At 37.0% G+C, this 288,358-nt stretch overlaps 1 protein-coding gene across 6 annotated transcripts; it reads left to right on the forward strand.

The window, feature by feature from the left end:
• The first annotated feature begins 22,288 nt into the window (after nucleotides 1-22,288).
• On the forward strand, nucleotides 22,289-225,437 carry ST6GAL2 (ST6 beta-galactoside alpha-2,6-sialyltransferase 2). 6 transcript variants are annotated; one of them, XM_078147363.1, is made up of 8 exons: nucleotides 22,289-22,591; nucleotides 44,130-44,223; nucleotides 107,097-107,232; nucleotides 187,759-188,720; nucleotides 200,869-200,966; nucleotides 203,183-203,284; nucleotides 204,954-205,128; nucleotides 217,835-225,437. In XM_078147363.1, the coding sequence occupies exons 4-8, from the start codon at nucleotides 187,808-187,810 to the stop codon at nucleotides 218,101-218,103; spliced, it is 1,557 nt and encodes a 518-aa protein (XP_078003489.1). In that variant the 5' UTR covers nucleotides 22,289-22,591; nucleotides 44,130-44,223; nucleotides 107,097-107,232; nucleotides 187,759-187,807; the 3' UTR covers nucleotides 218,104-225,437. The 6 variants fall into 6 exon arrangements, with proteins under 6 accessions (XP_078003489.1, XP_020843592.1, XP_078003490.1 ...); XM_078147364.1 differs by lacking the exon at nucleotides 22,289-22,591 and adding an exon at nucleotides 27,398-28,830; XM_020987933.2 differs by lacking the exon at nucleotides 107,097-107,232.
• Nucleotides 225,438-288,358: the final 62,921 nt, after the last annotated feature.

Genomic DNA, 288,358 nt, shown 5'->3' on the forward strand with positions numbered 1-288,358 from the left:
AATGACCCTGCGAAGTTAGTTAGACCAATCTCTCACATGGCCGAGGAATTCCAACTTTAGCAATTCTTGATGAATAGTCATCAGAATGAGAAAGAAGGGCTTGTTTCATTTATTATATCTGGATGCCAGCATAGGGCCTGACTCATAGTTGGCACTTAATAAGTATTCAATTGATCAATTGATTTAATTGCCCATCTCGCCAATTTATATGAATTAATGGTGTTTTACCGAAGTGTCAAAGTGCCATAGACAATAATGCTTTGTTAGTGGTGTAAAAAAATCATCTAAGACAACTCCAGGGGCAGCTAGGTCACCCAGTAGATGGAGTGTTGGGCTTCCTGAGTTCAAATTTGTCTTTAGACCCTCAGTAGCTTTGCGACCCTGGGCAAGTCACTTAACCCTGTTTGCCTCAGTTTCCTCATGTGTAAAATAAGCTGGAAAAGGAAATGGCAAACCATTCCAGTATCTTTGCCAAGAAAACCTCAAATGGGGTCACGAAGAGTCAAACAGCTAAAAAACAACTCAACAACAACAACAACAATAAAAATGCCGGAAACATGAATTCTCCCACCGCATTTACAAGTATGAGAAGCTATTGGGAGAAGCTATTACACTTTAAATTCTCTTCCAAAATCTAAGTGGAAACTGATCATATCACATTCATAAGAAAGCTTCAATGCTACCTATAATTATCTGGGGAAAGCACAGAGAAGAGGTTCTCTCTTCCCTAAGTCTCAGAAAAACAGAAAAAATGGCATAGGGTTAAGGAAAGCAGTGGCTATATATAAGCTGAGTGCCAAGCAATGTTCTCTTGCCTCTGGCTATATTGTTAGCCAAACATGGAGGAAGAGCAATACATTAAGGTGATGGGGGTGAAAGACCAGATGCCCTGGGAGTAGAATCAGAGACAGACAGTTTAGGAAAGACAGAAATGTTCACCATTAAACTCTTCCCCCCAGCATAGTCAGAGCTGATCCATTATTTGCAAACCTGTAGGCCATCTACTGCTAAAAGGCTGAACTTTCCTTCCAATTTATACTAAAAACAAACAAACAAAACTTATGCATTGTAATTTTTCAGTGTGAGTATATACTTACCTCCTTCTCTTTTGCTCCAAAAATTTCCTAGCACAAACCTTATTCAGAACCATAACTACAGTGTTTTGATAGGAGCTTTACCCTAAGATGGGAAATTTAAAGACCTTCCATTCCTTGGATATAGGAGTGGAGGGATACTGATGGGTACTCCTTCAAGAAAAAGGCAAAGTCGGTGACAGAATAGTGAGGGTACAGGGAGAGTGGGAGCAAGGTCCTGCCAGAAGCAGAAGCTGGGGTTTTCAAGGAGTACTTTGGACAAATGGAGAGAGAGTACAGAAGCTATGACAACCACAATGGCTCTTCAGGGATGACACCTCAGTATGTCTTGCAACCTAGAGCAAAGTGTCAGCTGAGAGATTGGTAGTAAGTTAAAAGACTACTTCTGGGGCACCATTAGAGCACTGGTTCTGAAGTCAGGAGTCCTGAGTTCAAATTTGACCTTAGATACTAGCTGTGTGACCCTGGGCAAGTCACTTAACCCTGATTGCTGAAAGAAAGAAAGAAAGAAAGAAAGAAAGAAAGAAAGAAAGAAAGAAAGAAAGAAAGGAAGGAAGGAAGGAAAGAAGGAAGGAAGGAAGGAAGGAAGGAAGAAAGAAAGAAAGAAAGAAAGAAAGAAAGAAAGAAAGAAAGAAAGAAAGAAAGAAAGAAAGAAAGAAAGAAAGAAAGAAAGAAAGAAAGAAAGAAGGAGGGAGGAAGGAAGGAAGGAAGGAAGGAAGGAAGGAAGGAAGGAAGGAAGGAAGGAAGGAAGGAAGGAAGGAAGGAAGGAAAGCAGGAAGGAAGGAAAGAAAGAAGGAAGGAAGAAAAGAAAGAAAGACTCTACTTCCCCTTAAAAAATGGGGGGGGGGGTCAGGAGAGTTGAAACCAGTGAAGGCTGGGGAAGAGAGAATACTGGTGGATCATGTCATCTTTGGGAAAGTCACATAAGGTCTCAACATGAGAAGCAAGTCTCTAAGGCTATAAACTAAAAACTAATTGCTGATCTGCATTACTGAAAGGAGTTTCTACACTGAAAGCTCCCTATGCCATGAAATGGAAATTTAGAATCTCTCCCAAATTTAGCCTTCAGTAAGATAGGAAATTATAACCTGTGAATTGCCCTCAATTTTGAAGTGACAAAAACATAAATATTTAGTCATCCTTCTTTGGAATCCAGTTAAATAGATATTATAAAACTCCAAAAACTAACCTGCCCCACAAATTGGTTCAGGTTTTATTGCTAAAGTCATTTGGGAGGCAAGGAATAAAGAATCTTGCAGATATAATCACAGTGGTCTACCACTGAAGGATGACTCACACCTGAAAAAAGGATCCCAAACCATATCTGCACACAGGTCCCCACAGATCAATGCCCCTAATGATAGCCAACTCTGTTAAAATCCTTATTCTGTGTATTGGAAGTCAGTCCCTTAGAATGAAAAAAACAGATATCCTACTGTTAGCACGCCTATTTTACCTTTAAAATGCATGCCTTGTTCAAGGTTATCTTGCTGACTCAAGCATTCTGTCATTCCTTCTTTTTAACTAGAGACCTTTCATTAGATGTTTCAGAATTAATAGGTTAGGGTCATCCCCTTCTTGTACTCATGTCAAACTGGACCACTAATCACTTCTCTTTATTATGCTTTCCCCCATCACTCCTTATCTCTGGACTAGTCTAAGACTGAGTTGCAGAAAAGGTACAACTTGAATTGATGGATGGAATTTTCTCACCTAGGAGTTCCCTGTACCAATGAAATCACAGTGCCAGCATCTAACTGTAGGAAGGGACTACCATCCAAGCATAAGATGTAGCTTCGTTTGGGAAATCACTTTTTAAATTTTATTTATTTTATTCTGAACTTAAGAAGCAAAGCAAGCATTTCTACAACATAGTAGAAATCTTAATGTTCACAGAAACTCATTTTGAAACCCCATTGTCCACAGGAAATGAGACTAAAACCTCAACTCTCTGCTAAAGTCTGGGGGGGGGAGAGCCCAATTTACAATTAATCTACAATCTACAAATCTTTTGGTTTCCTTTCACACCATTTCCCTACTTTAAAAAAAGGAGAAGAAGCAGTCGAATACCAGATTGTCATGGGGTACAATGATGATTTTTTAGACCTGTCCACAGTACAACATCTATTTTCCATTATTTTTTCCACCATTGATGCTAAGGATATTTTTCCAGTTCAAGACTCCACCACTTAAAAGAGATGTGGAAGCTTAGAGAAAATTGCAAGAGAACCACCGAAATGATTAAAGAGCTGAAATATAAAAACAATTGGGGCAAATCAGCTTAAACATACAGAATTTACTCAATCTATAGAAGAAAGAACAGCCAAGAATGAAGAAGGTTATGACCAATACTCGCATTTACTTGTCCCTTTAGGTTTACAAAGTACTTTTCTCACAGCAACCCTGGGAAGGTCAGAATGGTATAAGTTTAATCATCATAATAATAACCAAAATGTATATAAAGTTTTGAGGCTTGTAAAGCATTTTAAACATCCTGTCTCATTTAATTTTCATGAGAGCAATGTGAGATAAATGCTCTTATAATGCCCATTTCACAGATGAGAACATGAAGCTGAGAAAAGTTAAGTGATTTGCTCAAGGTTACACAGCTAGAAAGCGTCTGAGGCAGAATTCAAACTCTAATCTCACAGCTTCAAGTCCAAAACTCTATTAACTGAACTATTTAAAGTAGCACTTAATAAATGTACATTGAATTTGTTTCTGTGAAATGGAATTTTCAGGTCTTTGGACTATGTTTCTGTCCTAATATATCTGTAGATAATAATAATAATGATGATAATAATAATAACAGCATTTATATAGTCCTTTACCTATATTGTCTCACCTAATCCAGAGCAACCTTGGAAGGCTGTTACTATTATCTTCATTTTACAGATTATTATCTTCATTTTACAGATGAAGGAAATGAGGAAGACTAAAGTAAGTGTTTGTCCAGGGTCATGCAGCTAGTAAGTGTCTGATGCTACATTTGAACTCAAGTTTTTCTGAATCTAGACACAGTACTCTAATGCACTACCTAGCTGCCTCTGGAGAAGCCCATACATACTAAGAATACCAGTGGTCACCTCGCTCAGCACATGTTATGGAATTAATCATAAAAATAAAAATAAATAATACTAATATAGTAGTTGGTATATGTAATAATTATAACAATAAGTTAATATTATTCCTATTTCACAAATGAGCAAACTGAGGCTTAGAGAGGTTAAATGACTGGTCCATGGCCACAAAGCTATCAGTCTCAGGGTCAGGATTCAAACTCATATCATCTGACTGGAGATGCAACATGCTTTCTCCTGCATCAGCCACCTCTTAACTGAACTATACTTAGCTCTTCTGCAATGTACTAAGGCCAAACAGCATGGTAATAACTTCAGCATCTAGCACCAGGCCTTACACATAGTAGGTATTCACCAAATATCTGTTGAATCCTGGAGTGGGGCAGAAGAGGGAGGAAACCGGTTTGGATTTGTTGTTAAAATGAATGTTAGCTATAGAATGCAGAATTTTTGTTAGATGTGGGAAAGAAAATTTCCTGGCAGAGAGAAAGATTTGATACTAAAACATATTAATGAAATGTCCTTTACTGGAGTTCTTTAAAGATGAGTTTCCCATCTGTCTGGAAAGATTTCTTAAGACCTACCTGAAGGTAGAAAAACAGAATGGATGATTTCTTGTTTCACATCTAGCCTAGGATTCTATGATAAGAAATTAGACCATTGACCTCTCTCCAGCAACTCCCAGCAAAGATTCTGACAACCAGTACTAGGCTAGAGCCAGGAAGGGAAGAGGTAAAGAGAAAAAACAATTAGAAGGAGGTTACTACCAGCTATCAAACAGAAGAGACAAGGATATTATTTTAGCTTTCTACATGCAATATCCTACTGAGTAGATTTAACTCTTGCTAGCAATTTTTCCAGAGGAAAAATACTAAATTTGAATCCTGACTCTGAGGCTGACATCCCCTCTGAACGGATGGATGAAGAAAAAGAGACTTTGTTTAAAAGCCATAATTATGGTCCCCATTTCTTTTTGACTCATCCAACCTATATTTGGAATGCAGTGATGGTCTTTAATCCTGAAAAAAAAAAAGAAACACTCCAATGTGGTTGTTTTTTAATATGTTTTGGTTGTTGAGTTGTGTCTGACTCTTTGTGACTCCATTTTGGAATTTTCTTGATGAAGATACCGGAATGGTTTGTCATTTCCTTCTCCAGATCATTTTACAGATGAGAAACTGAGGCAAACAGGATTAAGTGATTTAATTTGCCCAGCCATACAGCTAGAAAGTGTTTAAGGCTGGATTTGAACTCAGGAAGATGAGTCTTCCTGGTTCTAAGCCCAGTGCACTATCCATTGCACCACCCAGCTGCCCTCTTAATATGTTAGGTGAGGTCTACTCAGGGTCTGGAGGACTACTGCTAAGTCTTGTCAGATATCAACAGGAGTATCAGTTCAGCTACATTGATGCGCACTGTCTGACCTTTAGTAGGGAGTAGAAATCTAAAGTCTTCAAAACTATCAAACACAATATATATATATATATATATATATATATATATATATATATATTTATATATATATATATATATATATACATATATATCTCATCATTCTTCTCCCAACCTTCTTTTGCCATCTTCTTGCCAATATTAACTTTGAAAATTCCTGCTGCTATGTGTTAATCCATTCAGAGTCCTCTTCCCTTGGGAGTTATGCATCCTTGGCAAGAAAGGGCAAATGAGGCCATATTTAAATATCAAGGTACTATTATTATTTATAGTAGTTCTTATGGAACAACATCGAGAAAGACAGGAAAGGATGGAGGTGTTGTCATCTGCAATTGTGGGAGACCAAAGATAAGGTTGAAGATCCATCCAAGGATCCGATTATGGCCTGAAGAATGAATAGATAAACCAGTTCTTTTTGTGTCATTCTTTTCAGTTTTTCAGACTGAATTTTTCTACTTTGATAAGGTTAAAACATGTTTTATAAAATTACACATTTCATCAAAATCTTTCTCTTCAATGGTTTTGTGTTCTCAAGCAAAATTGAATACATCTCTTTTAAATTCCCTTACTTTTCAGAATAAAAAATAGGATTTTTGTAAGTTATTGGTTTGCCCAGGTTCTTGAGTTCTTCTTACTGAATCTTGCATCTTAAAAGCAGCAAGGCACACTCTGACAACAAAACATGAATCTGAATTCCCAAAAATCACACACACAAAAAAAATTTGAGGAGTTCATGACTCCTCAAGGTATTTGTAATTTGTCTTTGCACTACATTTCTCCTCTTCCCACTTCAAGTCAGGGAAAAGGAAGATTTCATGGTAGGTTCAGCTTGTCTAAAATGAAAAGTCTTTGAAAGTATTTTTATCCCTTATTCAAGTGAAATATTGATCACTCATTATTCTCCCTAATTCATATTCCTATTTATATTTAATGAAATCTAGTCCCTCTATTCCTGTTTCCTTTACCGCCAAAAAATGAACCATATCAGGGATTGTCAACCTTCATGATTTCCAGGCCAGTTTTGTTTGGAAATAGAGTTTGCAGGTATCCTCTCTGAACAAAAATTAAACTAAAGTAGCACTGCTAAGGCTTTCCCAGCTCATTGTGTGTGTGTGTATGTGTGTGTGTGTGTGTGTGTGTGTGTGTGTGTGTTGTGTGTGTGTGAAAGAATTGAAAATTAAGGGGAAATCCATCAAAAGGAAATGGCTGAACAAATTATGCTATATGAATGTAATAGAAGACTACTGTGATGTGAGAAATGATAAAAATGGATATCAGAGAAACCTTGGAAGACATGTATGAACTAATGCAGAGTTAACTAGAACAACTTATACAGTAACAGTATTATAAAGAAAAACAGCTTTGAAAGATTTAAGAACTCTGATCATTGCAATGACCAGCTACGATTTGAGAGGGCTGAAAGGGAATCATGCTACCTATGCTACTCCTAATAGAAAGGCGATAGACCCAAGATGCAGAAAGAAACAAACATTTCTGCATATGTATAATGAAGGAATTTGTTTTGCTAAACTATGTATATTTATTACCAGGATTTTTGTGGGCTTTTTTTCCCTTCAGTTTTGCTGAGGAAGGTGAGAGGTGGGAGGGAAAGAAGTAAAATACTTGTTAATTAAAAAAAAGTTTAAAAAAAGACAGCTAGGGATCTCCCTCAGGGTGCCAAAATTTGCATGATGATGACAATATTCACAGTCCTTTATCAGGTAAAACAACTAAGCTCTGAACCAAATTAGGAAGCATAATTGTTTAAAATAGGAAGCTACTGGGTGACTTATGTCTTAGCAGCCACACTCCAATAAGCAACTTCTAGTCTTTCCTCACCCTGATTCCTCCCAGGAGGTTTTTACAGCAGTGGCCTCACATGCAGTGAAATTTGAGGTCTCCCTTGAGAAGTTAATTTGAGAAGAGTCTTTTGAATAGCTTGGTCAAAGCCCATTTTGTGATACTTGCCCTGGGCAACAGAATTCCTGGTTACAGTCTGTGCCTATGAGAGCTACTACTGAGCGAAATCTCAGTGATTACTCTTTTTACTCCTACCAGACAGAACCGATATACCAAACCCTTCCTCCTGCCCTCTTGAGAACCACAGTGTCATAGAATTATAGAACTAAAAGGGACTTCAACATTTGTAGGAAGGCAGTCCAGATTCCTCATTTTACAGATGAGAAAACAGTGGCTGGGGAAGGTGGAGTAACTTTTCCAAGATGATACAATAGAACTAGGGTTCAGGAGTACTAGCACCTCTGGTATGAGGGCTTGAACCCTTTTCAAGGCTGCTTATCTACCTCTGCTCTCCACTTTATTCACCCAATTCTCACTTGTGGCTCCAAGAAGCTGAAAGTCTTTATATGCTTGGGGTAGACATCCCCCTAACTCACCAACTGGTTTGAGGCCTGTCAGTTACCCTCAACCTAGTTCAAGCCATCTGCCTAGTCGATTTACCAGAGTGTGGCCGCTGCAGCAGGCTACAGCTTCTTGGAGCTGAAGGTGAGAGTGTTGGAAGAATCAGGTGGACATCAAAGTGAATGAGCAGCCCTGAAAAGGGCTCAGCAGCCCTCACACCAGAGGTGCTAGGTCTTCTTGAACACCCCCTACACAATGTTATGAAGCTTACACATCATATCTACTTTCAGGATAAAAAGAGGAAAAAGATGAGGACATTGAGATGGCAGTTAAAAAAATGTCGTCAAGTCCAGTTCAAACCATGAATGTGTAAAAATAAATTCTATTTTTTTCAACTAACACAAATAATTTTTCTCTCCTCACTACCTTTCATAACTTAAAAAAAACCCAAAAACCCAAAAATAACCTGTTATGACAAATATGCCTAAGTCAAGCAGAACAAGTCCCCTCAGTGGCAATCACACACACACCCATATGTGTGTATGTATACACATAATGTATATATAGTGTATATGTGTGTATACATACATACTTATGTGTATAATACACACACACACAACACACACACACACACACACACACACACACACAACACACACACATATATATATATATTCTGTGCCCTCAGTCTTTTTCAAGACCAAACATGGATTAATGGTATATTATGACTATTAAGAACAGGACTAGGTTCCAGCTGGAGTGAAAATCACCATCGGTCTAATTCAAAAGGTGCCCAATCACACTGCACTTGTTTTCATTCCAGCCCTGCATTCCCAATACATTACCATTATCCAAGGACCTAATTAACCATTTGTAAAGGAAAGAGAGGGTTTGGGGGAAGGGAATTGGGTCCAGAACATTATATCTATTGCAAAAATCTAAACTGATTTTTGATGTGGACTATTTGTTATAATAAAATAAAGTCTCTTATCAATGTCCTGTGACTAAACTAGGTAATGATCATCATGCTTAGGATTTATATAGAACCTAACCTTGCATTACTTGGGAAATGGAGCCCTTATGTTTTTGAACAAATGGTGATTGTCCCTAGGCAAGCAGATGAACTATTTGTGGAGCAAGGTCAAGAAACATCAGCAAGGCAGAGCTGGGCTGGGGGATAATTATGAATCAACTTCTGTGACTGACAGTCTGGAATCTGCTCCAGGCAGCACCCCCTTTTTGGCGTTTCCTTGCCTTGGTCAGCTTTTAGCCTTTCCTTAGCTTCTGAACTGCTTCAAACTTTCCTGCCCCAATCCCTTAGGTTCCCCACTGCCCTCTTGCCTTCTCCTTTCCTGTTCTTCCCAACAGCAAGGAAATTCAGGAGTCAAAAAGCACTGAAGCATGTATTTGGGGAGGCAAGGGATCTTTGCAGCTCCAGAAATCTCACCAAAAGGGAATCCAGTCTTCCAAATCCTATATATAAAGATAGCCTATATATTATTGCCATGGCAAACAACTAAAATAAGAAAATTTCTGCTGGCCTCCGGAACTGTAGGCACTTGAAGACATAGATCACAGATAGGAAATGTCAAATTTCAATCCCATTCCATGCAATTCAACAAATATTTCAACATTTATTAAGCACCTAATATATTGAAGGTACTCTGCTGGGCTCTGTGGATAACTGAAAAATGGCATAGTCCTTCTCTTCAAGTAACTTCTTAGTTTAGAAGGGAGATATGGACTGAATAGAAATAAGTGGAATACAACAGAGGCAAAAGAGATATTTAGTCAAATGTTACAAGAGGTTTGTTTTTCTTTTCTTTTTCCGATGGGGGTTAGGGGAAAGAAAAATAAATGCTTGTTAATTGAACACAGTGTCTTTGCCAAGAAAACACCAAGAGGAGCCACAAAGAGTCACATGTTACTGAAAAATGACTAAATAACAACTCTTAACCTGGAACCAGGAACTTCGGTTTATTAACAATACTGTTAATAACAATATTTTAACATAATTGGTTTATTTTGTAGCCTATATATTTTATGACTTGAAAAGTATTCTTCTGAGAAGAGAATCCCAGACTTCACCAAACTGTCTGTGTGTGTGTGTGTGTGTGTGTGTGTGTGTTTGTGTAAAGAAGGCCACTTTCAATTGGAGAATTGGAGAAGACTTTATGGAGCAAGTATGAAACGGAAAAAATTCAACATTAGAGAATGAGTATAAAATACATTTCAATTATTCACAAATGCACAGAGGCAAGAGACAGGATAGGACCAGTTTGAGGAAAGTCAGTCTAGTTCAGCTGCAATGTATAGCATATGAAGAATAGAAGGCATATGGAATAAGGAGAGAAAAGTGCTGTAAGTTAGAACCCTATTGTATAATGGCAAATATCAGGTTAAAGTTTATAATATATGCAACAGAGAAGCACTGAAGGTTTTTGGACATAGGAGTGATTTAATCAAACTTGTTATTTAGGAAGATTGTGTTGGCACCTGTGTAGGAGGCTAACTGGGGGAGTGGGAGGTTGGAATCAGGTAGCCCACTTAAAAACCTATTACAGCTGTCTAGTAGAGAAGTGCTGGGGGCCTGAACTAGGATATTATCAATATGCATGGAAAGAACTGGGCTAATGGTTCAAATACTGTAGAGAAAGACTCAAGATGATTTAGCAATTAATTTAATATGGGTCATAAAGAAGAAAATAGGGTTAAGAATGGCATAACAGTTTCAAGGAGGTGATTCTGTAAAATTGGTGGTACCCGTCAATAGAAAGAGGAAAGTTTAGAAAAGAGATAGTTTGGGAAGATAATGACAAGTGCCAGTCTGAATGAGTTAAGTTTGATATACAGACCAGACAGCCAGGAGGAAATTTCTGGCAGTAAGCTGGAGATATAAGACTGGAGTCTGGGGGAAGAAAATGATTGGGAAGTAGATATACAGATTTCCAAGTTATCTACATGGAGGTGATAATTAACGATATTAGAGTAAATGAGATAATTTTTTAAAAAATAAATATATAGCCCTTCCCATAGTTTCCTGGGACTATTTGCATATCTCTACTTCCCCCACCCTCAATGGAGGTAGTCTGTGATTACAGTCAAGGGTTGGGAGGGGACAGTGTGAGTTATTAAAGCCAATGAAGTTGGAGTATCAGGTCTAGGTGGAGAAAAGTGAAAGGAGCCAAGGGTTTAGATGAGGAGCCATGGGCTTGGGTGATGGACAGAGAAGATGGAGGCTACTCAGGTCAGGCTATGCCCATCATAGGCAGACTGGGTGGAAGTGGAAAGTTTTACCCTTCAGATTTCTGTTCTTTCTCCTCCCTTCTTCCACTCTCTACCCCTTTTGTCATCATGTCATCTCCATCCTTCTAGATGGAGATTTTTTTTTGTCTCTAGATCCTTCTGCTCCTTCTACAGAAAACTATGTAATAGTGGAGGTTTTGTTTGTTGTTCCCTTGTTTTCTCTTGCTTTATTCATTTAGATTTGGATTCTTGACCTGGTACAGTGGCTAGAGTGCCCAGCCTGGAGTCAGGAACACCTGAGGTCAAAAATCCAGCCTCACATATTTACTGGCTGCGTGACCCTGGGCCAGTCACTTCACTCCATTTGCCTCAGTTTCCTCATCTGTAAAATGAGCTGAAGAAGGAAATGGCAAAGGACTCCAGTATCTTTGCCAAGAAAACACCAAGAGGAGCCACAAAGAGTCACACGTTACTGAAAAATGACTAAATAACAACTCTTAACTTGGAACTAGGAACTTTGGTTTATTAACAATACTGTTCATAACAATATTTTAACATAATTGGCTTATTTTGTAGTCTATATATTTTATGACTTTAAAAGTATTCTTCAGAGAAGAGAATCCCAGACTTCACCAAACTCCCAAAGCTGTCCATAACAGAAAAATGCTTAAGAATTAATTTAAACACAGTTTTTTTTCCCATTGTGTTGGAGGCTATGACCTTCCCTACGTACTCCCATCTTATCCAAGTATACTAAGGGGAGAGAGTTAAGGAAAGGGAGAGAATTTTTTTTTCTATTTCATAAAATATATAAGACCCCATTCCAGGTTTGGTGGTCAAGGTGACCAACTGGGGGCACACGTTAAAAGCTATTGACCCTCTATGTTTTCATAGCATTACAAACTTCCAAGAGCAGAATTGACTTGGAACCTGGGGCTTTTATGCTCTTTACTTCAGCCCATAGGAGACAATCTTTCCTTTCTATTCTTGTTATCACCAGGTGTGACTTCCTGGGAGAGCACAGGTGCTCCCTGAGGATGCTTATTCCTCACTCCTGCTTTGAGAATGCAAGATTTGGAATTGAATTTAAATGAATTGAAAGAACAGTAACTTTGGTAGGCAGAAGATCTGAGTTTAAATTCAAGTTCTTTTCCTTACTGTATCTATGTGACTTTAGCCAAGTCACTCAACTTTTCTGGTCACTTAGTTTTCTCATCTAGAAAAATGAAACATTGGACTAGATGAACTTTAACATGCCACTGCTCTATATCTGTCATTCTGTCAAGAACTCTTAGAATTTACTTAATTGATCACATTTTCTCATTTTTGGATGCTATATACTGGCTGATGCTTAACAGCATTTTCAAGTTTTTCTTACCTTGAAAAGACCCTCCTTTGATCTTTCCTTACACTCTATCCCTCTGAACTTAAGTGACTACTTCACACGTGTGTAGATTGTATCCCAAAGGGGTGCTAGGTGTAGAGGATTCAAAAGCAAAAATGAAATAGTGCTTGCTCTCAGTGAGCTTCCATTCTCCTTGGGCATGGGGTGGGATATGGAGGAAGAGAGGGACCACATCAAATAATCTCTACCTAGGGTGTGGAGGTAAATGTTTAACAATGGGCTCTCCATATGACACATTCTGAAGTTTAATCTGAATTACAAATATTTTCTCCACTTTTTCAAGTCTAAACAATCAACAAAATGATGTATCAAGCCCTGATTTGTAGCACTTGCCAAGGGCTAGTCTTGCCAACTTTCTCCTTAAACTGATCTACTTTTGTTGTTGTTATTATTGTTGTTATTTGGTTTTGGTTTTTTGGTGAGGCAATTGAGGTTAAGGGACTTGCCCAGAGTCACACAGCTGGTGAGTGTTATGTGTCTGAGGCCGCATTTGAACTCAGGTCCTCTTGATACCAGGGCTGGTGCTCTAGCCACTTGGCTGCCTAGCTGTCCCATTGATCTGCTTTTATCCAATAGTGTGCCCCCCTCCTAGATCAGGCTGTTGTCATCTCTCAGCTACACTATTACAATAACCCCTTCACTGATTACCCTGCTTCCATTCTCTCCCCTCTGCAGTCCTATCTTCACCAAGCTGCCAAATAATATTCCTGAAGCATAGATGTGATGGTGTCATTCCACTGCTCAAGAACTTCCATTGATTCTTTATTGTTCCTAGGATAAAGTTCAAATGCCTTTTCACTTGGCACTTAAATCCCTCCACAATTAGTCCCCAGACTACCTTTCCAAACTTATTTTGCATCCTTCTCTTTTTCGGGCAGCCTATTCCTTGCTCTTCCCTCAATTCAACACTCCATCCCTTTTCTCCTTGCCTTTGTACAGACTCTTCCCCAGGTATTGAATGTAATACCTTCCTCACATCTGTCCCTTAGGATCCTTGTTGTTGTTATTCTTCAGCCATGTTTGACTCTTCATGACCCCATTTGAGGTTTTCTTGGCAAAGATACTGAAGCGGTTTGCCATTTCCTTCTCCAGCTCATTTTACATAGGATGAAACTGAGGCAGAGAGGGTGAAGTGACTTGCCCAGGGTCACACAGCTAGTAAATGCTGGAGGCCTGATTTAACTCAGGAAGATGAGTCTTCCCGATTCCAGACCCAGTGCTTTATCCACTGTACCACCTAGCTTCCTTCAAGGCTCAACTCAGGGGTCACTTCCTATTTTGATCTTCATATTCCTATCACTTACTACAGTGCTTTGCCTATCTAGACACTAAATAAAAGATTAGAGCTCCTATTTCCTGTTCCTCTGATGATACTCTGTCCCTCTCCTCGTTCCCAGTCCGTGTTCAAAATAACCAAGAGGCGGTTAGAGACACTCTTAGCATCCCCTTGGGGCCATCGTCAGTCATCTTCACTTATATCTTACCACTGCAGTCCAATGACTCTGGAGGAGAGAGTGAGGCTGGTGGCTTTGCACAGCTCTGCCTCACTTAAATCCCACTCACTTGCAAGTCAAAACATCACCCTCCTCGTGTTATTGATCCTCTTTGCAAAGGACATACGACAAATGCTTATTGAATTATTTTCTGATAGCTGGTCATATGTGTTAACACAGCAATTCCCTGTCTTCCTGCAATTATGATTGGTACATATGATAAACATGTATTAAGCACTTACTATGTGCCAGGCACTATACTCATCACTGAGGATACAAGTAAGAAAAAGAAACACAGTTCCTGCCTTCAAGAAGCATACAATCTAATGAATGAAGACAATACTAAAAAGGAAGTTGAAGGAGGAGGGGATGATGATGATGTTGATGATGATGGAGTTAAAAGCAAGCAGAGTACCTGTTGATAAATTAAAAGATGGCTAAGGTTTTCAGCTCTCTACAAAGGTAGGCTGCTTTTTGTTCTGCCCTCTAGTCCTCCAATAAGAGGGCAGAAACAACTGAAGGTATTGATGATGCTTGAGTGCCAAAGATGAAGCAATCTCCAGGATGATAAGTTTCCTGGAGATGAGCTCATGGGGGGTATAGGGTAGGTCATAATGATGATGGTGTGGATAAAGTTGAAACCAACCATAGCAGGTGTGTTTGTTTTCTTGGATCGTGTATACCTACTTTCAAAAAATTAACGAATTGAAGTTAATTTGCTTTTAGAATTTTTTGATACTCTTAGAGGTTACTCTACTTTTGTCCTGGGGGAGGGTCATCAAATTGGAGCAGGGGATCACTCATCTAAAGCAGGCCACTGCTTCTGCTCCCCAGGCTCCAAACTGCTGCTGCTCAGGCTGCCAGAGCCTGAAGCAAGGAGGGTGTCAGTGCTGCCCACCATCTGGTTAAATCTCTTAATCATGAGTGCTTTTGGATATACAGCTTGTTTCCAAAAATAAGTGCCCTATATATCAAATGATATGAAGCTTTGCTGACAGCTGGAAGACCGTTTTGTCAGGAAGAGAAGAGGTTAAATCTGTCAGCAGCATCTGAAAAGGGTCTAAATGGCTTAATGGCCCAGCTTCCTTCCACATGTCTATAGTTTGTCACCTGCCTCCTGAGCCTTTATTAGCTGTCCGAAAGTAGAAAGAATAGGATGCACAGAACATGGACATGAACATGAATTGTGCTTCCATCTATTTGCTTTCCGTGGGCAAAAGTATCAAGGGAAATTGTGCAGAATGGGCTTTATTCTCTGCATCCAATTGCAAAACAATGGTTTAGGCGGGCAGGTGGGCATTCCTTTTGTTTGCTGTCCAAAAAGACCCCATTTGAAATCTCCAGTTGTTTAATAGGGATAGGGACTGGGTTTGGGATTTGACTGATATAGGGAACTCTGGGAGAAGAAATCTCCCTCACCCAAGGCAGATCAACACTTTCCCTACAACTTAGAATCTTACAATTATCTAGGACACCAGAAGGTTAACTGACTTACTCAGGGTCACCGTATATGATAATTGTCCAGCTAGTATTTGTCAGTCATGACTTGATCCGAAGTCGTCCTGGCTCTGAGATAGGCATTCTGAGGCCACACCAGAGGTGTCAAACTCCCCACTGGCTGGCAGCAAGAGGCTAGCAAAACTCCTGAGTGGGGCCCAAATCAGATTAAAATGTAACTGGGAAATTTAAACAAAATAAACAAAAATATAATACAACATAGATAATGTTAATTTGTGGTTTTCTAAGTCAATATGCAACCAGCAGAGATCTGTTCCTTTTTTAATTTGACCCCACTGTACTACCCTATGCTGCCAGTTTGTTGATAGTATTAATTCTATTTAAATAGGAAAACTCTCATAAAGGGAAAGATCTAGAGATTAATCTGAAAAAAAAATGAGAATAATAATAGCTAGCATTTATAAGGGAACAACCAGATGGCTCAGTAGATAGAGTGCTGGGCCTAGAATCAGAACGACCTGAGTTCAAACATGGCTCCAGATACTTGCCAGATGTGTGACCCTGGGCAAGTTAATCTGTCTGCCTTAATCCACTAGAGAAGGAAATGGCAAATCACCTCAGTATCTTTGCCAAGAAAATCCCATGGATAATATGGTCCATGGGGTCACAAAGAGTCAGACACAACTGAATGACTGAACACCAAGAACAAGCATTTATATACTGTTTTAATGCTTACAAAGCACTTTATAATATGTTATCTCATTTGGTTCTCACAAAATCCTGGGAGATAGATGCTATTATTATCCCCATTTTACAGAAGAGGAAACTGAGGAGCAGAGAGGTTACGTAACTTTCCCAGACCCTCATAGTTTGTGAGGCAGAATTTGAACTCCTGTTTTTTCTAAGTACCCTAAGCATTTCACTACCAAGCTTTGTCTGAGCAGACAAAATTAAAGAATTCAAATGATCTGCACAGAGGCTGGGAAGGAGCCTTGGAGAGACACATGGAAGCACTTTATGTTAGTGAAAGTTCAGAATATGAAATTCTTCTCCCCCTCTGTTTCCTGGCTTTGTAGCTCTGTTTTTGATAAAGAACACAACCCTGGACCCCTGGTATTGTTTCAGATTTCTTCCATTTTCTACCACTGGAAAGACTGGTACAGAATCTTAATAGTGGCCTTGACATTCCAAATAGATTTGGATGAACATGAATTTAATCTTTAGTCACAATTATACTATTTGCTTTTTAGACCAGTTGTATTTACTCTGTGAGATTTGCCTTGAAAGAAAACTAAATAAAAGAAAGACTTTCTACAAACACATTTGGTCATCTTCCAAATCTGTCTAGAATCAAAAGTTCATGATTTATTAGCTTTTTTCTCCTGTTTTTTTTTTAATCAGGTAGAGAGAGGATAAAAGTGGGGGAAATTCTATTTGGTCCTTCATTAGCTCATATAGTCATTTCAAAACAGTGAGCTTCCTTGGGATTCTGGTAGGACTTTGAAAGCCATTTAAGTATAAGACAGGACTTCTCAAAATGGACTTTAGAAGTCTCAGGGAGTCATGGTAACCAGAGCTGCAGAGTTCAAAGCCACCTTTTGGTGGAGGTCCCAAGAGGGACCCAGACTGAATAAAATGACTGAGTCAGCCTTTCCACCTAGAGGACCCTGTCATAGCATTTCCTCCCTTCTCCCTACTGTTTAAAACCCACATCTTGCCCCTAAGAGAAAGGAAGTTAAAACATTTGTTGAACCTTGAGACTATTAGAGCTTATAGTCAAATGCCCTTCCATTCATGAGGGTATTCATTAGAGTGGGGACGCCTGATACCAACAACATACATTATCCCTAGGGCTATATTATTAGGTTAAGTCAGACATCCAGTCTGTCCCTCCCTCAAAGATAGGGAGAGATTTACCGATGGCTCCGGTACTGGCAAAGAATCTATAGTTTCTTCTTTCTACCTCTTGGTTTCATAAGTTATTCCAACTGATCCTCTGTTCCCTCTAGACAAGGTGCTTGGCCTTTCCGTAATAGTCATGGTCCTAGACACAGGACCTGTGTTTGAATTCCCAGCCTGCCACTTAGCCTCAGTTTCCTCCTCTGTAAAATAAAGGGTTGCACTAGATCAGGCCTTCAGGCCACAGGTTCCCCGCCCCTGCAGATGGATTCGAAGGTTGTTTCCAGCTCCAGAATCTACGAGCTTTCAGAACCTTAGGGACCAAAGGCACACAAGTAACTCTTATCAGAATGAGAATCCAAAGTCAGGTACTGGGACAACATTCTTTCAACTTTTTACCAGTTACTTCCTGATGTCAATGGCTCCTTCCTTCCTTTTTGTTGTTCAGTGCTTTCAATTGTGTCTGACTCTTTGTGACACTATTTGGGGTTTTCTTCACAAAGATACTGGAGTTGATGAGGGCAGGGCCCAAGCCAAGATCTTCACCCTTTGCCCCAAAGGGAATCTGACTCACAGGCCCCAGACCCTCATCTCCCTTGAAAGCCCTAGCTTACCTTTAGATCTTATTCAGATGAACCTTCAACCCTTGCCCTGAATAGCATCTGGCTCTTGTCTATAGGCCCCAGAAAGGCCTTCCTTTATCTCCTTTTGAAAGTCCTAGCCCCACCTTGATTTTGTGCAGATGCCTTTCAAACTTCTGCCTTCCTGTTCCTCCATTATCTATTCCCATTGTCTATTCAATCTCGCAGACCTCCTCAATTAGAATTGTTACCTACACCCTTTACCCAACCCCCTTCTCTGGCCACCCAAAGTTACTTTAGTATTTAAGATCCACCTTGGCCCTCATTCAGATGCTGAGAATCTCACGCTCAAAAGGCTGAGAACCTCTCATGCCCGCTCATCTTTATGGGCATCACCCGGCTGAGAACCTCAGGCCCACAAGGCTGAGAACCTCTCGTGCCTGCTCGTCTTTACGGGCGTCACCCGGCCTATATGTTTTATCACTAATAAACTTTTCCTCTGGCTGAAGAAGAGTTGAGTTGAATTCATTCAGGCAGGGCCCGGTACCGCGATCTTGGGATCCCAGCACCCCAAAACCCCTAGACCTCTTCAGAGTGATTGACCATTTCTTTTTCTACCTCAGAGAAACTGAGGCAAACAGGGCTAAGTGTCTGAGGCCAGATTTGAATTCAGGAAGACGAGTATTCCTGACTCCAGGCCTAGCATTCTACCCACTTCATGACCTAGCTGCCCACCTTTCCTTCCTTAGAATGTGTCTGATTAAAAACTTGCTTCCCCTTCAGAAGCAGCAGAGAGAGTCCCCTGAAATTCAGACATAGGGCTACTAATACTTTCAGTATTCAAGCTTCCCCATGCTTGTTTCCAAAGAGAAAAAAAATGAAGCCTGAATAACTGAAGGAAAGGTGTTGTACAGTGAAAAGAACCTCAGAGAACCTGAGTTCAAAACATACCACTGTCACTACTTGAGTTATGTTACATAAGAAACTTAGAGTCCCCATTTCCTCAAGTGTTAAATAAAGGGTTTAGAACTAGATAGTCATTGATTTTTTTTGAGCCCTAGATCTATGCTTCTGACCACCCACATCACTAAAATTTCACAATCATCCCATCCGTATTAATTCACAACCAAGACACAATGTATTTGGTCCTGTAAAACCTGAATTTGAATCCCAGCATCTTAACTTCCAGACACTGCTGGGTAACCTTGGCCAAGACATTTGGCTCTCTGGACCTCAGTTTCCTTATTTGTAAAATAAGACTAATGATATGGGGTTGTTTAACAAATCCAAACAGAGGGAATTTAAAAGCAGTTTATAAATTTTAAAATACTATTTTTATGCCATCTACACTAAATGGTGATTGAATACAAACACATCTGAGGATGTTTCACCTTTAGCATCTAATGGGCTATTCTTTACATCACAAGCCCATGATAATTGCGAATAGTTATCCTTGCTAACTGGTATGTAATACTACAAATTATTCTAATTATAACTTTTGCCAGAAACCACCAAAGTCTTTCAAATTATCCTTTCTGCCTCTCGGCACTGATGATTCCTTTTCCATTTATGGAGGAAGAGGAGAATACCTCTCCAGCTTCACTCCTTATCACTCCTTCAAGCCCAGTGGGATTTAACTTTTCTTTCTTATTGATGTGGATACAAAACAGCACCCTAAGGGTTAAAAAGAATATCAAAGGTTGCTTTTCCAGTACTTTGTGAAGTCCCGCCTGAGCTTGAGGGCACCTAAAATCCTATTCCCCTTTATCTTGAAATACCACAAAATTTCTCCTTATCTTCTAAGACCAAAATGTTTTTTTTCTTCCTCGTCCCTTTGTCCCTTTCTTCCTTATCCTGTCCTTACCTTTAAGCACCATAAAACTACATCATCATTCTGACACCTCTATATAAGCATAACTCCCCCAAATATTGGGGTATAAATTATCTTTCTTGCTAATGACACCCATGTTGCTTACATGTTAAATAAAGCTCCCAAGGCTACAGGGGAAGTCTAAGTGAAATCTTTCACACCCAAGCTGCTCTCCCAAACCTGATTTCAACACTTATCACTTCAGTGTTCCCAAAACTGGGAACTCCACATCAGTGATCAAGTCAATTCTTTGGAAATCAATTGTGTTCATCATTATACCACACTGAGCCTTTAGCTTTTTTTTTCTTTTTGGATGGAGAGTATTACCAAGAAATGCTTGATCTCAAGAAACCTCTAAGAAGCATATTGATGAAAAAATTTTGAACCACTAGTATAAAATATTTATTCAATATGCATTTATCATTTACCATAAGAAAAATTATTTAATGTCCATTAGTCATTCATGCAATAAGCATTTTATTAAGTGCTTGCTATGTGCTTTACACTATGCTGAGCCTAAAAAGGGCACATTTAGATGAGATATGAAATCATTCTTTGTGAGGGATTACAGTCGCCCATGTATAAGGTACTAAGCTTAATAAATTTTGGAAAAATCTAGATAGATATTTACCAATTTTCCCATTGTGTCCTGGAATGCCCCCTGTACCAATAATTCTGAAGGAGAGAGACAGGGACAGAGAGGCAAAAACAGAGAGAAGTGAGACAGAGAGAAGAGAGGCAGGTAAACAGGTAATTTTTTTAAGATCTTACTATGTGCAAGGTACTGTGATAAGCTCAGATACAAAGACGAACAAGCAAGACAGTTCAAAACCCTAATGGAAAGGGAAACACATTAGAGGGTAGCTGGAAAGGGTAGGGGGCAGTGAGCAGAGGAAAATAAATCAGGATTGCATAGTTAGGGGAGCATTGCTGGGACCTCCTAACATAGTGTTCTGTGTAAGCAGTCACAAGTCATTAAAGAGGGGCTCTACTGGCAGAGATTTCTCAAGGGCAATAAGGAAGTTGGGGGAAAAAGTTGTTGTTCATCCTTTGTTTTCAAAGAGGGCCAGTGACACGATGGGGTGATGTCTTGACTTGCAAAGTTACACAAAGTCGTCAGCCTCCCTTTCTGTTCCAGAGTTATCAAAGTCCAATGGCAAGATAAAAAGTCAAAATGACTAGCAATGGCCCAGGATGCAGCGGATGACCTTAACATCTTCAATGTCTGACCACATTGTAAGTGCTGTGCTGCTTCAGCCATCTTTGTGGACGTTAGAACAAATTGTTCTCATCCACATGTGAAAGAAAAAAGTAAAGAAATTCTGGGCATAAAGTTGGGAATGAATCACTTCATTTTGCAATTATCTCATGCTCCATAACATCCCCCTTGAAATTACTCAGTATAATAATTTGTATTTATTTAAGTTTATGTTGTTTCCCTTCAAAGAGAACGTAAACTACTTAAGAGGAAGAATTTGTTCAGATTTTTGCCTTTGTACCATCTGTTTCTAGCACAGTAACAATGCCAACCCTGGACAAATGCTTGGTGAATTAAACTGGAGTCAGGGAATAAGAAGTAGCAAACAATAAAAAACAAATAAATACTGTCTTCTAAGAGTTCAAGGGACAGAAAGAGCATTCACTGCAGCAGTAAAACCATTTTGGCCTGAATTATCCAGTTACTTAACTTGATTCTAACTTCTACTGTAGAGACAATAATATATAGTGCAAAGAACATTAGGCTAGGATTTTGATTCTAGTTCTGTCAGTCCCACTAATTAGCTGTCACCTCAGTTAAGGCTTTACTTCCCGACCCCTCAATTTCTCCATGGGGAAAATGATTGTTGTTTAGTTTCAGCCTTGTCCACCTTTTCATGACTCCAGTTGGAATTTTCTGGGCAAAGATACTGGAGTGGTTTGCCATTTCCTTCTCTGGTTCATTTTATAGATGAGAAAACTGAGGCAAACAGGGTTAAGTGACTTGTCCAGGTTCACACAGCTAGGCAATAAGTGTCTTAGGCCAGATTTGAACTCAGGAAGATGTCTTCCTGACTCTTGGCCTGGCGTTCTATCCACTGCAGTGCCTAGCTAGTCTACATAAAATGATTAGATATGACTAAGTGATGTCTTAGGTTCTTCATCAGCTTTAAATATCCTATGATTCCTCACTTTGGCCAGAATAAGGAATGATAAGCACTTGCTAAATCTTTGTTGAATTAAAAGAGTAAATGAATGAATGAACGAAATTATCTAACTTTGATAAGAAGGATGGGTTTTTTACAATCTATCTTTTTTTTAAGCTCCTCTTTCTATATCTAATTTCAGTATCTGTTAATTTGCATTATTAGGAAATATGAGTTATGCAATAGTCTTCCTAGGCAAGCATATAAATAGAGAGAGAGCAGTACAATTAACAAAGTCATCTTCTAGTGATAAGGTCTCATAAATACAGTATACCCTTTTACCATGTCCTTGTTACAGTGACTGTCATCTGTATACTCTCCATCTCCAGCAACTGAACAAAATGAATTCAGGCACCAGATGGGAAGCTGTGCTAATTGATTCAGTCTGACCTCCTGTCTAACCATCAGCTGGCAGACATAACAACCAGTATCTGGGCAAGTTCCTTTGACTGGATTGCTGTCACACAGGGTAAGAGCATAATGCATGCTACTGTGTGCTTTGAAAATCTGCATAGTGATATTCCTAATGTACTCAGTTACCCATAAATTGCATCTTACATCAAGTAACTGTGAAAATTTCTCCCTATAAATAACTTGGAATGACACCAAAGAAAACAGTTGCAATTTAGCCTTGAGTATCTAAAGCAAGTTAATTAGCACATCTGTGGAAAGAGATAGGAGTTGGGGGGACAATAGTGAACCTCCATATACATAATTCCATAGAGTTAGAGGTAGAGGCAGGGGCAAGAGTCACATGCAAAGATAGGAGGTCTGCCAGAATATTCTAAAGATTCTACCAAGATTTACTAATAAAGTAACGAAACACTGGAGCCCCTTATGTACTGTGGAATCTTGTTTATGACGAAGCAGTTAAAATTGAGTTACTGCAAGGCTTAAACCAAATGCTACTTTGCAGAGATTTATAGCTCAGCTATTTTATGGCAGGGAGGGAGGCCCCATCCTACTCATGGTCACTGCTAAAAAGGAACTTTATTTCTATTTCTTTAAATTACTTCAGTCAGGTGTTGAAAAAATAGGGACCTATTTAAAAAACAAAAGATAATTTTTGTAAAGTGTTCCAGTGGACTTTGGAATCCTAGAATTCAAGAGCTGGAAAATCACCTAGTCATTACTCAACTCTGACTCTCATTTTACAGATGAGGAAACTGAGGCCTCCAGAGACAAAGGGACATGCCCAAAATCACACAGTTAGTAAATGATCCAGGTTTTATGGCTCCTGGTCCAGTGCTCCTTCTACTATACCAGCTGCTTCTTTTGCATTTTGAGCTCTAATTCAATGGGTGGTTTCAAATGGCTATTTTGCAGCCTGAATGGAGTTTGCTAAACTTTGGAGTAGCACAGGTTACATCAGGTTAACAGTTCCATAGAAAATGAACATTATTGTAATCTATAAATTTATATTCTTCAAGAACAGGAGCTGGTTTTTTTTCCCTAAAAAACCCTGGCACCATGACTGGCACATAGTAGGGACTTAAATGTTTGTTAAATTGAAGGGGGAGGGAGAGAGAGAGAGAGAGAGAGAGAGAGAGAGAGAGAGAGAGAGAGAGAGAGAGAGAGAGAGAAAGAGAGAGAGAGGTTGCTGTCCCCCATGCCTCAAGTGCTCTCCCTGTCTCTCTCTGTCTCCTGGCTTCCTTCAAGTCCCAGCTAAAATCCTGTCTTCTACAGGAAACCTTTCTCAATTTCTTCATTCTAGTGTTATCTCTCTGTTGATCATAGCACTTATCTTTGACCTCAGTAAGTATTTTTAATTCTTTTAATTTTGACTAATATCTATTGCTTTTAAGTTTAGATCTCTGGGATTAAAAAACCAAAGGAGAAAGGTGTTGCTATTGTTTTGACTACAGTTTTGGCCCCTTCATATTTCAAACCATCTGCTCTCTGTTAATGTTTGCCTCCATCCCTCAGGGGGTGGTATGTGTATTGGCATAAATTGGAATAAAACAATTATTTTTCTCCATTTTGCTTTTCCATGAAAGAATGGCCTATGGGACATATGTTTAAGATAGGCATACTTTCTCAGAATTTCTCATGTCTTTATCCACAGACAGCCCTTTTCTGCTTCTGCCTTCTAGGACCAAGAGATACTAGTTTTATTCTTTTTTTTCTATTTATCAAGACTGTCCTCCTTAACTCTGACTACACAGACTCAATCAGACTTGCAACTCTTAGGTCATATTTAGTATTTGTGGTGAAGAGGACATTAGAAAGTGAGTCAAAAGATCTAGGTATGTGTCTTGACCTTGTTACTAACTGTGATCTTGGAGAAGCAATTTAACTTTTCTAAGCTTTATCTACAAATTCTTTATCTGTAAATTGAGAAGATGGAATTAGCTCAGTGGTTCTTTATTTAAAAAAAAATTTTATTTAAAGTTTTGAGTTCCAAATTCTATCCTTCCCTCCCTCTCTCTCCCCTCCCTGAGATGGTATATGTGCGCAATCATGTAAAACATTTTCATATTAATCATTTTTGTATAAGAAGATTTAAATAAAAGAAAAAATGAAAGAAATAAACTGAAAAATAGCATGCTTCAATTAACATTAAAAGATATCAATTCTTTCTCTAGAGATAGATAGTATGTTTTGTTATTAGTCCCTTTGGATCATGTTGGAGCATTGCATTGCTGAGAATAGCTAAGTCATTCACAGTTCTTCGTCATACAATATTACTGTTATTATATACAATGTTCTCCTGGTTCTGTTCACTTCACTATGCATCAGTTCATGCAAGTCTTTTCAGGTTTTTTTCTGAAATCATCCTGCTTGTCATTTCTTATACCACAGTCATATTCCATTACAATCATATGCCACAGCTTGTTAAGCCATTCCCCAATTCATTGGCATCCCCTCAATTTCCAATGCTTAGCCACCACAAAAAGAGCTACTATAAATATTTTTTGTACAAAAGAGTCCTTTTCCCCATTTTTGGATATATTTGGGATATAGACCTAGCAATGGCATTGCTGGATCAAAGAGTAATGCATAGTTTTATAGCCCTTTGGGCATATTTCGAAATTGCTCTCCAGAATGGTTGGATCAGTTCACAACTCCAACAACAATCCATTAACGTCCCAGTTTACTCATATCTCCTCCAACATCCAACATTTTTCTTTTTTTGTCTTATTAGCCAATCAACTCAGAGGTTCTTAACCCAATGTCTGAGAGCTTTAAAAAAACTATGTATTTCTATCTCTATATACGTACATACATACTATATACAGTATATATACATGTATATGTATATGTATATAATATATTTATTATTTCAACCCAATTGGTCTCCTTAATAATCTTTTTTTTTAGGCAGTTGGGGTTAAGTGACTTGCCCAGGGTCACACAGCTAGTAAGTGTCAAGTGTTTGGTCTGAGGCCAGATTTGAACTCAGGTACTCCTGACTTCAGGGCCAGTGCTCTATCCATTGTGCCACCTAGCTGCCCCCTCTTATGTATTTTATTTTATGCATTTAAAAAATTATTGAAAGAAGGGGTCCACAGACTTTGCTAGACTATCAAGGGGGTCCATGATGCAAAAAAAGTTAAGAAGCTATGGAATAGAGATCCCTTCTAGTTAGAAAACCCTATGAAAATCTCTGTAGCACTAATGCACCAATTAATTAAATACTTCTATGGAAAATCTTTTGTACTGTGGTCTTATATTTCCAATTAATTTCTTACACATATAAGTGTTACCATCCAACTATACCATAACCATTCCAAATCTCAGTTTCCTCATCTATAAAATGGGGATAATAATAACACCTACCTTCTAGGGTAGTAAAGATAAAAATGACTTAATATTTGTTTGCAAATGTTGCAAAAATTGCAAAGGGCTTTGAAAACCTTAACATGCTATATAAATTCTCACTCTTGTTGTTGTTGTTGTAGCTTAAGGAAGCTGCCATATTTTTTTTTCCTGTGTCTCCCACAGCACCCAATGCAATACTGAAGACATTTGTTGTTGTTCAATCATTTTCAGTTGTATCTGAACTTTTGTGACCTCATTTGGGGTTTCCTTGGCATGGAGACTAGTTTGCCATTTCCTTCTCCAGCTAATTTTACAGATGAAGAAACTGAGGCAAACAGGGTTAAATGACTTGTCTAATTTGAACTCAGGAAAATGAATCTTCCTGACTTCAAGCTTGGTATTTTCTCCACTGTGCCCAATACATAGCTGCCTATAACAGTGCAGAAAGAATGTAAGCTCCTTAAGGGTAAAGACTGTGTCATTTTTGTCTTTTTATCTATCCTCAGTACCTAGCACAATGCCTATTACAGAGCAGGGGCTTAATGATTGATAATTCCTTGTTAAATAAATGAATTAATGTAATAATTGAGATCTAGTTTGTATGGAAAACAAACAAACAAACAAACAAAAAAGAAGCCAATTAAAATCTCTCTTTGGTCAACAGCTCCAAGACAACTTTTTATCTGAATTTAGCATGTGTCAGTCACCTATGCTTCTGACATCTCTTTATATTCTGGAAACTCCTGTTTGTAAAGTCCCAGAAAGTATGCTATACAATTGTACCCTTTATGTTCTGTAATCAGTTGAGTTTTCTAATTTTCATGTGGGCCCAATTAAAAACAATGCCTTTGATCTTCAGGACATATAGTTTTATCTCCTGAATTTCTCTATGAGAGTTTACTGAGATATTATCTTCAGGAGGAAAAAAGTCCTCTAACAATTCCTAGGTGTGAATATTATTGTAAATGTGCTTGTAACATTTCTCACTCTGGAACTGTACTTTGTCTGAGGCTGCTGACAAGACTTTTGCCTCCAAACTTTTTACTTGAAAGAGGTGATGGGAAGAAATTATATTTAGAATGGCCTTTACATGTCAATAATTCCTATAAAAGAATAATAGCTTTAATCATATTAGAGAGATTCACCAATATGTATTCTGTTTCTTTGAGTATTTTATCCACCCTCAACTATTCTAGGTGATGCAGGTTCACAGAGAATATAGTAGTTGAGAGGATGAGAAATATGGAAAGTACAAAACCATAAATGATTACACAAAGATAATCCTATTATGACAGAATGCCTTAGGTACATTAGGTATAGAAGGCTCCTTGAAGTATTGAGCCTATTCATTTCTTTCTCTCATTGAACTATAATGGCTAGCATGATCTTCACCTATAGTGAGGAAGACAGTGTAAATTGATCACAAAGTTAGTCAACTCATCAATTTAAAAAAGCCTTTTTGAACTTTCTCTTTCTCCTATGTTGTGTTTTTTATTACCCAATTAAAAATAAAGAAGTTAAACAAACAGTAGCATTAAAATAGAATGAAGATTCACAGGATGAAATGAATCCTGGAAGAACAAAATTCAGAGTTTTGCCCTAGGTGCCATATTCATCAAGGAACCATCTTCCATCTGGCTTGAAAATGTCCCCAGATGTTCGATTTGAAGAACAATAACATTACCATAATCTCATGTAAAAAATTTTAGAAGATAATGATGGTATTGTGAAATTACTGTTTAGAAGGCCAAGTGGAACTAAAGATAGGATGGCCTTTTGTTCTGCTAACAGTAGTACTAGACACCAAACAGGAGGCCTCTCTTAGAGAAAGCATTTTATATGTTTGTTTTTGAACTCCATGAGAGAATAGATTCAATACTTGTGCCTTTGATTTAGAGAAACAAATTATAAGCAAATCTAATATATTAAAAACCTGGATTAAAAAAGAGATCAAAAGACGAGAATAATTTGTTTTGTGAGAGCGTAACACACCTTCTCCCTCTGCTTTCTTATTCCTGACTTTCCTCCCTGCCATGTCCAATAGAGTAAGAATCTACTATGGTAGTAAACTAATGGAAGAGAGGGAGCAGGAGGAGGAAGGTGGATTGAGCAAGCTTTGAAAGACCCTGCAGCTGGAGTAACCAAGACAGGCCTGAGTTGTTCAAAGGGTTGAAAGGAATCCTAGCTTGCTCTTAAACTTCTTTCCCTCACTCCATTACTCATAAGAATGCTATAAGGAGTTATCCAGTCTAGCTAATGAGACTGGTTTTCCAAGATGCAGTTAGAGAACCAGATCAGAGGTCTCTGCCTTCAGTAGAGTGGTCAGCCAGTAGACCAATTTACTAAGTACTTATTATGGGCCAGGGCACTGTACTAAGTGCCCAGGATAAAAAGAAAGGCAAAAACAGGATGCCTGTCCTCAAAGAGCTCACACTCTGCTCAAATCTTCCATTGGCAAGATATGGTTTCCACTTCTAGCTTTCTCCTTGAGATTGCCTCCAATTTGCCCTGCATATATCTTGTATGTACATGGCTGTTTGCATGTTTCACACCTCTTTAGAATGTGAACTCTCTGAGCAAAAAAGACGCTTTTGGTCTTTCATATTTTCCCAAAACTTAGCACACTGTCTGGCACATTTGCTCACTTGGCTGGTTGAATGAATATGCTAATGGGACAGACCATATGTAAATAATCACATATATGCAAGATATATATAGAATGATGGAGTCATCTCAGAGCCGAGGCACTAAGTGAGAGAGTACAGGAAAAGCCTCCTAAAAAAGGCAAGATTTGAGCTACGTTTTGAAGGAAGCCAGAGAAAACAGTATAAATGAGGAGGGAAAACATTCCAGGCATGAGCAACAGCCAAAGCGAAAGCATTAAATTGGGAGATAGAATGTTGTATCTGAGGAACGGCAAGCAGACCGGTGTAACCAGACCATAGAGTAAGTAGAGGGCAGTAGAACATAAGAATAAAGGTAGGGAAGGGGCATGTTGTGAAGGGCTTTAAATATCAAGCAGTTGTTTTCATTTGATCCTAGAGATAATAGGGAGCCAATGGAGAGTGTCAATTGGTGGTCTGAGAATCAGGAATGGATGACATGGTCTGCTTTAGGAACACCATTTTGGCAGTTGAGTGGAGGATGGCTTGGAGGAGACAAATACTTGAGGTGGGGAAACCAATGAGAAAGCGATTGCAACAGTCAAGGCAAGAGGTGATGAGGACTTGTACTAGGATGGTGTTTGTGTGAGTCAAGAAAAGGAGATATGTGTAAGATATGTTTTGAGGATAGGAAAAACAGGTGGGAGATGGCACAAGTCCTGAGGCCTCTCTCTGGACACTGACCCTGTGGATGCCTACAAGAGCATGCCTACAAGATCCCTATGGGGAGTAGCCTAGTGAGGAAGTTTGAATCTAAGTACTCAAATGTTGTTCCTGGATTCTTTTGGATGTTGTCTCCAAACAAGGAGAGAGGCTGAATCCAAGTACTGTCCGTCTCCTTAAATTCCTGGGTTCACTTGACTATAGACTAAACAGGGGCATGAGGGGTGGACTGCTGGACTAGGAGGATCACAAGCACCCAATGTTTATATATTTTGATTATTCCTTTTGCTTCTATAGTTATAAGTAAAGAATTTTATCCAGTTAATCCAGGGATGTATGATTTACTCCATTAAAGCATACTAATATGAATGACTCTATTGAAATGCAATAGGGAAGAAATGAAGGCAGAGTTTTACTGCTGGGTGGGTACACCATATGTCATAAAAGTAATTGGCTAAATCCACACCATACCCATAGACTAATGAGAAGAGTGCAGACATCTGTAATGGAGAAAGAGGTAAGGAAAAGAGGTAGTAACCTCTGTGAACCATAAAGAGCATGACATTTTCCCAAGAGTGCTCTCTGGTCGTGTATACGATGCATAATTGCTGTGGGGTGCATGAGACCTTCATTAGCTAGACCTTTATATTGAATAGGATCAGGCAAATGACCAGCAACACCCCCTTCTGGCTAAAAGAAGATCTCTTTTATATCAGGATTCATAACAGTATTGCTTTAAATAGCTAACTACCCTAATGCACTTAAAATATGATTGATTTACAAAAATACATATATAAATGTATACATACATATGCATAATTTTCAAAAACAGCTTTCTTGTATAAAGGAAAATAAACTTGTACTATTATCAGATTCCCTTTTAAATCATTTTGCAGACACCCATCTAAAAGTTTGCTTCTATAGCAAGAAGAAACAACCTACATCACAGATGTTACTAAGGCACATGGAGACAATTCTTGGTAACACTTACCACATATACTTTACTTTTTATTTTATCCCTCCATCATTCCTCCAATTGTTTTGCTATTCTCTTTGCAATAGTGAAGCTTCTCAGTCTTTCTACCTCTCCCTTTAATTCTCTCTACATTTTTTTTCCTTTGACCCACACCTAAATATTGCATCTGACTGAAAGCTATCCACAGCCCCATCTCGGCTAATAAAAATATCTAGATAGAGATGATGAGTCTTTGTAGCTGTTAGACATCATCATCATCATCACCATCACCATCAGCATCAGCATCATCATCATCATCACCATCATTATCATCATCATCATCTCTCTCTCTCTCTCCTGGAAACAGAGGCTCTACTTTCCTACTTTCCCTTTTCCAATACTATCCTTTCACTTATGATATTAGCCCTGCTTATATTGTCAATACTGCAGTTCAAATCCCAGCTCAAGCAATTATTAGCTATGTGACTCTGAACAAGTCCATTCTGGGGCTCAGTTTCCTCATCTGTAAAATTAAGGAATTGCACACATTGATCTGTAAGGTGTCTTCCAGCTTTAAATCTAGGTTCTCTTGTCCAAAGCTTCACTTCAGAGAAGCGAAAGTAGAACCTCTTCCAAAAACTGTTAAGCATCCTTTCCCTGAGACTACCAGAGGCACTTGAGCATATTGGTCAAGACAACCAAATGCTAAAAAGATTTGTAAACTTTTGTGGTAGATGACTGTAATGGAATATTATTGTAATATAAGAAATGACAAGCAGGATGATTTCAGAAAATCCTGGAAAGAATCATATGAATTAATGCATAGTGAAGTGAACAGAACCAGGAGAACATTGTATACAGTAATAGCAATATTGTATGATGAAGAACTGTGAATGACTTAGCTATTTTCAGCAATACAATGATCCAAGACAATCCCAAAGGACTAATGATAAAGCATACTATCTGCCTCCAGAGAAAGAACTGATATTGCTTGAAAACAGACTGAAGCATGCTATTTTTCATTTTCTTTGTTTCATTATTTTTCTTCTATTTGAGTCTTCTTGTATAAAATGGCTAATACGGAAATGTTTTACATCATTGCACATGTAAAAAAGATTTCTAAGCTTTGATATACCATAAGTTGTCAATATTGTGTATAGAATGCATGTGAAAAAATTCACATGAAAACCCTAGGTTTAGGGTACAGAAGTTGCAAACCTGTTTAATTATTCCATTGACCTTACTCGTCTTGTTATTTACAGTATCATGAAGTAGGATGAATTATCTCTATTTTATCTCTTCATTTTATTTTCATTTTTAACACTTCACTTTCATAGAGAAGTTACTTCATTCTGAAGTAATGCTGGGATAATAAAGCTAAAACAGGAAGGGACCTTAGAAGTCATCTGATATAAGCCTCTGATTTTACAGATAGAAAAAATGAAGCATAGAAATATGAAGTGACTTGCCCAAGGCCACACACAGAGTAAGTTGAACTGAGGTTCTCTGACTACAAAAAGAAGAATACAAAGTATTCTTTGTATATAAAAATACAAAAGTATTCTTTCCATGACAAATATCTTGTTTAATCTTCACAACAACCCCATGATGTAGATGCTATAGTTATCCCCGTTTTATAGATGAAGAAACTGAGAAACACAGAAGTTTCCATGTATTGCCCAAAGTCACACAACTAGCCAGATTTGACCTCAGGTCCTACCGACTCCAGGCCCAAAGCTCTATCCACTGCACTGCCAGCTGCCTTCTGTGCATTGCACAGAAGAGAAGAATAGGAAGGCCCAAAAGAATCACATAAAAGCATGACAGCTTTTAATGCTACAGATTGAATTTATTATATAGTTACAAAGAAAAGTAAGCCATACATAATAGAGATCCACTGTTTCATATACAATCTTCTTTTTCTTTCTACTACATATGCAGAAATGTTCAGTTTGTTTGGTATTCATTAAGTTTAAAACAAAAATTAATACATTTTGATATAATAAAATGAATCTGAGCTCATTAGAGAACATCTCATGCTGTTGTATTTATTTCTTTATCTACCTCCCCCTTTTCTTCCTTGCGGGTATCATTTTTTATTATATAATAAGAAATAGCATACTTTAGAACCTCCTTTGCCTCTTCAGCCATGTTCTCGTTTTGAGAGTTTGCCCATGAGATTATACCTATTTTTCTCTGATTTAAAAAAAAACTCCTTTTCTAAAAACCAGTGTTCATTTTATGCCAAGTGCTCCATTCCTTCTCTATTAGGAATATGCTAACACAGTCACTTTCTCTCAAGGTTACTGTCACTTCCACCTTTCTAAACATTTCTTCCTTGCTGTTACATTAAAGAGAAAGTTTCACATGTTGCTTTCTCTACCTTCACAGAATCACAGGATCCAAAAAATTGAAAAGGTATTTCAGTAGCCATCTGGTTCAACCCATATGCAAAAGGAATGCCCACTATAATATACCCAATAAATGATCATCTCTGTTTGATCAGCCTCTAAGTGAAGACTTCCAAAGAGGAGGACCTCACGACCTCTCTAGGCAGCCCATTTACTTTTATACAGCTCTACTGGTTAGAAAAGTATTACTTTTATACAGCTCTACTGGTTAGAAAAGTATATTTATTTTATTTTATTTTATTTTATTTTATTTTTTAGGCAATTGGGGTTAAGTGACTTGCCCAAGGTCACACAGCTAGCAAATGTCAAGTGTTTGATCTGAGGCCTGATTGAATTCAGGTCCTCCTGACTTCAGGGCCAGTGCTCTCTCCACTGTAGTACCTAGCTGTATATTTTCAAAATATATTTTAAAAGTATATTTTAAAAACCTACATTCACCCAACATTGACCTCTTTGTAACTTCCACCTTTTGCTCTTGGTTCTGCTTTTGGGGCCAAACATAATCATTTTAATCCCTCTTCCACATAGAGCTTCAAATACTTGAAGGCAGCCATGAAGTTCCCCCTAACTCTTCTCTTCTCCATTTCTTTTAACCATGACTTGGACTCAAATTCTTTTACAATACTCATCACTCTTCTCTGGAAAGTTTTCCGTCTTGTAGATGTCCTTCTTAAACTGTGGTATCCAAAATGGAAAACATTGCTTCAGATGAATTTCAGTGAGGATGGAGTACGGTGGGAGTCTCATCTTGCTGCTGGATGTGATCCAAGATCATAATAGGTTTGAGGAGTTTTTTTTGTTTGGCTGCTACTAAAACTCTCTTAGTTAAACGACCTCCAGAGAATCACATTAGTTAGTACAAAACAGAAAATGGAATCTGGGTCTCTTGGCCTCCTATCCAGTGGTCATAGGATTATAAATCTTGAGGCTGAAGGAACCTCAGAAACCATGTAATCCCATCCTCTCATTTTGCAGATGAGGAAAATGAAGCCCAGGGATGCTAAGTGATTCATCTGAGGTCACACAGTACAATATGAGAGGCAGGATTTGAACCTAGTTCTTCTGACTCCAGAGTCACACTGTTCCTTTAATTGTGCCATGCTGTCTGTTCATACTAGAATGCTGCTTCTTGGTAGGAAAAAAAAAACTGAAGCTGTTATCAAAAGATTACCCCACATTTGGAATCCTTACATGTGTGTGTATGGCAGGTATGTGTGTGACAGGAGGGGCTGTGATGTACCTTCACACAGGTTTTCCACTTACCTGCAGTTTGTTACCTCCATAGGTCATCCGTGTTAGAACCTGAACTTAGCTTTATAGTTAGATCTGCTACTAGCTCTCCTTGATAGGAAAACATGGAGAAAGTTGAAAAGGGACCAACTCTGTAAATGACCCCCTTTGCAATAGACTTAATACATAGCAAAGTCCTCCCACAGCAAAGTCAACTAATTCATCTCTAACCCAGCTACACCAAGTCCAAAATGGACCAGGTGAGCACGCCGTCATCCTTCAAAGGGACATTTAGTCAAAAGACTCACATCCAGATATGCTCACCAAATTGAATAAGGCACTCTCCTGGAAATCAAATTTTCTACATTCATAGCCAGGTTTTTCAGAACACTTTAATTCCAAATAAATGATATCCTTGAAAAGAAATCAAACCCTTCCACAAGGACCATTATTCCAAGACTAAAAGACTAAGACAGCCTTCATGGAAGAAAGGTTAAAGGAGAAAATGTAGTTTTCATCCTATTTTACACCTATATATCATGATTCTACCGTGTCCTACAGTAAAAAGCACCTTATAAATATTTAGATCATGGGGCCAACCCTCCTTGACCCCATACACACACAAAAGAAAAACTTGGGGGTGAGGTGAAAAACCTCATCAACTTGCATATGGCCTATGTTAGAGCCCTTTCAATGTCCAGCTCTCTTTCACGAAGATTACAGGGAATGAATGAAAACCTGTGAGGCAGCACCAAAAACCTGTGAGGCAGCATTTCTAGCAGTATACTTGCTATGTCCTCCCATAACATGAGCCCTCATCAGTTAATAAACAGAAGTGAAGAGGAATATTCAGCTAAATGGGGTTGTTCTCCAGGTCATTATTTCTTATCTGCACCAAGGAGGGCACACATCAGGCAGTGGGAATGATTCAACAGACATGACCCAAAGTCCCAGCAGGTGATAATGCTGCTTAAAAAATAAGACAAAAAGACACGACCCTCTCTGTGACAGACTATTATTGTCAGTGGGATTATAGGTATATTAGGTTGTAAATGTATATGCAACAGGACACCATAGATGAAGAAGTATCAATCAAACTGCCTGGTAGTACATTAGCTCTTACAGACTTGCAGGTAAATAATGATGAAAAAAAACTGACCATCACACAAAAACGTAATAAACAATTTACCATTTTTTCTATCCTACAAAAGAAACTTAGCAGAGAAATAGCAAAAAATACCAACTATATCCTTCCTACCTCAAAATTGAATTTACCCTTATAACCACAAAAAAATCAACAATACCCAGTACAGTGATGAAATTCATACAACTTTCTGCCATAGTAGTCCTCCACCTCTCTGAAAGACTGACATGAAGAAAGGGAGGAAAACAATCCATGCACTAACTACAACATTAGGAAGACTAATAATAAAAATACTTAAGAACTATGATCAATGCAATGACCAATAATGATTCCAAAAGACTGATGATGAAGAGTACTTCCCACCTCTTGGAAGAGAGATGATAGGCTGACATACATGCTTTTTTTTTTTTAGCTAGGCAATGGGGTTAAGTGACTTGCCCAGGGTCACACAGCTAGTAAGTGTTATTATGTGTCTGAGACTGGATTTGAACTCAGATCCTCCTGAATCCAGGGCCGGTGCTCTATCCACTGTGCCATCTAGCTTCCCAGACATACATGCTTTCAAACACAATCAACCAGTACAATACAAATTTGTTTTGCTTGACTATTTATTACAAAGGATAGTTTTTATCAGGGGAAGAAGGAGGATTATGAAAGAGAGGAGGTAGTGGTAATGATGTTAAAAAAAAAAAGAACATCAATGAAACATATGAAAGTAGTTAGGTGAGAGTAGAAGGATAATCAGAAGAAGACAAATGCAGGCCAAAAGTACAGTATCAGGTCTCATGTATCCTTAAAAAATAATTGTACATGATAGAATCACAGTTTCATATACAATCCTCTCTTTAAAAAAAATCCATGTTTGTTGATGACTATCAAAAGGTAGAAAAGAGAATCATTCAAGTATTTTTAAATACATAGAAGAGAAGTCTAGAATGGCCAAAAAGAATCATAGGTAAGCAGAACAGCTTCCAGAGTCACAAATTGATGAATTTTTTTGTATTTAAAAAAGAAAAACAAGTTATAACTTGTGTTATTATGCATGCACAATAGAAAGAATAATAGACAAGCAGAATAGTTTTGGAAGTTATAAGTTGAATTTATTATATACTTAAAATGAAAAGCAAGCTGCTTATAATAGATTTATAATTTCTTCTATATTTTTCTTTTTCTCTCCTACCATGTCTATAACAAGGCTTGTTTTATCTTGTGTTTATTAAGTTTCTAATCAAAAAATAAAATAAAAGTCGAATGGTCCACTGAAAAAAAGTCTCCTAAAAGTAGGTAGCAACCCCAGATGAATTGATAATTAATTTACAAAATTATGAAATGAGGGAAGGCGTAACTAGTTCTTTGGGTACTCACTAGGAAAGACCTGATGGCAACAGGAAATGAAACTATAATTACTCTTTAATAAGGCACAGAGGGTGTAGGTGAAAAGAGGTACAGAGGTAGAGAGTGGGGACAGGAGACGGTGTGGTGAAGGAAGGAAGACAGTGCAGGAAGAGGCTGAGGAAGGGGAGAGGTAGAGAACATCACTCATGTAACCATGGATTACGGTTGGGAGCATTGGGTTGAGCAGACCCAATGGAGATGAAAGAGGACTTGGGGGCGGGAGTTTGATTTCTCATTTTAATAGAGTTTGGAAGGGAGAGGTGGACTTTTAACTATGGCAGCTTGAGGTTAGTTCATGAGCATATCCAAATCATCTCAGTCTTATCACTTTGAAGTTAACAGATCCACATCATCTCAGAGCTGTCAGCACCATTTGGTATTCTACTGGTCTTACTGCAGATGGCTTGAGCTTATCTGAGATTTACATATCATAGAACCAAAAGGCCCTGATAGCGAAGCCTAAATGGCTTCTTTCCACTCAACACATATTACCAGGGTGTGATTTTTAGTTAATGTATGATACAATTTGTAAACTATGTTTCTTTGACCTCTGGGATGGTTTGTGGTGATTTCTAGGTTCTCCTGTGCAGTCTTATTCCTGCCACGGCCACTTTATACTGGCTACTCGTAAACTTATTAATATACTGACCAGAAAAGGGGGAGAGTGGTCAGGGAGACCAGAATAAGATACAATTTTAAAACACCAGATATTCTGAATGAGAAGATTGACAGTTCCCACACACAGTGGTGAAATGAGGTAACCCTGGTTGTGTTCAGTTTGCAACAAGATGAAGGGTGAACTGTTCCCCGATTGGACTGGCTCACACTCCCAATGCACACTTGATGATTCCCATCCCTGGAAGGAGGCAAAAAAGTTAAAAGACTGCTGGTATCCTGAACTAAAACAATGTTCACTTAACCTAGTTATAACTATGCCTTAAAGTATATCAACAAAAATAGGACCATGAGGTTAAATTATATGAATAGTTTAGTGACTTTTCTTGAAAGATTCCATTTTTTCCCCCAGAACAACTAGACCAATTTCTAGTTCCACCAACTAATACAGCAATAATGTATACGTGCCTATTTTATTGTAACCCTTACAAACTTGAGTGTCTTAGAAGATAGAACCATCTTATATCATTTCTGCCAATTTCATGGCTGTGAAGTGAAACCTCAGAACTGTTTTAGTGTTAACTTATCTTTTTATTTGTGATTTGGAGATTTTTGTAGATTTGTTGATTGTGTTTAATTTTTCCTTTAAAAGCAGTTTGCTCATATGCTTTGAATTCAATTGTATTTTCTCTTCAGTTCTGAATTCTTTCTCTCCCACCTGCCCTTCCCCTAACCATTGAAAAAGCAAGAAAAACAAAACTAAGTGCAAATACCCATTTCACATGTTTAAAAAAATGTTTTAATCTGCACTCTGAATTCATCGCTTCTCTATCTGGAGATGGATAGTACATTTCGCCATGTAGCTCATATCCTCTAAATAATTTTCTCCTAGAGCAAGAGTTCCTAATCTCAGATCCCTGAACTTGGTTTAATATTTTGATAACTATATTTCAATATCATTGTTTTCCTTTGCAATTCTATGAATTTTATTTCATGCATTTAAAAACATTATTCTAAGAAAGGTCCAGAGGCTTTAGCAGTGTACCAAAAAGGGTACATGACACACACAAAAAGGTTAAGAATGTCTATTTACAGAATGGCTTGTTGTCCTTAATAACACACTGCCAAATTGTTATCAGTAAGACATCCTCTTAGAGTTATTTTGTTTCTGTAGTAGCTATACATTGCATGGTCACCCTCATAGGTCACATATTCTTGATCTTGCCTGATTGTTGTTAGGATCACATTCTATGGTAATAAAGCAAAGCAAAGCTAAATAGACAATGCCAAGATTAAGCCTTGAACTTGAACTCATTAATATCATGCCAATGATAAACAAGCCAATTAGTCTGACAATTCTATTTGTTGACATTACTGAATCAAAGTTCATTTTTTAGATTAGTGAAAAGAAGAGGAACCATACTGTTCTCTACATTTATCCAGTCATAAATTCTGCAAGAACCCACCTTCTCTGGGAGAAGACACATAAACATAAAGTGATTTTATGGGCTTTCTTTCCAAAAACAATAATGTAGAAAATTACTACCATTCACATACCCATAGTAACTTTTTGCAGCTTGTGCCTTAACTTGAGAGGATATACAACAGCCATAATAGCTGTAATGTTGTTTCTATGCAATCAATTCCATATAATACCCCTTTATTGATTAAAGAAAAAGAAAATTTTACCTTCTACAAGACTGTGGCTGATCATTGCCCCCAGAAAGAAAGGTATAATTTGTTTGTAAATTACTGTGGTGCTAGTTGCAAATTGTATTAATTAGTCTACCTTCCACACACCTCATTTCACTGTCCCCGCAGGCATCAAGTAAAATTTGCCGATTTTCTATGGAACCTGTTACTTGATGATGCATTCTTATACTTCTGGAAAGTGGCAGTAGTATTCTTGATAGTCTTCAAAGAGTTGCAAGGAGAATTAATAGATCTGTCAATTGCATTTGGATTTATTGGTGTTGAGGGGAGTGGGCTGTGAGGACTCACATACGTTTACAGGAAGCTCTCCTATTTCAAGACTAGGGATTTCTAATATTCATACTTGATGGTTTTCTTATATCTGTAGCATACATATTTGTCCTTGTACTCTGATTTCCCCTGGCTCCCAGCCTTGTTCAGGCTCCATCACCCCTTACCCTACCTGGTACAGTTGCTATGTTCTCTTCAGGAGTCAGCTTGGTGGGAAACTTTCCCACTCCTGCCCTGGGAAAGAGTGCTGACTTACTGCTCTGCTTACTCCCAGTATGATGTTGGGCAAGTAACCTCTATGTGCCTCAGTTTCTTTCTCTGTAAATAAAGATAATCAAATGAAATAACATATCAAAAGCATTTTGCAAGCCTTGAAGAGTCATAGATATGCTATTAAGCTAATATGGTAATAGGTTAGCTATTACAGAAAGGTGAAGTGGACTAGTTGCCCCAGTCTCAAGTCTTAAAAGCATTCATCTTCACTCACTAGTTTTTGAATAAGGGACTTATTACATACTAAAAATAAAAGAAAATTCTTCTAATAGAGAAGATAAAGTATAAGAATTTAGGTTGAAAAGCATGAATGGTATAGTATAAAGAACAACAAATTTGGATTCAGGTACTTTGGGTTCAAGTCTTAGGTTCTCTACTTATTAGTTGTATCACTATATCTCAGTTGCAGTTTCCTCATCTGCAAATTGAGATAGACTAAATGAACTCTATCCTTTCTACCTCTAAATCCTATGATCACATGTGCCTATGATCACAGAAGCAGAGTAACCCCTTTGATCTTCAGATTGGGCAGATGGAGTTTCTTCTTTCTCAGATTAGAAAGAATAAAAGTGCCTTTCCTCTAACATCTGAACTCAGCCTACTTGAGCAGGATCCTGTGAGAGTAGAATGGAACAAAAACCTAAGCACTGACTCACTGACAGTAAGTAGGAGGAGGTGGTGAAGTGCTCCTGGGTCCCATGAATGTGGGAGGGGGTTCTGGAGTCATCTAGTAATGTCACAAAGAGGAAAGTTAAATATTTCTGCTGTCAGTACTTCAGGGAGATTCCTATAGCAACTGAAAAACCATTGTAATACCTTCTGAATGAAGATTCATTACATAATAAAAGTGAAAAAATATTCTTTCCAAGGAGATAGTAACTAAAGTTTAAGAATTTAGGTGGAGAAGCAGCATTGTCTAGTAGAAAGAGTAACAGATTTAGTATCAAGGTCTCTACTACTTATTAGTTGGGACACTAAATTTCTTTGGGTCTCAGTTTCCTCATCTGTAAAATGAGAGAGTTAAACTAGATGAGAGCTAAGGTCCTTTCTACTTCAAATCCTATGATCTCATGAGTGTAGTTTACAGAAACAGAGTAGCCTCTTTGATCGTCAGTCTACTAATCCATAACCTCAAGAATTAGAACCATGAGGGTCTGGGAAACATTATATACTCATCAAAGTTCGTCTTTGCCACAATCTCTCTGCCCAGACCCAGGTTTCTGTAATGACCTAGGTTCTGTAATGATCCTCTCTGTAACGCTGTTAGTCCCTTTGTCCCCAAGTTCCTTTTTTGATGGTTAGTGTACCCAATTTCTGTTAAGGAATTGTTGTGCCCACCAAGACATTATTTCTCTGAGTAGCAGACATAATTTAGACCTATTTTTTCATTCAGATCCTGATCAAAACTTAACTGTGTAGAGTTTAATTTCTGCATGTTCTATCCTTGGTAGGCTGGCCTTTTAGATAACATTTTGAAAAAAATGAATTCACATTAATATATTAATTGACAACAATGGCTTAATATGGAGTATTTTAATTTGGACAAAAGACCTTCTGGAAAAGGGTATAAGGGCCTCTTAACCTAGGGTCTATGGACTGTCCCAAGGGAGTACATGGATAGATTTCAGGGGGCTTGTGAACTTGGACAGGAAAAATATTGCATTGTTATTTACAATAATCTCTAACTGAAATTTAGCATTTTCTTTAATAATTTTTAAACATTTAAACTCTGAGGAGTACCCAGATTGCCAAAGGGATTCATTACACAAAAATTTTTAGAACCTATGTCCCAAAGAAATAATGCATCTTTACCCCCCAAAGGAATGAGTCTATAAATGGCAAAATTTCAAGTATTTTGGAGCAGACCAGCCATGTAGAGAACTCATTGATTTTGAAGGAAGGTCTTTCCCTAGAACCCCTAAACAAGTATCATATAATAGCTCTGCCATCCAAAAATAACATTTATAGACTAAGAGAATACTTTTCCCAAGTCCCATTTGCACTGACATATTGGCTCCCTAAAAGGCTAGCTACATCTCCCTTTCAGGGTTATAGGAGTAACTCTGAGGGGCTGTGGGGTTATTCTCTAGTGTTATTATCTCAAGCCTCCTTTTCAGTGTACTCCCCTTCACATCAATTGCCAGTGCCAATGAATATCTCTTCAATATCACTGATACTATTGATTAGAGCTCTGATATCATTTAATCAATTAATATAAATTAGCTTTAATAAAGGAATATCCATTGAGAAGCTATAGCAAGAAACAATTGAAAACACATCTTCCCAACCTAGGGGCAAACTTTCCACATAAATTTATGGGAAGACTGGGGTCAAATGAATGCCACAAAGCATTTGACCCAATAGGTTCACTTCCAAATATGTCATAGACAATTCATTCCAGAAAATATCATCTTAGCTGCTAGATACAATTCACTGCTGAGCTGGATTCTGAAGGTCATCCTTCACTGGGTTCAACTACTAGAAAACTATTATGAACTCCAGTTCCTGGGTCACTAGTGGCTGGCACTTTCAAAACTCACAAAGTTGCATGTAGCTATTTGCAATACTCCTTCACCTAAGAACCAGAAAGAATGAATGCAAAGATTCAAACAGAGGCATTACATGTAGGCTAGGTGAAGAGATAGGGCTTTGGCAGCAAGAGACTGCTATCACCACTGTTACTCCTTCTCTCTCGCCACCTGGAGGCTTATAGCATTTTAGCATTTATCCTCCTGCCAGCAGGAAAGAGAAATTGATTTCACCGGTGTCTTTTGTGTGCATACCAAGTTTTAGTTCATCAGCCAACCAAAAGGTCTTTTGTTCACCAAGCAGTAAGTGGACAGGAAATAATCAGAGAATACCTTTGCATGCTCTGTTGTGGAGATCTAGGCCCCTCTACTCCACATTGTCATCACACACTTCCACAAGCAGGCTCCCCACACACATACATGTATGAATACTCCCAATACTGGAGCCTCTCTGGTCAATACACCATTGAACAACCATAATTGGGGGGAAGGGAACGAGCCAATGAACTCTCAGTCCTCGAAGCATTTGAAGATATTCTCTGCTTCATTTTAATATTTAGAGCATACCAAATATTCTCTACCTGCTTCCTATCCAACCATGTGGAAACTTTGTTGAGCCTACTTTCAGTCATTACTGGCTCACATATCGGTACTGTGTAATGATAAAAAGCCCTCTAATTGGCTATGGGCTGAAAGGACTCACAAACTGTTGAACTGGAAATGAATATGCATACCAAAGAGGCAACCCACCAAATTATCAGTGTTTTTCTTTGGAAGAGATTGAAAACTGCTTTGAGCTTCTAGGGGAAGAGGAGCTGACCATATTCTTCTTGGAGCCATTTGTCCAAGAGCACAAGGCACTTTTGTTTCTTTTATACCTATTCTTTCCTGATAGTAGATAAACAAGTATTCTGAGATGGTAGTGTCTAGGTAACCTGGTGAGTTTGGGAGATTCAGAGGTTCCATCATAATCATCATTGGCCACCAGAGCAGGTAGAAATAGCTGAGGTTAACAAGCAGCAACTATAAGATTGATGTAACCTAGAACTGAATTTGTGGGCATCGTAAGATCTGAAGAATCTGAAGCCCAACAGCAGCAAAGCACACTGAAGAGACAAAGCAATATCTATGCAATAACTGGTATTTTATTCTTCTCACACGCCCAAGAAGAAGAGATGATAGAGTCTCAGCACCAAAAAGGAGATCTAGGCAAAAAGAAGTGAGTGACCTGCCCAGCAGAGAGCTGAGGGGAACTTCGTTAGGCCTCCATGAAGTAAAAAAAGGATTTCCAAAGCTAGGAGTTAGAAGTTACACCTTGATCGCACATGTTCTCTGTGAACATAAAGTACCATTGTACTTTAAGTTTGAACCCACTCTCTGGGACCTTGTTTATGGAAGGGAAAGCAGTTTGGGATGAATGTTTTGTTCTGTGTTTGTTACAACTTCTCAGTAAATCCCTTTCTAAAAAGTTAATGGAGTTCAACTAGCTAATTGGTAATATAGAGCATACTGGTGGAAACTCAGGAGCTAAACTGTTAGAAGCCCATCCCCTCAGGGTTTTCTAACCTTAGAATATGAGGCTAGAAGCAATTTTGCCATTGGGACCCCAACCTGAGTATGAAAGTGCTTCACTGGGGAGACTGATCCCAGAGGGTAGATACTTCACGAGTATCCATAAATTTGTTCCTGCCAACAACAAAAAAGGTAACTATAATTGTCTATGAAAGCCCCTTCAGAGTAATGAGACTTCATTATATTGAGAAAATAGTCTATTCAGCAGTATGCTATTAAGTGTTATAATGGTAAGCCTGACCTAAAATTATCTAAAGAAATGAACAAAGAACGTTGAGTCAAATGACACTCGGTTTTTTAAAAATCCTGTGAACCAGTTCAGTAGTTTATATTGTATCTTTTTCTGTCCAAGTGAATGAGTTCTATTCTTCTGGAACATTATTTTAAATCATAGTCTTGGAACTAAAAGGGACATCAGATTTCTTTATCTACTCTAATCTCTTCATGATACCGGCCCAAAGAAGTAGATTGATTTGGCCAAGGTCTTGTAGCTGTATAGTGGGGAGGGTTGTCACCAGAATATCCAATCCAGTATTCCTTCCACTATACCAGGATTTATGCTTCAGCTTTGTCACAGCTGTCTTAGTGCAAATGTGAACTGGACTGTGACTTTTTTTTTTCTGACTCTGACATGACTCATCTCCTTTTGGTTAGGTGGCTAAGAAACTGTGTAGATTATGAAAAGGCGTCAGAAAGTTTAGAGCCATATTCTTTCTTTGGTAACTGTTGGGAATGAAAAGTAGATGAATCATTAGTATTAAAGCACTAGTTTTAATACGTCTAACCTTTCCAAATTATGTTATCTCTTCTTAGAACTTCCCTCAATGCCTGAGACTTCCTTGCTGTGGAACAGGTGACCACTCATTTGGTCTTCTCAACATGGAAGCCCTTTCCCCTTCTCCCATTGGTAAGTTCCTCATGAAGCCTCCATTTTGTGAGGGGACTTAGGTCAACCTACTTTTTCATTCCCCTCCTTGTCCCTTTCCTGGCTTTCTATACTTCAAAATCATGCATTCCATCTATCTTAAGCCCCTTTTTGTGTGTGCATTCCCTCCCATATCAAAATGTAAGCTCCTTGAGGGCAGGGACTGCCTTTTGCTTGTATCTATATCCTCAGAGCTTAGAACAGCACCTGGAACATACTAAACACTTAATAAATGGTTCTTTCCTTCCTTAAGAAACTTGTTAATATTGTTTCATAAGTAAGTCTCAGAACATCTTTTATGGAAACTAGAATTATCTCAATTATTTCTCAATATTTATTGGATCCTCATGGACAGGACATTATGCAAAGTATTGCAGTAGCTGGGTTGAGTCCTTACTTACATGGCTTGTAGCTCCAAAAGGAATGTCACTGTTAAAAGCAACAAAAAACTGCATTATAAAATATTTTTCTTGTCTGTCTTTTTCCTAGCGTTTAAATACCCATCATTCTTAAAAAGCTGTCATAAATTAATTAGAAGAATTGAGGTACATCAGCATCTTCACAATTCTATAGATGTAGATACTTTCACCACCTCTTATAAATTATACTCCCTCCATACCTTCTAATCCTGAGAGATTCTTGTCCATGTTTTCCCATGGATCCTGCATAGGGGATACATGCAACATGACACAAAAAAAGCCTTCTTGTTCTTTTAGTATCTTGGGATACTAAATTATTATCATTGTAATACTTGGGATACCCAACTCTTGCCTTTCATTCTCATTTTAAGACAAGGCTTCCCTACTTCCCAAGCATATATCAATTAAATAAACAATAAACGAGGCTCTGTGCTAGACACTGGGGACACAAATGTAAAGGATGAAGCAATCCCTGCAGGACAAGAACTTACTTTCTAATGTAGGCCATTAATAATGCCCTTAATCCTTTTTGTTATGTGTAATTCATCACTGGAAATACATTACAACTTCTTTAAATCTAAAATTTCCTTTCCATTACATTTGGTGTTATATAAACTGTCCTAAAAATCTTAGTATAATTTTAAGCTGCTTTACTAAAGCTTAAAATTGCACTAAGACTTTTGGGAAGCACAGTATGTCATTTCAGTTCTCCTAAGATCATAGTTTTTCATTATTCACAATTGAGTATTATCACTAGGAAAATATTAGTGTGAAAGAAACAAGTTTTTATGACAATGTGTAGCTTAGAATCCCTAAAAACCCTGTGGAGTATTTTTTTCCAAGTATAATCCAGTGCAAATTTTTCCTACTATTCAGCTGCAGGGTCAACTCATTGCCTATATGTGGCATCTATTAAAGAAATTCTTACTTATATTGATGGATGTTGATAGACTAAATTGACAAATATCAAGTTAATCCTCATGTCATAAGGCTTTCATACATTTTGTTTATCAAAAATGGATGTTGAGGCTGATATCCTTTGCATTACTATGTATTTCACTGAGAAACTTTGTAGAGTTTTAGGGGAAAAAAATAAAAGAAGATGTGGTCAGCCTGTAGCTTCCCTCAGAACAATTCTTTGCATAATGCAGATTGTAGTCCTTTATCACAAAGCTTCCTTCCTCTTTATTGTTCTTCCAACATTCTGCGTGTGTACCCCCTCTTAGCTTGGGGTCCTTTACCCAAAAACCTGAAGACGTTTGATTGCCAACCCAACCTCTCAACTTTAGATCCCATGAGTTTCTGGTTTTTATTTCTCAGTCATTTTGTCTTTTGTTCTATTAACCCATGGAGTGAAGCAATGTATTTGATGACATCTACTCCATTCTCTAGGGCTGGGTGATAATCTTTTACTTGTTCATCCCCCATTAATACCTGCCACGTTCTACCTTTCCTTCACCCTGAGGATGTAGTAGACAGGACAATATTCTCCTGAGAAATCTCTGAGCTTTTTAGGTCTGATGGTCCTTCTTTAGTGACTTTTGGTCTTTTTGACATGTATATCTTCATTGTAAAGATTACTATATTGATTCATTTAGCTATAATAATTTTTCAAGATACTAAAATATTCAAGATATTTCTATAGCTAGTGAAAAACAATGTCATAATATTTTAAACACAAATTTCACAGACTGTCAAGGGTGAATGTTTGTTGTAATTGTCGGGTGATGTCAGCCCTTCACTCCTAGATTTAACCATCTCCCTAGGGTCACATCTTTAGTAAATAGTAGATTATAACTGCTCAAAGACATAAACTATGTTTTCAGTTTCTTTTTTTATTAATTTATTTTGATTTGTCAACAGTCACTTCCATAAGCTTCTGAGTTTCAAATTTTTCTCCCCTTCCCTCTGCATTTCCCTCCCCAAGATGGCACACAATCTGATATAGGCTATACATACACATTCGCATCAAACATATTTTCACACTAGTGATATGTAAGGGAGAATTAGAATCAATAGGAGGAACCACAGGAAAGAGAAAATAAAACAAACAGAAAAAATAGTAAATAGTATGCTTTGATCTACATTCAAACTCCATAGTTCTTTCTTTGGGGGTGGGTAGCATTTTCCATCGTGAGACTTTTGGAGATGTCTTAGATCCTTGCATTGCTGAGAAGGGCTAGTCTATCAAAGTTAGTCATCACATAATGTGGCTATTATTGTGTACAATGTTCTCCTGGTTCTGCTCACTTCACTCAACATCAGTCCATGCAAGTCTTTCCAGGTTTTTCTGAAGTCTGCCTGCTCATTGTTTCTTATAACACAATAGTATTCCATTACATTCATATATCACAACTTGTTCAGCCATTCCCCAGTTGACAGGCATCCTCTCAATTTCCAATTCTTTGCCACTACAAAAAGAGCTGCTATAAATATTTTTGTACATGTGGGTCCTTTTCCCATTTGTATGATCTCTTTGGGATACAGCCCTAGAAGTGCTATTGCTGGGTCAAAAGGTATGCACATTTTTTTTTTCCAACCAAAGATAAAGTTTGTTAAAGATCCTCCATATTAGCCAGACTTGGGGAATCTGAGAGTCTGTGAGGCATTGGCTAGATTCTAAGAATCTGAGCCTATGCACATTTTGGGCATACTTCCAAATTGTTCTCCAAAAAAACCTGGATTATTTCACAACTCCACCAACAATGCATTAGTGTTCTAATTTTCCCACATCTTCTCCAACATTTATAATTTTCCTGTTTTGTCATGCTTCAGTTTCTTTTACATTTCCCCACAATGCTCTTCACAGAGTAGGTATAAAATAAGCATTAAATGACTGATGAGCTAATCTTAGTTCATATATTGCTAGGTCTTGATGAACGACAGCATGAATATATCATGAAGAACAGATTTTGTGTTTGGGGTGAAAATACTAGAAATTACAATGGAAAGAACACTGGCTCTTCAGTCAAGGGACCTGGGTTCAGATTCTGCCTTCCACAATCACTATCTATGTGAGTTTGGGGGTATTTAATTTCCTCATTTATAAAATGAAGGGGTTGGACTAGATGACTTCTGAGATCTCTTCTATCCCTAGATTTCCAATCTTATGAAATTCTGTCTTCACATCTATTTCTATTTCTGAAAAATTTGGAGAAGCAATTGCCTATAAACACAGTGAGGTTCATATTCAGTATATTCTACGGACTATTGTGAATGATGATGATCAACTCCAAATGTCAAATAATTTTTATGCAACTCTGAATTTGATATTATAAAGAGTTTTAATTATAGATATTTACTTACCTGCTAATCTATGAAAGATAAAACAACCTAGGAAAAGTCCTAAATATAAACTAATAGCATAAATTTGGCTAGAATAAATATCTTCTAACTGTGTCCTACATAATTATAGCTTAGTGGTTTACGTGAAAGGACAGGTGATATGGAATGGAAAACCTGCCATTCTCTCTTGAACCATCAAGATTTCATAGTTATGTACTTAAAGAAAGGCCAGCTTGTCGTAATATACGTGGCAATTTATATTCAGTTCTGGTCTGACCTTCCCCTTTTGCAAATCCCTCAGTTCCTAACTACTATATTTCAGAATGAAACATGGAAAATTAATGCAGTTTTTTTCCCCTCTGGACCCATCTCTTGTCTCCAGAATATGATATGCTCCCTTTCAGTGCCACATTCTGGCCTAAGAAGCTTCATCATTGATTTAGAGCTTGGAGGGTCCTCAGAGGCTCTCTAGGTCAACCCCCTGATTTTACTGATAAAGAAACCAAGGTCTAGAGAGGTTAATAATAATATTAACATTAAAATTTATGTGGCAATTAAGGTTTGAAGATCATTTTATATATGTTATATCATTTGATCATCACAACAGCCCTATGAGGGAGGTGCTACTGTTAAGTCATTTTACAGATGTGAAAACTGATGCTGAGTGAATCTAAGTGACTTACCCAGCAGTGTCTGAGGCAATAGTGGAACTAGGTTTTTGATGTTTTGTTTCCAATGTCAGGACCCAAGCTACAGAGAGAGCAAGACAGATAGAGAGAGAAAGAGAGACAGAGAGACAGAGACCGACGGGAGAGAGAGAGAGAGAGAGAGAGAGAGAGAGAGAGAGAGAGAGAGAACCAGAAGAAGAACTAGGAAGAGAAAGAAGAGAGGGTGGGAACCAGAGAAGACAGAGAGAGAATCAGAGACATGCTGACAGAGACAAACACACATGAAGAGACAGAGACGAAGAGAAACACAGTAACAGATCAAGCACTGGTCTGATTGCTCCATGTTGGAGATAATATTCAATCCCATCCTTCCACTCATGTCTGGTCCCTGTGAGAGTTGGGAAGTAGAGCACTGTTCCCTTAGGTGGATGTGGTTACTTCCTGCAGGGGTGGTGTGATCACATCCCTTCTCACCAGCAGGTCTGTCTCATCAGAATACTGTGATTGCTCTGGGTCCAGGATCCTGTGTTTCTCAGAGGCTATAGTCAACATTTTAGTGGAAGTGTTTCTAGCCTAGGTCCTGACACCCAGTGAAGAAAATAGGTAAACATAGTTTTCTTAGCTGCTGGTTTGTGGACTCTCAAATACTCTATTATCAATATATTTAATAGAAGTCTTGGGATTTTGATTCTTGCTTATGAATTCTATGTAACTCCTCTCAGAAAGGTTATGGGGTCTGACACTGTACTGATATCTTGACTGCATAAATAGCTATAATTAATAAGCATTTGTCGAATATCTACTTACTGTTTATTGCTAGACACTGAATAGAACAAGTCAAAAATGAAAAGATAGAATTACCACCTGGACTCTGAAAAACTAGTCATTCTAAGATGCACTGATAGGCCAGTGCTCAAGTAAATCAGGTCTTGTGAAAGTATGAATTTTAATTTTTTAAATATATGAGATATGGTATTCGAAACATAGTTCAGGCTGCTAATGTTCACTGTCATTTCTGTGACACTTGGAAATGTGAGAACAGAAAAAATATGGTGAATTGGTAACATTTAGGGGGAGTTTTTGAAACTTATTTATACATGCCTGAAAAAAGTAGCCAGAAAGATAAAATCAAAGAATAATTTGAATAGTATAGCTGGGAGGAACTTGAGAAATCATCTGGTCCAGCTCTATATCATTACAAATGAGGAAGTTGGGGTTTCAAAATGAAGTGAACCGTCCAAAGTGATAGAGCAGGTAAAAGGTGAAAATAGAATGTAAACCCTGATCTTCTTGCCAGTACTCTTTCCACTGCTGAACTTTTTTTTCTAAGATACAGCTTCCTGATCTTGTTTACATAAGTAACTTTACCATTAGTGCTCCTTCTCCTGTGCTCAAATCCATATGTTGGAAAATAAAAAGACTCTTGGCAAGAGACAGACATTTAGAAGATATCTTCCTCCTAAACCATTCAGATCTACATTTCGACCTGGAAGCCCATCAGCAATGTGGTCATCCATTTGCACCATCTGGAGAATATTAGTATGGAGTTCTACTGGTCTCCTTGAAAATCCTCCTACAGACAGAAGGGGGCCTAATAGAAAGGCAGGAAAAGCTAACTTGATTTCCAGCAGAATGAAATAAGAACTAAAATTGTGCTTAAATTATATCAAATTGCTTTCCTTAATATAGACTCTTGATCAGAAATACAGGCAATGGAAAATAATGACAAGCCATCTCATCAGTAAGTTGTCATTACATAACTCATAAATAAACAAACAAGAGGCAATGGAATGGAAGTACTCTTGGCATTCATCCACCTGAGTTATACTTTTCAGGTGTTGCCTTGTGACCCCAAATCATAAATGACAGTTTATGGCTCTATAATGGATGAAAGCAAGCTTATAGTTCAGGATATGCAAGCTCAAGTGAGCCAGTTCTTTCCAGCTGGAACTAGATTGTTGCCATGACAACATCCAAATGATAGACAGATTTTTGAATGTGCAGTGGTCTACTGGTGATAACAGAACTTCCAAGATTTCTACTAAGTGTTTTCAGACCTGCTAAGATCTCCAAACTGTGATGATACTGAATGCCATGTTTACAGAGCAACTCTTTAAATGCCTCCTTTTAAAATTCTTAAAATGAAAAAGTTAAACTATTTATAGCTTTTAACAACCATTAGCATTTATATAACTTTATTTCAGGAGTATTACAATAGAAGGCCCACATTCCACACCCAACAATTCCTATTTACTATAAAGAAGCTTGTATAGAATTCCTGAAGAAAGAAAAAAGGATAGTGTCCTTCAGCTAATTGTAAGTCATTTCCAAGGTCACTTTCTCTTGTGACTTTGGAAGGAATGTGAAATTAATATGGCAAACATTCTATGGGAGGTTTAGAATTTTCTGTGGCTCTTTTGAGGTCTATAGAAACTATTCTTTTAAGAATGCCTTGCATTCATATAGCCTTTTCACTCCAGTTAAACACAGGAATGAATAATAGCTAGTAATACCTGAGCAGTTTCTAGGACATGATTATTTTTTTTATTGCAACTGAAGTATACTCCAAAATTCCTCTCACTCTAATCTCCTAAAAATTCTTTTGATATCCAACATTAGAGAAAATAGCATGAAATGCTGACATTTTGAAGGCAACTGGAGTCTCTGGTCTTCGGCAAACAGGAAGCTGGCTGCTAGTATCTGGAGTGATCAACTCTAAAAGCCTAGTATATTTTAAATGAATTTGGGGAATTATAATTTTGCAGCCTTATCTTGACTCATTAATGGATGGGCTTCACTACGCTGTGTAATTATAATGACTAAACTTGGCCCCTAGGAAGAGATGAAAAAATGTATCTCAATCACCAAATCTAATGACTTTTTTCAAGCCTCATCTTTCTTGACCTCTCTATAACATTTTACAATGCTAACTATTCTTTCCTCCTGGATTCTTTCTTCTCTCTGGGTTTCTATGATACTGCTTCCTTCTAGTTCTCCTGCTACCTCTCTGAATGGTCTTTCTCATTCCCCTTTTCTGGACCTTCCTCCATGTCACACCCACTAAGTATGAGTTTTCCTCAAGGCTCTGTTTTTTCCTTCTTTCTTCTCTGTATACTATTTAATGCAGTGATCTCATGAGCTCCCATAGAATCAGCTGTCATCTCTCTGTAGATAATCCCAAGATCTCTAGTTTCTCTCCAGAGTCCCAGTCCCGTATGAAATAAAAAAGTGAAATCAACAAGCATTAATTACCTACTATGTGCTGAAAAAATGATACAAAGAAAGGTTTAAAAAAGTAGCCTCTGCTCTGAAGGAGTTCACCATCTAATGAAGGAGGAAACAGCAAATAACTACATATGTACAAACAAGTTTGAACAAGATAAAATTGTAGATAATCATTAAGTGAAGGAATTGGCATTAAACAGGATCAAGAAAGGCTTCTTGTCAAAGGTTTACTTTAGCTTTGACCTGAATGAAGGTAGCCAAGAGATAGAGATAAGGCGGAAATTCCAGGCATGTGAGATACATCACCAACTGCCTAATCTATTTGATAATTGAAAATAGATGCTCTATAGTCTTCTCAAACTCAACACTCCCATAACAGAACTTACTATCTTCACCCCAAAGTTTGTTATTCAGTCCTTCAATTGTGTCTGACTCTTCATGACCCCACAAACTTGTCCTTGGGGTTTTCTTGGCAAAGATACTGGAGTGGTTTGCCATTTCCTTCTCCAGTGTGTCCCTATTTTACAGAAGAGGAACTGAGACAAATAAGGGTTGTGACTTGCCCAGGTTCACACAGTTAGCAAGTGTCTGTGACTAGATTTTAAATTCTTTGAAGTCATGGACTTCATTTGCTTTTTTATTTGAAGTTCCAGCACTTACTATAGTGCCTAGCACTATAAATGTTTGTTTGTTAATATATGCTTGTTTGTTCGTTGATACCTTGCTCCATTCTTCACATAAGTGATTAACTATGGATTTGTAATATTGCATACACTGCCAGGCTTGGTTAGTTTTGCTGAATCTCTCTGTCTCTGTCTCTCTCTCTGTCTCTCTCTGTCTCTCTCTCTCTCTCTCTCTCTCTCTCTCTCTGTCTCTCTTTCTTATTCTTTTGTTACAAGGGATGGTTCATTGTATAGAGGAGTGGGAGAGGGCTATATTTGGAAATGAAGGTGATATAAAGAAAGTTATAAATGATTTTTAAAAAGGCACTGATTACAATTAACAAAAAAAAATAGTTTAGTTTCACTAAGGAATCAAAAGATGAAAGACATGGACAGTGTATAGACTTTCTGTCTCTACTTTTAACTTATGGCTCAGTCCAAAGATGAGTCAGGTTTATTTTTAAATGTTCAATTTTGGCAAACACTTATTTGGAAGGTTTTTACAATTTTTCTAAATGCCAAATATCTAAATGGATAGTGAAGTGTCTGGAGAGCTATAAATGTGTTTCTCCTTGAAATTATAGTGGTCATACTCCAGTTTATTGCATTTGTTAGGAATTATAGTAAGCAGCAGATGTGATAGACTGAGCATTGAAAGGTGCAGTCGGGGCTGTCAAAGAATTTGTCATGTTTTTAAAATCATCTAACTTTCTGTGTATAACAACGTTCACATCCAAAAACATTTCCCTCTGCCCTTCCTGAACACATGCTGGGATTTTGTTGGGTTGTTTTTACTGGTTTATGACTGATTTTTTTTAAAGCAATTTTGTAAGGAAAAATATACAGATGGTATAATGTTGTAGATGGATTCTTTCAAATAGATGAAGAGTTGAAAGAGGTAAGAATGAGCCACCTCACCAAGGGTTTTTCTCCAAAGAACAATATACTATTTTTAAACTCTCTGGAAGAAAAAAAAAATTATAATCTGTCCACAGTTAATTTATTGATATCACTATCAATCAATAATCAAATCAAAAAGCATTTATTAAGTATTTACTCTGCACCAGACCCTGTGTTTGGAACTATTTATAAAGGTAAAAAATCAAAATGTTTATAGCCTCAAGGAGTTTATATTCTAAGAGGGAATGATATGTATGCATAAAAGTAAATATATTCTTTTGAAGGAGGGAGAAACAAACATCTGCCTGAATCAGTAAGGGTCTCATGTAGGGAATGGTGTGAGAGTAGAGTTTTGAGGAAAATTAAGGATTCTAAGAGGCAGAGATGAACTATAGCAAGTAGACCAGTTTAACTGGAAAATAGAATATTTGAAGCAGAGTCATCTGTAACAATCCTAGAAAGGTAGGTTGGGACTAGGTTATGAAGGGCTGTAAGTGCCAATGAAAGGAATTTGCATTTTATCCTAGAGATAATAGAGAGTCCCTCAAGCTCTTGCAGTGCAGGAATGACATGATCAGGCCCATGTTTTAGGAAAATTACTTTGGGGAGCATGAGTTGGAGATCTGAGAAACTTGAGGCAGGAAGACCAATTAGAATGACAGATAGATAGATAGATAGATAGATAGATATAGTTAGATAGAGATAGTTATAGATAAATAGATAGATATAGATATATAATTGGACTTATAGTTCAAGTGAAAGGAGATAAGGGCCTGAAACGGGGTTATGGCCCATAACCCATAGTGGAGAGAAGGGAAATGATGGAAAAGATGTGAAGGTAGAATAAATACTACTGAATAACTAATTGAACATTGAGGAGTTGAAGGTCCAGGAATAACTCTGAGTATGAAAGTATAGATGACTGGAAGTAGATTATGACTTTCCACAGAAATAGAGAAGCAAGGAAATGGGTGGCTCAGTGGAGTGGGAGATAGTGACTTCCATTCTGGATGTAGACTTTGAGATGCTTTCGGGTGTCCAGTTGGAAATGTCCAAAAGAAAGCTGGTGAGGTGGGACTAAAGCTCAAAACATAGACTAGAATCACAGAGTATCTCTATAGATGAAAACTGAACCAATGGAAGTAAATAGAGGAGAGAGACAGACAGATAGTCAGAGACAGAGATAGAGACAGAAAAAGAGAGATAGAAAGTGACAGAAACAAAGACAAGGGAGGGAGAGCCAAGAATCGAGCTTTAGGGTGTATCCACAGTTAGGGGGCAGGATATGGATTCAGCAAATAAAACAGTGGATTCACTGGACAGGTAGGAGGGGAACCAAGATAGAAGTCTGTCATGGAAACTTAGAAAGGAGAGGGTATGCAGGAAGAGATACCAAAAATACAGCCCTAAATTTAACTTACTCTTCTTTAGACAGTCTTTGCTATAACTTGTTGTATATACCTCATCTTTGGATATAATATGGCCCAAAAACAGGAGATGAAACAAAGCAGGTATCATTGCAAAATGAATCGTTGAATTCTCAAGTTCATTTCCCTCAGGTAAAACATGACCTCAATTTTTTAAATATAGAAAGGAGCTTAAGGTGAATTGGGACATTAGTTTTTACAAAGCTAATTCTACAAACTAATAAAATGCAAAATGATTTTTTTCTTGAAATTTGCACGATCACTGACTCTAAATGTACCTAAAAAATGCAACAAAACCAAATTTAGACTGTTTGTAGAAAAGAGCAGCCTCTTTCCTTCTTGTCTCTATTTTTCCTTTTCTGTTTCTTTAGCTTAAAAATATAAGAAATTATAAAAATGGAATGAAAAATTACTTTGATTCAGAATCAAACTCTTTACAAAGGCTATAGGTATTTTTATTATTGTGTATGTATCCCTGTACACATTTTATCTATAATCCAAACTCTGGCTAAAGTTAAGATGCATCAGTTACTTTCTACTTTAGTCACATTTGCCAACTGTCATCCCAAGATGGGAATGGCAGTAAGAGAAAAGCAAGGGACAGTACAGAGAGAGCCAGGTGGATATCAGGATATAGTATCAGGAAGAGGATAGCCAAAGTAAGGCAGGGCCAGATAGCAGGGATAAACTGAAGCCCTGGAATCTAGGAAATCAAACTGGATTCAGAAGAAAGCTAAAGGCCAGGGAACTCACAGACCAGAAAAGTAGTCAGGAATAATAGCTGCTAGGGCTGAAGTTAAGCATCCATCCAATATCCAGGAATTCCATGTGTGACATGGGCAGTAGGAACACAAAGGTGAGCCACATCCTCAGGGAGGATCTATTATTTTTCTCTCTGGTATGGCTTTGTCTTCCTATTGGCTATCAGTGGCTAAAGGTCTGCAGGTGTGTGCAGGAAATATTTGTTATTGGAGGAAATATGAACTTAGGTTGGAACTGTGCCTAACTCATGATTTAGGTAGGTGTAGTAGAACTGGGGTTGCAAAGATATTCTAAGGGGCAACTTAGGATAGGTGGCACAGGAGATAGAGCAGATCGAATTAGGAAGACCTGAGCTCAAATCTGACCTCAGACATTTACTAGCTGTGTGACCCTGGACAAGTCACTTAGTTTCAATTGTCTCTAAAAAACAAAACAAAACAAAACAAAAAAGCCTATTCTTACAATTAATGCTGTCAAAAGTTTTGTAGGAAAATGGATATGTTGAGGCTTATTATTAGGTAGATTTCTTCTCCCTTTTGCTCTAGGTCCTAATATAGTGTTTTATGCCTTAGCTCTTTTTTTTTCTTTTTTAATAGTGAGATTAGTCAACTTATCTCACTGTTAGCTAGCTTTTATATCATTCAGATAATAAGGTGCTAAACTTTTGATAATCATCTGTTTGTCTCAGCCCCTAGAATACAGGGTGTTCCAAAAGTGTTAGCACAGTTTTCAACTACACTGCACCGAGGTGTTTGGGAAATTCTGTATGTGATTAATGTCTTTCAAGGACAGAAAAGAACATACCTGTTCAAATAGATTAAAAAGTCCTTGAAAACAAGGACTGTACCTTATACATCTTGGTGTCCTACATAACCTAGCCTTACATACAGTAAATACATAAAAAAATTTTTATTCATCAATTTTGTTTTGTATGTAAAATGAAGATAATAGTAACATCTATCTCACATGGTTGTTGTGAGGATCAAATCAGAAAATATTTGTAAAAAGCACTTAGCACAGTGCCTGGCACATAGTAGGCACCATATAAATACTTATTTGCCTCCCTTTCCCCCCTTCTCTTTGGTGCCTTAGGGAGGATGAGTCTAAGTGACTATTGTTACATTGGTTGCCTTGAACACCATTGGGACAGCCTATTGTGAGAGGAACTACTCCTTGGGCTGGCCTTATTGTCATTTTATTTTTTGCTTATTTTACTTGTCTGCAAGATCCTGAGAGTAAAACACAGCTAAGAGTAGACCTAGCTCCTGGCTCCCATTCCTGGCTCCAGGAGCCATTAATGGCAGCTACAAGCAAAACATATGGAAACTATATGTATTCATTCACATGGCCAAAAAGGAGAGTTCCTGGAACTTCAGAAGCTGTTAATATTTACCTTCAGGAAGAGGTGGACTTGTTTTTATCTATATGACCCAGAAGGACAATTCTTAGCTTTAGTTTCAAAGAGGTAATAGAACAATCTTTTAACCTTGTAGTAGGCTTGGAGAAGAAACCGTTTGGTCCAAGTAGTGGGAGTTGCTGAAACTCAACATGCTCAATGGAGGAAGGGAAAATTCTCAGGCAGTATGATACTAAAATCTCTCCTTTTATGGAGAATAAGATTTCCTGTGCAGTGTTAGCCTTTGGAATGGGCCTTCTTGTAACCCTAAGTTTGAGAGTTTCAAATTCACACCTTCTATCAAAGAAAGAGGAACTCCTGAGAGTTATCAAGTTGGGGAGAAGAGGATCATGTACATGGCTCCCAAAGCTAGAAGTGCATTTTGGACTTTTCTATCCACTATTATTATGACTCACATGGATGAAGTTTTGATATGAAGGGGCTGGATTGTCTAGCAGTCCCAAGCTCATTTCCTTTCCCAAGAGTTGTTAATAACATAGGGTGGCACTTTGAGTGGGAGAATGCATATATCCCTATGGAAAATTGGACTCATCAAAAAGCCCAGAGTTGCCCCTCTTATAATCCCAAATTCATTTACCTAAACCAGCCAGCCTAGTCAAAGCAACCCTTGAGAAAGAGAGACAGGAAGTGACATGTGGCAGGAGGGACAAAGCCCTGCCTCTACTTTGACTACCATTTCCCCCCATGCCCCAGTGGAGGTAGCACAGGTCCCTGTGCCCAAGAACCCTGAGAACAGCAGTTCCTCTCCTATTTCCTGGACCACTGACCCTACTTCCATCATGGATTCTCACAACCATCTTCCAGGAGAGCAATCCCTGTAGAGGCCAGACCTCACAATTGTCTCTGCAATGCTGCAACCTCTAGCTCTTCAGCTGCCATGAATACTGAAGACCCAGATCACAATATACTTCCAGTGAAAGTCCTTGACACTGTCAAATGGTTCAAAGTATATATATGCTTTTATCAATGGAAATGGCATTAAAGCAGATACATTACCATCTGCCTTGCTGCTGAACCGAAGGGACAATGGGCCTTTCCATCAGCTCTGCAGATGAACCCAGCTATATGTACAACCCCTGCCCACCCCAGAGACTCCCTCTAATTTTTTTATTCATTTATTCATTCTTTCACTCCAAGAAGTCCAAACCACAGGGTGACATTATGGATCTAGAGCAGGCGTGGGGAACCTGTGGCCTTGAGGCCACATGTGACCCTCTGGGTCCTCAAATGTAGCCCTTTGACTGAATCTAAACTTTACAGAATTGGATTCAGTCAAAGGGCTGCACTTGAGGACTTAGAGGACCACATGTGGCCTTGAGGCCACACATTCCCCACCCCTGGTCTAGAGTCCTAAAGGATCAGGGCATCTAGGTGGCGCAGTGAATAGAGCACTGGCCCTGAAGTCAGGAAGACCTGAGTTCAGATCCAGCCTCAGAACAAACACTTGACACTTACAAGTTGGGTGACCCTGGGCAAGTCACTTAACCCAATTGCCTAAAAAAAAAAATAGAGAGAGTACTAAAGGATCAGGAAAAGGTAAGAGAACATTTATGTTGACCTTTCATAGGCTATTATGACTTCTTCATGTGTTTTCTGAATTTTCTCTTCATTAGAACAAAGGCTGTCCTGTACACAGTATATATGCATTGTTACCATTGGGAATAAAAAACCCCCCTTTTGCATATCTATGAATGCTTAGATATAGGCTATATATGAATATTTTCTAAGAGTAAACTTTGGATTTGAACAAAATGAGCCAAAGACTTCCGATTTTTTGAACCAACTCCACAAGATTGGACCCAATCTATACAAGCCCAGAGTCTGGGACATTATGTCACACATTACAATCATCTCCAGCTCTGACCTCTCTTATGAGTTCTAGTACTGGATCTCCGCCTGACTATTGCATAGTTTTATTTACACTTCCCATGATCTCCTTACACTTAATGTGCCTAAGGCATATAAAGATAAAATCAAATTTCTGCAGTCTGGTAATAAAAGTTCTATACAGCTTGGTCCCAACCTACCTTCCCAATTTTTCCTCCAGTTTTTTACCTCACTTAACCTTAGCCAAACCTCTCTACTTACTACCTTGCGTGGTCATCTCTGTTCCACTACTCACAGCATTCTACAAATCCTAGAACTTCCTCTCAATTTCTCTCCTGCTGTCTCAACCTATTTTGGAAGACCCAGCTCAAATACCCATTCTCATGCATGAAGCTTTGCCAGACCGTCCTAGCTCATATTGATTGTTCCCTCCTTTCAACTTGCTGACTGTTCTATTCATTTGGCAATTAATAATGTACATTAATGGGGCATCTCTTTTATTCTAGTACTTTTGCTATTCATTTATTTATTTAGATTTTTGTTTCCCTAACTAGATTCTAAGCTCCCTGAGGGAAGGCACAGAGTCTTGTAATTCTCATCTGTCTCCAAGTTGGTGTTGTTGTAGTTGTCGTTCAGTCGTGTGCAATTCTTTATGACGCCATGGGCCATAGCATGTCAATACTGTCCATAGGGTCTTCTTAGTAATGATGCTGGAGTGGTTTGTCATTTCCATCTCCAATGGATTAAGGCAATCAGAGTTTAAGTGACTTGACCAGGGTCATATAGCTAGCAAGTGTCTGAGGCCAGATTTGAACTCAGGTTTTCCTGACTCCAGGCACAGTGCTTTATCCACTAAACCATCTAGTTGCTTCCTATCTCCCAGTACATTTAGTAAAATGTCTTCAGCGTGGCAGAAGCTTAATCTTTGTGGATTAAGTGTTGGGTCAATTTTCCTATTGACTTATATGATCTCAATGATGCTTTGTCTTCATTTCTGCTTAATCCCTGGCTCCTAATACTCTACCTTTAGTTTTTTCTGTCCTATCTTTTTTTGGTCAAGTCTTTAATGAACTTTAAAGAAACATTGAGATGAAGAAGATCATCATTTAAGAACTCCTTTTATGCTACCAGAAATCATTCTCCAATTGACCTGTCATGTACATTGAGATTTTCTTAGACTTTATTTTCATAAAGGATGATAATATATTTTAATTGATAGAAAGAGAAAGGGGGGGGAGAGAGAGACCTTCACCTGCAGTTTGGTTTATTTATATTCATACAGAACCTGCCCTGAGAGTGGAACAGTCCTCTAAACACATATCTTATGACCTTGAAACAGAGAATTCTTTTTTCATATATATTTTTTCTGGTTAATAGTTTTAATTGTACATGATCTTAGGCATACAATTTTCACTATTTAACATTTTGTATAAAATCAGTTACAATACACAAGATTTTCAAATGAGACAATACTCATTAAACTAGCTAGTTTACAAGACATTTTGAAGCTTTACCTCAAAAACACCTTAAATAAATAAATAAATAAATGAATGAATAAATAAATAAATTAATAAACATTCACTCTACGAAACAGAGAATTCTTAATGTAAAAGCTGAAACATAGAAAAGTTAAGTGACTTAATGAAGAGAACAAGTCAACAGGAGAGTGGAAGCTTTATCACCTCAGGTCTAAGATACTGTTCTAGTGACCAAATCACTCTGTGTGGCATCTATCTACCTCAAGAAACTTAAGAAATGTTCTTATTGTGTACTTATTATATCTAACTGGAATTTTCAACCTAAAAATTGATGCTTTAGACATCAATATCAATGTTGATTTGCCTTTAAAAAAAGTCATATTGGGGCAGCTAGGTGGCACAGTAGATAGAGCACCGGTCTTGAAATCAGGAGGACCTGAGTTCAAATCTGGCCTCAGACCAACACTTGACACTTACTAGCTGTGTGACCCTGGGCAAGTCACTTAACCTCAATTGCCTAAAAACAAAAACAAAACAAAACAAAAGTCATATTGATATATATTTTTTGCATTTCTGTCACCTGCCATGCACTCTCCCTCTTCTCCAATAAAAGGGAGGTCATCTTCTTGAAAACAACTATTCCTTCATTGATTGAAGCTAATTACCCTGCTTATGTGGCTGATTGTATGATATGATACCACATTTTGTCTATTAAGATGATTTTCCTAAATTATCCTGGAATCTTATATGTGTAGGCTTTCTTTAGATAATCAGTCAATAAACATTTATTAAGTGCTTACTATGTGCCAGGCACTATGGTAAGTGCTGGGATTACAAAGAAAGACAAAGGACAATCCTTATCTACAGCAGCTCTTTTTGTGGAGGTTAAAAATTGAAATGGAGGAGATGCTCATCAGTTGGGGAATGGCTGAAGAAATTGTGGCACATGATTATAATGGAATATTATTGTGCTATAAGAAATGACAAGCAGGATGATTTCAGAAAAACCTGGAAGACTTATATGAACTGATACAAAGTGAAGTGAGTAGAACCAGGAGAACAGTGTACACAATAATAGCAGTATTGTACAAAGAACTGTGAATGACTTAGCTATTCTCAGCAATACAACGATGCAAGACAATCCAAAGGACTCATGATGAAAGAGGCTATCCTCTTCCAGAAAAAGAACTGATGTTGCCTGAATATAGACTGAAACATCCTATTTTTCTTTCTCTCTTTCTTTTCCTTTCTTTCTTTACTTTCTTTCTCTTTTGTTTTTATATGAGTTTTCTTGCACACAATGACAAACATGGAAATGTTTTAATGATTGCACATGTATAACATATCAGATTGCTCTCCACCTCAGGGAGGAGGGTTAGAATGGAATTCAAAACTTAAAAAACCCCAACAAATGTTAACAATTGTTTTTACATGTAATTGGGTAGAAAAAATAAAATATTATTAAAAACAATTTAATGAAGGATTGTTTAAATGGGGCTATTCAAAATGGAAAGAAGGGGATTCCACTAAAGTCCTTCTCTGGCAACTCATCACATCATGGAGATGACTCTGAGTTTTTGAGTGTAAACTTTGGTAACTCCTGCCAAAATGGAAAGTCTTCCATATGGGTCCAGCAATGAGCTATATGTCATTCATCTAAGAGCCAACCTGGAAAGTTAGAAGCTCATCACCAGCTAGCAGGCCATCAGGCAATAAATGTTTTTGGTCCTAGAAACTCAAAAATACAGTTTATTAAAGTGAGCAGGAATGGAAATTTACAACATTGGATATAGACCCATATATGAAACAATTTATCCTATAAGTATTGAAGCGGTATTGTGTGTGTGTGTATGTGTGTGTGTGTGTGTGTGTGTGTGTGTGTGTGTGTGTGTGTGTGATTTTTAGACCATTATCAGGAAAGCATGTATTGGAGAACTAGGTCTTGACATCTCTCTCCTACTGAGATTGATGCTATACCTATCCTACAGGGAAAGTTGATTGCCACCACCAGGCATGAAGTACCCAGAAAATATCTCTCATATACCCACTAGGCCTCAGTTTCCTCATCATAAAAGTAGGGAATTGGACTATGTGATCTGAGATTCCTTCAAATTCTGAATTCTCTAAGTGTACTCTATATCCCCAAAAGGGAACCTCCAAATCAAGAAGAGAAATCCATTAGAAGTCTACTTTGATCTGTCTTCCCTTTCCAAAGAATTTTTTTTCCCTAAACTTTTCAAGATTTTTTAAATTGCCCTTCTTGTTATTAGAATTCTTTAGAGAATGTTAAAACCTTCAACATTTAGAAGAAAATTGGGGCAGCTAGGTGGCTGTGTGACCCTGGGCAAGTCACTTAATCCCAATTGCCTAACAACAAACAAACAAACAAACATTTAGAAGAAAATTGCACAAGTCAAGGATACCATGATCTGATTAGTTATGGTCTGGTTTGCTTGTTGTATTTAACTGTAAACGTAACACTGATGTGGTTTAGATGTATTAAGTAGGCCAGCATATTACATTATCTGTATATGTGTTAAATCAAGGCATGTTTGACAGTTTACTGGTAAATACTCAGTATGAACTAAAAATCAGAATGAGAATCACTGTATTCATTTTTTCCTATAATCTGTGTAATTGCTTTATGAATTTTTGAAAGGGGTCACCTATGTTACTTTATTACAACGAATTTCTAACCAAAACTTAGTGAATTTCATTAATCTGTCTACTTACATTTTATTGTCTATGATTTTAAGTTATTTGAGGTTGTGTCTACAGTATTTTATGATGTACTTTCATTTAATTTGTTTAATGTATTAAATCTCCCTTTAATGAAAAAGGATACAAGCCTTTGATGATGTGAATCTTGTTAACTTGCAATCTAGTTCTATTTTTCCAGAATGCTGCTAAATTCACTCAGTCCTCCAAAGCTTAGTAATTATTTTCTTATTTATTCTTAAGAAGCAGACAACAGTAAGTGATTTTTTTTTGCCCTCCACCCTACCTCTCTCCATCCCTGCTTCTTTTCATATTTTAGTCTCACATTCAGAAAACTAGTTTCCTTCTGATTGTCAGACCAATATTTTCTCACACAACAATTGACCCAGTTCTATCTCCCTATTCTAGACTACTTTGATAGCAAAGTGTCACTGTATTTTTCTTTCAATATTTCCCCATCTGTCCTATTGTTTGCCTGAGCATCCTGTGTTTTCTTACAATGCCATTTTTATTGCCTTTGTTAGCTACATAGGGACTTCTCTGTTCATTGGCCTCATCTCTGTTTGAGGCCTGCAATTATACTAATCTTTCTCAGGTGCTAGAGGATTTTAGCATACTCAGAACATAACCACCATCATTTTGCTTTCTTGGACCTGAGCATATACTATGATGACTTCCAAAGTATCTGTGAAGGTCAACAGAGACAACAGATAAGAGTACTACCCACTCATTGCCAAGACCTCACTGAGCTTGTTCATAGTTGATAAGATATAGAACTTGCCTGGCCAATAAGTCCTGCAAAGGTACATTTTGGTGAGCCTGTTTCTGGAAGTGCATGAGGAAGGGTACTGGTTCTCTATTTCAGAGCATGCACAGGAGTTCTAGGACTATTTTTGATCTACTAACTACATGGCGAAGAAACAGACTTTTGATCCGCTGCTGAACCAGAGCTAGCTATGTATTCAAAAGACACTAACCAGCCAAAGTGATTCTGACTCTCAAACTCCCTTTCCTTTTACTCCTCTTTCTTTCTTTCTTTCTTTCTTTCTTTCTTCTTCTTTCTTTCTTTCTTTCTTTTTCTTTCTCTTTCTTTCTTTCTTTCTTTCTTTCTTTCTTTCTTTCTTTCTTTCCTTCTTTCTTTCTTTCTTTCTTTCTTTCTTTCTTTCTTCTTTCTTTCTTTCTTTCTTCTTTTCTTTCTTTCTTTCTTCTTTCTTCTTCTTCTTCTTCTTCTTCTTCTTCTCCTCCTCCTCCTCCTCCTCCTCCTTCTCCTCCTCCTCTTCCTCCTTTTTCTTCTTCTATTTCTGTTTGTCTCTGGTTTTGTGTTTCTGTTGAGCTGTCTCTATCTATCTCTATTTGTCTCTGTCTTTCTGGCCTTGCCTCTCTGAATCTGTGTCTGTATCTGCCTGTCTTTCTGTCTCTGTCTCTCTGTCTATCTATATCTGTCTCTCTGTCTCTGTTTCTGTCTCTCTCTGTCTCTGTCTCTCTGTCTTTGTCTCTGTCTCTCTGTGTCTGTCTCTGTCTCTCTCCCTCTCTCTCTCTCTGTCTCCTCCCCCCCCCCGCCCTCCCCCCCCCACCATTGAGTGGTTGCATCCAAATAAAGAAGCAAGGTCAACTCTGAGTCTTTAAATCTCTGGATTTAGAAGAATCTATCTCATTCTCCCCACTTGGGTCAACATGAAGCCATGTGCACATGACCCTGACTTTGGTGCCTCTTGTGGCTATCCTTTTCTGACTTAGGTGAAAGAATTTTTGGAGAATGACCAAACTAGTAAACTTTGTTAGCTTTGAAAGGTCAAGAGATTCACTATAGGCCCTGGAGCTGGAATCCAGGTCAGAGTTCGTAGCTAGCCAAACTAGTCTACCTGATTAGAGGAGTCATAGATTAACCCTGAAGTCAAGATGCTAAGTCCTACAAGCAAAGAAGCAACTCTATGTGGCCATGCCATATTCAGAATTAAACCTGATGGGATGAATGCTTTACAGCACTTATGAGTCCACCCATCCCAGGGACTCAGATGATTTATGGGACAATCCCTAGGATTGGAGGAAAAATGGCTTATACTTCTGTTCTTGCTCTATGTTCTCAATAAATATCCCTTTGTTAAGGCTAGTTGATGTTAATTGGTTAGATGAAACTGGAGTGCCAATCACTGGAGGGTATTGATGATAGAAGAGTGATACTAATTTTAGTTGATGATTGATATTAGAGGATAATATCCCAGAATAGGGTCTTCAGTTGATGGTATTAGAGAAGAACCTCACAAGTTTTCAAGTATAGCCTTCTAACTCTAAGGAGGAGATGTGGCTAGCCTTAAATTGGCAGACCCAGAATATCTAGCTGTATAACCTAAAAGTACGTGATCCTATTCTGGTCCTAGTTCGCTGACTTTCACATAGAACGCAAAGTGGGTTAACCAAAGAAACATAGACTCTCAAACATGGAAAGGGCCTCAGAAGTCATTTAGTTTGGCCTTACCTGAAACATGAATCCTGTTCTTCTAATGTCTGTTGCAGTCACCCACAAAGACAGAAAATTCACCACAGAAGGCAACCCATTCTATTTCTGAACCATTCTAGCAATTAGGAAGTTATTCCTATCAACCTGAAATCTGTCTTCCTGTAACTTCTGGCTTTAGCATTGCCTTCTAGAGCCATGTATGTTATGGATTACATATGTAAACCATGAATTATTAAAACTAGAAGGCAGTAGAAGCAATCTAGTCCAGAGGGTTCACAGACAACAGCCTAAAACAATCCTACCCAACCTGGGGCCCAAAGGCCAATTACAGTCATTAGCTGCTTGCAGCATGCCAAAGGATTTCAAGTGGCCCATGAAAAATGTAGAGGCAAACATTAGAGGAAATCCTTTGGTGGGCTGCAGGTTATGCAGTCCAAATTCAGCCAGCTGCAACATGTTTTTGTGATCGGCTCCCTCCCCACCAAGCTAAGAATCACTTTTTTATATTTTTAAATAAAGTTTTGTTGCACTAAAAAAATGCAAAAATCATTCTTAGCTCATAGTCCATACAGAAACAAGTGGCAAGGCTATAGTTTGCCAGCTATGGATCTCGTCCAACTCTTCCTTCCACATGACAACCTATAAAAAAGGAAAGACACTTCCCTGAAACTTGGGCATCACAGGCACTGCTGGCTTTCCTATCAGCTCCTTCACTTAGAGCCCATCTAGCCATCTTGCCTTTAGTTCTAGAGCTTTTTGTTTTTCACTTCTAAAATATTCTAAGCCTCCTAGATCTTCTTGGCCCCAAGTCAGATGGTTTCTTGGATTTGTTACTCCTGAATTTTAATCTGTTGCTGCCACCACCTCCATGTACTCTACCCAGTATCTACTTTTCCCTTTCCTTCCTACAAATCTCTAAATATCCTCCAGTCAAAAAAGGCTATTGTGTTGACTTGCAAGGAAGGAGAAAATGACAAATTCAGAAAAAAAATACACAAGAGTAAAGTAGTTAAAAGTTTATTAAAAAGGAATATATCTAGTCCCAGATCAAAGGGCACCTGAGCGTTTAAAACTAAAAACTTCCTCAGGCCTTGTTGTTTGCCCTTCACTCTTGAAGAGGACCATGACATCAAGGAGGTGATGCCATGACATGCAAGTGAATTGGATTTAAGGGAGGGAGGGATGTACAAAGTCACCAGCCTCACTTTCTGCTCTGGAGCCATCTGGGCCCAGTGGTGAGATCTAGATCAGGATCACTGGAGATGGCCTTGGTTATAGTGGGCCTAGCCCATAGTCACTTCTCTTGGGGCAGGTAGCTCAGAAGAGCAGGAAGCCCTCCCCCCAGAACATAATGAAGATTGCTCTCTTTGAGGTCTTTAGACCTCAGACAAGCTCATTGTTTTATTCTTAGATAATGATGGAGCCTCCTGAGTGAAAGACAGGTTGATTAGTCACTATCCAACCTCTGAGTCAACTGCCTCTCTGACACACCACCCCCATCTAAGGGATAATCATGGAAACACAAAAGAGATACAGAGCTCCTTTCCCCTCTATCAAAAGGAAGGAAGGAAACAGGCATTTATCAAGCGCCTACCTTGTGCCAGGAACTAAGGGAATTACAAATATTATCTCATTGAAGATAACAACAACCCTAGGAGGTATGTCCTATTAGTATACTCATTTTGCAATTAAGGAAACTGAGACAGACTGAGGTTAAGTATCTTGGTCAGGGGCACACAGTTAGTAAGTGTCTGAGACCAGATCTTGCTTTCTCCAGGACTGGAACGCTAACATTGTGCCACCTCAATGAAGAAATTCAATATATTACACAAATCAGTCCCTACCCTACCCCCATTCCCTGTACCCTCAAAGTTCACAAAGGTCAATGCTTTTATTTAGATAAATCTTTTGCACTTTGAAAATACCTGTCATTGTGTGCCTCCTCAGAAGTTCCCTACATGCAGACTTTGGACCCCTGGGAGGCCACGGAGTTTGGACAAGGAGCCCACAAACTCATGTGCACAACAAATACTGGCACGTTTTATACTTGTTAAGCTCCAATAAAATATGCAGCAAGCCTTGGTATAACAAGTAACCATGCCTTCAAATATGTATAGCTACTACATGATAATAGAATATAAGTTCATTTAAAATGTTATTGAATTCAGAATAGCTTTTTCCATCATCTGCTTTTTTTCTATCAGCAGATAAAACAGTACCAGTATGATCATGTGGGATGTAAGTGTGACTTTTTTTTTTTTACTTTACAAAAGGGTTGTCATACTTTAAAAGGAGAAAAACTAATGTCTTAGATCTTCTCTACTCCAAGCCAAAAGTTCTTAGTATCTTCAATTATTCTTCATATGAGGCCTTGAGAAATGGTGAATGACCCTCTCCTTAGAGGTCTTTAAGCAGATGGGTGTGTTATAGTAGGAATTTCTTACAAGTTGGTTTTGGAAATACAAATCCCACTTTTTAAAGTAAGTCTTTCCTAATCTCTCTTAGTTCTAATGCCTTTCCTCTGTTGATTATTTTCTATTTATTCTGTTTATAGATTGTATGTAAAGTTGTTTACACGTTGTCTCCTCCACTAGACTGTAAGCTCCTTGAGGGCAAGTACTATCTTTTGCCTTTTTTGTATCCCCAGCACTTAGCACAGTGCTTGGCACATAGGAGGCACTTAATAATTGCTTGTTGTCTGACTGACTGGACTAAATAATTTCTTTTGTCTCTTCAAACTCTAAAATTCTGTGATCTGTGATTTTTATTTTTGAACTGTTCTATTTGTTTTTAGCTGAGTGCATTGTTTCTGAATTTGTATGTTTTCTTTTCCCTTGTAAATACATCTTAGAAAATATCCTTTTGTAATTTAAAGTGTATGGACAGAGGGAATAGGGAAGAGAGGGCTAAGGAAAGGTCACTTGGAACAATGGAAATAAAGGAAGACGGGGATCAGTGTTTGACCTGTGATTTTACTGGTCTAGGGAACTTCCAAATATGGGAAGTCCATCTACTAATGCTGTTCTGCACATTTCTACATTTTCATTATTTCTAATAGAACAAATAGTATAGAAAACTCTTTAAAATCAAATGGTTTTAGAGAGTTTTCTATACTATTGTTCCATAAGAAATGATGAGCAGGTGGATTTCAGAAAAACCTGAAAAGACTTGCATGAACTGATGTTGAGTGAAGTGAGCAGAACCAGGAGAACATTGTACATTGTGCAATGACCAGCTTTGATAGACTTAGCTCTTCTGAGCAATGCAGTGATTTAAGAAAAGACTCATGACGGAAAATGCTATCTGCATCCAGAGAAAGAACTATGGAGTCTAAATGCAGATTGAAGCATACTATTTTCTCTTTTTTGTTGTTGTTTTTTATTTTTTTTCTTTCTCATAGTTTTCCCCTTTTGCTCTGATTCTTCTTTCGCAATATGACCAATGTGAAAATATGTTTCATATGATTGTACATGTATAGCATGCCATCTTGGGGAGGGGCGGGGGAGAAAAGGGGGAATTTGGAACTCAAAATCTTACAACAGTGAATGTTAGAAACTAAAAATAAATAAATCAACTAATTAAAAGAAAAAAAAGAGAAAAAAAGGAGTGTTCTAAAGCTGTCATAGGTTAATTGACCTCCCCAGGATCCCATAGCCAGCAGGTGTCCTTAACCTTTCTTGTGTTATATACTGCTTTGGAAGACTGGTAAAATCTACTTACTCTTTTCTCAGCAAATTTTTTTTTTAAATTCAATTAAATAATATTAAATTTCAACTAAGGCTAGAAGGGGCAAAAGATGTAATTTTTCCCACTCAAACCACCCCCCTCCAAAAAAAGAAAACAATCTATCCATGAGTCAGGTTATGAATGTCGGTATTAGAACTTGTACTTGAACCTGCCTTCCTGGTTCTGAGGCTGGCTTTGGTCCCTACACCACAAATGAGACGTTATTAGTGTTCAGGTGTAACATATAAACTTTTATTTTTCTTTTTTCCTGTGATATTAAGTCATTTAGAAATTTTAAGACTAATTTTTTTTCCTTGGGAAAAAATGAGGTTTTGTTGGCTGTTTTCTTTATTGTAATGACATGTTTTATTCATTTTAATGCTTTAAGCATACAGCCTGAAATGACACCACACAGAAAGCTATTTCTAAATTTCTGAAACAAACAGAAACAAATTGCAAAAATGCAATTGCATGCATTTCATTTCCCTTTCATTTTCAGGCAACATCTTCATTTGGGATGAAAGTTTCCATTCTGAGTAGTACTTTGTAGATCTAAAAACAACTTTCTTAACAAAAGTTTGAGTTGATTCATTCAAAAGTGAATCATGGGAGAAACCAATTTAAGCTTTGTAAGTGTAATAATTTTAAGTTTCCACAAGCCTAATGAATGCTACTAGGAATACATTTCTTAGGGTAGTAAAGATTAAGCCAGCCATGGTTGCTTCTGGGATCTGTGCTAGAAACAATCTCATTGAACATCCACTCTCATAGGTCTGAAAGAGTCCATATACTTTGAAATCTCCAGGTTCACAGATGACACTAACCTCTTTCCCAGAGTCAAAAACCAAGCCAACCGGGAAAACTGATAAAACCTTCTGTGATTATGCAAATAAGCATAAAATTGAGAAGTGAGCTCCTAGTGGGGCTAACACAAGAGGAAGGAAATGACCCTCCCAACCACACCCATTCCCCCCTCCCTAAATTGGAGATCTATGGCTTGAAGTTCCCTCTGAGATGTAAATTAGTTCAGCCTTGGCTACCTGTGGTTCAGTCAACACCTATTGTTTCACTGGGGTTCCTGGAATGTTTTTGGTGGGCTTGAAGTGAAGAAGAAAGGAAATGAGAAGGGATTTCAGATTCTGCCTTCTTCTGGAGGAGGAAAGGACTCAGAAATCAGCTCCGAGAAGGGCTATAACTTTAGAAAGGCAGCAACATGATGTAGTGGCTATCACTCTGTTGGAAGCCAAAAAGACCTGGGTCCAAATTTCACCTCTGATATTTACTATCTGTGTGACCCTGGGTAAGTCACATCATTCCTCTGAGGCTCAGTTGTAATCTACAAAATGCAGGGTTTGACTACATCATCTAATCCAAGGTTCTTTCTAGCTACATTTTATTTTTATGAACTTTTCAGTAGGGCTGACTTTGAGAATTTCTGCTGGAAGGAAGACTTCAGCTCCACAATGGGGTAGGGAGAAATCAAACAAAACAAACATTTATTAAGGCCTAGATTCTTGCATATTTTCAAAGAACACCTGGGGTAAATTTGAAGGTTTGTGTGACTTTTCCCTGTTTAATCATTCTCAACCTCAGTATATTTTCCTCTAGTGGTTAGTAGAAAGTAATAATAATAATAGTGATAATGATAATAATAATAATAATCCTCTTTAAAACATCTAAAGAAAGACAGTGTTAGTGAATAAGGAAGAGAAAGGAGCCCAGGTTAGAAGGAGAGAGAGGGACCTTGGGAAACTAGTCAGGGAGAATCAGTGAGCTGAGCTCGATTCAGGGAAGAGAAGTGAAGGTCCGCTTTCAAAATCAGAGTAAGCCTCATCTTCATCAGTCAGTCAGTAAGCATTTATTTATTTATTGTTTTTGTTTTCTTTGCTCGGCAATGGGGTTAAGTGACTTGCCCAGGGTCATACAGCTAGTAAGTATCAAGTGTCTGAGGACACATTTGAACTCCAAGGCTGGAGTTCTATCCACTGCACCACCTAGCTTCCCTCAGTAAGCATTTATTAAGCACTTGCTATGTGTCAGGCACTATTCCAAGGGCTAAGGATACAAAAAAAACCCAAAAACAGTCCCTGATCTCCGAGGGCTCACAGTCTAATCAAGGAGACAACATGCAAACAACTATGAAACAAACAAGATATAAACGGGATAAATTGGAGATAATTAAGGGAGTGAAGGCATTAGGATTAAAGGGAATCAGGAAAGCATTCTAGAGAAAGTAGGATTTTAGCTGGGATTCCAGGAGATGAAGAGAAGGAAGGAAAGAATTCCAGGCATGGGAGACAGCCAGTGAAAAATGCCCTTAGTTGGGGGCATCTTATTCATAGAAAAGCTAGGGTGGAAATTGGCAAAATATAAGAAGACTAGACAGGAGGATGTTGGTGTTCTCTTTTTCCTTCATTCTTAAAGAGTACCATGACATCAGGGAGATGATGATATGACTTGTAATTGACTTTGATTTGAGTGAGGGAGGACTGTGCAAAGTCACCAGCCTCACTTTCTCTTCCAGAGCCATCTGGGTCCAGTGGCCAGAGATATTCATCAGGATGACTGGAGATGGCCCAGGGTGTAATGGGAGACCCTGGTCCTTTTAAGCTAAGGTCTTTTCAGGTTCTCACTTTGAGTAAGGCAATGCCCACTCAGTGAATAGGCCTCTTTAAGAAGTGAGTCAAGGGATGGCCCCTTTAATTAAAAAAAAAAATCAAACTGGGAGGGGAAGACCCTCAGGGTTGCTGGCCAAAAATTTACATTCACTGTGAGCCAGCAAGCCTGGAAAATAACCATGAAATGGTGCTTGGGCAGGGACCTATTGTTGTCCAAGCTATGAGCTCCAGAGTGAATTGGGTTTAAGGCTTGGTCTTTGAGAAAGAAATCTAGCCAATAAACCCCAAATTAAGTAGACAGCTTTCAGCCATCAAAATTTACTTTCTTTAGTGGGCAGAACACCCTTAGGTAAGGAGAGAGGAGAAGGGAGTCCAGGAGGGGAGGGAAAGGGAGGGAAGGAAAGAACTGCCTGAGATACCCAGCAAAAACTGGCTAGGTCCCCATTCAGGCATCTCGGACCTCATAAAGGTTGTATTTGACCTTCATTCTTGAAGAGGAAGACCATGACTTCAGGGAGATGATGACGTGACTTGCAACTGACTTTGTTTTCAGTGAGGGAGGGTGGAGGAGGTCATAAAGTTAGAAAAGGCTTTAAAAGTCAAAGGGAGGATTTTATGGTTGATAACTGGAAGTGATAGGGAGTTACAGGAGTGTATTGAATGGGGACAGGTGGGTGACATATTCAGACCTGAGTGCATAAGGTTCTGCAGACAGAAAAGACTTGAGGCAGGGAGACCAACCAGAAGGTTGTTTCAGTCAGTCGACAAGTGTTTAATAAGCACATACTATGTGCCAAGGCACTGTGCTGGCCACTAGGAAAACAGGTACAAATTACAAAATGATCCTTACAATGAATTTAGAGGCTAATGTTTTTTGGAGGGAGAACCAGTAAATATAAAAATAAATACAATAATGTATGCTTTGATGCCTTTATATGAAATCTTACAAAAAATTCTGTTAGTGAAAAATACATTATAATCATACAAACTACACGTGTAAATGTATACACATATAAACTTAAAATTTGTTTCACTAATATTATCTTTATCACTAATAATAATATAATTAACACTAACATAATAACATAATATTGACACTACCATTAATATATTATCATACAAACTACACATATAAACTTAAAATATATTTAATATAAAATGTAACTAATATAAAATTAATACTATACACACAATAGTTAAATACAAAGCCTTCCCTGACTCCTCCAGCCCTCAGTTTGATCTTCCCCTTATCTGATTTACTTACTACTCAGGTACTGTGCTATCTAAGTCAGATATCACTATGGTTTTAGGAATATTTTCCAAACATGTCCCTTCTCTATTCCAGAGGGTTATCTTTTCTAACAAAGAATAAAAACAAGGATGAAAAAGTAGTTGAGCAAAACTAACTCATCAGTGAATTGTGAGCTTCTCTAGGGCAGAGACTTTTACCTTTCTTTATATCCCCAGCACTTAACATTACCTTGCATATAGCAGGTGCTAAATAAATGCATATTAACTGAGTGATTAATAGTACATGTTGACTAACTGATTGATTAATAGTATATATGTGAGGATCTATAGCCATAGCAACTTACCTCTTATCCTTCCTTAAGGTCAAAGCTTGGTCATTGTAATTATGAGTCAACAAGTATTTATTAAGAAACTGCTATGTGCCAGGTACTGTGCTAAGTGCTAGCATTACTCACATGCCTTTTAATATTGTTTCTGCTGTTATTTAAAGTATTGCAGTCATTGTGCATATGGTTTTATTGGTTTATATGTATTATTTTAGTCCCACCTGGAATATATATTCTCCATGCAACTCTTTTATTCAGTCATGTCCAACTCTTCATGAACCCATTTGGTGTTTTCTTGGCAAAGATACTGGAATGGTTTGCCATTTCCTTCTTTGGCTCATTTTACAGATCAGAAAACTGAGGCAGAGGTTAATTAATTTGCCCAGGATCGTACTGCAAGTATCTGAGGTTCAATTTGAACTCCAGAAGATGAGTCTTCCTGACTCCAAACCCATGGTCCTCTTCAAGAACAAAAGACAAACACAACCTATGAGTCAAGCTGCCTGAATAGGGACCCAGCTGGCCAGTTCCAGTCGGGTAAATTAGATCGTTGTTCGGTCTCCCTTACCTTCTCCCTCTCCCTCTCGTTTTCCCTCTCTCTTCCCTTCCCCTTTCCCTTCTCCTTCTCCTGGGTATACTGACTAGATTTCTTTCTCAAAGACCAAGCCTTAAACCCAATTCACTCTGGAACTCATATATTGGACAACAGTAGGTCCTTGCCCAAGCACCACTTAATGGTTATTTTTTGGCACCCTCCTTGCTCAGAGTAAATGTAAATAGTAACTGTTTCTCTTTTGGCCAGCAACCCTGAGGGTCTTCCCCCCTCCCAGTTTGATTTTTTTTTTTAATTAAAGGGGCCATCCCTTGACTCACTTCTTAAAAAGGCATTATTGCCGTCACAGATGCGTGACAGAGACCCAATCAGAAATTTAATGTGGAGGTTTACTGAAAGGCGCGGCTGCAAGGGGAAGTCCCAAATCAAGCAGCCCCAATGGAGGGAGAGCAAGGTTTACAAAGGGAAAAACTGCAAGAGGGAGGCTCCTTACAGAAGCAGAAGCCAGCGGTTAGTTCCTTATCTGGGGGCTAACAGGATGCCCTTGGGCCTCATGAGACCCAAGATGTTCCAGGAAGTTAAGGAGGGAGGAGGTTATTCTAACTTAAAAAATAGCCCTTGGGGGCCTCAACAATTTTGGGTTCCTTCACTCAGGTCAGTCATGGAGAGGCCAACAAAATAACGTGCAGGGTCCCATACTCCAGCGTTACCTCACTCAAAGTGAGAACCTGAAAAGACCTTAGCTTGAAAGGGCCAGAGTCTGCCACTGCATCCTGGGCCATCTCCAGTCACTCTGATGAATATCTGGCCCCTGGACCCAGATGGCTCAGGAGGAGAAAGTGAGGCTGGTGACCTTGCACAGCCCTCCCTCACTCAAATCAACTTCAATTGCAAGTCACGTCATCATCTCCCTGATGTCATGTCTAAGGACAAATACAACAACCACTGAGCCACCTAGCTTTCCTGTAACACTAGATAGAAACTTCAAAGAAAATGAGGATCTGCACTGGTAGAGGGAGTTTCCTGTAGCAGAAGTATACCTCCTCTACCTCTGTACCTATGCACTCCCTATTGCTGAGCATGACACATTTCTATAACTGCATCTCCACCAAGATTCACTCCTCTTTGGGCCTCAGCTGACATTCAGGGACTATTATGCACTTTCTACAATACACTTTTCTTGCTACCATCCTGTTTCCTCTGTAAAATGGTGAGATTTACCTTCCTTAACTCTGTGTGCAGATACTTCCAGCTCTACATCCTGGAAGGCTATACTGTACTACTTTTGGAGCAGACCAGCATTAGTTTTTAGAGTTCAGATTTACTCATCATCAAGACTGCAAAGCAAGAAGAGGAAATTAGCACCACTTACAATTTGTTCCACTGCTTATTATGATTATTTGCTTTCATTAGCATTATTTTACAAAAGTTTTATTTGGCCCAGATCCAGATAGTTACAATTATGTCAGTAATATAGGTTGAAAACCTTGCTGGAGGGAAGAGCCTTTTGCAGGGGATTCTTCTCTCTGTGGAATACAGATAATTGTCTGCCCTTCCCTCCTCCACTGTAGTTTGTGCTGTGTCACCTACCTTTATCACCTGCATTCCTGATGATGGGAAATCTTATAAATAGTTGGCGATATTTTCCAAACCAGAAATTAGGGATTCTTCTCCCTGATTTGTGTCTCCCAAATTAGGACAACCACTTATTTTTTGTTTATTTGTTCATATTAGCTTAGTCAACACAGTTTTCTGGGGTTTTATATAAATCCCAGTTAAATGCACCGTGGGCCATAGCTAAAAATGGACTCCGTAAGTGGTATTTCAGAGTTTTCCTGAAGTTGGGTATTTTTCAGCCAAGAATCCTTTTATTTTTTCTGGCTCTTAATCTTTTGTACCACATATTTTTCATTGTAATGCTTTCTGGCCTGAATACTCCACCTACTATCTGATAAAATGTTGGAATTTTTAAAACATTTTAATGGTTTATGAAGATAACAGTATACAGCTATCCCTTCCACACTGAGACTTTCCCCATTATGATTTTGCTATATCGTGGGTCGGCATAAGAAATAAAGTGGGAATTTTTTAGAAGTTTCGCATAAATGAAAGACAACATACAAAGCCCAGCAGACTACACAGAAAGTTTAAGAACTCAGAATTGCATAAAATACATGCAGTATTATATAATATCAACATGTTTTATCTTGCAAAACCATAATAACTCAGACTTCTTCTCCAGTGCACAGGGAAGGCCAAAAAATTGTAAGCTCCCTCACCCCTAACTCCTAAGATGTGGAAGGATAACTGTACAGTATTTGAAAACTAGACTCCTTAAGAAAACCTATACAGTAAGGTCACCATACTTATAAAGCCAAGAAAGAGTTCCTTCATTTTATTTAAATTCTGTTTTCCCCTGAAGAAAAAAATAACAGGAGTAATAACACTTGTATCACATAATTCAAATGGGCCATTATGCAAAAGACAAACAAAAAACCCACTATGTAAACCTTACAGTTGCATATAAGTATATTAATACTATACATTAAATCATTTCATCACCTCAACAACCTTGGGATGTAGTTGGGCAGGTAGTTTTTAGACAATGAAGATGAGTCAAAAAGAAATTAAGTGACTTGTCCAGAGTCCCACAATTTAAGCAGGACCCAGTTGAATTCCACAGACACTTCTTAAGTGCTTGTTATATGAAAGGTACAATGCAAGATATTAGGATTAAGAAGATGAAATCAGATACAGTCCATTCTGTCAAGGGCCTCAAAACAAATTGGACCATAAAAATCACTTAATATGTAGGGTCCAAAAGTGTTCAATCTGCAAGAAAAACCGATGAGGCAGAGCTCCAAGCCAGTAGCATTTCATCTATGCCCCTCCCCCAGTGAAGTGGACCTCAGGACTTCCTCGTGATCTGAGATGCCTCCTTGTCCCCAGAGCCTTACTTTTATAGGACTTGATACCCAGATACTCAGAAAAGACAAAGTAAAATACAAGATCTCACTGGTTGATAGACCTTGCTTTTGACCTTCCAGGAGGCTAGAAATGATGCCTCAGTGTGAGTGGTCACAAGTTGGATAAGGTAAGTGTCATCTCTGTTAAGTGGTCATAAGATGGTCACCTGCTCATGTTGGGCAAGAGATGTCTGGAGGTACAAAAATAAGTTGGGGGAATTTCCATATCACATTTATCACACTATCTTTCCTCCTAAACCCTTCTTCTTTCCTACCTTCTCTATTACTATAAAGGGCAATACCATCCTCCCAGTCCTTCAAGCTCACAACCTAGAAGTCATCCTGTGTTCTTAACTATCTCTCGTCCCTCATATCTAAGTTGCTGTCAAGACCTACTTTCAACTTTGCAGTATCTCCCAAATACATCCTGTTCTCTTCTCTATCAATGCTACCACTCTACTGGAGGCTTCCATCACCTTACACTTTGGTTACAACAATAGCCTGCTGGTAGGTCTGCCTATTTCACATCTCTCCCCACTCCAATCCACCCTCCATCCAGCCACTAAAGTGATTTTCTTAAAGTACAGGTCCAATCATAGATCCCTATTCCATAAATTCCAGTAGCTTCCTTTGCCTCCAGGATTAAATACAAAATGCTGTATTTGGCATTCAAAGCCCTCTGTAACCTAGCCATCTTCTACCTTTCCAGTCTTCTTAGACCTTAGTCCTTGACATGTACTCCTCAATCCAGTGACACTGGCCTCCTGTCTGTTCCATGAACAAGACATTCCATCCCTCAGCCATGGGCATTTTCTCTGGCTGTCCCCTGTGCCTGAAACTTTCTCCCTATGCTCTGACTACTGCCCACTCTGACTTCCTTTAAGCTCCAACTAAAATTCCACCTTGGGCAGGAAGCATTCCCTAATCCTTCTTAATTACAGTGCCTTCCTTCTATTAATTATTTCCCATTTATCCTAGCTTTGCATATATTGGTTTGCATGTTTTCTTCCTCATTGGATTGTAAGCTCCTTGAGGGCAAGGATGGTTTTTTGCCTCTTTGTATCCCCAGTGCTTAGCACAATGCCTGGCATAGAGTAAATGCTTAATAAATGTTTATTGATATATTGTATTCTAACACATAAGGTTTTGCCCTACCTGGAATATACTTTTTGTTTTCATTTTTCAGAATCTTCTTCCTCTGGGCCTCAGATCAAGTTGCTGTGTCCTCTATGTAAATATCTCTGAAACTCCTCAGGTGAAAGTACTCTATCCCTCTTTGGCTTTTTCTTCAATGCATGCCTGAATGTATTCTCCTTTGCCCCTTTCTTTCACATACTATCTTGTGTTATGCTCACATCTGTACATATGCTATTCTCACTTCTCCAAGTAGAATATAAGTTCTGTGAATTTGGAGACAAGGTGATTTTTAAAAATCTTTTTATTTCCAAGGCCTAGGATAATGCCCTATACCTAAGTATTTCCACTGAATCTGGTAGAAGAAAAGTTATGCATGTAAATAATTATAATTCAAATTAAAAAACAGTAAGTCCCAGGAGCATGAGGCACTGAGGAAGTAAGTCCTTTGCTAGGGTTCTTTTCATGATTTAAATACTGACCAAGGGTAGTAAGTAAAACCATTCAGCTGATGAGAATTCCAAGTAAATTTTGGCAAGATCGACAGAATGCCTGTAAACAAACAAACAAAAAAAAAGCAAAATTCACTTTAATTTTAAATTTGATTTATTTATTTATTAATGTTTAGTTTTCAACATTCATTTCCATAAGATTTTGAGTTCTAAATTTTCTCCCCCTCCTTCCTCTCCCCCCTCCCCAAGGCATCATGCTATCTGATGTAGGCTATACTTATACATTCATATTTTCACATTAGTCGTGTTGTAAAGAAGAACTAGAACCAATAGGAGAAACCATGAGAAAAAAAAAAAAGAGAGAGAGCAAATAGTATGCGTTGATCTTCATTCAGACTCCAGAGGGTTTTTTTTTAAGATATGGATAGTATTTTCCATCCTGAGTCTTTTGGAGTTGTCTTAGATCCTTGCATTGCTGAGAAGAGCTAAGTCTATCAAAGCTAGTCATTCCATAATGTTGCTGTTACTGTGTACCATGTTCTCCTGGTTCTACTTACTTCACTTAGCATCAGTTCATGTAACTCTTTTCAGGTTTCTCTGAAGTCTGATTGCTCATGTTTCTTATGGAATAGTATTCCATCCCATTCATATACTACAACTTGTTCAGTCATTCCCCACTTGATGGGCATCCCCTCAACTTCCAGTTCTTGGCCACCACAAAAAGAGCTGCTGTAAATATTTTTGCATATGCATCCTTTTCCCATTTTTGTGATCTCTTTGGGACACAGACCTAGAAGTGGTATTGCTGGATCAAAGGGTATGCACAATTTTATAGCCCTTTGGGCATAGTTCCAAATTGCTCTCCAGAATGGCTGGATCAGTTCACAACTCCACCAACAATGCACAAAACACATTTAAAAATGTGAGTTCTAATAAGCTCCTAGATTCATAGGGACAATACTAATTGGCTTTGTAGTATGTCAAACCCAGCACATATGAGTGCTCAGTAAATCTGAACATCTCACCATTGTTTCCTGGACAGCAGAATTCCACATGAGGTAAGTTTGGCTTGGCACCTCTTAGAATACCTGAATAATTTACTGTAGTTATTACCAAAGACATTTCCTTTATTAGGCAATTGAACTTAGACCATGGTTGTTTATCAGATCCCATACTGAGAGGTCCACAACACGAATCCCAAGGTAGATTTTTTAAATTTAATGATAATGATCCAAATTAATCAAGTCAGAAAATAAAACACCGTCATCGCTGTTTCAAGGAAACCTATGTGTTAACTCTTCCTATTAGGATTATATGAAAACAAAGTACCCACAGAATCAGAAAATGGGGAAGAAAATTCATTAATAACAATAATAGCCATCATTTTTCTAGCATTTTAAGGTTTGTAAAACACTTTTCATATGTTATCTCATTTGATACTAACAAAAACCCTGGGAACTAAGGGCAATTATGTCCTCATTTTACAGATGAGGAAACTAAGGCTGAAAGAGGTTAAGTTATTTAATTTCACCAGGGTCACAGAACTAGTACGTGTCATAGGTAGAATCTGAACTCAGGTCTTCTTGATTCCAAGTCCAACACTCTATATGCATTGTCTAGTTGCCAGACGATTACTTACCTGAAAGCCCTTTCTGTTTTCTTGTCACAGTACACAAATCTTGGAATTACCTCAGCTGTTTCAAAATTCTAAATTTAGTTCTTGTGATAAAACATTTTTATTCCAACATCAAAAATGGTTTCTGAGGCTCTGTTTCTGTATATTAAAAATTTTCATTGAAAAATGCCTATATATTTACACTTGAAAACGCTATGTGATGAGGGGAGAAGGAAAAGAATCTATATGTTCTAAAATATTTATGGTAGCTTCCTTTGTGATGGCAAAGAAGTGGAAACTTAGGGAATGCCCATCAACTCGGGAATGGCTAAACAAATTGTGGTGTATGATTATGATGGAATACTACTGTGCTGTAAGAAATGATGAGCTGTTTCTCAGCAGTGCAGTGACCTAAGACAATTCCGAAAGACTCATGATGGAAAATGCTATCCACATCCAGAGAAAGAACTATGAAGTCTGAATGCAAATCGAAGCATACTATTTCTCTTTTTTTTGTTTGTTTATTTTTTCTTCTTCATGGTTTCTTCACTTTTGTTCTGATTCTTCTTTCATAACATGACTAATGTGGAAATATGTTAAAAAAAAAAAAGAAAAATGGTGAGCTGGTTGATTTCAGAAAAACATGGAAAGACTTGCATGAAATAACGAAAAGTGAAATGAGCGGAACCAAGAGAACAATGTATACAGTAACAGCAATATTGTTTGGAGAATTGTGAACAACCAAGTTATTTCGCATATTATAAATACTCAGACGAACTACGAAGAACCTATGAAGGAAGAGTCTATTCACCTCCAGAGAAAGAAATGATTAATAGAAGTGTGCATAGTATGGTTTTACATATATTTAGTAATCTGGATCAAGTGGTGGCCTTCTCTAGCGCAGGGTGGGGATCAAGGGAGAGAAACAGTTTGGAACTTAAAATGTAAAAAAGCAAATAAAATTAATTTTAAAAAGAAAAAGAATACTAAAATAAGAAAATGCTATATGATGACATAGTAGAGGAAGTTTATGCCATTTTATTCTACTTTTGTAGATACACACACACAACCATGCATGTGACTGTGCAAATCCTCCTGGTTCTCTCACTTAGCTCCCACTGAAAGGGCCTCCAAGCACAGAAAAGATAAGGAGATTTTGGTAAAAGTGCAGAATTCTGGCCTTTTGTGACTGGAAATACACACTGAGAATCAACAGCTTAAAACTTGGTCAGCTCACAGAACCGGTCTCTTTCTGGGAGGAATTGTAGTAAACATATGCTAATTATCCACTTCAAAGACTGCAAGCTTTAAGAAAGCAGTATCATAATAATGAGAAGACTTTCAGGTGTACCCGTTGGCTAGCTTGTCTCATTACTTTTTTTCTCTTTTGAGATGCTAATAAAAGTTATTTTCCTAGTTCCTGGGTATTCTTCATTTTGTTCAAACACATTCCATTCTTGATGAGTGATCAAAGCCTTAAAAATACACAAACCTCCAGTTAACTTCTTTCCTAACCTAACCTTCCCACCCCAAAGGAAAGGTTTTTTTTTATCACCTTGCAGTCCCAAGATCTCATTGCTTGCCCATTGCTGCTCTTCATCAATCAGTCAACAAGTCTTTTTTAAGCATTTACAGTGTGCCAGACGCTGTGCTACCCATTGTGGATTTTTTTTTGAAAAAGGCAGAAATACTGTCCCTGCCCTCAAGGAACTGGCACCTTCATTCTTCCTTCCAGATTAAACTCCACCTACCCATATGCCTGAGGTACAATAAGTAAACCCTGAAATCAAGCAAGATAAACTTGCCATGATGACTTTCTGAAACTTCTAACAAATAAATTATTTTTCTTCATTATTTCTTAAACACCAGAATTTTTTTTATTCCAATTCAGCATTAAGGTTCATTTGAAAACAACCAAACCAGAAAAAAAAGAAAAGAAAAAGAAAAATGGTAGGTTCTTATACTCCTTTCACCCACGTAGTCCATATGTTGTGTTTTGGATGGACAAGATGTTTAACCAAAGTCTTAAATAAATACAGTTAGAGTGAATCAAGGAGAAAAAATGGTGACATTTGCATATCCTGCTTGCTCTTATCCATAGTTCATCAGTACACAAGCAATATAACTATAAAGACATAGCCTCTAGGTAACTCCCTAATTTCTCCCATACCTAGTAATTTTGTCATTCACTTTCCTTTTAATTTCCTCTTTCATATTTCTCTCTCTCTCTCTCTCTCTGAGTCTTCTATTTCTTTTATTTCTCAGAGTCAGAGAGAGAGAAAAAACATTTATTAAGAACCTACCATGTGCCAGGGACTATGCTAAGTGTATTTTAAACATTTATTTTACTTTTAATTTATGGAATAAAACTAATATTTCCATAACATAGCATAACAAAAAAAGATGATTGCAGATAGAACTGCAAATCCATTATGTACAACTTGCTGTTCCCTCTAAATATATAATAAAGTTATAAATTTCTTTTTTTCCTTCCCTTCTCCCCCACCCCTTCCTGCCCTACCCTAGAGATGGTTACCATTAGATGCAAATAGGGGTGTGTGCGTGTGTGTGTGTGTGTGTGTGTGTGTGTGTGTGTATAACTATTCAATATTGTCTCATTTGAACCTTACAAGAACCCTGGGATATAGGTGCTCTTATTATCCCCATGCTAGAGTTGAGGAAATGGTGACAGACAGGATAAGTGACTTTCTCAAGGTCACAAAACTAGTGAGTCACTAAGGCTAGATTTGAATTCAGACCTTCCTGACTTCAAGCCCAGAGTTTATCCACTGCACAACCTAGCTTTCTCTATACACAGACAGAAAGACAAACAGGTACAGAAACAGAGAGACAGATACATAGATAGGTAAGAGACAGAGACAAAGATTGAAATAGAGTAGAGAGGAGACTAAAAAGAGAAGGAGAAAGATTCAAAGAGGAAGAGAGAGAAAGAAACAGAGAGAATGACCATTCTCTGTAACTAGTTTATACTTGGAGATCAAATCAGAATAAGGTAAAATAAGACACTGATTTAGTATTTTATATGCTCTAATGCTGACTACAAGGATGAATGTTGTGGCTTGTTTTATAACTCAAGAATTCTGAAATAAGTGTATAGGTGTTTTAATGTAATAGAAGAAATATATCCTTGCATGTTATTTTTGTTTCAGGGAGTTTCAAAACAACTTTCCTGACTGAAAAATCCAACACTCAGGCATTTGTCATATGAAATATTGCCAAAGCATCTAGGTGAAAGATGGAAAAATAAATGATAAATGGATGATAAATGATACCCAACCATTCAGGCTTTTGGAAAGATTTCAGTGATTACCTGCATTTTCCAGGTTTCATCTGGGTTTTTGATGTTGTAGACATCACCTCTGGTCAATTTATCTCCCATCTAGTCCAGTGTTCTGTAAGAGTTGCCTTAGGTTTATCTTGCTTTCCATAGAAATCACACTAGAAATAATCTAAAGAAATGAAAGCAGGGTGTTAGGGATAGGAGCTAAGGAACAGTCAAGAAAAGTTCCATGGATGGCTATGGCCCAGCAACAGGAAAATATCACCAAGAAGAGGGTTAAGTCTATGGCAAGAATTGTTCTCAGAAAAGGCCCCTAACTCCTGCCTGGCTTCTAACTGGACAGAGAAGTAGGTGTGAGCCTATTGATCTTAGGCCTTAAGACTATAGATGAAGAGTGAGAAGGGACAACTTAGGTCATCCCAGTAGAATGTAGGCCTCTCAAGGACAAGGGATATTTCATTCATGTCTTTGTAACCCCAGGCTCTAACATGGTATCTTGAACACAGGGATAAGGATTTATTCTTTATCAGTGATTTCATTAGTATAAGGAGCTTAGGTAGGAAACTTTCTCTATCAATGCAAGTGAGTACCTTCTCTGCAATATAATCTTGGTTGCCTGCAAAGGTTAGGTGACTTGTCTGGCATGTGAGGGGTTGTTCAGTCATTCCCTTGGTTTCCTCATCTTTAAAATGGAATTAGATTAGATGTGCTGGGAGGTCTCTTTTAGTTCTACAGATAGACTGTTCAGTGTCTTTCATCCCAATACAGAGTGGCACTTTTGTCACCTTCTGTCATGCACCATTCCTTCACTCCATGTGTGCCTACATTCACAGTGCATAGTTGTCACAAACAGCTTGATAAAAGTTTTCTGAGTCACTAAGTAAAAAAAAAAATCCATTTGCCTGTAAAACTTACATTAGATTTCTGCTAACATTTACCAAATTTTAAACTCTTTTATTGCTAACAAGTCATTAAGAAAACATTGTTAAGCACCCACTAGTAGAAAGGCAACGTGTTAAGTGCTAGGGATACAGAGATGAAACACAATACAGTACTTGTCCCAAAGCAACTTGCAGCCTAATATAGGAGCAATGACATGTACAGAAGAAGTATGATATCAGGTGGAATGGACAACTAGGTGGCCAGTGGATAGAGTGCCAGGCCTGGAGTCAGAAGACTCATCTTTGTGAACTCAAATTTGGTCTCTGACACTTACCAGCTGCATCACCCTGGGCAAGTCACTTAACCCTGTTTGCCTCAGTTTTCTCTTCTGTAAAATGAGCTGGAGAAGGAAATGGCAAACCACTCCAGTATCTTTGCTGAGAAAATTCCAAATGGGGTGACAAAAAGTTGGATATAACCGAAAAATGAATAAGGTGGAATAGCATAAGTATAAAAGAGAGATCCAGACAAGGTGGTATAAGAATTTGAGGAAGGAGAGATCACTTTTTGAGTTTATATACCATTTGTCATGCTCAAATAAGAGAACATAATAGCATCTTTTTTAAATTGAGCATATAATGTTAACTACAGTGTCCTTGGTCCTCTGAATGAGCTAAGGACAGCTCCTGGCTAACACCAGCTTTCTGCACAGGAAAAAGAAGCATGTCGTGCTCTATGGATATTTAAGAGAACGTTAGTAACTGCCTGCTAAAACACAATTAGAGTTTCCCCACTAACACACAATTCCATTAAACTAAAGAAAGTGAACTAAAAGAAAAAACAGGACATATTACATTTATCTCACAATGACTCATTTTTTTTTTTTATCAACACATACTTATATCCTTTCAGGGCATGGAGGCATTGGTCCCTTATTTATTTTCGTGGCCTAATACATATTCACACACGCACACAAATACAGAGATAATAGTCTTGCATATTTTCAACTGTTTTTTTTTTTATGCTCCCTGCCCTCATCTAGTTTATCATCCTATTAACTCTGCTGTCACAGTCCCATTGCTCAGTAATTAGCTGTCCACAAAGCAGCAGTGTGTATATTAAAGTAGACAGGGAAAATGGTGAAGGTGGGGGAGGTGATGGGGAAAAAAGAGGAATCCCAGCAGCTATTACAGTTATCTACCAACTCATGCATTTTTAACAGGTACCAGCTAGTACTCAGTACATTTTATTTATATGTGTTATACAATATATTATCATTAGTGCCATCACTTTAAAGTGTGGAAAACTTGTGGTTTGACCCTTAGTAGAAAGCATGATATCCCATAACATACCTCAACTGACTTCTTTTCAGTTTTAAATACAGTGTAAATTAAAATATTTATACCAGTTTCAGATTTTCACTGTCCATGCAGAATGCAGGTAAATTACAACCTTTGAGATTTAATGTGACTTCATGAAATTAAGGAGGATAGAAGTTAATTTAGCATTCATCTTATGTTTTACTATTTTTACAGAATTGCTAGTAAGTTAGGCTATGAAAAGAATACATCAAGAAATAAGAGTAGAAGACAGAAAATATTATTTGATGGCTATAATTAATTGCCTGTCAAACTTCCACATTAAAACTCACAGGATCATAGATTTGGATCTGATAAGGACTTGGAGGGAATCTAGTTCAGCACCATCCCCCTCCATTTTGTAGATGACTTGCTCAAAGACACACATCACTTTTGGATTTTACTTCTTCTACTGACAGTACAATAATAGAAGATTTTAAAATTTGTTTATACCAATTTTAGAAGCAAATATATGAGAGATTTAAAAGAAAACTAGGTGCAAAAGAAAATAGCCTCTGCTGTTAACTGCCATTTGTTAAGACGCATGAACAAGAAATAGCCAGATCAACTCAGAATGTCTCATCAGAGCCATTAAGGAATATTCAAAAGTGTATATCTTGATGATGATGATGATGATGATGATGATGATGAAGTTATCCCCTTGAACACTGACATAATAGCTAATGAACGAACTGTTCTCTTTGGCTCAAAAGCTTTTTAGTTTTATGTGTCAGAAATAGGGCTTGAATCTAGATCTTCTTGATTCCTAAACTAGCCTTTTATTCGTTATGTTGTGTAGCTTCTCAAGGAACCATGCAGAAAGGGAATAATTTAAAATGACTTTAAGTAGTTGCCAGGTTTATTTCTTCTCATCACCTTCTTCAGGATAGATAGATAGAAAAAAAATAGGTAGTGTGTGTGTGTATATACAAACATACATATATGTATATATATACATATCAGCACCTACAGGTACATATACACACATATATGCATGTACGTATCTATATGTACACTCATGTGTGTATGTACTATCATATCTTTGCAGAATTGTGGCAATAGCAGGACCATCCCAAAAGGCAAAAAAAAAAAGCTTAAGAAACAAGAGGAGATTTTTACTTTTAAAAAATGAGTCTATTTTTATTGAGCATAACATTAGAAATATACCCAAGTGAAAGTACAGCATCAACACATGTCATATCATAATATTTTCTATGGCTACCTCTTACTGAATGGTGTATGTGTAGGCACTGGGGAGTGTTGGGAATTTCTTTTGGGAATGGGGCCTCAGCTATGAATCTGCCTATAAAAAGTGATACAATCAACCTGAAAATATATACCAGAAAGAAAGATCTAAAAATAGAGGGAGGGAGGATGCAGAAGTTGGGGAGATGATTGTGTTAATGTAGTCATAGTTTCAACCAGTCACTAATCCTTCTCATTGGTTACAAGAATAGGAAACGGGATATGAACTAATTTGAACAAATATACCACGACTACTGAAAAACAACTCAGAACACATCCCATGGTGATGATGAATAAGAAATATTTTCTTTATACACAAAGGAGACTGTTTTAAATCATCTAGATAGAGGCATGGACTTTGATTTGTGAGGGTTCTAAGCCTAGTAGGTAATGCGCTAGATACTAAGGATTGAAAGACAAAAGACAAAGGAGAGGAGAGAGGAGGGAAAGGAGGAGAGGGGAGGGGAGGGAAGGAGAGAAGGGAGAGGAGGGAAAAGAGAGGGAGGAGAAGGAAAAGAGTAGATTCTATTTTTAAGGACTTTACATATGCTGAATTTGAAGTCAGAAGACCTTACTAGATGTGTGATCTTGGGCAAATCACACAACTTCTGTGAACTACTCTATTATCTTTGCCAAGAAAACCTTATATGAGGTCACAAAGAGTCTGACACAAGTGAACAACATTGAACTTGAGTGTGTGTGTGTGTGTGTGTATGTGTGTGTGGGTATATATATGTATATATACACACATATCATATATTTTGGGGGGCATGTAGGCTGATCAGGTAGGACTAGCACCACTGGTATGATAGCTTGCTGAATGAGTCCTTTTCAGGGCTACTCATCCACCTTTGATGTCCTCCTTCACCCAACTCTCATGTGTGGCTCCAAAAAGCTGTAGTATACTCAGAGGCCTTACCCTGGTAAAACCATCTCTAGGCAGATGGACTAAACCAGGTTGAGGGTAAACAACAGGCCTCCAAGCCATTGGTGAGTGAAAGGGATTTCTATCCCAAGCATGTGAAGACTTCGGGTGGAGAAGCAAGCTTAGTGAAGCACTTAGAGCTTGGTCAGACATCAAAGACACTAAGGTCATCCATGGCATCCTGCTCCATTGCCAGTCCTCTTGACTTTTGGAGAGAGGCTGATGACTTTATGCAACTCTGCCTCACTTAAATCCAATTCACTCACAAGTCAAGATATCACCCGATGTTGTCATTGGTCCTTTTCAAAAAGAAATGGTGAGCAACATATGCAAAATAAATGCAAAGCAATTGGAGATCTGCCTCTGATCTAGCTTCATTCTCCCCAGAGACACAAGAAAAAAGAACCAAAGGTCCTGAAAGGGACTGAGATATAATAGCACCTAGGGTAAAGAACAGATATTTTTAAAATAATATTTTATTTTCCCCCAATTATATGTAAAAACAATTTTTTAACATTCATAGGCTTGTTTGTTTTTTAAGTTTTAACTTCCAAATTCTATCACTCCCTCTCTTCCCTCCCCCTCCCTGACACAGCAAGCAATCTGATATAGGTTATACATGTGCAATCATATAAAACATTTCCATATTAGTCATTTTGTGGAAGAAAACTCTAACAAAATAAAGGGAGAAAGGAAGGAAGTAAAATAAGAAGAAAAGGAGGAAGGAAGGAAGGAAGGAAGGAAGGAAGGAAGGAAGGAAGGAAGGAAGGAAAGAAGGAAGGAAGAAACTGAAAAATATTATGCTTTGTATTTGTATGATCTGTATTTAGTTGTTATCAGTTCTTTCTTTGTAGGTGGTTAGCATTTTTGGGATTGTCTTGGATCACTGCATTGCTGAGAAAAGCTAAGTCATTCACAGTTTATCATCATACAATATTGCTGTTACAGTGTACAATGTTCTGGTTCTTCTCATTTTACTTTGTATCAACTCATGTAAGTCTTTCCAGGTTTTTCTGAAATCATCCTGTTTGTCATTTCATATAGCACAATGATATTCCATTAGATCATATACTACAACATGTTAAGTCATTTCCCAAATGATGGGCCTCCCCTCAATTTCCAATTCTTCGCCACCACAAAAAGAGCTACTATAAATATTTTTGTAAAAATGTGTTACCCCTCCTCTCCTTTTTTTAAAATTGCTTTGGGTTACTGACCTAGTAGTAGTATTGCTGGGTATACACAGCTTTATAGCCCTTTGGGCATAGTTTCAAATTAGTCTCCAGAATGGTTGGATTAGTTCACAACTCCACAAACAATGCACAAAATACATTTAAAAATTGGAGTTCTAATAAGCTCCTAGATTGGTAGGGACAACAAAATTCTAATTTTCCAGCAGTTTTTGTTAAATAATGAGTTTTTGTCCCAAAAGCTTTGGTTTTATAAAACACTAAATTACTGTGATGATTTACTACAATGTATTGTGTACCTAATCTATTCCACTGATCCACCACTCTATTTCTTAGCCAGTATCAGATTGTTTTGATGATTACTGCTTTATAATACAGTTTAAGTTCTGGTATGGCCTAGCCACCATCCTTCACATTCTTTTTTCATTTATTCCCTTGATATTCTTGATCTTTTGTTCTTCCAGATTAATTTTGTTATGATTTTTTTCTAGCTCTAGAAACTGATTTTAGATAGTTTTATTGGTATGACATTGAATAAGTATATTACTTTAGGTAGAATTGTCATTTTTATTATATGGACCTGGCCTACCCATGAGCAATCAATACTTTCCCAAAGGTTTAAATCTGACTTTATTTGTGTGAAAAAGTGTTTTGTAATTATGTTCATGTAGTTCCTAGGTTTATCTTTGCAGGTAGATTCCCAAGTATTTTATATTGTCTACAGTTATTTTAAAAGGAATTTCTCTTTCAACTCTTGCTGTTGGACTTTGTTGGTAATATATAGAAGAGCTGGTGATTTATGTGGGTTTATTTTATATACTGCAACTTTGCTAAAGTTGTTATTTTTTTTTGGCAATTGGGGTTAAGTGACTTACCCCGGGTCACACAGCTTGTAAGTGTCAAGTGTTTGGTCTGAGGACAGATTTGAGCTCAGGTCCTCCTGACTTCAGGGCCGGTGTTCTGTCCACTGCCCCTAAAGTTGTTAATTATTTCAACTAGTTTTTTTTTTGTTGGTTCTGTAGGATTCTTTAAGTATGCCATCATATCATCTGCAAAGAATAATAGTTTTGTCTCCTCGTTGCCTGTTCTAATTACTTCAATTTCTTTTTCTTCCTTTCATTTGTCAAGGGAGTTCCCTTTCAGAAGGGATTTAAGGAGTTTTAGGGTCTCCCTTGGCATATTTGGTCAACCAGAGAAAACACTGGCCATCAATTTAATGATTGCTAGTTAAGCCTAAGTAATAAATTGATTATTAATTACCCAGAAACTCTATCTCTCAGAGTTTTTATTAGTCTCAAGAGACAGTCATGTGATTTCTCTTGGTTTTGTTATTGACATGGTCATTATGCTGATAGTTTTCCTAATATTGAAGTAGCCTACATTCCTTGTAATAAATCCCACCTGGTCACAGTGTATGATCCTTGTGATATATTGCTGTAATCTTGATAGGATTTAATTTTAAAATTTTGCATCAATACTCATCAGGGAAATTGGTCTATAGTTTTCTTTCTCTGTTTTTGCTCTTCCTGGCTTAGGTATCAGTACCATATTTGTGCTGTAAAAGGAATTTGGTAGAACTCTGTCCGTTTTCCAAATAGATTGTATAGTTTTGGGATTAATTGTTCCTTAAATATTTAATAAAATTCACTTGTGAATCCATCTAACTCTGTGGATTTTTCTTAGGGAGTACATTGATGGCTTGTTCAATTTTTTTCTAAGACAGGGTTATTTAAGTATTCTATTTCCTCTTCTGTTAGTCTGGTCAATTTATATTTTGCTAAATATTCATCCATTTTGTTTAAATTGTTAAATGTATTGGCATGTAATTGGACAAAATAGCTCTTAATAATTGTTTTAATTTTTTCGTCTTTGGTTTCACCTCTTTCATTTTTGATATTGGTAATTTAGTTTTCTTTCTTTTTTTAAATCAAATTAGCCAATGGTTTATTTTATTGTTTTTTTTTCATAACTTCTAGTTCTATTTGTTAGTTCAATGGTTTTCTTACTTTCAGTTTTATTCATCTCTCCTTTGATTTTTCAGGATTTCCAATTTGGTGTTTAATTGGGGATTTTAATTTGTTCTTTTTCTAGTTTCCTTTTTTAGTTGCATGCCTAATTCATTGATCTGCTCTTTCTCTATTTTATTAATGTAAGCATTTAGAAATATAAAATTTCCCAAGTATTGCTTTGAGTGTATCCCACAAATTTTGATATGTTGTATCATTGTTGTAATTTTCTTTAATGGAATTATTGATTGTTTCTATGATTTGTTCTTTGACCTATTTATTCTTTAGGATAAGATTATTTAGTTTCTAATTAATTTTTAATCTATCTTTCTACTACCTTTTATTGAATTGTGATATTTATTGCATTATGAACCAAAAAGGATCAATTTAATATTTCTTCTTTTCTGCATTTGGTTATGAAGTTTTTTCCCCTAATTATTAGGGCCTAATACATGGTCAATTTTTTTGTTGGTTACATGTACCACTGAGAAAAATGGTCTATTGTTTTCTATTCCATTTAATTTTCTCCAGAAATCTATCGTATCTAACTTTTCTAAAATTTGGTTGGTATCTTTAACTTCTTTCTTGTTTATTTTGTGTTTATGTTTACTAGTTCTGAGAAGGGAAAGTTGAGGTCCTCCACTAGTATAGATTCGCTGTCTATTTCCTCTTATAACTCATATAACTTCTCCTTTAAAAATTTGCATGCTAAGCCATTTGGTGCAAATATGTTTAGGATTGATATTACTTCATTGTCTATGGTACCTTTTAGCAATATAGTTTCCTTCCTTATCTCTTTTAATTAGATCTACTTTTAAAAAAAATTTTCCTTTGTCTGAGATCATGATTGCTACCCTTTCTTTTCTTCCTTTTTTTTTTTACTTCAGCTGAAGTATAATAGATTCTTCTACAGCACTTTGCCTTTACTCTGAGTGTGTCTTTGTGCTTCGAATGTGTTTCTTGTAAATGTCATATTGCAGGATTTGAGTTTTTAATTCAATTTGCTGCTTCCATTTATGGGTGAGTTCATACTATTCACATTTACAGTTATGATAACTATGTGTTTCCTTCCATCCTATTCTTCCCTTATTTATTCTTCTCTCTTTCTTACCTTTCACCCTGTCCCTCCTCACAAGTATTTTACTTTTCCCCACTGCCTCTCCCAATGTACCCACCTTCTATCAGTCTTATAACCCTTCTCTTATACTCATACCTCTTTAACTTCCTTATAGGATAAGATAGATTTCTATAGCCAACTGAATGTATATGTTTTTCCTCTTTGAGCCAATTCTGATGAGAGTAAGCATTGCCTGCCATCTCCTGCCCTCCCCTTCCCCTTTACTGTAATAGCTCTTTCATGCCTCTTTTATGTGAGATGATTTACTCCATTCTACCCTTCCCTTCCTTCCTTTCCCAGTGCAATCTTCTTTTTACCACTTAATTTTGTTTTTTGGAGATATCATCCTATCGTAATCAATTCATACTCACACCCTCTGTCTGTATATACGCTCCTTCTAATTGACCCAATAGAGATAAAGTTCTTAGGAGTTACATATACCATCTTGCCATGGGGTGTGACCTGTGGCTGCTGCTTGAACTGTGTTCCCTTCCCACCCCAGTGACACAGATCTTTCCCTACAAACTGTCCTGGGCTGATAAACTGCTTCCCTGCCCCTAAATTGGTTCTGAAATATTTTTCAGAGTTGTTTGAACGGGAATTTGGGAGGGCTTCAGGGAGTTTCTGCCTCAAATCACCATCTTGGCACAAGAAGAACCCCATAATCAGATACTAATATATCTATGTAGCTATAGCTGCCTGTCCAACTTTCTCATTAAAACTTATAGCATGAAAAGTACCCGGAAGGCAAGTTAATTGAATCCCCTCATTATGTTTGTGGAATTTTGAGATATATATGTATATAAGTGTGTGTATGTAAATAATATATATTTATGTGTGTATATATATCATATATAGTTATATATGCGTACACATATGTATAGTTATAGTTTTATATACACATATAGTTACATATAGTTATGATTTTATATACATATATAGTTATATATACATATATATAGTTATAATGTCTAGAAGAATAAGAAATGAAATGAGGTACAAAGTCTTTACCTGAGGGTTTTATGCTCCTCTTTAAAACTCTATTTGCTCATCTATAAAATGGGGATAACAATTGCTAAGGTGGATCTTGACATGATGGATAGAAAACTTGTCTCAAAGCCAGGTTCAAGTTTTGGATTAAAATTTTGACTCTGAAATATGTTAGCTGAGTGAATCTGTACAAATCCTTTAGTCTCTCAGTGTTCTAGGTAACTCTCTAAGATTAGTTACAGAAGAGATGATGACCTGGATTGGTAGAGAAAGTTTCCTCATTCAGCAGTTTCTACCAATGAAATCACAGGTCCCATCCCTATTATTTATAATATCTGTAGTACCTACTTTACAATATTGCTTTTTACAGCAGGTTTTCAAAAAGTTCAGTGGGCAAGGCTTGATGATCATGTTCATTTTGTGATCCAAGTTAAAGGGTGCATGCAATGTCTGATGTTTGTGATCCCGGTCTGGTTTTAGAGTTCTAGATGCTAATGTTGTATTTGGAATTATTAGCCAAGTTGGGGAAATGAATGAGTAAAGGCCTTTGCCTACTACTGGTAGACTTCACACCTGATTTTTGGAGAGAAATGGGAAAAGTGCAGCAAACCATCATTATGTACAGGTTAGGCTTTTGCAGATATCAGAGTCCAGAGGCTCATCAGTACAGCTGAATCAGGAGACTCCCAATGGGATTGTCAGCTTGTCATCAGAATGCCACCTCCCTACAGAGCAGGGATAGGAAAGACTTGTTGTGAGAATAGCATCTGATAATCATTTTGCTAACCCTTTCAGCACTGTGACTCCTGACCTCTGAATATAACCTTCCAGCCTAAATCCTCTGCATAAATTCACAATATCCCACTCCTGGCCTCAACCACTTTAATTTGGTATTCCCAAGAAATTGATTCTTGCTCTTGTCTCCAATAGCAAATGCTTTATGCATAGTTCTGAGCCTCAGTTTACTCATATGTAACATGGGGATAATATAATAATAGCTAACATTTATACAGTGTTTACTATGTGTCAGGAACTGTGTTAAGTATTTTACAATTATCTCATTAGCTCCTTACAACAACCCTGTGAGGTAGGTGTTATTATTATCCCCATTTTACAGATGAGGAAACTGAAGCAAACAGAGGTTAAATGACTTCCCCAGGGTCACACAGCTAATAAGTATTGGACTGATTTGAAACACACACACACATACATGTACACATATACATTTATACATACATACATACATACATACATACACACAGATTATTTTAAGACCTACTAGCCCATAGTCTATTTCATTGATACCCTCATCTACTCTAGGAAGATATACAGCACACCAAATTCATGCACACCATTCTCCAGGGATGAGTAATTCTTCTAGCAACAGCAATGTACTTTATTAGATCAGAAGTCCCCATACTATTTCCTGAACCTAGTGGAGAGAACCAATAATGTATATGCCTCAAATTTCACAGACGCATTTCACCACTACTATCTCAACAAGCCACGTCTCTAACGGTTAAAGAAGGTATTATAGGGAGAAGAATGCCCTCTAAGCCCATAACCCAACCAGCCTGGATGAATCTAAAGGTCACATTTTATATTCACTAGGTTGTGATCACTCCTAACATATCAGCTTAATAGAGAAGGGCAGCAAACATTTGCCTCTGGGATAAAAAGATGTATGTTTAAGGAAGTGGATTATGTCAGACTCTCATTTCATGGACACTTCTAGCAGCAGATCCCTGAATAGGGTTCCCTGGCTTGAACCCTCTGCTGTAATTCCTGTTTTCCCAATCCTCTCTTTAGCCCTTTCATTTGACATTTCTGAAAATATTTCATCCAGATCTCATTCATCTTCTGGTTAATGCTTACCCATAGGTCCCTGCCCTCTTTCTGTAGGATGAGTTTTCCATTCCTATACAGAAGTAATGAACTAATCACTGACACATGTCTATTCACATGAATATCCCAAAAATAGTTAATATTTGTATGGCAGTGAATGATAAATGAATAGGCAAATTTAAAGAAGGAAATAATCACTAGTACCACACTGATGATGGTTATGGTAGCAGTGCAAATAGTTTAAGCTGGAAGACTAAATTTAGTCAGAGAAACTAGGTTGAATCCTGGATGTGCTATTTACTAATCATAAATTAAATTGTGTCATACTACATCCTGACAAAGTATTCTCTTGACAGATAGAAGGTGTAACCTCCTTTGGGCTAGGTAAAGAGAGCTACATATTACAACATAACAGGAAACTTCTATATCTTTCCCACCAGTCTTTTCTCCTATGCATAACATAATAGAACCACTTGGCTGTTATTTACAGAGATGGGTGCTGTAACACTCCCTGTTTTTGTACCTGGCCAAGATTTGTTGGTTTGGTTCTTGTTAAGGAAGCCTGACCTCTAATTTTGGGTACCAGCATCCTCATTCTCAGATTCATTGACTCATTATATCCTTACCACAATGTCTCAAGACAATGTTTCTTTTTTGATTCAACTCTGGGACAGGGAATAGAAAAAGAGGTATTCAATTCACAAGAAGAATTAGATATGGAATAGGTCATTTAATCTTACAGGGAAATGGATGCTGACCATAAAGGAGTTTACAATGCACAACACAAGATGATTTAAACAGGACTCAGTAACTTAACTTAAAACTACTGGTACAATTACTAGGAAGGCTAATATTTAAGCCTCTTCAGGACATAAAACAATTTACTTTCATTCATCCCTTGCACATCCAAATACTCTTCTAATGAAATCCTGATGGCAAAATAGCCAAACTGGGCCAGTCCTTTATTTTAAGTGGCCATTTTCACTGGTGCTGATGTTTTCCTTACATTAGCTACTAATGTTTCAGTGGATACCATCATTACCATCATTTAGCTCTGAAAACCAGTGAGATCTCCAGAGAGTCTAAACTCAAAAGGTCCTTGAGACACATTCCTCTCGGGGTACTTGTTCATTTAAGATCAGAAGGGAATAAACACAAAAAGACAAAGACTACCAAGAACCCCAGGGCAAGCCCACCGGCTTGGGGAATGGCAATGGGGTTGCCATGATAGCAGGATATGGAGAGATTGTCCTCCCCACTTGCTAGAATACAGAGTTATTACATGTAGATAGAAAATGGAAGCCAAGAAAGCTGGAAGCTCTCACTTCTTTTAAAAGGTACCTTGAATCATTAATTCTTCTGATTCATTGGCCAAGTAGGGGACACTTTATCTTCTTCCTTTGAAGCTCAACCCAAATTTCAATGTGTTTACCAAGAATGATGGCTGAGTATACAACATGGGAGAGAAATCCACCTGCTATGTGTACATTTCACTTATTTAACAAGACTATTTCTGGTTTTGTGTCATTAGAACACAATTTATTTTGTCATATATTGTTAAGGAATAAAATATTTCCCTGTTATCTATGGTAGAAACCATTGGGTGCTTATATCTAATTTCCTTAGATTTGCTGCTTTCAAATGTGTTCTCAGACACTTACTTCCTAGCTGTGTGACTCTGGGCATGTCACTTAACCCTGTTTGCCTAATTTCCTCATCTGTAAAATAAGCTGGAGATGGAAATGGCAAACCATTCCAATATTTGTGCCAAGAAAACCCCAAATGGGAGCACAAAAAGTCAGACCTAATTGAACCACTGTACAACAGCAACAACAACAACAACAACAACAACAACAACCACAAAGCAGTTATAAAAGGGATCTCAGAGGTCACCTAATCCATTACCTTTATTTTACAGTGAAGGAAACAAAAGCACAGAACGGTAAGAGCAACTTGCCCAATATTAAACAGGTAAAAGGTGGGATTTGAATTCAGGTCCTTGACTCCCAGAATACTTGACAGAGTTTTCTTTGAGACTGTTTATGCAGACAGTCCTAGCAGTTTAAGCTAGCAGAAAACACCCCACTCCTCCCCCCAAAATGTATTCATTTTGCTAATGGAAATACCAATATAAGCTTCTTTTCTTTTCCACTCCTTAATGTCACATCAATATCTTCACATTTCTACTTCCTTCTAGTGCAAGCCTGCACAACATATGGCCAATGGGCTGCTTGTAGCCTGCAAAAAATGTAGGGGATGTAAAAGAAAGTAAAGATACAACAAGTGCCCCACTTAACTCACCTTCCCCTAGTCACTATTGTACCCATGATGTAACTTGGTGGGTGGACTGCCACTGTACACTCTCTCCTGTCTGTCACGTGACCCATGGCAGCCAACCATTGTCAGTCTGTCTCTAGTCTGAGATGAGCAAGAGTCATATCTTTTTGCTATGTTTTCAGTCTTTACTAAATGTAAATGGTAAGAAAATCTGAAAAACGCATTAAAACTTGGACCACTTAGCAAAGTATATTGGTTTAACATTAATGTGATTTCATGATAAATAACAATCTTAAGTAACAAGTGTAATTAATATTAATAGGAATTTCCCTTTTTTACACGGTTTATTTGCAAAATAGTTTAATCATTAGTTATACCTTTCCTTGGAAAGTGAGCCACTAAAATCTATCTGTGGCCTGAAGAAGTTTGGCCTGTTGTAATTTTGGCCTCTACCTGATGCTAAGTTGTGCAGGTCTGTTCTAGTGCTTGCTTGCAACTCCCACCAAGCTGAACTGACACCCTTCTCACATTGCCCGTAAGGTCCTAGCCAGGGAAAACATCCTATATGATTCTGGGTGAAAATTCAGCAAATATATTTTCAGAGCACTTCACAATGACTTCTAAGTCCATGTATCATGCCTCTGACAAGTAATTCAATGGTATTTCCTTTTTTTTTTTTTGAGAGAGAGAACTAGCTGGGGTTTTAAACAATTTGCCTCCTAACCAATCAGAAGAACTAAAGTTCTGCCTATAAAGCCTCCAGGTTAGTTAATGAGTAGCAAACATCTACTTTCAGGCTTTTAGATACTTGGGCCACACACCATCTGGTACACTGCTAACCTCCAGAGGTCACTTGCTGTAAGTGATGCTTACCTTTTAATGACAGTGACAGAATTTATTCACAGCTGGCCGCACTGATGATGACACAACTGAAGGTTGCTTCTCTGCCATTTAAGGAACAACAGAATGCCAACTCCCTCAAAAAAAAAAACCCTCAAGGTGGCACAGAACCTAAAATTCATTCATTTCTAGAGATTCATTCATTTCTAGAGATTCATTCATTGTCCTAGACAAGCTGCTCGTTAAAATGTAATTGCATGTAATTGAGTCACCCACACTTTAAGGTCGATGTCTCTAACAGAGGCTCTGCTACTGAGAAATGAAGTAACTAGGCTTTAGGGTGTGGTCTAGAGAGGCCCAGAGGAGGGAGAAGGTGGGGGGGGGAGGCCTAAAATAAGGTGAAGATAATAATAATAATTTTGCTTACCTGTGACCAAAGGAGGCATATAATCCCCAGAAGGGGCTTGTACTGACAGTATAGAACTTTCACTTGGTCAGTTGAAGGATATTTTTTAGAAGGCCATGCACCCTGAGCATTCTCCATCTGGTGAGAATGTGTTGTTTGGCAGGCAGTCTCCTACATACTAGACAGGAACCCATGACTTTCAGGCAACATCTCCATTGCTTGGTGTCAACAGTACTATTATTTTATTATAAGGCCTGTCTGGTTATGACCTCCATCTAGAATGCCTTTATCAGGGAAATCCTTGATTATTGTCAGGCAAGTATTAGTTTTAGGCTTTGGGATTACTTTCCTCCTTAATGAATAAGCATTTATCATTCGGTCATTTCAGTCATGTCTGACTCTTTGTGACCCCATTTGGGCAAAGATAGTGGAGTGATTTGCCATTTCCTTCTCCAGCTCATTTTACAGATGAGAAAACTGAGGGAAACAAGGTTAAGTGACTTGCCCAAGGTTGCACAGCTAATAGGTGTCTAAGGCCAGATTTAAACTCACAAAGAAGAGTCTTCCTGACACCAGGCTCAGCACTCTATCAACTAAGTCACCTAGTTATCCAAATAAACATTTAAGCAACTGCTATATTCCAAGCACTGTGCTGAACCAGAAAGATATAAAGACAAAAGCAAAACAGACCTTGTCCTCAGGCAGCTTATGTTTTAACAAAATTACATTTGAGCATCCCCTAATTAGGGATTTTTTAATATTCTATGGACCTTTGCTCAGTAAGGATGAAAGAAACTCCTCCCCAATGAACAAAGAAGAAGATTCCTTCTATCTCAGCCCTATCCCCCATCCCTAAGTCTCTTCCCCGTAGACAGGTAACCAATGTAGACAGGAGCATATATAGGGTTAGGTAACAACTTGGAATGGAGTGCTAGACCTGGACTCTGACATTTATTAGCTGAGTGACCTCAGATAAGTCATTTAAATTATTTGGTCCTTTTTCTACATCTGTGAATGAAAGAGGGTATTAGATGCCCTCCAATGTGCCTTCCCAGATCCAAATCTGTGGAATGAAGTCCTGTGATTTGCTTCAACTAAGGGGATGAAGAAATAGTTACAATTGGTATAAAATGAAAATATGGAATAACTTCTTTCCTACTAGCCCTTCTGCCTGATTTGTGTTTCATAAATTATTTTTTCTAATTGAATTCCTACTAAGCTTTTGACTAACAAAACCTTCCCAGAAGGAACTCTTGAAAACTAAAAATCCTTCAAGAATTAGAGGGATTAAGCTATGATGATGAAATTAAAGTGGGGAGGGGGGAGAGATATTTTTAGGCAGAGAGTTCTGCCACAATGTCTAACAAGTATCTCAGAAATAAGATAGTTAATCACTCATTTGCTTTCGTCTATTCAAGCTGCTTCCATTGAAGGCAACCCTGGGCAAAATTTCCAATTAATATATAGTATTCATCTTTCCTAACATCACATCACTTCTGACATAGATACCCTGGGTCTCAGATTTCATCACTCTTTTTTCCTTCTAAAAAGTACCTAATAGATTCATTCACACCAAGGAGTAAATGACTGATAATGTTTAATGATTATTATTTACATTTCTATATGAGAAATTTTCATTTTAATAAAGAAAAATGCTTAAATCCAAGTATATACAAAACACTACATGGTGTGCAGTACTATTTCTATGTTGGTTGGTTTTGCAGAACTTTTTTTCTTCTTTTTTGATATTCTCTATATTTGATCTTTCTCAATATTTCAATATTCTCTTAAGGACAGCTCACTGGAAGGGACTAGGAAGAAATGCAAAATATAGGGTAATATAAAAACAAAAGGTTTCAGTAAAATTCATTTTAAATAGTCCTATACTGAAAGGTGTGTATACTAGCATCTAGGATATTAGAGAAAGGCCTCATGTAGAAAGGAGCACTTAAACTATATTTTAAAGGAAAGTAGGGAGTCCAACAGATGAAAGTGAGATTTGAAAGAATTTCAGGCATAGGAGTCAGCCAATTCATAGACACAGAGATGGGAGATGGAGTATCACCAGTGAACAGTAAGGACATCATCATAGCGGGAACATGGAGTGCATGGAAGGGGGTAAGACAAGAAAGTTAGAAATAGGAGAACCTGTAGAAAGCAGTCAGCGTCCAAATCCTCATATCTTGCTTCCTTTTTGTGTGTGTATTTGTACAGTTTATCTTTTTAACCCAAAGATAGAACTTTATATTTAATCCCTTCTGAATCGAATTTTATCTAATTTGGCACCATCCTATAATATGACCCATTTCAGCCTATCTAAATCCTTTTGTGGCCATTATCTGAAACCTCAATAAGCATGCTCTCTGTGCTTCAGCCCAGTCATGGATAGCAGTTTTAAATGTAGCAAAGAACAAGGGTGTAGAGCAGCACATCAGAGACCTCTTGGCAGGTTTGCTTCAATCCATTCATCACCACCCCCAGGATCTGGTCTTTCAACTAGTTCTGAATCTACTTACCTATATTATCTACTTCTGTCCACCATAGAAATTAATAATAATAATATGTCACTTACTTTGTGCCAGGCACTGTGTTAAGCACTTAAAAATACATAATCTCATTTGACCATGCCAACAAATGTGGGAGGTAAGTTCTATTTGTATTCCCATTTTGAAGTTAAGGAAATTAAATCAAACAGAGGTTTAGTGACTTGCCCAAGGTCTCACAAACAGTTAATGGCTGTATTTGAATTCAGGTCTTTCTGACTCTAGGACCAGTATTTTATTCACTTTATCACCTAGTTGCCTCCTAAAATACAAATCATACCAAACAAAAAAAAAAAGAAAATCTTTTTCAAGTTGTATACCAAAATCTAGTTATAATATATATAGTATTCCCCTTATTTACCAGTCAAGTAACCCTGTAAAGGGGCACAGTAGTTAGAGCACTAGGCTTGGAATCAGGAAGTCTTATCTTCCTGAGTTCAAATCTGGCCTCAGACATTTACTAGCTATGTGTCAAGTTACTTGACCTTGTTTTCCTCACTTTCCTCATCAGTAAAATGAGCTGAAGAAGGAAATGGCAAACAACTCCAGTGCCTTTGCCAAGTAAACCCCAAATGGGGTCACAAAGAGTCATACACAACTGAACAACAATAAACCCTGTAAAAAAAATGATCCAAGGTTACTCTTTCATAATGTATTATTTTTAAAAATTATATCAATGCCTTTACATAACATTCATTCCTAAATATATTCTCTACCCTGAGAACTTCTCCTTGTAACAAAGATGAAAAACAAAAGTTTATCCAAGATCAACCCTGTCCAGCAGCATATTCAATATTCCACACCCACACCATATCTGGACAGCTCCAGCTGCCCAGTGGAACTTCAGTCTACTCCCCCCCCAACACTTCTCTACTCCCCCCCATCCCTGCACTTTCCAATTTTTGCTCTTCTATATGTATTACTTTTCCTACTAGTATATAAGCTTATTTATAGCAAAGGTTGTATAGTTTGCTTGTATTTGTATAGCCAGCATTTAGCACAATTTCTGACACACAGTAAGCACTTAATAAATATGCTTTCATTCATTCATTCATTCAGTCAGTCAAGTCAGTCCCTCAATCCTTCTCAGTCTTCCCTTTCTCTTCAACAAAAAAGTAGAAAGCATTATTTTTTCACTATTTTTCTGGAACCAAGCTTAGCAATTTTAACCATACAACATTCAGTTTGATTTTGTTTTCTGTCCATTTACATTATGGTGGAGATCATCTTGTTTATCTTCATCTGGTCTTGTTTAATCTTCATTGGTATATATGTGTCTTCCCATGTTTCTATGAATTCCTCATTTTTTTTTCTGGCAAGATAATATTCTCTAAAAATAACCTGCCACAATTTATTTTAGCCATTCCCCAATGTAAGATGTATTCTTTTGTTGTGTTATGTTTTGTTTTTATAATATATTCATTTCCAAATATATTCCTCCTCCCACCCATAGAACCATATAAAACATTATGGGAATTTTACCCAAAAAATGGTGTTAGACTCACTAGCCCATAATTTGAAGAATCTACCTGCTTCCTCATTTTGGAAATTGAGACCTTTGGCCTTCTCCAGTCTCATGGCAATGCTCTCGCTCACCAGGATTCCTCAGGGATCACCAACACCAAGTCACCAATCACATCTACAAGTTCTCTCAGGACTATCACATGTAGTTTGATAGAACTAGATAGCTTGAACTCACTGAGGGTAGCTGAGTAATTTTTTATATCCTCAATTGTCTTGGGATCTCAGATCCTTAATAACCCATTTACCTGCTATTCTTCTTAATTGAACAATCCTTTTGATATAGAACACAGACGCAAAATAGAACCAAAGTAGGTGTCATCACTTTTCAGAAAATTATAGTGATAGCTTTACTCTATTTTTTTTTGTTCCCACATTTAATGACTCAGCAGAAGTGACAGAAAATTGTCACTTGATAAAGATTGTTACATTTTAAAACTCATTAACCTTTTCAGCAGAAGAACTTATTCACTGTATCTCATCAATAATGTCAATATATCTTACAATTTCACCAAAAGGGCAGGGACGATCAAGTCTTTTTGATGTTTTTATACATCACAGAACAATCTACTCCCTTAAGTCAAGTGATACAAGATCCTTCTTTAAGTATTTCCCACATGCAGTAAAATAAAGTTTATATTTGTTGGGCGTGGAGTTTTGCTGCATGATAAATTATTACAACCCAAGTTTCTAAAATTATTGCCATTATTCTTCATTAGTTTTGGTAGTTTTAATAATCTTTTGGGTCATTTTTTTTTGCATTAATTGGAGAAAAAGATACAAGGTACTACAAACCTACTCCATGAGTCTGAGGTTTTAAACTGAGCAGCATTTTCAATGTTTTTGCAAATGTATGGCATCTTCACCTTTGAACTAATTAATGCTTTTCTTTTTTTTTGTTTTTTTACATTATTTTTCCCCAATTACATGTCAAGACAATTTTTAGCATTCATTTTCCAAGATTTTGAATTCCAGATTTTTTTCCCTACCTCCCCCCCCCACTTTTCCTAAAATGTGGGCAATTTCATGCAGGTTATACAGAGCTATCATGTAAAATATATTAGTCACAGTTGTGAAAGAAACAGATTAAAAAAAGGGGGAAAACACAAAAAATTAAATAAGTGAAAAAAGTATGTTTTATTCTGCATCGAGAGTCCATCAGTTCTTCATTGGATGTGGATAGCATTTTCCTTCATGAGTCCTTTGTACTCATCTTAGATCACTGTGTTGCCAAGATGAGCCCAGTTATTCAGTTGATCATAATACAATTTTGCTGATGTAGTATACAATGTTTTCCTGGTTGTACACGTTTCACTTTACACCAGTTCAGATGAGTCTCCAGGTTTTTCTGAAACCTGACTGTTCATCATTTCTTATTATACAATGATATTCCATTACTTTCATATACCTCAGCTGATTCAGCCATTCCCCATTTGATGGATATTCCCTCAATTTCCAATATTTTGCAACCACAAATAGGGCTGCTATAAATATTTTTGTACACGTAGGTACCTTTCCCTTTTTTATGGTCTCTTTGGGATACAGATCTAGAAGTGGTATTGCTGGATCAAAGGGTATGCACAGTTTGGTGGCCCTTTGGGCATAGTTCCAAATTGCTCTCCAGAATGGTTGGATCAGTTCACAACTCCACCAACAGTACATTAATGCCCCAATTTTCCACATCCTCTCCAATGTTGATCATTTTCTTTTTGTGTCATATTAGCCAATCTGATAGATTTGAGGTGATTTAGAGCATTTTTTTCATATGCCCATAGATAACTTTGATTTCTTCACCTGAAAACTGCCTGTTCATTCCCTTTGATCTTTATCAATTGGGGAATGGTTTGTATTCTTATAAACTTGACTTATCTCTCTCTATGTATTTGAGGTACTTGCTGTAAAGATTGTTTCCTAGCTTTCTGCTTTCCTTCTAATCTTGGTTTCTTTGTTTTTATTTGTGCAAAAGCTTTTTAATTTAATAAAATCAAAATTATCTATTTTATCTTCTGTTATGTTCTCTATCTTTTGTTTGGTCATGAACCTGTAACTCACTTACCTTCTCCTTTAAGAATTTAGATGTTATACCACTTGGTGCATATATGTTTAGTATTGATATTACTTCATTCTCTATGGTACCTTTTAGCAAGATGCAGTTCCCTTCCTTATCTCTTTTAATTAGCTCTATTTTTGCTTTTGCTTGTCTGAGATCAGGACTGCTACCCCTGCTTTGTTTTTTACCTTAGCTGAAGCATAATAGATTTTACTCCAGCCCCTTACTCTCTGCCTTCTCTTTCACTCTGCTGTCTGTTTTATTCTCTGTGTCTCTCTGCTTCAATTGTGTTTCTCATAAGCAACATATTGTAGGATTATGGTTTTTCATCCACTCTGCTATCTGCTTTTATGGGAGAGTTCATCCCATTCACATTCAGAGTTATGATTACTAACTGTGTATTTCCCTCCATCTTATTTTCCTTCTGTTTGTCTTCTCTCTTCTTTCACGAATCTTTCCTTCCTTAACAGTGTTTTGCTTCTGTCTGCCACCTTCCCCAGTCTGCGCTCTCTTCTTCTAATCCCTCTACCCTTTACTTATTCTCCTCCCCTCCTACTTTCCTGTTGGGTAAGATAGATTTCTATATTCAACTGATTCGGTATATTATTTCCTCTTTGAGCCAATACTGATGACAATAAGGGTCAAGTGATGCCTATCACCCACCTCCTGTCTTCCCCTCTACTGTAATAGGTTTTTTGCATCTCTTTATGTGAAATATAATTTACCCCATTCTACCTCTCCCTTCCTTCTGCATCCAGTGTACTCCTCTTTCTCATACCTTAATTATTTTTTCATGTCGTTCCCTCAAACTCACCTTCTACCTATACCCTCTTTTAGCTGTACTATTAGTGATACATTTTTTTTTTTGGTGAGGCAGTTAGGGTTAAGTGACTTGCCCAGATTCATACAACTAGTGAGTGTTATGCGTCTGAGGTCAGATTTGAACTCAGGTCCTTCTGACTCCAGGACTGGTCCTGTATCCACTGCGCCACTTAGCTGCCCATAGTGGTACAATTTTTAAGAATTACAAGTATCATCTTATCATGTAGAGATGTAAACAGTTCAGCTCCATAAACCCCTTATGTTTTCTTTTCCTTTTTTAGGCTTCCCTTGAGTCTTGATATTGGAGATCAGATTTTTGCTTTAATTCTGGTCTTCTCCTTATGAAAGCTTGAAATCCTTCTATTTCCTTGAATGATCATTTTTCCCTTGAAGTATTACACTTAATTTTGCTGAGTAGGTGATTCTTGGTTGTAGTCTTAGCTCCTTTGCCTTCAGGAGTATCATTTTCCGTGACCTCCAATTTTCTAATGTTGTAGCTGCTAAATCCTCTGTAATACCAACTGTGGGTCACTGATGTTTGAATTGTTTTTTGTCTGGCCACTTGCAATATGTTTTCCTCGACATCATGCTTCTATAATTTGGCTATCATGTTCCTTGGAGTTTTTGTTTTGGGATCTCTTTCTTGAGGTGATTGATGGATTCTTTCAATGCCTATTTTACCCTCTGGTTCCAGGATATGAGGGCAGTTTTCCTTGATAGTTTCTTGAAAGATGCTGTCCAAATGCTTCATTTTTAGGTAGTCTGATGATTCTGACATTGCCTCTCCTGGATCTATTTTTCCAGGTCAGCTTGATTTTCCAATGAGGTATTTTATGTTTTTCTTCTATTTTTCCTCCTTTTGAATTTGTTGGATTGATTCTTGATGCCTCATAGTCATTAGCTTCCACTTGCCCATTTCTAACTTTTGAGGCGTTATTTTCCTCAGCTTTTGCACTTCCTTTTCCATTTGGCCAACTGCACTTTTTAAGGAGTTATTTTCTTCAGTGGATTTTTGTATCTCCTTTTCCATTTGACCAATTCTACTTTTTAAGCTGTTATGTTCTTTTTCCAAGCTGTTAGCTCTTTTTTCATAATTCTCTTGTATGATTCTCATTTCTTTTTCCATTTTTTCTACTTCTCTTATATGTTTTTAAGCTCCTTTTGGAGCTCTTCCATGAGTTCTTTCTGGGCTTGAGACCACTTCCCATTTTGCTTTGGGGTTTTGCCCATAGATGTTTTGATACTGTTGTCCTCTTCTGAGTTTGTGTCTTAATCTTCCCTGTCACCGTACTAATTTTCTGTGGTCAGATTCTTTTGTTTGTTTGTTTGTTTTGTTCATTTTTGCTCATCATTTTTGGCCTTTCCTCTTTCTTTTAAATTAAAGCTCTGCTCCAGGGGTGGAAGGGGCCCTGTCTTAGGCTTCTTGTGCCAAGGGCTGCAGGCCAGCTGTTTACCTGGTGCTGCATTGGTGTTTTCCTGAGGCCCATGGGGGAACCTTGTATCTGGTGCTGTGCTGAGAGGGTACAGGCAGAGTGGTTGGTGTTACTGGAGGCAATAGGGGTCTGGCAGCTTACCTGGTGCTGAGTTGGGCTTCTAGTGCTGGTGTCTGGCATGTTCTAAGCCCGGTGGGGTGTTTGTGTGTTTCCCCAGGTCTACACTGAAGCACTTGGTGGTTCTTGAAGCTGGAGTCTACCCATTCCCCTGGCTATGCTGAGGCATGTGGGAGGTCCTAGTGTTGGTATTTGCCTGCTCCCTGGGGCTCAGGATCTCCTACTGGTTTGCTGAGGTGAGGATACCAGGGCAGTTTTCCTTGATAATTTCTTGAAAGATCCTGTCAGAGTGCTCCATTTGATTCTGGTTTTTAGGTAGTCCAGTGATTCTGACATTGTCTCTCCTGGATCTATTTTTCTGCTGCTGGTTTGCTGGGATGCTTCCTGTCTTGGACTGCATTTCTCCCATACCTGAGTGAGACAGACCTTTCTTGCTGACCTTCCAAGTGTCTTGGGCTAAAAGATTGCTTCACCCTGTCTTTTTGCTGGTTCTTCTATTCCTAGATTTGTTGGGGGGGGCACTATTTTATAGTTGTTTGGAGGTGAATATGGTAGAGCTATGGTGATTTACTGCTTACTCTGCCTTCTTGGCTCCTGGAAGTCCTTGATTAGTGTTTTTCAAAAGATGTCTTACAAATTGCCGGGCTAATCAAGGAAAATCAAGCTTTGGTTGATGTATATTTTAATTAATTATATTGCTACCATTTTAAGAGAAACATCTTTAGATGCTGTTGGAGGAAGTTAATCAAGGAAACTTAAGATATGTTATTATATGTCTGTTCTTAAATGTGAAATTATTTGATCTATCTGTTTAATGCATCTGCAGATCCTTCTGAGATTAGGGTCAGGAGTAAGGGGCAATTACTGGGTTGTGACTATTTAATCATAAAGTTTAAAAGCATAAGACCTCTCATAAATGCTTTCCAAGGGATCCACCCAATTTGCTAGGGGTTTGCTTCTAAATATCTTGACATTTTTTCAATGTCCATGGTATACATGGACTGTCCATCACTTATTGTTTGCTCTTGCTATGTGACCATCATATTTTTTTTCTTCCAGAAATGGGTTTTTGTTGATCTTTGCTACATATCCTCTAATGTTTTTCTTGACATGTTATAATACACTATGTGCCTATCCATTGTCCTTTGCATCACCTATAAACTATGATATTTCATAAATCCTAGTTATACAGAATTACCAAAGAACGCCATTCTTCAAAAGATGTATTCTTATTTCCAGGAGAAGCTTAGATTTTTTTAAAAGGCTATAGCATTTCTCAAAGAAATCCATTCCACTGTTCTCTTCTTGTTCAGGTCTAGATTCAACTAATTCTCCATTTACAATGCTTGTCTAGAATATAGTGGATGCATTCATGGTTTCTCATCCCATTTCATACCTCAGGCTAGACAGTAGACATTCTTCATCTATTTTTTTTTCCTATATGGAGAGTCAGATCAAACTCTTGAGTGATTAGAAACAATAAGTGGTGGGGTTTTTTTTAAAGATTTACAAAAACATTTAATCTATTTTTTCCCTACTTAGCATGTTGCTCAGGACATAGTTCCTGTTCTTTGTGCATTGTCACATCTAGAAAATTTTCTCTTCTCTAGAAAAATGAGCCTGCTCAATGAAAGTTGTATCAAAGCTGAAGGTCCTCACATCAAATCAATTTAATTTCTCTATTTCTCAAGATGTTCTCTGGGAATCAAGGCATGCAAAGTATAGCTTTTGTATTATCAATTATAGTCCAATTCAAGGTGACATTTTGGAGGAGGAGAGGGTGAAAGTCTTCTAGGTTGGATAACTATAACAATTTAAGATTATCTGATTAGCATTTTTTTTTCCTTTCTTCCTGGGAAATTGTGTTGGAAATGTGACTCAGAAAAAAAATTATTCAAGTCCAGCAAATTAATCTCTTCAATTATTCATGCCACTAAGGCTTTGTCTTTCATCACTCTAATAGTGTTTTCAAAATGGAAGTTTTAAAGAGCAGGAAAACAAAATCTTTGTAGAGAAAACTATTCAAAGGATTGACTAGATATAACAACCCTATGAATAGGTGCTATTATTATTCTAATCTTACAGATGAGAAAATTGAAGCTACATGTGGGGTTAAGAAACTTAGCCAGGGTAACACAACTAGTATTTGAGGCAGGATTTGAACTAAGGTCTGTGAGTCATCTCAGGCTCAGAGTCTAATTACTCAAAAGGGAAAAAAAAAGAAATTAGTAAAACAGATAAAAAATGCTTCTATCTAGTCTGAATACTGTAGTAAAAATATTCTGAACAGGTAGAAATCCAGAATATACCTCTTTACTATAATTTCCCAAATTGCACATTCAATGCATTAATTAAACAAGCGCAGAGAAGCTAAGTACCTATAAGTGATGGTATTCACTCAATAAACTCTTAAAAGTTAGGGAAGACAATATCCCTGCATATCAACAGTACAAAATAAAATTCCTAGCTAAACTAGAAGTCAAGTCTATTCACTTTAGGCAATACATTCTTCAGAAAAAACACCTGATAGGCATATTCAAAAGGTTACTCTGTGAAAATAACTTCTCTAAGTAATTTCTCTGAGGGACTGGAACTCTTTCTCTTTTTGGTATATGTAGATTATCTTATTGTTGTTAAATGCATATTATTTAATTATAAACCTCTAGTGATAGGAGTTTGGAGAATCATACCCTAGAGCATTGGAAGCCAGATGTCATAAACACCAGAGAAGGTGGATGTAGCTGATAAGTCAGTCTTGAGTTTACATTCAAACCAAACGCTGGACAGTCAGTCTGACCACAACCAAGTTTTGAGCAGGATGACAAACAGGAAAATCAAGGTATATGGAGTGGTCAAGTGTGTGTCGGGGTCTGAAGAATATTTCCGGTGCTCCTTTTACATTGTTTCTAATGACATTTTCAACCTTAAAGAAACTAGAGGTACACTGTGCTGGCAAACTAACCATAAAAAATGAGCATAGGAGGGAAGATCGTGAAAGAATATATTGAATGCATTTCTGGGTTTCAAAATAATAGGATACTAATTCATCTGCTAGAAATAATGATCATAGCTGGTATTTATATGGAACTTTAAAGTTTGCCAAAAGATGGACATGTTGTCTTATTTTATTCTCATAACAAACTTGTGAAGTAGGTGTTATTATCCTCATTTTACAGATGAGAAAACTGAGGCTGGTAGGTTAAGTACCCTGTCCGGGGTCACATATCTAGTGAGACAAGATTTGAACTAAGGTCTCTCCAGATTCTTGAGCCCAATACTTCAAAAAAAAAAAAAAAGAAAGATAAAGCATTATATGGATAACTACAGAATGTAAGTTGATAATTACCCAAGGAAGAAATTCCAAACTCAATGTGTTCAAAACAGTCTGTTAGTGTCCAAAAGAACATATTATCTTTCCTTTCCAACTGATGTTTCTTCATAATTTCCTATTTCTGTCATGGGCACAGTCTTAACATGGACCAGTCTCCTACAAAGAAATTTGGAACTCACAAGGCAGTAGTGCAAGCCGGCTTTATTGAGGGGAGAATATTCAGCAAGTGAAAGGCAGGCAAGGAGAATGATTGAAACCTTTAGAAACCAGGTGGAATTTGGCACCCAACTCGGCCACTGGCCCAGAGGAAATGAGACATCTTCCAAACCAGCAAAGTCTGGTGATTTTTTTTCAATAGTTTTTATGTGGATCTGGAGAGACCAGGTATTAGGGCAGGGAATCTAAGAGCTCTAGGGAATTATGTTGATTCATGTGAGCAGGAGGCAGGGTAGAGAGCTGGGAAGGAAAGCTTCCTGGGGAATGAGAGGCTAGTTGATATTCTGTCTCCCCACAAAGCAGGAAAAGAGGTTTTGGGCTATTATGGCTGGTCTTGCTCTTATAGGATATACTCAGCTTTCTTATTAGGGATTTTTGAGCTTCTCTGAGACTCCTTCATTCAGCCAGTAGGGGAGTTTTCAGCTATGTTGTCTGACACCTTGAACAAGGACAAAAATTATATCAAAGTCAGCTACCACACAGATGGTAAATTATTTAACTTGGTTATAAGTTACAAGGTTACAAGCCAAGACTAAAGTAGAGGGAGAGTTGGTGCAGGCCTTTTTAATTGCAAATTATTGTGCACTCAATATTGCCTCTGAGGTTGAGATGCAATTGGTTCCATTCTCTGACTCTTGTTCTAATTTTGGCCTAACAATTAGCACCAAGAAAATAGAGGTTATCAACCAGCCAGCACCATACCATCCATACATGAAACCATGAGTTACAGCCAGTGGAGAAATTTTGAATGCTATGGATAAGTTCACTTACTTTCCAGGGATGTATACATGGTGATGAGGTTTGACACACTCATTGCTAGAACTAGCTCTGTGTTTGGGAGGCTCCAGAAGAAAGTGTGGGAGAGAAGAGGTATTACACTGCTTACCAAACTGAAGGTCAACAGAACCATTGTGCTGACCTCAATCTTGTATGTCTATGAAATCTGGACAGTCTACCAGTGCCATGCCAGGAAACTTAATTGCTCCCATTTGACTCGTTTTGGGAAGATTCTGAAGATCACCAGGTAAGATAAGTTATTGAACATTGAGGTCCTTTCTCTAGTTGAACTGCCACTTATCCAAACTCTGTTGCAGAGAGTGCAACTCCAGTGGGCTGGCCGTGTTGTCCAAATGCTAAAAGTACATTTGCCTAAAAGACTGTTTTGCAGAGAACTCACACAAGGCAAGCACCTACAAGGAGGTCAGAAGAAATGATACAAGGACACTCTCAAGGTCTCTCTGAAGAACTTTGGAATCAATTGTGAGACATGGGAGACACTGGCACAGGACTGCCTGGCCAAAGAAGGTGCTGTGCTCTATGAACAGAGCAGAATTTCAGCAGCTCAAAAGAAGCATGAGATGTGCTAATTTAGAAACATCTCCACTCCAGATGTTCACATTTGTGCCATATGTGTGGTAGAGCCTTCCAAGCTCATGGTTGGTCTGATCAGCCAGAGTAGGACACACTGTACCTTGACTCCAATATAGCAATGTCATTTTGGTTCTCTTTGAGAATAAAGGACAACAGCCAATACCAAAGAAAGGCTATTGTATTTCTTGCAGGCACCAACCAACTAGGTTTGTGAGCTTGGAGTCATACTCAACATCCTGCTCTTACTCATCCCACCTCCTCATAGCCTGTGGGTTGCCAAATGTTGACATCTAGTGGTTGATAACACCTGTCTACTTCTTGGGCAGCTAGGTGGCACAGTGAATAGAGTGCTGGGCCTAGAGTCAGAAAGACTCATTTTCCTGAGTTCAAAGCCAGCCTGAGACATTTACTAGCTGTGTGATCCTGGTCAACTCACTTCTTTTTCTGTAAAATGGGCTGGAGAAGAAAAGGGCAAACCACTCCAGTATCTTTGCCAAGAAAATCCCAAATAAGGTCATGAAAAGTCAGACATGACTGAACCACAAAGGGAGAAACACAGAGTATTAGAATTAGCTGTGTGAACCTGGGTAAGTCACTGTATCTTTCTGATCCTCAGTTCCCAAATCTGTAAAATGTATCAATGAAGTTGTTGTGAGGATCAAAAGAGTTCATGCATTTGCAAGTCTAAAAACTACATAGATTTGAGCTTTTTTTTTCCCCAGCAAAAAGAATTGTGAGGGCAAAGACACAGAGGTAGATATTAACTTCTCTTACAAGAAATAACTTTGTTCTTAAATAGATTAAAGTATCAACCTCTACTCCCATCCCAACCAAAATAAATTATCTTTATTTAATTCTTAAAATGTCAGTCATACACTTGCCCTAAGTAACATTTTATCTCTATATTCCTATCCCAATTTACATACTTTTTCCTCCTTGGACTCTTTAAGGGCAGTCAAGTCCATGAACCTTATATAGCACCTTTGTATAATAATCAGACCTCTGAGGCAAGACCTTGTACACTAGTATAGTACTTTACTTTTTGAGGTTGAAGTAAGCATTACTTTGCTATTAGCAGAGTACTTTTAAATACTTTGAGGTTTTCCCTTAAACCATTATCTCTTTATTTCTCTTAAACCATTATCACATTTCTTATTAGTTTTACTACCTTTCTAATACATTAAAATTCATACTATCATAGTTGGAAAACATTGAAGTATCTGCTTATCAGGTTACCTTCAAAGTGGGATTTAACCATTTTGTTCTATCCTTTTTGTTGCCTAATGTTTCTGAGTTAGGGACACAGGCTTAACTTCCTTCCTCTAAAAAGATATAACAAATATTCCAAAAGAAAGCAGGTACTAAGTTTAGCATGGTTTTAAAAGGCACTGCGCCAGCCCTCTTCTCTTGTCTTAGATATCTTGTCTCCACTTATCTGAGAGGTAAAACAATGTCTAGTAATAGCATCAGACCAAAAATTCCCCCACCTTGCGGCCACTTGGCATACCTACGGATGCTTTGCCTGTTTTGGCACCCTGTGCTCCGAAACTAAAGTTGCCTGGGAGAGGTATATCTTTGCCCTAGAGGATTCTCCCACGTTGTGGAGTGAAGAAGGGGAATCAGAGTTTACCCTCCAAGGAACTGAGAGAACTGGAAGGAATTTTGTGTGGCATGAAATAAATGTGGAGAAAATGAGTGTGGAGAAGACGGCCAGACAAAAGGCAAGGCAGCACTTTCTGTCCGGGAAGACCAGCTGTTAAGGTTCCAGTAACTCGGGCAGATTTTTAGGGGAAGGGATAAGACGGCGCAGACAAATGGACATTCTCTGCATTAGCAGACTCATACCCAGTGCCGTTCTTACCTAAGTTCCCGCCACACCTCAATTGTCAAGTATACTATTACCGAAGCAAAATTAGGCCACCAACCACCAAGGAACTTAGCTGGGTGTCGTCCTCAAAACCTGGTGTGTCCTTTCCAGATAAAGCAGAATAATTTCTTCTGCGTACGTCCCTGTCCTGCTTCCCGGTTAGAGTACATGGTAAGAAGAGAGAGGTGGTGAGGCAGATTGTTGGAGTTTTGAGCCCATTCTGTAGGGGGTTAGTCAACTCTACAATTTTTTCGATTTCTTCTGTTTGCACTCTAGGAGCTGGTGCGTTGAGGGGTGGTGATTTCTGTGCGCAAAGATTCTCCTATCTCCCCTCCTTTCCCTGGGTGGAGGGGAAGGGAAAGCTACTGCCTTTTTGAGTGTCTCGAGGGAGGAGAGAAAGAGAAAGCAGTTTCGGAGCCCACAGAAAGAGGAACAAAGGAATGAACTGGTGCTACTAGGAGACATGATCCTCCCTCTTCGTCCCTTCACTCCCACCCCTCCACGCACTCAGCCTTCCCTTTTCAGTCTTTTCGGGTGCACCAGCAGATACACGTATGGCAAATATTCAGCGAAACACGTGTGAGTGTACACACACAGACACACACACACACACCTGGCACCTGGTGCGCGTGCACATGTCTACCTTCTGTATGTAAACACACATTTCTAGTTGCCCGTGTGTTAATGTTAATATTTATCTCTTGCGCCTTTGTGCGCGCTCTCTCTCGATCTCACACACACTCACACACACACACACACACACACACACACACACACACACACACACTTAGTAAGAGGCGTCGCTTAGAAAGCCGAAAGCTTGAGAGCAAAAGCCAAGTCTGGGCTGTGCGCTTTCAGAAGTGGGGTACGAGGGGAGGAGGGGCGCGCTAGTATGCTGAGTGCGCTGGGCTTTGTCCTGTAACCTTCTTTAGCTTTCCAGGAGCCTGGCTGCTATTAGGTGGCACCAGAGGAAAGGACCAGGCTGGGAAGGTCCGAGGTGGGAGGTGGGGGAAGGGCGGAGGAGTGCAGAGAGAGAACAAGGGCATAAGCGTTAGCTTCGGGAGGGGCAGGCGCCCCGGCGAGCAGAACTGGGAAGCCTGCGGCTCCTAGCCGGAGTGGTGACTGCGAACCTAAGTAGTGGAGCTGGTACCCGGGAGCCCGCCTCTTTTTCGCAAGGTCTCGGGTAGTCCGCTAGTCCCTCTCGCAGCCCCGCGCCGGCGCCGACGTAGTAGCTGCTGCTGCTGTTGAGCTTCCCAGAACAATGAGGCCGGTAGCGCGGGAGGCGCGGAGCTAAGCGCAGCTCCCCTCCCCGCCTCCCTCGGCACACTCCCTCCCTTCATTTCCAGAGCGAGCACTGACTAGCGCCGACGGCCGGAGCACCTAGCAGTGGCAGCGGCGGCGGCGGCGGCGGCCAAGGCAGCAGTCCAGGAGAAGGGAGAACCGCGAAGGGGGAAGAACTAGCCGCAGCAGCAGCAGCCGGAGCAGGAACGGCGGCCACCTCGCAGGCTGCAGCCCCGGCAGCCTCAGCATGTCTGCCCCACGGCAGCCACCGCGAATCTCGCTTTCGCCCAGACAAACACCCTCCCTGCATCAAAGGCGGCCCCAGAAGCAGCCAAACCAAAAGCGGCAGCTCCCCAGCTCCCCCGATCTTTAACGCCCCGAGGGAGCCTTGCTCCTGCTCCCGCTCCCGCTGCGGGTCCTGCTCTTAGGTAATCCTTGAGCCTAACCTGATGACCCAGCACCCAACCCTACTCTCCAGGTTAGCATCGGGTTTACTGAAGTGAGACAAGCGAAGCATTGCAGGCAGGGTTTGGGGCAGCGGGATGGAAGGGCTGGTTCTATCAGCTGGGGAAGAGTCGAATCTACCTAACCATATGTGTGCTCGCCAGTTTGCATCCAGCTCCTGACATTGCATGGATAGTATACCTATCTAGACATTCTCCTGTACAGCGTGACTCGAGTGTGTGTGTGTGTGTGTGTGTGTGTGTGTGTGTGTGTGTGTGTGTGTGTGTCCGTCCTTGTGTGCGCGCGCCCGTGAAACTGCTTGGGAATAAAAATGTGGCACACTCCTCTCTCCAGCCTTCCTCAGCCGGAGCGCTGAGGTATCCAGAGTATTTTGAAGAGGCGTTTGAGAGAGGGTTGGTTAAGAGGGGAAAGTGGCAGGGGCGCGGAGGCGGGCGATGTCTTTCTTCTTGGTACAAGAGTGCCGGTGTGCGGTGAGGACACAGCGCTGAGCTACAGAGAGAGAAAGAGAGCCTTGTATGTTCCGAATTCTTAGAATGAGTGTGTGTGTGTGTGTGGGGGGGTGTTGATGAGGGAAGAGGTATCCGCAAGCTCTGGCATGTGAAACCTGGTGCAACACGACAAGGCTGCATCTTTGAAACTGTAAAAGGAAGCTTTTCCTTTTTTTTTTTTTTTAAATCTATGGCTTTTAAAAGAAACAGTCGCTCTTGATTGCCCTTTTCTCGCCTTTTTCTCACGGCGCCGAGACATCAGTTTGGGCTTTAAATGCACTCTGATTATTTTCCAGTTCTCCGGCTCTAATGCTGCCAGGTAGAAACACCTCAGAGTCAAAGCTGCCCGGGCGTTACTTCTCTTGCAGTGGCACAAACACCGCTACTTTTTATGGAAAGGTTTCCCACCTTTTACAACGTTGGTATTTTGATGCCTTTTCAACTCTCTAGAATGTTGAATGTTCTTTATGATGTGGTATACATGTATATAACTTGGTCTGAGGAGTGCAGGAGGACTAAGCGAAGCTAAAATTGTGTTTTCGGTAGGACTTGCCTGCTAAAGAGAGCTGAATAGATGTTTAGAGAAGCTGTGCTTTCCAGGAATTTAAATGAGACTTTTTGTGATTGCTTTCCAAGTCTTGCCTACTAGTACCATATTTGTTTTGTCAGGTTGAACTTTCAAAGCTTTTTTATGTTGTGTGGACCACTTTTTTTTTTCCTTCTTCAGGAAAACCAATGCTTGGCTAGATGTTTGTTATCTTTCCTGGACAACACTGGTGATTTGTTCTGGAGTAATATACATGTTGTCAAGATTTTTATCTTTTCTGTAATTAGAGCCCTGGTCAAAGTGAAAAATTATCTGTTTAAGATTATCTGTCTAAAGCAAAGAATTTATCTGAGGGTATAAACGAATAGTTTGATAAGCTAGTTTATGACACGATTTATGTTTTATTCATCTAAAGTATTTAGTGGCACCTATTATGTACAAGGCACCACTTAATCACATTTTGCACAGTTAAGCAAACCAGATGCTTGAAGTTACTGAATATTTTATTTCAGATTGGTGAAACTGTGGTTCGTGGAGGAAGCAGTAATATAAAAGTGTCTAGTCAAAAGCAAATTTATCACTTTGAGAGCTATAAATCAAAAGATCACCCTGCTATTAGAAATTCAGGGTTAAAGTTTCATTTAGGTGGAACATGTGTCTGGACTTAAGCCTAGGTGTGTTGTGTAAAACTCTAAAAGGACTTTTTTTCTCACTCCTTAACGAGACTTTTGGATAGTATTTTTATGACCCTGTATGGATATGCTAGAAGTGTGACTTAGAATAATATTGGGAAATAGGTATGGTAGATAGTGGCTAAAATGCAAAGAAAAGCCTAAAAGACACCTTTTTTGTTAGTGTAATTATAAGTAATTCAGGCTTTATTTTGGAGAGGAACAAATCAAAATAATTAATTAATTTATTATTTAAAATTAACAAATAAAAAATTTTACTAGAAAAGGTTGAAAATGAGGAGGCTTTGTGTAGGAGAGTAACTTTTTTTTTGAGCTAATGAACTTTGTCAACCAAGTAGGCAAGAACCTTTCCAAGTACAAACTATGCTACATTTTTTTAAATCTCTGATACTTTTTAACATTTTGATGATGAGACTTAGTTTTGAATATTTCAGAGGTCTTAGGTTCTATTATCCTAATTTCTATCACTTAATACTAAAACAGTTGGAGTCACATCTGGGAATCTTGAAATGATGCAAGTCCAATTTGTGTCCTGTAATTTAAAAAAAGATGTTGTGTCCTTTGGACAGAGGCCATAGGGGTCAAAAATAAGGCAGTCCACTTTGCAAACATAGATGTCGTGAACTTAGACTAAAGGAACCATAATTATTTAGACTGGAGAAGAGACAGCTGGGAAGATGATATAATGCTATTCCTCAAACAGTTTGGTATTAAGAGCATGGTGACCATTTCTACTGAGGACAGATTGAGAGGGAAAAGGATTTGAGTTACTTTGGGCTCTATGGAGAATATGACAAAAAAAATCTCTGCAATGGGTTGTTGAGTAGAGCCAAAGATTTCTCTTCAGTTAAATTCAACAGACATTAAATGTTTGTTGCATACTAGGTACAGTGCTAAACCTTTGGTAGAGAAAATGTAATTATTTATTTTCCAAATATTGTTTTTATTAAAGTACATTTTATTGTTTATATTGTAGAGAGTAATATGAAGTAGACTGGGTTCATGCTAGCAAGTAGAGAGAGGTCTTTGGGATCTCCTTTCATGAATAGAAAAGAATGTAATTTTTTAAATTAGTAGTTTAACTTTATGTGAAACACCAGTTTTCTCTCCTAAGCAGGCTGAGATGCCTATTGAATTCTTATACATACAAGTTTATTCCCGACTAAGTGCTACTCTCATTTCAGTTCATTAACTGGTCCCATAACACCAATGGATTTTTGGTAGAATTAGAGCAATGCTGTAAATGGTCAGTGAGTAATAATAATAGCTCATATTTATAAGGACCTTTAAGGGTTTGCAAAGTGTTTTACAAATGTTATTTTATTTAATCTTAGGTGCTATGATTCCCTCCATTTTACTGATGAAGAACCCAGGGATCATACATCCAAGTCTCTGATTCTGTATTCAAAAGAATATGTGTTATGAGGAGGGGAGATTTGTAATTTTACTATGAAATTTATTTAGACAATATTGAGGATACCAATGTAAAAACAATTTTGTTTGGGCAATTGTGTATAGAATAGATACATATGTTGGACAAAAACAAAACTAATAACATATTTAAACACATAGCTGTAACTAGCTACAATCATATGGAAATTAATTTACTGGGGGAGGGAGGAAGGAAGTGGTATGGATTGACACAATAGTGTCAGAAAGTAGTTGCCATTGGTGGGGGCAATTCAAGGAACTAGTAGGCTCAGGCATTCCAAGAAGACAGTAAGCTCTCCTCCCACCTCCTGTCAAACTAGGGCAAAGTTCATTCTGGCCTCTTTTATTTGTGGTTCTGTTTATGTAGCATTTTAAAGCTTTTTCTCAGATGTTTTTTCTCAAATAATACTATGAGGTAGAAAGTACAAATATCCCCATTTTACAGAGAAGGAAACTGAGGCCCAGTGAGGCAAAGTGGTGTATCCTAGTTACATAGCTAGTAAAGTATCAGATCAAGTCACTCTATACTTTTACAGGTCACCACTCATTCCCTTGCTTCACTTCCTTCTCTTCCAAATATCCGCCCTTTAACACTATTCAGTTTGCACCACCATGAGTAATCGGATTATAAATTCACAAATTTAGAGCTAGAAAGGACTTTAACAGTCATATAGTCCAACCTTTTTGTTTTATAGATGAGGAAATAGGTTCAGTAGTTAAGTGATTTGCCTATTCTGCTATTCGTTTCTTTCCTACCCTGGATTACCTCTAACCATCTTCCTCCACTCTTTCCTTCAGTGGAACCAAGCAGTGCTTGAGTGAGTCACACAACCATACTGACTGGAATTCACTATTTAAAAAAAAAATTCTGTCTCTATTGGGCCTCCACTGTTGCATGCTGATCCTTTTACAAAGCCCTGGTGGTCAATTCTGTTAAACTCTCCATAGTAGTATTTCCAAAATTTTACTCTCCTCTCATCACCTCTCCTCCTCCTTTCTTTCCTTTACTATCCTCTTTGTCTCCTTTTCTTTCTTCTCTCTTCCTCTTTCCCCACCCACTACCACATCCTTTTCTCTCTCAGGAGACATTGATTCATATTGTGTTTTTTGTTTGTTTGTTTGTTTGTTTTTGAGGCAATCAGCGTTAAGCGACTTGCCCGGAGTCACTTAGTAAGTATCTGAAGCGGCATTTGAACTCAGGTGTATCGGACTCCAGGGCTGGTGCTCAATTCACTGTTCCATGTAGCTGCACCTGCCTCATATTGTATTGGAAGATTAAAGCCCTACATCTTGAAGTCGTTTATGCAGCTTCTCAATTCCATGATTTAAATTATCTTAGAATTCTCTCTTTTTCTTTGGCCTCTGATGTAGTCCTTCTCCTTGACAATGCTAAATCCTCTTGTGCCCTTGATTTTATCCCATCTGCCCTTCTCTTGGAGATTTTTCTTTTACTATCAGTTCTTTTCCCGTAATTTTCAACGTCTTTACATACTGCCTTTTTCTTTGCTATCCTTAAAAAATCTTTGTCTTTGAGGGGATAATCCTACTCTCCCTTCCAGTAGTCATATTGTCTTTCTACACCTTTTCACAATCCAAAAATCTGTTTTGTTTTGTTTTGTTTTAGAAAAATTCTGTTTACACTCATTGCCTCCACTTTCACTCTTTCTCTTTCCCTAATCTCAGCAGCTCCAGTGGGATACAGTGATTACCTCTGATGCAAATGACTTCCAAGTTTATATCTGGAGTCTTATCTCTCGAATCTGAATTCCAATCTCACATCTTTTGAAATCTCCTCCTAAATGTCCCAAAGACGTGTCAAAGGCAACTTTTCTAAAGCAGAACACATTATTTCTCCCTCAAAACTCACATCTCCTAGCTTTCCTTTTTATCGGTCTAAGGCACCCAGGTTTGCAACCACAGAGTCATTCTTGATCCTTTATTTTTGGCCGCTCTCCCCTCTCTGTGTATCCGTTAAGTTGTCAAGCCTTCAGATTTAGCCTCCTGCACATTGTTCTAACTTGTAAGCTTCTCTCTACTCAAAACCCACAACCATTCCTCCTCCTCTTCATTTAAGGCCTTCTTACTTCTTACCTGGACTGTTGTAATTGCCTCCTGAATGACCTGCATTCAAGTTTCTTCCCTTTTCCGTTCATTCTCCGCACAGCAGCCAAATTAATGAAGCTATAGCTCATGGTGTTCCTCTTAAGAAGATTTAGTGACTCTTTGTTACCTTTAGGCTAAAATACAAAATTCTGTTTGACATTCAAAGCCTTCACAATCTAAATCTACTCTCTCTTTCTAGGCTAATTATATATTACTCCTCCTCTTGGCACTATTAATGCACCAGATGATCTGATCTGCTTGTTCTTCCTAAATGATATGCTGTCTCTCACTTCCATGACTTTGATAAGGCTATCCCCTCTAGAACGATCTCTCTGCTTTCCCTTTTTCACCTTCACCTCATGGATAAACTTCTCAGTTCCCTTCAAGGCACAGTTTATTTTAATTAATTTATTTCGAATGATCAAGAATCACTTCTATAAGCATTTGAGTTTTAAATTTTTCTTCCCCTCCCTCCCTACCTCTCTCTCCAAAGCTGCATGGAATCCGATGTAGGCTACACATATATATTCCTATTAAACATATTTTCACATTGGTCCTGTTGTCCGGAAGAGGAACCACCAATTAGGAGGAGCCACCAGAAAGGGGAAACAAAACACAATAGAAGAAAAAAAAGCAAATAATATGCTTCAATCTGCATTCAAACTCCGTAGTTCTTTCTCTGAATGTGGATAGAATTTTCCATCGTGAGGCCATTGGCGATGTCTTAGATCCTTGTATTGCTGAGAAGGATTAAGTCTATCAATATTAGTCATCGCAGAATGTGGCTGCTACCATGTACAACAATCTCCTAGTTCTGCTCACTTCGTTCAGCGTAAGACCATACAAGTCTTTCCAGGTTTTTCCGAAGTCAGCCTGTTCATCATTTCTTATAGCACAATAGTATTCCATTACATTCATATACCACAACTTGCTCAGCCATTCCCCAGTTGGTGGGCATTCTCTCAATTTCCAATTCTTTGCCACCACAGAAAGAGCTGCTATAAATATTTTTGTACGTGTGGGTCCTTTTCCCATTTGTGTGATCTCTCTGGAATGTTGCAGGGCACAGTTTGAAAGGCTTTGCCTTTCCCTCATTGTTCATCGCAGCACCCCAAAACTTCATGAGTATTTTGCCTATGTCCTGTATGTACTTATGTGTGAACATGTTGTATCTCACTGGTAGAATGAAAACTCCTTAAGGACACAGGGATTGTTTCATTTTTGTCTTTATAGTTCCATCATTTAGCAGAGTACCTGTGACATATAGTAGATACTCGATAATAGCTAACATATAGCACTGTGAGGTTTGTCAAGCATTTTCCATGTAATATTTTATTTAATTCTCATATCTACTCTGTGAATTAGGTGTGAATTGTTCCTGTTTCATAGGTAAGGCCCCTAAGACTGAAAAAGGTTTCTGATTTGCCCAAGGTCACAAAGGTAGGGTTTAAGGCAGAATTTAAACTCAGGCCTTTCTGACTCTAAGCCCAGTACTCACCTTTCTCATTGATTTATTAATTGATCTGAATTATGCTTTTTTTTTTCAAAAGTGTAGGAAGATTAATATCTTTCTAGGATTTTTTGATATAAGAATTGCCTCTGCCTCTTACCAGCTGAAATTGATATTCCAGCATATCATACATGTAGGAATCCTAAAATGACTACATAGGAAGCAGTAACATCATCTCCAGGATTGTGCAACTCTTCTTTTAGCAAATAAACAAATGAAGCACATCAGCACCAGAAACTTTGAAACATTTGTCCTCGGGGAGACACTTAATTAATTCACAGATTTGGGGCCTCATTAAAATTCTTAATACTTTAGAGTAAAAATATCTTATGCATGATAATAGGAAGATTTTTTTAAAAATCCAGCTCTGCTTTGAGAGTGTGGCAGTGTTGGAAAGGACATTTTCATATTATTATCTGTCAAAAGTACTTAAAGTGTGAGCTGGTTAAACTAAATTGGAAGATAGCAAATTTACTAGACATCCTAAGTACACTACTTAAGAGCTAAGCTTTTAAATGTAGAGGTATCTTCACTTAGAAAGGAATGAGAAATGATTTTCAGGCAAAAAAAAACCAACCACCATGAATCAAACATTTTTGTCAAGATAGATTCTCTCAGAGGATGATATGGAACATGGAATCTGTGCTATTTGCATTTGACTCCTAAAATGTTAAAAGTGTGCAGAACTTTAGAGATCATCTAGTGTAACCCTGAATAAATAAAGACTCAAAGAATCCAAGCTGCCACAGAGAGTTGGGTTGAGTGTACCAGTGAGCAAGGGTAGTAGGATAACAAAAGAATCTTTAACAACAACAATGAAAAAGGCTACACTGAGTATGAGGAAAATTAAAAGAGTTACAAGACCTGCTTCTGGGAGTATGGTACCATGATAAAAGATAATGGAAAGAAGGAAAACACTAACTCTAATTTTGTTTCTGTTTTCTCTTATAAGGAGAATGATGTTTGGTGTAAGAAGGACAGAACATAAGCTGTTTAAGAGGAAGTTGAAATGAGTTAGGAAGTAGCAGTAAGCACCTACCAGCCCTTAGTGAGTGCAAGTCACCAGGCCAAGATAAATTGTAATCCAGGGTAATGAAAGAACTAGAATATATTATTGTTAGCAGTCTCTGAGTTTTGAAAAGTAATAGAGAATGGGAGAGGTGTCTGCCCAGCTGGAGGAGGGGAGATTTTGTTTCCATTAGAGGCACTACAATAGACAGAGTGCAGGGCCTAGTATCAGGAAGATAAGTTAAACTCTGTCCTCAGATGCAGCTAGCTGTGTGACCTTGGGCAAGTCACTTAACCTCTGTTTTCCTCAGTTTCCTCAACTATAATAAAATGGGGGGTGATAATGCCTACCTCCCAAGGTTGTTGCCAAGATCAAATGAGATAATCTTTGTTAAAAAAAAAAACATTTAGCACAGAGGCTGGCTCATTATAGGTGATATATAAGTGCTTATTCCCTTTGTTTCTCTTCCTTTCCCCGAATAATTAAAAAAAAGTGAAGAAGGCTGGTCAGTCTTGGCAAAATTCTAGATTCATTTCTAAAGTGATAGTTTGTGAGTATTTAGGAAAGGAAGCAGTGATCATTAAGGGCCAGAATGGCTTCATCACTAACAGGTCATTTTGTAAACAGAATAACTAGACTGGTAGATGAGAGAAGTATAGTAGATGTAACATATCTAATTTTTAGCTAAACTTTATCAAAGTGCCTTGTAGCACTTTGTCGACAAAAAGGAAAAAAAAAAGTAAACTATATGATGATACAGTTAGGTAGATTTACAGCTGGTTGAATGACTACTAAAAAGTAGTCATTAATGTCAGCATGGAAAGAGGTCTAATGTAGTGACCCAATGTTAGTAAACATTTTTTTTAATCAGTGACTTAGATGATGGTATATAGAAGGCATTCTTAATTAAATGTGCTGAAAAGTAGAAGCTGAGCAAGACAGCTAACACATTGCATGACTGAGTTAGCATCCAAAATGATCTCTAGGCTCAGAGACTGGACCAAGTCTAATAATATGAAACATAATAGGAATAGGTTTTTTTTAAAGTTATACAGTTGAATTAAAAAAAAAACTTCACAAGTATAAAATATAGAAGTTGTAGTCAATCCCTAAGTAAAAGATCCGGAAATTTTAATGAGCCTCAAGCTTGAAATTTATCATTGATGTTACATGGAAGCCATAAAAGTAATGCTTTTCTTGGCTGCATTGAGAGGCTCAGTGTTTAGAAAAAGGAAGGTTACAAATTGTCCCACTATACTTGCCCCTGGCAAGACTATATCTACAGTATTGTGTCCACTTCTGGGAGCCAAATTTTAGAAGGGAAATTGATGTAGAGGGTCACTAAGATGATGAAGGAAATGGAGACCAGATAATACAACACCTGATCAAAGGAATTAGAGATATTTATCCTCAACAAGAAGCAACTTGGTGAGGGTAGGGGGGCATGATTACTGTCTTCAAATATTTGAAAGGGCTTCATACGACAGAGGGATTAAGGATATTCTGTTTGCTCCTACTAAGTACAAACTAGAAAAAAAAGAAAAATAAGTAGAAATTGAAGAGAGCCATATTTATGTTTGACCTAAGGAAAAACTTCTTAATAACTAGAGGTGCCTTTTCAAGTGGTGCCATTCTCCACACTGGAGGATTTCAAGTAGAGTCTGAATTAGAGACTCTTAACTCTTTTTATGTCCTAGGTCCCTTTGTAAGTCAGGTAAAATCTATGGCCCCTTCACCGAATAATGTTTTCAAATGCATAAAATATATATTGCAAAGGAAACTAGTTATATTGAAATAGTTATCAAAATTTAAAACAAATTTCAAGTTCTGTTGTCCTAAGGTAAGAAATCTTGGTCTAAATGAATACTTGTTGGGGAAGTTGTCAAATCCAGGTTAGTAAATGAAATTCTGTCTGCACAGAATATTCATAATCCTCTGCTGACATTTACGACAGCCTACTTATGATATCTCTTTTTGAATCTCTGAGTGGAGAGGTCAAGGACTGAATCAGCAGATGAACTACACTGTCTTCCCATTGCTCAAAATATTAGAGAATATTTGTCATTCTTGAGTGACACACTGCCTAATGAATGAAGGAAAGCTTTTATTCTCTGCAAAACAGGCACTATGAATCGATTAACATGAATGCTTCAATTAGGTAAAAATCTCTTAGGATCTCAGATTTTTTTATTCTCCTTATCCCACTTCCCTGTATCATTCATTCCCGCTGTGTGATTTTGGATGCTTTGTGTATTGGAATATGGGCTAAGTGTTGGATTAAAGACTGGAATATAGCCCCAGTGTATGTTTTGTTTCCTGAAATAATATCCTTGGCCTTCCATTTCCCATGTTCTGTTCACTAATGCATGCCACAAACTTCCCAGTACCCAAGCTAATCTGAGAGTCCCTAGTTGCCCCCAAATTAACCTGAACCAGATAAACTAGTCAAAAGATTCTTTAGTTTTCTAGGAGAATTATGGGTTAAGGGGAAATGGCATGGGTAATATTAAATACAAGTGTTAAGTCAACTGCCTATCAATGACATTTTGTTGTTGTTCAGTTGTTTCAGTCATATCCAATTCTTGTTTTTTTTATCTTATTTGGGGTTTTCTTGGTAAAGATTCTTGAGTGGTTTGCCGTTTCTTTCTCCAGCTCATTTTACAGATGAAGAAACTGAGGGAAACAGGTTAAATGACTTGCCCAGAGTCACACAGCTAGGAAGTATGTGAGGCCAGATTTGAATTTAGGAAGATGAGTCTTCCTGACTTCAGGCCCAGCACTCTATCCACTGCACCACCTACCTGCCAGTGACAATACAATATATTTTAGCCAGATACTCACTATTCCAGCATTTGCCAAATACTATCCTTTCACTTCATCACTTTAAAAGTTAGAAGGTCTGAAATGTTTCACTACCCATCAGCAGAAAGTAGAACTATTATGGCAATCAAAAGGCATGGTCACATTGCTTTATCTCCCCAGATCCCTTCTTTTTCCTAACACGGTTTCTTTGATCTCCTGATATCTTTTTTAGATGTCATAGTGGATAGAATATTGGACTTGGAATCAGGAAGAAAAGAGTTCTAATCCTAACTTAGATACTTACTATGTGTGACAACACAGAGGATAACATACAAGACCCATAACTCTGTCTGCCTCAGTTTTCTCACCTGTAAAGCGGGAATAATTTGATGCACCTGGTTCATAGGTTTGTTGTAATGCTCAAATGCATAAAACCATATGCAAAAACTCTTTCCCTACTTTAAAGAGCTCTACAAATGTTATCTTCATCATCATTATCACTCTCATTTTTCCTACAATTCATTAACTATTCTGTACCTGCCCAATAGACTTAAGATTGGAAGATCATTACAGTTCTATGATGATTGGATAGTAAGCTCCCTGAACTGCAGCACATGCTCCTTACCTTTTGTCTCCCTTGCACTTAGCACAGTACCTTGAACATAATAACACAAACTTAATCAATGTTTAGTTCATTGAATTTACTTCTTGTTGGGGAGAGGATGTTGTGACAAAGAAAATACTAAAGTAAATGTCAGTCCAAAAGCCTGAGTTTCTAGTCCCACCTCTCACTCTGCTTGATTATATGAACCCGCTTAATTTCCTTGGGCCTCAGTTTACTATATAATAACAGGGTTGGACTAAATTATCTCTCAGGTTTTTCTAGTCCTATGATTTTTTGAATTGATGATTTCATTTTGACAGTGTCTAAAGGGCAATTATGCTAACTAAAGAATTACTAACCTTGGAGTACTATTGGACCAAATCCTTTATAACCCTGACAGAAATCCTTCATCCAATTCCTCAGTAACTAAAGGCTAGATAAAGTAAATGGCTACTCTACTATATGTAGTTTGAGGTCAAGGGAACATGTTTTATTCATCTTTGCATCCTCCTTTAGTACCTTGAACAAAGTATGGCACATGTGGGTGCTCCATAAGGAATTTATGTAATTCATTCAACGAGCATTTATTAAGGTCATACTATATGCCAAGCTGTGGGAATAAAAAGACAGAAATAAAATCAGTCCCTGGCCTCAAGGAGAACTAGTATCTTCCTGAGAGAAACAACTTGTACACAAATAACTAAATACAAAATGTATCTGAAACAAATTTTTAAAAATTCAGGTGGCAGAGGTCTTATATAAGATCAGAGCTTTAGAGCTAGAAGGGACTTTAGAGCTCCCCAGTTCCAACTTTCTTGTAGGAAACTGAGGCCCTGAAGGTCAGAATGCCTTTCTCCAAATGACCAGATTTGAACCTAGGTGAATAGAAGAATACAAAGAATAGTCACTGGAAGAAAATGGTCTACAACTTGGTGTTCCAGGGATCTGTCCTTGGTCCTTATGTTAAAAGGAAGTGAGTGCATGTGAGATGGGGAGAGAGGAAAATAATAAAGTCATAATTTCATCACCATAATGAAATTCATACTTCTTGCTTTTTTGGTTGCAAAGCACTTTCTTTCACAAGAAACCTGTGATGTGGGTGGCTCAGGTTTATTGCTTCAGTTATACAGATGTGTAATTGAGTAACAGAGAGGCTTAGCAATTTGCCTTCAGCTCATGGCAAGCAAGCTCCAGGCTCTCCCCGTTATACCTCAGCTGCCTCTCAGTAGTAAACCAAAATAACTAGGATTTGAAAGCAGTTTATGAATTTTGTAGTGTTCAAGTAATCATAACAAGCTTGAAAGGATTAGTTCAGGACAGTATAGGAGCATAACAAGGACCCAGCAAATGAAATTTCCAAGTGAAAATTGAAGGTGAAATTCACGAAAACATTCCTGATGGTCTGAGCTATGGGACTGGTGAAGAGCTTAGTTAGCTGCCGGAATTGTGGTCCCTTGGGGCATTTAGAACTATATTGGAAAAAAGCACTCTAAAGTATGCTATAGAAGGAAAATCCTATAATGCCATGATTACCAAAGGCCTTGCTTTCTGAAGTTTATAATTCACACACTGGGCTGCTGAAGTGCTTCAGCCTGAGGAAATGTGTTATTAAATTTAAAACGGTTGGTTTTCCACATTCAAATTATACAGATTTATCAAGTGGAAGTTTTCACATTTTGGTAATTGTTGTAGTTTCTAAAATGACTTAGCTTTAAATTAAATTTGGGAAAGGGTAAATGTTTTAGATAATTCAGTGGCTTTCATTATTTAGAGATAAGTCTGAAAAGTACCTTTGGTGTATACACAGTGACTACTATTCTGACACATAAGCATTTCATCATGTGTTAAAACTTGCATTTGTACCATTGATGATAACATTTGAGGGAGAAAAAAACAAAGCTTCCATTCTTATCAACATATAATCATATTACACATACATGTATGTAGGTTAAAAGAATGCTAAAGTATTATATGCTATGTATAATCATATATGCTATATATGTTCTAAATAATATACATGCTGTATTATATATAAAGTATTATATATAATACTAAAGTAAAAAGAATACTAAAGTACAGCCTGAATTCTAGTCCTACCTCTCACTCTAATTGATTATAAGAACCCATTTAACTTCCCTGGGCCTCAGTTTACTGTAGAATTAAGGGCTGGACTAAATGATCACTAAGGTTTTTTCTAGTCCTATAATTTTGTGAATTGATAACTACATTTTGATGGTGTCTCTAAAGGGTAATACGCACTTATATGTGTGTATTATAAAATGTGCCATAAAAAGAGTACATTTTAAAAAAATCTGGGATGGGAGCCCCTTGCAAAATAAAATATACTTAATATAACATTAAGTACAATTGATATTACACAATGTATTTTATGAAATACATAGCATTTAATATTAATTTTATAATGTATTGAATGTTAATATCCTGAGTGCCAAAAAGTTCCTGTATCATTTGTCTACACATGCATACATGTATATGTACACACATATATGTATTCATGTGTATTTTCAATACGCGAGAGACATAAGGTCTTGATACACAAAAGACAGCAGTGATATAGTGAAAAAGACATTTGCCTCAGTTGGCAAGTCACTTTACTCTTTTTGGTCCTCCATTTCATCATCAAACTCAAAGAGTTATATTAGCTATTCTCTACAGCTCAATCCCCACTCCAATGCTTGTATTTTACTATCTATTTCTGGGGTTTAAGATAAATTTATCTAATTGTGTGGCTTTTGTTTGATTTAACTCTTTTAAAATTTTTATTTTTTATAATCAACTCAACAAATTCCAAAAAAAGGGACATTTTCATGTACAAAGTATAATGATTACAGGCAAAATGTGACTCCCTATTATGTGCATCTTGCTTTTTTTAAAAAAAAATAATGAATTCACAATATTATCTTCAAACATGCTTGTCTGTATTAGCTTCTAAGCTTCCTTTTTACCTTTCTCTCTTTTTGATTGGCTTAACTTTGTAAGTTAAAATTTAGAAGATTAATTGTTTTAGTTCAATAGTACAAATATTTGTTGAGTATTTATTATGTGTAATGTAAGGTCCCTAGGGGAATGAACAAAGGAATATTCTGTAGCCCAGTCTGTTGCAAGGTTACTTAACCTGTGGTTCGGTGGACCAAGGGGTCTGTGAACTTTGATTCAGGGGTGGGGGTGGGATTGCATCTTAATTTTCATTTACATCTAAGATTTAGCACTTCTTTCAATTATGAATTAAAAAAAAATTATTCTGAGAAGAGGTGAATAGTTCCACTAGGCTGCCAGAAGAATTTATGACATAAGGTTAAGAACCTCTGGCGTAAATGAAATGAATGCAATACTAGTTAGCTATATGAAATTTGTAATTTAGAGATAACTAACAGGAAGGAGCGATGGGGTCAGAATGTGGAAAGACTTCAAAGCCAAGACTTATTAAATATATGCTAAATGTAGATAAATATCTACTCGTATCTGGAGGGGGAGGGGAAGAGGAGGGTAACCCTCCTTCTATCTTGTTCCACCTTACAGAACTTCATATAACACTTTGCTTTGCAACCATTGCTTTGTAATACAGAGGCAATGATATTTAAAACACCAGTTTGTGTTTTAACAGGGCTGTAAGAAAGAATATTCTGATACCATATAAATGTGAACAGTTATTTTTACTTACCATGCAATCGTGAAGGGGAATTGCCCTAGTGGATAGAAGAGTCGTGGGCTCAGTCCTACTTTTTTCATATACTCTTGGTGTGGCCCTGAACAAGCCACTCAACACTTACTTCAATATCTCTGGCCCCTATCTAGAACTAGAAATAAACAATGAGTTGCAGATGGGTTTCTGTGGAGGGAGTTTCCACTGTTCTAATGGATGGAATCAAAGTTCTGAACTCAAAGTCACATAATATGTTGTATTATAGTATTTTAGTTGTATTATAGTTTTCATTGTATCTCCCCCTTTCCCACTAGGTAATGGGAAGAGCTGAGGCAATTACTCCAATTTTGTATCGCCTCCGCAGCTAAGGAGCATACAAAAGAAATGTAAGGCAATGTTTCAGCTCTCTAGGAAACCAGAACCTAAAAAAGTGGAAACAAAACAAAACAAACAAAAATCCTTCTAAGCCCTGTTACTCTGCTTTGCAATGAATCTAGTGGTACCAATTTCATTGCTTTATGAATGAGACCTTGACAGCAAGGTTTGGGAGGTGGGGTTGGGTGGGAAAGAAATGGAAATAGTTTTCAGCAAGAATTTCTATTTATGCCTACTCCACCCCTTCTCATCAATTGTTCCCCAGTCTCCTTTTTTGAAGAGAGGAGAAATGATTACATTAAGAATGGAAAAGGAAAAGGAAGTATGACAGAGAAAAGCAAAGTGAGTGGGGAGACACTAGCTGAAAGAAGGAAAGTCACTTAAATTCTCAGACTTCAGTTTTCTGAACTGTAAAAGTAGGAATTTAACTGGACCAATATTTCCCAAATTGTGTTCTATTTAATATGAATAAGAATTCTGTGGGAAATTTTTGATGATATTGATATTTTCTCTTCCAAAATATTACATTATTTATGTATTGAAATACTCTGTGCAGTAAGTTTTGTGTGTGGAAATTTTGGCTTATTTTATTTTATTCAAAAATTTCCATGATCTTTCTTTTTTTCTTTACCAAGGGAGGGTTACATTTTCTTCAGACTACCCTTAACCCCACACTCTCACCAGAGCTGTGTTGGGTTCTGCCAGTATATTTTAAGGCTCAAAATATTCAATATCTAAAATTGATGTAATATAAACTAGAAGGGGCCATAGGTGTAAGAAGACTAGAAAGATGGGGAGTGGGGCAGGTTACGAAGAGCTGTAAGTGCCAAACAGAAGACTTTATATTTGATCCTGGACACAATAGGGAACCACCAGATTTTATTAAGTAGTGGGGAGGGAATGGACAGGCTGATGTTTTAGAAATATCTCTTTGGAAATTGAGTTCAGGATGAATTCAAGTGGAGGAAAGAATTGAGGCATAGAGACCAATTGGAAGGCTATTTCAATAGTCCAGGTGAGAAGAAAGGAGGATCTGAAAAAGGGTCATTGCTGTGTGCTTATAAAGAAGGGAGCTTAATTAAGAGTTATTGTGAAGTAAAAATAAGAAGCTTTGAAAATGGATTAGATATGTGCAATCATCAGCTCTAACACTCTGTAGTTCAGTGGAAGGACCAAAAAAGCAAAAAGGGGGTGCTGATTGTTGAACAGTGGAATTAAAATCTTCAAAGAAGTTAAGTTTCACCTCACCTTGTTCTCATTATTTAATTGTGAAGCAAATTAGGCAAAGTGTAGTTGTAATAAGCACAGTTTTAGAAATAAAGCATTAGTACAGTAAGAGTTACTAAAGGAGTTGGTGTCCATTGAAGATTTTAAAATGAAGTCAAAAAGTACATGGGTGAAATTGATTGAGTTTAGTAATTCACCTCTTTGATATTCTTCATGGTCACTGGTTTTGCTGCACATGTTAAGGATACTCTTAAAAGAACAAGGGTCTAAAGGATGGGAGGTCATGTGAATAAAGGGAAAGCTGTGAAGTTCTGATGGAGCTTCAGCCAATCTATTTTATCTCCTTTTATGTTGTTATAGAATTAATTTACATTTCTTATAGATTTTTCTTTGTGACCTAGAGTTAAGTTAAAGAAATCAATTTAGTTTCATAAATAACCTAAAGAGCAGTGAAAAGATGCCATAAGAAGATACATTACTAATGATGACCTGAATTGGAAAAAGGATATTATAAAAAGCATGTATTACAGGAAAAGGAGAATGACCAGTCAATCACATATGTAGAATGGGACATCCTATAGATAGCTTGAAACCACTCTTTAACTGTAAAACATTTTTTGGGGGGCTAGGCAGTTGGGGTTAAGTGACTTGCCCAGGGTCACACAACTAGTAAGTATCAAGTGTCTGAGGCCAGATTTGAACTCAGGTCCTCCTGACTCCAAGGCTGGAGCTCTATCCACTGTACCACCTAGCTGCCTCTGTAAAATATTTAAAGAATGAGGAAAGCTCCACTGCACTGGGTAGATCCTTTACAGAAAATTGTGGGAGGGACATGGACAAGAATTACAGATGAAAAAGGATACACACATATCTATGTTTGCAGTTTGTGTTGTGGTGGGTGAAATAACATGCAGTAATGAAAATCCTAGATTCACTAAAATATGAATTCCTGACCTTCCATTTATAGTAAGAACATTAGACTTTGATTCAGAAACAGTGGGTTCAAATCCTGACTTTGCTGTTTATTCTGACCTGGGAGTAACCTCTCTGGACCTCAGTTATTATTAAAATAAGATATTTAACATTATTTTTAGGTATAAATCCTAGGAACACATGTATGAAATCTACTACTAGTATTTATAAACATGAAGAAGAATGCAAATTTCTTTTAACCTGGAATAGTAGGTTTGAATATGCCTGTATTTAATATCTCTCTTGATTTGAGCAATAGGTAGTTTCATCTCTAAAATATTTAAGTTATATATTTTACCTGACTGTTCCATTTTCATCTGAGAAACTACCATGGTGTCAGGAGTGAAGATAATACACTGCTTTGGACTTCTGTTTGTTTTACTAAGAATAGTTGTTTGGCTAACCAGAAACACATGTTCATTTGTAGGGTGAAGCACTAGTATTTAACCTTGTTCTGAATAGGAAAAATATCATACCACAGATATAGCATTAGCTTTGTTCATCGGTTAACTCTACTGAACTTTGGTAATAGGAAGATTATGTCACGAATTTTGATGACGAGACCTGTTCAGTGTCAAAAATTGAGTGATGTTCACTAAGAACGTGATATGCCCAATTAACAATGACTTAAGTGTACAAGAATGTGGATATAACATCTCTTAGACTTCCATAAGCATTGAAATTTGACAAAGAAGTGATGGGAATATTAGGGATTTTTTTTTCTAGCAACAGCCAAACACTAAAACTAAAAATATATGTTTAGTACTTTAATACTTCAGTAAAGAATTGCAGCAAAGACTTTGAGAATGATCCTGATAAAAGACTTTGTTCATTGTCTAAGGACCAACAGAGCTAACTGTGAAAAGGTTGTATAATAGAAGGCTGGCTACTAGGTGATTCACTTATGGACATGACAACTCACAAATCAGATTAAAAAAAAATAAGCATGCTCTAAATGTTATGCCATACTTTTAAGTTCCTGGAGGCAGCATGGTGTAGTAGAAAGAGTAGTAGCTGTGGAGAGCTCTGACTTCGAATTTTGTTCTGACACTTTAACTAGTTGTTAAACTTTTGATAAGGGCATTTAATCTCTCTGAATTTTGTTTTCCTTATCTGTAAAATGGGGAAGAATTTTTCTAGTAGTAGCAATATATAAGTCAATTGTGAGATTACAATGAGATGTTGTATAGATAAAGCACTTTGTAAACCCGAAAGAGCTAGACAGGGTGTTCTTATTTTAAGCTATTAAAGCTGAAAACTGCACTAAGACTTTTGGGACATGCTGCATAAATGGATTTATGATGGTTATAGTGATGATAATGATGATGATGATGGCTTTCATAAATCTGCCATATACTAGTTATAGATTAGCAAGGAGCACATTATTTTTTACTGATCAGTAATATGTTCAGGGCTATGACTATCATTTACATATTCTTTGCGTGTCACTAGCTAAACACAATTGGTTTTTGGATAGAGACTAGTATTATTAATAACTGTTTTGAAAGATATGTGATTTCAATCTATGTAAATGCTTTCTCTACTGCCTTACAGTCTCTCCAGATGTTAGTTGAACCATGTTATGAATTGCAGTAGCCATAAAATTAATTGTATGATAACCAGCACATGGTGCTTTTGGTGATGATCCCTAAGACTGACCTGTGAGGTAGGGCAGACCCAAGATGCTATAGCCCCCATTGTACAGATAAGACTTAGAAAATAAAGTAATTACCAAGAGCACATAGCCAATGTAGTGGACTCGCACTGGGTGTGAGCAAGATGGTGGTGAAGAGTAGGGGTAAGTTAGGTTCTAAAGTCAGTTCAGAGATCTAGTCAAAATTAATCCCCTCTCCTCCAACATGAACAGGCTTTTGCACACTAAAACAATGTCAGTAACGGAAGTTAGCAAGCCCAGTCAGTAACTTGATAAAGATTGCCTTTGAGGGATGAGTTTTAAAGCTTCTCACTCCTGTACTCCGCCTATTATCTTCTCCCCTTGCCCCAAAGAGAGACATGTCTGTCTGTGTTATTAGGTTGGGCATATGGGAGATGGAGGCCTAATCCACAATTTTTAAAGTCCAGTCTCACCCTCAGTGAAGCATAGAACAAACTTACTCTACTATTTAAATTGCTCCTTGTCTTACCCTTTTCATCCAATCCACTTTATTCATGATTTTAAACACACACACACATTTTATGTGTATTTACACATGTGTATATGTTCACACAGATGCATGTATACATACACATGAATATATTTGTATGCAATCATGTATTATATATGGATAATATGCATATATAGAAATCAGATATTATTTATTTGTTCATTGATGCGCTTACTTATTTATTCATTTATCTATCTGTTTGTTTATACCATGAAGCCAGGACTAGAACTGTGGACTTTTGACTTTTAGCTCAGTGCTCATTCTACTGTATCTTGTGCTTCTTTGTGAAATAAATAAAAAAAAGACTGAATTCTATAGCCAAATATTTTTGGTTTACCTGTATTTCAGATATATTTAGGACTTTACCAGATCTATGCATGTGTGTATAGATAAGAGTATAAATGAGTATACAATTAATACTCATAAGGGTGAGTATATAGGGTATAATACATATATATCTGCATATGTATGCAGATATATATGTGCATATCTCTTTATAGATACAAGTATGCATATGTATAGGTATACATATTCCTATAAAATCTATTTTACTTCATAGCACATTTATCAGTGTTGAAAATTTTGTATATTCATTGCTGTTGTGAGTTGGTGAGAAGCACCGTAGCTTTGGTAACTTACTGCATATTTTTGACTGCTTTGAATTCCCTCCCCTCCCCACCCCCAGCTAACTGCTGCAGGAGGTTTTTGAGACATCACTTCAAAAGGAATTGATTCAGTGTTGAAGAATGCCACTACATTTATTTGTGATGTTTGTTCACTCTGATGAAAAAGGGATAGCCATTTAAAAAATGTCTCAGTTAAATAAGACCAAAAATTGGAGCTAACTCAGGCTCTCTCCTAGAAAACAGACAGCCATTTGTGAGAGCCTGAATTGTCATGCCTTGTAATCAGTGCAGACATTAGGCATTAGAACTAAGAAGCCAAGCTAAATGTTTTATTTCAGTATGTGAGCTGGGAATGTTGTACCTCTGATTCTGAAGGTGACTTTTAAGGCAATGCAGAACTATATGGGGCCCATATGGATGCAACGGGATTTTTGTTATTGTTTTTAATCGTTTACATTTTGAAAAGGGCAATTTATTCCCCTTGGAGTCACCAAATTGTAGTCTGTAGTTACTAACTATATTCTACACTCTTAAAAATTAGAGAGCTGGTTTAGTTCATCAAGTAGTGTAACTGGCTATATATTGGGCACTTTACAATCATATTCACTAGCTGCTGTGTGATGTATCAGATCATTAGCTATTTGAAGTAGGGCTCCAAAAACTGATTTCACAGTAATATGAAAAGCTTCAATTACTTGATGACTGGGACTGTTTAATTTTTTCTCTATCTACCAGGCTTAGCACAATGCCTGGTTCACAGTTAATACAGAGCTATATCTGCCAGGTGTAACTGATGTGACTGCTTCCACAGGACCCACGTACATACATGAAAATCAGCCTTTGTACTGTATAGTCAAGGAAGCTAGGTGGATAGAGCTCTGGGCTTGGAGTCAGGAAGATTCATCTTCCTGAGTTCAAATCTGGCCTCAGTTATGTACTAGCTGTGTGAGCCTGGGCAAACCACTTAACCTGGTAAGCCTCATTTTCCTTATCTGTAAAATGAGATGGAGAAAGAAATGGCAAACCACTGCAGTATCTCTGCCAAGAAAAACCCAAATGGAGTCATGAAAAGTCAGATGCAACTGAAATATAACTGTCCAGTGACACCATTTTATAATCATCTATATTACTGAGTCACAGATCCTCAAAACTGGAAGGAGCCCACAGAAGCCATTTAGTCTAACCTGTACCTCAACAAGGATTCCCCTTATGGTATCCCCAACAGATGCTCATTCAGCCTCTATGTGAAGACCTTTTCTTGTTATTGTTGTTCAGTCATGCCCAACTCTTCAGGAGCTGGGATTTAGGGATGAGGCTGGATTTAAACCTAGGAAGATGAGTCTTCCTGACTCCAGGCCAGGCACTCTATCCACTGCATAACCTAGCTGCCTCTAGGAGCTAGATCTTTAATGTGAGGGAAATCCACTACCCCCAGATGCATCCCGTTCAACATTGGGATAGTTCTAAGCAGTGATGTGCTGGAGCCAGATCATACTCTGGTTGTACTGTAGTTGTTAAATTGTCAGTGTGTACATTTATACCTTGGAAATAGGCAAGCAAATGCTGCAAATTAGGGTGTAATTTATTGTTTTGTTGATTGTCTAGATCTAAGAAAGTGATGGAGAAAGTGTTAATGATGTTGATTAAATTGTGTGTTGTATGAACATTTTCTTCTTTCAGGAGAGCTGATTATTAAGCCATTTCACCCCTGATTCTAACTCTTAGGAAGTTTTCTTGACATCAAATCTAAATCTGCCTTTCTGTAACTTCTCCCTGTTGCTACCTATTTCTATCCTCCAGGGTCAAGAAGAACAAGAGTAACCCCTTTCTTCATGGCAGGCCTCCAAATGCCTGAAGAAAATATTGTGCCAGCTTCTTGCCTCCAGGCTAAATATCCTCAGGTCCTTTAAACTATATTAAAAAAAAAGCTTGCAGGATGCAATTGAAGGTATATTTCTATTGAGTACATGTGCCAAAGGCTTAGGATTTGTTGCTTTTGGTTTGAAGCAATAAATCTGTTCATTCATTAGAAGAGTGGTATTTACATAATTCAGATATTTGGCTTATTTAATAAAAGGTTCACTGTTTCAACATTACAGGATTTTAAAATGAGACTGGCATTTGTAAGACTATAGGAGTGCAAAAAGTCAGGGTGAGCAGAAATTAACAAGAACGGCATCATTACCAGCATCCAAGTCTAGGGAGGCAGTTGTTCTACAGTATTCTGCCAGGTGGAGACCACATCTGGAGTTCAGTGGATAGAGTGCTGCATTGTAGTCAGAAAGACCGTAGTTCAGGTCCCATGTGAGACCCTTAATTGTTGTGTGACCTGAGGCAAATCACACAGTTGGTGGATTTCAATTACTTTTTGTAAAATAGATAGAATAATAGCACCTACTTTCCAGGGTTGTTGAGATAGTATTTATAAGCTGCTTTGCCAAACTGAAATCACTATATAAATGCCAGCTATTTTATTATTAATCATAATTATTATTATCATCGTCATGATCATCATCACCATATTTTAGGATGTAGAGCCTCCAAATGAGGGTGAACAGGATGATGAAAAGCCTTAAGATCATGCCCTATTGCTGTTCCATATTGGTTGAAGGAAATGGGAAAGGTCCTCTTAGAAGAAAAAAAAGGAGATTTAAGAGGGATGTGATAACTGTCTTTTATTCATTGAGAGGAAACTTGAAGCATATTTAGTCTAATGTCCTCATTTTGCAGATAAGGAAACTGAGATAGAGTGACTTGCCCAGGATCGCATAGTAAGTGGCAGAACTGTGATTCAGAGTCAAGACCCATGACTCCAATTTAATGGGAAAATTTGGCACTCTTTCCGTGGCATTGTAAGGATTAGAATTACACTTGTCTGAGTCAGCTCCAGAGGAAATAACAATGGGTAGAAGTTAAAAAATAAATGCTTCTTCTCGTTGATTAGATGACTTCTGAGTACCTTTCCAACTAATACTTTAATACCCAAACTAATTCTGCATTTTTTCCTCCTCCCTCTTAACCACCCCCTATATGGTGTCCACATGATTAGGATTGGGAAGGTAGCATATCTGGATTTTTAAAAGAGCCCAAACTATTTAAAGTATGTTAGAAAAAAATTTTTTTAATTTCAGTTATGCAAAAGCCATTTAGATTTAGAGGCAGAAGGTATTTTGGAGGCCAACTAAATAAGCACCTTTATCTTACAGGTGACAAAGGTCAGAGGAGTTAGGTAATTGGTCAGGGTCATGAAGGTCTGGAATTTGAACCAATGGTTTCTGATTCCAAATTCAGAAGTATTTCCATTGAACCATGCTGCCTCTTATATGTTTTATCCATTTTATATCAGATATGGATACTTGGTGTTTTAGCACATCAAATCTAGAAACACAGTTGTATCATTGTTTCATGTGCTGATTTGAAAAATTGATATCTGAGCATTTTCCTTGTTTCGCCCTTTTGAAAAATTTAAATTCTTTTGTTTGACACTTTTAAGTTGCTTATTGATGTAATTCTTTTGGGAGGGGGAGAGATTACTCATATTTAATTTATGTAATTTGTTTCTTTTTTCCCAATGGAGGGAATTAAATAGCAGTCTCAGTGGCCCTTGACAGTGGCAGGTTGGAATTGGGGGAGGGCATGGTTCTTTGAAAAAGAATACATCCAATTTTTTTGACGTTAATTTGGAAGGACAACCAGTACAGAATCATAGGATTGTGGATTTGGAGCTAGAAGGTATCTTAGAAGTTATTACACCATACATACATGTACACTGTATCTATACACACCTGTGTATACTACAGTTATCCCTTCCACGTCACTACTTTCCCCATCATGATATATCATGGGTCACCATAAGAAATTATGGATTTTGGAGGAGTTTTGTGGAAGCCACAAATGACACATGAAGGCCAGCAGATGACCCAGAGCTTGTGACCAAACACAAGCCAAATTTTACAATAAGGTACTGTAAATATCCCATAAAAGAAAAAAACATTCAGACTTCTTCTCTGGTATGAAGTGAGGGTCAGAAAAGTTATGCATATTTTCCAGATCGTGAGGGTGACATGCCCCTAACTTCTGGGATGTGGGATAACTGTATATCTATATACACGTACATAGATGTATCTGTAACTTTGCATATTGCATCATATTATATATGCATATATGTTACATATTCTAGATCACTGCCAATGGGGAAGATGTTTAGCAGGGAAAGCTGGAAGACGCACAAAGGGAAGGAGAAACTAAGAGGACTGTTTCAAGTGAGACTATAATAGTGTTGTAGAGTCATTATTAATCAGAGTTCTTTGCTGATGAGTTGTAAGGGCAAGCAGAGTGTGGAGTGCTATCTAGTGCAATGTGATAGCCCCTAAGGATAGATTTACTTAGACATAGCAGATCTAGGATCTTGTCGTGGGTAGGTGCTTTAACCAGGCAGCCCTCCAACCATGCAGCCCCTCCATGATTTCTTATTCTTTGCAACTCTTGCCCATGTCTTCTCATAAATTCTTTCCTGCCCCCCCACCTGACCTCGGGGAACCATCCAAAATGCTAAAAGATTTATTCCAGATTTCTTGATGTGGTGTGGACTGGAAACCAATGGATAAGATAGATTGAACTATTCTTTTTTTAAATTCTTTTTAAAAATTTTTTGGCAATTGGGGTTAAGTGACTTGCCCAGGGTCACACAGGCTAGTAAGTGTCAAGTATTTGGTCTGAGGTTGCGTTTGAACTTAGGTCCTCCTGACTTCAGGGCCACTATCCACTGCACCACCTAGCTGCCCCAATTGAACTATTCTTGAGAACATGTGAGGAACACATATCTCAATTTGTACTATAGATTTATGACACCTGCGGCTGGTCCTCACTTGAATTTTAACATTATCACGTGAGAAACTACTTTTAACAGAAGTAATAGTAGCTAAAATTTATACAGGGTGTCCCAAAATTCTTTAGGCAGTTTTAGCTTAAAATGCACAACTACCACCACCTTATGAGGTAGGTGCCATTATTATCCTCATTTTACACATGAGGAAACTGAATCTGAGAAAGGTTGAGTGACATGCTCAAAGTTAGACAAACAATAAATGATAGACAAGATTCAAACCCAGAGCTTCCTGACTCCATCACCCTAGCTGCCAGAGTGATAGATGAATTGACCAGAGCTTGGCCCCATAGTCAAAAAGTAGATGTTTAGACCTTAATGATCTCTCTCATTTTAGCTAGAGTTTATTAGGTAAAAATGAGCTTGGGTTTGTTTTGCTTATATTTAAGGTTGATTTGCACTCTTGGGTCAGGTAGTCCACATTCAATCTAGAGCTGTCTTGCTGGATTCCTGGACCTTCGGAAGCAACATTGAATCTTCATCCCACAGACTCTTCTGGCAAAGTGATTTTATTAGCGAATATTATGTTTTTAAAGCAAAAGTACACCAGTTTTCTATAAGTACACCAGATTAACATTGACTTCAGGTGTCACTTTTTGCAGGAAAGGAAAAAAAATGAATGGAGATATTGTAGGTGATCGTAGTAGAATTCTATGACAGTCATTGCAGTTCAGTTAGAGAAGTTTCTGTTTCCCAGAGTTTTACTTATTTTGTCTTTCTTGCTTTGGAGTTGCCAGTTTGTCCCACAATCCATATGCAAGTAGTCTGAAATTTTGGGGTTAGGGGAACTTTTGAGTTATACTTTCCATGCCACTGCTAAACTTTGTGTGAGCCATTATAATCTCTGCCTTGGCTTCTCAGAAAGTTACTGGGTGGAAAATTGATTGGCCTTTTGCCAACATAAACTGCTATTTAAGTCCTAAATAATAATCACATTATTATGTGAGGGTAGGCAGTGAATAATGGCATATATTCATGAGTAATTGAAAGAGAACTGCATTTTTAACTTTGAAGATTTTCTGTCATTTCAACCATAATGCAGAACCAAAAGGGGAAGGGCGTACTGGTTTAATAACATTTTAACAAAAGGCTTACCTAAATATTTTAGCATGGACTTCAGGGATTAATGCAGAGTTTTAGCCAGTGTGCAGTCTTGGGAATACATTAAAGCAAGAAGTTTGATCCTTGTCCATGGTGGAAACTTAAGTGCAATATGAAACATAACTCTGAAGTGGTTAATAATGTAAAAGTTCAGTTTTTCCATTTATATGAGTGCTTTAAATCTTCCTTTCAATTCGGTTCAACATCCAGGATCAAAAAATGTCTTTAACTTGTAACTAGAACAGTTCCCTTCTTAAAGGAAGTTGCATTTTCTTTAATATATTTCATTTAATAAAAAATAAGGAGAGACATTTTTTATATTAATTTGAAAAAAGCTAACTTGCTTATTTTTAATATAAATTTCAAAGAAAATTCAAGCTTCATCTTATAACCTGAGTTAAATTTCTTTGTATAGATTTCTGTATTATTTATGAGGATTCATAGCAAGACTCAATTTTTGAAATGATTTCCAAGTGGACAGTGCTTTAGGGATACTGCTTTGCCTTCCAAAGGTTTAAATATGTTTTAATTATCTTTTAAAGATTCATTTAAAGAAAATAATTAATATATTCTTAGTAGAGAAAACATGTTAGGCAGGAAAGGGGACACGAAAGTTCGATAGACAAAATCTAAACATTTGACAGTTTTTATTACCTATAGAAAAGCTCAAATTTCTACAATATATTTTAATTTTATTTTAGAAGTATAATGTTAAATAAAAATTTTCAACGTAGAGACAGCTTGGGCCAGGACATGTAAAACTGTGAGAGATGTTGGACAGCAGTGACGATAAAGGGGTTTAGAATTTGAATGTCCTAATTGATCAGCAGTTTACATCTGGATGTTAGCCACAACACAGATACCTTTCCATTCTTCTTATACCTTACTGCCCTCCATGTACTCTGAGATACAGTAAAACTGGCCTGCTTGTCATTTCCTCTCACCCAGCTCTCTATCTCTTCCCTATAAGCCTAAAATTCTCTTCCTCTACCTCTTGGCCTCTGAGGGTTCCTTCAAGTCCCAGTTAAAATCCCATCTTTTATAAGAAATCTTTCCTCATCTCCCATGTTGTTGTCTTCTGTTTGAAATTATCTCTACTTTATCCTTTCTGTATCTTGTTTGTACTTAGCTGTTTGAATGTCGCCTCACCCACTGGACCATGCATGCTCTGCTTGACTACAGAGACCATCTTTTGTCTTTTTTTGTATCCCCAGAACTTAGCACCAAACCTGGTACCTAAATTTAGCTACCCTACCTGCTTATTGACTTTATTCAACACTAAAGTACAGGGAGAACCAGGAAAAAAAATAAATAAATAAATAAAAGTGAGATACTGAGAAAAATTAGTAGGAATAAGTAGTTCAGTACATAGAAATATAATTTGAAAAAGTAGATCAAGTAGTTTGTTTAATAAGGATTATTGTTTGGCATTGTGTCCACTGTATTCCTATCAGTAAAGTTGCCTTTAATCTAAAGAATGTATGTATCATATCTATTGTATTGTATTCATGCAGTATCAGAACAGTATGCTTGGCAGCAAACACATATACCTTATTAGAATTCCTATCACTTGGATTCTGTGTCTCCTGAAAAGGAAACGCTATCTGTTACCTGCTGCTGGAAATGTTGGCTTCTCTACAACATGCCCTTCGGCATGTTCTATTTAAGTGGCTTGAAAATATGTGATTATGCTTCATGTGCTTGTCCAGATTCTATATCCTTATGGAGACAGTGACATTTACAGTATCTGCAGGGTGAAGTGTTTCTGTGGCTACAGCTTTTAACGTTTATCATATACACTGCTGAGAATTTTTTAGGTGAAATTCTGCACTGATAATTTGTCTGAAACTCAAGATGGTCATTTGCAAAAGGAAGTAGAGTCAGGTTTCCCATTTAATTGGAAGAAGTTCAGATCGTACCTGCCATACCAAAAAAAAAGGAGGGGGGGTGTTTGTTTTGTTTAGTTTTTAACTATTTGAGGCATCTACGTGGTGCAGTGTCTGTGGCACTGAACTTGGAGTCAGGAAGGCCTAAGTTTGAATCCTGACTCTAATAGTTACTGGGTGAGGAACCTCTTCCAAGTGGACAAGTCATTCAGTCTCTTTCCCTGATTCAGTGCCCTCATCTGTAAAATGATAGTAATAGCGCTAGGTTCACATGCTTGTGAGGATTAAATGAGACATATGCAAAATAATTTAGAAATGTTAGCTATTTTGTTATAACAAATAAAAAAAGTTATTTGCCCCACTGCTTTCTCCCACTTAACAATAGTCTGAGAGACAGCTGTGGCAGAGTGGAGGATCCTCCCTTGGAGTTAAGAATACCTTGGTTCAAATTCTGCCTGTAAGGCATCCTTTCTGTGTGATTCTAACCTCTCAGGTCTCAGAAAAAACTCTCTAAGACTAAAAGTTGCAGAACCAGGTACCTATCTGCTACAGTAGAAGACATTTCTTAATATGGAATTTGTTATACCAAGAAAAGTCACAAGGTCAGCCCTATCTCTCTTTGTCCCAAATTTTAAAAAAGCCAAAGTGAACTTCTTTTAAGCAGGCCATCTTATATTTTAGGCTTTGGGAGGGCTAGTGAACCCTAAAATGTTAGAATTCTTAGGCTACTTATCAAGTCGCTTTAGAAGCCCCTAAATTCAAATTTTTCTTCATAATTATAATCTACTTCTTAGACTTAAGGGATATAATTACCACATGTATAGTGAAAGCTCTTTATATTCCTTTATCTGGAAAAGCATTTGGACCTGAGGGACAAATGTAATTGGTAAGTAATTAGTAAGTAAAGTAGGTAGAAGCTGTCCACTGAGGATTTATAAGAGCACATTGGACTGGATTCATAAATGTTTTATAAAATCCTAACAATTAGGACTACATACATTACCAGCACCTGGTGTGATAATAACTCCATTTCAGGGCAAATGGGCTCAGCAGTGTTTTCTGACTGCTGCTGTTTTTTTTCCCCCCTTTCTTCCCACTAATCACTTCTGAATAGATCGTAAAGTGTGGAAAAGAAATGTCTAGGCAAGGAAAAACATAATATACCTGTAGCCTATAAAATAATTACATACTCAGTGTCTGGACACTTACCCAGTTCTGTACAGCTAGAGTTACCTTGGTAATACAACAAAACAAATCAACTTAGCTTGAATAACTTGAGGAATTGGGAGAAAAATACATAATTAGTAATTTTTTGGGGAGTGGGGAGTGAAACACACACATACACACTCACACACACACACAGTTTCTCTTCCTCATAAGGATAGCTTTCATCTTAGGGAAATTTTGAAGAACTCTATGAACAACAGTGGTCTCATTATGATTCAAGAATTTCCTCTCTGAAAAGAAGCAGAATGTTAAAATGGTAATGATTATCAACGTGATAATAGTGCTTATATATTATTTTTTTATTTTAAGCATATCCATCAGAACCTTAGCCATTGCACAGAACTAAATACTATGCATTTTCCCCAGTCCAATATTTTTATAATGGCTAATTGGATCTGGGGTCTGCATTGAAAATGTGGATCTTCCTATACCCTCTTGACTTCTGCTTGTCTAAAAAAAAAAAAACAAAGTTGTCATTGGTTGAAGATAAGAGCCCCTGATAATAGGAATTTTTCATCAAAGCCATAAAACAACTGGAAAAAGCAGTAATTTAATGAAGGATTAAGTGAAAATGTTTGGGAATATTTTAGATGAGCCATTCTTTCCACTTTTGCATATGCACCAGACTAAGATGGGAGTGGGGAGCACATCATTTTTACTGAAGGCTGGGAGACCAATGACTCATATTTCCTCATATTCATGCAAATAAGTTTAAGTTGGTTTAAGACAGAGTTAAATGAATTTAAATGATCTTATGCAAACTGGCTTTTAGCAGCTGTCCAGCTGTTGGAGTGCTCTTCGTCCTGTCCCTTCCTCTATGAACAAATGGCAGCAGTGTCTTATTAAATAATTTCTAGGGTGAGATCATACTCAAATTCTATTTGTTATTGCACCAGGTAGACAAGTCTATATAGGTTAGGGAGCTGAGTTGGCCCTCAACAGCCCAAGTTGTTCCAATTTCCCAAGACCATCTTATTTCTGTTGTTTGGCACCATGCTATTAACTCAAGCCTTGATTGACACCACCTCCTTCAGTCTCCTCTCTCCTCTGATTGGAGGGCTAGAAGGCAGAGCACCATTCCTCCCAGTGCCTTCCTTTATAGAGGACAGAAATTGGACTCTTGGCCCATTCCACTCTGCACCTGCTGCTCTCCCTGGTTTCCTCCCCACAGAACAAGATACTTCTGTGCCAGGTACCCCCTAATCTCTCCCTCTCCCCTGCTTTCCTGTTTCCTTTTGTGTTTTGCCTTTCCTCATTAGGTTGTAAGCTCCTTGAAGGGAGAGGCTGTCTTTTTATTAATTATGCCCCCAACATTTAGCACAATACCTGACACATAGGTGCTTTATAAATATCTGTGGGATTATTGGTTTAGAATAATCATGTTGTATATCTATTATAATTGTCATGTTTGGTAATATTAAGAGAATTGGGTTAATAGGTTTTGACTCCACTCTTCAGACTCTTATTTTCATTGAATCTGTTTAGCATGTTTACTATTATGCTGTTGTCTTAGACATAATTTCTGACAAGTGAGGATGCCTAGGAAAAAATATCTTGGCATAATCAGAAATTCTCAAGAGCACATGTTAAATCTCTTTATCTCTGTGGGCAGTTCCCAGGAATATATGGTATTATGGACTGACTTTCAAATTGATGGTAGCCTTCTGGGAATTAGTTCATGTTTTATGGTTGAATTTGTCCTGTAGTTTCAATAATAGGTTTTCTTTAACTTATGCAGGGCTTCTTTTGAAGGAATGTGTTCAGTGAACTTATTTGAAAAGTAAGCACTGTTTCAGTGGTTCCTTTGAAATAGGTCATAAACATTGCATGTCTGGTCAGGGGTCTTTTTCCTTGCTTATCTCTTGGTTTACCTTCTTTAAATTGCATGACTATCTGAGATATTCAGTATCAGGTGGCCCTATGTTAGAAATATTTTTATTGTTTTGGAAAAGGCATATCTTAATGCCCCAGGATACTACAAAGTGATATTTGCGAGCCATGTAAGATATCCTCTGCACATCAATAGGCAATAGCTTGTGTTCAGTTTTCTCTTTGCCAAGAGAAAGATCAAGAAGGTCTCACCATGTGGGAATTAGAAGGAATCCATTGTCCAAATAATGGTTAGTATTCAGTAAGTATCCCCCAAAGTTGACTGGTTGTGTGTGTCTTTGATCCATAGAACTGTTTGCCAGTAGAAAACTTGCTCTAGACTGTCATTTCCTTGCCTTTATTTGTGCACAGTGGCTTCTTAGCCATTGCTTGAGGCATTTTTCTATTTGTGCAAAAACACCAAGTAAAATGAAAAATTGTTGTTGCACACCACAACCCTGCATCATTATAAGTCCTTTGCAAGTAAATAAATAAGTAAATAAAGGATTAGCCACCCCCTCTGTTCCAAAGGTCAGGTAACTCCCAGCTGGATGCTTTTAAAACTGTGTTTATTGTCAGAAAGGGGTTAGAGTTCTGAGGGGAAAACAGTAGGAGTGGTAGCAATTTGTGGCAGGTGTGTCAGAGTGTGGGTAACACTTCCCAGCCAGCTGCAGTGACCTTTATCCCTAGAATCCTGGGATAACCAAAGTGGTGGATGGATTCTGTTCTAAGTCAAATTAAGGAGAGCCTCCAAAGCAAATTCTTTGCCTCCTGTTTTAATGTTTGGGTAAATATTCTTATTGACATGTGTGGATGCTAACTACTTTCCTAAGGGGGGATGGGACAAGTGCTGAAGTGGAAAGAGGGTCAGATTTTCTTTATGCACCTTCTGGATTTGGACTCCAGTTTGACCTAGAGCAATACTATTTAGGTGCACTGGGTCCATTATCCCCTCTCCCTATTCAATCCCTTACCTTTAAGCTAAGTTAGCTGCTATTAAGTTTAATTGTCCATTGCAATGAGTTTTTGTGCTTTGTTTTACTTTGGGTCTACCAGGAAGAAGGGAAAGAATGAGAACATGGATTTTTTAAAGATGTCTAAACCTTTGCTTTCTGCAGGAGAAAAATAACAAAGCAATGTCACCTTTTATTATTCCCAGAACTCACAAGTTAATAAGAGGAGCTCTCTCTCCAAGATAATGCATCAATAGTATAGTTACCTTTTCCTTTCTTATTTAGAAATAGTAACTTAATACTGAGGCAGCTAGGTGGCATAATGGCTGGAGCACTGGCCTTGGGATCAGGAAGACTCATCTTCATGAATTCGAATGGGCTCTTTGACATTTACTAGCTGTGTGACCTTAGGCAAGTCACTTAACCCTGTTTGCCTCAGTTCTCCTCATCTGTAAAATGAGCTGGAGAAGGAAATAGTAAACCACTTTAGTATCTTTGCCATGAAAAGCCTAAATAGGGTCATGAAAAGTCAGACACAACTGAAACTCAACAATAACAAAAATGTAATACTGCTTTCATTTGGCCTTTTAAAGATATATTTCAAATTGTAGATTAAAATTCATTACAAATTTAGTAAAGGGCATGTCACTCACCAGCATTTTTTTTTTTGTGATCTGTCTCCATAACATAAATTTATGACTGGGCTACTCAACTAAATGGTACTTCTTATATAAAAATCTTATTTCAAAAGTACAGTCTCACCTAACATTGTTAACTAGATCTGTTAGACAAATGAGACCACTTCCATCTTGCCATAATTGAGACACATCTTCAGTGAGAAATTTACTTCCCCTACTTTCTCACCATCTTCATGGAATCACAGCATTTCAGGGTCACAATGGGCCTCAGTGGGCCACTTTAACTAAACTATGACTAAAAAAATGAGTTCCCACTAGAGCACACAACAACTGCTCAGATTTTGAAAGTGTCCCAGGCAGGCACACCTTCTAGTTTAAGGATATGCTTATTGTCTCTTTCATAAGTAATATTACTTTGTCAAAGGGCCCATCGACTCTATTGTCATGAGTGAGGGTGTAAAAACTCATCAAGAATCACACATTGTCAATTATCTAGTCCAACTTGTAAAACCCGCCCAAATCCCCTTCTATGCTATGTGTCCCCCTGTCCCCACAAGTGCTTTTTCCACCTTTGTTTGAATGGTAGATATCTACTACCTCCATTCCACTTTTGTTCACTTCTAGCAGTTAGGAAGTACTTCCTTGTATGAAGAGTAAATTTAACTCTTTGCAGCTTCCACTAATCCTTACTTCTTGTGCTACTCTTTGAGGTCAGATAGAACAAGTTGAATGGCTATTTTACATGAAAGCTCTTTAGATACCTGAAGGTAGCTGTCATGTCCTCCCTAACTCTTCTCATTTCTAGTCTAAATGCCTCCCCACTTCTTCAACTGATTTTCATTTGACATTAACTTGAAGTCCTTCACCATACTGGTAACCCTCCTTTGAACATTCTATAACTAATAAATGTCTTTATTAAACTTAGTGATGCCCTGAACTGAACACAAATTATATAGGTACATACACACATATATGAGAGGCAGTATAGCCCAATGACCAGAGAGCTAGCCTGGGTTTAAGTCCCATTACTGACACATACTGGCTATGTGACCTAGACAAGTCACTTGGCCTCTTAGTACTCTAGGCTCTCTAAGCACTGTAAGGTATAACCTGTAATGATAGAGGGGGCTTTCTCAAACAGGAAAATCCCAAAACACTAAAGGCAGAAGTCTCTTCCATCCATCCATCTATATCTATCTATCTATCTATCTATCTATCTATCTATCTATCTATCTATCTATCTATCTGTCTGTCTGTCTGTCTGTCTCTGTCTGTCTGTCTGTCTGTCTGTCTGTCTGTCTGTCTATTTGTCTATCTGTCTGTCTGTCTATCTGTCTATCTGTCTGTCTATCTATCTATTTATCTATCTATCTATCTATCTATCTATCTATCTATCTATCTATCTATCTCTCTATCTATCTATCTATCTATGCAGTTCAGCAGTTTTTATATGTATTATCTTCCAGCCCAAATCCATCTATCTTTCTTACAAGACACTTTATAAAATGCTTTGCTAAGATCAGCTAGATGGTGTGGTAGGTAGAATGCTAGCCCTGAAGTCAGGAAGACCTGAGTTCAAAGTCAGCATCAGACAGTTACTAACTGCGTGCCCCATGGAAAGTCACTTAACTGCTGCCTACCTCAGTTTCCTTAACTGTAAAATGAGGCTAACAATAGCATTTACCTCACAGGGTTGTTGTGAAGAACAAATTTTATACATACACATATACATATACACACATGTATATACTTACACACACACATATACATATATACACATGTACATACACACATGTATATACATACACATATGTATACACACACACACACACATATATTTAGCACTTAGCACAATGTCTGGCTCATAATAAGTGTTTTATAAATACATATTTCTGGAGGAAGAGCCGCAATGGTGGAGTAAAGGCACGGACTTGCCTGTGCTCTCCCATATTCCCCTTCAAATAACTTTAAAATAATCCTTCAAATCAAATTACAAAACAGCAGAATCAACAAAAGGTCAAGGAGAAACAATTTTCTAGCCCAAGACACCTTAGGAGGCTGACAGGAAAGGTATGTGTCAGCACAATGTGGTGTAGGGCATGTTGGGGCACCAGCAGTAGGCCTTGAAGACAGTTCAACAGAGCAGCAGCAGCTTTGGGAGCTCTCAACCCAGAGACAGTAAGGGGTGGGAGGTTTAGGGTTAGACAACTGGCTGGAAGGAGATTATAGGGTACCCTTTGCTGGCATTGGGTACAGTTCTAGGTAACAGTCCCAGAGCTAAAATGAGCACTAACTCACTCATGCTTGTGGCATCAGGGGTGCAGGAATCCTAGTCACATTTCCAGGGCAGAGAAGAGTGCTTATGGCCATTCATAGACCAGAACACAGGCCAAGAGAATGGTGACCATATCTCTCCTTTAGTCATATCACCTTGGAAGAACCAAAAACCTACAGATCCCCAGAGCTTGTTCTGAAAGCAGAAGCAAGAAAGATCTGAAGCTTATATGGTGTCTCCTCCACCCCAGGAGCAGATCCTAACTTTAGCATAAAGTTATAACTCAAGAAAAGGGATGGGGTGAGCAAACAACAAAAGAACCTGACCATAGTTACTATGGTGACAGGGAAGATCAAGACACAAACTCAGAAGAGGACAATGAAGTCAAGACAGTTATAAACAAAGCTTAAAAAAAATGTGAATTGGTCACAGGCACAGAAGAAGAATTCTGGAAGAGCTCGAAAAGGACTTTAAAAATCAAGAGAGGTGGAGGAGAAATAAGAAAAAGAAGAGAAATGCAAGTGTATATAGATATATATATAGAGATATTTAAAAAGCAGTCAACATCTTGGTAAAGGGGGCACACAAAAAACACTGAAGAAAATAACACCTTAAAAACATAATTGGCTGAATGGTAAAAGAGACATAAAAATTCTATGATGAGAACTCCTTAAAAAAATTGAATTGGCCAAATGGAAAAAGAGGTATCAAAGCTCACTGAAGAAAATAATTCCTTAAAAATTTGAATTGGGCAAGTGGAAGCTAATGACTCAATGAGACATCAAGAAACAATAAAACAAAGTCAAAAGAATAAAAAAAAAAAGAAGAAAATGTGAAATATCTCATTGGAAAAACAACTGACCTGTAAAATATATCAAGGTGAGATAATTTAAGAATTGTTGTACTACATGAACATTAAAAATAGAAATTATCAAAGAAAACTGCTCTAATGTCTTAGAACCAGAGAGTAAAATAGAAATTGAAAAAATCCACTTATCACCTCCTGAAAGAGATCCCAAAATGAAAACTCCCAGGAATATTATAGCCAAATTGTAAAGCTCCTAAGTTAAAGAGAGAATATTGCAAGCCACCAGAAAGAAAAAATTCAGCCAGGATAACACAAGTTTTAACAGCTTCTCCATTAAAATATCAGAGAGGGCTTGGAATATGACATTCCAGAAGGCAAAGGAGTTAGGATTATAACCAAGAATCACCTACCCAGCAGAACTGGAAATAATCCTTCAGGTGAAAACAAAAATGGCAGTCAATCAAATAGAGAACTTTTAAGCATTCCTGATTGGGGGCAAAAAACAGGGCTGAATAGAAAATTTGACTTTTAAATACAAGACTCAAGAAAAGCGTAAAAAGGTAAACAGGAAAGAAATCATAAGCGATTCAATAAAGTTAGACTGTTTTTATCCCTACATGGGAAGATGATACTTGTAACTCCTAAGACCTTTATCATTATTAGGACAGTCAGGAGGAGTATACATAAACAGAGGGCACAAGTGTGAGTTTACTATGATGGGATGATTTAAAAAAATAAAATTAAGGGCTGAGAAAGAGGGATGTATTGGGAGAAGGGAAGTGTAGAATGGGACAAATTATCTCACATAAAAGAGGGGCAAGAGAAAGAGCTTTTTTAAAAAAAATTTTTGGCTAGGCAATGGGGTTAAGTGACTTGCCCAGGGTCACACAGCTAGTAAGTGGTATGTGTCTGAGGCCGGATTTGAACTCAGGTCCTCCTGAATCCAGGGCCGGTGCGCTATCCATTGCACCATCTAGCTGCCCCTAAGAGAAAGAGCTTTTACAGTGAAAGGGAAATGAAGGATTAGTGGGTAATGCTTGAATCTTCCTTTCATTGGAATTGGTTCAAAGAGGGAATAACATACACATTCAGTTGGATATGTAAATCTGTTTATCCTACAGGAAAGTAGAAGTGAAATGGGTTAAGAGAAGTGGGGAGTGCTAGCAGAAGGGAGGGTGAATTGGGGAATGTGGTGGCCAGAAGCAAAACAGACTTTTGAGGAGGGACAGGGTAAAAGGAGATAGAGAGGAGGAGGAGGAGGAGGAGGAGAGGAGGAGGAGAGGAGAGAGAGAGAGAGAATGATGAACAGATGGTAAAATAGGATGGAGGGAAATACATAGTAATCACAACTATGAATGTGAATGGGATGAACTCATTCATAAAGTGGAAGTGGATAGCAGAATGGATTAAAAACCAGAATCCAGCAACGGTATTGTTTAAAAGAAATAGACCTGAAACAGAGAGACACACTCAGACTAAAAATAATGGGCCAAAGAATCTAACAAACAGGGGTAGCAATCATGATTTCAGACAAAGCAAAAAAAATATAGATCCAATTAAAAGAGATAATCAGGGAAACCACATTTTTCTAAAAGGTACCATAGGCAGTGAAGTAAAATCAGTACTAAACAAATATACACTAAATGGCATAGCATTAAAATTCCTAAATGAAATGTTAAAAGAGTTACAGTAGAAAAATAGAAAGCAAAGCTATAGTAGTGGGGGGACTTTAACTTTCCCCTCTCAGAGCCAGATAAATCTAACCCCCCAAAAACAAACATGAAAGACATTGAGGATATGAATCAAATTTTAGAAAAATTAGATATAATAGACCGGGGGGGGGAAATGAATGACAATAAAAAGGAATATACCTTTATCTCAAAAGTATATGACACCTAACACAAAACCTTACCATGTATTATGGCATAAAAACCTCACAATCAAATGCAGAAAAAGCATCTTTTTTCTTATCATACTGTAACGAAAACTGCATTCAATAAAGAGCCATGGAAACATAGATTAAAAATTAATTGGAAATTAATAATATAATGTTCTAATAATAGAAATAAATAATCTAATCCTACAGAATGAGTAGGTCAAAGAACAAATAGAAAAAATCAATAATTTCATTAAAGAAAATAACAGCAATGAGACAACATACCCAGATTTATGAAATTTAGCCAAAGCAATACTTAGGGGAAAATTTATGTCTCTAAACACATCAATAAAATAGAGAAAGAACATCTCAATCAATTGGGCATGCAACTTAAAAAAAAAAACCTAGGAAAAAGTACAAATTTAAAATTCCCAATTAAACACCTAAATGGAAATCCTAAAAGTTGAAGGAGAGTTTAATAAAATTGAAAGTAAGAAATCCATTGAACTAATAAGTGAAACTAAGAATGAGTTTTATGAAAAAGCCAACAAAATAGATAAATTATTGGTTAATTTTATTTTAAAAAATGAAGAAAAAACCAAATTACCAGTATCAGAAATGAAAAAGGTAAATTCACCACTAATGAGCAATTATAAGAGTTATTTTGCCCAATTATATGCCAATGAATGTATCCATTTAAGTGAAATGAACAAATATTTACAAAAACATAAATTGGCCAGATTAACAGAAGAGGAAATTGAATAACTAACCCTATGTTAGAAAAAGAAATTGAACAAACCATAGATAAGCTCCGTCAAAAAAAATTCACAAGTGAATTCTACCAAACATATAAAGAAAAATTAATTCCAATATTATATAAATTATTTTGAAAAATAGGCAAAGGAGTCCTATTAAATTTCTTCTATGACATAAATATGATAGTGATACCTAAACCAGGAAGAACAAAAACAGGCAAAGGAAACCACAGACCAATATTTGTAATGAATATGGATGCAAAAATTTTAAATAAAATACTATAAAGAGATTACAGTAATATATCACAAAGATAACACACTGTGACCAGGTGGGATTTATACCTGAAATGTAGGGCTGGTTGAACATTAGGAAAATTATTGATAATATACCATATCAATAACAAAACAGCAAAAATCATATGATTATCTCAATAGATACAGAAAAAGCTTTTCACGAAATGCAATACCCATTTCTATTTAAAAAAAACACTGGAAAACATAGGAATGTGCTTTTTAAAAAAAAATCATAAATAATACCTATATAAAACTATCAATAAGCATTATCTATAATGGGATAAGCTAGAAATCCTTCCAGTGAGATCAGGGGTAGAGCAAGGATCATCTTTATCACCACTATTATTTAATATTGTACTAGAAATGCTAGCTGTAATAATTAGAGAAAAAAAGAAATTAATGTAATTAGAATAGGCAATGGAGGAAGCAAAGCTTTCACTCTTTGCAGATAATATGATGTTATACTTGGAGAATCCTAGAAAATCAACTAAAAAGCTAGTTGAAATAATTAGATTCTTTATTTCTAAAATAGGAACAGTAAGACCTGTAATGCCTACTTCACAGGGTTGTTTTGAGGATCAAATGAGATGATGTATGTAAAATTCTTAAAATGCTATGTAACTATAAGCTATCATTTTTTCATTTTTCTAGAGCATACATGCATTTCTTTCATATGTCTCTGTTGACTTCTAGCAACTCTTTGGAGCTTCATGTTATCATGTCCCCAATTGTGATTAGGTATAGAGATGATTGCTCTATATTTGTTTGTTCCACTGTGGATGTCTGATGAGAATAGATTGCTTTAAAAAAATGATAGACCTGTTCATTTTCACTGTTATTTGTCATCTTATTCCCAATTTTGTTAACATGTGATATAAAGATAATCTGTCTTAGCTAGATACTTTGTCAAGCTTTTTTTTTTATCAATTTCCTTTTGCTACTTTATAGGGTAATACTACTGGCACTAAATATTTCTCCTTTTCTGTAGTATTTTTTAAAAAATATCTTATTGATGTCTTTATTTCCCTGTTAATTCCCACCATATGCCCCAGTTCAATCATGTCACAGAGAAAAACAACTAGGCCAGAACTCCTGATAAATCACATTATTTGATTATTTATTTATTTCATACTGGTAGCTTTGCAGCTCTCTTCTATGAGAGAGGAAGTCTCTTTCTTTGTCTCTTCTCAAGGAAGAGATGGTTTTCATTTACTCATATTCAGCTTCCTTTTAATAACTTTTTCACTTACATTTTTGTAGCCATTACAACACTACATTGCTATAGTTCGCTTATATTATTTTTATTTTGTCAGTTCTGTTTCTATTTCTCTAATCAGTTCATACAGAGCTTCTCATTTTTCTCTGTAGTCCTTACCCATCATTTCCTAATGCACTGTGATATTCCATAATTTTCCTCTGTAGTGTTTTGCAAATAAATGCCATATAGATAAGAAAAATAAATAGTAATACCAGTTATTTACCTGGCATATAGTTTTCACCCACCATCAGTTATTTATGTAAGTCAGTATTTGTATGCTCTTGGTTTAATGCTGAAATATAATTTCTCCTTTGAAGTCTAAGATTGTCAGTGTGGTTATTATGATTCAGATAGTAAATATTTGGGACTTAAAAGGAAATTCTTTTTTTTAAACTGGTTATCAGAATTGAAAGGCTTAGGGATTAAAATTATCTAACTTTAAGAAATCTGTCTCTTAGGGCCCAAGGAAATTCAACAGCACTGAACTGGGAATCAGAAAGTCTGATTTTCAGCCTGGTTTTGATACCTGTTAGATGTGTTACACTAGCTAGATATATTACTTAACAGGAGTCCTAGTTTTCTTGCATGTAAAACAGATATAATAATTCACGTACTCCCTCATTCATGGTACTATTATAAGGAAGGTACTTTGATAAACCTCGCTGATACATAAAAATTAGCTAGTATCACAATTATAATTTCTAACATGGATGAAATGCAGTAGCCATCCATGAAACTATTTTTTAAACAAATCTTTATTCCTTTGACTTCTCCCTCCCCTCAGATTCTATCCAGCATTCTAAAAGATTAGTATCTGAAGCCTGTCATAAGAAAATGGCTGCTAGTTATTGATCTAATTAAGTATTAAACTGAGAGCAGGAATTGATAGAAACAAGCTTATTTACTATTTAGACATAATTTGGCCACTCTCAAGTAATGAGTCTGACAACATTATTATCCTCTTGTTATAGGTTAGTAACTTGGACATTCAAATGTGTGACTAAAAACTTGTGTCCTAGATATTTTTAATAGACTAAGGATTTCTCTTTGATTCTGACTTTGAAGTTAATATTGCTGAATAATTAATTGAAGTGAGAATAGCACTCAAAATTGATCATCTAAATGGTTCAGAAAAAGAATAAGCAAAAATAAATTAGAAATTAAAGAATTAGCCTGTTTGGTAAGGGAAGTAAAATGATAAAAGATATTTCCTGAAATTAAGGTCTACGTTGCCTTTAATAAATCTGTACTTCTAGTGAACCTAACCTAATAAAATGCAAAATGATAAGATGTAGTACCTGAACCTGAAGAGACTAGACTGAAAAAAAATGCAGTCTGATAAATGAAGGAATGGAATGTTTGAGTTCACAGATTTTTAAAGCGACATTTGGAAGATTACTAAGTGCTTCCAAGGAATCAGCAGTTGACTTATAATCCATGTATTAATGATGAGAAAAAAAAATATATATATATATACATATACACATATATATGCACACAGTGAGAAAAGTTATATGTATATATACACACACATATACATACATACATATGTGTGTGTGTATATATATATATATATACATATATAATAAACAGTTTGATCTTAATGAATTCCTTATAATTAGTCTTTAATGTTTTTCTTACATTTCTTCTGGACCTTTTATATCAAATTTTCCATTGAGTTCTATTTTTTGTTTGTTGTTTTTTTTTTATTACAAATACCTGAAAGTCTTTCAGTTTGTCATATGCCTTTTTTTTTTCATTGAGGATTATACTCAACTTTTCTGGGTAATTTATTCTTGGATGCAACCCCAACTCTTTTGCTCTTCAAAATATAGTGTTCCAAGACCTACAGTCTTTTAGAATAGAAGCTGCTAGATCTTGTGGAATCCTGACTGTATTTCCACAGTATTTAAATTGTTTTTTTTTTCTTGTTGAATGCAATATTTTCTCATTAACCTAGGCATTTTGAAACTTGGCTATGACATTCTTGTAAGTTTTCCTCCTCAGATCTCTTTCAGGTGGGGAACAGTAGATTTTTTCTATTTCTACTTTACCCTCTTGTTCTAGAACTTCAGAGCAATTTTCCTTAATAATTTCTTATATAATATTATATCCAGATTCTTTTTTTTGGTCGTAACTTTCAGATAGTTTGATAATTCTTATATTGTTTCTCCTTAATCTATTCTCCAGTTCAGTTGTTTTTCTAATGAGATATTTCAGATTCTCTTCTATTTTTTCTAGTTTTATTATTTCTTGGTGTCTCAAAATGTCATTAAACTCCTTTTGCCCAATTCTAGTTTCCAAGGAGTTATTTTAATGAAATTTTCATCTCTTTTTTCCAGTTGGTTAACTTTCTTTTCATAGTTTTTTTGGATTGCTTTTATTTTTTTCTAATTTTTTCTTTAATTTCCCTTATTTGATTTTTTAAAAATTCCTTTTTAAGTTCTTCCAAGAACTCTGTTTGAGCTTGTGACCATTTGATGTTACTTTTTGGGGTAAGAGTAGCTTTTTTTTTGCCTCACTGTCTTCCTCTGAATATGAACCCAAATCTTCTTTTACATCAAAGTAGCTCTCTATGGTCAGGTTCTTTTTCCTTTGCTTACTCATCTTTATTTTTATTTTATTTTTAGAAGCTTGTTATTCTAATAATTATTATTATAATCACATTTTAATCTTGAGTTGTGGGTAATGTTGTCCTAGGCCTCAGATCCTCCTTACTATCATTTTCTGATTCTGTGCAAGGGCTCAACCTTAGGGACTCTTCTCTCCTAAGCCACAGTTAGGATTCCAGCCATTTTGTCTTGAAAGTGTTCTTGCTCCCTGCAGTACCACACTCACCAGACGGGCATGTGCTCACTCCTTCTCATCCACAGCCACAGCCCAGGATTACATCTGGCCAGCATCAATAGGCCTGCAAACTGCAGGGATCCTTCAGTCTTCCCCTACTCAGCTGTCTGCTGTTCCTCAGATGAGGTGAAATTTTTGGAGATCTAGTAAGCCTCCCTTAGAAGCTGCCCTCTGGGCCTACTATTTGTCGATTCAAATTGTTTCCTTAGAAAAGAAGTCTAGTTTCAATTGGGCATCAGTTATGGCTGTCAGCCTTGCATGGGCAGTGGTGGAGAAAAGATTTAAAACTGGAGAACTAGTTAGATTTGAGGAGCTATGCAGTGAAGTTATCTAAGCTTGGAGGGGACTGGACTGGACTGTGCAGCAAAGATGGAAGAAATGGTTTTGCCATTAAGGGTTGAATTGACTTTAAAGATTTGACTAGCAGGACTTGCCTCGGGGTACTAGGCAATAGAAAGAGAAGGATCCATGGAGAAACAAAGAAGCTTTTTTAAGTGACCAAATCTTATAACATTGCCTTCTCCTCCCACCCACCCCCCAAAAAAGGGCATGCTAGCCAAGATCAAAATCCAAATGTCAGATGGAGATAATGTTGTAGCACTGAGAGGGAAATTTTTCTCTTTTTCAGTCTATTAGTTTCATTGGAACAAAGTGTGTAAATGCAAGTAATGTGAAATAGGGTTGGAGTCATATCACAGAGGACCCTGGATGCCAAACTGTTATGAATTTGTATTTTATCCCAAGAGCGATAGGGAGGCACTGATGGTTTTTGAGCAGGGGAGAAACATGGATAGATCTGTGTTTTAAGAAGACTAGAGTGCAATACTTGAACTCAGGAAAATCTTTAGTTTGAATGGGTCCAATCCCACTTCAAGCTCTAGCTGAGTGGTCTTGGGTATGTCATCTAACCTTTCTGAGTCTCAGGGTCCTCACCTGTAAAATGAAGAAGTTGGAGTTGATAATTTCTAAGGTTTCTTGCAGCTCTAAATATATGGTAGAGCCAATTATTTTGTCAACCATGTGAAAGGAGTGGAGAGGGGTAACCTGGAAGAGATGATGTGGAAGGATGTTAGTCATTCAAGGATGAGAAATGAGGAAATGGATTGGAGCAGCAATGGTGTGAATGGACATATCAGGACAGATGAGAGAGATGTAGAGGTAGAATCATTGGATCTTGGCCACTGGTGGGGTTGTAGGAGATGAGAGATCAGGAAGAATGAAAGAAAACACTGATTTTTGAGCTGGGGTAATTGGGAGGATAGAAGAAGAACAAGTTTAACAAGGGAGATGAGGAGTTCAGTTTTGGGAGTGTTGAACTTCAAGTTCCAGAGTAGAAATCCATAATGGAAATGCCTAAAAGATAGTTAAGAGATATAGGACTAGAATGAAATGCAGAGATTAGGGAAATGATTGGGCTAAGCTCCTATAGGAAGAAAAGACTTCTATAGCCCATGAGGGGCTGATGAGGATTCCAAAGGACTAAATGAGAGCAATTAGAGGCAGCCACATTTGTGACAAGTTAGCTACTACAGTTGTTTTCAAGGATAACACAAAAGCAGGAAATAAAGCAAGAGGGAGTCCAAACAGCTTGAGCTGTGTCCTGCAGTTGATGATTCACTGGAGAATCTTTTTAAGTTGAATTATTGTAACTCCCCTACTCCATGCTTGCACTCATATATTCTCCTATAATGCTTCAAAGTAAATCCTTTTACTGCTATCATTTGACATGCTGTTATCAGGGAATAAGGGAGAGGGTGAAGAATGAAGGACCCCTTCTCTTTTGACTATCTTCTAGGAGTTTGAGGAGTTTCAGAAAGCCATGTTAGTGGTAGGAATCAAAGAGATGGTATTAGATGATTGGGTCTAGGATTATGTGGCACAAAAGTAAATCTGAGTCATCAGTATCAATGTCAGGAGGCTGGTGTCAGGACTGGAAAACCTCTGACACTGACATTTCCTAGAAAAGAGTGAGAGACTCAGAGTGTCACTCAAAGTGCCTGGTTTTTCCTGACCTTGCAACAACGATTCACACCTTTGGTGTTCACTATCCACAGGACCCCAGACAACTTACGTAGCACAGTTTCATGTATAGAACAACAAAGCCATGCACAGTGTAGATGTTTAATAAATGTTGATTGAATTGAACAAAAGGGGACAGACACAAATTCAGACAAATGGGGAAAGCTACCCAAGAACCATAACCACACTGTTCTGCCAGGATGAGGTCCCACAATAGTACCCAGTCAGGACTTGGCCACATTCAATTTTGTTTCATCTATGTCATCCAATATATAATAAGAGGTTACTTTCTAAGGGCACACAAATTTACAAGATTGAACTACACGGCACAGACAGATTAGCACAAATGACTTAGAATTCTCTTTCATATGTGGAAATGTACCTATTACCTCTTCATCTGCAGTCATACACATTATTTATAGGACCAGAAATTTAGGCCTGAAAGAGGAATCTTAGAAGTTATCTAGGCCAACTCCCTCATTTTAGAGATGAGGAAAATGTAACTAAGAGATGTGAAATGAATTGTCTAAGGTCATAGACAAGATTCACATACAGGTCCTCTGACTTCAAATTCAGTGCTTATTTTATTTTGCCATGCTGAGTGTGTGTATGTATACATTTGTACAGATGTGTATGTACAACATAGGTATATATTTACGTATGTTTATGGTAAAAGAGAAAGAAGGAGGAGGAGGAGGAGAGGAAGAGGAAGAAGAGGAAGAAGAAGAAGAAGAAGAAGAGGAAGAGAAGGAAGAAGAAGAAAAGGAAGAAGAAGAAGACTAAGGTCAGAAAACATGAGTGAACAATTTACTTCAAAGAATTTGGGAGACAAGCATCAAGGGATCATAGGTTTTTGGCTCAAAGGTTGTTGGTCACATAGTCCAATTCCTTTATTTTAAAAAGGAGGAAGCTGAAGGCCAGACTGGTTAAGCACTGGAATGGGATCCCAAGTTTTCTGATTACAAAAACAGGCTTGGTTTTACTGCATTAAGGAAGGCTTCTTCCATTAGGTTGAGATTTTAGAGTAATTTTAAAATAGGCCACTGGGTGAAAAATGGGTTATATTAAGGCAAAGTTATATGACTGACATATATAGGTCACTTCAGAAGAAATATACTCATTGTTTCTTACACGGCTCCAATTAGTCCAACCACTGCGTCACTCTGATACTGTAGAGGAAAGACCTTGGTTACTCACTGCCTTTGCCCTGCTTATTCAATTATTTTTACCAATGCCTGAACCTATAATACTAGGTCACATCCACCACATTATTGTTTGATCTTCATGATGGCCCCATAAGGTAGGCTAGAAAGGTAGTCTTTTACTTTATAGGTAGGAAAACTTAGGCTTATAGAAGCCAAGTGAAGTAAGTTGGCAGAGCCAGGACTAAAACTGATTGAAATGTAAGCTTCTTGAGAGAAAGGACTCTTCTTTCTTTCTTCCTTCCTTCCTTCCTTCTCTCCCTCTTTCTCTCCTTCCTTCCTTCCCTCTTTGTCTCCATCCTTCCTTCCCTCCCTCCCTCCCTTCCTTCCCTCTTTGTCTCCATCCTTCCTTTCCTTCCTTCCTTCCTTCCTTCCTTCCTTCCTTCCTTCCTTCCTTCCTTCCTTCCTTCCTTCCTTCCTTCCTTCCTTCCTTCTTTCCTTCCTTCCTCCCTCCCTCCCTCCCTCCCTTCCTTCCTTCCTTTCTTCCTTCTTTCCCTCCTTTCTTCCCTCTCTACCTCCATGCCTCTCCTTCCTCTTTTTTTGTCTTTGCATTCTCAGTACACTGCAAGAAGCACTTAATAAATGTTTTTCAATTTTAATTGGTTGTACTGAAGTCCTCTGACTTCTCCACTCTATCATACTGCTACTCAGAATATATATAGCACAAACACAGCCAAGGTTTTGCCTTTGGGGATCTACTTTGAGGCAATCTTCGGAAACATGGTGAATCTAAATAACTACCTATTTATCTTTTCTAGATTACACCTACCTGTTTTTCTTATTTTCCCCTTATCTACACTGTTTCTGCCTCAAGATTGGCGTGATGTCAGAGGCTTGTATGTAATGTGCTTTGCTGACTTTAAAACACTATATCAAATCAAACAGGCATTTTTTAAACATCTATCACACATCAGCACTATCTTAGGTGGACATATATCTCATGTATATGTATATGCATATGTAGATATTTCACTATTTTGAGGTACATGAATAAAAACAAAATATCCCCAGCCCACAAATAGCTTATATTCTATTGGGGGTAGATAACATGAACCTGTATAATTGTATAAATAAACACACATATAATGAATGCATTTTATGAGGGAGGCTCTAGTAGCTGGGAGAGTCTTATGTGGAAGGTGATGCTTGAGACAAGCTTCAGAAGAATCTAGAGATTATGAGAAAGAGAGATGAGGAAGGAGTGTATTCCAGTGAGTGTACAGAGACAGCCAGTGCAAAGGAATGGAGGTGCCAGATGAAATGGAGTGCCAGGTATGAGGGATAAAAAGAAAGCCAGTGTGGCTGGACCACAGAATAAATAGAAGATAGTAACATAATAAGCTTAGAGTCAGATTGTGTCAAAATCTTAGAGTCAGATTTAAATGCCAAATAGAGGCATTCTATTGAGCCTAGAGGTAATAGGGATCAACTAGAATTTATTGAGCAAGGAATTATCATGGTGCCTTAGGAATGTCACTTTGGCAGCTGTGTGAAAAGTGGTTTAGTCTGAGAGAGCCTTGGGGCAGAGAGACAAATTGAGGAAAATATTCCTCAATATTTCAGGTGAGAGGAGATGGATGTAGGAAATAGAGTAGTAGCCATGTGAGTAGAGATGTTGTGGAGATAAAATGAAGAAAATGATTACTGATTCCACATGACGGAGAGAAAAGTTGAGAGAATGAACAAGGTTGTAAACCTGAATGACTGGAGAGATTGTGGTGCCCTTAAAAGAAGCAGGCAAGTTTGAAAGAGTGTTGAGTTTAAGAGGAAAGATAAGTATCAAATGATAATTATAATGTATATGATCATTTAATTCTCTCAAGAATCTCCTCTGATGTTTTCAATTATTCTCCTTAGCTGCATTATTTTTGAATACTATGCTGGTAAAATTCGTGATTCACTCCAGTGGGTATCATGAGATTTCACACTGTATGCTGTCCACAGATGAGATTTCTGTTAACAAAATGTGGGCTTAAAGTAGTCTGTCAGTCAGTTGAGCAAGTGCCAAGCACAGTGCCAGACTGAGAGAATGCCAGCATTGATACCGCATTCTTTGCTTTTCTAAAATATTCATATTGGAAGCAATTGAGTTATGCTTGCTTTGCAGCATGCATTTTTTATAGTTAAAGAGCATAAGTTTACTTTTCACATTCTTTAATTAAAAAATGACCATTTATTCTATTCAGTTTTGTAAGATCCCTGCCCTTCACCCCTGGCCAGTTTAAAGCTAATCTTCAGCTTGGAAAAAATAGGGACTTTCTTTCTATTTCTATGACTTCATGCCAATATTATAATCTACTTGTGATTTTATATATATATATATATATATATATGCATATACACATACGTATATACACATACACATACATACACGTGTGTGTGTGTGTGTGTGTGTGTGTGTGTGTGTGTGGAGAGAGAGAGAGAACAAACTTAAGGAATTGGAATTCCATTATAGTTATTTTAATCATTATTTGTATTTTTCACTTGCATTGATTTAAAATTGTGATTTCATTCCATTGTAGAATTTAGGAAAATAATACCATGAATACTAGAAAAAACTGAAGCTAGAAATGTGTTTAGCACATATATTTCAAGGCTGTTTTGAGGATAAAATGAAATATTTGTAAAGTGCTCAAGTATTATATAAATGTTAGGTATTATTATGATAATTATAATATCTTATTTAAATAAACACAGCTACGAAATTTAGCATTGAATTCTTATAAAGCCAGAAATGTTTACTTAGGTATTTTTCTAATGAAATGAATAATAATAGCAGGCACAGAAGACATCCATATTGCCCTTTCTGCTTTGCACAATGCTGTGCATACATTTCATTTGAACTTCAAAATAACCCTGTGAAGTAAGTACTACAGGCATCATTATCCCCATCTCGTACAGGAGGAGCTGGGAAACATGAAGTGACTAGATGTGTCAGAGGAAAGAGCTATATCCATATCTTACCTAACTTCAGGTCCACTATCTGTCATACCACACTGCCATGTCTTTTTATGTTCTTATAGACCTTCAGATACGCATCTTAACCACATATATTACATATTTTAAATAATTTTAGAATTAATAATTTCAGGACTACCATGATAGCAGTCCAGCATTTTCCTTTGTCATGAAGCAATCTGGAGATTACACGATTCCAGATTTAAAGCTAATAAAGAGTCTACTCCAACTCCCTGATTTCATAGATAAGGAAACTCAAGCTCAGAGAGCTTCAATGATTTGCCTGAGGTCGCAGTTGATCTTGAATCCAGATCCTTTGGCTTCAGATGTAGTTGTCTTTCTGCATCATTTGCACTGTAATCAATGCTATCTTAAAGTGACTATAATCACACTGCTGCAGATGTTTATAGATAAAAAGAAATCTTTTATTTAAATCTGCCAAGAGGAAAAATAAAATGAGCAAAATATGCAAAAATAAAAGGCAATGTAAAGGTTTTAATGAGTCATCGCAATTTTATAGTACTACTTTCACAACTAAGACACACATATAATACATATATGTATATATACATACTAACACACACATATATGTATGTATACATACGTACACACATATATGTGTACATGGACAGCTATCTACTGCATAGAGAGCTGGGCCTGGAGTTGGGAAGAACTTCAGGTTCAAATGTGGCCTCAGACATTTACTAGCTGTGTGACCCTCAGTTTTTCTCATCTGTAAAATGAGCTGGAGAAGGAAATGGCAAACCACTTCAGCATCTTTGCCAAGAAAACCCCAAATGAGGTCACAAAGAGTCAGTCACGACTGAAAAAAGACTGAACAACAGGAACAAAACCATGAATCATTTATAGTATTCTCTCTCTCTCTCTCTCTCTCCACACACACACACACACACACACACACAACACACACACACACACGTCTTCCAAAAGAATTAATTTCACTGTGATACCTATAAGATGACACAAAAAGTCTGGGGGGGTTGAGAGATAGAGGGGTACTCTATATATTTCTCTTCTCAATATAGGAATTAAACTCTGAAATCAAGACCATGCTGAGAAAAATAAGTGTACTGCTAGCTTCCAAAATGTTTTCATGACTTTAAATACAATGTTTACACCAGCTAGAGAAAATCGAGGAAGGAAAGGAAGAAAATGTATTTTCTTGGATGAAATGGCCACTGTCTTTCTCCTTTTGCCACCTGTATTGGTATACTCAACACAGACCACTGAGTAGCATATAAAACATGAGTCTTCCTTAAATTGAAATAATATTCCCCAAGGACAAAAGAGAGCAGTGAAGACATTGTGGGGAGAGAGAGAGTGCATTAGAAGGAGACTGAACTAGAACTGAAAGGTCTGATTCACATTTAGGGTTGTTTTCTCTAGTGCCTTAAGCACTGTTTTTACCCTCCAAGTTTCTTCCCTGCCCCAAACACTTCATCCCTTACCACACCCACATAGATACTCAGGTTCTTTGAAGTTAAAAATCAGCCTTCACAGAGCAAGGCATGTTTTGAGATGCCTATTCTTGATGGCACCAGGAGAGGTGTATTTAATGGTAAAAAGGATTTATTCCTGAGTCCTTCAGTCTAGAGAAATTCCTCTTCATTTAATGTTGGCTGGGTGTAAATACCTCTTCTACTCTTCCTCACCGCGCTTATGTCCCACAGGAGTCTACTTCAGAGCATTATACTAACAACATTCTGCCTGCAAGAAGTAGATTTAGCTGAGAACCTTTATAAAAGGGAAGCTTTGTTAAAATACAAAGCAAATACTGCAACCTGTTGGGCTTTTCTTATGTCCGCAAAGGATACTTGTGTTGTGCAACTTTTTCTGGGCTTGCATTATAATCTTTAGCAAGAATGCCAGCATTTCTATAAAATTGTAGATTTGCTGAGCACTTGGCAGGTAGTCCCAGAATGTCAGAGATGAAAAGGACTTTAGAAACCCTTTCCTTTCCCGAATAGCAACCCTGTTAACAACTTATTCTACAAGTGGCCTTCCACTCTAGCCTTTGCTTGAAGACCTCTGGTGTTAGTGAACTCAAAACATTCTGAAAGAATTCATTCCACTTTTTGATACTGCTAATTGTTAGGAAGTCTTTTCTTATTTCTTATTATCTCCAGCTTCTAACCGTTGGTGTAGTTCTGTCCTCTGGTGTCAAGGAAAACAAACCCAATTGGTCTTCCATAAGACAACCCTTCAGATACTTGAAGAAAGCTGTCTTGTCCCTCCTAAGTCTCCTCCTGGTCTGGGCTAACCATCCTGAATTCCCCTTCACCTGATTCTTATAAATAAGTCCAAGGCCCTTCCCATTCTGGTCATCTTTTTTTTGGATGCTCTACTTCCTAAAATATGTCACCCAGATCTAAACACAATGCTCCACAGGCATTCTAACAACTCCAAAGAAACAATGGAACTACCACCTCTCTGTTTCTGGACATTGTGCCTCTCAGTGTAGCCCAAGATCCACTTTGCTGTATTAGTTTCCATGTTAGACTGCAGACTCATATTTAGTTTATAGTCTAGTGGCAGCTCAAACAGAGCTATTATCAAACTACATCTTTTTCATCTTGTACTCGTGGTACTGATTCTTAAAATAATAATGTACACAGGGAAGTCCTGTTATGCCACAACACACCATTATCAAAAAATGTGATTGCATATAAAATTTTCAGGATAGATACTGATATCCAGAAAACTTTTGTGCTGAGATTCATTTGAGGACTGTTGATCCTCAGTGGTAACTTTGGCTGAGGTCTATGAGAAACTGGTTAAATTGAATATCTATAACTCTATAACTTTATTGAATTCTATCCTGAGCTTAAGTGTAAGAATGTTGAAAAAATATGCTTCCATTCCTAGTGCTCAATGTAAAGAAAAAACAAAAGGTGAAATTCTTTTTGAAGTTTTCTTAAACAAGGTAACCTGGCAACAAGGTATTTCTTAGCCTTTCCATATCTCTTACATGGGGTCCAGATTTGTCCATTCTTCAAGAAAAACCAATGAGGCAGAGCTCCAAGCCAATAGCACTTTATTAAAGGGTCCAGGACCTCTCTAATGAAATGGATCTCAGATCTTCCTCACTATCTGAGATGCTCCCTGGTCCCTAGGGCCTTACTTTTATAGGGCTTGATACCCAGTTACTCAGAAGAGGCAAAATAAAATGCTGGGTCTCATTGGTTGATGGACCTTGATTTTGACCCTCCAAGAGGGCCAGAATCAGCAAGGGTGGTCACAGGATAGGCAAGGCAAGGGTTATCTCTGCTGATGAAGTTGTGATAAGGTGGGCAAGGTAAGGGTCATTTCCTCTAAGTGGTCATCAGATAGTCCCCTCTTCATGGTGAACAAGAGAGGTGATCCAGAGGTAGGAAAATAAGTTAGGGGACTTTCCATATCACATCAAGACATCCCACCCACAATGAAGTTTGGTCATCGGCATTCTTGTGGTTAGACAAGTGAACTTCATAACTGGTAAATACGTGGTTAAAGTGTGAGGCCTATTATAAGAAAGAACCTATCTTATTTAAACATCCCTATATGATATATATCAAATATGCATTAACGAATTTTATTCTTTTATTAATATTAGTTGGCTAAACTGATTAAATGTGTATTACTGGATGAGACCATAGTTATTAATCATTACCCCTATGGAATCACACTGAACTGATGAATACTGATTGGAACAAAATAACAAAATAGGGGTCTAATTAAAATCATCTTTGTCACTCAGCTGCCAACGAAGAAGCCATTAACACCTAGATTTTATACTTATATGAGACTTAGTTGTATACGTGAAAGAAAAATAAAGCAAAACGTATAATACTTTTCATTTTAATTTCATCAAATTCTCCACTGTTAAGACAAAGGTCTTGGCATAACTAGATTTGTGTTTTCCATGCCCTATATAGTTTTCTAAAATAAATCACTGTTATACAAGGGCTGGAAACAGTTTTGAAAAGTTGACCTGATCCCCAGAATGTTGACCAGTCCATCTGTCGAATCCTCTAGCTTATTTTTATTCATATTGATGGTACCTTTTAACCCATACTTATTTTGTAGAACATCTATGTTTTATGACAAAAAAAAAACAAATTTCAATGAATGAAAACTGACAAGTTAATGGATTAGATTTTGGTTTGCATTTTTCCTACCTCCCAATTTCCCCGAGTTTTGTTTTGTTGTTGTTTTTATTTTCACACAGCTATTGAAAGACAAGAGACCTGGTACATCCCTGTATCTTTTTTCTTGATGTTAGCACCTGAAAGTTTTAACTTAGCCTGGCTCCCCAGTGTGAAATACAAGACATAAGATCAAACACGATTGTAAGAATTCAACCAGGACTTCATTTATAAATATTAATAATAAATAAATATAATAATATAATATAATAATAAATAAATAAATAATAAATATTTTATAATAATAATATTAATAATAATTTTTTTCAAACTGTTGGCTTTGAAAATTGAAGTGTAATCAGAAACACAGTTAAACACTTTCCTCCTTCTTGTTTTTTTCTTCACTTTGCTTGCTGTTCAATCTTTACTTGAGATTTTGGCCCAAAATGCTTTTCTTGCCAGTTGAGTGAAACAAATTCGGAGAGTCATTGAAGTCCTTAGAAATCAAACCCAGCATAAAAAAACTTAGAGGGCTGCCCCACCTACTCAAGATGCAGTCAGCTCTCCATTCTCTGACTTTCTATGTCATTTATGAAGTGTTCCAGATGTTTTAGGGACTTAAATATATACCTGATTTTGGCATGTTACAGGTAGACCCTTCACCCCCAAAGACAGACACCTTCAATATCTCTCATGACATTTCTCCTTTGGCTTCAGAAACACAAGAGGAAGGCAATGTGGGTTGTTTTTAAGGGGTGGGTGGGAGTCGAGTGAGAACTAGTGCAGGTGGCAGTATGTATTCTCTTGAAAGGTTACCTGCCTATCATCTACATTTTTACCCACAAATTCCTTTAAATTAACCTGACTGCATTTTTTCAGGCCTCTGACAGGTATAAAACCTGCAATTTTATTAGCTATTATATGTGTGCTGAACATGGTTTTCAACTTTGTCAGTGACTAACACATTTTATACACAGTATCAATATCTGAATGTGAATTAGAAATAAAACAGATAAAAACATTAAAAACATCTAAAGCAGAGTAGTTCAGTTTTAGGAAACAAATATACTCTAGTGAATAGGCAGCATGTGGTCATGTCTGTACGCATAAGAATGATTTATTATCATTTCTACTTACTCCTGCCCCAGCAGCACCTGCCACCTTATTGTAAAAGTTTTGTGATGCTAAAAGTCACCCAAAGAGGCAAATGCAGGCCTTTCTGTGATTTGGAAACAGTTTTTCATCTGTCTTGCTTCTTTGTCAGATGTCCTTGAAAAAGCAGAATTATTTGGCCCAAAGAGGGATTTCCATACACCCAGATTATTGTGATTAGAACTTTCCAGGTTAGCTAACAGTTTACACTCAGTGAATAAAGAATCTTTACTTAATTTAGCCTATTACTCAAAAACCAGTTCAGGAAAAGGAGGGGTTTAATGGAATTACAAGTGAGTAGTCACTTTAATGCAATTTTAATCTGTGTTTGTATTAGAGGTCCTAAATGTTAAAGCCAGTCCTGTCAAGTTTCACACACACACACACACACACACACACACACACACACACACACACACACACACACATGCTCACAAGCATGCATGCATGCACACACATGATATTTTGAAATAACTTGCATTTATATATTAGTAAGCAATGTATTAAATCTGTAGGCTTTGTTTAATAACTACTCTTTTTCACAAAAATGTTATTTATTTGTATCACCTTCATTTCTACATGTACCCCATCACCCTACCCAGAAGGCCACTCCCTCTAACAAAGAATAAGGGAACAGGGAGGTAGTTCAGCAAAACTAAACAACATGCAAATGAAATCTTACACCATCTTACACTATCCCACCTTTCCACATCCCCTTTTCTTTCATCAGAATTGTTTTTACATCTTATTTTTGAGAATGTTCCATCCCAGTTGAACTGATTTCTCCTACAAAATGCTATTAGCTTTGTTAATATTGTTAATTGTTTGTTAATATTTTTTCTTGTATTCTCTCTTCTGTTATTCTTCTTACTGTGTTATACCTGCTGCTCTCTATAATACCACACGTGATAGAGCAGTGCAAATATCTTTCCTTTATCATTGCACTTCCCTTCATTTTAAAGTCTTCTTGACCAGATTCACAAGATTGTAGGCAAATAGGATTTTTACCAACTTTTATCAGGTCCCTGATTGATGCAGTAACCAACCATGATTCCAGGGGAGTAATGATAAGGAATGCTATCCCACTGTACAATGAGAGGAAGAAGTGCATTTTCTTTTCTCTGGGGCCAAGCATGGGCATTATCATTGCACAGGATTCACTAACTACCTTATTGACCCAGCATAGATAAGTCCACCCAGTAATTCTGTCTTTGTTCTAAGTAAAATGATTTATATATGTAGAAGAGTCTCTAAAGTTTAGCATGCTACAAAGACTACTGCAATCCATCTTTCCACTCCATTAGAAGACATATCCCTAATAGATGTCTCCAAATGGTCTGTCGTTCTCATTCCATTCCTTCTTGGTGCCACATTGCTACATCCATCAACCAACTTTTATAGGCGAAAATTTCCCTGTAATCATCCCCATCTTTTCTTTTTTGTTTCATTTTTGAACTAGGTATTTTAATCTTTCAAGGAATACTTCATTTCCTGATAACCTGGATATTAAAGATGAATTTCCCAAATCCTTGTATTTTCTCTTCTAATTGGAGTCAAATTGCATTTTACATATGCATAGTATTAATCATAAGTGGCAAAAACTCAATCATAACTCAATGCACTGTCTTTAGGGCTCTATAAAATATGCATTACTTTCTATAGCCACATGAAGGGAAGTCCATTGTCCTTTGGTGTATTTTTGATAGCTCTTTTGTCTAAACATGATGGTAGACTTTTATGACATATTGGATATTTGTCATGATTTTTAGGCTCCTGAATGAAATATAATTTTGAATTTTAATTTATTTAGGATCTACTCAACTGCCTTAATTGATACTTTCCCCAGCCTTGTTTAATGGGTGACAGAAACAAACAGAAAGCAGTCCACTATTAGAAATCTAATTATTTCATTCAGTCTACCCTCATTGTTCATCATTTCCTTGATCTCTAGGCATCTGATTGTATTTTGCTGGATGTTCAGCTCTTGTCTTTGTTGGAATGGGATGAGGGCTTAATTTATTTCACAGACAGCAAACTCAAGGCTCGAGTGCATGAGTATGCAGGAATCAATAGATTTTGGTCTGCAAGGCAATATCCAGTTATCTATGAGATCTACCTACGTTGTTTCAACTTGCTACTCATCTCTAGTTATAATTCTGTACTTCCTTGGAAACCAGGCTCTCTCTAGGTCATCTAATTCCAAACAGGAATCATTTCTTCTACACATATTCTAATGCACAGATAGATCGATGTTATGACATCATAGAATGTTAGAGTTGAAAGGGAATGTTCAAATTACTTAGTTTAGCTGTTTCCTTTCACAGATAAGGTAACTGATGCCCAGAGAAGTTACATGATTTACCCAAGGAAGGAAGAGAGGAAGGGAGGAAGGACTAAGCTCCTACTATGTGCCAGGCGCTGTTCTAACTACCTTGCAAATATTATCGCATTTGATTTTCACAACAACCTGGGAGATACATTCTATTATTACCCCCATTTTACAGTTGAGAAAACTGGAGCAGACAAAGATTTAGTGACTTAAGTTCTAAGGGTAGATTTGAACTCATGTCTAATGCTCTACTTTCTCTGCCACCTAGCTGCTAATGATAGATCACTGATTTTAAAATAAATCAATAGACTTCCAGGGTCAGAGACAAGATGGCAGAGTAGAGGAAGCAGCTGAGCTCTCCCAACAGTCGCCTCCACACAACTTTAAAATAACATCTCAATTCCATTTCTGAAACAGCAGAAACAATTAAAGGTTGGGGTGAAACATTTTTCCAGCCCCACACAAATTAGAATGCTGGAAGGAGAGGTATGTGACATTGGATGGGGGCTGGTCTTAAATCCACATGGCAGCAATACTATCTTTGGGCCTTGGAAGTGGCAGCAGTAGCAGCAACAGCTTCAGGAGCTCTCAAGCCGGAGAAATTAAGAGAATCTGGCAACTGGTCAGAATGGCATTACAGAGAACCCCTGAACTGACAACGGGTAGAGGACTAGATGTTATTTGGCAACTTCATTGCTGACTTCTGGGTCACAATTCAGGGCAGAGAGGAGTACCTGAAGTCACAAGAAATCAGGGGTCCCAAGAAAAAGCATCTCTTGACATCTCAAGGGAGCAGAGGCCCTAAGGAGCAATAATTCTTTCATTTCCAAGATGGGGAAAGGGCCCTGATAATAATATTGTTTGTTGTCACAAGAGATGAGAGGTCCTAAAGAGTGGCAGCACTTGAAACTGCAAGGGATCAGGAGCCCTTCCTGGCTAAGGACTACACACATGAGGACAGCACTGACACACATCTCCTCAGATCACACCAGCTTGGAAGCACTGAAAATTTCCAGACTCCCACAACTAATTCTGAAAACACTAGTGCAAAAAAGCCTGAAGCTTGTGACAGTGACTCCACCCCATTTCAGGAACAAAGCTCAACTTTCGCATGAAGTTGAAAGTCAAGAAATAGGTTAGAAAAAATGAATAAACAACAAAAAAAGAACCTGCCCATAAAAATCTACTATGATGAGAAGAAATATCAAGACACAAACTCAAAATAAGACAATGGTGTCAAAATAGTTACAAGCAGACTCAAAGAAAAATGTTAATTAGATACAAAATCAACAGGAATTACCAAAACAGCTAAAATTATTTTAAAAATCAAATAAGAGTGGTAGAGGAAAAATTGGTAAAAGAAATGAGAACAGTGAAAGAAAATTATGAAAAGACAACAGCTTGGTGAAAGAGACACAAAAAATACTGAAGAAAATAACACCCTAAAAACAGAATTGACTGTATGGTAAAAGAAGTACAAAATTTCCTGGATGAAAATAACTCCTTATAAAGCAGAATTGGCCAAATGGAAGATGAGACACAAAAGCTCACTGAGGAAAATAATTTCTTAAAAATTAGAATTGGGTAAGTGGAAGCTAATGACTTCATGAGACATCAAGGTGCAATCAAATCAAATCAAAACAATGAAAAATAAACAAAAAATGTGAAATATCTCACTGGGGAAAAAAATAACAACTGACCTAGAAAATACAGAGGAAATATAATTTAAGAATTATTGGAATGTCTCAAAGCCATGATCAAGGAGCCTAGATGTAATATTTCAAGAAATTATAAAGTAAAATAGCCTTAATATCCTAGAGCCAGAAAATAAAATAAAAATGGAAATAATCCATTGATCACTTCTTGAAAGAGATCCTAAAATGAAGACTGCCAGGAATAGAAAATTAAAATTCCAGAGCCCCCAAGTCAAAAAGAAAATACTTCAAACAACCAGGAAAAAAAATCATTCAAATATCATTGATCCACCATCAGGATCAAACAGGATTTAACAGCTACCACTTTTAAGGATCCGAGGACTTGGAATATGATATTCCAGAAAGCAAAGGAGCTAGAATAACAACCAAGAATAATCTATCCACAAAACTTGAAACAGAGACACACAGAGAGTTAAAAGTAAGGGGCTGGAACAGAATCTATTATGCTTTAGCTGAAATTAAAAAAAAAAGGCAAAGGTAGCTCATGATCTCAGAAAAAACAAAATTAAAAATAGACCTAATTAAAAGAGAAAAGCAAGGAAACTAAATCTTGCTAAAAGGTACCAAAAACAGTGAAGTAATAGCAATACTAAACATATATGCACGGAATGGCATAGTATCCAAATTCTTGAAGTAAATATTAATAAGTTACAGGAAGAAATAGACAGTAAAACTATACTAGTGAGGGACCTCAGCTTTCCCTCTCAGAGGTAGATTAATCTAACCATAAAATAAATAAGAAAGAAAGCAAGGAGATAAAAGAATCTTAGAAAAGTTAGATGTGATAGACTTCTGGAGAAAATTTAATGGAAATAGAAAGGACTTTTTCTCAACCATACATGGCACCCTTACAGAAATTGATCAGATATTGGGGCAAAAACCTTCATAAACAATTGTAGAAAAACAGAAATATTAAATGCACCCTTTTCAGGCCACAATGCAATAAAAATGACATTTAATAAAGGACCTTAGAAGCATAGATTAAAACTTAATGGAAACTAAATAGTGTAAGCCTAAAGAATAAGTGAGTCAAAGAACACCGTATGGAAACAATAATTTCACTAAATATAACTATAACAATGAGAAAACATCCAAAAATTTGTGAGATACAGCCAAATCAGTACTTACAGGAAAATTTATATCTCTAATGCATACAAAAGAGACAGATCAATAAATTGGGTGTGCAATTTTTAAAAATGAGAAAAAAAATTTAAAATTCCCAATTAAACAACAAAATGGAAACCCTAAGAAAATCAAAGAAGAGATGAATAAAATTAAAAGTAAAAAGAAAATTAATAAATAAAAGAAACTAGTTTATTTAAAAAAAACCAAAATAGATAAGCCATTGATTAATATGATTTTTAAAAAGAAAGAAACCTAATTACCATTCTCAAAAATGGAAAAAAGTGAATGTATCACTAATGAAGATGAAATTAAAGCAATTGTTAGAAGTTATTTTGCCCAATTACATCTGAGTAAAACTGATCATCTAAGTGAAATGGATACGTATTTACAAAAATATAAATTGTCCAGATTAAGAGAAGAGGGAATGGTATACTTAAATAACCTTATCTCAGAAAAAGAAAATGAACAAGCCATAAATGTATTTCCTAAGAAAATACCCTCAGGATGGATTTACAAGTGAATTCTACCAAACATCTATGGAACAATTAATCTCAATACTATATAAGCTATTTTAAAAAATAGTTAATGGAGTCCTACCAAATTCCTGTTATGACATAAATATGCTTTTGATATCTAAACCAGGAAGAATTAAAAAAAAAAACAGAAAACTATTGACCATTTCCCTTAATGAATATTAACACAAGCATTTTCAATAAAAGTCTAGCAAAGAGATTACAACAATATATCACAAAGAACATACACTGTGACCAGGAAGAATTTATACTAGCGATGCAGAACTGATTGATCTTAGGAAAACTGCAAGTGTAATTGCTCATATCAATAACAAAAGCCACAAAAATCATATGACTATATCAATAAATTTAAAAAAAGCTTTTGACAAAAGTACAATACTCATTCCTATTAAAAAACATTCTCTTGTTCCTCCTAGTCCATAGCCACAGTCCAGGATCACTTCTGGTCAGCACTGTGAGGCCTAGCCTCCTGAAACAACAGGGGGTCCTTCACTCTTCCTTCACTCAGCAGTCTTCTGTTCCTCAGAGGAGAGTTTGTGAGGTGGAAGTTCCTGAGGTGAAATTTCTTGAGACCTAGTTTGCTTCCCCTACATAGGTGCTCCAGGGCGAACTGTTTGTTGATTCAGTGGAATCAACCTGGAGGTATCTACACTTCACTCAGCCCCTAGAGATCCTACTTTTCCTGAGGTTTTCTCAAGTTGTCTTAGGAGGATAATTGCTTTACCCCTTTATTTTTTGCTGCTCTTCATTCATTTCATGGTAATTTTCTATCTGTTTGTGGAGGAAATCTGGAGATCTTGGAAATTTCTGACCTATTCCACCATTTTCCCAGAATGCCCCTCAATTGACTTTTCAACTATTGAGTTTTTCAGGATTCCAGATTTGCATTTGCCATGTTCCTCCATAACTTTTACAATTCTAGGTCCTTGAAACACAAACATTTATAAAGATAAGTATCAACAGAACTGCCTCTCCTCTTACTATGTATTTTCAGGAGCCCCCTACTTCATAGTACAAACACCTTAAGGGTGTTTTCATATACCCAAAAAGGACTTCAATGGCCATCTGGGGATGGCCTCATTTTACAGGTAGGAGATAAACTGGTTCACCTAGACCTTGTGAACATCTGAACCCAGATTCTCTGACTCCAGAGTCAGAAATCTTTCCACTGTCTCTCTCTGGGTTACTGCTCTAATGAGACTCTGAATGCTTAATCACAGAGACCTTTAAATTATTTGATTTCTTTTGGTCTTTTAACATGTTCTCTCATTGTGAGGCAGCCATTTGGTGAACTAATAAACAACTGGTCTTTCAGATGATGACTCTGACTCTGACTCCATTAAAAAAAAAATTAAAAAAAACCCAACAACCTCAAATTGACCTTTTTTAGTTTGGTCCTCAGGAAATTTGCTTAACAAATAATAGGGAACTGGGATAGGGAAGTGAGAAAACCAATTCATGAAGAGTTTCTCTATTCTTTGTATTTTGAATAGTCTAGAGGCTCTCTCACATTTCTAAGAAAATAAAAAGGAGCCACTTGTAAATGGGAATAATGAGGTTGAAGAAGGGGCATTAGAATCCCATAGTGAGAAGAGGGTTGATATTTTCCTGTGAAATGTGACAGGAACTAATTTTGGAGAACTAATCCTTGAAAGTACTAGATTTCTGAAAACTGTTACGTGAATGACTTTGACTTCGGTACATGTAGTGTATCTTTTTACTTTTTAGTAAATCTTAAGACAGACAATTAGTCCTGGAGTGGTTTGGGTAGCTCCTCTACACACACCAACATAGAACCAGGGTGTTTCTTTACAGAGGTTTTGGTTGTGTGTGTTACTGTTGCTTAAGCCCATAAAAACCTGTCCAGATGGTAAATTGTAGGGCAGACATTAATCAAGAGTGTGTGTGTGTGTGTGTGTGTGTGTGTGTGTGTGTGTGTGTGTGTTAGCTAGCCCATTCAAGAGAACTGTACGCAATTTAAGCTTGCAGGGCTTATAGGTCTTCCATTAGCATGAAAATACAGAATGAGAAACTTCATAGTATTAAAATAAGTAGTTAGCAATAACCAGGCAACATTGTAATGGTCTTTTGTGAGAGACTTTATATTTAATATTTTTAATTTGAAAGCTTGTACATATGTTCAAAAGCTTTCAAATTAAAAAACCCCTGAATTTTAGAGCTGAAAGGACCCTGCTTATTTGAACAATAATCTAACTCATATTTATATGGAGCTTTGCAATTCAGTTCCCTCTAATTCAAAAAATGTTTATTCTGTGCAAGGCTTTGTGCTAGGTACTGGGAAAACATAAAGACAAGTCAGTTTGCAAAGTGGTGATATAAGTAATAACATTATTCCCATTGTATACATGAGGAAACTGAAGTTCAGAAAAGTTAAATTAATTACCCATAAATCATAGGGCCTACTTGATCTAGGGAGTAGCTTGGACTCTTGACAAGTTTAGCATTCTCCACCACGCTGCAGATGAGGAACCAGGCTGAAAGCAGTGTGTCTCTTAACATCATACAGTTCAGCTTGTGGCAGAGTTTGAAGAGTCTCCTTGCTTCCTAAACTAGAATTCTTTCCATAACCCCATGACCTGTAATTGTTAAGATCCAGAGAGAGATCTCTAAGGTCCCTTCCAGCTCTTAACCTGTGATCCTATGATCAGTTACAACAGGATGCTTCTCTCTCAGGTTGATCTGCACGTCATTTATCTAAAACTCATTAATGATAAAAGTAATTCATATTTACATGGTACTTTAAGGATGTATAATGCTTCTTTTAAATTATGTAATCGGATTCTGGCTGCAATCCTGTATAGAAGGTACTCATCACCATTTTACAGGTAATGAAACTGAGGCTTAGCAAAATTGCTCGTGTGTCATCCCATATTTCGTGTCAGAGATGGAACTCATTTCCAGTTTTCTCATTCCCATGCCAGTGCTCTTTTCAGCATATCACACCAGTTTACCTTTCATCATGTTATTTCTGCATGATGTAATACAATTTCATAATAGTTTTCGTGTCCCCGGTGACAGTTTGAAGTATTCCTTAAAAAAAGTTAATGAATAGATTATAACTTTAAGATTGTTTATGGTTGTAGATATAATTGGGCCCAAAACATTTTATGTTACTAATAAAGTGCCATGTTTTTAATGGTGACTGCAAACTAAGAAATGTTTTTCTTTTTAAAAATTTTTATTTTTAGCTTTTAACATTCACTTTTATAAAATTTTGAGTTCTAAATTTTATCCCTCCCTCACCTCCCTCCTTTCCAAGACAGCATGTGATTTAATATAAGTTATACATGTACAATCATATTAAACATATTTCCACATCAGTCATGTTGTGAAAAAAGAATCAGAACAAAAGGGAAAAACCACAAGGAAAAAAAAGAGAGAGAAAATGGCATGATTCTGTCTGCATTTGGACTCCATAGTTCTTTCTCTGGATGAGGATAGCTTTTTCCATCATGAGTCTTTTGTAGTTGTTTTAGATCATTGCATTGCTGAGAAGAAATAAGTCTATCAAAGTTGGCCATTGCACAGTGTTGCTGTTAACTGTGTACAATGTTCTCCTGGTTCTGCTCACTTCACTTAACATCAGTTCATATGTCTTTCCAGGGTTTTCTAAAATCTACCTGCTCATCATTTCTTATGGAATGATAATATTCCGTTACATTTATATCCCACAGCTTGTTCAGCCATTCCTCAGTTGATGGGCATCCCCTCAATTTCCAAATCTATGCCACCACAAAAAAGCTGCTATAAATAATTTTGTACATGTGGGTCCTTTTATTTTTAAAGAATTACTTGGAGGGGCAGCTAGGTGGGGCAGTGGATAGAGCACCAGCCCTGAAGTCAGGAGGACCTGAGTTCAAATCCAGCCTCAGACCAAACACTTGACACTTACTAGCTGTGTGACCCTGGGCAAGTCACTTAACCCCAATTGCCTAAAAGTAAAAAGAAAAAAGAAAAAAAGAGAATTATTTGGGCAGCTAGGTGGCAAAGTAGATAGAGCACCAGCCCTGAAGTCAGGAGAACCTGAGTTCAAATCTGGTATCAGACCAAACACTTGACACTTAACTAGCTGTGTGACCCTGGGCAAGTCACTTAACCCCAATTGCCTAAAAAAAAAAAACCAAAGAATTATTTATTTTTAATATTGTTTTCTTTTTAAATTGAGTTTCAGATTCTATTCCTCCCTCCCATTCTTCAACCACACACTGAGAAGTCCAGTAAAGTGATATCAATTATACATGTGAAATCACGCAAAACATATTTCCATATTAGCCACATCACTTTAAAAAAGCAAAAAAATAAAGTAAGAAAATTATACTTCAATTTGCACTCAGAGTTCATCAGTCCATGCTTTGGAGGTGGATAGCATTTTTTCATCATGAGGCCTTTGCAATTGTCTTGAATCATTGTATTGATCAGAGTAGTTGATCATCATGATAACATTGCTCTTACTGTACACAATGATCTCCCAGTTCTTTTCACTTCACTTTTTTCACTTTGCATCAGTTCATATAGGTCTTGTCATTTTTTTGTTTGCTTCTGAAACCACTCCCTCTTCCCTATCATTTCTTCTAGCTCAGTAGTACTCCATCACAATCATATCATAACTTATTCAGCTATTCTCCAATTGATGACCATCTTCTCAATTTCCAATTCTTGGCCACCACAAAAAGATCTGCTATAAATGTTTTTGTACATATAGGTCCTTTTCCCTTTCTTTGATTTCTTTGGGGTACAGACCTATAGTGGTATTGCTGGGTCAAAGAGTATGCATAGTTTTATAGCCCATTAAGCAGAGTTCTAAACTCCTCCAGAATAGTTGGAACAGTTCACAACTCCACCAACAGTTTATTAGTGTACCTATTTTTCCTCATCCCTTCTAGCATTTGTCATTTCTAACATGTGTGAGGTAGTATCTTAGAGTTGGTTTAAATTACATTCCTCTAATCAGTACTGATTTAGAGCATTTTTATATGGCTAGATATCTTTGATTCTTCTTTTGAAAACTGATATGATTTGAAATATATGATATGATATGAAAAATATGATTTGAAAATCATATCTTTTGACCATTTGTCAATTGGGGATGGCTCTTATTTTATAAATTTGACTCAGTTCCCTATATATTTGAGAAATGAGGCCTTTATCAGAGAAACTTGCTGTAAATTTTTTTTTGTATTACTTCATTGTCAATAGTACCTGTTAGCAAAATGTAGTTTCTCTGATTATCTCTTTTAATTAGGTCTATTTTTGCTTTTGCTTTGTCTGGGATCATGATTGCTGTACCTGCCTTTTTTTTTTTTTACTTCTGCTGAAGCATAATAAATTCTGCACCAGCCCCCCCCCTTTTTAAACTCTGTGTGTGTCTTTCTGTTTCAAGCATATCTCTTGTATACAATATATTGTTGGATTCTGGTTTCTAATCCATTCTACTATCTGCTTTTGTTTTTTGGGTAAGCTCATCACATTTACATTCACAGTTATGATTACTGTGTATTTCTCTCCATCTTATTTTCTTCTGTTTATCCTTCTCTCTCTTTTTATCCTGTTCCTCCTCAAAAGTCTGTTCTTCTGACCACTGCCTCTAATAATCCACCCTCCCCTTTTTCACCTCCCCCCATATCTCTTATCCCCTTTCCCTCTTATTTCCTGGGTAAGATAGATTTCTATACCCAACTGAATGTGTGCATATAAATTTTCTTCCCTCTTTGAACCAATTCTGATGAGAATGAGGTTGAAGCTTTGTCCTTCATCTCCCTTTTTGCCCTCTACTATAAAAGCTCTCCCTTGTGTTCCTCTTTTATATATGAAAAATTTTCCCATTCTACTTCTTCCTTTTGCCTTCTCTTGGTACATTCCTTTTTCTCATCCCTTCATTTTTTTTTTCTGAGTTCATCTCAGTATAAATCAACTCACACCCATGCCCTCTGGCTATATGGACTTCTTTTAACTGCCCTAATAATGATAAGATTCTTAGGAGTTATCACTTTCCCATTTGTAATATAAGCAGTTTAACTTTATTGAGTCTCTTATGATTACTCTTTCATATTTGCTTTTTTATACTTTTCTTGAGTCTTGTATTTGAATGCCAAATTTTACATTCAGCTCTGATGTTTTTATCAGTAATGTTTGAAAGTTCTCTATTTCATTAAATATCTATTTTTACTCAGTTTTGCTGGGTATATTATTCTTGGTCTTAATCCTAGCTCCTTTACGTCCCAGAGTATAATATTTCAAGCCCTCCACTCCTTTAATGTGGAAGGTACTGAACCTTGTGTGATCCTGACTGTGGCTCCATGATATTTGAATTGTTTCTCTCTGGCTTCTTGCAATATTTTCTCCTTGACCTGCCATCTCTGAAATTTGGCTGTAATATTTTTGGGAGTTCTCATTTTTGGACCCCTTTCAGGAGGAATAAGTTTGTCCTAAGAATAAAAAGGATACTTACCAAAAAAAGAGAACACTACAGAAAGTGTGTGCGTGCGTGTGTGTGTGTGTGTGTGTGTACATGTATATATGTGAGAAATGTTTGGAACAGAGTGAAAAAGGTCAAATAGGCCAAGAATGCTGATGCATGAATTTAAAACATTTTCTGAACACTGATGAGTTAGCATGTTAGAATAATTTTATGATGGATTCTAAAGTTATGTAATACCTCAGGATGTGCATAATCTCTTCATTGGAATACTGATGATAGCTCACCGGTGTTAGTCATTGAAAACTATTTTCAGTAAGGAAGACCTCTATAAATTTAGGATTAAGATACAACCCTTCCTTGGTATTCAGGGACAATTAACTTAGCCTAATAATACTCTTCCATCTCTAATTCATTTGACTGATATTATATCATCATATGATGAGTTATATTATTCAGAATTATTCAGAAAAAAAATCTTCACCTGGAGGAACTATATTAGCGAAATGAGTTGGTATTTCCCCCAAAATTCAACAAACATTTTAATAAATATCCATTAGCATTTCTACAAGTTATTTTACTAGACACCGAGGATTTAAAAAATGGAATTTCTTCTCTATCCTTAAGAAACTTATAATTAGTCAGCTAAAAATATGTGTTTTAGTACCTACTGTGTGGCAGGCTTTGGGGATATAAGCACAAAGAATAAAACAATCTCTATTTGTATTAGTTTACATTCAAATGGGAAAGAAATGTAATGGAGGTAAAACATGCATACAGATAACTATACCATAAAATCAGGTCAAAGAAAAGTGAAAAATTTGATGGTGCACTGACTTCTAACTAGAGACAATCTTGAGAAGGGCCTTGAAAGAAGGGTAGAATTTTAACAGAGATTAGAAGTGATGGTAGATAAGTGGTTCGGATTTTTATTCTGTTGCTTCCTCAGTAAGGAGCCACAGGAAATTTTTAAGAAAAGGAGTGAAGTGATCAAAACTGTGTATTGGGAAGATTTCTTTGGCAGCAATGTACTGGGTAGATTGAAGCCAGGAGAGCTTTAGCAGACTATTGCTATAGTCAGAAGAACAAGAGTTTTGACTATGGTAATGAGGCAATGGAAACAAGAAATGTGAAAGATGATTGCAATTTAAGCTTAACGTGATGTGGCAACTCTAATATGATGGGATTGAGGAAGAATTAAAAATGTCTTCAGTTGTTAAATGCAATTGAGTGACCCTCTAGTCACCAGTTGTTTTTTTTTTTTGTCCAGTGCAGCAATTTTCTGTGTATCTGTGATAATTTTCTTCGTATGAGACCATTATAAGGAAAAGCATGAGTTATATTATTTCAGTCCCACCCCGCCCCCAACACATAGTTTCTCCATCTATTTGTCTGTCTGACCATCTGTTTCTGGCTCTGGGTTTTGACTTATGTGCTGATGTCAGAGTAATTCAGCACTTTTAATGATCCTATGCAGGCTTTGTGAGCAGAGATTTTTCAGTTGCTTATGATTTAATTATTTTGCAAGATATTCCGTTAATTGGCCCCTTACGTTTGCAGTTATTCTTTTTCTAGAGCTTGAAACAAAGGCTTTTGGAATATTAAAAATCAGATCTTCATCCTGTGCTGAGGCAGTTATCCCACTCTATTCTATTATTACAATGCATCAAAAACCACATAAATCTTACCTGATGAAAAATACTTCTCATATTGTAATACTTGTTTCCAAGGAGCTCAGAGTAATTCAACCTTACCTCTTTTCCATTCACTTCACATGTAGGGGTAGGGGAGAAACAAAAAAAGAGAGAGCGTATTTCATCCACAACCTCAATCAAGCTGTACAATTTATGTTAGAAACTTAAAGTACAGTGCAAAGAGGATCTGGATTCAAATACTCTCACTGATATTACCTTTCAGCATGGAGTTGGGCAAGTCGTTGAAATTCTCTGGATCTCAGTCTCTTCAACTGTAAAATGAGAGGATTTTTTCTGAGAGGTCTTTTTCAGTTCTATGCAATCTTATTCTCATCCGTCTCCCCATCGTTTAACTTAGTATCTTCCTCTTCTATTGCAAACAACAAAAACAAATCATTTCATAATTTAGATTAAAGCATTTTGTTTATTAAAGACTGTTCCCTGTGTGAGAGTTTTTAAACAGTCTCTACTATGTTGGACAGAGTATTATTGTCACTGATGTGAAGTTGTTCTTGTTCCTAGATGGACTAAGCATTTTGTTCTGTGGCTAACAGGGACTATTGTTCAACAGCAAGGGGTCAGCAAAGACAGTTGAACCCTAAATTGTTGCTTCTGCATTGACTGGAATAGATTCAGTCATTTGACTTAGAAAATCCAAGCTTCTTCGTTTGCTTTATTGTACACAATTTTGCTTTTACATTCATATTGTCTTGCTTTAGTCCTTCTGTGCTTTTAAGGAAGTATACATATATGTGCAAATTTATAATCAGTATGTAAGCACATATATTTGCATATATATTTATGAATATCTCATAAAGAAAATGTATTATCTTTAACTAGATTGTCTAGGATTTTTCCTCCTGGGACAAAATATATGTGGACATGTATGCATACACATATTCATCTCTATTATATAAAATTGGAGTGTACACACATATGAATATTAAGTAGAGAGAGAGAGTTTTCTTTGAATAAAGGCCAACCTTGATGTGACCATAGACAAATAAATGCAAGTAACCTCTTAACATTTCAAGTTACAGACTACTTAAATGAATAAATGAAGTTTCTATGCTTGAAGTCCTCCCAAATTTCCCCTCAACACACACACACACACACACACATACACACACACACACACAAACATGCTTACATACCAAATTTGTAAATAAACTATAAGATTTGATAGACTTTTGACCTACTAGAGCTTATGTATTCAAATGAATTTTTGTTCAGTTGTGATTCCAGTTGGGGGTTTCTTGGTGGAGTGGTTTGCCATTTCCTTCTCCAGTTCATTTTACAGATGAGAAAACTGAGGTAAACTAGGCAAGACAGCTAGCAAGACAGCTAGTAAGTGTCTGAGGCTGGATTTGAACTCGGGTCTTCCTGACTCCAGGCCCTGCACTCTATCCACTGTGCCACCTAGCTGCCCTTTCAAATGAATGATGCCTTCCAAAATGTTCGCTTTGGGAAGTCATATGTTTATTTTAATGATGCTAACATTAATTAAGATGTTTCAGGAACATCTACTTAGGAATTTTCTTTTGAGTCAGCTAGAGGCAACTCAGAAAACCACATCTCTCTGATTATTTTAATTACTACTTCATTTCTTCCAGGAATTCTAGTTGGCTTTGTGGCCAAGCTGTGTTTTTCTTTGAAGCTCTGGTTGTAGGTGTTCTGGAGTTTTTATCTTGGAAGCTTTTTTTGCTTTGTTAGGACTTTGTATTATGGCCAGTCTCTGTGCCCTTCTGTGGGGCATGTTAGGAGCCTGTTTGGTCCTGACTTACACGTTCTTGAATTTTGCTGCTGCTTTCCCTGGATATTGAGTTTGGGGTTCTAAAGGATCTCAGGAGTAGCCCAGGTGGGAGAATATATAAACTTTCAGCACATTCTAAGCAATTTGATCTAAAGTGAATGATGTCTAATTGCTGACCTCTAGTCTGAGCTTTTCAAGCTCTTGACCCCAATTTGGATCTGGTGAAAAAACTAAACTTCTCTTTTATTGAAGAGGTAGTAGATGCCAGCCCCAGTTATATAGTGTGAAGGCTCTGTAAGCTCTAGAAATGAATGTTCTCCCTTGCTCTGAGCTCCTTGCCCTGGCACTGAACTATAGACATCAGCCCTACTCTGTGGGTCGGATTTTATAACCCTACTCGAGTATCAGTTCCGTGTAACTGCTGCTCAGTTTTGTTCTTGATCCTGTCACAACAAAGAGCCCTAGGCCAGGACTCAGTTGGAACTGTTGATTGATGATGACAGGTTAACTTAGGACCTAGCTATGGTTCCCTTCCACAGTCTAGGCTGTATCTATAACCCAGTTCTGGGGTCAGAAGGACAAAGCTGCTGGCCAGCTTCTCTTCCTACTCCCTGGGATGAAAGTACATCTCACTGTATTTTCTTCTTGGATTTCGCAGCTCAGAGTGGCACTTTTTCTAAATCTTTGTTGGAATAGTTATGAGGAAAACTGGGGTGTCCTACTTCATCCTAATCCATCATTTTGACTGGTCTCCACTTCTGATTACTTTAGTCATACTTTATTTCAGATCCTGTCCAGCACACACATACACACAGACACACAGACACACACACACACACACACACACACACACACACATGCACACGCACACACAGATAAATAAAGTAAAATTATTAACTAGTTTTATCAGCCACTTCATTCAACTTGTTGACAGGCTTAGCTCTGAATGAAACAGAGCAAGTTTCAAAAATCAAATATACTAATTGAACTCTCAACAAGGAGTTTTTAAAAGCTTGTGAGCACAAGTGGATAGCCTCTAAAAGGGTCTCTTTTGCAGGGGACCATATAACTTTTAGTATATATGTTCAAAAATATTTTTATTATTTAATTTTTATACCTTATGTACTTATTTTAATAATGTTCAAGAAATAATGAAGAAAAGAATCAGGGTACACACACATATGTGTGTTTATATATATATATGTGTGTGTGTATATATATATATGTATATATACATATAAACACACACATATGTGTGTTTATATATATATATGTGTGTGTATATATATATATATGTATATATACATATAGTTAACATGTGTGTGTGACTTATCCCCTTATCTTTCCAGTCCCATATATTTTTTTCCTCTCTGCACTCTACAGTTGAAATACACTGGTCTGATTGCTTTTCCTTAAACGCAGTACTTCATTTCCTGCCTTCATGCCGTTGTGTTGAATGTCCTTCACACGTAGAGTACTCTCTCTCCTCATCTCATCTTCTCCATTTAAACTCTAGCTTTCTTTATGACTCAACTCAAATTCTACCTTTTGCAAGAGCTGTTCTTAGTCTATATTGCCACATACACACACCTGTTAATGCCTACACCTCTAAGGTTACCTTTTGCCTATTTTGTGTCTTGTACATACTTATTTTTATACCTGTTTTCTCCACTATTCGTAATGATGATGATGATAGTTAACATTTATATGGCACTTAACTCTGTGCCAGGCACTTTTCTAAGCACATTTGGTCCTCACAACATTCCTTATGTATAGGTGCTATTATTATCCTCATTTTATAAATGAAGAAACTGAGGCAAACAGGTTAAGTGACTAGCCCAGGGTCTCACAGCTAACTAGTGTCTGAGGTGAAATTTGAACTCAGGCTTTTCTGACTGCAGGCCCAATGCTCTATCCATTGCACCACCTTGTTGACTCATTACGTAGAATGTAAGCAGCTGAAGAATGGGGACTGATTTTTTTTTTTTACTTTGTAACTAGATGCCCAAGACACAATAGTAAACACTCAATAAATTCTTGTGCTTGTTGACTGATTGAATAAAAAATAGGTGAAGAAATGTACTTAAACAGGTGAGGAGAAGTACTTAATCCTTCCACTTCTAGTCAATAAGAACTGTTCATTGCAAATGGTAAAAAAAAAAACTGGGAGATCATCTGTGGAGCTTACCCTAGGTCAGCCCATCAAAATGTGTCATTTTCCTATTGTATCCACATAGGAAAGTACTGAGTTTGCTTATGTTAACCTTTAATGTTATCTTGCAGGTTGCTTGCCACTACTTCAGGACAGAGAAGTGTTGATACGGGCTCTGCCATGAAACCGAACTTGAAACAATGGAAACAATTAATGCTCTTTGGGATATTTGCTTGGGGTCTCCTTTTTTTAGTGATCTTCATCTATTTCACAGATAGCAGCACTGTGGAACCAGTTCCAAGTTCCTTCTCATATGTTGAAACTAAAAGGATCCTGCCTATCCAAGGAAAACAGAGATCAATCATGGGCGCCATGCACGACCCATCCTTGTCTGAAACCATCGATGGGAATGAGGTGCTTCTCAATGGAGACGTTTTGAATTCATTTAACTTAGGTCCCAATAACCTTCAGAAATGGACTGAAATGAAAGATGGTTTGGAGAATGAAGAGTTTTTTCCTTCTCAGACAAGAAAAAAATCCCCACATCTTTTCTATCAAGTAAACGGTGATTATTTTTTTACTTTGGGTCAACCTATGTCACGTAACCATGGCCAGCAAATGGTGAAGTTTGTCCCCCTCAGTAAGGAGGACCAGCAAGGAAGTATCAAACACAATCGAAAGAAAATTATCCTAAGGCACAGAAGAAGCCAAGAGTTGCCCCACTGGGACAGACTTTATTCCACCATGTCTAAGTCCTTTCTGTACCGGCTTTGGAAAGGGAATGTCTCCTCAAAAATGCTAAATCCACGCCTACAAAAAGCAATGAAAGATTATCTCACCACCAACAAGCATAGGGTGCGGTTTAGGGGGAAACGGAACTCCAAGCTGACAAGAGAACAGCTGTTGTGTGAGCTCAGGGACCGAGTGACTGTGAAGACATTAGATGGAAAGGAGGCCCCCTTTTCAGACCTTGGCTGGGAGAAGCATGTCCCTCAAGCACCCTTGAGCAAACTGTATCCTCAAGGTTTGGGTAGTTGTGCAGTTGTCATGTCTGCAGGGGCAATCCTGAACTCCTCCTTGGGGGAAGAAATAGGTGAGTTCAAAAAATTTTTCACTGGCTATTTTTTTTACAGCAATAAATGAGTAATTATTAGGCTACTGTTTGAGATACTTCAGATATAGATCTTGCTGACCATAATACTGCTAATGGGTATTTCTTTAACTAAGTTCTTTTTCTTCATTGAGACACTGAGTGCTTGATCTGTGAGCTCGGAAGAGGTTATGGGGTCATAGCTCTAGAGCTGGAGGGGACCTCAGAGACATAATAATAATAACAATAATATTAATTATTGTTATTTAGCTAAATGTGATAAAATAGCATTTATACAGCATTTTAACATTTACAAAGTAATTTGCCTATGTTATCTCATGTGGACCTCACCTGTGAGATAGGTTTTATTATTATCCTTATTTTACAGATGAGGAAACTGAGGCTCACAAAAGTTAAGGGACTTATGCATGGTTATACAGCAGCTAAGTGTCAGAGGCAGGATTTTTAACTCAACCATTTTAGAGTTGGGCAGGCAAAGTCCAATGACTTTCGCCAAAGCACAGAGCTAATAAGTATCAGAAGTGAGCTCTGGACAAAGGTTCTCTGATTTCAGTGTTCTGTATGTTATACTAGTATATATGTTTTAATCCTAACCCTGTGGGTAATTAATAGTGTAATTAATAATGATATTATTATATTGTTAATAGTATATTCTCAGAATGAATAATGTAGCTTACATAAGAAATATAAATACCCCCAGACCCTGAAGAAAATGAGATGTTCCTTCTTCTCTTTCATTGCCCCAACTTCGAGATTCAAAGTGGAGTAAGAAAAGAAATGGAAAGGAACTATTTGTTTCCTGGTCCCAAAGAGCTCTCTTCACACTGTTGACCGTAGGATTAATTTTCCCTCAAAAACAATGCTATGCATTGTGGTTAGATTCCCAGACTAAAATTTGTTTAACCCATGAAACATTTGAATCATAGGAAAAACAGATAAGAAGACAAGAACACAAAGACTCCAGAGGGTAATGACACGTAAAGGACATTCATTCTAGGTGTGATATGGGTTAAATAGGCCTTTATGGGCTAGCTGAGGCCAGGAATTTAACAGTCATTATTTATAGCATTGTTTCCATGGGAAAATGAATTCACAGTTCAAACAACTTACTTTTGAATGAGTTTTGCAACATAACCCTTTCATAAATTGTACTGCATAGTATCACACATATTCACAGACATGCACACACACATTCTGTCCAGATTCTTCCTTTCAAATTCCAATAGGAAAATTAGATTATGTACCTGCCATCTAACCTATTTTGTTTCTTTCATTCAACAAACATTTATTAAGCATCCACTGGATGCTAGCCGCTGTCAGAAATACCAAGTTTAAATAAGATGCAAATTCTGCCTTTTTAGAGCTTGGAGTCTAGCAGGGAGAAAAGATACCAACAAATGATCGTAAAGATGCACAATATTGCATGGTGAGAGTATTAGAGGGGCAAAAACAATTAAGGTGCTAATTGAAGTGAAAACAGGAAGGTGGGGAGATGGAGGAAAGCATCAAGGGAAGGAATATTACTTGATTAAGACTTTAAAGGTAGGAATTCAATGACTTATGAAAGGAAAAGAGGTCATGTTACAGGTACAAGGAATAATGTAAGCATGGATGCAAAGGTGGAAAAAGCAGAGGGTGTGTCTTAAGGTAGGAGCTGGGGATGGCAAGTATGGCGAGTAATATTCTTTGGCTACAACAGAGTGTGTGTAGATAACCTAATGCTGAAAAGGTACTGTGGCTCCAGATTGTGGAAAGTTTTAGAGGCCAGGTGCAAATAAGTTTAAACTATTCATAGGCAATAGGGAGTTATTGAAGATTTTTGAGCACAGGAATGACTTGGCTAGATTTAAATGTAAGGAAGATTAGTCAGAAAACAGATAGATGGAAGTTACATTGCAGATGACCCAAGTGGTACGTTCATTTGTAAGTGTCAGGGTCAAATAAAGAAAAACATGAGTGCCTGTTTCCTATCTTTCTGAGTTGACCAGAAGTTCAAGTCTAAGGAATGGGATCCCTGTATTCTTATGCTAGAATTACATATACAATGTTGATAGGTTTCTCCCATGTTCTGGAATATACTAACTAAAATCAAGTCAAAGTGGCCTTAGGTTTTTTTTTTTCCAGAAAATAGCCAGTGAAAAAATTTTTTAAAAAAAGAAAAAAACTGGTTTAGAAGTATATGGAGGCAACATCAATCCCATCGTTCCTTCTCTTATTTGATGACTAACTATAATGAAAAAAATAGAGATTTTGGTGTTATATTCTAAAGCCAATGTGTTCATTACTGTCCTTATTTGAAACTCTTTGCATTTTTTCTTTCAGATTTAGTTTTGCATCTTCCATCTGACTCTGAGTTAGGAAATCAGATCTCATGATATGCCATAGGGGATCTGTGAGGCCATCTAGCCAAAGTTGTATTTTACACAAGAAGGAACTGAAGAATGAGACAGGTGAAATTTTGACCCTGAGGCATAAATGTTGATAGGCAACATGGACCATTGGAAAGAGAGCTGACTTCAGAGCTAGGAAAACTTAGGTTCTATATCTCGCCTTTAACACATCTGGACTGTATGTCCCTAGGCAAATCCTCTAACATCTTGGTACTTGTAGGGCTTCAGTGTAGGTAACTCTTTAAGACTTTAAATTGCAAAGAAGATGCTCCATATTTAGGAGTTTACTAGATGAGTGAAATCATAGGTCCAGTATTTATCCCATAAAGATTTTTATAGCAAAACCAAGACTCCAATCCCTACCCTTTGACTCCAGTTATTTTCATTATATCACACTGCATCTCTGCAGTCTATTCTCTAATCAGAATTTGGAAGGGAGGAAATTGACTGAGTCCTGGAGGTACAAAAACATGTTATGAGTTTTTTCTCACTTTGGTACATTGGCCTTAGAGCCTGTAAATAGGTTTTAATCCTAACTCTGTGGTTAATTAATAGTATAGCTTTGGGCAAGTCAGTGGGTCTGGGTCTCTGTTTTGTCTTCTATAAAATGGGGATAATCATACAACACTCTCCACGTTAGGGGTTTTTAGGAAATTGCTTTGTGACTTCTAAAGTGATGTTCATGTGGGCCATTATTACTTTTGTTGTTCATTCATTTCAGTTGTGTCTGACTTTTGATGACCTCATTTGGGATTTTCTTGGCAAAGATACTGGAGTGGTTTGCCATTTCCTTCTCCAGCTCATTTTACAGATGAGGAAACTGAGGCAGGTAGGGTTAAGTGACTTGCCCAGGGTCATACAGCTAGTAAGTGTCTGAAGCCAGATTTGAATTCAGGAAGATGAGTTTTCCTGACTTCAGGCCCAGCAGTCTGTCTATCCACTGTACCACCTAGCTCCCCATGCTATTATTACTACTAATTATGATTAGTCATTAATTGAATTATAGCACTCTAATTAAATTACCCTTTTGAAATTCTGTTATGTGTATGTATATTTTTAAACTTTCTGGTTTCCTCTAATCCCTCAAACAAATTCTTCTAAAAATTCTCTTTACTAGTCCCCTCTTCCACAGTGCCTATTCATATATGTATACTAATATATGTGCATATTTATTAGCAGCTTAATTAAATTTATTAAGCAGGAAGGCTTTTGTTTTTGTTAGTCCACATCTGTTCAGCAGTATTAGATGCTGGAATCCCCCTTTCTCCCCCACCCCAGACAAAACACTCATGGAATTTAACAATAGCTATAAAACTCAGTATTTATGTAGTCCTTTCCTCCAAAGAACTCAGTCCCTGGGACTATATAGTCGCAATCAATTTTATAACCTCCCTCTAGGAAATAGGTAAGTATAAGGGAATCAGGTTTGATGTTCTCTATTCGAAAGCTAAGGATGGAGGCTGGGTAGTTGAGAAACAGAAGTTCCCCAAGGTCATGGTCATATAATATATTGATGACAGAACTAGCACCAGCACCTGCCAGTCCAGTCCATAGAGAAACCTCTAATATACTAAAACCACAAATCTGACCATGCTAAGGGAATCTTTTAAAAAAAATGCTGAAATTCCTACTATCTCCTAAGGTAGAAACCCATTTATAAATGAAGTTCTTTTATTGGTTGCCCTTTAGCTCCCTCTTGTGTTTTTTACTCTAGGCATACAAACTGAAAGTTATTTTTCTTCCCCTTCCAGACTGAGTCATACATTGTAATTGTTTTTGAAAGGAGAGAAGTGTAGTTGTTGTAAACAAGTTCAACTTGAAGAATATGTTATTTTAAAAGCAAACAGAACTGTTTTGGCAACATGGAAATTCTTTCCTGGTGTCATAAGATGTTATTTTGCTCCATAACGTATAAACAGTAATCATTTGTTAGCCTTAGCACCTCACCTAGCAGTCCTGGAGAAAGGAATTATAAAGGAGTGAAACAAATTCTTGCTCAGTCTTCTAATGTTTTGAGCTGGAAAAAATAGGGTTCTAATTTTTTTTTAATTAAGATTCAAATTGGCATGTGTGGGACCAGGTACAAGAAGGTTTTCACAATTAGGGAATGGTTTGCTGACAGAGCATGAAGGTATGTAAACTATCCTCTTCTGAGAGAATTGGGAGAAAGTAGAAAAAACAATGGATTAGGAAAAGAGGAAGCCTGACCTTTTGCCTAGCTCTGCCTCCAGACAGCTGGGTCAACTTGGGTAAATCCCTTACCTCTCTGAATCTCTGATCGTTTCTCTGTCAATTAGAGATCATTACACCTGCACTACCTTCCCTCCCGGGGAGACTGTGAGGTTTTAAGTTAGTGGATTGAGATTCCTTTGTTTTTGTTAAATGTTTTACAATTAAAATACCAGTTGCTAAAAAGGTAAGTCATTAGATGAAGTTCCACATCAGCAGGTCTCTCTGCATTGAGGAAATCACAGGTCCAGTAAAGAAAATGTATCATTACAATTTTTGTTATGACTGCTGTTATGGGTTAGTGGTACATCCAGTAGCCTACAGCCCAAAAGGAGAGAAACAGTGTGGTACACAAGAATGAGCACTGAATTTTGAGTTAGAAGACTTGGTTTTAAATCCTGGCACCATCTATTACTGCTGGTGTGACCCTGAGGGAATTTCTTGATGTCTCAACCCCAGTTTTCTCTGTACAAAGAGTGGGTTGAGCAACATGGCCTCCAGAGTCTCTTTCAGCTTGAAATCTCTAATATTAAATTGTTGCACACGATAGTTAGCAGAAAGATGAAATTTAATTTTGCATGAATTATTAGCCGCACAAGTGAGATTTCTTTCTAACTTTTATCTAAACCTCTATAGCCTGGCTTCCTCCTATTCCCTCTCTAATTCCTTCTGTCCTCCTCATTACCTGTCAAATTCCCTACTTTATTAGTTCAAGGAGCTAAGATTTTCTCAGCGCAGGTAAGACAAGTCAAGCAGATCTTTGCTATAGCTGAAAATTTTATCATCTTCTAGGCAAACCTCATGGTAAGTCTTGCCATCCTTTGGACAATAAACCTCCAAGTTCTATTATCAGGCCCATATTTTGAATGCTTACCCATCTTTTAAAGCTCAGCTTAAATGCTACTTTCTGCATAAAAGCATCTTTGGTCCTGCAATGACCCTTCCCCTCACACCTCATAGAACATTTTGCTTTTCACCTCTTAAATATACTCGATATTTTTAAATTCTCTTCTTTTACCTAATTTAATTAAAAATTTAAAAATTTTTAATTTTATTCTGAAAAACATTTTCTTCTCTCTCATTTGCCATGCAAAAAAAAGAACAAGAAAACTCTCAAAACAAACATGCGTAGTCCAGCAAAACAATTTCTCACATTTGTCATCTCCAAAAATATATTATGTATGTTTATATATATATATATATCATTAGATACATTTACAATGTTATATAGTATATCATTAACTATGTTTCTATTTGATCCCTGTATGAGAGTGTAAGCTCCTTGAAGGCAGAGTCCATGTCTTACAGAAATTTCATATCTGTCCTAATATTTAGCACACACTAGTCACTCAACAAATATTTGTTGAATTGAATTTACATAGAATCAGAGTGTAAAGTTGGAAGGATCAAAGAACACTTTGTATAAACCCCTCATTTTACAGATAAGGAAACTGAGACTGAGAGGGGTTTTTTTTTGTGATTTGTCCACCATGGTCACACAGATGGTAAGTGGCAAATCCAGGTTCTTGTTTTATTTCTACTCCCACCACCTTTTGCCATCAAAGACACAAAAATATAATATTCCCCACTTTGACTATTTCCTCACCTTCCTTTTCATGCATAGAATTAGAACATGAAAAAAGATGGAAAATGAGGATTCAGACCTGGGGATTAAAAGGAGTCTCAAGGAGTTACTGCTTTTTAAAAAGCTTTTAGATCCCTAAGTGCAGTGTACTTGTCCCATCAATTCAAGTAGTCATCAAATAACCATGTGCCAGGAATGAAATATCACCTCTTAAAAAAAAAACCCAGAATTTACCTCCCACTGATATTTATTGTTTATTTTCATTTTGTTTCTCTGTATGAGTAGATAGCATCTTTCTTCAAACCTTCATTGGGAAGGGTTTCCAATAATTGTTGTTCAGTTGTTTCAATCATGTCCAACTCTTTGTGACCCCATTTGGGGTTTTCTTGGCAAAAATGCTGAAATGTTTTGCTACTTCCTTCTCCAGTAATTGACACAACTATAAAACACAAAGGTATACTTTCAGATTTTGCTCTTCCATATACCTCTCCTAATCAAATAATTTTTTTCTTCTTCATCTTTACCTGATTCCAATTTCATACACTATAACTAGTTAAAAAATAAATCCCCACCCAAAAGAACCTGTTATTTCTGCCTCTCCACTTACTACATATTAAACTTTTAGTGATTCAGGCCAATGCCAACAGGCCGTTTCTATGTACCAGTACCTAGGAAAGGTTATAGCTGACTTAAACTACAAAGATAGATTTAGAAAAGCTACATTTTAAAGCTCAAAATGCATAGCAACCCTGTTTTGGGACATCTTCCCACAAGGAAAAAATTAACAAGATGTACAATGATTTACATTTATTCACTAAATAATTTAAAATGCACCCACTGTTTGAGAGCCATAGGTGTCTTAGGATAAGGCTAGATCTGAGGAAGCAGTATATACATATACACACACACACACACACACACACACACATATACACATATACATACATACATACATACGTGTGTGTATATAAATGTGTGTGTATATGTATGTATATATGCATATGTATACACATATATGTGTGTATATGTGTGTGTGTGTGTATATATATATACATATATATATATATATATATATATATATATATATATAAAATCTATATATATATCATGGCATAGCTTAAGACTATATATAAGACTAGAAGCCTGGAGCTATAAAGGTATGATCTTAGCTCTACCACTAACTAGTCACGTGACTTTGAGCCTCTGGGTTTCAGTTTCTGAATTTGTGGAAAGAAGGTTTTCGACTACATAATCATAGACTGTCCATGCTCAGAGGAATTTTAGAAATAATCCAGTATTATAGTTCCATTATAATTAAGATTACACGACCCTACATAGGAGCAAAATAACTGATCAGTTGGGTCAGTTTGGTGGGGAAATCCATCAATAAAACAAGTTATCATTTTTATTTAAAATAAATGATTGGTTGGTGGACTAAAGCTTTTAAGTATTATTGCCTTCTTAGACAAAGCTAAATCCCCTAAAATTTCTCTGAGAAGAAAGTCAGAAAGCTTAAGGTTTTATTTGTTTTTGGAAAAATACAAATAATCTCCTTGGAAGAAGTTGTTCCAGAAATTTATTGCTAAATCAGTTGGTTAGAACTCAAGTCAGGTTTTAGGAATTAAGAACAAGAATTGAGAAAAGTTGCCCTCCATGGTGGGTAGCTTCCTAGTCCAGCATCACCTACGTTAATCTGTAACATGAATGAAATATAGAGTCTAATCATTACATATAACTTCTATCCATCCTATGTAATGCAATCCATCATGTAATGCAATAAAACAAACATTTATTAGGCATGTACTGTATGCGGGGCACTGTGCTAAATAAGCTGTGGCAAAGGAAAGAAAGAAGGAAGGAAGGAAAGAAAAAAGGAAGGATAGAAAGAAGGAAGCAATGAAAGGGAGGGAGGGAGGAAGAGGGAAGGGAAAAGAAGGAAGAGAGGAAGAAAGAAAGAACAGAGGAAGGAAGGAAAAGAGAGAAAGAAGAAAAGAAAGAAACACACACTCAAGAAGCTTACAATCTATGGAGGAAGACAACATACAAAAGGAAACTGGAAGGTAGGGATGGGAGGGGGTTGACACCAGGGAGCACCCAGTGCAGGGGCATCAGGTTCTGTGAAGTTCAAACCAAACAGAGCTGCAGATGGAAAATGGAGAGTTAGCTGCAAAATACAGATCCTATCCTCCATAAAGGGCAGATATGAGAGAAGTTTAGTGCTCTACTCTCCAGCCCTCCAATCAGAAAGGGACAGATGGCTGAGAGAATTAGGAAGGTGCTAGGTATCCAGAGCTGAATTATGGGTACAATGATGAGATTTCCTAGGATCATTTATTCTGTGTTCTGTGAAGTTCAGACCAAGTGGAGCTGCAGACGGCAAGTGTCACATAGGAGAGTTCCCTCTAAGACTTGAGAGCAATGGGGGAGAAGGCTTAGAAATATTGCTATAAACTGGGAAGCAGCTCAGAGATAGTATAGTCCAATTTTCCCATTTTCTGAGGCCCAGAGAGGTTAAGTGACTTACCCGAAGTTACACAGATAGTAAGGATTAGAGGCAAGATTTAAACCCAGATATTTAGACTATAAAGCCAATGTTTTTTCAGTTGCATCATACTTCTATGGCATTGATGACTTCCGAGATTAGGGTAGTGTAGATGTGTGTTAGGAATCCAACAGGTAGTGTTTTAGTGTAAGTAGGGGAGAGTGAAGGGTCGCTAGTGGCAGTAGTAATTTGTTTATACAGATCTGTACTAGCCAGGGGAAGTATGAAACTGTACCCTGAAATTTCATCAAATCTGAGATATGTTAGACCTGATTAGGGGATCCTAACTCTAACCCTAACCCGAAATGCACCCCTCCAACCCTAAATGTGCCTTTGACTCTGCCCCTGATTCTAACCTGAACCCTAACTCTATTCTCATTTCCCTACTATTCATATCTGGATACTATCCCTGTAAATTTCAAGCCTAGTCCAGGAGTTCAAAGGCTAATATGAATTCAGAAACACACCCCATTTGTAAGCTACTTAAGAAAAGTGTTTTCTTGATGCTTTTATTTTAAAATACCACTTTCGCTTTCCATGCCTCTCACCCTCTCTTTCAACCTCTATCAAACCCTCCTTCATAAGAAATTAATGCAGTCATCCAAAAGAATAAACATAGTGGCCGTTTCTGAAAATCTGACTCATTCTATACCTGTAAGTCCACCACATCTCTATTGAGAGATGAGAGGCATGTTTCAATGTAATAGATTACTTTGTTTTATTCATTTTTTTTTTAGGCAATTGGGGTTAAGTGACTTGCCCAAGGCCACACAGCTAGTAAGTGTCAAGTGATTGGTCTGAGGCTGGATTTGAACTCAGGTCCTCCTGACTTCAGGGTCGGTGCTCTATCCACTGCACCACCTACGTGCCCCTTAATAGATTACTTGGAAAATGGAAAAATAAGCCCTCCGATTAAAAGATTCCAAACCCTCTTTACTCCAATCTATCCATTTCTACTTGTCCATGTCCATAGGGGACTTAAATATGTGGAGCAGTTTAGTATAGTAGAAGAGGCAAACTGACTTTGGGAGTAAAATGTTCTAACTTCACATTGGGACCTTAGCGAAGTTGCTTCTCTCTCTCTCTCAACCTCAGTTTCTTCATCTGTAAAATGAGACCATAGGACTAAATTGGTTCCAGTTTCCCTCCTCTGATCCTATTTCCATGTTGAAGCATATTTTTAGTCAGATCAGCATCCAGCACATATTCAAGACCTTAATAAATGGTAGTTATTTTTAAAATATCTCATATTACCCAATTAATGGGAGAATTAGGAAATGTGTGTCATTGACATAAAGTGAAAGGAGCCATACATTGCATAACAGAGCAAGCCTGTTGAGCCAGAGTATGTGACTGCTTGATATAAAGTACTTTGAGCATAAAATCATAATGTGGACCTTTCCTCTTACCTGAAGTTGCACAAGAAGCTGTAAATTTGTCTTTTAATGAAAAATGATGTTGGCGTATCATTTCCATTTTCTTTTGGCACAGCTGTCAATTTCAGAATTATACTAAACTCAGGTTTACTGTGAGTTTCAATTACAATGTCAAAAACACTAAATTGTGGAAAGTTTGAAATGAAAAGTTTAATTTCTCAGTGAATGAGAGGCATTGGTATAGTGGTAGAGGGAAAGCCTTGGGGATGGCAAAATTTAGGTTCAGGTCCCATCTCTGACAATAAATGACATTAGGCAAATAAATTTAATCTGTCAATGCTTCACACAAGTCTGTAAAGATTCTAAGTTACGGAAGAATTGCTTATCTGTACTTGCACAAAACTTACATACATTGATAATATCATAGGTATGGACCAAAAGAAAAAAAATTTAAGAGTTCAGCTCAGTCTAGACCATTGTAACAGTGGTTTATCAAAGTGTGTTCCATGGACTTCTGAGTATCCCTTTCATGTGACCCACAAAGTCAAAACTATTTTCATAATAATCTTAAGATTTTATTTTTCTATTAAAACATTCTTCTCTTTTCCAACTACATATGAAGCCAAGTTTTCTTCATATACTCCAAGCAAAACAACATATTGCAACAGTTTGAATAAATGAAAAAATAAGAGAATCCACTTGTCTTTAAGCCAGACATTAGATTTGCAAAAGTATGTAAAACGATGCTACTCTTCTCACTATTTTTCTATTTTAGAAAACATTTTTTAATTAAAATATGGAATTTATTAAAATATATTAACATGCAATGGGTATGAATTAATAAATATTTAAGTTGTATTGCTTTTAATTTCCAATATGGTAAATATTGATAGTTATAACCTACATAAACAGAAGTTCTTTGGGATCCTCAAGAATTTTTAAGAATATAGGTTTGCACTAGAATCCTATGTGACTAACTGGGTGTAACATTTTCAGGGGAGGAAGAATGATACAAAGGAAAGAACACTGCATTTAGAGTAAAATGAACTGAATTTATTCCCAGCTCTGCCTTTTACTAATTCTATAATCTTAAGCTACTCACTGGGTCTTTCAGATCCTCAGTTTTCTCATCTGTAAAAATGAGGAATTTAGACAATATGACCACCAAGATCTCTTCTAGCTATAAATCTATGATCTGCAGCTATTGGTTTGCTCAATGTGTGAATGAATAGTAAAGAACCTAAAAGTACCAATTCATGCTCTTCCCCAGGCAGCCTTGATGAATCAACCATTCCTCCCAAGGCTTTTAGTCATGCACAGTTCTGCTGGTTTGGAGGGTGGAGGGCAAAGAGATCCAAGCCACAAAGTCTCTTTGATATCTCAAAATTAAGGAGTATAACTATATAAAGTATAGTTAATTTAAAAGAATATGAAAATATAGCATATGTAATAATACATGTAAAGCATGTGAAAATCATGAAAAGCTTTACACAGAAAATGTAATTGAATGGGCAGCTGTTGCCATGTTGATTTTTCCACCTAGAACAAAGAAACTTTTATCAGAAAATTCTTCCAAGTAATGTTATTAGTAACAGTTATATGAAAAATGGGCTTATTTTATTATCAGTAACCCTTTAGCTTCAGATTTGGAAAAATTGACATAATTTAAAAAATTTAAATGAATGTTCATTGATCTATTTTGTTTTTATATCACCAACATTTCTCCCAGTATCTTTTCTTTCTCCTCCCAGAGAGCCATCTCATATAAAAAATATTTTTTAAGAAAAGAGAAAAAGAGGAAGAAGAGGAAAATTTAGCAAAACTAATCAACATGTCAAAAAATCTAAAAATATATATACTGTTCCACACCCATCTTTTCACTTCTTCAAAGGAGTGGGGTGGGGATATCTTTTCATGTCAGGAAAATTGACTGTGAATAATTTTCCCAAGATTCTGTTAATCTACAGAGAGAGGAAAAAAAGCAAACTTGTTACTTATGTGCCCCTAGATTCTCATGATGCAGTTTTGAGATTTAACTCTGCTCCTACACATGGTTATGAAAGAGATGTTGGAAATAAAACAACAATGCGCATCATTAATTCCCAGGTAAGATTAATGGTCTGTGCATACAGATGTATGTTGGATTATGTAGATAAAAATCCATGTTTGCTAATGTTCATGTATCTCAGTGTTCCATAAGTGAAATGAATTGGGGGTCAGTAATGAGAAAATAGGAGCCAGAAAAATGACAGGCATGAATTCTACAGTGTTAAAGTGAGAAAGTATTTTGAATAATATCTTTCATTTTCTAGGAAAATGAAGCCTAGAGAAGCTAGGTACCTTGTCTAATGTGACATAGCTAGCTACTAGTAAGAGTGGGAGTTATGCTTCCTGATTCACCATTCAGAGATCTTTCAGTACCCCATGCTGGCAGCCTCCATGAGCTGACATAGGAGAAGACAGATTGGTACGTAGAAGACCAGAACAGGAACATTCCTGAAAGAAAGGTGGTAATAGACATGAGGGTGGGAGTGGGGGCCGGAAAAAGCACTGTATATTTTCATGGATAGGCATGAGAATGCTATTGCAGTTGGTGAATTACATTTGCATAGGCAACCTAGAAAAACAAAAGCTAAAAGAACGTGAAGACAGAAGGTTGGGGAGGAAAATGCAGGATGGTAAAGAAGCTAAAATGAGTTTGATCATAGCACTAATACCGTAAAATTATGAGGTTATTGTGGGCATAACACCCAACTTCTCATTAATGTGAAGCAGTGTGATATAGCATTCTAAATACTATGGTTCAAATCCTGCCTGTAATGCTTACTATGTATGTGACCTTAAGCAAATCGAATACTCTGCTTGACCTTTTGTAAAATAAGGGGGTTAGATTAGATAGTCTCAGAGGTCCACTCAAGCTCTAGAATCGTATAATTTTGACAGAAGTGGGTAAATACAATATCTTGCATGTTCCTTTTATTTTCACAAGAAAAAAAATCTCTTTGCCTACTGTCTAAACTAAAACTTTTATACACACCTGTTTAGTGTAATGATTTCATTACATTACTAAACCTTTATATTATTTGCTATTTTATGAGTGTTTATTAAAAAAGCATAAAGGTACCTGACATTTGGGGTAATTTTAAGTTTATATGTACATTTGTAATATAAGCTGTGCTAAGACTTGTCTATGTTATGTTTGCAATTCATCTCGTGAAATCTGTAGGATGTACCTTATGATCTATACATTTTGAATGAGAATAATTTTTTTTGCAGCTTTTAAAATGAAAACTGAGCATTCTGTGAAAAATACAAATAATCAATTTTGCATGTTTCAAAAAAAAAATTCTTCATCCCACTGATTTATACCAAAATTATTCTTAGAGCCACAGTAGGTATTCTAATCTTCCAATCTGTATTAGAAAAACTGAGATACAGAGTTGTTGAGTGAGTTATCTTGAGTCCAAGGCACAGGTAAAGATTAGCCTTCTACATAGTCCACTGAGCCTACAGCAAGTGGAGAAGCAAATCAAATACATTTTACCTAAGATGTGCACGCGCACACACACACACACACACACACACACACAGAGAGAGAGAGAGAGAGAGAGAGAGAGAGAGAGAGAGAGAGAGAGAGAGAGAGAGAGAGAGAGAGAGAGAGAGAGAAAGAGAAAGATTGGGAGGGTTTAGCAAGAACGTCCTTGCTCCAAGGACTACAACAAGTCAAGTGCTTCTTTATTGTGGGGTGCTTTTCAGAAGTCTTGTGACATCACTCTAGAACAGCCTCCATGCCCTAGTTAAGTGAGGCACCCACATAGCCAATCCAAACAATTCTAGCCAAAGCGGTAAAGAAGAGGTAGCAGTGCAATGAATGAAAAATTTTAAGTCGGAAGACTTTTCCAGTTCTAGCTCTGCCACTAGTTACCGGTGTCAACTTCAGACAATTCACTTAACCTCTCTGTGCCTCTGTTTCCTAATCGGTAAAATGAGGAAATTGGACAATGTGGCTGAACTCTAAGGCCTTTTCCATCTTGGAATATCTGAATTTATGGGGAATCCTAAGATTGCTAAGAAATTACAATGGGGTAGACTTCATATAGCACTGGCAAAAATGTCACTAAAGAAATGGCAGAAAAGATGGAGTATGGAAATTCAACTTCTTAATCAAAATTGAGTTGGTCCATTAGAAAGGACTTGCAAGGAAGAAAAATCAGGGTGGTTCATACTCTTTTTATTTACATGGATTCAACCTTATAAGATATTCATCCTGATCTGATATGTTGCTTCTGCAGAGGTTGTTTTATTGTATTTTATGTTTCTAGATTCTGACCAACCCAAACCATCACTTCATTGACAGTTCATTATATAAGGATGTCATTTTAGTGGCTTGGGACCCTGCTCCTTACTCGGCAAATCTTCACATGGTAAGACTAGCCAATTTTTTTTCTCTTGGCCTAGCTAGCAGTCTGATTTGTTGAATCAAATTTCTTTTTTATTCACTGAGACAAGTATAGCCTCTGGCTAATTAATAGTGGGAAACATGAACGTTTTTAGCTTGAGGAACAGAATTATCCTGATCATGTAACCACACTGATACAATATACATAATAATTATTAGCCTGTTAGTAAAATGTTCATCTTCTCTCTTTTCTTCTTCCCCTCAATTGTAAAATGCCAGGATGTTCTTCTGAGGGGTTCTAACTATCCTGGGACATGGGTTAATTTAACTAAGATTTTCTCATTTTTAAGGATTTACATTCTACTGACCTACATCTATTAGACCCATTTAAAGGACCTTTTAACAATGAAAATAATCAGCAAGGGAATGCAAATTCTTCTATCACTTAAATTTCATTATTATCTCAATGTACCATTCATATTTGTCTGTAATATGCCTCATTTGGACCCTACCCCAGATGTTTTTATGTTATTTGATAGAATGATAAAAAGGTCTGGATTTGTGCTTAGAAAATATGGCATTTCCTAACTCTGCAGTTTACTGGTTGATTCTGGCAATTCATTTAAACTTTTGAGCCTCAGTTTTCTCAACTTTTAAGAAGGCACAGTGCTTATAGTATCTGTGTCATTGAGCAGAGGATCAAATGATATGTATTAAGTAAACTTTAAACTGAAAAATCATTGTATCTATGAGAGCTCTCATTAATATTTTCTATTATCACTTAAACCTCAGACTTACAGGATCAAAAAAATCAATAAACAAATATTTATTAACTGCTTAAGGCATTGTGCTAAGCACTAGGGATATTAAAATGAATGTGAGACAGTCCCTGTCCTCAAGGAAACTACATTCTAACAGATATGACAGTCAATGAGGTAATATCTGTAAAGCCCAACCTTATGATGTATGCACTATATTGTAGTTCTGTGTGCCATCTAAATAATATTATTATGAAGATAAATAATAACAGAAGTAGTGATATACTAGTTATGAAAAAATACAGGTGAGCTATATATGGGATATCAAGGCAGATGATACAATAGCTGAGTGAGGCCAGAGGACAAGGGGAGGGTGACAGCTATTAGTTCCCCCCAGGGATGTATTTTTTTGCTAGACTGTCTCAACTTTTTTGATTTTCATGAACAAAAGGTTTACCCTCCTACCAGGACAGTGTTCCTTCATCTCTTCTGTGGGGATTATAAATAGCACCTAATTCCAAGGGAGCCTGACACTCTAGAATAGTCAAGTCTAATTGGCATTACTATCCCAGAGAAGATGTGGGCAAACTGGAAGCTACATAGTCCATACACTCCTTTCTTCAAATTGTGAAGCAAAGAATAAGAGAGGGTGAAAAAATGAATTTGGTGATACTTCTTCTCCTGTTTCCATGTTCCTCCTGCCCTTTATCCAATAAATATCTCATGGATGTTTCCTTTCTGGAGAACTGAACAGACTACATGAGCCTGTATTAAGGAGCCTATTATTTTCCTCTTCAATGTGATTTCTTAGATTGCCCCAGGCAAACATACTACATGTTCGCCACACTGTTGTTTATGAGACTGTGTTGCTGCTTTTTCTATACAGGGTACTGAACTTGCTGGCGTTGATGCCCTTGATCTTTTTTTTCCTCACAGTGGTATAAGAAGCCAGATTACAATCTCTTCACTCCTTATATTCAGCATCGTAGGAAGAACCCAAATCAACCCTTTTATATTCTTCATCCTAAATTTATTTGGCAACTCTGGGACATAATCCAAGAGAACACTAAAGAGAAGATACAACCAAATCCTCCATCTTCTGGTTTCATAGGTAAGGGGTTTCTTTTGTTGTTTTAGTTTGTTTTGATGTACTACCCAAAGTTTCCATGATATGCAAAAAAAGTTACAATTTTTTTTAGCAGAGCACAAACAGAGTATCAGGACAGATTAAGGAATCTTGGGACTCCTGAGTGAGAGAAGACATTGGGACATAATCAGTACTCTTAAATATTTGAAAGATTGCCAGGTGAAAGAAGGATTAGATTTATTCTGCTTTGCCTCTTGAGGACAGAATTTGGAGCATTTTGTGGAACATGCATTGAGGAAAATTTATGTAGGATAATAGATATAGATCTGGACAGGACCTCAGAGATAATCCAATCTAATCCTTTTACTTAGGCTGGATGCAAAGGGGAAATTAACAATTAAAAGCTGTTCAGAACTAGAATGGAATGTCTTAGAAGGGAGTGAATTGCTCCTGGGTGGAGGTCTTTAAGAAAAGACCTTGTCAGGTATGTTGTAGGGGTAATTCTTTTTCATGTAAGTACTGGACTAGATGGCTGCTGGGGTACAATCTATTTCAGTTCAATCAAATGCCATTCAATAAACATTTATTCAGTACCTATTATGTTTAAAACACTGGCATACAAAGACAAAAAGGAATCCATCCTACCCCTTAGGATAGCAGGTAAACAGACAGTATGCCGTTAGTTTGGGGGGGATGAGAAAATAACTAAAGCTGAAAAGATCAGGAAAAGTTCGGAGTAAGGAGCTAAGGAGAAGGGAGATTTAGAGAATGATTTTGGTATGCCTTGGGTTAAGAACGTACAAAGTTGCTGGGTTGAGGTGTGGGACTTTGGCATACAATAGTAATGTAGTCTTTGATGTACAACTCAGGAAAGAGTTATGATATGAGTTAAGATATGGGTCTGCTTAATATTGTTTTAAACATCACTAGTCCCCTTAGAAAGGGAAATCCTTGACACTCTTTCTCAGTTACTCATGTGAAATCCCAAGTTCTTCATTTCTTGTTCATTTGGAGAGAAAAGATTCTATTCATTTAAGAAAGAACGCGTAATATAGTTTGCCAGGAAAGAATATACAGAATGAGATAATTCATAAATAACATTATAGGATGTGACAGAAGCTTAATAAAACCTTCTTTAGAAGGTGGCCTTTTTATGAATTCGTCTAGATAATATTGAATTAGAACAAAACACTTTAAAATGCAAAGGGAGATTGTCAGATTTTGTTGTTGTATGCCCATAGACTCAATAGGTCTAAATGTAAAAAAGGCTTTCTCAATACGTGAAGGTTGAAAGAAAATGCTTTCTAATTTCAAAATTGCCATTGCTATCTTCAGTCCATTCACTCTGGAACCACCTAAAGCATACAGAACAGAGAAGACCAAAATGACATCACTATGTTAGAGTCAAGTTTCAGTGTGTCTGACTGTGGCTGATCAGACCAATACGAGCTCAGAACGTTCTACCGCAGGTCGGGCACAAAAAGTCCATGTGAGAATTGGGGTGGATTCCTTAATTTTGCACATCTTGTGTTTCCTTTGAGCTATTTCAATTCTGCTTTGCTTATAGAGCACAGCACCTGAATATTTCCTTATGCAAAGAGGAACATAGACAATCTTAAGTGAAACCACAAACCTTAATAGATATAACCTGTTTTATTGTTGAAACATATAATTAATATGGGACAGCTAGGTGGCACAGTGGACAGAGTACAGGTCCTGGAGTCAGGAGGACCTGACTTCAAATCTGGCCTCAGACACTTGACACTTAACTAGCTGTGTGACCCTGGGCAAGTCACACAAAGAAATGTTGATGTGTGTGTGTGTGTGTGTGTGTGTGTGTGTGTGTATACACACACACACACACACACACATATACACACATTTGTATATACATATGTATGTATAAAACAAATTCAACACGTTAAATTTCAACTCTTCTGCTTCTCCATATCTTCCTCTGAACCTCCCACCTCCTCTTCTGTTTATTCTTTAGATGATTCATTGACATTTTTTCCTTCTTTTCTTTCATTTTGGTATTGCTATCTCTACTCCTCCACTTCCTACCCACATTCTGTTTCCTTATTTTTTAAAATCTCCAATGTTAAAAATGAACATAGTAAAGCAAAACAAATCCACACATTGGCCGTGTCCTACAATGCATGTCTCATTCTGTACTTTTAGTCCATCATCTTTCCCAAGAGATGAAAGTCTGTTTTACCATTGGTCCTCTGTAGGTATATTTGGCCATTGCATTGATTAGAATTCTTAAATCTTTCAAAATTGTTTTTCTTTACAATGTTATAATTATTGTTTAAGTTGTTCTCTTGATTCTGCACACTTCGCTCTGCATCAGTTCATACAAGGCTTTACAAGTTTTTCTGAAACCATTCCTTTCATTATTTCTTATATAGCAAAATAATATCCCATTACATTCATAGTCCATAATTTGTTCAGCTATTTCTTTATTGATAGGTACCAACCAGTTTCTAAATCTTTGTTGTAATAAAATATTTATATGTACCAGGTCCTCTCCCTCTTTCTTTGATCTCTTTAGGGCATATGTCTAAGGTAATATTCCTGAGTGAAAGGGTATGATGGTCTAGTGACTTTTTGGGTATAATTCCAAATTGCTTTCCAGAAAGTTTTGGTCAAGTCCCTGTTCCATCAACAAGGCATTCATGTTTCTGTTTTCTCTCAGCCTAGGTTTTTATTTTTCCTCAGCTTTGTCAAACTAATCAGATGAAGAAGGAACTCAAAGCTATTTTAATATTCATTTCTCTCATTATTTGTGATTTAGAGCATTTATTCATATGATAATTAATAGCTTGTTCTTTTCTTTTGAAAACTGCCTGTTTATATCTTTTGACCGTAAATATATTAGAGAATGGCTAATCATCATTTCCAAATACATTTCCCTCCTTTCCTGGAGAGATAGTCCTTGTAACAAAGAATAAAAAAGAAAGGGAAAAAAAGCAATTCAGCAAAACTCACCAACATATTAATAGAATTTTAAAGTGTATTCAGTGTTCCATGCCCACGGTCATCTACTTCTACAAGGCAGGGAGGGAGGTGCATTTTCTCCTTTATTCTTTGAGCCCATTCTCTTGATCTTCATGAATGGAGACAATGAAACTCTAAAGTGATTTCTTTAATCTCTCTTTTGGTTAAATATAAATACATCACATTATAACCAACCTACACTTAAAAAATCATACCACCAAGAAGCTCTGCCCTTCTGTGACCTTATTCATTCTTTTTCTTTCCCTGTACTCTCTTAAAATAAAGGTCAGCTTTTTGAACTGAAAATTTCCCTTTATATTACCCCGTCTTAGTATAGTCAAGTTCATTGCTTTCCGAAGCAATGCTGGATCAGCTTTTTTTTTCTCAGAAATTATTTGTTAAAGTTATAGTTCATTCGTTCTGAATATCCTTTTCAGCTATCATTATCCCTTTGCTCTTCCTCAAAAATATGCTTAAAAATAGATGGAACTCATTGTTCAATTTATCTGATGTCCTTCTCTGGGAAATAATCTATTTTTACCGACATCTCAATTTATTTGACATCAAAAATGAAAATAAATCAATATGTGCCTTTCTTCTGTTACAAAAAGGAATCCTCCTAATGCCCCTTCTATGTTCTGAGGTCATGCTGAAAAAGATATTGACTTTTTGTCATTCAACCTCATCACTTTCGAGATACCTTTAGCGCCAAAGTCAGTTATTGAACTAAAGATTCAACCAAAAGGCCCTTTAGACAGATTAGTGTGCTTCAAGGCTTCAGCCTCTAAAATTTTTGCTCTAACTAATGGATGAGGAATATTTTTATCCTTAGAAATGAGGGCCATAGTAATTTTCTTTAGGCTTTGCTTCTCATAATTAATACAAGGTTCAGGCTTATAGTAAGTCCATGTGAGCAAACTTCTTCCTAATTGTATGTGCATGCCTGTAGGAGATAACTTACGAAATGTGAGTCTATTTATCTTTTCTAATACAGTACAAGGAGAAGAACACTTCAGCCTTCCACACATCTTTGGCTCGAATTAGGTTTTTGTTCATTCATCTGTGTCTCCATTATATAGGCAGCTTTTGACTTACAAAATATGTTCTTTCCTGAAAATTGTTTCATATATCAGTTGTTTGGAATTTGAATAACAATTTCCCATCAAAGCACTGCTATAAGTTATGACTAGATTAATAAGTAAGATTATGCAACTTAATATATGATAATAATTATAATAATAATCTGAGTTCTTTTAGGATTTGGGGCCATGGAATCATGAGGTACAGGAGGGAGGTGGCTTCTGGAACAGAAAATGTCTTCCCAGCATCCTGAGGAAAAGGGCAGTTCTCCACAAAATGTCAAAAGGAGAAAATACATATTTAGCATTCTCAAGTCTCCTTTGTATACCATCTCTCAAATTCTAGTAGTCTTTCTCAGCTGACCCCCCTCTCAATTGTCCCCAGATGCCCATCTCCATGTTGTCTTGAACATCTTTAATTCAATACTCTTTTCCTTCCATTTTGTCTCTTCCAAATGTTATCCATAGATGTTTCCTTTACATACAAATTGCATTACTTCACTCAAATATAAGCTTCTTGAAGGACAAGACTGATTCATTTTTTGTCACTTTATTCATAGGTCCTTGCACATTGTAGACACCTAATAAATGTTTGTTGAATTGAATTGAAATTCAGTTAATTAATCTCAGCCAAATATCAGAAGGAAAGCAAAATAATCATTAAATTAAAGATGGTTTAAGTAATTGATATCCTTCACTTGATTACTACTACAGAATTATTTATATTTTAGAAGAGTAGAATTTCAAACTTTGTAGCATAGTGAAATGGAAAAAAAAAGAAATTATGTGCTAAGTTGAGGGCCACCCTCTACTTCTCACCCACCCCCCCACAAATACACAGACAAGGTTTCCACCTATTTTTCACATAGTAAGCACTTAATAAATGCTTATTGATTGCTTTTCATGGAATATTAGATTCAAAAGGTTTCTTAAAGTTACCTAACCTAACCTCTCATCTGATATAGGCATCGCTTCAATAAACGTATTTGACACAGTGGTTGTCTGAAAGCTTCATTTTTTTTAACAACTCCTCTTTCTAGTTCAGCCTCACTATCCACCTTTATATGAAAGATCATATCGATATTTTGCAGGTCTCTTTATCTTGTGGTATAGAGTTAGGGTCTCTAGTGGAACACGAACAAGGGTGAGCCTGGTTCGAACCCTACATATGTAATAGTTACTCATGAATTTGGAACCATTTGCATATACATACACATACACACACATATTTATGCATATATATCCTACATATCCTATTTATGTTAGAATTGTTCATCTTCAATGGTAAACACCTAAAGGAAGAGACAGTGAAATTTCTTCTGTATAATGAGCATAATGCCACATAGACAGAAGTACTTTTCTTCAAAAGGGTGACAAATGCTTTCAGTATTTTTTTCTCTATAGTAGCATTTTCACTTGAGACTATTTTGTCCAAATGGAATCAGACAAGGAAAGAAATAATTTGTCTGTATGATTTGCATGGGGCCATCTGAAAACAAATGACTTATTATTAAAGTTTGTTGCATATGAGTTGTTCCTTTTCTTTCTGTACCCTACTAGGCCTCTTTTTACAATGACTGGTTTTACTGATAGTGAGCTCTTTTCTTTTGTCATCCTTACTTGAGTCTATTGTCCTTTGACTTTGTGATGGCATCAGGTAATCTGTGTTGTGTCTTTTGTTGAGGATAGAAAATAATTTATTTTAAAGCCCTTTTTTTGATTTATTTTGATACTCAGACCTCTAAAAGAGACTAAATTGACCTATGGCCAAAAAATACAGCTGATTCAAATTGTCAGTAACCACACTCCTTAGGTAGGTCGAATTTAAAAGGGTTTCATATAATAGTTCTAGAATTCAGAGATTCTGTGATATCCTTTCTAAAGATACCACATTCTCTCTTAACCTTTTCTGAGCTTCCCAATTGCTAGTGTTCAGTCTGTCCTCAAATTACATTATTTATATTATTCATTAAATATGTCATTCATCTGTTTGTATCTATACGCATGCATACATATATGTGTAAAAATGGATAGATAAGTAGATAGATATTCACTAGTGAGAATGTAAGGTCCTTGTGGGCAAGGACTGGTATATATTCATTTTGCCTTGCCTGTAGTTGATTGTTGAATATAGAACATTAGTGCTATTTAATACAGCCAAAAGAAAACATACTTAAAAATGCAAGCCATGTGATTTTATCTTTCCACTTTATTATACATTATGGATTTTAATATTCCCATATATCATTTGAAACTCCAAACATTAAAGCACATTATAAGCCAACTTAACATTTCTATTTGTGGTTTTACAAAATACATCATAATGATGATGGCTTGGGTAAAAGCATTTTGTGTTTTGAGATAAGCGATGGATCCTGTATATGAGTTGTAATCAAAGAATACAATACTAAATTAACCTGAAGCTTCTTTTCAAAGGTCCTTGCTATATTAATGTATGATTCTATTATACATTGATAGGGTATAAACATTTTTTCTACTAACATTAATTTTTGATGAACCAAGTTAAAGTTGAGTAATCAATCATCTTTTAATTATACATACTTTTGGGGAAAGACATCAACTTTTCTCATTACTTTGACCTTGAATAAATTCTAAAATATAGCCCACTTCCTCTCCATTCTGTGTTTTTCAGTGCTTTGTAACAGATAAGATATGATAGGATCATAGAATTTAGAGCTGAAAACAACCATAGAGGTCATTTAGACCAACCTTCGCTTTTTACAGATGAGGAAACCAAAGTCCAGAGAGGTTAGTTACTTGTCCAAGGTCACACATGTAGTAAGGGGCAGAGTCAGGATATGAGCCCAGGTCTTCATGACTCTAAATCCTGAGCTCTTTCAATACATGATGGCTATTAGGTCTGAATTTTTTCTGGGCTTCAAACACATCAAAGATAATTATAGCACTAGAAAAGACTCAACCCACTCATCTCATAAATGAAGAACCTCAGACTCAGAGATGTTCAGTAATTTGCCCAAGGTCATGCAGATGGTATAGTAAGTTGCAAAATTGGGATTTGAACCCAAATTTTCTGTCTCTAATGCCACAAATCTTTCTACAACCCCATTCTTCCTCATGCTGTATCAATTCCACTTATGCACAGAAATATTTTGGGGTGTTTTTTTTAGATACTCTCTATTCATTTCTAACTTGTTTTACATGGGACATGGGTTTGTTTCCTTCTTGGAATTTGATTAGATTGTGAGCTCCTTGATCTCTCCCGCTCTTCTCTCTGTGCCTAGCAAATTGTAGTAGACTTGATTTGAGAGCATTTCTGGATATTTGTATCATGTTTGAATTTATATCTATAACATATATAACCCAAATATATTAATCGTGACATAGTATATCACACATATTCAATACATTTTCATAATGCCTTCAGATAACCCTTTAAATAGTGTGCTGGCAGAAAGTGAGATAACTTTTCCAACAGGAACAGACCTTTAAAATCACAGTTAAACATACTGGTTAAATGGTTAAGGTATTACAGTCTGTGGAAATAACATGGTTGTATACAGTCCCAGTGAAACAGAGAATTGCTTCCATTTCAAACTCCACTAACTCAGAATTCATAATCATTTTAACATGGATTAAAAGGTTACTCTTGCCCCATTTCCTTGGGTGTTGAGGGAGGCTACTCCAAATAATTTAAATTTATAAGCAAGACGGAAAAGAAATTCTTTAGACCCTTCCAGAATAAATTATTTTCACACATTTTAGAAGCACTTATTTTCCTATACTGAATTAATATCTAATTAGCACCAGTCCTATTTGAACATTTTAAGCAGATCCCAAAGGGGCTCTTTTTGGCTTCCTTAAAGCAATTCTGTAATTCAGTTATTATTACCCACCTGTTAGCCTGAATTAGATTTAGTGATATTTGGACAGTTCAGGTCAAACAGTTTGCTGTAAATGTCTTAACAACTGATGTGAAAATGTTTGTATCAGCCCGAATTATCCAGATAATTCCCTCAGTTTTCCACTTCACTTTTTACAAGTAAGCAGAAACTCCTAGAAATATATTATGTTTTAGTGTTTGACTTTCTTGTACTATATGTAAGCTTATGGTACATTTATTTATTGTGTGCACATGTATGCATATATGTATGTACACATATATATCTGCATAAATATACTTATATATATATTTCTACATAAACACATACATATATTTGCACATCTTGTACTGTATATAAACCTCTGTACACATGCAACAGGTAATCTAAGCATAGTTTAGTCCATAGAAATTGTGTGTGTGTCTATTTGTGAATTTTAAGTGATCAAGAAAAAATTAAGTAATAAGACAAATAAAATATTTTTAATGTCAGAAGGGTGCAAGGATATTTCAGTATTACCTTTTGAATTATCTTTCAGTGTTTTATATTCTTTTACAAAAGCATCTTTTATACTCATTCTAAAATATTTTATTATAACTAGTCTAGATGCTTTTTCAGCTTAGTCTGCTAAGAACAGGCATAATGCTCTATTCACAAGATGCATTTTGGCAAATGAAATCCTCTTGAGTCATTAAAATTGCCCAGAAGAAATTAACACATTTCTTTCTTTCAGTAGAATCTCTAGTATGGATTCATTCATACAAATTGGATGCATTAGAAACTTAACATTAATTTAATCTGTTTAAAGGTTTTCAACAGCTTGCCAAATCCCCAAAGCATGACTCTACCCATTTGATTGATTTGAAACCGTACCCAGAAATTTCTAAATTGTTGTATTTGCCAAAAGCCTTATTCAGCATTTAAAGTGCTTAGGCTTTTATCAGTGTTGAAAACTTCAGGAAACTAAACTTGATTACTTAATAAACAAAATATTTTTGTAGAAGTTCCTTAAAGACTGTTTTTCTCCTTAATCGAATAGCACAGTACAAAATGGCATCCATTTTCTAAATCATATAGGAGCTGCTGGGGAGGAGAGAGGAAAACATCATTTGTATATTCTGATTTTTGGAGCATGAATAGATGTTGAACTGCTGTCCATGTCAAGAGCCTTCTGCTGGACAGATATGAGGATAATTATTTCAAAATAGCCACATTCTTTCCATTTTGTATTTTTATGTTTATATGTTACCTTATCATTGCTAATTCCTATACCATCCTATGGGGGAATGAGTCAGTATACTTCCATAAATATAAATTCATTCAATAGTAAATATTCCTACTACCTTCTTTCAATATGACAGGACCTATCCAAGGCAAATTCATTTTCCCCAAGTAACATGCTATCTCTTCAAATTTCTGTCCCCACCCCCAAAAACTAATTCAGGATTATAGTTATAGTGCTAGAAGAGATCTCAAAAGACCTATTATCCATCTAACCTTATTGTACATATAGATAAGGAAAATGTGACCTGTAAGGAAGTGCAATGACTTGCCCAAGGTTACACAGGAAGTAAATAATACAACTAGGATTCAACCCTTGATCGTCTGATTTCAAATGTAGTGTTTGTGTACCGGTACCATACCACCACCAACGTTGAATTTGTAGGTCTGAAGTGTAATAATTCAATCAGCACCAGCTCTAACACTTTCTTCTACAAGTCAGAAGGCCAAGTATGAGAAAAATACACTTTAGAATAAATCTTATTGTTATTGTTCAGTTGTTTCAGTTGTGTTCTTCATGACCCCCTTTGGGGTATTCTTGGCAGAGATACTGGAGTAGTTTGCCATTTTTTTCTCCAGTTCATTTTACAGATGACAGAACTGAGGCAAACAGGGTTAAGGGACTTGCTCAGTCACACAGCTAGTAAGTGTCTGCAGCCAGATTTCAGTTCAGGCAGATGAGTCTTCCTGACTTCAGGCCTGACACTCTATCCACTGAAGCACCTAGCTGCCCAAACTAAATCTACATAATCGATTTTGTGTCTGATGGCCGTCGTGTGTCTGTAACTGGTCCAAAGTTCACCTTAAGTGAGGCTTTTAGTTTTCTTTTTCTCCCATGCACAGTATCTAACAGACGGTATGAGATAATCTGTAGATAAGTCTCTCAGAGGATTGGCTGTCTTGAGTTATACATAGACCCTTCCAAAATTCCTTTAATTTGCCATCATGCTTATATTAGGTGAGACTCAGAGTGGAGTAGTGGATAGAGAGCTGACTTAGAATCATGAAGACCTAAGTTCAAATGTTTCTTTTGACACGTACCGGCCAGGTAACCCTGGACAAGCCATTTAACTCATCGTTATTCCCCCAAAACTCTCTAAGGCTGGAAGTTGCAGGCTAGTTGCTAAAAACTGTACTGGTAAAAGGAGTTTTCTCACTGAATTTCTTACATTGATGAAATCTCAGGTCTGACAAACAAAACAATTCCCCTTTACTAAGCAGAAGGCAGGGTGATATTTCACCAGGCCCTCCAGGAAAAATTGCTTAGGGCTGTCAGTGAGTCACTTCAACTAACCCTTCTCCCATCACTCTTTAATGATTGCTTCAGTGAGGGGCCCACCTGGAAGAGGTATGATGGTTAATTTCAGTTTGTGTAACTCAGCATTGCCTCCTGTGCTAATAGTCAAATCGCCATGCTCCGTGAAGCAGAATTTTAATACGAAAATATCTGGAACCCCCTGCTTCTTTGGGCCATTGCCGGTCATTTTGACCTTTGTCTTGCCACTAGACTCCAGTGACTCTGGAGGAGACAGTGAGGCTGATAACTTTGCTTAGCTCTGCCTCACTTAAATCTAATTCATGCCTAAATCAAGACATCACCTTCATGATGTCATTTGTCCCCTTCCAGAATGAAGGACAAAGAGCAACTTTGTTTTTAGAGACAAGGCTTCACCTGTTCTCCACAGGGGTAAACTCATCATCACCAATGAACAAAAATGCCTATATTTTTCGGTGATATTTTAACCAAAATAACAACAAAAAAAAACCCATACAAGAAAAGCACACTGTTCATGCTGAGGGAACAGCACGCAGGTTATCAATACTGTTGAGATTAGTTGAGGTTATTTGAACAAGACGGGATGAAGGTGAGAAATAAGTTATTCAGACAAAGGAGTCTCCTCCATCTTCTCTGGTGGGTGTTCTGGGGCTGGAGCCACACTGGACTCTGGGCTCAGGAGGCACAGCTGGTTTTTGCTGACTTCGGGAAGGTCTTGAACAGTACATGATGCTTCCTTGTTCTTCCTTTGGCTCAGCTGAATCATTGTCACCTTGGAAGGGCACAATGAAGCATCAGGGGCAGATGAAGCAGGTTGGCAGTGGAAGAGGATGAGGAAACACTTGTAGAACTGAAAGGAGAAGAAGGAAAAATAGTGACATAGAGATATAGGAAAAGGTGAAATGCGTAATGATTTGAACTTCTGGCCTCTCTTTTATAATTCAGTTCAATTCAGTACACATTTATTAAGTGCCTGCTGAGTGCCAGACTCTGTACTGGGTTCTGTGGATGAAAGCAAAAACAAAATGCCAGCCTCAAGGAGCTTGTGTTCTTTGTGGTAAACAGCATGTACATGCTGAGTATGCACAAAGCTAATGCAAAGGAATTTCCAATAGGGAGGGTTCTGGCACCTGGGTTTGGGAAGGGGCTGGGGAATAAGAATAGATTTCCTAAAGGAAGAGTCAGATTGTATGAGGCAGAGATGAGGAGAGACACATTCTAGGCATGAGGCATAGAGATAGGAGGTGGAATTTCATGGATAAGAAACAACAAGTGGGATGCCCAGAGAGGTTGATTGGGATTCAATTGTCAAGCTTTTTGTTAAAGCCAAATGGGAATTTATATTTTATCCTGGCGACAATGGGGATTCACTGGACCTTCTTGAGCAAGGGAGTAAATGGTTAGACTCGTGCTTTAGGAATATCAATTTGCCAACTATGTAGAAGATGGATTGGAGAGGGAAGAGAATGAATCCAGGATGACCAGTGAGGAGGCTATTACGATAGTCTAGACAAGAGGTGATGACGGCCTGAGCTAGAGTGGTAGTCATGTGAGTGACAGAAAGATAAATGTGCTATCCTGTGGAAGTAGAATCAATAGAAGTGTCTTAATCTTAGCTATAACATCATTTGTCTTGGGTCTAAGATTCCCATTCACTAGCATGGACCTCTCCTTCTAGTATTTAATACTAGCATCACACACCAGTAGAAGTAATCAATGTGATACTGTTGAGGTGACAGGAAGTACTGTTAAGGGTTGTACAGTGGAAAGACTAATGGCCCTGGATTTAAAACCTGCCTCTGTCACCTGCTACCTGTGTGACCTTAACTTCTCTCATCTTAATACCTTATCTGTACAATGAGGGGATTGGACTAGATGAAGTATGAGGTGCCTTCCAGCTCTCTAGTTATTGTTATATACTAGGATCTCTTATTTATGATCCTAACGTGACTTTCCCTCTATGGGCCTCATTGTCCTCATTTGTAAAATGAGGAGCAGATGACTTCTGAGGTCCTATGCAACTCTAAATCTCTGATTCTATAAGGCAATTCATCTTTCTAGGTCTCAGTTTCCTCATCTGTAAAATGAAGAGATGGGAGCAAATGACTTCTTAGGTTACTTCCAGCTTTAAGCTCTGATCTGATGGAAAGAGTTTCTTTCCAGTCTAAAAATCCTTACCCACCCAAGCCTTCCTAAGTCAAAATGGATCTGATTTTTTTTTCTTTCCCTTTCAGGAATACTTATCATGATGTCTTTGTGCAGAGAAGTGCACGTGTATGAATATATTCCATCTGTACGACAAACTGACCTCTGCCACTATCATGAACTATACTATGATGCAGCCTGCACTCTGGGGGCCTACCATCCCCTGCTCTACGAGAAGCTCCTGGTGCAGAGGATGAACCAAGGCATCCGAGATGACCTGTACCGAAAGGGGAAAGTGATCTTACCAGGGTTTCGAGCTATCAGCTGCCCTGCACCTGATCAGTTTCCAAATTCTTAAAGAGAAAGGAAGAAAGAGAGAAAAAAGGAAGAAAGAAGGAAGGAAGGAAGGAAGGAAGGAAGGAAGGAAGGAAGGAAGGAAGGAAGGAAGGAAGGAAGGAAGGAAGGAAGGAAGGAAGGAAAGAAAGAAAACAGGAAGGAAGGAAGGAAGGAAAGAAGATTTGCCAGAAATAATGTGCAATAAGGTACTACTGTTGTACTCTACCCAACAAAAGAATACTTGAAGATATATTTTAGACCAACATAGTCTTGAGTCTTTAAACTGTAATTTAGAAGTAGGCATGAGGAATCTTCCCTTCCTAAGCCATTGAATATTTATTACTGCTTTGCAAATAGTTAAAGGAATATATTAACAATAAAGCTTAGCTCAAGAAAGGTACAAAATGGTGTAGCTAGAAAGAAAAATCAATATATTTCTGTGGGTGTGACATGTCAGAAAATGTTTATGCTTTCCCAAACCCAGTGTGCTCATTTCCTGGTTTATTTCAATCATATTTTTAACCTGATTTTGGAAAATGTTTATACACAGAAATTAATATGATGAAAGACTTTTTGATATCATCAATGGGGTTGCTTCCTCCAGCCATACAGTCGGCAACCTTTGCATACCTTCTCATCCTGTGTTATTCTTATTCATTCTTTAAAAAAAAATTTTCTTAGAGGATATACCCCTCTCTAGAGACCTTTATCCTATTTTTTCTTTTTGTTTTGTTTTCAGTATATTGTCAACAATGGCTGACTCCCAAGTTATCCATCTGTTGTTTCTCATTTTTGTTCTCCAAGTGGCTCACCTTTTTTCCCAGTCCTGGGTAATCTTAGGTCATTTATTTAACACAAGTCATCATTAGGAACATTCTGTAACCTGCTTATATTCCTTCCATGTCTTTCAATTGTCTTTTGGTTTCTGGTAGTTTTCATTTTCCATGGCATACATGCATTCCTTGGTGACTATTACTGGGAGAATATTGGTCTTTTAGAAATAGGCTTTTGCAAGTGGCAAGCAGTTTGGAATCAGTTAGAGAATGTCCAATTTCTCAAAAGCAAACCAGCTTAATCTCTTCTTTATATACACATTAATGTTCACCTTAAAAGACAGAACTTTACCACTGCCATCCATAAATAATCATAAGGTCATATGCACATAAACCTCAAGGAAACACGAATAACTATTCCATACACACTTCCTCTTCTCCCCCCCCAAAAAAAACCCATCCTGTCTCTTTTTACAAATTACTGAATTCTTATTTAAACAGATTTTTTTTTAACTAGCAGAGGCAGTCGTGTGTTGTCAGGCCTTCACATGCCTCTAACTATTCTCTTGTCTTTTTTATCACCCAAAATTTTTTTGCTCTGTGGCCACATAGTTGAATTTCTAAAACCAAATAAAATAAACCTTGAGGAATATGAAAGAAGGCAGGTTTCCAAAGCAACTTCTGTGCAAGGAAGGGTTAGTATCCACTTTTCTGTAGGGAGTTTGTTTTATTGCAATATTTTCTTAAAGGAATAAGGGAAATATCAAAGAATAAAATGTAGAAAAACCTACAGGGATGTAAATAAGGACAGTTATTGAATTATGCAGGGAAGTTACTTGGCTCAGACCTTTGTCTTAATAACCAAGGTTCTGCTCTGTTGCCCATTTGCAATTAGTTTTCCATGCTGACAATTATATTCAGGCAAGCCAGTGAAGAAGGCAGTATTTGTTTTATTTCTTCACTTGGGCTGATAACGTCTGAGTCTGACCTATTATTGATGGAATGGAGTGCACAGCAACTGTCCCATTTGCACATAAAGAATGTTCCTCACCTTAGTACCTAAAGTTCTCACAAGATTTTTGCAGGCTATCCCATGCTCCTAGCCAGCCTACTGTGATATGCATTGACTTTCAACTGATTTTCCTTGTAGGCAAATGTTAGGGAAGCCATCCTCAGTTTTAGTGGACATATTTTATTTCAACTGTGTGACAAAACCATAGAGTTAAATCTGAAACAGTATGAACACATTGTTCTTCCACCACAAGGCACATTCTTAAATTTGAACGGGGAAATTTCCATCTAATATGTTAGTAATTCATTTTGAGGATTCTCCCCCGTTCAAATGTGATCACCATTAAGGAACAGTATTATATCGTTATAGGAGGGATTTGTTTACAAATCTCACCTACATTATTTAGTAGTTGGTTGACCTAAGACAAATATTCCAGTCTAATAAACCTCACATTATTTATCCATATATTGGGAGTAGTAATAAAACAAATAGCTACATCAGGGTATGCTCAAATGAGTTAATTGTACAAGGCTCTACAAAACCTGAAAGTGCTTAAATCAATGTTAATATATTATCATAACTTAGAAGAAGGTGGTATTTTTCACTTACAACAGCTATGTCAGCATTAGAAGGCAAATTTAAAGTAATTTGGGTGACACATCTTAATTAGCCTTATCCATTTGATACCCTCATATATCTGAAAGTCATCCCTCAGTGATGGCACTAGTTTAATTAAAGGTATTCTGTTGGGCAAGTGTCTAAATTTCAGGTGAATTGGCAGAAAGTGTTCAGTCCTTTCATTGGACTGATTTGTCAATAGTAAACCAGGACTAAATTCAGCAAGAAGTATCGTTAATAATAAATAATGCCTCTCTGCTTAGTTAAGCTATTCAACAGAAAACTGGCTGAGTAGCAGACTACCTGTATTATTCACTAATTACCTTTAATAAAATTTAAACCAATAAGTTGTGGGTTAGGGAGAGTTTTGGCTTAAAGGTACTGAGATTGAGGGTAGTAGGAAAATCTACTATAATGGATTTTTTAAAAATTTGATTTGAGCATAAGTACAATGAGCTTATTTTGCACAGATGTATAACCGTGGAATTTCGGTGAACATAGTAGACACTCTAATTTAAGTGATGGCTGCAGTTACAGAGTGAGGGTCGTTTGTTTTGTTTTGGGTTTTTTTGTTTGTTTTGTTTTGTTTTTAGATATTTGGCATTCTTAGATGCTCCTGTTTGTTAATGTCATCAATTTTGCCCTCCCACATGATGTTGCTCCTGGATTCTTATGAACATCTTTTCATTTTATTTTTTATTTCTTTTTTTGTCTGTACCTATCATTTTACTACTCTAAGGACCTCTTAGTTTGGAATCTTCTTCCAGTAATACAAATCAACAGCTCTATGACTTGAAGACTCAGAGAATCACCTGTGGGCTTGCCCATATCACATAGCTGGTATATGTCAGAGACAGGACTTGAATCTAGGTTTTGACTAGCCTCTAATCACTATGCTACATTGCCTTAGCACAGTGCCTGGCACATAATAGGTGCTTACTAAATGCTTGTTGACTTGCTTCTCTTGGGTATCATCATTACCTGGGACAAACTCTTCATTGAAGAGAAGAATTTGGCCATTTAGACCAAATTCACCTTTATGAGCCCCAAAGAGAATTCATAGGTGCCACTTAATCTTAACATTTTGTTTTATTAATTCATCTTTAAAAATTACTTTCAAAGTCATTGAAAAAAGGAAGAAAAAAAACTAGACAACGTAACAAAAATTTAACGTTAAATATTAGATTTTTAGGACACTAGATTTTAAAAGCAATTGGGAACCAATCTTTGTAGACCATTCCCAAAATATACTGTATATTTTAGTACAAACTTGGCTGAATGTGCTCAGATTTGAACTGTTGAACCACTCAGATCTCCAATGTACATCCAAGTATATCTGTATTGAACATAATTAGTAACTCTAGTATTACTCAGATTGGTAATTCTCTTTGTGTTTGCCACATGTTGAAGAAATCCATGTAGTGCTTTAAATGAGAAGTTGCACAATATGGTCTACTTAGAGGTGGACAAAAGTGCACAGTATTTATTTAATTCTTCTCTGACACTGGCTTCCATGTTCCTTCCTGGTTCAAGAAAGGAAGCTGAGCCAGATTCCATAATACTTTAATACTTTGCAGTTTGTTTCCATTAAACAGCATACATTAGCCACACTAGCCAGAACTAGAGGAGACATTGTAAAATTGCTATTAATGTGTCTCAGGTTTATTTAACAGAAGCAACATTCTCTTTTTCCATAATAAGCACCAATATAGAAAAAAAAAGTATGCATCTTCCTTACAATATTATCCTAAGACTTCAATGAAAACAGTGTCCTAGGCCATATTAAATAAAAGTTGAATGTTAGTAACAGAAGTGAGTGAAAACCAGGCAGGTCAAAGCATGACCATGTATCAGGAATACCCTCCTTGCCTTAATATATCTAAATTATCCCCATAGTTCAGGGGTTTTTAACCTTTTCTCATGTGATGGACCCCTTTGGCAGCCTGGTGAAAAATCTACAGTTTCCTTTTCAGAATAATGTTTTTTGATTTTTGGTTTTTTACTGAACCAAGCAGTTGGGGTTAAGTGACTTGCCCAGAGTCACATAACTAGTGAGTGTTATGTGTCTGAGACCGGATTCGAACTCAGGTCATCCTGACTCCAGGACCAGTGCTCTATCCACTGTGCCACCTAGCTGCTCAGAATAATGTTTTTAAATACATGAAATAAAATAAAATACATAGCAGTAAAAAGGAAACCAAAGGTTAATGAAAATAAAGATGTATTTTTCCCCATCGAACTTTACAGACCCCAAGGTAAGTAAGTCCCCTTGCTTTAAAAATAATAATTAGACAGCAGGACCAATTAGAGCTTCAAGATACAATTCAATTGAGCAATGTTTATTAATTTATTAGTTTCATCAGTTTGGCAAAACACAAAAATATTGTTCCAATGGCAGCTAGGTGGCACAATGGATAGAAAGACCTATCTTCCTGAGTTCAAATCTAGCCTCAGGTACTTACTAGCTGTGTGACCTTGGGCAAGTCGCTTAACCCTGATTGTCTCAGTTTTCTCATCTGTAAAATGAGCTGGAGAAGAAAATGGCAAACTGCTCCAGTATCTTTGCCAAGAAAATCCTAAATGGGGTCACAAAGAGTCAGACACAACTGAAACAACTGAACAACTGTTCCAGTACTCTAACAATCTGGCTAATGTTTGAGGTACTCATCATGTTCAATATTTGCTCAACATTTAATCTCTCCTTTCATGGGAATTATATCTAGAAGGAAAGAAGTATTCCATAAGAGTGTAAAAATACATTACAAACACAGAATAGAATGTGATAAGAAGAAAATGCTAAGATTGAGAAAGGAAAGATCAGAAAGTAATACCTCCAATTCACGATACTCTACCCTTTTGCCAAGAAGAATAACACTGCTCTTTTTGCTCTTACCATCCAAAAGACTTTGTAAATTCAGATTGTCCCAATGATAATCCTTTGTAGCCAAATCATCTAGCCAAATTATCTGGATTATAGCCCTTCCGAAAACAAAATAGAAAACAAAACTCTCATAGAGTGAAGTAAATAAGCCCTCAGTGCATTTTTGAAATGTAATCAATATTTCAACAAAATCTAATTTTCTCACTGATATACTGCTTCTTTTCAATGCTATTCAAGTCAAGAAAGGAAAAAATAGACCTATACATTGGGGAAGTATTTTACTTTACCAGATGTCCTTCCTCTACTAAAATACCCTTTTTTTGGGTTTGCAATCATGCGTAAACATGGACAGCAAAGACAAATATTTAACATGAAATATAGGAATAATCTATTAAATACCTAACTTGAGCAAGTTCATTCTTGTTTAAGAGGTTAGATAGTGTTATGTTGACTCATCCATTAAGACAAACTTGAATAATATAGAATTTTAAATATTGTTTTTGTCATGGATAACATTAAGTAAAATATGACAAGCCTCTATTTGGATATTCTTATTGAAGAATTTTATATATGTGATATATAATGTAGTTCCAACAAAAACTCGCATTACTTTTAAAAAATTCCATTGAATTTCACATGCTACAAATGTACAAAATCCCCTTGTTTACATACAAGACAAATTCCTGGTGTTTCCATTTTGACTTCCATGTGGAAACTATGAGACTGAAATGAGGAGAGGAATAGGTATATATGTATGCATATATATTGATCTAAACCTGTGATTTGAGTTGCTTGGGGCACTCAGACAGTATGGTCTTCCAGCTACTCAGTGTCAGAAGTAGGACTTGAACCGAAATCTTCTTGACTTTAAGACCACTGCTTTGTCAAGCTGCCTCCCTCCTTTGATCCATTAGTTCAGATTGCTTGATTAAGTCAAATTCTTATTTTCTGATATTTGTGGATGGTTTCCTGATGGTTGCATGATTAATAGAGGCAACTATATTGAGTAAATAATGTGCCAGAGCTGGTATGTATTTTCTATATTCTGCATGTTTCCATTGTGAAGTCATGCAGGTTTTGTAATGTTGCCACTTGGGCATTAGCCTATAGGTAAATGAAGGTATTTTTCTGTAGGTTCAAAAAGATAAAGTCTCTTAATTATTTTGTCAACTGTGTCAAACCTTTTAATGAAAAAAAAAATCTGACACATACCTTTCCAGGCTTTGGTTAGTGGGATCTAAATATCACCTTGGATATTTGTATCATTCTATAAAAATGTGAATGTAGATATAGTTGTATAACTGCATACACACATATCTACACACATGTTTCTTTTATGTTGCCTTCTTTTCTCTTCCACTTCTGAAATCCTTTTACAGTAAGAATTCCCATTTACACCAACTCCAGTTCCAAAAAAAAAAATCAAATAATAATTGTTATTCATTTGTTGTTGGGTTTTTTTTTTTGAAGAGGGGAGGGAGAAGTGATATGAATTTTGGTAATGGTAGAGCAATGCTAATAGAAACTTTTCAACAGCAGCTTTAAAGTGTATAACTAGTGTTTTAAATCTAACCAGTATAATTAGTGTTTAAATGCCTTGTCAGACATCAGAGTACCCTATTTTAATCCTTGAAGAGGAGTTCATGTGGAACCCATGCCTTTTTGTAGGCTTATGGAAAGGAATGTATATTGGTTACGTGGGGAAAAAAAGCTGTCTTTATTGATGTTAGTTCAAACAAAAAAAGGTTCTTGGTGGGTTAGTTGTGTAAAAACTTTACATCCATTACTACATTTCACATCTTGTTTTGTTCTAGATGGCACATAGTTATTCAATTCTTCAGATAGAAGCCAGTGTACTTTTTTAACAGCTTTGAGGGTTTTTTTGTATGATGATTTTTTAAATGAAATGTGTACTCTCCAAACTAATTAAAGCTTGAGGTTTTCCAGGAGTCACATTTTAACAGTGTTTGTATACATTTTAACTCTTTGATATTTTCTATTTTGGTTTTGTATATTTTTAAGTATGCACAGTGTACAGACTTTTTCTTGTAAATAAAACATGTTTTCATTTGTCTAGTGGTTCGATTTCTTTATTTTGTGGTGCCAAATATATGTTAACTAAGCAATAGCATAAGAGTTGCCCCCCAAAAAGGTTTTTTTAAAATCTATTCACCCCCCAAAATGTCTTGATTAGAGAAAGTGGTGACAAGCAAAAAAAAAGAAAAAGAAAGAAAGAAAAGGAAAGTGAATTCTTGGAAAATCCTTAACAGTTGCACCTTCAAGGATTAGAAAGAGAGTAAGATAGGTAGGAAGGTATTGGACTGAGTGAAGATTGAGGCATATTTTTGGAAATGGCTGATGTAGAAATGTGTTTTACTTGACTATACATGTTTGTCAAAGTGTTTTATGTTTCTTGCTTTCTCAGTGAGTAGAAGGTAGAGAGAAAGACTGAACTTTAAAATAAAATTGAATTAAAAGAGAGAAAACAGGGTAGTTGGCTTCATTCCAAGGCTTCTTAGGGAGATGTTGGAACTTTAAGTGGTCTATAAAGAAAGAGTTAGATGGATGTCACCATCATCCTAAAACTCATTTAGTAAAAGACCTATAAGTGAATATAAAAATGGCCCATAGCTGAAGCCAAAAAATGAGGGGTTTTTTTAGCTTTTGTTGAGGAAAATTAATGTGCAGCAGAGCCCCCAAAAGGCAAAATCAAGCAGGGAAAACCTTGGGGAAAATGGTAGGTGGTGGAAAATGTTGTAACACACTTTTACTAGCCAAGCAACTAGACTAAGTTATTTACAAATGGACTCCATTCCACACCAAATTATTAGGTTATTCTGCTTGATTGAGTTTTATTAAGCCTTTGCAACAGAAATAAATCATAAGAGGGAAGACCACTGACATTCAAGTGGCCTAGAAAAATTCCAAAAATCAAATTAGCCTTGCTGTTTTAACACTTACCTTGAGTGAGGAAAATCTGTTAATTAAACTCATATGGAAAAGAAATTTTGTCATTCATGTTTTCCAGGTGAACACGTGAGAGCCTTGGGAATTTTTGATATGATAGCTTATGTGAACAGTTGGGGAATTCTAGAGACATAAATCACTCTTGACAGATGTGCTGAATTAGAGAACATTTCTTCCGCAACCTTCAAGTTATCTTCATTCCCTCCCCCCCCAAGATGGCTGCATTCTTTAAAATAATTAAAATGAAGGCCTAGCTCCACTCTCTGGAAGTAGGAGATGCCATAAGTGGAAAACACACATCAACACTCAGAATACCAAAGGATAGTTGGTATGCCACTCTAGACCAAGAGGTGAATTACCTTTTTATCTCTGAGGGTCACCAAAGGTGTTTAAGAGGTCTGCAGGACCCACTGTCAGGCAGAAAGAGAGATAGAAAGGAGGAAGGGAAAAAAAGAGAATTGAAAAAAATGGAAGAAACTTTTTTTAATTAAAATGGAAAAAAGAAATAAGATGTCCATGATACTGCTAGACCTCATCCACCCTAATATCTAAATGAAACCCAGATCTAGGTACATCAAAACCTGATAAAGGTACTGAATTCAAGAAACTTTCAAGATTAGTATTCCTGGAATTAATGTACACATTGAGTTGGGTCAATGATACTGTTTCGATGAGGGTTTTAAAATCATTGGTTAGTTATTGTTTTAGTGGGTAACATTACTTTCAATGAAAGGATCTAAATTCATTTGTGTGAATCCTTTGAATTCTCCAAGCCCTGTAATCCAGCCTGGTTGTTAAAGTAGGGGTATAGCAAGACCAAGATCAAAGGACTGAGAGCTGAAAAAATGTGTTGGAAATAATATAATTCATCTCTCTCACTTTACAGATGAAACAGGCCCAGCGAGGAGAAGCAACTTTTCCAATTTTCATGTTTTCTTCTAATGCACACACACACACGCACGCACACACACACACACGCATGCACACACAAATACAAGCTGCTAACAGGTATTATGTCACAATGACTACAGGCTACAGGATCAGACCTAGGGCTGGAAAAGACCTTAGAGGTGATAGCTTTATTTTACAGATGAAGAAACTGAAGGCAAGAAATGTTCAGTGACTAAGGTCAAACATGTGGTACATGGTGAAGCCAGGATTAAAACCCAGAACCTTTGACCCCAGAATCAGTCCCTTTCCCATAGCAACATGCTTCTTCCTCTCACTGCCTCCAGTTCTCCTTCCATAACACTGCTCCCTTTCTAGGTCTTTTTCTCATTCTCATTCTGCTTTTTATATCCCCCCTACTTTGAAATCTGTAGATTCCAAGACCCATTACTTACCTGATTTAATAAGATAGACTCAGGTTAATGCGATCTGGTCAAACTTTACATCTGTCACCTTCAACAGATGCACCTCTTTCTCTTGATGAGTTCCTCAACATTTGTTCTGTTCTTCTAGGAATTATAGCTTCCAATTCAGATTCCCCTTACTTTATTGGGGAGAACAATGCATCCTGTGATATGACCCTGATCCCTTTATCATCCAATTAGCTCATTGGCAAGCTTTTCCTATCCCTCTACCCTCAAAAGATCTCAAGGTTTTGTGGAACTGAAATCGTAGATCATAGATTTAGTGGTAGACATGACCTTAGAGTTCAAATATTTCAAACTCCCTCATTAACAATGAGGAAGCAGATTCAGATAAGTTAAGGGATTTGCCAAAGGTCATACATAGAGGTGACAGAACTACAGTTAGCATCCTTTTTGGATTTTCCAGTCCAAAAATACCATTAAGATGAAAGAACAATATTTTCACTAAAATTTGGGTTATAAAGAGGATTGAAAAGTATTCTAGGCTAATTAATCTTTTTAAAGAAATGTCTTAGAGGAGTCTTGGAAAGAATAAAAGAGACTGATGTACTTTCACAGTCCATCTTCTTGTGTAAACAGCAAAGTTTGTATCACCATATTTTCAACTCTTTTTAGCTTCCTTTGTATTTACTAGAAAACAGTGATTTTGTTCAGAAAATTCTTTTTCCTCTTAAAATTATTATGTACAAAAAAATGAGCTAGGGTTTGAACTCTGACTCCTTTTTCTTTCTTCTAACTCCAAATTGAGTGCTTCCCACAACAAGACAATGCCAATCATGAAAAGTAATTCCTCTTTAAAAATATCAGGGGAGATAATACTAGGTCATATTTATATTTCAATACTTTAAAGATCCACAATTTTGTCATGATAGGTAATCCCTCCAATGCAGATTCAAATGCCACTATTAATAATATCTTTGGTGGCCCTGAGAGCTTAAGAGGAAAATTATAGCCAAAAAAAATTCACCATGGGACCATAGATTTAAAGCTTAAAGAGATCTTGTCCAATCTCTCATTTTATAGATGCATAAACTGAGGCACAGAGAACAGAAGTGGTTCATCCATGGTGATAAAGGTCAGGTAGGGCATAAAGGAAGGCACTCTCTCTAGGACCTTCCTGGATGCCATGCCCCTAGAGTAGTAGCAGGAAAGAGAAATTTCAGAGCAAAGATTGGAACTCCAAAGAGAATGGTTTTTCCTGTGTCACACTGCCTCTTTACCTTGTTTTCAACCATGCAACAAGGATCTCTTAATTTATCTTTTTTAAGTAAATATATATATATATATATATATATATATATATATATATATATATATATATCTTTTTAACCATACTTTAAAGTATTTTTATATGCACATTTTTTTTTTAGTTTTCAGTTCCAAATTCTTTCCTTCCTGCCAATCTCTCCCACACCCATTGAGAAGGCAAGAAATAGCATACCCATTATACATAAAGTCATGCAAAACAAAGAAAGAGAAAGAAAGAAAGGGAGAGAGAGAGACAGAGAGAGAGAGAGAGAGAGAGACAGAGAGAGAGAGAGAGAGAGAGAGAGAGAGAGAGAGAGAGAGGAGAGAGAGAGGGAGAGAGAGGGAGGGAGGGAAAGAGAGAGAGAGGGAGAGAGAGGGGGGAGGGAGAGAGAGAGGGAGGGAGGGAGAGAGAGAGGGAGGGAGAGAGAAGGAGAAAGAAAGAAAGAAAGAAAGAGAAAGAAAGAAAGAAAGAAAGAAAGAAAGAAAGAAAGAAAGAAAGGAAAGAAAGAAAGAAAGAAAGAAAGAAGAAAGAAGAAAGAAAGAAAGAAAGAAAGAGGAAGGAAGGAAGAAGAGAGGAGAGGAGAGGGAAGAAATGAAGGAAGGAAATACACAACAGACAAAACATGTACAAATGGTTTTTCAAAATTTTCTTCTCTTCTTTCCTTATGTTCCACCACCCCCTCATTTTTATTCAATGACCCCAATTGTACCTGACACTACTACCACCTCCCTAGATCATTTCAGTGCCCCCAGGGGGTGGTATTGCACACTTTGGGAACCTATGAAGATTGCTTTCCTGGTTCTGCCCACTTCAGTTTTCATCAGTTAATATAAGTCTTCCTAGCTTATTTTCTGAAATCATCACCTTCATCATATCTTATAGCAAAATAGTCCTCCATCACATTCATATACCATAATTTTTTCAGCCATTCTTCAGTTAGTGGACATTGCCTCAATTTCTAGTTCTTTGTCACCACAAAAAGACCTGCTATACATATTTTTGTATGCATGAGTCCTTTTCCTTTTCTCTTTGATCTCTTTAGGGTATAGATGTAGTAACAGTATTACTATGTAAAAAATTATGCACAATTTTATAATCCTTTGGGCTTTGTTCCAAATTATTTTCCAGGATGGTTGAACCATTTCACAGCTCCACCAACAGTAGATTAGAGTACTTATTTTCCTACATTCCCTCTAGCATTTATGATTTTCCTTTTCGGTCATCTTAACCAATCTGATAGATAGAAGATGGTACTTTAGAGTTGTTTTAATTTGCATTTCTCTAATTGTCAGTGATTTTTTTCTTATGACTATTATAGCTTTAATTCTTCCTCTAAAACTGCCTGTTCATACCCTTTATTCATTTATCAATTGAGGAATAGTTCCTATTTTATATAAATCTGGCTCGGTTCTTTATATATTTAAGGAATGAGTCCCTTATTGGAGAAACTTGCCACAAAAATTTCCCCAGTTTCCTGCATTCCTAATTATGACCACACTAGCTTTATTTGTGCAAAAATTTTTAAGTTTCATGTAATCAAAATTACATATTTCTCCTCTTATGAACCTATCTGTCTCTTGTTTAGTCATTATCTCTTCCCTGTCCATTGATATGATAGGTAACTTCTTCCATGCTCCTCTAATTTGTGTATGATATCACCTTTTTATATCTATGCTTATGTTGGTATATGATATGAGATGCTGATCTATGCCTAGCTTCTGCCAGACTGCTTTCCAGTTTTCCCAACAGTTTTGTCAAATATTATATACTTAATCTAGTCCATTGATTAACCACTATGTTTCATCCAGTACCAAATCATTTTGATGATTACCTTCTCTCACTTTATCTAAGATCTCTCAGCTGACAGAATACTTCTTACCATCTAACCTACCTGAGAGGCTTTGCAGGTTGGGTAGTTCCTGATAGACTTTATGTTCCATGGGCATAGGATTTGAGAACCCAAAATCACCTCCATGAGTGATGAGATACTAAGCAGAGGACATTAGCAAAGAAAGATGTTCACTTCTACTGAATATAAGGAGACATTAAAATAAAATCTAGATTAATAGTGCTTAGGATGGCAACTTTAACTATAGACTAAATTTAGGAACTATAAAGCTGAGTAATTATTTCTTAGGTAAATAGCAGAGTACCATAAAACTGTATGTCTTAAAATGATACAATAGTCCTTGAGTCTAATGGCAACCTAGTTCCAAACTGTGATTATTTCAAGAGATAGTGTGTGTGTGTGTGTGTGTGTGTGTGTGTGTGTGTGTGTGTGTTTAGATTAAAAGAAACCTTGGTGTTCATATACCACTTTTTCCTATACAAAAGCACTAAAATTCATCTTAAATATATATGTTTATTCAAATCTATTTTATCACCCCAGATTCCTGTCTGTGAGGAACTGGTCTGGACTAATGTCATCTTTAATCATCACAACCGAGTGAATTCAGACTTTTCATATTGGCAGAGTAAAAGCAGATGCGACAGTCTGATCATCCCTAAGCTTTCTGTTAGAAATAACATTTCATAAGCTGTTTTCCCAGATACTGTCCTAACCATATTGCATCATGCTGGAGAAACAAACAGTAGTTAACTTGAAGAATGAAACTCCAGCTGAGAGGCTGATCACAAAAATATTAAGCTACAAAGAGTAATCAATGGCTTCAGAAAATGCAACTTCAGCAGAATTGTCTTGCTAATAATTAGAGGTGCATAAAAGGAAGTTTTCCAACCATCCTTTGATTGTTAAACAACAAATATCACTAGTATAAAGAGATTAAAGTGGGACCCCCAATGAGCTCATGCTTTCATCAATAAAACCTAATTGTGTGAGTCTGAGAGAATACAGTTTTTTTTTGGGGGGGGGACTCCAAAATATTGTATACCTTCTCTGTGATAACTGCTACTGTCTGTAGTATTTACATGGGCTTTGAGTTCTTCTAGTAATGATGAGATAGCAGAGTTCCTTTATGCCATGGCAAAAATGTGAGGTATAATCATGGAAGAGGTTTTTGGTTATAAATAATAAATTATAAATAATAAAATTAACTGGTACAGAGTCCAAAAACGATGCCTTATTCACACAAATTCTAAACAAAATAAAACTAGCTATGCAAATTTGTGAGCCTGCACATGTGTGCACACTCACACACATACATACACGCACACGTACACATACACCAAAGTCCTTATAACAGAATTAGAAATAGCAATAAACAGGGGCAACTAGGTGGTGCAGTGAATAGACCACCGGTCTGAAGTCAGGAGGACCTGAGTTCAAATCCAGCCTCAGACCAAACACTTGGCACTTAACTAGCTGTGTGACCCTGGGCAAGTCATTTAACCCCAATTGCCTAAAAAAAAAAGAAAGAAAAAAGAAAAAAAAAGAAATAGCAATAAAGCAAAAAGATGGGGAAAGCATCTGAATTGGACCAAGTGTACGCAGAGGAGAAGAGGGCTAAAAGACTTAATTGTGAAGTTTTAATAGATTGATTCGCATAGTATCTGAAGAAAGCAAAATAATGGAAGTATGGGAAAATATGAAAAAAATATTGAAAAAAGTGTCCAAGAGAAAGTCAATAGCTTCCAACTTATATTATTTTTAACTATTTTTTTTCCAGAGGCAATTGGGGTTAAGTGACTTGCCCACGGTCACACAGCTAATAAGTGTCCGAGGCTGTATTTTAACTCAGGTCCTTCTGACTCCAGGACTGGTGCTCTATCTACTATACCACCTAGCTGCCCCAACTTATATTCTTACTTTCTTGTCTATAAGGAAATTTTATGAGACTTATATTTAGGGCATTTCGGTGAGGGCATTAGTAGGGAATAGGGATGTTTTCACAGGAAATATCCCATAATGGATCCCACCTTTACTATCACTCAGTTGACTGAAAGATGTAGAGAATACAAGGTCCCATTATATTTATAGTTGATCAATTATAACAAAGCTTTTGATTCAATAGAGCAAAACAGTTTTAAAAGCTCTCTTGCAATACATGCTCTCTTTCAATCCAGCTATACAGCAAAATAATTCAAGATTCCTTGAAAGATATTACTTTATTATATAACCTTTATTCAATGGCCTTCTAATCATAAACGTATGGCGATAAATTAAACAGGGAAATATATGCTTGCCTGTGTTTACTGATGTAATGGAGAAGATTCACTGCAGAGATGGAAGTTTAGAGGCACTGTGTTAGATATCAGAGGAAACAATATGTACATATATAATTACATGCAAAATAAATGAAAGGCCATTTTCATGTGGAGAGTACCAACATCTGGGGAAATCAGAGGAGGCTTCATATAGAGGATAACACTTCAGCCAAGCTCTGAACGAAATTAGAGGTTGTAAAAGGAAGAAGAGAGGAGGAATTACATTCCATGTATGGGAGAATGCTCTGTTCAAAGGAAGACAGACAGCCATGTAAGGGTAGTCTGCACTATGGTATATAAGATGAAGAATAATATACACTAAGGATGGAAAGATAAGGTGGAACCAGGTAGTGAAGAAATTTAAATACTGAACAGAATTTCAATTTTAATGCCAGAGCTAATAAAAGTCACTGGCATTATAGGAAGTGGCTTGGTTATACTTGCCCTTTAAAAAATGCTACTTTGGTAGCTATGTGGAGAATGGATTGTGTGAGAGTTTGTTTTGTTTGACTCTGCATTGTTACAATGGTTTGTTTTTTGTTTCTTTTTTTTCAATTTTTTTTGGGGGGGAAGTGAGAGACAAAGAAAGATATGTGATTTTTTTTAAAATTATATTAATTATATTAATGTTTCCAAAGAGCGTAGGCTACAGAGGTGGGAGGATGCTTGAGGCAGGGAGATTGGCCAGGAGCCTATTTGCAATGGTCTAGGTGAGAGATGAGGATAATCTGAAGTAGACTGGTGGTCCTCTGAGTCAGTGGAAAGGAATGGATTCAAGAGAGTGGATGTAGAATTGGCAAGATTTGGCAGCTGATTGGATGTAGGGAATGAGGGAGTGTGACGATATCAACTTTGTGAACGTGGGTGACCAAAAGGTCAGTGATACTCTTGACAGAAACGGAGAAGTTGGAAAAGAGTGGATTGTATAGGGAGTGAAGCCTTTGGCCACGGAACTTTTTTTTTAATAATGAGAGGAAACATAACTATGCCTTATTTCACTGAAGCTAAATAAAACAAAATAATCTATAAAAATTTGTAAAAACCAAGGGACCTGCTTACCTCCTGTGACTTCTGTGAGTTCTTCAATGACATTGTACAGAATATTCATTTTCAAACAATCCAAGCAGGAAAGAAAAGTTAGTCTAAGGAAGTGCCTTGCCTTTGACAGTTCATGTAAGTCAGTTTTCCACTCCTGGAACGTGCTCCTCCCTCTGTATCTCTGCTTTCTGGAATCCTTCTTAGAGGTGGCTAGTGTTGCAGTGAATAGGATTCTGGACCTGGATCCGGGAAGACTGAGTTGGGTCTCAAACATTTCTTAACTGTATGACTGTGGGCAAGTCACTTAAAAAAACCCAAAACTCTACTTGCCTCAGTTTCCTTAGCTGTAAAAAGAAGATAGTAGCAGTACCTACTTTTCTGGGTTGTTGTGAAGATCAACCAAGATAATATTTGTAAAATGCTTAGCACAGTACTTGGCACAAAGTAGGTACAATGTGAATGCTTATTCTCTTGCCTTCCCTCTCCTTTCTTTCTATCCTTTCAAACCCAACTCAGATATCACTTCGTGGCTCAGAAATGACCTTCCCTATTGAATCTTCCTGTGATTTTCCAAGATGAAAGAGATCTCTCCAAATGTATTGTCACTCTTCATTGTGACTTCTTTAAACTTAACAAATTCTTCTATGCAGCATGGTAACTTTTAAAAATAAGTTTTATTGATGACCTTTGTTTTATATAATATAGTATATATTATTATAATATATAATAAATTAACATAATATAAGGACCGTCTAGCTCCCATTCTCATAATTGAATCCTCCATTGCAACTAAGAAAAATAATTACCCCAAACTGGTGCATTGACTTAGTCTGACAACGTATGCAGCAGTCTGTCCTCAAAGTTCTCTGTCCAGTAAAGGGAGGATGTGTTAATGATCTCATCTTTGGGACCAAAATTGGCTATTACAGTTACTCAGCATTTAGTTTCCTTTCTTCTCATACTAATTTGTGTGTGTATGAATCTGTGTTACTGCCCCGATTGGACTGAAAGCTCCCTGAGGACAGGAACTGGGCTCATCTTTATGTTCCCAGTGCCTATCACAATACATGGAACCTGACATCTGTTGAACTGAATTAGAACAAACTACCCAACATAGAGTGTTGTGGGTAGGCCCCAGCTTAGGAAAGCATCTGTGAAGAGAAGGCACTAGAGGAAAAGCTCACTGGGGAGTTATAATGAAAGGTAATTATTACTGCTGGGTTCCTGCCTAATGAAATGTACCCACCATGAAACCACTGAGTGAATCTCTACAAGCTGGTAGGCCGTTTGGGAAATAAGCATTCCATCAATGTGCAGAGACAAATAAGTAGGATCTTAATTCAGTTCAATCAAATAGGCATTTGATAAGCCCCTTCAAGGGGCACAGCTCCTCCATCAGGCACTGAGGATATGAGAATGAAATAAGACACTATCCTTGTCCTCAAGGAGCTTATGATGGTAGCAACAATGGATTTTACATACGCTTTATTGAGAATACTTTGTTTCCCATAACAGGCCTGCTGTTCAGATTTCTCCATTATGTCCCAGAGAACTGTTCATGCTGAAAGATCACTTCATCCCTAAAATTCACACCTCAGTAGCACCCTCAGCCGCAGCCTCTCTTTCTGGTTGGATGGCTCCTCCTCCCACTTTCTATCTGAGGGCAGCTAGGCTAGTCACCTCTTCATTGCTAACCAGGTTTCACTCTAGACTCCTCCATCATGGCCCAGCCTCTCAATTGGTACCTTCTTCACCTCTTTCAGCTTCCTTTTTGTGTGTGTGTGTTGTGTTCACCCATTAGAATGTAAGCACCAGGAGTACAGAGACTGTCTTTTTGCTTATGTTTGTATTGCCAGCTCTTAGCACAGCCTGACACATAGTAACTGCTTGATAAAAGCTTATTGACTGACCAACTATAAATATTATCATCTCTATACATTACAAGAGAAAATGAGATTAAGAGAGTTGAAATGCCCAGTTACAGAAGAAGCTAGGTGGCACAGGGAATAAAGTACTGGGGCTAGAATGAGGAAATACTGAGTTCAAATAAGTCTTAAGACACTTACTAGCTGTGTAACGCTGGACAATCCACTTGACCTTTCTCTGCCTCAATTTCTTGATGATGTGACATTTAAAAAGTTCGAGAGGCGTAGTTTCTGGGTAATTAATCATTTTATTAATAATGCTAGCACTTTATTAATAAAAGAAGTCAGTGGCACTCTTGAATGTCAAAAACCCTCATGGCAGAGGGCTCACAACTTACATGCCCTTGGAAAAGTGGGTGTTTCTCAGGGCGGCAATCAACTCTATTGGTTGACAATTAATGAGAAAATGGATATTATAATGAGATGTAGGCTCATTCTAATGAGGGTCTTGGGAGTATATGACCTGGATCACCCAAATCTCTTGGTCAAAGAGACTTATCTATCTATTTATCTATCTGAATCAAAGAAGGAATCCACTTCTACCCCAGACCTGTCTGACCAAACACAATAAGCAGGAATTTACCAATTCTCTCAGCCTGGTTGGGTAAGTTTTCCCCAAGATTTCCTACAACAGCTGATTTCCGGATGAGGAAGTAGAAGACCCTTTAATCCTAATTCAATAATTGTTTATTATTATAAGAAAGAAATAATCATTTCTCTCAATGAGATATGCTCATTTGTAAAAAAAAAAAAGTGCCTTAAGGTACTATAGAAATGCTAATTAGTATTGTTATCATCATCTTCATTACTTGCCCGAGGTTATTAGGTAACTGTTGTTCAGTCATCTCTGTGACCAACTCTGTGACCCCATTTGGGGTTTTCTTGGCAAAGATACTAGAATGGTCTGCCATTTCCTTCTCTGACTCATTTTACAGGTGAGGAAAGTGAGGCAAACAGGGTCAAGTGACTTGCTCAGGGTCACACAACTAGTAAATGTCTGAGGCCAGATTTGAACTTAGGAAGATGAGTCTTCCTGACTCCAGGTCAGGCACTCTACCTACCACCTAGTTGCCCTATTATGCGGATAATAAGTCACCAAAATAGGGATTCAAAATCAGCTTCCCTGACCTCCAAATTCCCAGACTTTTGATACCAGATCTCATTGCTTTTTTCCACATATTCTTTTTAAACCAAACAGATAAATGACTTGGCCTTTGGGCTTTATCCAGCATCCTTAGGTCAATGAACTTAGGCATCCTTAAAAACAAGAAATAAAAAGATTTTCCAAAGAATCTCTTCTATGCTTCAGGTTTTCTGAATTTTGACTTAATAACAACTTTCTGCTGCAGTACTTAGAGTGCTGGACCTTGAATCAGGAAGACCTGAGTTCAAATCTTATTAGTTGCATGACCCTGAGTATGTCATTTAACCTCTGTCTGCCTCAGTTTCTTCATGTGCAAAATGGGGATAATAATACCTAACAGGGTAATTATAAGAGTCAAATATAACAAATATGAGTGATTTGCAAACCTTAAAGCTTTATATAAATGCTATTATTATTATTTTGTTAGTGGAAATAGTGCAACTCATGTAGGGGCTATGAGATAAATTTTTTAAACTACCTTGGAACCTTTTGGGGCAATAGACTTTAAGTTTCAACATTCTAAACACCCTATAGAGAACCATTTATACATCCTTTTCCTATGATAATCATAGAATAGATGATATTTTATTTAATTTAGCAGTTTAGTATGTACTATCTTGAACTATTCTCTAGTTGCCTCATGTGGATCAGAGCCTGCATTAGAATTATGGAATCTTTGAGTTGGAAGTGATCTCAGAGGTTGTGTATACCTGAACAATGTATACCTAAACAAGAATTCTCTCTACCACAAAAAGGAAACCCACTGTGTCCCAAAGTAGCACATTACACTTTTGGACACTTGTAGTGGTGAGAAAGTCTTTGCTTTGGTACTGTAAGAATCTGATTCCTAGCAATGTCTACTCATTGTCCATAGTTCTGCCCACTGGGGCCAAGTAGAACAGGTTTAATCCTGAATAGAAATAATACCTTCCAAATATTTAGAAAGAAATGATATTCCCTCTGAGGCTTCTCTCTTTAGGCTAAACATATGTAAGGGAAGATTAATCTCCATTTTCCTGTGCCCTGATTCAAGTTTCTGTAGCATTGCTCCCTGGTTTCTTAGAGTGTGTGCATGTGTGTATGTGTGTATGTGTGTGTGTGTGTGTGTGTGTGTGTGTGTGTGTGTGTGTGTGTGTGTGTGTGTGTGTGTGTGTGTGTGTGTGTGTAGCCTCTAGATAATTCAAATAAGTAGGTCTAGATGCCCTGAAGAAGATAGAAAAACAAGGAAGAAAAGAAGTTGGAGTACTCTGCTGAATCCTGAGTATTAAAAAGTAGCTCCAAGAGATGTAAAACCTGGACCAGGGAGAGGAATGAAAATGAGTGGCAGTGATTTATCATAAACCTCTCTTGGTGTGGGAGATGGAGACACACAAAGGAGCTCTACGTCCTCCCAACAAACCTAGCATGTGAAGCTTAGGGACTGTGGGAACATGCATAAAATAAGGATTGAGGCTAATGACAGTGTGTTTGTTTCTTAGCTCCATGAGGACTGGACTAGTGAGGTGAATGCCTGAAGAAGGTAATGAGTTCCATCCGTGAGAAGAGAGCTGACTGTCATAGAGCAGTGAAGAAGAATTGATTAGCAGGAAGCAGGGAGGACAGAGACTTTGAGAGAACCACCAATTGCTAGGAGTTGAGATCAGCAACAGAGCAGGACAGTAGCAAAAGCAGGTGGAGACCATATATATATATATACATATGTGTGTGTGTGTGTGTGTGTGTATACACACACACACACACACACACTGAATGTCTGATTATTAGGAGGAACCAATGGATACAGATAATTCTGAATCATTGGAATGGAAGTGCAGGGCCCAGAGATACAATATGGTCTCATAGATAATAAGAAGCAGAGTTGAGCTTTGAGCCAAAATCCAGTTTTCTTTCCACTAGCCCATTCTCTGTTGCTGTAACCTAAGTACCAGGTGTATCATGAGTGTAGTTCCCATTTAAAAGACAGTCATTTTCTGTGGCTATTGAGGCAGCCCTTAGACTTCAGAAAGGAATAGTTTTTGAAATATTATGATTGTCAGCTTGTCTGTTATTTACAATAAAATTACATTTCATATAAACACATAGTTTATGATTTCCACACTTAAGGATCTTCAGACAATTCCTACAAGTTGTTGTGGCTGGAAAACTTCACCAGCTGGTAGATGCATTTCTAGTCATGAGCCTCTATAAACCTCTGGTCATGAGACTTTAGCAAGAGAGGTCATTAGATAACATATACAGTCCAAGGAGGCATCGTGGTATAGCATAGCATTCTATAATACTGACATTGTGATGATGGACTCTAATCCTCAGGATACACATCTATAAAATGGGGGAGCTGATCTACATAGTCTCTAAGGAGTATTTCACCTCTAAGTCTGTGTTCCTATTATCCATCACCAGGTCTATATTCAAAGCCTTTCTAGCCCAGTAGGGCCTAACAGAGCTTTTGCTCTACTGGCATAGCCTCTGATAATTCAGGGTAGCATCTATATCATAGTAAGATGCCACAGAAAGATCTTAGTAGAGTATATAGATACACAGAGAGAATAATTCTGAAAGCCATCACCAAAATTTATTTGCTATCATGGTCACTATGGAGTCCAAGACACTAAATTTAAATTCCAACACTAATCTTATGTGTGAGCTTGGGTAAGTCATCTAACCTTCCCTGGTCTCATTTTCCTTATCTGTAAAATAAGGAGGTTTGAGTAGATGGTCTCTGTGGTCCCCTCCAGCTACATATGTCTGATCCTTTAAACACAGATTAGGAATGTATTGGCCATATTTTGTTTCTAGTCTATGGCTCCTTAAGGGAGTCATCAAGGCATAGAGAAACATGCACCTGACTTAGACTCAAGAGGCTGACATATAAACCTCACCTCTGACATTTACTTGCCATGTTATTGTGAGCAAGCTATCTTAACCTCTGACTCTCAGTTTCCTCCTCTGTAAAAGGGGGATAATGATACATGCAATGTATCTCTATTCATAATACATAATTCATAACCACCCTCACAGTGATATAAGGAAAGTATGTGGTAAAGGTTTAAGTATTGGATAAATTAGAATATTATCATCTTGACAATGTTTCAAAATTACTTTACCTAACATGGAGACTATGCTGCAATGATTTTAAAATGCTGGACCAGCAGATCATGAAAGGGCTATTCCTGAATCCCAGTCATACTCATTAGTGATCATAAGACACAAGGGTGGCTCTTTCCAGTTCTACATTTAAATTCAATGTCACATCAGTAAGGTTCCAGCTGCAGCAAAATATTATGGCATATCCCTAAGTATTGCTATAAGCTCCAGAGCTTACAGAAAATTTGGGCTTCATAAGTGTTCCTTGCTCCATGAGTACCCTGGAGAAGCCCAGGAGCAGTGAGCCTGCCAAGACTCAGTGCTAAAATATTTATTGTGTTCAATTAAATGCTTACGATGAATGATGATGATTCTAATAGGATGTGCACACAGGATCAAACCTTGACTTTTTGATTAATCTCTTGCCAGTTTAAGGGAGATGAGAGCAGCAAATCCTTAAATAAGAGTCTAAGGATCCCAGAAAGGCTAGAGAGAAGATAGCCATGCCATGAGGGTGAAAAGATGCTGTATCACAACCCCTATCATTGACCAAAACAAAACAAAAATAAAAGTCAACTGACACCCAATCATCCTTATACTCCTCTGACCTTGGGCATGTTACATCTCCAATTGTGCTAGTTTTCTCAGCTGTAAAATAGGGATAATTGTACCTAGGGTTTTCATGAGGATCAAATGATAATACACGTGGTTTCTTCTTCCTTTCTATCCTCATTATCCTTTGTGGTAGAAGTGAGGATTAGTAGAGTGCAAAAGAATAAAAGGAATGTATCAGCCAGCTATACTTTGGGACTTTACCTTTTATTGGACTTCCAAATATAAGATAATAGTTCAGGGGCTCAAGAGACAGGCATCAGTGGCCTGAGTATTGAGCAAGAATAGAGAATGGTGAGAAACTGAGAGAAAACTTGGCTTTAGGAGAAAATTTGCTGAGATTAGCCATCACCCAGAGCTTGCTGAGTTTCTTCTAGTAATTGACTAGAATTAGACCAGTGAGCTGGAAAAGTCTTTGCTTCTCTACCCTTCTTGTATCAGGGGGAATGCTTATAGTTTTATCTCTGATCTTATTCACATGAGCTGTGAGCGTGTGTGCACTGAGAACTTTTGAAGATTTGGGAAGAAGTAGGCGTGATGGTGGGTTATAGCTTATATTTTCTTTTTTATTATAATTCCACTTTATTAAAAATAATCATGTGACCATAAAAATTTGCAAATCTTAAGGTACTGTATAATTATGAGACATGTCATTCAGTCCCACAGACATTCCTGGAAATTCCAGTCTATTCCCCTGTTTCTGAATTTGCAGCTAGCAAGTAGAAGAGAAGGGTTTTGCCATTCTATATTCTATCGGTTCCTATAATGATGCAAAACATTGTTAGGCACAGGGGGGAATTTCTAAAAAGATGCTTAATAAATTGTCCCAAAACACAGATTTGACTACGCCCCTTCCCTACTCAAAAATCTTCAATAGTTCCCTGTATACTTGGTGATTTAAGTACAAAATCCTCTGCCATGTGAAAGGTCTTCCTCAATCTGACTCCCACTTGGTTTTGCAATAGTAATCCATATTATTCTTCAAAAGTGTTCCACAAGCCAAATTGACCTGCTAACTATTCCCTTTACATGATATGCCATCTACCACCTACATGACTTTACATGGGTATATCTCTATATCTGAAATGTACTCCATCCTTATCTCCACCTCTCGGAATGCACAGTGTCCTTCAAGATATAGTCCAAGGGCTGCTTCCTATGTCACACCAGTTATTAAGAAACTATTTTCTTCTGCAAATATTTTGCATTATTTTTCTACACTTTGTATATACTTATCTATGTACATATTGTGGTCTTCAGTCTATTCCCCAATAAAATATCATCTCTAGAAAACAGGGTCTGCTTCTGTTTTGTCTTTGTGTCCTTAGAACCCAGCAGAGTGCCTGGCATAGAATAGGTGCTTAATAAATATTTATTGAATTGAATTGAATTGAATTGACACATCTAACTGTTAGAGAATTTTTTTCCTATGTTGAACACAAATCTTCCTCTGTATAATTTCCTTTCATTGCTCCTAGTCCTGCAATTCACAGTAAAGCAGAATAAGAAGTCTAATTCCTCTTCTATATAACAATCCTGCAAATACAGGACAACTATCATATATCTCTCCAAAGTCTTTTCTTCTCCTGCTTAAATATTCCCAGGCTGTGCTTAGTTTTCTTAATGTAAATTATTTATGTTTTGTTTTACATTAAAAACATATACAGATCACTCCCAGTTCATGAGAAGCCTTTTGTAACACAGGAAAACAGGAAAGTAAAATTAATAATACTGTGACCTCATCTGAAAGTGCATGCAATATTTCATATCCATAATGCCTCCTTTCTCTTTTGAATAACTAACAAATATATATATCATTTCCCCCTTCTACACCCCATCCCTTTAGAAAAACAGAAAAGAAAGAACTAATTTTTTACAACAAATGTAGTCAAGAAAAAATATATCCCCTCAATAGCCATGTGTATATGCGTGCACACATACGCACACTATATGTATATATAGTGCCCTAAATCAATCATTTTCTCTGTAGTAATAGTAATAATACTAATAATAACTAACATTTATATAGTGTTCATTATGTGCTAGGCACTGTGCTAAGCACAGTAATTGTTAGCACAATTCTTCAGTTGCCCTTCAGAATCATAGTTCTTACAGCTTTTAAAGTTGTTTCTTTTTACACTGCTATTGTTACATATAAATTGCTCTCCTAGTCCTGCTAATCTTACTCTTCATCAGTTTATAAAAGTCTTCAAATTATCCATTTTTTATAATATTGATGTTATAGCATAAATTGTTCTGGTTGTGCTTACTTTACTATGTATTAGTTCATATGTCTTTTCAAGTCTTTTTGAAATTATCTATTTCTTCATTTTTAACATCTCAATATTACTCTATCATGTTCATATACCACAATTTATTCAGCCATTCCTCAATTGATAGGTATCTTATTGGTCTCCATTTTTTGCCACAAGAAGAGCTACTATAAATATTTTTGTATGTGAAAGACCCTTTCCTCTTTCTTTAATGTGTTTTGGGTATAGTCTTAACAGTGGTATAGCTGGGTCAAAGGGCACATAATCCTTAGTAACTTTTGTGCATAATTTCAAGTTGCTTTCCAGAATGGTTTCAAAATATGTCATTAGTCACTATGGCTAAGAGCTCCATAATGATAAGATTAGGGCTTGTATTCATAAGGGCAGTGAAAATTAGGTAGATACAAATCAACTTACAGAGGTATGAGATAAAGTAGGTAAGTTACTAAGGAGCCATTTTGTGAGTTTAAAAAAACACCATCAGTTACCATCAACAGTTGGAAATATATCAATAGCACTGTTGCTTCTAACCACATTTGAAAACAGTCACGAGGATGTTCCTGGTTATCATCATTAATGGGGTAGGGGTGAAGAAGACAAAGCTTCATAACAGAAAGAGAGATGATGAAATTCTGTGAATTAGAAATGACAATAACTCTAAGAAGATGTATCCTGAGTGATTTGTGTGTGTGTGTGTGTGTATATACACACATATATACATATACATACATATATACATACATGTATATATAATCTCACTGGACTCTGTACCCTTCATTCTATTCCTTCTATTCATCCCTAATTTATGCATCTCTCACTCTTGAAGTTAAAGGAACCTAGGAAGAACAAGAGAGCAAGTAAGGCAGATTAGCACGGTCTCATAGGCAGACCTGTTGTGGCCAATGTCAGCAGGAAAGACAGATCAACAAATGGGAGAGGAAAGCTGAGTTAGTAATGAGGTGGGAGCAGGCAAGGGAGAGGCAGCAAGAGCCAGCAATAAGAATAAGTCAGGAGGTCAAGTCTGAAGGTGAGAAACATTATTGGAAAACCTGAGAACAAGACACTAGAGAGATTCAGGTACAGGAAAGAAGAATATTATCTGTGGTACCCTGATTGCCGTGCTAAATTACATTGGGTGTTCATAACTCACAAATGGCAGTTGACATAAAAGAAGCCATTTCTAAATGTCATGATACAATTATTCTGGCACTAGGTAATCATTGTTAGCAATTACTTGGACCAACCCCATAAAGCGCTTGCTTCTAAAATAGGAGCTCATGGCAGGAACAGCCATTGGAATCAAGGAGAAGGGTAGCCTCTAAAGGAAACTTATCTGCCAGCCACTGAAATTTAAGAAGCTCTGAGCAAGAGGGAATCTTTATGATTATTTTTGTCTTTCTTTTTCACTGAGAATTTTGTTCTTACTGAGGTTCCTCTCCACCCCAGATTATTCTTTTCAGTGACTTGGGAAAGTCTTCTCTAAACTCATCTGTACAAGACTCCACGAATATCTAAGCTCTGTATCATAGATGGCTCCCAACTCCATAGTCTCAACAATTCAATGCCAATTCAAAGTCAAACCAAGTCCCAGAGAGAAGCAAGGAGCAAGGATGGAAGTGTGGGATGAAGTCAAGAAAAAAAGATGGATTTTGGAAATCCTCTGGTACCTTTTGCAAAGGCCTCTGGTACCAAAAGTTTTGTGAACTTGTCATTATTATTTTTTCTCATAGAAATCTTGGGAAGTGGTTGGGAAGAGGGATGTTCTTATGACTAGCCTTCAACTCTTAATTAAGTAGTTAAGACCTAGGCTACTACACCTCTTCAGCCCATATATACATATACATATATATACATATACATATATATATATATATATATATATATATATATACACACACACACACACACACACACACACACATGCATACACATGCATACATATACATGTGTATATACTTGTACATGTTTTTATATACTGGAGATATATATGTATATGCATCTGTGTGTATCTATGTATATGAATGTGTGTGTGTGTGTGTGTAAGCATCTGTATATATATGTGTGTATAGGCTAGAGAGATGTTGTAGCCTGGTCCTAAAACTGTACTGTGTATGTGTGTGTATATATGCATACACACACCTGCCTACATACATACATAATAAATGGAACTCTACAAGAGAATTACACTTTAATAGGGACAGAGAAGACAAACTGAGTCTCTTGACCCAAAGACCAGAACCATAGCTAAGAGTGGCAAACACACATTTATTACAGTAGGATGGGAGGAATTGGTAAGCAAATGCTACAAGAAAGGAGTTCCTTGAGAAGTAAGTTTCAATAAAAGCTCATGTAATAATAGTTGCCAGACTCACTGCTCTGAAAGAACTTCTCCAATTAGGCCGAAGAGTGGTCAGTGTCAAAAAGCTCCTTGGCAAGTTTTTAGGCATAGCTGTGTAGTAACTTGCTTCCTGAAAGGTGATGCCACTTCTCTAATAAATTTTCCTCTGGTGCTATGGTGGTGTGGTTGATTATTTAGAACGAAGATAGCTCCAGGTTAGGATCAGAAGACTATGGTTAAAATCCCAGCTCTGCCACTTAGAAACAGTGTTACCTCAGGCAAGTCACTTAACATCCTCATTTTCATTATCTGTAAACTGAGGTGGTCAAGCTGCATGACTCCTAAGGTCCATTTCATACATGAATCTATGATCCAATAAACTCTGGGAGATGTATAAAATTTTCAGCTCTGCTAAGAATGGCCATTTCAAAACCATGGAGAGCTCCCTGGTGCTTTCATCTTTAAAAAAAATTAGGTTTTTGTTTTATCACTATGCAAACAAGCAATTTTCATAGTATACTATCAACCAACAAAGACGGATTTATTAAATCCCTACTGTGTGCCCAGCACTCATCTGAGTGCTATGAAGAATACAAAAGAGGCAACAGATATCTTTTCTTAGCTCAAGGATTTCTATAATCTTCTTGAAAGGAAAAATTTGGATGAAATAATCAGAAGTCAATTAATGCCAAGTTTTGTGGCTCTAATTTTGAGTAAAATAAGAGCATTTATGGTGCTTAACACTATAGAAGATGTCATATATTTAAGGACTTTATAAACAAAGGAAATTTTCTTGAGCAGAGGTCATTTCACATTGCAGAGGAAAGATGACTATATTTCAATAGTAGCAATGACAGGACATAAATGTCCCATGAAAGCATCATTACCTTTTTATTGGTGAGCCTGGCTATGAATAGGGCTGTTCTTCTAGCAGGTTGTTGGTGTGCCAACATTCTGTTTCTTCCCTAAGATTAGTGGTCAAAGCACAGGATATAGGACAGTTCATTTTTTTCCGAAATGAAAGATGTCTAATTCCTTCCTCCTGAAAACCACCATCCAGTTTCAGCTTAGATGGCTGGGAAGATTCCAAGATTTAATTCCATGAGAAAGAAATGTTTGTAAGAGTAAGTGACAAAATGAAAGTCACGGCCTTTAGAAAAGACATGCAAATAATTCCAACTCTACTGTTCATAGAAAGGCTCTTTGTTTTCATCCATAGTGGTTGTAATAATCTGGTAAATTAGCTCAGTGTTGCTAAATAAGCTCATTGATATTGCTCTATAGTAACTTCTCTCTCCAAATAAAAACCAAGTGTCTTACAAGTCCTCTTGCATTAGGCCTTCATATACTATCTCTTCTCTGACCTCCCCTCTTGGAATAATTTTTACTGTCATCTCTTTTAGCTTGCCTTCAAACAATCTCTTCTTCAATGTAGTCTTATAATTTAGTGGAGGGAAATGCTTTAGAACAAGCCTTCAAATAGGTACCTACCAGCAAAATCTAAATTCAATCAACTTCAGAAGTATTGTCCCAAAATTAATCTGACATGAGGCAAAGGGTTTTTTGCTTATTCCCATAATCCCACTGTGCATATATACAAATAGAAGTTCTCCTGAACTTTCTACCCTCCTAGAACAGAAATGAACAAGACTAACTCTCCATGTTTGATTTTTACAGGGGAAAACTATAGAAAGCCACACCAAATTTACAAATGAGGCAAACAATAAGGTAAAGTTTAATATCACCGTAATAATGATAATTACTGACTTCTTCAACCCCTCTGCAATCAGCTATCAGATACACACCACTGGTATCGACAATGCTACTGGTTTCCTTAATAACGTACACTTCTTAGATAAGTGATAGTCTGCTGGCTTGGCTGTTTGGATCAACTGGAAATTTTCCCCTTGCAAGTGATTACTTGAAACTTAATGAACTCAAGCTGTGTTTATCCGCAAGCCTGTTTTTTACCTCTTTTTCCTGAAAATGCCATTAAGAGCAGGTGTTACTTCTATGTTTTTTAAATTTATGTTAACTCCAGTAATCTTTTTAACAGCTCCAGTGGGTCATGTTAAGTCAACAAGCATTTATTAAGTGCTTGCTATGTGCCAGACACTAAGCTAAGAACTGAGGATGCAAACAATGGTGAAAATAATCCCTGCCCTCAAGGAGTTCACAATCTAATACGGGAGAAAACATGAAAACAACTACATCCAGAATACATACACACACACACAAATATATGCAGCATATGTTTTATGAATGTACATTTATATGTATGTAAATTATATGATAATATAATAATATAATATAATATGACATACTATATGTTATAGTATAGTATAACATGAGGCAGCTAGAATGTTCAGAGTATAGAGCACTGGTCCTGGAGTCAGGAAGACCTGAGATCACATCTGGCCTCAGAGACTTACTAGCTGTGTGACCCTGAGCAAGTCACTTAACTTCTATTTGCCTTAATCCACTGAAAAAGGCAATGGCAAACCACTTCCAGTATTATTGCCAAACAGGCAAGACACAGAGACAGAGACAAACAGTCAGACGTAACTTGTCAACAATAACATAATATGATACAATAAGATACAATACAACACAATATGATGCAATATGATACAGAACTTAGAGGTAATATCAGAGTAAACACACAGCATTAAAGGGGATAGAGTAAAGTTTCTTGGAGAAAGTGGGATTTTAGCTGACATCTGAAGGAAGGCAGAGGTGAGGAAGTAGAGCATTTGAGGCATGGTTGATGTCCAACAAAAATGCACAGTCAGAAGATGGAGTGTATTGTGCAAAGAATAGCAGGAAGGCCTGTGGCACTGAATCATAGAGTACATGGAAGGGAATGTGGTAGAAGAAAACTGTAAACATAGGAAGAGACCAGATTATAAAGGATTTTTAAAAGTTGTACAAAGTGTTTTATATTTTATTCTAGATGTAAAATACAGCATGGGAATATAAAGTGACAAACATGCTCTACTCAGTCCACCATCCCAGTACAGAAAATTCAAGATATGCATCATCAGGAGAGCCTAATTGTGTTCCCTAATGTCAGCCTTAAGTTCTCAATATAGGTTAGCTTCTTTCAGTATCCATTTATAGCTCTGGAATTATCATTCATCTGTTCAAAATCTTTTGGGATTTTTTCTCTCTATGTGACCATAACAGATAATTATTAATGTACCTGATATAAAAAGTACATTATTTCTTGTTTGACCTAAACTTGTCTTGCTCAAATTTCTTTTTAAATTGTGTTTTATTTTATTTTTACTAATAAATTCTCTCCTTATGACATCCTCCTACCCCAACCTTTGAGAAAGCAAGGAAAACAAAATCCATTACAAAAAAAAATGTGTGTGTATGTGTGTGTATATATGCAAATAAGAGAAGTGAGGTTCAGAGACAATAACTGGTTTGCCCAGAGTCAAGCAACTATTAAGTGTCATAGGTGGAATTCAAACTTAAGTTTTCTTTACTTCAAGTCTAGCATTCTTTCTACTATGTCAAACAAATCCTGGAAAGCATAATCAATTGAGGAATAAACAAACATTTATTAAGCAACTACTATGTTAAGATATGTGCTAGGCTCTAAGGAAACAAATTCAATAATGAAAAAGTGGCAGAGATAATGAAGAAAGACATTCCAGGAAGCCATTACAAGGTATGAAGATAAGAATTGTTACATGAAAAACAGAAAGAAGGCCAGTATACCAACACCAAAAAATACGTAAAGAGACATAATGCTACAAAGGAAAGTGGCAGTTTGTGAAGAGCTTTAAATGACATTGGAAGTTGTATTTGACTTACAGTAGCAACAGAGGTGATGTTGAACTACTAAAGTTTTTTGAAAAGGGGAGTGACAAATCATACCTATGCTGAAAGAAAAGCATTTTGGTATCTATAATGGAGGGCACAATAGATTGAGGAAAGTATTGAAGCAAGGGAGACAGTTAAAAGGATATTGTTAAAATTAAGAAAAGAGATGATAAAAACTTGGACCTGGGTGATAGCTGTGTTCATGGAAAGAGGGGGGCATGAAAAGGAGATTTTGTGAAGTTAGAAGCAAGATTTGGCCACAGATTAGCAATTTGGGTTGAGAGAGAATGGGAAAATCAATGATAACACTGAAGTTGCTAGTGCTACCATCAAAACAAATCAAGAACAGAGTTGAGGGAAAGATAGTGATTTCTATTTTAGACATGTTGAGTTTAAGATGCTTTTGGGATATCTAGGTTTACAATGTCCGAAAGTCAATTATGTGCAATTAAAGTCCAGTAGAGATTAATAATTCAGAAACCCATGTGTATTTAGTATTTAGAATAAATATTCCTAAATATTTTGAATTTCATTTATTATTTAATATTATAATATATATTATAATATTTATAAATATTCCTAGAACATAGATCTAATCATGTTAATGTTAACATTTTTTTTCGAACCCAATCTCAACTCAATACTCAAAACCTTCAATAATTACCTATTGCCTCTAGGATAAAACAAATCTCTTTTTAAAAGCTCTTGGACAGGAACTTGCAGGGGTAGAGTCAAGATGGCAGAATCGAGAAAGCATTTAGCTGAGCTCTCCCAACAATCCCTGCCCATCAACTTTAAATAACACCCCAAATCAAATTCTGACATGACAGAGCCAACAAAAAAGTCAGAGTGAGACGTTCTTGCTGCCCAAGACCAGAAGAAATATTAAAAAGAGAGATCTCTGACATGGAGAGAGTAGAAGCTGGCCTGAAGCCCACATGTATATAACATCAGTGGAGGAACTAGATGGTAGTGATAGAAGAAACAGCAGCTTTGGGAGCTCTCAAGTTAGAGACAGTAAGAGGATCAGGTAACTGATTAGAAAGAGTTTAGAGGGGAACCTGTGCTAGCACTGGATGAAGACCAGACTCTGTTTGGCAAATCTATTACTTATATCCACTTCTGGATCTTAGTTCAAGGGTGGAGAGAAGCACTTTTGGTCAAGAGGGATTATGAGTCCTGAGAAACAATATTGCTTTTGGTCACAAGTGATCAGGGACCCTGAGGAACAATATCATTTCTGGTCCCTGAAAAGCAGTGTTGATTGCAATTGCAAGGGATCAGGAACCCTTTCTGGATAAGAACCAGAGTGCAGACCAGAAAAGTAGTAACCACACTTTCCCCAGATCACATAAGCTTGGAAGCACCAAAAACTTTTAAACTCCTAGAACTAACTCTGAAAACAGCAGGGCAAAAAAGTTTGAAGGTTGAAAGAGTGACCCACCAATTCCCATGCTGGGAACAGAACCCAACTTTAACATGAAGTTCAAAGTCAAGAAATAGGGTGGGAAAATGAGCAAACAAAAAAGGAACCTGATCATAAAAATCTATGGTTACAGGGAAGATCAAGCATAAGTCAGCAGACAATGAAGTCAAACTGCTACGAGCAAAGCTTCAAAGGGAAAAGTTGTAAATTGCAATAAGCCCGACAAGAATTCCTGGAAGAATTAAAAAGTATATTTTCAAAATTAAAAAAAAAAGGGAGAGGAAAAATTAAGTGAAGAAATGAAAGGAAAGGAAGAAAATTATAAAAAAAAGACAATTGACATCTTTGCAAAAGAGACACAAAGATTCTGAAATAAATAACACATTAAAAGAATAGAGTTGACCAAATGGGAAAAAAGAAACAAAAGTTCATAAATTAAAAAAACTCCTTAAAAAGCAGAATTGGACAAATGGGGGAAAATACAAAAGCTCACTGAAGGAAAATGATTCCTTAAAAATTACAGTTGGGCAAGTCAAAGCTAAAGACTCCATGCAACATCAAGAAGCAATAAAACAAAGTAAAAAGAATGAAAGAATAGAAGAAAATATGAACTAAGTCATCAGAAAAACAACTGACCTAGAAAATAAATTGAGGGGAGATAATTTAAGAACTATTAGACTACATGAAAGCCATGACCAATAAAAAAGCCTAGACATCATCTTTCAAGAAGTTATCAAAGTAAACCACCCTGATATCTTAGAAACAGAGGGCAAAATAGAAATGGAAAGAATCCACCAATCCACCTGAAAGAGACACTGAAATGAAAACTTCCAGGAATATTACAGACAAATTTCAGAACTCTCAGGTCAAAAAGAAAATATTTCAAGCAGCCAAAAAGAAATCATTCAAATATTGTGGTGCCACAGTCAGGATCATACAAGATTTAGCAGTTACCACAGTAAAGAAGTAGAGGGCTTAGATACAGGGGTGGGGAACCTGCAGCCTTGAGGCCATATGTAACCCTCTAGGTCCTCAAGTGTAGCCCTTTGAATACATTTAGTCAAAGGGCTGTACTTAAGGACCTAAAGGACCACATGTGGCCTTGAGGCTGCAAGTTCCACACCCTGGTACAATATGGTTTTCCAGAAGGCAAAGAGCTGTGTTTATAACCAAGAATAACCTACCCAGCAAAACTAAGTATAATCATTCCAGGGAAATATGTGTATTTAATGACATTGAGTACTTTCAAGCATTCCTGAAGAATAGACCAGAGCTGAATAAAAAATTTAACTTTCAAATACGAGACTCAAGAGAAGCATAGAAAGGTAAATATGAAAGAGAAACCATAAGGAACTCAATAGGGTTAAACTGTTCACCTTTCTAAATAGGAGGATGATACAAGTAACTTGCAAGAACTTTATCATTTTTAAGGCAATTAGAAGGATTCTACACAGAGGATGTGATAGTGACTTAATTTTGAAGGGATGATTTTTTAAATGTATAAACAAAAAAGAGGAATGAAAAGAGTAGGAGGGAAGAAAGGAGAAAGTAAAGGAATAATGAGGAAAATTAACTCATATAATAAAGTGCAAGCAAGAGTTTTTACAGTAGATGGGGAAATGATAGGGGTAGAGCAATACTTGAACCTCAATTCGGTAAAGAAATCTATCTTTACCTAACAGGGAAGTAGGAGGGGAAGGTAATAAGAGAAAGGAGGAGATGATAAAAGGGAGGGCAGATAAAAGAAGTCAGTGGTCACAAGCAAAACAGACTTTAGAAGAGAGACAGGATAAAAAGAGAAAGAAAGGGATAAACTGAAGAAAAAAAGATGAAAGGAAATGAATAGTTAGTAATAATAACTGTGAATGTGAATGGGATGAACTCACCCATAAAATGGAAGCAGACAGCAGAATGGATTAAAAAACCAGAATCTAACAATATGTCCTTTACAATAACATACATGAAACAGAGAGAAACACACAGAGTTAAAATAAGAGGCTGGAGAAGAACCTATTATGCTTCAGCTGAGGAAGAAAGAAAGAAAGAAAGAAAGAAAGAAAGAAAGAAAGAAAGAAAGAAAGAAAGAAAGAAAGAAAGAGAAAAAGAAAAAATGCAGGGATAGCAATCACAATCTCAAACAAAGAAAAGGCAAAAATAGACATAATGAAAAGGTATAAGCAGGAAAGCTATTCTATCCACCTCCATAGGATGAACTGATGGAATCTGAATGCAGATCAAAGCATACTTTTTGGAACTTTCATTATTTTTATTGTTTTCTTGGTCTGTGTTTTCTTTTACAACATAATAATATGAAAATGTTTTACACAACTGCACTTGTGTAACCTATATCAAATTGCATGGCTCATAAATGAGAGGGGAGAGGAAAGAGAGAGAGAATTTGGAATTTGAACTTTTAAAAAATGAATTTTATTTTTTTTGCATATAATTTTGAAAAAAAATATTTGAAAAAAATTAAAATAAAACAAAAGGCACCATAGACAATGAAGCAATGTCAATACTAAACATGTGCACCAAATGATACAGCATCCAAATTTTAAAGGAAAACTTAAATGAATTATAGGAGGAAATGTGCAACAAAACTATGATAGTGAGGGACCTCAACTTTCCCCTCTTAGAGCTATATAAATCTGACCACAAAATAAATAAGAAAGGAGTTGAGGAGATGAATCAAATCTTAGAAAAGTTAGATATGATAGACTTCTGGAGAAAATTGAATGAGAATAGAAAGGAATATATCTTTTTCTCAACTTTACAGGCACCTTTACAAAAATTGTCTGTGCATTAGGGCAAAAAAACTTCGCAACCAAATACAGAAAAGCAGAAATATTAAATGCACGCTTTTCAGACTATAGTGTATAAAAATGATATTCAACAAAGGATCATAGAAGCATAGATTAAAATTAATTGGAAATTAAAGAATCTAATCTTAAAGAATGAGTGAACAAATCATAGAAATAATCAATAATTTCATTAAAGAGAATAACAACACTAAAACAGCAGGATATAAAATAAACCCACATAAATCAACAGAATTTCGATATATTACCAACAAAATCCAGAATAAAGAGATAGAAAAACTCCATTTATAATAATTTCAAACAATATAAAATAGTTGGGTTTTACCTGCCAAGAAAAAGTTATGGATTATATGAACACAATTACAAGGCACTATAAATACAGATCTAAACAGTTGGAGAGATATTATTTGCTCATGGATGGCTGAATCAATAAAATAAAAAAAATAATCACACTTAAGTTAGTTTACTTATTCAGTGACATACCAATCAAACTACCTATTTCATAGAGCTAAAAAATAACATCAGGATTCATCTGGAAGAATAAAGGTCAAAGATATCAAGGGAAACAATGCAAAAAATGTGAAGGAAGGTGGCCTAGCAATACCAGATTTCAAACTATATTACACAGCAATAATTATCAAAATGATCTCATACAGGCTAAGAAATTAAGCAATGAATCAGTGGAATAGATTGGGTACACAATTGTTGTTAAGTCATTTTTCAGCCATGTCCAACTCTTTCCTGGCCCAGTGTTCTATACAGTGTTATTGTTCAGTAGGTTTTCGGTCACATCCAAATCTTCATTTGGGGTTTTCTTGGCAGAGATATTGGAGTGGTTTGCATTTCCTTTCCTAGCTCATTTTATAGATGAGAGACTGAGGCAAACAGGGTTAAGTGACTTACAGCTAGTCACACAGCTAGTAAGTGTCTGAAGTCATATTTGAACTCACGAAGATGAATCTTCCTGATTTCAAGTCCAGTGTACTATCCACTGTACCATGTAGCTGCCCCTAGGCACACAATACACAGTAGTAAATGACCATAGTAATCTAGTGTTTGATAAATCCAAAGATCCAACCTTTGGGGGTAAAATTCAACATTTGACAAAATTACTAGCAAAACTTTAAAGCATTTTGGCAGTAATGAGGCATAGACCAACATTTCCCACTGTCTACTAAAAAAAAGGTCAAAATGGATAAATTGTTTAGACCCAAAGGGTGATATTAGCGTGGAAAAATGTACCTGTCAGATCAATTGAAAAAGGAAAAGTTTAGGACCAAACAAGATATAGAGAGCACCATAGGAAGTAAAATGGATAATTTTCATTGCATGAAATCAAGAAGTTTTTATATAAACAAAACTAATGCAGCTAGAATCAGAAGAACAGGAAACTAAGGGCGGGGGATTTTTTCACAAGTTTCTCAGATAAAGGCCTTGTTTCTTAAATATATAGAACTGGACCAAATACATAAAAATAAGAGTTATTCTCCAGTTGATAAAGGGATAAAGGATATAAACAGGCAGTTTTCAGAAGAAAAAATCAAACCTTTCAATAGCCACATTAAAAAAATGCCCTAAATCACTATTGATTAGAGAAATGCAAATTAAAACAACTCTGAAATACCACCTTGCACATATAAGATTGGCTAACATGACAGAAAATGCACTGCTTTTGGAGTTGTGAATTGGTCCAATTATTCTAGAAAACAATTTTGAACCACACCCAAACTGCTATCAAACTGTGCAATTTGACCCAGTAGTACCACTAGTAGGTCTTTAGAGGAATCTTAAAAAAAGGGGAAAGGCCTTATTTGTAACAAAAAAAAAAGTTTATAGCAGCTCTTTTTGTGGTGGCAAAGAAATGGAAAACCAGGGGAAGTCCATCAATTGGGGAATGACAACAAGTTGTGATATATGATTGGGATGGAATGCTATTATTTTACAAGAAATGATAAGCAAGATGGTTTCAGAAAAACCTGGGAAACTTATATAAGCTCATGAAAAGTGAAGGAAGAAGAATGAGGAAAATATTATAGGATTATAAGAATGATCAACTGTGAAAGACTTAGCTTCTCTGATTAAGACAATGATCCAAGACAATTCCAAAGGATCCATGATGAAAAATACTATCTACCTCCAGAGAGAGAACTGTGAACTCTGAATAAAAATTGAAGTATACTTTTTAAAACCTTCTTTATTTTACTTGTTTTTTTTTTCCTGGTCTATGTTTTCTTTTGCAACCTGACTGTTATGGAAATATATTTGGCATGACTTCAAATGTGTAATTGATATCAAATTGATTGCCTTCTCAAGGAGGGGGCAGAAACAGAGGGAGTGATAAAATGTATGATACAAAATTTTAAAAAATGTTAAATTTTTACATTTAACCGGAAATATTTAATTATATATATGTATACATATGTATATATATGTATGTGTGTGTATGTATATATATATATATATATATATATCTCCTCTTGGACACTCAAAATCTTCTATAATCTGACTACTATGTATCTTTCTGGTCTTGTTTCATATTACTCTCTTTCATGCATGCTTTGTTAAATTAGCCTGTACACAGCAACTACCTCTGTGCCTTTGCACAAATAGTTCCTATTCACTTTGACTTTTTGTAATCTCTAGCTTCCATCAAGGAGTAACCTCCTACTTAAGATCCTTTCTGATGTCCCCAATTAACACTTTCTCAATCTTAAAGTTGTATTGTGTACACTTTCTATTTTTTTAACTGTTTAGGTTGTAACCTCCCCAGTAGAATATAAAATCCCTGAAGAATGAACCATTTGTATTTGTTTTTTGTATACCTAGCACTAATACAGTGTTAAATACTTAGCAAATATTTTTTGAATTGAATTTAACTCAATGGTGGCATATTTGCAGGACTATTTTTTTTTGTAACCCACTATGTATTAGGACTCCATGAAAATGAATGTTCTATGAATTATCATCTACAATATTCATATAAATATCAATATTATCATTTATGTTTATGTCGTTCACAGATGAGATATATTTATTGGTGGTTCATACAGTACCCTTTAAAGATCTGATAGATTCAGTCAATATTTACCAAAGTGAAAACATTAGGAAAGACGGACAAGAAATGAGCCAACAAGCTCTCTCACGTCACCCACTTCCATGGAACTTGACCTATTAATAGACTGTGTCACTTAAAACACCATTCACTTGAAACTACTATTTGCCCCATTCCCACACATGCTCACTCCATCCTATTCCTGCTATCATGGACGTCCTGCCACCTGATAAAAAGCCTTCCCTTTCTCTGGTTTTCTAATTCATTGATTCCTCATTTAATTTTAACTCGCGGCTGCACACCTGTTTTTACCTCTTGGTTACTATTCTTTGATTCCCCTTTCTTCATGCCCTGTGTCCTTCCTTGCCACCATTATTATTTAATTCCTCATAATCATTGTAGGAGAGCTTTACATGAAACACACAAACCTTAATGAAGCTATAATGTATATCTTTATCGCCATCATTAGTGTTGTATCAACACACGGAACCATGTCTACCACAAATTAGAGAGTGATACAGAGACTTCAGCTAAGGTTAGAAAAATGTGTGAAATCACCTTCTGCTTGAATTAACAGCTTATTAAGGATAAAACTCTGCTACTTGAGCTAGTTTTTCACAAGGGCAGGGGGGGAAATGAATTAGATCATTTGCAGTTTCTCAAGGAGACAATCATAAGTTTTGCCTTTTCTTCTGAAAGCCAACAGAAAGGCTCATTAGGCATTACAGACTTCATAAATGCAATGAAGCTAACACAATCAGTGCCTATACATCCACCAGATCATCAAATGAAGACAGTATCTAAAATTCCAGATGTTGACAGAAAACAACATATGCCCAGACAGCAGCAGTTGGTTTCATGCTTAGAAAACAGAGGGAATATGTGTACTCTAGTAAACTTGGCTCTACAAAGACTAAAGTCAAGTAGATATCATAAGAGTAGGAGTAAAGTTATTTTGATATTTATACATCCTTTTGTAAAAAACTAACAATAATACTATGTTATCCTGAAAGTTAAAATTAATAGCATGAAAATACAGGGGACTGAGAAACTCTGACAATATGACCCTAAGGATGTATCAATCAGTCAACAAAGATTTATTCAGTACTTTCTACATACCAGACACTGTGCTAAGCATATCATTTGGGCTAAGCTTAAAACCCAGCCTCCTGCTATTTTTTAGATCAATTAACTAACCAATCAACAAATATTATATATGGATATGAATGTATGAATATAATATGTATTTATAATACATACACATGTATGTAAAGGAGCCTCCTCAAAAATGTAACATATGTATGTATTATATGTACAGACATCATGTGTGTGTATATATATGTATATGTGTGGGTGTATCACATATTCAAAGCATTGAGCTAAGTGCTCTACAAGATCCAAAATACAATGATAGTTATCTGGGGACAAGGTCACTTATTCAGAAACCTGAATTATCAAAAATATAGCAACCAAAGATATATCTAAATTATTAAAATCTATGTCACCAAATTTATACACTAAAGATTCTGTACTTTGCCCCACAGGGTAATTCTGTACCTATTCTCTCTTATTTTAAACATAATTGTCCCAAGAAGTTAATTTAATGTCTGGTTTTGCAGCTTTCAAAAGGTTAGGAGTTATAAATTTAAAATGTAGGAATGCCTACTAGAAGGAGGCATAATGGCAGTAGGAAAAAAAAAAGTCACAGATGGCAGCTTGACAGTACAGTAATAGAATAAAGAAAAAACAATGAAAATATTAACTTCTTGGGGACAGTAAATGTAAATAATCCCTTGCTCCTTGATAGCCCCTAAGAATATTCTGCATTGTAGTACATTATAATAATTTATTTATATGATGATGATTCTAAATCATCTAAAAAATCTTACATTTTTTATTTAGAATGTAATATTTAAAGAAAGAGGGAAATAGCCAAAAATTGGAAACAAATGAGTGAACATCTATTTGGAGGAAATGACTGGACAAATTGTGTTATTTAAACATAATGAACATTATTGCACCATAAGAAACAATGAATATTAGATAGTAAAACAAACAAAAAAAAATCAGAAGTATGAATGAATGAGTGAAAAAAAACCTGGTATCTTAAGATAGCTAGATAAGCAGATGTAGATGTAGATTTAAATATAGCTGTAGACATATCTTAAGTGAATAGAGTAAATGAAGTGGGGGCTGGATGTTGTAGACATTACCACATACAGCTATTTTGTATTGATTTGACTCGACTGATTTCCTTGTTATAAGTTTGGATTCGATAAGTTAGGACATATTTGGAAAACAACTAATACAAAACAAAAAAATCATTTCTGAAAAACTTTAAAAAGATAGGAGGTTTATAATATATTTTAAGAGATTTATATGGAAAGTATAAATTTTGGCTTTTGAAAGGAATAAGACTCACTTATCTAGAAAATTTGCTAGATTTTTTTCATAGCATTTAGTGCTATAGGTGACTTTAACATTTATCTAGCTCATTTCCTCTCCCCTCTTTTTTTTTAAACTGGGAAAAATGAGGCACAGAGAGAGGGCAAATGACTTGACTAGGATCACATATCTAATAAGTCCTATCATATAAAGGTCAAATTTCAAATGATCCAGACCAAATGAAACACTATTGTAAAAGACGTAGACTTCCCACCACAAGAACATCATGCCTAGTTGGAAACATCATCATCATCACCATCATCAACAACAAAAACAACAACAATAGCTAACATGTATAGAGTACTTATTATGTGTTAGGCATTATGCTTTATAATTATGTAATATATACCATCCTTATACCATAAAAAGATAATATAATATATAATATATGTATATATGTTACATATATATAAATGTGTATATTGTATGTAATATATAATTTTTACAAGTCAAATCAGTCTTATAGTAAAAACAGTAAGTACTATAGCAGTTCAGAGGAAAGAAGGATATCATAAAATGAAGTGGTTGGAGGATATGAGCCTTAAATTGGTTAATGAAATATTGTTAGAAATTTGATAGGCAGTGAAGGTTTTGCAGGAGGTTGTAGTAAGATAAGCCACGGTAGATAGGTAAGCAATTTTCAAAGAATAAAGAATAAAGTAGTTTATCTGAAATGGAGAGTACATTTATGGGAATGAGAATGGAAAAATTTAACAGAGTCAGAATGTGGAGGTCTCTGAATGTCAAGGTGTGGAGTATTTACATTTGTGCATTTAACTTTCATGACTTCAATTATTCATGTGATTTTATTAGTAAGCTCATTTTCACTTTTGCATTGGCAACCATGAACATTTGCAGCTATGCACAGTAGAGAAAAAAATGAGCTGTGATGTACACAAGTTTGTTGAGAGAGTGGTATTCATTTTCAGAGAGCAAAGTAAGTAGAGAGATTGACTGCAATATAGTATACAATACAATGCCCTTGTACCACCATATGACACAGCAGAAGGTAAAATTCAGATTAAAAAATGTTTTAGTTTTAACAATTTTCTTTGCTATACATTACTTATGGTACTGCAGATTTCATGTGTTATGAAAAGTGAGTATATTCTGAAATCAATTTTTAAAAATTGAGATGTTGGCACAACAGGTCACAAAATTCTAGAAAGTCTCATGGACAGTATTGGTATGCTATGGATCTATGGAGTTATGATGAGTCAGACACAACTGAACAACTGAACAACAAATGTGCTGGACACTGTGCTAGGGATATGAAGACAATGATTTTTAAAAATGATGTCTGAGGGCAGCAAGGTGGTGCAATGGATAGAGCTCCGGTCTTCAAGTCAGGAAGACCTGAGTTCAAATCCAGCCTCAGACACTTGGCATTTACTAGCTGTGTGACTCTGGGAAAGTCACTTAACCCTGACCCCCTCACCAAAAAAAAGCCAAAAAAAAATGGTGTCTGCCCTTGAGGACTTTACATTCTACTGTACTTGTGGAGGATATGAGGACAAGGAAGAGAGGAGCCAAAATTTGCTGTTTTGGGGTTCAGAAGAATACTGCTATTGATTGAAAGAGGAGAGTTGGATGAGGACTTAATAAGATAAAAAAATTAAAAGTTGGATTTGTTTTTAGTGGCACTGATTTCGAGGGATCATGCAGTCTATTCTGAACTCCTTAGTCAACAATTCTCTGCCCTAGTATAGAAATTACTTTGCATTTACTCTGCATATATTGCCCATTTACTTATCTCTGTGTACGTTGTCTACCCCACCCCCACTCCCAGTGGAATGGGAACACTTTGAGGACAGGAGTTGCTTTGTTTCTATCTTTACAGCCCTAATGCTCAGGATAAGTAGGTGCACAATAAATGCTTATTGAATAAATGAATAGATGATGTCAAGACATCTAGATTAAAAAAAAAACAGAAGGTATTGGCATTTGTAAGATTATTAATGAGCAGAGGTCTGGGCTGAAGATTTCCCTTAACACTTTTAAACTGATCTTCAAGTCATTATTTTACCCATTTTGTGCTTTTTCAATTATTTGAACATATGACCTTCCTTCAAAATATCTCTGCATTTTGACTCTGGTATAGCTTGTCACAATGTATGTTGGAAAATATGAGACGATAGCACATACAGCTGAAGACCAATGGAGCCTCAAGCAATGGCTCCTGGGATGTGTGGTTGTCAGGATACCATTTCACGCACAGCAATGATCAGCCAACTAACAGATTGTGCTTTTGTTGACCATTCTGTTCTCAACTTCATGGTTTGCTCATTTAATTGATGGTTGATATCCTCAGTAACTTCTGTTTGTACATCCACGCAGTAGTTGTTGAACTTGGAAAAGTGTGACTCTAATCAAACACATGATAGAAGGAGCCAAGTGCTCCAGCTGGGTGGGAGCAGTGACAGAGACAAAATGGCAGACAGAAAATGTGTCACAGGATCCTAAATCTCTATAAATTTGGGAGATGTTATTCCTTTGGGTGCATTTGAGATATGGCACACCTCAGGAATTCATAATTCTGCTATGTGAATTGTCTTGATGAAAGGATAATATTTCAAGGAAACATACAATCTTATTAATTGAGGAGATTTGATTAGATCTGAGATAGCCTTGCCTAAGTGGCAGCCCTTACTGACCTGACACTATATGCTTTGAAGAGATAAATTAGTTTCAACACATTGCTCCTACAGATGTCTGGTCCTTCTTTCTGTGCCTCTGAATCAGGATTCCAAGAGGAGGGAGAAAGAAGAAGCAATAAGTGCCTTTTGAGAATTAGACTGAGAAAATAGGATGACTCAACAACCCAGGAGAATTCTCCACTAGCAAATCCAAGAAACTTGAAGTTTTATCTTCTCCAATGTAAATACAGTTAAGTTCAGCCTGACAATATTCATTTCAGTGATTAACAAGGATGGTTTTATAGTGACTCTTTTTTTCCTCATTTAATATTTTTCCCAAGTACATGTAAATTCTCTCCCTCCTTCCCTGCCTTACATTGAGAAGGCAAGCAATTTGACATAGGTTATACATGTCTGGTCATGCAAAACACACTTCCATGTAAGTCGTTTCATGAAAGAAAATATACCACACGAAAAGAAAAATAAAGTAAAGAAAAAGTATCTTTGATCTGCATTCAGCCTCTGCCAGTTCTTTGTCTGCAGATGGACAGCACTTTTCATAATAAGTTCTATAGAAATTATCTTAGATTATTATATTGCTGAGACTAGCTAAGTCACTCACAGTAGATCATTGTACAATATTGCTGTTATGGTGTAAAATGTTTTTCCTAGATCTGCTCATTTCTCTTTGCATTTGTTCATGTAAGTCTTTCCAGGTTTTTCTGAGTGCATCTTGCTCATCATTTCTCAAAGCACAATAGTATTCCATCACAATCATATATGACAACTTGTTCAGCCATTCCCCAATTGATGGACATCCCTTCAAATTTCCGATTATTTGTCATCTCAGAAAGAGCTGCTATAAATACTTTTGTACACAAAAGTCCTTTTTCTTATTTTTTTTATCTCTTTGGGAGATTTCTACAACTGACTGTGTATATTATTCTCTTGTTGAGCCAATTCTGATGAGAGTAAGATTCACGTGCTTCCCTCTTGCCTTCCCCCATTTTCCCCTACACTGTAAAATTTCTTTTATGTCAGGTAATTTATCCCATTCTACATCTCTCTTTTCCCTTCTCCCAGTACATTCATCTTTCTCATTGCTTAATTTTATTTTCTTAGATAATAATACCATCACATTTAATCCATACCTCTGTTTTCTGTCAATGTATAGTCCTATGTATACTGCCCTAATAATGAGAAAATTTTAGGAGTTATAAATGTTTTCTAATATAGGAATATAAACAATTTAAGCTTATCAAACTCCTTATGATTTCTCTTTCCTATTTACCTTTTTATGCTTCTTTTGTGTCTTGTATTTGAAAGTCAAATTTTCTAGTCAGCTCTGATCTTTTCATCAGGAATGCTTGAAAGTCCTCTATTTCATTGAATGTAAATTTTTTCCCCTGAAGAATTACACTCATTGTATATATGCAGGTGATTCTTGATTGTAATACTAGCTATTTTTCCCTCTGAAATATCATATTCCAAGACCTCTGATCCTTTAATGTAGAAGCTGCTAAATCTTGTGTTACCCTGACTGTGTCTCCACAATATTTGAACTGTTTCTTTTTGGCTGCTTGCAGTATCTTCTCCTTGGCCTAGGAGATCTGGAATTTGGCTAGAATATTCCTGGGATTTTTCATTTTGGGATCTCTTTTAGGAGGTAATAGGTGGATTCTTTCAATTTCTATTTTACCCTCTGGTTCTAGAATATCAGGGCAGTTTTCCTTGATAATTTCTTGAAAGATGATGTGTATGCTCTGTTTTTTATCATAACTTTCAAGTAGCCCAATAACTCTTAAATTATTTCTCCTGGATCTGTTTTCCATATCAGTTGTTTTTCCAGTGAGACATTTTACATTTTCTTGTATTTTTCCATTCTTTTGATTTTGTTTGAGTGTTTCTTGATGTTTCATAGTCATTAGCTTTCACGCCCAATTCTAACATATAAGGAATTATTTTCTTCAGTGAGTTTTTGGACCTCCTTTTCCATTTGGTCAATTCTACTTTTTAAGTTCTTCTCTTCAGTGAATTTTTGTGCTTCTTATTCCATTTAGTCAATTCTGTTTTTTTAAGGTGCTATTTTCTTCAGTATTTTTGATGCCTCCTTTATTGAGCTCTTATTAACTCTTTTTTATGATTTTCTTGCATCAGCTCTCATTTCACCTCCTTTAGTTGATTTTTAATTTTTTTTGAGTTCTTCCATGTCCTGAGATCAATTCATATTTTTTTTTGAGGCTTTGGATGTAGGAGTTTTGACTTCTTCTGAGTGTGTTTTGATCTTCCTTGTCACCAAAGTAACTTTTTATGGTCAGAATTTTTTCCTGTGCACTGATTTGTGAGTGACCATAAGCACTCTTTTCTACCCTCAAACTCTGACCAGGGTTCCTGCTCCCTTGCAGTTCAAGCTTTGCTGTGCTAGTACTTCTCCCTCACACTGTGACTAAGACCTAGGACTGAGACCCAGATCCAAATTTAGGCAATGCAACAGAGTCTTGCTCCTGGTGCCAGCAAGGGGACCCCTATAAATCTTCTGCCCTGTGGTCTAATCCCTTACCATCTGTGGGCTGAGAGGTCTGAAAACTGCTGCCACTGATTTAGTCACCCCAAAGCCTGCTCCTGGTTTTCTGGGGCCAGGTATGTGCTCCACTCTCACCCTGGGGCCACAGACCTTTTGAGCTGACCTTCAGGTGTATTGGGCTGGAAAATTGTTTCAATCAATCTTTTTGTGGGTTCTGCAACTCTATAATTGATTTAGAGCCATTATTTAAAGATATTTCTAGGGGTTTGGGGGAGAGCTCAGGTGAGTCCCTGCTTTTATTCCACCGTCTTGGCTCCCTCTGTATTGACTCTTACTTAGAATCAGTATATTTTCAAGATCGCTATTAACTGCTGAGTGTTAGGTAACTCAGTATCACCAAAGATCAATGGTCTCTCCCTTCTACTAGTCCACTCTAATCCAACAGGTATTTTTAAGCACCTACTAGATGTAAGGGCATCTAGGCAGTGCAGTGGAGAATGTGCCAGTCCCGGAGTCAGGAAGACCTGAGTTCAAATCTGGCCTCAGACACTTACTAGCTGTGTGGCCCTGGGCAAGTTACTTAACCCTGTTTGCCTAGGTTTCCTCATCTGCAAAATTAGCTGGAGAAGAAAATGGCAAGAAAATCCCAAATGAAGTCACAAAGAGTCAGATACTACTGAAACTACTGAACAATAACAACAAAACTATGTGTAAGATACTTTGCTAGATCCTGAAGGAATAAAAGCAAAAACAAAACATGCCTGCCCTCAGGGAGCTTACATTCTACTGTGAAGGATAAAATGTGTGAATAGATAAATATATACAAGGTTATTTGGGAAGGGAGAGAAAACTAACAACTTAAGAGATAGGGATTATTTGTTTTTCTTTAGGAGGCAGCTCCTGAGCTGAGCCATGAGCGATGAAGCAAAATGGAAATTAAAGCGAATGAATGAAAAAAGGAAGCTACCATTGGTACAGCACCAGGTTCTGTACTAAGCACTTCAAAATCATCTCATTCGATCCTCACAACAGTCCTGAGAGGTAGGGACTATTATTATCCTCTTTTTATAGATGAAGAAACTGAGGCAAACACAGGTTAAGTTACTTGCTCAAGGTTGCACAGTAAATGTCTGAGGTCATTTTTGAACTCAGGTCTTCCTGACTTCGAGGACATCTAGATGGCACAGTGGATACAGCCCTGGTCCTGGAGTCAGGAAAATCTGAGTTCAAATCTGGCCTCAGATACTTACTAGCCTTGTAACCCTGGTCAAGTCAATTAGCCTTCTTTGCCTCAGTTTCCTCATCTTTAAAAGGAGCTGGAGAAGAAAATGGCAAACCACTCCAGTATCTTTGCCAAAAAAAGAAACAAACCCCAAAAGGGGTCACAAAGAGTTAGACACTACTGAAAAGACTGAAGAACAAAAACTTCCTGACTCCAGGACCAGTGCTCTATCAACTGTGCTACATGGCTGCCTCAGTAAGTGAGGAATCAACCTGAGTGACTCAGTAGAAGGAGACAGATATTATATATATTAAGTATTAGCTAAATACTTGTTGATTAAGCACTTTTAAAATTTCTACTTCATTTGATATTCACAACAACCTTTGACGTAAATGCTATTATTATCCCCATTTTACAGTTGAGGAAACTGAGGCAAACATAGATTAAGCGAGAGGGTCCAAGGCACACAGAAAATAAGTATATGAAGCCAGATTTGAAGTTAGGTCTTCTTGACTCTAGATCCAGCATTTTATCCACTGCAACACCAGCTGTCTCTATGAATAGGAAGGAAAGCATAGGAAGGACTTAAGAAATTAATACATATTCCATTCCCCTCAATTGGGAAAAGCCTTGTGGAAGAAATGAGACTTAGCTTGATGTATGCCCCATGACTGGACACAGGAAATGTGGCATACAGAAGGCCAGGGCCATTGGGTAGTTCAAGCCTTTCTGGTTAGGTCCACAGCACATGGTTGGTGTGAAATGGTAAGTAATCCCTGCCCTGCTGCGATCCAGGCCTGTGGACTGCTAAGAACATAGCCCAAAATGGGTCATGAGCTATTTCAGACTAAATTCTAACACAGTGCTGACAGTTAATCAATCATCTAGGACCCTATTGTGTGACAGTTGCTGTAGTAGGTACTGGAGATAAGAAGGTAAAAAGGAAGTTATTTCTCCTCTCAAAGAATTTGCATTCTTTCCAAAGAGACAAGGGGTACATGCAAAATAAATAAATACTGCAAGGGAATGTTGACAAGAATTATGAAGATAGTTCAAGAGACCATGAAAAATCACCAGGACATAAACTGGTCAGTTGAGGGTTGTGGGCAGAGACAAGCAAGGAATGTCTTTATGCAATGTAACTGGAGGATTAAACATAATAATCCTTTTTTTCCCCAAGTGTATCCTTTAATAGCTCAGCGAGCTGAGGTGAGACTTTTAATGCCTGAGTCTGCAGATACTCTTTGACCAGTAGTTCAGTTGTAGCCCAGAGGAATTGCCAACATTTTGAGTTTTATAGTTGATATACTGTGATCGTATACTGATCAGTATTCTGCAAAAGGGTTTTCTAACTCAGGGGTTAGAGCATAGGGCCTAGAGTCAAGCAGACTTGGCTTCAATTCAATCCCTAAACACTTAATGTTTCTATGACCTTGGGCAAGTCACTTAACCTCTGAATATCTAAACTTCCTCCTTCAGAGGTTGGATTTAATGACCTCAAAAGCCACTTCTTTTTCTAAATCTATAATCTTCCTTAAGGGCTGGCACTGCTTAATTTTTGTCTTTCTCTCTCTGGTACCTAAAATAGTACTGGTCACATAAGAGATGTTTAATAAATGAATCTTAAATAAGTACTGTTATATGTGTATTTTATCATCTTATATATTCTCCCCAATGGAAAGTAAGCTACATGAGCATATGACCTGTTTTCTTTTTTGCCTTCGTATTTCTGACATCCACCACTTTTTAAAAGTATTAAATGCTTATTGAATTGAATTTAAGAAAATTGAATATGTAGCTGACAAAATGCTATCTTTCTATACTTTCTTCCATCAAAATTGTTATTGACTGATAAATTAAAGAAAGAGAATTCCATATGGAGAGACACAAGCTATGCAAAGAATCATCTAGTTTCTAGAAAATTCAGGCATCAACTCTCTTATGAAACAGCTATTAGCTGTAAGGAAGATTTGAAGTGTTAGTTGTAATACACCCTATGAAGCATGCCACTTTGATTTCAAATTTTCCTCAGCTGATCCACCATGGAGAATTTTCCTGATTTAGAGCAAGCTAACCCTAGCCAGGCAGGAAAACGTGCCTAGGAGAAAATTATAACCTAGTAGCTTCTGATGCTTAGCTTAGGATCCTTCCTGATTTCAGTGTAGGCCATATTTAGGTATGGGTCTCAGGGAGTTGCCAGGGGTAATCACTGTCAGGGCCCAATTCTTCTCAGTGCACGCTGGATCTAATGTTGGTGAAACCTGCCCATCACTGTTGCTGTCTATGGCTCAGCTCTTCCTCTGCCTTTGTCAATTTCATGTTGTTTCTATGTATGCCTAGGGGTAAACCTTTGGTCCTTCCATACCATTAGAGAAAATATGACTAGAGAATAAGGGGGAAGGGAATAAGCATTTATGTAGTGCCCATTATTTGCCAGGGAACAGCTAGGTGGTGCAGTGTATAGAGTACAGGGCCTGGAATCAAAAAGACCCATCTTCCTGGGTTCAAAATCTGGCCTCAGACACTTACTAGCTGGGTGACCTTGGGCAAGTCACCTAACCCTGTTTGTTTTAGTTCCTCATTTGTAAAATGATCTGGAGAAGGAAGTGGCAAACCATTCTATTATCTTTGCCAAGAAAACACAAGTGGGATAACAAAGAGTTGGACATGACTGAACAATAAAGGGAAAGATTATTTGCCAGGCACTGTGCTAAGCACTTTTAAAATTTCTGCTTCATTTGATACTCACAACAACCCTTTGAGGTAAATGCTGTTATTATCCCCATTTTACAGTTGAGGAAACTGAGGCAAACAGAAGTTAAGTGAGTGGGTCCAAGGTCATACAGAAAATAAGTATATGAAGCCAGATTTGAAGTTTGGTCTTCTTGACTCTGGATCCAGCATTTTATCCACTGCAACACCAGCTGCCTCTATGAATAGGAAGGAAAGCATAGGAAGGACTTAAATTAATACATATTCCATTCCCCTCACTTAACAGATAAGGAAACTGAGGACCAGAGAAGTTAAGTGGTAGCCACAGTCACTTGTCTAGTGGCAGAACCAGTACTAAATCCCAGTTTTACTCACTCCTTAGGTCACTGTAACACACTGGCCCCACCAGCTCATATTTCATTCCATCAATACCTGGGTGTATCTGTAAGAGACTCTAACAACTTTCATATACCCAAGCAATTCTTTTTTTCAATGTTACTTAACCAAGAGAAGTATCACGGCATAATAGATAGTGAACTAGAGGCATTAAGAAGACTTGAGTGGGTTCAAGGCTCATCTTTATCACATACCTTACTGTATGACCCTAATCAAGTTATTTAATCTCTCAGTGCTCCTGTCAACTCTCTGAGGAAATAAATTGCAGAGAAGGTGTCAAACTGCATTGCTAAGAGTTCTTTTGTCTGAGAGCTCTCTATAGCTATGAAATCACAAGTCCAATCACCAATCCTACTTGTTCAAATTATTTTAAGAATTATACCTACAATAGCCGATTTATAATTTGAATCATTCTAATACAACCAACGGGCAGTTAGCTGTGGACTAATTTTCCTATTAGTTGATTTTCCAAAATCTTTATTTCTCAAGTTGGACTTTTGGTTTGGTGAAATTTGGAAGGCAAATTCAAATTGATGAGATGAAATTCAAGTTGCTTAATTGTGCACCTTGGAAACCGCCCTGGGAAATGGTTTGGTCATGGACAAGATTAAAATTCCTAATTTAAATGAGGTTTTGAGGCTTTATGTCTATTACACCCCCACCCCTATTCTCTCCCAAATCCTCATTAACTCAAAGAAGAGAAACTAGAATGTTAGACTCTATTTTATCTAAAGAAGTTATTCAACAGCTCCTAAGATTTACTTAAGCATTTTAATATTTCTGGAAGGTGGGTAAAAGATAAAACCAATGAGCATACCAATTTGAGGACTTTACCTGAAATGTAAATATTTGTACAGTAAAATACTATGCTATCTAACTCCTAGCAACACTTGACAACAGTCCAGGACAGGAGGAATGTTGCATAAAACAAAAGCTGCAGGGAGAAACATGTAATTACTTACTTAAGCTGGATGTTGGCCAGCTTTTTGCCTAAAACATATTAGACAGTCTTCTGGGGGACGAAAAAGATGACTCCTTTAATGACTAGGAGGCACAGGACCTCTGTCCTCTCTCTCCTCTGAAAAGCCAAGTAAATAATAAGCAACCCAGAGGAGTCAAGTGAAATATCCCTTGAAATATGAAGCTGCCATAAATTACCATCAGATTAATAATCAGGGTAATTTATAAGTGCTGTATTCAACAATGAAGAAACCTCATCTTGTCATTCCAATGCATTGGGATTTTTTAATTATGGAGCCCTTAGATAGGGTGGTGGAGAAAACGGCATTGGCTAGTAGGCTACCTAAATATGCCCAGTAGTTTATGACAGTATGCACGTACCTCATAACCTCAAGTCTCCTCTCAGACTTGCACATGGCCTGGAGTGAATGGAGTTTTGTCCCAGGGTACCAATATCCAAGGAGTATACTTCATCCCCAGCATGTATGAAGGGTATACAAATAGGAAACATTTGTGGCCAAGGAACATATTTAAAGGGATCGTATCAGGAACCTAGGCAGCTAAGGCATTCATACAGAAGACACATAGTTGGGGACAAATGTGGCCAGGGTATACATATACCCTCATCTCACTTCAAAGTCTGTCACCATCCATGATGCCATGAGACATACAAGCAAATAGAAATCAGGGTTACTTAGAAACCTAAGAAAAATACTTCAAATGCTATAGCAACTGGGATTTCTTCACATGGAGGTCCACAGGAAGCTACCACAGGCTTCCAATTTTGTAGGGAATGGATAGAGCACCAGACCTGGAGTTAGAAAGACCTGTGTACAAATTTGACCTCAGACTCTTACTAGATGGGTAACCCTGGGCAAGTCACTTAACTTCTGTTTTTCATCTGTAAAATGAGGATAATAATAGCACCTACTTCCCAGTGTTATTGTGAGGATCAAATTAGATAATAATTGTAAAGTGCTTAGCATAGGACCTGGAACATAAGAAGTGCTATAAATGTTAGCTATTATTATTATTAATAGGGTCAGCACCCATTCTAAGTTTTAGCCCATAAGCACTCACTATTTTGTGTATCTCTATCAGACAATTCGTGGATGTGTAAAGTAATGAGATTTTCAATATACACGTGAACATTTTTCCACAGGTTACCATACTATCATCTGAGGAAAGGATAAGCTCAGAGAATCTGTGTGACCAAGGAAACTGAAGGGAAAGAGAAACATGTAAGGGACATTGATAGCCAAGGAATACGTGTGAAAGGACATATATCAGGAACCCCTGTTGTCAAGGCATATATGTGAAGGCACAAATGCAACTAGGGCAACTCACCTTTCCAATGTTACAGAGCTATGATATTCTCCAGTAATATTATAGTCCTTTCTTGGGCATTACAACACCAATTTCCATTGAACGTTGCACCATTTTCATTGAATATTTTATCTTCTTTCCCCACCACATGTCTCTGTTAGGCATTTTTCTTGTTCTCAGGACTGATGTGCTGCTCTCTCTTCTGATGTGTAAGTCTCTGCTACCATCTACTGAGTTTCAGCTAATTGGCCTTTTCAATAAAAGCTCTTTTGTTGAAAGTAAGCTCTTTGCTTACTGCCAATTGGGAAGCAATGTCTAGAAGGCTTCTGACAAAACCAGACTGCCAATCTTTTTTTATCGAATAGCATAGGGATATTAGCAATCACTCACCCAGCCAGGTAACCATGGATGGTAGCAGAAACTCCCAGGCTGCCTATTCTTTTGACCACATTTCTCTTGGTTCTGACCCATTTTCCTTGGTTCCAGACAACTATCTGACTTGGAGTTAGTAAATTTCTTTTAACTCTTCTTAAAATCCTTTTTGTCCTTTTTGTCAATTGGTATTGCAAAGATCCATTTTGGGAATTTGCCTCAACAGAACCCAACAACAGCTACATGTAGGCTGAGATGATGAAACTCCTTCTCCCATGATTCTTATTCATTGGCATGAAAATCAAGCTAGAGGCAAAAATGAAAGGGCTACATAAATCAATGTGGTTCAGCAGTTAGAGGAACTAGGTTGAAATTCTGTGTCTGCCACTTATTACCTGAGACGTTGGGCAAGTCATTAACCTCTTTGTCCTAAAGTCCCCTTGTCTATAAAATACAGAATTTGGTGTAGATGACATCTATGTTCTCTACCTCTCTCTAAATCTACAATCCTGTGATCAACTTCCATCTTTCTTCCACATTCCAGGCTTTATGTGTGTGTGAATGTGTGTGTGTGTGTGTGTGTGTGTGTGTGTGTGTGTGTGTGTGTGTGTACACAGTAGCTCTGACTTCTGTGCTGCCTTCCAGCCAGGACAAACTTTGCTATTTTCCATACATTATTAGTGAGAAGCTGAATGTTGTGCTTGCTATCAAGTTTTTCAATGACCTTGAGAAAGTCTCTGAATTTCCCTGTGCCACAGTCATCTCATTTGTTAATTAGAGATGACAGTACTAATCTACCTCCCAGGGTTGCTGTGAAGAATTGCTTTTTTAAAAATGCCAGTGTGAGATTACAATATAAATAGCTATTAATGATTCAAATTTCGCTGGCGATCAGGTCCTAGTTGGAATGATTTTCTTTTTGCCTCCCAAGTTATGGAACCTAGAAATTATATTTATTACATAAAGAAAAGAATTTAGATTATGAATGAGGTAAAACTTTATAAATCTGAATGCTCAGAATACCAGGATAAATTATTGAGGAAAATATGAAATTTCTTGTCCCTAATAATAATATTTTACTATCCATTTATTTAGAAAGGATTGAGTGAAGTCCTTCCAAGAGGCAAATAAACTAAATGACCTCTTGATATCCACACATATATTGAATTTTATTTCAAATGATTTTGATGCAGGTAGGAAAAAAAAAACTTGGTGGCTTCTTCCACAAATATTTTCTTGAACAATCAGTCAGACTTTAAGTATGAAATGGTCTGTTTTCAAATTCTAAAACACTTAATGCAAGTTCTAAATGAGTGTTGTAGATCAATAAGTTTGGGAAATCATAAAGCAAATGAACCAATAGCATAGCCACCAAGGAGTCCACGTCACAAATGGACTAACTTCATTTATTTTGACAATTGTGGCTGAGAATTAATCATTCATGATAATGTTTTATTGCACACTAGGGCCCATTTGGCAGCATACTTTGTAAATGTAATGAATTCTTAGCAAAGGGGAGTGCTCATGCCAGCTCTTGGTTATTAAATCTCTTCCAGGAAATGGGGAGAACTATCTCGATTTCTCCAGAGGCATGCAGTTTGTGAACTAATGAAGTGATGGAAATAATAAGGTTCTGCTGTAATTGACAGCAATGAAATGATACATGTTAATTTTAACCTCAAAGTCAACTTCTAATTATTTGCTTCCAAAATTATTACCCAAGATCTTTGTGTGTTCGTGTCTACGTGTATATACTCACAAAGATCTCAAGTAGTAGTAATACAGTAGTGTTCTAAAAGTCGTGTGTATATAGGCATATGCATATGTATAAAAATATGCATATATGCACGCATGTGTACATATATCACAAATATGTATATGTGTATATATATACACACATATACATATGTGTGTGTCGATATATATTCCATATATATGAGATAGAATTATTTAGGGATTAAAGCTTATGCAGAAGTATCTAAATCCTTCAGTAATTATGCCCAACACATGAAGTCAGACTATCCAAAGCTAGTGAATATAAAGTTACACTCTTCCTTCAAAACATACTTTGATCCTAAGTCTCTGGATATCTAATTAGCACCCCAGATGGAGACTGATAGTGATCTTCCAAAGGTTTTCCCAATCATCTTTGAGGTTCAGTTATAATATTGTTTACCATCATGCATCAAATATACAGGCCCTTCAAACAGTGTCGTGGGCCTTATGATCTTAATGATGAAGTTGACGGACATTTTCAAAAATAAGAACGGCAGGCAAGGCGGGGGCAAACAGTGAAAGAAGAAGAACTAGTTCAGATATCATTTTAAAAATTGTTTTTAACACTGATGTCAATTTTATCTGAGAACTAGAAAATGCAGTTGCCCCCCTAGATTTTCATGGGGACTGATTTGAAAAATGACACACTGAATTACTACTTAGTATCCTCAAACCCTCTCTCAAAGGGGCAGTCCATGGATTACTGAACTAATACTGATAAAGTATTTTGAAGTCTGAAGAAGAAAAGTGCCAAGTATCATAATAAAAAAGGCATTTTAGGCATGAAGGCCTATTTAAGAAATATGAATTTAGTGGCATATAACATCTACATGATCATTTGTACACTGTTTTCTTAAGTAATCCCTAATTACTTTCAGGTGAAAAATTGATGGGATTTTTTTTTTTTGCCCTGAACTAAGGAATTAAAGTAAAGACGGCTAATACTTTGATGGTTCAATGGACCCATCAATCTCACCAATGCTTAGGCAGTCTCTATTGATGTGGATTATAAACTTTCCATTCCTTCTTTTCTTGTATAAATCTTTTTCATGTCTTTCCATAAATTCTACTCAAAGAAAGAAAAAAAGGGAGAAAATCTATGCAATCCACTAGAGGCTATCTTCCGAGTGTTTTTGTATTTCATGGTTACCAGTGCAGCATTTGGGAGACCCTTCTGTTATTGTCCATCTTGATATATGAGGGGCCAAACTCCTTTTTTGATCACACATTCCCTAGATGGTATTGTCTGCTATTTCTTCTATATCTGCTTGTGCAAGATTGGACAAAGGGTCACTCGTTAATTTTTTATCCATTTCATGGCTTCCATATGTTCACCAAAGATGTTAATCAGTGAGGATAATGTCTTGCAAAAAGTTAAAATAGAAAAGAGATCCTTATAGATGGTGAATACTAAAATTAGAAGAAAAAAAAGAAAAATGAATAAGAAAATGGTATGGCAATTTGAGACAATTCTAACCTGACCTATTGAAACGAGTTAAAGGAAAAATAATAGAGCTGAACAAAAGAAGACATTGACACAGACTATCAACATTTCCTAGGTAGTATTACTGATCTGAATCAATTGCGTCTACAAGAAAACCAAAAGATCATAGTAATGATATCATTTACCATATATTTGATATATTAGCAACAGTGCAATAAAGATAAACTAGTTTGTAAAATACTCCAGTGCCAAGTATTAAAAAAATTTGATTTGGAATCAGAGGACCTAAATTCAAGTTTAATTCCAAGCTCTGACACTTAATACTGCTATGATTTTGTGTAAGTCACTTAACTTCTATGGGCTTCAGTTTCACCAACTTTAAAGTGAAAGGATTGGGGGCAGCTAGGTGGCACAGCAGATAGAACACCGGCCCTGAAGTCAGGAGGACCTGAGTTCAAATCCAGCCTCAGACCAAACACTTGACACTTACTAGCTGTGTGACCCTGGGCATGTCACTTAACCCCAATTGCCTAAAAGAAATTTTTTTTAAATTGAAGTGAAAGGATTGGACTATCCGAACATGGCCCATGGGCCACAAGTGGTCTGCACATGTGCTTCCCAAATCTAATTTGGAAATGTTAAACATAATAAATAAAAATACAGTACAACATAGATAACGTGAATCTATAGTTTGTTTTTTTTCATCAATATGCTGCCTGCAAATTCTATTTGAATTTGATACCACTGGAACAGATGACTTCTTGAGGTCCCTGTTAGCTCTACATCCATGATCCTACCTAATCAATTCATCTTTCTTTTGAGAGACTCTCATCTCATCTCATCTCATCTCCTCTTCTCTGACCATCGCTTTCTTCATCTGTAAAACAAGGGAGCTCAACTGAAGCCTCTAAGATCCCTTCCAGATCTTTGTTCATATGATCTTATGGGGGACAGCAGCAGAGAATGAGCAATATCACTGCATTAAGCAACGGGAAAAAAAATGAAGTGAAAACTTGGCAAGAGACCAAACAATGAATACGTAAAAGTTGGGAAAGATTTGTCAAGATTCATATGATAAATTGTTTTCTCCATCAGTGATAGTGGAGCCATTACATCTGGGTTCTCTGGTATGCTGCATAAGGAATATGAATTGTCCATAGACAAAATAAAGACAGAAAGAGTAGCTGGTCTACACCAAGCATGCAGAGAAGATATCTGTGCTGCAGGCCGCACAATTTTGAGGGCATTTAGGGATCAATTCTTAATATTTGAGAAAAGAGAAGGGTTTTTTAAATTTAAATTTTAAACTTTTATTCTTGTTCTCAGTTTCAAATTCTCTTCTTCCCTCCACTCCCTCCTCCACTCATTAAGAAGGCAAGAAGTATGATACCCACTATATACATGAAGTCACAGAAAACATATTTCAGCATTAGCCAAATTCCTCCAAAAAAACCCAAGAAAAATAAAAGAAAAAATATGTTTTAATCTGCACTTTATCTGGAAGAGGATAGCATTTTTCATAAGTCTAAAAAGTGAAGTATTTGACTTGACATGTATAATCCCGGCTATGGAGGCTGGCAGATTGCTTGAGCTCAGAAATTCTGAGCTGCTTTAGGGCTAAAGATGATTGGGTTTCTGCATTGTGTGGCCCCAATATAGTGAGTGTCTGGGAAAGTGGGGCCACCAGGTTGCCTAAGGAAGAGCAAATTAGCCTAGGTCAGAAGAAGAGAAAGTCAAAGATTTTGTGCTGATCAATCATGAAATCAGGTACAAGAGTGGCTACTAAACTTCTGGCCTAGGTGAGATAAGGAGACCCAGTCCCCAAATAAAGGAAAAAAAAAAGAAATAAAGGTGGTGGTAGGGAGGGGAAGAATAACAAATGTTTGGCAAAGAAGAATCAAGAACCATATTATCAAAAATTGGTGAAGGTAAAAATATTGCCACTGATTCATACATCTTTGTTTCCATCTCTTAAAAATCTTTACAATAATAATCTATGCACAGAACAAGAACCTCATTGACGAAAGTGGAAGAAGGGAACAGGCAGGGTTTACAAACAATATTCTACAGCCACCCACAGTCTTTATTAATCACACAATCAACTGAAATATAACATATCAGTATAGTTATTGGTTGCTTACTAGAAACATGCTTTTTCATTTTATTTGATAGAGTAAAATCTGATTCCAAAGGTTCTCCTCCAACAAGATATTTACAATGCATATATCAAAATATCATAAGATTTCTTGAAGGTAACAATGGAGAAAACTGTTTGACAACTCTCTGTTCATATCCAGCAAAGGATGAAATTGAAAGATGTTCACCAAAGATACTTGCCACTGTCATAGCAGATATCTAGTGCAAAATCTATACTGAAGAGGGATTCCTCATACATAGTAACTTCCTTCAGATGTACCCGATGGCAGTCATTAACATTCTAATTGCATTGAACACCAGAATTTCCTAAGTGAGTCATACACACTCATAACCATTTAACCTAACTATTCACAGCAAGAAAAAGCAAGTGAATGGACAATAATTATTGCCGTTGCTGTTGTTCAATAGATTCAGGAGTACCTGACTTTGTGACCCAATCTGAAGATTTCTTGGCAAAGAAACTGGAGTGCTTTGCCAGTTTCTTCTCCAGCTCGTTTAAAGATGAGGAAACTGAGGCAAACAGGGTTAAGTGACTTGCCTAGGGTCACACAGTTAGTAACTGTCTGAGGTCAGATTTGAACTCACATCTTCTTGACTCCAGGCCTGGTTCTCTATCTACTATGGCACCTAGCTGCCTTCAATAATTGTCATCCATATTGATAATACAATTGGCTGGAAAACTGATAAAGCTGTCCTATCAGTAAGTGCATCTTGAACATGGACCATGAGCTGGACCCAGAATGAAACAGCAGAACAAAGTGGGATAAATTGCTTTTGGAAATTTTTTCTGTACTTTTAGGGACCTCATGCCTATTCTTGAAACAAAGGTCTGTCTTTTAGCTTTAGTATTGTTCTAGTGATGTTCCATGGTTGACAGTCACGAAATTCCCAAATTGCAGAAAAATAGTTTATGAGTTTATGAATAGTATGAGTAGGTTTCACCATATTGTCAATGAAGAATTTTTAAGAGAAGTAGTGCAAAGTATGGAGACAACTGATGAACATAATGCATACTCCATAGGAATACATACCATGACCAGAGATCTAGTAAAAATCTGCACACAGTTTGTGCATACTCCCCATGGCAGATTTATAGGATGACACGGACTATAATATGTAATAGTCACACAGGATGAAGCATGGTGGTTGGGTAGAAATCTAAATGATTGGAAGGAGTATCCACATTGATAAGGGCACAGACCCAGGAACATATTAAAAAACACTGATACGATGCTGAGTATAAAAGTTAGTCATTTGTAAAATTTTCCATTTTTTTCCCCTGAGGTCAAAGCACAATTCATTGCAAAGGATATAGATAAAAAGTAGTTTGTTTGTCACATGTCTAGAGTTGTGCTAAAGTGCACCAACCTGTCTTTGGGGGTTAGGGGATCTTAACAATTCTACTATCATATAAATTTGCATCAAAACTTTTAGCCAAGATGTAAGGCAAATCTCTTGCTAATTATATGGATAAATGGCATAGTAGACCCTTAGGACCCCTGGACTCCTCTTAATTTTTCCTCCTTTAACTTTTTATTGTCTTCTCATTGCTCTGAAAACTTTTGTGGATTCTAATGAATTGACAATATAGACTTCCTTCCAAAGTTTCATTGGAGTGATACAGAAAAGGACAGATAGTGTTTGCTTGTTTCAGTTTTTCTGATTCAAATATTTTGATTCATTCATTTGCCTCAAAGTCAGAAACACCAGACTTCAAATTCCCTCTCTGAATGTGTGACTCTGGGTAACTCACTTAAATTTTCAGTGCTGTAGGCAATACTTGAAAGCTCTGAATTACAGAGAACATTCTGGTTTGTATTGATAGAGGGCATTTCCTCACCTTGGAGTTTCTCGTACCAATGGAATCACAAGTCTATTCTCTATTGCATCTCTTTCCCATTTATTCATCAAATGTACCTTGAATGCCTAGCACTAAGCTAAATGGAATGAATGAATGAAACATTTATTAAGGACTTATTACGTGCAAAGCACTGTGATAAACTGAGATACAAATAGAAAAGTAAGACAATTCATGATCTCAAGGAACTTGACTTCTAATTAGGGAATTAACACATATGGAAGATTTCAGCTGCAAATCAGTTGGAAAAGTCTCATGGTCCTTAGAGTGCAGCAGCAAAGCAGATGGTAATATGTCTTCTTTAATGTCAGTTCCACTGATAAAATTATACTTGTTTCTGGTGTTTAACCATTTGATGATGCTAAAGATTTTACTGACAAGAACTTTCTTTTGGGGTCTTCAAAAGATGTGGCTGTTGCACCTACAAAAGCAGTTGCCAAGCTGTATCTCCACTAGGGTTGCTTCTGAGAATATTGGCTGCAGAAACTGGATTGAAAGCATAGGTAATCTCAAGGCTCTTGGGTTCAGGGACCTGATCTATCTCTTTCATTGTCTGAGGGGAGATGGTGGTCAAGTTGCTGGTGGGGATTTGACCTGTTTGTCATTTGCTAACTTCTATCTCTCCCTCAAGGAACCCTGATTCTTTTGGTGGGCTGCCTTGCCTACCAAGTGGGAGACAATTTGTTGGCAGTTGGTGGGGAGGGCTGATTCCTTCTCCACAGTGGCCAGAGTGCTGGATTTGAAGTCAGAAATAATTGAGTTTGACTCTGCCTTGGGCACTTGCTAGCTGTGTGACCCTGGGTCACACAATTTAATCTCTCAGTCCATTTACTTATCCATAGTTTGGAGATAGTAATAGCACCTACTTGGCATTGTCATTGAATTAGATGAAATATTTAAATTCCAAATCTTAAAAAGCCAAATTAATGCTAGTTATTTTATTGTTATTATTATTAATAGTGATGAGGTTATGGATTCTTTTCAAGTAAAAATGCTTTTAAAACTAGAAAGTTTTACAGACCTCATCTCATCAAAGAAACTGTTTTTTCTAAGATAAAAAGAGGGGTCTCATGCTCTGATATTTCTGGGGATGGCCTGAGGCATTTCAGCTCTTGAGTGAGAGACAGACCATTATTTTCTGCAATAAAATTTACCTCTTTCTCTATTTTTGCATGAACTGATTTTTAGTCAGTTTCATATCACTTAAGAACTACTTTTAAAGAAACTCTCGAGGAGTTCACAGCTGTCACAAGATACAGGCTCTGTTTGGGACAAGAAAGATTTCATTAAAAGGTACCACTTCTTTCTTTCTTTCTTTCTTTCTTTCTTTCTTTCTTTCTTTCTTTCTTTCTTTCTTTCTTTCTTTCTTTCTTTCTTTTTCTTCCTTCCTTCCTTCCTTCCTTCCTTCCTTCCTTCCTTCCTTCCTTCCTTTCTTTCTTTCTTTCTTTCTTTCTTTCTTTCTTTCTTTCTTTCTTTCTTTCTTTCTTTCTTTCCTTCTTTCTTTCTTTCTTTCTTTCTTTCTTTCTTTCTTTCTTTCTTTCTTTCTTTCTTTCTTTCTTTCTTTCTTTCTTTCTTTCTTTCTTTCTTTCCTTCTGCCAGTCAAGTTTAAGTGACTTGCCCAGGGTCACACAGCTAGTAAGTGCCTGAGGTCACATCTGAACTCAAGTCCTCCTGACTCCAGGGTCAGTGATCTAACCACTTTGCCACCTAGTTGCCCCACCTCTCTTATTTAAATTTAATTTTAAAAATTCTGAATTTAACAACAACAAAAAGAACATTTCTGTATACAAAATCAGACAAAAAAAAAGAGAGCTATATATGAAACTGAATCTCTACTATGTATAGCTTGCTAAGGGGTTTTATTTATATGACTTCCCAAAGGAAAGGGCTTGGTTCTAAAAATTTCCCAACTGTAGCATATGATTTATATTTTTAACTTGTCATTAAATACATCAAGCTTAGGAAAGTCAGGTATAAATAATGGACATGGGATCATTACAAAATACGAACACTTTCTGGCTGCTGTTTTTAAAAGCACCTTTTAATTATTTTTAAAATGCATCCTACTGATAATCTCATATATATCATCACAGATTTTATTTTATTGAAAAGGTTTCCTACCCCCCAATGATGTGTAAGTCCAACCCCATTAAAGTCCCTCCTCCTCTGGAGCCTCAACCCAACAGGTTTCTCCAAGGTTTTGCCAATGGAGGGCAAGCTTAGGTGAATCCTAATTAATCCTCAATTAAGTAATTGACTAATAAGGAAAAAAAACACTTACAAACAGCTTATTATGTGCCAAGCACTGTGCTAAGTGCTGGGGATATAGCTACAAAAATGAAGACAGTTCTTGCTCTCTAAAAGCTTGCATTTTAATAGAGGGATATAGAGTTATAGTAAGTTTGGACAATCACAGGGATGGTAAATCTGTCAACTCTTTCCAGTAGCAGTGGTAGTATTGATCATAGGGAGATTATGAAAGGGAGATGGCAAGCAAACAGAACGATAACTGGAGTTGGCCTAGGTATATATAGTTGATCTCACAAAGTAACCATCAATCAGATCAGTGGGACCCCAGGGTGGCATTTCCAGAACTGAACAAACCTAGTGTCATTCAAGGAACAGAAGTACCCTTAAGAGAGTTATCATGGTAGTTCAGGAAGGTCTTAGGACTCAGGCTACTAATCTCAGTTTCCCTTTCATGCCACTTGCACCTCTTTCTTTCTATACCTCCCCCACCTGTTACCCCACATAAGGAAATCCTCATTAGCAGGTGCATGACTCTTCTCCCCTACCCAAGGCTATTGTTCTGGAGATTTCTCCAGTGAATAATAGCTCCTTTACCTCATTACTGGGGGCATCTAAGTTTGCATCATAGAGCTCCCAGTAAAGGCTTCCATGTACTAAGTGCATCAGTTAAGAGAGCATGCATACCAAATAAATCATGGATACTTGGAGAATTGGAGAAAAATGAGGAAACAAGCTATTCCTTAAAATAAATTCAAATTATTTGAGAATCTATCCTTTTTTCTATAGATCATTAATTTACTGGGCATTTTTCTTTTCAACTAGTTTCTATTCCTTTTCTCACATCATGTTTCAGCAGTAAATGTTAAACATAAACATGGGTATAGCTTATAGATTTTGAGAGAAGACACATGTGGTTCTGGGCTCCCTTCAGGGAAGTATCTCCAGAGAAAAAAAATATTGGGAAGAAGCCAATATGTAGAGAAATTGGTACCTCTCACATGTCCCTGTTTTTAGCTCCAAGTGAGAACTCAGTTTCTGTCTACTAACTATCATACCCAACCACGACATTCTTCCAAACTCTCAAGAAGATTTATTCAAGAAGGGAACCAGCCTTCCATTGTCCAGTCTGTTCTCAGGTAATTTCTAAGGCTTCTCAGGTAGGTCCCATGACCATTACTTCCTCATACTTCTTACATCTAGAGTTTTTCCTTTACAGTATTCCCACACTATTATTTTGACTTGTTTGCAAATTGTTTTTGGAAAAACTGATGCCTATTTCATTTTTTTCTGTTCCACGTTTGGCATAAGACAATGGAAAGAACAAGTAACTTTATCATAGACATATTTATTTCCTTCTCTCTAAAATTGTACTGAAAACTTTTGCCAAACATTGATTTTAATCAGGGAATGAACTCTGTAAAACATCAAGAGCCCACTTCTCTCCCAGTTTACCATATCCTTATTTTTCAAGTAATCTTGATTCCAAATTATTATCAGTATCATATCAGGAAATATCTTGGACATATTCCTTGCTTTGCCCAATTTCACTTTGTCTCGGTAAATCTGAAGAAAACCTTAATCATTATTTCTACTTGTGTGGTGTGTGTGTGTGTGTGTGTGTGTGTGTGTGTGTGTGTGTATGTGTGTGCGTTCCCTACTGTTCTTTCTATCTATACTTAGAATTACTTCACTACTTCTCCTTTCCCATTTCTTCTACCACCTTGATTCCTTTTTATATTGACTTCTTTTATGTGTTCTTTAATATCTGTTATTTGTACAATTTTCCTCCTCCCCTCTTCATCCTGGTGATATTTTTCTGTAGAATCTCTGGGCACCAGCTCAGTGCCCTAAATTGTCTTCTATTGTTTCTACTCTTTATTTGTTCCTTTGTGTCTTTGTTCCCAACATTTATCTCCCGCTAATGATGCATTCTGACATCCTTTATTCGTGTGGTTAACATCACCTTTGTTTCTTTGTTCTTAACAAAATTTACTGAGTCTATATACCCCTTCCTAAATTGCCATGTGTTTTTGAAGTTAATTGCTATTCTGAACAGTAGTCAGAATATGCATTTTAACTTTATATTCCATATCTGAGCAGCTTCTTTTTTTTCAATTTACTGCCTCTTTTTTTAAAACATAATCTTTTTAGCTTTGGCCTTTTTTAATGATGGTGAAATTCTTTATTCTTTTTTGCAAGATAAAATCTACCAATGCAAAACAAGAGATATGATTTTTTTTTTACCGTCTTCTAACTTAAGTAGATTCTCTATTGCCCAATCATATTTGCTCTGAATGCAATTCGAAGGTAGCTCAGCAAGTCAACGACTGCCATTTATGCAGCTGCTTTAATTTAAGGCTTACAAATCATCTCTCTTACAACCTTGTAAGGTGGCTAGTGAAGATATTGTTCCCATTTTACAACTGAGGAAACTGAGACTTGGAAAGGTTAAATGACTTGCTCACAGTCACATAACTATTAAGTGGCAGAGTGCTTTGAAAATCATAAAACACTACATAAATGTTAATTCTTACTATTACATAAATATTCTTTATTACATAAATAAATTATTATTATATATATTATATAAATATTCTTACAATTACTATTATTATATTATATAAGTTATATATAAGATACCATTAAGCTTTTGGTGCCAAACCAAGTGATCTTTCTACTACTATATACTACTATTATTACTTTCTGCTTCTGCAGAACAAAGATGCCAAGTACTCCTATTTTCTATGTTCCCCAATTAATGATACCTATTAATGCATTTTTCCTTAGAATTTGGAGGCTGCTATATATCTAATGTGAATTTTTTTAAAAACCAGTTATTTGTCGAGCACCTTAAAATTTGTGAAACGTTTGAAATGCACTAATTTGTTTGAACCTCAAAATAACTCTTCAAGGTAAATACTATAGGTGTTATTGCCAGCCATTTTACTAATGAGGAAATTGAAGGTGAGAGAGATTAAGTGATTTGCCTATAGTGTTACTTCTTCCGCTGGTCAATTCCTTGGGGCCTCCATTTTGGGGAGGGGCCCAGGACAGCCAACCTTCATTCTCTTCTTGGTTCTGCTTCTACTTTTCTGGGCTTTGACATCATGATCCCACGCATGGGGTATCTCCCACTCCCGTGATTGTCAGCTCCCTTCTGGGTGTTGTATTCTTCCTTATTAGAGAATAAGCTCCTTGGGGGAAGAAACATTCTTTTGACCCGTATTTGTAACCCCAGAACTTGGCACAGTGCCTGGCACATAGAAAACATTATATGAATGTTTTTTGCTTCTACATAGTTACCCAGCCAGTATCAGAGGCGGTCTATAAACTCAGCTCTTCTGGACTAGAATCTAGAACTCTATTAACTACCCTAGATAGACTTCCTCCTCATATTACTCCTGTCCCACTTAATAGGTGGGCTAGAAACCTTTTTAAAGCCTTCTGGTTATAAATATCTCCCTCCATTTATAACAAAATCCTCTGCATTTAGAGCTGTTCTCAATCTGGCTCCAGCCTACCTTTTCAGGCTGATTTCACGTTTCTTAATCTTTGCTTTTTTCACCCTATACTCCAGCCCAAATGGTTTACTTGCTATTTCCTATGCATGCAACTTCAATTCCTTTCTCCATGACTTTGCACGTGTTGACTCCTATGGCTAGAATGCTCTTCCTCCTCATGTCTGCCTCTTGAAACTCCAGCTCCTTTTAAGGCTTAACTCAAGTGCCACCTCCTAGAAGAGGTCTTTCCTGATTTCCTCAGTAGTTAATGCTTCCCCCTGATATTTTCTGTTTTTTAATCTATCCTTAATTTACTTATCTGTGAAACTGTTGTATTGCTCCAGTAGAAAGTAAGCTCTTTGAAAGAAAGGACTGCATCACTTTTGTATTTGTATCACAGGCACCTTGCAAATTACCTGGAACATAGTAGGCATTTAATCAACTCTTGTTGATTGGTTTACTGTAGTGTAGTCCACCTTTCCCTTTCTCCAAGCAGCTGGGCACTGTTGTTGTTGGTCCTTAGTTCTGGAAGAACACCATTGACATCAGGACGGCGATGCCTTGACTTGCAAGTGAATTGGATTTGAGTGAGGAGGAGCTGTGCAAGTAGAGAGCTTTCTTTCTTTTCCTGAAATCCAGGAGCAAAGCGGGATGTTGTACCTTCCAAGGAGAAACCAGAAGATGCCTGAGATGGCTGATATTTCTCAAGTTTTCTAGGAAACCAAGTTGGGATCCAACAGGTTGCGATGAGAAGAAGGGAGAGGTGGAATCAATTCTCTCTGGTTATTCCTGCTACAGATTCTAGTTTTGTTTTGATCCTACGTGTTGATCTCCCGTGTTTAAAAACAACTATTGCTTATGGCCCTTGCCTAGTTTCAGTCCTATCCTTAGGCGGTTATTTGGATTATTTGACCTTTTACTGTTTTATAGGCAGAGCCCGTGACTCAGCTCTAAAGACTTGGCTAAAATTCCCATACAATCTGTAGACAAGCTTGCTTTTGTTACCTTTTTGCTTTTTGGATACTGGTTCAGCCCACCTTCTGCCCTGGCTTCTACTCTATGCCTCTGGGCTAAATTCCCTCCCCTTCCAAGGTTGCATAACTTTCCACAGCTTTATGAATGGATTGATAGTGGCAGAATCAGCCCTGGAGAAATAACTAGCTGAACATAAAATTCGATGTTGTAGGAAAATCTAGGTCAGATCGTGACAGAGAAAATGACCTCTGGGTTGCAGCCTCTGAGGGAGAAAAATCACATGCTTTGGGAATAAGAGAAGGGTTGCAAAAGTTTAGTAATAACAACAACAACAACAACATTTGCTTAACACCTTAAAGATCGCAGAGCTTTCCTCAAATATTATCTCACTTTATACTCACAATAATTGTAGGAGGTAGGTGCTATTATTATCCCCATTTTACAGATGAGGTAACTGAGGCAGATAGATATTAAATGACTTGCCTCAGACCATATAACAAGTACAGGTCTTAGGCTAGATTTGAATTCAGAACAATAATAGCTAGCATTTATATAGCATTTTAAGCTTTGCAAATTGCTTTACACAAATAAACTCATTTGATCCTCACAACTACCCTGTATGGTAGCTGCTATTATTTCCCACATTTTACAGATGAGGAAACTGAGACACAGAAAGGATAAATGGCTTAAGTAGGGTCAGATAGTCAATAGGTGTATAAAGCAGAATTTGAACTCATCTTCCTGCCCTCAAGTCCCATATTCTATTCACTGTGCCACCTTCTTAAAGAGGCAGATGCCATATGAAGAAGGGAGATTATAAGTGACACTATCCTGCTGCAGTCAGTCAGAATACTGTCACCTAACAAAACCTAAAGTCCCTGGAATGTTCCTTTGAAGAGGTCTAGGACTTTTGGGGTGCTGTAACCCCAAAATTGCAGTACCAGGCCCTGCCTGAATGAATTCAACTCAAATCTTCAAGCAAGAGAAAAAGCTTATTAGTGATAAATCACGTAGGTCAGGTGACTCCCGAAAGGAGGAGAGGGCATGAGAAAGTCTCAGCCTTTTGAGCATGAGGCTCTCAGCATCTGAATGGGGGCCAGGGTGGATCTTAAATACTAAAGTAACTTTGGGTGGCCAGGGAAGGGGGTTGGGAAAAGGGCCTAGGTAAGAATTCTAATTGGGGAGGTCTGAGAGATTGAATAGACAATGGGAATAGCTAATGGAGGGAAGAGGAAGGCATCAGTCAAAGGGAGATAAGGGGAGTAGTTTAAGTGTTTTATGGGTCCTGTAATGGAGGGAGCTGAAAGGCATCTGAGTAAGGCCAAAAGCTGAAGGCTAAGGCTTCCAAAGGGAGATAAGGAGCTGGGGTCTGTAGACAAATGGGAGCCAGATTCCTTTTGGTGTAAAGGTGTGTGTGGGGGGGATCTCTGAGCTCACCCCATCACCTTCAGTACAAAATACACCTAAGTCATATCAATTACCTATCCTCACTTATGCATGTTTTGGGATACAAAGATTCTCCATTTTATTTATTTCTTTTCTTTTTTTTTTTTGGTCCCTCACTTGCTAGTATGATTTTTCTGGTAACAAGGCATAAAGGGATATGCATATGGTTTTCAGAAATTTATTTTGATTGCCCTCCTTGCAATAGGCTTTGCCCAAGGATTTTCACCTGGTTCTACCTCTGGTCACCCTGATTCTTTGGCAAAGTGAATCTTACTGATTTTCCCTTAGACTCTCCCTCACCCCAAATTGTTTCTGTTTTATATTTTTAACATGGCTTTGTTAAGCACCTACCATGTGCTTAACAGGCATTGTGCTAAATGCTCCTTTTAGCTTCATAATAACCTGAGAAGGCAGGTATTGTTATTATTCCAATTTTAAGTGTGAGAAAAATGAGGCAGATAGAAGTTAAGCCCAAGATCATACAGCTAGTAAGTGCCTGAGGCCAGATTTGAACTCAAGTCTTTCTGACTCTAAGTTCAAGGTTCTATCTACAGCACCACCTAGCTGTTCCTTTTCCCATGTGTTTCCTAGTGTTATTCTAGACCCAGGGGTAGGGTATTTGTGGCATCAAGGCTACATGTGGCCCTTTGGGTCCTCAAGTGCAGCCCATTCAGATTCAGTGAAAGAGCCACCCTTGGAGACCTACAGGGCCTTATGTGCCCTCGAGGCCACAGGTTCCCCAGCCCTGTTGGACTTTACATTTGACCTCATTGCCCATATCCAAATAGCTCTCCAATCATTTATATTCTACTTCCGCAGAATTTCTCATGCTCATTTCCTTCTCTCCACTCACATAGCCACCACCCTGGCTCAGGCCTATATCACTCGTTTCCTGGAATAACCTCATAATTGGTCACCCTGCCTCAAGTCTTTCCAATCCATGCCAGCTCGATATTCCCAAAACATAGGTCTGACAGTCACTCCTCTGCTCAGGAAACTTCGTTGGCTCACTGTTGTCTCTAGGATCAAATATAACCTCTTCTGTTTGCCATTCAAAGTTCTTTGTTTCCTTTCCAAACTTACTGCTTATTAATCCACTTCACATACTTTGTGTTCTAACCAAATTGACCTACTTCCCTTCCTCACATCTCTGTGGAAGATGGTGTTTGTACAACCTGACTGTTAATCATGGAGTTTACTTCCTCCTTAACCACAGCCTTAATAATCCTCAGTTGTCTTTAAAGATCCTCTTAGGGCCACTTCCCAAAGAGTCCTGACTCTGATAGCCTCTGCTCCAGGACCCTGTGCCTTGCTTCTGAGAATCCATCTAATTTATCCTGCATATATCTTCTCAGTACATAGTTGTTTGCATGTTTTCTCCCCCATTAGAATATAAACTCCTGGAAAGCAAGGATTGTGTTTTGTTTTATTTTGTTTTGTTTTGGTTTGGTTTTTGTATCCTTGGTCCTCACCTCAATACAGTGCTTGTATTAACCTGGTAAGAGCTTAATAAATGCTTGTTGATCTGACCTGGCATGACATATATATATATATATATATATATATATATATGTATATATATATATATATATATATATATATATATATATATATACACACATACTATTTACCAATAAAATGTAAACTTTCTGCACTGCTTAAGTTTTCTCTTTTATATTCAGAGCCTGACATAGTG

This window comes from Phascolarctos cinereus, unplaced genomic scaffold, assembly GCF_003287225.1.
Source record: "Phascolarctos cinereus isolate Bilbo 61053 unplaced genomic scaffold, phaCin_HiC Scaffold_7;HRSCAF=346, whole genome shotgun sequence".
NCBI classification, from domain to species: domain Eukaryota; kingdom Metazoa; phylum Chordata; class Mammalia; order Diprotodontia; family Phascolarctidae; genus Phascolarctos; species Phascolarctos cinereus.

What these genes read in the sequence shown, in the direction of transcription:
- ST6GAL2 (XM_020987930.2), top strand. Translation starts at nt 115,512, where the DNA reads ATGACCCAGCACCCAACCCTACTCTCCAG. An exon ending in TGCGCATCATTAATTCCCAG is followed by an intron (nt 200,967 to 203,182) that starts GTAAGATTAATG and finishes TTATGTTTCTAG; the next exon opens with ATTCTGACCAACCCAAACCA. An exon ending in ACTCGGCAAATCTTCACATG is followed by an intron (nt 203,285 to 204,953) that starts GTAAGACTAGCC and finishes TTTTCCTCACAG; the next exon opens with TGGTATAAGAAGCCAGATTA.